Source organism: Hemitrygon akajei, chromosome 12, assembly GCF_048418815.1.
Source record: "Hemitrygon akajei chromosome 12, sHemAka1.3, whole genome shotgun sequence".
In the NCBI taxonomy this organism is placed as follows: domain Eukaryota; kingdom Metazoa; phylum Chordata; class Chondrichthyes; order Myliobatiformes; family Dasyatidae; genus Hemitrygon; species Hemitrygon akajei.
The window spans coordinates 23,222,481-23,442,047 of NC_133135.1; the positions used below are offsets into that span (position 1 = coordinate 23,222,481).

Sequence of the window (219,567 nt, forward strand, 5' to 3'; positions counted from 1 at the left end):
TGTAACTGGAAGTATCACAATATCCTACAGAACACCCCTCTGTAACTGAATCGATAACAATATCCGACAGAACACCCCTCTGTAACTGGATCTGTGACAATATCCTACAGAACATCCCTCTGTAACTGGATCTCTGACAATATTCTGCAGATCATCCCTGTGTAACTGGATATGTGACAATATCCTACAGAAAATCCCTCTGTAACTGGATCAATGTCAATATCCTACAGAAAATCCCTCTGTAACTGGATAGGTGACAATATCCTACAGAACATCCCTCTGTAACAGGATCTGTGACAATATCCTACAGAACATCCCTCTGTAACTGGATGGGTGACAGTAACCCACAGAACAACCCTCTGTAACTGGATCGATGACAATATCCTACAGAACATCCCTCTGTAACTGGATCGATGAAAATATCCTAGAGAACACCCCACTGTAACTGGAAGTATCACAATATCCTACAGAATACCCCTCTGTAACTGGATGAATGACAATATCCTACAGAACATCCGTCTGTAACTGGATCGATGACAATATCCTAAAGAACATCCCTTTGTTACTGGATCGATAACAATATCCTACAGAACACGCCTCTGTAACTGGATCTGTGACAAAATCCCACAAAACATCCCTCTGTAACTGGAACTGTGAGAATATCCTACAGAACATCCCTCTGTAACTGGATCTGTGACAATATCCTACAGAACATCCCTCTGTAACTGGATCTGTGACAATATCCTACAGAACATCCCTCTGTAACTGGATCTGTGACAATATCATACAGAACACCCCTCTGTAACTGGATCTGTGACAATATCCTACAGAACATCCCTCTGTAACTGGATCTGTGACAGTAGCCCACAGAACACCCCTCTGTAACTAGATCTGTGACAATAACCAACAGAACACCCCTCTGTAACTGGATCTATGACAATATCCTACAGAACACACCTCTGTAACTGGATCTGTGACAATATCCTACAGAACATCCCTCTGTAACTGGATCTGTGACAATATCGAACAGAACACCCCTCTGTAACTAGATCTGTGACAATAACCAACAGAACACCCCTCTGTAACTGGATCTGTGACAATATTCTACAGAACATCCTTCAGTAACTGGATCTGTGACAATAACCCACAGAACATCCCTCTATAACTGGATCGATGACAATAACCTACAGAACATTCCTCTGTAACTGGATCTGTGACAGTAACCTACAGAACACACCTATGTAACTGGATATGTGACAATATCCTACAGAAAACCCCTCTGTAACTGGATCGATGACAATATCCTACAGAACACCCCTCTGTAACTGGAAGTATCAAAATATCCTACAGAACACCTCTCTGTAACTGGATCGATAACAATATCCTACAGAACACACCTCTGTAACTGGATCTGTGACAATATCCTACAGAACATCCCTCTGTAACAGGATCTGTGACAATATTCTGCAGATCATCCCTCTGTAACTGGATCTGTGACAATATCCTACAGAAAACCCCTCTGTAACTGGTGCAATGTCAATATCCTACAGAACATCCCTCTGTAACTGGATCGATGACAATATCCTACAGAACATCCCTCTGTAACTGGATCGATGAAAATATCTTACAGCACAACCCTCTGTAACTGGAAGTATCACAATATCCTACAGAACACCCCTCTGTAACTGGATAGGTGACAATATCCTACACAACATCCCTCTGTAACAGGATCTGTGACAATATCCTACAGTACATCCCTCTGTAACTGGATGGGTGACAGTAACCCACAGAACAAACCTCTGTAACTGGATCTGTGACAATATCCTACAGAACATCCCTCTGTAACTGGATCTGTGACAATATCCTACAGAAAACCCCTCTGTAACTGGTGCAATGTCAATATCCTACAGAACATCCCTCTGTAACTGGATCGATGACAATATCCTACAGAACATCCCTCTGTAACTGGATCGATGAAAATATCTTACAGCACAACCCTCTGTAACAGGAAGTATCACAATATCCTACAGAACACCCCTCTGTAACTGGATGAATGACAATATCCTACAGAACATCCCTCAGTAACTGGATCGATGACAATATCCTAAAGAACATCCCCCTGTAACTGGATCGATAACAATATCCTAGAGAACACCCCTCTGTAACTGGAAGTATCACAATATCCTACAGAACACCCCTCTGTAACTGGATGAATGACAATATCCAACAGAACATCCCTCTGTAACTGGATCGATGACAATATCCTAAAGAACATCCCTCTGTTACTGGATCGATAACAATATCCTACAGAACACGCCTCTGTAACTGTATCTGTGACAAAATCCCACAAAACATCCCTCTGTAACTGGAACTGTGAGAATATCCTACAGAACATCCCTCTGTAACTGGATCTGTGACAATATCCTACAGAACATCCCTCTGTAACTGGATCTGTGACAATATCCTACAGAACATCCCTCTGTAACTGGATCTGTGACAATATCATACAGAACACCCCTCTGTAACTGGATCTGTGACAATATCCTACAGAACATCCCTCTGTAACTGGATCTGTGACAGTAGCCCACAGAACACCCCTCTGTAACTAGATCTGTGACAATAACCAACAGAACACCCCTCTGTAACTGGATCTATAACAATATCCTACAGAACACACCTCTGTAACTGGATCTGTGACAATATCCTACAGAACATCCCTCTGTAACTGGATCTGTGACAATATCGAACAGAACACCCCTCTGTAACTAGATCTGTGACAATAACCAACAGAACACCCCTCTGTAACTGGATCTGTGACAATATTCTACAGAACATCCTTCAGTAACTGGATCTGTGACAATAACCCACAGAACATCCCTCTATAACTGGATCGATGACAATAACCTACAGAACATTCCTCTGTAACTGGATCTGTGACAGTAACCTACAGAACACACCTATGTAACTGGATATGTGACAATATCCTACAGAAAACCCCTCTGTAACTGGATCGATGACAATATCCTACAGAACACCCCTCTGTAACTGGAAGTATCAAAATATCCTACAGAACACCTCTCTGTAACTGGATCGATAACAATATCCTACAGAACACACCTCTGTAACTGGATCTGTGACAATATCCTACAGAACATCCCTCTGTAACAGGATCTGTGACAATATTCTGCAGATCATCCCTCTGTAACTGGATCTGTGACAATATCCTACAGAAAACCCCTCTGTAACTGGTGCAATGTCAATATCCTACAGAACATCCCTCTGTAACTGGATCGATGAAAATATCTTACAGCACAACCCTCTGTAACTGGAAGTATCACAATATCCTACAGAACACCCCTCTGTAACTGGATAGGTGACAATATCCTACACAACATCCCTCTGTAACAGGATCTGTGACAATATCCTACAGTACATCCCTCTGTAACTGGATGGGTGACAGTAACCCACAGAACAAACCTCTGTAACTGGATCTGTGACAATATCCTACAGAACATCCCTCTGTAACTGGATCTGTGACAATATCCTACAGAAAACCCCTCTGTAACTGGTGCAATGTCAATATCCTACAGAACATCCCTCTGTAACTGGATCGATGACAATATCCTACAGAACATCCCTCTGTAACTGGATCGATGAAAATATCTTACAGCACAACCCTCTGTAACAGGAAGTATCACAATATCCTACAGAACACCCCTCTGTAACTGGATGAATGACAATATCCTAAAGAACATCCCTCTGTAACTGGATCGATAACAATATCCTACAGAACATCCCTCCGCAACAGGATCGATGACAATATCCTACAGAGAACACTCCTGTAACTGGATGTATGACAATATGCTACAGAACATCCCTCTGTAAGTGGATCTGTGACGATAACACACAAATCATCCCTCTGTAACAGGATCTGTGACAATATCCTACAGAACATCCCTCTGTAACTGGATCTGTGACAATATCCTACAGAACATCCCTCTGTAACTGGATCTGTGACAATATCCTACAGAACATCCCTCTGTAACGGGATCTGTGACAATATTCTGCAGAACATCGACCTGTAACTGGATCGCTGACAATACCCTACAGAACACCCCTCTGTAACTGGATCTGTGACAATATCCTACAGAACATCCCTCTGTAACTGGATCTGTGACAATATCATACAGAACACCCCTCTGTAACTGGATCTGTGACAATATCCTACAGAACATCCCTCTGTAACTGGATCTGTGACAGTAGCCTACAGAACACCCCTCTGTAACTGGATATGTGACAATGTCCTACAGAAAACCCCTCTGTAACTGGATAGATGACAATATCCTACAGAACATCCCACTGTAACTGGATCAATGACAATATCAGACAGAGCAACTCTCTGTAACTGGATCTGTGACAAAATCCTACGGAACATCCCTCTGCAACTGGATCTGTGACAATATTCTACAGAACACTCCTCATTAACTGGATCGATGAGAATATCCTACAGAACATCCCTCTGTAACTGGTCTGTGACAATATCCTACATAACATCCGGCTGTAACTGGACCTCTGACAATATCCAACAGAATATCCCTCTGTAACTGGATCTGTGACAATATCCTACAGAACATTCCTCTGTAACTGGATCTGCAACAATATCCTACAGAACATCCCTCTGTAACTGGATCGATGACAAAATCCTACAGAACACCCACCTGTAACTGGATGTATGACAATATCCTACAGAACATCCCTCTGTAACTGGACCTGTGAAAATATCCTACAGAACATCCCTCTGTAACTGGATCAATGCCAATATCCTACAGAACACCCCTCTGTAACTGGAAGGATCAATATATCCTACAGAACACCCCTCTGTAACTGGATCGATAACAATATCCTACAGAACACCCCTCTGTAACTGGATCTGTGACAATATCCTACAGAACATTCCTCTGTAACTGGATCTGTGACAATATTCTGCAGATCATCCCTCTGTAACTGGATATGTGACAATATCCTACAGAACATACCTCTGTAAAAGATCTGTGACAGAAACCCACAGAACATCCCTCTGAAACTGGATCTGTGACAATATCCTACAGAACATCCCTCTGTAACTAGATCTGAGACAGTATCCCACAGAACATCCCTGTGTAACTGGATCTGTGACAATATCCTACAGAACATCCCTGCGTAACTGGATCTGTGACAATATCCTACAGAAAATCCCTCTGTAACTGGATCAATGTCAATATCCTACAGAACATCCCTCTGTAACTGGATAGGTGACAATATCCTACAGAACATCCCTCTGTAACAGGATGGGTGACAGTAACCCACAGAACAACCCTCTGTAACTGGATCTGTGACAATATCCTACAGAACATCCCTCTGTAACTGGAAGTATCACAATATCCTACAGAACACCCCTCTGTAACTGGATGAATGACAATATCCTACAGAACATCCCTCTGTAACTGGATCGATGACAATATCCTAAAGAACATCCCTCTGTAACTGGATCGATAACAATATACTACAAAACACCCCTCTGTAACTGGATTGATGACAAAATCCTACAGAACACTCCTCTGTAACTGGATCTTGACAATATTCTACAGAACACCCCACTGTAACTAGATCTGTGACAATAACCAACAGAACACCCCTCTGTAACTGGATCTGTGACAATATCCTACAGAACATCCCTCTGTAACAGGATCTGTGACAATAACCCACAGAACATCACTCTGTAACTGGATCGATGACAATATCCTATAGAACATCCCTCCGTAACTGGATCTGTGACAATAACCCACAGAAAATCCCTCTGTAACTGGATCGCTGACAATATCCTACAGAACATCCCTCCGCAACAGGATCGATGACAATATCCTACAGAGAACCCTCCTGTAACTGGATGTATGACAATATGCTACAGAACATCCCTCTGTAAGTGGATCTGTGACGATAACCCACAAATCATCCCTCTGTAACAGGATCTGTGCCAATAACCCACAAAACACCCCTCTGTAACTGGATCTTAGACAAAATCCCACAAAACATCCCTCTGTAAATGCATCTGTGACAATATCCTACAGAACATCCCTCAATAACTGGATCGATGACAATATCCCACAGAACACCCCTCTGTAACTGAATCTGTGACAATATCCTACAGAACATTCCACTGTAACTGGATCTGTGACAATATTCTGCAGAACATCCCTGTGTAACTGGATCTGTTACAATATCCTACAGAAAACCCCTCTGTAACTGGATCGATGTCAATATCCTACAGAACATCCCTCTGTAACTGGATCGATGACAATATCCTACAGAACAACCCTCTGTAACTGGACCTGTGACAATATCCTACAGAACATCCCTCTGTAACTGGATCTGTGACAGTAACCCACAGAACATCCCTCTGTAACTGGATCTGTGACAATATCCTACAGAACATCCCTCTGTAACTAGATCTGAGACAGTATCCCATAGAACATCCCTGTGTCACTGGATCTGTGACAATATCCTACAGAACATCGCTGTGTAACTGGATCTGTGACAATATCCGACAGGGAACCCCTCTGTAACTGGATCGATGTCAATATCCTACAGAACATCCCTCTATAGCTCGGTCGATGACAATAACCTACAGAACATCCCTCTGTAACTGGATCTGTGACAATAACCCACAGAACATCCCTCAGTAACTGGATCGCTGACAATATCGTACAGAACATCCCTCTGTAACTGGATATGTGACAATAACCCACAGAACATCCCTCTGTTACTGGATCTGTGACAGTAACCTACAGAACATCCCTCTGTAACTGGATATGTGACAATATCCTACAGAAAACCAATCTGTAACTAGATCGATGACAATATCCTACAGAACATCCCACTGTAACTGGATCAATGACATTATCCTACAGAACAACCGTCTGTAACTGGATCTGTGACAATATCCTACAGAATATCCGTCTCCAACTGGACCTCTGACAATATCCAACAGAATATCCCTCTGTAACTGGATCTGCGACAATATCCTACAGAACATCCCTCTGTAACTGGATCGATGACAATATCCTACAGAACACCCCTCTGTAACTGGAAGTATCACAATATCCTACAGAACACCCCTCTGTAACTGAATCGATAACAATATCCGACAGAACACCCCTCTGTAACTGGATCTGTGACAATATCCTACAGATCATCCCTCTGTAACTGGATCTGTGACAATATTCTGCACATCATCCCTGTGTAACTGGATATGTGACAATATCCTACAGAAAATCCCTCTGTAACTGGATCAATGTCAATATCCTACAGAACATCCCTCTGTAACTGGATAGGTGACAATATCCTACAGAACATCCCTCTGTAACAGGATCTGTGACAATGTCCTACAGAACATCCCTCTGTAACTGGATGGGTGACAGTAACCCACAGAACAACCGTCTGTAACTGGATCTGTGACAATATCCTACAGAACATCCCTCTGTAACTGGATCTGTGACAATATCCTACAGAAAACCCCTCTGTAACTGGATCGATGACAATATCCTACAGAACATCCCTCTGTAACTGGATCGATGAAAATATCCTAGAGAACACCCCTCTGTAACTGGAAGTATCACAATATCCTACAGAACACCCCTCTGTAACTGGATGAATGACAATATCCAACAGAACATCCCTCTGTAACTGGATCGATGACAATATCCTATAGAACATCCCTCTGTTACTGGATCGATAACAATATCCTACAGAACACGCCTCTGTAACTGGATCTGTGACAAAATCCCACAAAACATCCCTCTGTAACTGGAACTGTGAGAATATCCTACAGAACATCCCTCTGTAACTGGATCTGTGACAATATCCTACAGAACATCCCTCTGTAACTGGATCTGTGACAATATCCTACAGAACATCCCTCTGTAACGGGATCTGTGACAATATTCTGCAGAACATCCCCCTGTAACTGGATCGCTGACAATACCCTACAGAACACCCCTCTGTAACTGGATCTGTGACAATATCCTACAGAACATCCCTCTGTAACTGGATCTGTGACAATATCATATAGAACACCCCTCTGTAACTGGATCTGTGACAGTATCCTACAGAACATCCCTCTGTAACTGGATCTGTGACAGTAGCCCACAGAACACCCCTCTGTAACTAGATCTGTGACAATAACCAACAGAACACCCCTCTGTAACTGGATCTATGACAATATCCTACAGAACACACCTCTGTAACTGGATCTGTGACAATATCCTACAGAACATCCCTCTGTAACTGGATCTGTGACAATATCGAACAGAACACCCCTCTGTAACTAGATCTGTGACAATAACCAACAGAACACCCCTCTGTAACTGGATCTGTGACAATATCCTACAGAACATCCCTCTGTAACAGGATCTGTGACAATAACCCACAGAACATCACTCTGTAACTGGATCGAAGACAATATCCTATAGAACATCCCTCCGTAACTGGATCTGTGACAATAACCCACAGAAAATCCCTCTGTAACTGGATCGCTGACAATATCCTACAGAACATCCCTCCGCAACAGGATCGATGACAATATCCTACAGAGAACCCTCCTGTAACTGGATGTATGACAATATGCTACAGAACATCCCTCTGTAACTAGATCTGAGACAGTATCCCACAGAACATCCCTGTGTAACTGGATCTGTGACAATATCCTACAGAACATCCCTGCGTAACTGGATCTGTGACAATATCCTACAGAAAATCCCTCTGTAACTGGATCAATGTCAATATCCTACAGAACATCCCTCTGTAACTGGATAGGTGACAATATCCTACAGAACATCCCTCTGTAACAGGATGGGTGACAGTAACCCACAGAACAACCCTCTGTAACTGGATCTGTGACAATATCCTACAGAACATCCCTCTGTAACTGGAAGTATCACAATATCCTACAGAACACCCCTCTGTAACTGGATGAATGACAATATCCTACAGAACATCCCTCTGTAACTGGATCGATGACAATATCCTAAAGAACATCCCTCTGTAACTGGATCGATAACAATATACTACAAAACACCCCTCTGTAACTGGATTGATGACAAAATCCTACAGAACACTCCTCTGTAACTGGATCTTGACAATATTCTACAGAACACCCCACTGTAACTAGATCTGTGACAATAACCAACAGAACACCCCTCTGTAACTGGATCTGTGACAATATCCTACAGAACATCCCTCTGTAACAGGATCTGTGACAATAACCCACAGAACATCACTCTGTAACTGGATCGATGACAATATCCTATAGAACATCCCTCCGTAACTGGATCTGTGACAATAACCCACAGAAAATCCCTCTGTAACTGGATCGCTGACAATATCCTACAGAACATCCCTCCGCAACAGGATCGATGACAATATCCTACAGAGAACCCTCCTGTAACTGGATGTATGACAATATGCTACAGAACATCCCTCTGTAAGTGGATCTGTGACGATAACCCACAAATCATCCCTCTGTAACAGGATCTGTGCCAATAACCCACAAAACACCCCTCTGTAACTGGATCTTAGACAAAATCCCACAAAACATCCCTCTGTAAATGCATCTGTGACAATATCCTACAGAATATCCGTCTCCAACTGGACCTCTGACAATATCCAACAGAATATCCCTCTGTAACTGGATCTGCGACAATATCCTACAGAACATCCCTCTGTAACTGGATCGATGACAATATCCTACAGAACACCCCTCTGTAACTGGAAGTATCACAATATCCTACAGAACACCCCTCTGTAACTGAATCGATAACAATATCCGACAGAACACCCCTCTGTAACTGGATCTGTGACAATATCCTACAGATCATCCCTCTGTAACTGGATCTGTGACAATATTCTGCACATCATCCCTGTGTAACTGGATATGTGACAATATCCTACAGAAAATCCCTCTGTAACTGGATCAATGTCAATATCCTACAGAACATCCCTCTGTAACTGGATAGGTGACAATATCCTACAGAACATCCCTCTGTAACAGGATCTGTGACAATGTCCTACAGAACATCCCTCTGTAACTGGATGGGTGACAGTAACCCACAGAACAACCGTCTGTAACTGGATCTGTGACAATATCCTACAGAACATCCCTCTGTAACTGGATCTGTGACAATATCCTACAGAAAACCCCTCTGTAACTGGATCGATGACAATATCCTACAGAACATCCCTCTGTAACTGGATCGATGAAAATATCCTAGAGAACACCCCTCTGTAACTGGAAGTATCACAATATCCTACAGAACACCCCTCTGTAACTGGATGAATGACAATATCCAACAGAACATCCCTCTGTAACTGGATCGATGACAATATCCTATAGAACATCCCTCTGTTACTGGATCGATAACAATATCCTACAGAACACGCCTCTGTAACTGGATCTGTGACAAAATCCCACAAAACATCCCTCTGTAACTGGAACTGTGAGAATATCCTACAGAACATCCCTCTGTAACTGGATCTGTGACAATATCCTACAGAACATCCCTCTGTAACTGGATCTGTGACAATATCCTACAGAACATCCCTCTGTAACGGGATCTGTGACAATATTCTGCAGAACATCCCCCTGTAACTGGATCGCTGACAATACCCTACAGAACACCCCTCTGTAACTGGATCTGTGACAATATCCTACAGAACATCCCTCTGTAACTGGATCTGTGACAATATCATATAGAACACCCCTCTGTAACTGGATCTGTGACAGTATCCTACAGAACATCCCTCTGTAACTGGATCTGTGACAGTAGCCCACAGAACACCCCTCTGTAACTAGATCTGTGACAATAACCAACAGAACACCCCTCTGTAACTGGATCTATGACAATATCCTACAGAACACACCTCTGTAACTGGATCTGTGACAATATCCTACAGAACATCCCTCTGTAACTGGATCTGTGACAATATCGAACAGAACACCCCTCTGTAACTAGATCTGTGACAATAACCAACAGAACACCCCTCTGTAACTGGATCTGTGACAATATCCTACAGAACATCCCTCTGTAACAGGATCTGTGACAATAACCCACAGAACATCACTCTGTAACTGGATCGAAGACAATATCCTATAGAACATCCCTCCGTAACTGGATCTGTGACAATAACCCACAGAAAATCCCTCTGTAACTGGATCGCTGACAATATCCTACAGAACATCCCTCCGCAACAGGATCGATGACAATATCCTACAGAGAACCCTCCTGTAACTGGATGTATGACAATATGCTACAGAACATCCCTCTGTAACTAGATCTGAGACAGTATCCCACAGAACATCCCTGTGTAACTGGATCTGTGACAATATCCTACAGAACATCCCTGCGTAACTGGATCTGTGACAATATCCTACAGAAAATCCCTCTGTAACTGGATCAATGTCAATATCCTACAGAACATCCCTCTGTAACTGGATAGGTGACAATATCCTACAGAACATCCCTCTGTAACAGGATGGGTGACAGTAACCCACAGAACAACCCTCTGTAACTGGATCTGTGACAATATCCTACAGAACATCCCTCTGTAACTGGAAGTATCACAATATCCTACAGAACACCCCTCTGTAACTGGATGAATGACAATATCCTACAGAACATCCCTCTGTAACTGGATCGATGACAATATCCTAAAGAACATCCCTCTGTAACTGGATCGATAACAATATACTACAAAACACCCCTCTGTAACTGGATTGATGACAAAATCCTACAGAACACTCCTCTGTAACTGGATCTTGACAATATTCTACAGAACACCCCACTGTAACTAGATCTGTGACAATAACCAACAGAACACCCCTCTGTAACTGGATCTGTGACAATATCCTACAGAACATCCCTCTGTAACAGGATCTGTGACAATAACCCACAGAACATCACTCTGTAACTGGATCGATGACAATATCCTATAGAACATCCCTCCGTAACTGGATCTGTGACAATAACCCACAGAAAATCCCTCTGTAACTGGATCGCTGACAATATCCTACAGAACATCCCTCCGCAACAGGATCGATGACAATATCCTACAGAGAACCCTCCTGTAACTGGATGTATGACAATATGCTACAGAACATCCCTCTGTAAGTGGATCTGTGACGATAACCCACAAATCATCCCTCTGTAACAGGATCTGTGCCAATAACCCACAAAACACCCCTCTGTAACTGGATCTTAGACAAAATCCCACAAAACATCCCTCTGTAAATGCATCTGTGACAATATCCTACAGAACATCCCTCAATAACTGGATCGATGACAATATCCCACAGAACACCCCTCTGTAACTGGATCTGTGACAATATCCTACAGAACATTCCACTGTAACTGGATCTGTGACAATATTCTGCAGAACATCCCTGTGTAACTGGATCTGTTACAATATCCTACAGAAAACCCCTCTGTAACTGGATCGATGTCAATATCCTACAGAACATCCCTCTGTAACTGGATCGATGACAATATCCTACAGAACAACCCTCTGTAACTGGACCTGTGACAATATCCTACAGAACATCCCTCTGTAACTGGATCTGTGACAGTAACCCACAGAACATCCCTCTGTAACTGGATCTGTGACAATATCCTACAGAACATCCCTCTGTAACTAGATCTGAGACAGTATCCCATAGAACATCCCTGTGTCACTGGATCTGTGACAATATCCTACAGAACATCGCTGTGTAACTGGATCTGTGACAATATCTGACAGGGAACCCCTCTGTAACTGGATCGATGTCAATATCCTACAGAACATCCCTCTATAGCTCGGTCGATGACAATAACCTACAGAACATCCCTCTGTAACTGGATCTGTGACAATAACCCTCAGAACATCCCTCAGTAACTGGATCGCTGACAATATCGTACAGAACATCCCTCTGTAACTGGATATGTGACAATAACCCACAGAACATCCCTCTGTTACTGGATCTGTGACAGTAACCTACAGAACACCCCTCTGTAACTGGATATGTGACAATATCCTACAGAAAACCAATCTGTAACTAGATCGATGACAATATCCTACAGAACATCCCACTGTAACTGGATCAATGACATTATCCTACAGAACAACCGTCTGTAACTGGATCTGTGACAATATCCTACAGAATATCCGTCTCTAACTGGACCTCTGACAATATCCAACAGAATATCCCTCTGTAACTGGATCTGCGACAATATCCTACAGAACATCCCTCTGTAACTGGATCGATGACAATATCCTACAGAACACCCAACTGTAACTGGATGTATGACAATATCCTACAGAACATCCCTCTGTAACTGGATCTGTGAAAATATCCTACAGAACATCCCTCTGTAACTGGATCGATGACAATATCCTACAGAACACCCCTCTGTAACTGGAAGTATCACAATATCCTACAGAACACCCCTCTGTAACTGAATCGATAACAATATCCGACAGAACACCCCTCTGTAACTGGATCTGTGACAATATCCTACAGAACATCCCTCTGTAACTGGATCTGTGACAATATTCTGCACATCATCCCTGTGTAACTGGATATGTGACAATATCCTACAGAAAATCCCTCTGTAACTGGATCAATGTCAATATCCTACAGAACATCCCTCTGTAACTGGATAGGTGACAATATCCTACAGAACATCCCTCTGTAACAGGATCTGTGACAATGTCCTACAGAACATCCCTCTGTAACTGGATGGGTGACAGTAACCCACAGAACAACCCTCTGTAACTGGATCTGTGACAATATCCTACAGAACATCCCTCTGTAACTGGATCTGTGACAATATCCTACAGAAAACCCCTCTGTAACTGGATCGATGACAATATCCTACAGAACATCCCTCTGTAACTGGATCGATGAAAATATCCTAGAGAACACCCCTCTGTAACTGGAAGTATCACAATATCCTACAGAACACCCCTCTGTAACTGGATGAATGACAATATCCAACAGAACATCCCTCTGTAACTGGATCGATGACAATATCCTAAAGAACATCCCTCTGTTACTGGATCGATAACAATATCCTACAGAACACGCCTCTGTAACTGGATCTGTGACAAAATCCCACAAAACATCCCTCTGTAACTGGAACTGTGAGAATATCCTACAGAACATCCCTCTGTAACTGGATCTGTGACAATATCCTACAGAACATCCCTCTGTAACTGGATCTGTGACAATATCCTACAGAACATCCCTCTGTAACGGGATCTGTGACAATATTCTGCAGAACATCCCCCTGTAACTGGATCGCTGACAATACCCTACAGAACACCCCTCTGTAACTGGATCTGTGACAATATCCTACAGAACATCCCTCTGTAACTGGATCTGTGACAATATCATATAGAACACCCCTCTGTAACTGGATCTGTGACAGTATCCTACAGAACATCCCTCTGTAACTGGATCTGTGACAGTAGCCCACAGAACACCCCTCTGTAACTAGATCTGTGACAATAACCAACAGAACACCCCTCTGTAACTGGATCTATGACAATATCCTACAGAACACACCTCTGTAACTGGATCTGTGACAATATCCTACAGAACATCCCTCTGTAACTGGATCTGTGACAATATCGAACAGAACACCCCTCTGTAACTAGATCTGTGACAATAACCAACAGAACACCCCTCTGTAACTGGATCTGTGACAATATCCTACAGAACATCCCTCTGTAACAGGATCTGTGACAATAACCCACAGAACATCACTCTGTAACTGGATCGATGACAATATCCTATAGAACATCCCTCCGTAACTGGATCTGTGACAATAACCCACAGAAAATCCCTCTGTAACTGGATCGCTGACAATATCCTACAGAACATCCCTCCGCAACAGGATCGATGACAATATCCTACAGAGAACCCTCCTGTAACTGGATGTATGACAATATGCTACAGAACATCCCTCTGTAAGTGGATCTGTGACGATAACCCACAAATCATCCCTCTGTAACAGGATCTGTGCCAATAACCCACAAAACACCCCTCTGTAACTGGATCTTAGACAAAATCCCACAAAACATCCCTCTGTAAATGCATCTGTGACAATATCCTACAGAACATCCCTCAATAACTGGATCGATGACAATATCCCACAGAACACCCCTCTGTAACTGGATCTGTGACAATATCCTACAGAACATTCCACTGTAACTGGATCTGTGACAATATTCTGCAGAACATCCCTGTGTAACTGGATCTGTTACAATATCCTACAGAAAACCCCTCTGTAACTGGATCGATGTCAATATCCTACAGAACATCCCTCTGTAACTGGATCGATGACAATATCCTACAGAACAACCCTCTGTAACTGGACCTGTGACAATATCCTACAGAACATCCCTCTGTAACTGGATCTGTGACAGTAACCCACAGAACATCCCTCTGTAACTGGATCTGTGACAATATCCTACAGAACATCCCTCTGTAACTAGATCTGAGACAGTATCCCATAGAACATCCCTGTGTCACTGGATCTGTGACAATATCCTACAGAACATCCCTCAGTAACTGGATCGCTGACAATATCGTACAGAACATCCCTCTGTAACTGGATCTGTGACAATAACCCACAGAACATCCCTCTGTTACTGGATCTGTGACAGTAACCTACAGAACACCCCTCTGTAACTGGATATGTGACAATATCCTACAGAAAACCAATCTGTAACTAGATCGATGACAATATCCTACAGAACATCCCACTGTAACTGGATCAATGACAATATCCTACAGAACAACCGTCTGTAACTGGATCTGTGACAATATCCTACAGAATATCCGTCTCTAACTGGACCTCTGACAATATCCAACAGAATATCCCTCTGTAACTGGATCTGCGACAATATCCTACAGAACATCCCTCTGTAACTGGATCGATGACAATATCCTACAGAACACCCAACTGTAACTGGATGTATGACAATATCCTACAGAACATCCCTCTGTAACTGGATCTGTGAAAATATCCTACAGAACATCCCTCTGTAACTGGATCGATGACAATATCCTACAGAACACCCCTCTGTAACTGGAAGTATCACAATATCCTACAGAACACCCCTCTGTAACTGAATCGATAACAATATCCGACAGAACACCCCTCTGTAACTGGATCTGTGACAATATCCTACAGAACATCCCTCTGTAACTGGATCTGTGACAATATTCTGCACATCATCCCTGTGTAACTGGATATGTGACAATATCCTACAGAAAATCCCTCTGTAACTGGATCAATGTCAATATCCTACAGAACATCCCTCTGTAACTGGATAGGTGACAATATCCTACAGAACATCCCTCTGTAACAGGATCTGTGACAATGTTCTACAGAACATCCCTCTGTAACTGGATGGGTGACAGTAACCCACAGAACAACCCTCTGTAACTGGATCTGTGACAATATCCTACAGAACATCCCTCTGTAACTGGATCTGTGACAATATCCTACAGAAAACCCCTCTGTAACTGGATCGATGACAATATCCTACAGAACATCCCTCTGTAACTGGATCGATGAAAATATCCTAGAGAACACCCCTCTGTAACTGGAAGTATCACAATATCCTACAGAACACCCCTCTGTAACTGGATGAATGACAATATCCAACAGAACATCCCTCTGTAACTGGATCTATGACAATATCCTACAGAACACACCTCTGTAACTGGATCTGTGACAAAATCCCACAAAACATCCCTCTGTAACTGGAACTGTGAGAATATCCTACAGAACATCCCTCTGTAACTGGATCTGTGACAATATCCTACAGAACATCCCTCTGTAACTGGATCTGTGACAATATCCTACAGAACATCCCTCTGTAACGGGATCTGTGACAATATTCTGCAGAACATCCCCCTGTAACTGGATCGCTGACAATACCCTACAGAACACCCCTCTGTAACTGGATCTGTGACAATATCCTACAGAACATCCCTCTGTAACTGGATCTGTGACAATATCATATAGAACACCCCTCTGTAACTGGATCTGTGACAATATCCTACAGAACATCCCTCTGTAACTGGATCTGTGACAGTAGCCCACAGAACACCCCTCTGTAACTAGATCTGTGACAATAACCAACAGAACACCCCTCTGTAACTGGATCTATGACAATATCCTACAGAACACACCTCTGTAACTGGATCTGTGACAATATCCTACAGAACATCCCTCTGTAACTGGATCTGTGACAATATCGAACAGAACACCCCTCTGTAACTAGATCTGTGACAATAACCAACAGAACACCCCTCTGTAACTGGATCTGTGACAATATTCTACAGAACATCCTTCAGTAACTGGATCTGTGACGATAACCCACAGAACATCCCTCTATAACTGGATCGATGACAATAACCTACAGAACATTCCTCTGTAACTGGATCTGTGACAGTAACCTACAGAACACCCCTCTGTAACTGGATATGTGACAATATCCTACAGAAAACCCCTCTGTAACTGGATAGATGACAATATCCTACAGAACAGCCCACTGTAACTGGATCAATGACAATATCATACAGAGCAACTCTCTGTAACTGGATCTGTGACAAAATCCTACGGAACATCCCTCTGCAACTGGATCTGTGACAATATCCTACAGAACACTGCTCATTAACTGCATCGATGAGAATATCCTACAGAACATCCCTCTGTAACTGGTCCGTGACAATATCCTACATAACATCCGTCTGTAACTGGACCTCTGACAATATCCAACAGAATATCCCTCTGTAACTGGATCTGTGACAATATCCTACAGAACATTCCTCTGTAACTGGATCTGCGACAATATCCTACAGAACATCCCTCTGTAACTGGATCGATGACAAAATCCTACAGAACGCCCACCTGTAACTGGATGTATGACAATATCCTACAGAACATCCCTCTGAAACTGGATCTGTGAAAATATCCTACAGAACATCCCTCTGTAACTGGATCGATGCCAATATCCTACAGAACACCCCTCTGTAACTGGAAGTATCAATATATCCTACAGAACACCCCTCTGTAACTCGATCGATAACAATATCCTACAGAACACCCCTCTGTAACTGGATCTGTGACAATTTCCTACAGAACATCCCTCTGTAACTGGATCTGTGACAATATTCTGCAGATCATCCCTCTGTAACTGGATATCTGACAATATCCTACAGAAAATTCCTCTGTAACTAGATCTGAGACAGTATCCCACAGAACATCCCTGTGTAACTGGATCTGTGACAATATCCTACAGAACATCCCTGTGTAACTGGATCTGTGACTCTATCCTACAGAACATCCCTCTGTAAAAGATCTGTGACAGAAACCCACAGAACATCCCTCTGAAACTGGATCTGTGACAATATCCAACAGAACATCCCTCTGTAACTAGATCTGAGACAGTATCCCACAGAACATCCCTGTGTAACTGGATCTGTGACAATATCCTACAGAACATCCCTGCGTAACTGGATCTGTGACAATATCCTACAGAAAATCCCTCTGTAACTGGATCAATGTCAATATCCTACAGAACATCCCTCTGTAACTGGATAGGTGACAATATCTTACAGAACATCCCTCTGTAACAGATTCTGTGACAATATCCTACAGAACATCCCTCTGTAACAGGATGGGTGACAGTAACCCACAGAACAACCCTCTGTAACTGGATCTGTGACAATATCCTACAGAACATCCCTCTGTAACTGGATCTGTGACAATATCCTACAGAAAACCCCTCTGTAACTGGATCGATGACAACATCCTACATAACATCCCTCTGTAACTGGATCGATGAAAATATCCTACAGAACACCCCTCTGTAACTGGAAGTATCACAATATCCTACAGAACACCCCTCTGTAACTGGATGAAAGACAATATCCTACAGAACATCCCTCTGTAACTGGGTCGATGACAATATCCTAAAGAACATCCCTCTGTAACTGGATCGATAACAATATCCTACAGAACACGCCTCTGTAACTGGATCTGTGACAATATTCTACAGAACATCCTTCAGTTACTGGATCTGTGACAATAACCCACAGAACATCCCTCTATAACTGGATCGATGACAATAACCTACAGAACATTCCTCTGTAACTGGATCTGTGACAGTAACCTACAGAACACACCTATGTAACTGGATATGTGACAATATCCTACAGAAAACCCCTCTGTAACTGGATCGATGACAATATCCTACAGAACACCCCTCTGTAACTGGAAGTATCAAAATATCCTACAGAACACCCCTCTGTAACTGGATCGATAACAATATCCTACAGAACACACCTCTGTAACTGGATCTGTGACAATATCCTACAGAACATCCCTCTGTAACTGGATCTGTGACAATATTCTGCAGATCATCCCTCTGTAACTGGATATGTGACAATATGCTACAGAAAATCCCTCTGTAACTGGATCAATGTCAATATCCTACAGAACATCCCTCTGTAACTGGATAGGTGACAATATCCTACACAACATCCCTCTGTAACAGGATCTGTGACAATATCCTACAGTACGTCCCTCTGTAACTGGATGGGTGACAGTAACCCACAGAACAAACCTCTGTAACTGGATCTGTGACAATATCCTACAGAACATCCCTCTGTAACTGGATCTGTGACAATATCCTACAGAAAACCCCTCTGTAACTGGTGCAATGTCAATATCCTACAGAACATCCCTCTGTAACTGGATCGATGACAATATCCTACTGAACATCCCTCTGTAACTGGATCGATGAAAATATCTTACAGCACAACCCTCTGTAACTGGAAGTATCACAATATCCTACAGAACACCCCTCTGTAACTGGATGAATGACAATATCCTACAGAACATCCCTCAGTAACTGGATCGATGACAATATCCTAAAGAACATCCCTCTGTAACTGGATCGATAACAATATCCTACAGAACAACCCTCTGTAACTTGATCTGTGACAATATCCTACAGAACATCCCTCTGTAACTGGATCTGTGACAATATCCTACAGAACATCCCTCTGTAACTGGATCTGTGACAATAACCTACAGAACATTCCTCTGTAACTGGATCTGTGACAGTAACCTACAGAACACACCTATGTAACTGGATATGTGACAATATCCTACAGAAAACCGCTCTGTAACTGGATCGCTGACAATACCCTACAGAACACCCCTCTGTAACTGGATCTGTGACAATATCCTACAGAACATCCCTCTGTAACTGGATCGATGACAATATCATACAGAACACCCCTCTGTAACTGGATCTGTGACAATATCCTACAGAACATCCCTCTGTAACTGGATCTGTGACAGTAGCCTACAGAACACCCCTCTGTAACTGGATATGTGACAATATCCTACAGAAAACCCCTCTGTAACTGGATAGATGACAATATCCTACAGAACAGCCCACTGTAACTGGATCAATGACAATATCATACAGAGCAACTCTCTGTAACTGGATCTGTGACAAAATCCTACGGAACATCCCTTTGCAACTGGATCGGTGACAATATCCTACAGAACACTCCTCATTAACTGGATCGATGAGAATATCCTACAGAACATCCCTCTGTAACTGGTCTGTGACAATATCCTACATAACATCCGTCTGTAACTGGACCTCTGACAATATCCAACAGAATATCCCTCTGTAACTGGATCTGTGACAATATCCTACAGAACATTCCTCTGCAACTGGATCTGCGACAATATCCTACAGAACATCCCTCTGTAACTGGATCGATGACAAAATCCTACAGAACACCCACCTGTAACTGGATGTATGACAATATCCTACAGAACATCCCTCTGTAACTGGATCTGTGAAAATATCCTACAGAACATCCCTCTGTAACTGGATCGATGCCAATATCCTACAGAACACCCCTCTGTAACTGGAAGTATCAATATATCCTACAGAACACCCCTCTGTAACTGGATCTGTGACAATATTCTACAGAACATCCTTCAGTAACTGGATCTGAGACAATAACCCACAGAACATCCCTCTATAACTGGATCGATGACAATAACCTACAGAACATTCCTCTGTAACTGGATCTGTGACAGTAACCTACAGAACACACCTATGTAACTGGATATGTGACAATATCCTACAGAAAACCCCTCTGTAACTGGATCGATGACAATATCCTACAGAACACCCCTCTGTAACTGGATCTGTGACAATATTCTGCAGATCATCCCTCTGCAACTGGATATCTGACAATATCCTACAGAAAATCCCTCTGTAACTGGATCTGAGACAGTATCCCACAGAACATCCCTGTGTAACTGGATCTGTGACAATATCCTACAGATCATCCCTCTGTAACTGGATATGTGACAATATGCTACAGAAAATCCCTCTGTAACTGGATCAATGTCAATATCCTACAGAACATCCCTCTGTAACTGGATAGGTGAAAATATCCTACACAACATCCCTCTGTAACAGGATCTGTGACAATATCCTACAGTACATCCCTCTGTAACTGGATGGGTGACAGTAACCCACAGAACAAACCTCTGTAACTGGATCTGTGACAATATCCTACAGAACATCCCTCTGTAACTGGATCTGTGACAATATCCTACAGAAAACCCCTCTGTAACTTGTGCAATGTCAATATCCTACAGAACATCCCTCTGTAACTGGATCGATGACCATATCCTACAGAACATCCCTCTGTAACTGGATCGATGAAAATATCTTACAGCACAACCCTCTGTAAATGGAAGTATCACAATATCCTACAGAACACCCCTCTGTAACTGGATGAATGACAATATCCTACAGAACATCCCTCAGTAACTGGATCGATGACAATATCCTAAAGAACATCCCTCTGTAACTGGATCGATAACAATATCCTACAGAACACGCCTCTGTAACTGGATCGCTGACAATACCCTATAGAACACCCCTCTGTAACTGGATCTGTGACAATATCCTACAGAACATCCCTCTGTAACTGGATCTGTGACAATATCATACAGAACACCCCTCTGTAACTGGATCTGTGACAATATCCTACAGAACATCCCTCTGTAACTGGATCTGTGACAGTAGCCTACAGAACACCCCTCTGTAACTGGATATGTGACAATATCCTACAGAAAACCCCTCTGTAACTGGATAGATGACAATATCCTACAGAACAGCCCACTGTAACTGGATCAATGACAATATCATACAGAGCAACTCTCTGTAACTGGATCTGTGACAAAATCCTACGGAACATCCCTTTGCAACTGGATCTGTGACAATATCCTACAGAACACTCCTCATTAACTGGATCGATGAGAATATCCTACAGAACATCCCTCTGTAACTGGACCTCTGACAATATCCAACAGAATATCCCTATGTAACTGGATCTGTGACAATATCCTACAGAACATTCCTCTGTAACTGGATCTGCGACAATATCCTACAGAACATCCCTCTGTAACTGGATCGATGACAACATCCTACAGAACACCCACCTGTAACTGGATGTATGACAATATCCTACAGAACATCCCTCTGTAACTGGATCTGTGAAAATATCCTACAGAACATCCCTCTGTAACTGGATCGATGCCAATATCCTACAGAACACCCCTCTGTAACTGGAAGTATCAATATATCCTACAGAACACCCCTCTGTAACTGGATCGATAACAATATCCTACAGAACACACCTCTGTAACTGGATCTGTGACAATATCCTACAGAACATCCCTCTGTAACTGGATCTGTGACAATATCCTACAGAACATCCCTCTGTAACTGGATCTGTGACAATATCCTACAGAACATCCCTCTGTAACTGGATCTGTGACAATATCCTACAGAACATCCCTCTGTAACGGGATCTGTGACAATATTCTGCAGAACATCGACCTGTAACTGGATCGCTGACAATACCCTACAGAACACCCCTCTGTAACTGGATCTGTGACAATATCCTACAGAACATCCCTCTGTAACTGGATCTGTGACAATATCATACAGAACACCCCTCTGTAACTGGATCTGTGACAATATCCTACAGAACATCCCTCTGTAACTGGATCTGTGACAGTAGCCTACAGAACACCCCTCTGTAACTGGATATGTGACAATATCCTACAGAACACTCCTCATTAACTGGATCGATGAGAATATCCTACAGAACATCCCTCTGTAACTGGTCTGTGACAATATCCTACATAACATTCGTCTGTAACTGGACCTCTGACAATATCCAACAGAATATCCCTCTGTAACTGGATCTGTGACAATATCCTACAGAACATTCCTCTGTAACTGGATCTGCGACAATATCCTACAGAACATCCCTCTGTAACTGGATCGATGACAAAATCCTACAGAACACCCACCTGTAACTGGATGTATGACAATATCCTACAGAACATCCCTCTGTAACTGGATCTGTGAAAATATCCTACAGAACATCCCTCTGTAACTGGATCGATGCCAATATCCTACAGAACACCCCTCTGTAACTGGAAGTATCAATATATCCTACAGAACACCCCTCTGTAACTGGATCGATAACAATATCCTACAGAACACCCCTCTGTAACTGGATCTGTGACAATATCCTACAGAACATCCCTCTGTAACTGGATCTGTGACAATATTCTGCAGATCATCCCTCTGTAACTGGATATGTGACAATATCCTACAGAAAATCCCTCTGTAACTAGATCTGAGACAGTATCCCACAGAACATCCCTGTGTAACTGGATCTGTGACAATATCCTACAGAACATCCCTGTGTAACTGGATCTGTGACAATATCCTACAGAACATCCCTCTGTAAAAGGTCTGTGACAGAAACCCACAGAACATCCCTCTGAAACTGGATCTGTGACAATATCCAACAGAACATCCCTCTGTAACTAGATCTGAGACAGTAACCCACAGAACATCCCTCTGTAACTGGATCGATGAAAATATCTTACAGCACAACCCTCTGTAACTGGAAGTATCACAATATCCTACAGAACACCCCTCTGTAACTGGATGAATGACAATATCCTACAGAACATCCCTCAGTAACTGGATCGATGACAATATCCTAAAGAACATCCCTCTGTAACTGGATCGATAACAATATCCTACAGAACACGCCTCTGTAACTGGATCTGTGACAATATCCTACAGAACATCCCTCTGTAACTGGATCTGTGACAATATCCTACAGAACATCCCTCTGTAACTGGATCTGTGACAATATCCTACAGAACATCCCTCTGTAACGGGATCTGTGACAATATTCTGCAGAACATCGACCTGTAACTGGATCGCTGACAATACCCTACAGAACACCCCTCTGTAACTGGATCTGTGACAATATCCTACAGAACATCCCTCTGTAACTGGATCTGTGACAATATCATACAGAACACCCCTCTGTAACTGGATCTGTGACAATATCCTACAGAACATCCCTCTGTAACTGGATCTGTGACAGTAGCCTACAGAACACCCCTCTGTAACTGGATATGTGACAATATCCTACAGAAAACCCCTCTGTAACTGGATAGATGACAATATCCTACAGAACAGCCCACTGTAACTGGATCAATGACAATATCATACAGAGCAACTCTCTGTAACTGGATCTGTGACAAAATCCTACGGAACATCCCTTTGCAACTGGATCTGTGACAATATCCTACAGAACACTCCTCATTAACTGGATCGATGAGAATATCCTACAGAACATCCCTCTGTAACTGGTCTGTGACAATATCCTACATAACATCCGTCTGTAACTGGACCTCTGACAATATCCAACAGAATATCCCTCTGTAACTGGATCTGTTACAATATCCTACAGAACATTCCTCTGTAACTGGATCTGCGACAATATCCTACAGAACATCCCTCTGTAACTGGATCGATGACAAAATCCTACAGAACACCCACCTGTAACTGGAAGTATCAAAATATCCTACAGAACACCCCTCTGTAACTGGATCGATAACAATATCCTACAGAACACACCTCTGTAACTGGATCTGTGACAATATCCTACAGAACATCCCTCTGTAACTGGATCTGTGACAATATTCTGCAGATCATCCCTCTGTAACTGGATCGATAACAATATCCTACAGAACACGCCTCTGTAACTGGATCTATGACAAAATCCCAAAAAACATCCCTCTGTAACTGGAACTGTGACAATATCCAACAGAACATCCCTCTGTAAGTGGATCTGTGACAATATCCTACAGAACATCCCTCTGTAATGGGATCTGTGACAATATTCTGCAGAACATCCCCCTGTAACTGGATCGCTGACAATACCCTACAGAACACCCCTCTGTAACTGGATCTGTGACAATATCCTACAGAACATCCCTCTGTAACTGGATCTGTGACAATATCCTACAGAAAACCCCTCTGTAACTGGATCGATGACAATATCCTACAGAACACCCCTCTGTAACTGGAAGTATCAAAATATCCTACAGAACACCCCTCTGTAACTGGATCGATAACAATATCCTACAGAACACACCTCTGTAACTGGATCTGTGACAATATCCTACAGAACATCCCTCTGTAACTGGATCTGTGACAATATTCTGCAGATCATCCCTCTGTAACTGGATATGTGACAATATGCTACAGAAAATCCCTCTGTAACTGGATCAATGTCAATATCCTACAGAACATCCCTCTGTAACTGGATAGGTGACAATATCCTACACAACATCCCTCTGTAACAGGATCTGTGACAATATCCTACAGTACATCCCTTTGTAACTGGATGGGTGACAGTAACCCACAGAACAAACCTCTGTAACTGGATCTGTGACAATATCCTACAGAACATCCCTCTGTAACTGGATCTGTGACAATATCCTACAGAAAACCCCTCTGTAACTGGTGCAATGTCAATATCCTACAGAACATCCCTCAGTAACTGGATCGATGAAAATATCTTACAGCACAACCCTCTGTAACTGGAAGTATCACAATATCCTACAGAACACCCCTCTGTAACTGGATGAATGACAATATCCTACAGAACATCCCTCAGTAACTGGATCGATGACAATATCCTAAAGAACATCCCTCTGTAACTGGATCGATAACAATATCCTACATAACATCCGTCTGTAACTGGACCTCTGACAATATCCAACAGAATATCCCTCTGTAACTGGATCTGTGACAATATCCTACAGAACATTCCTCTGTAACTGGATCTGTGACAGTAACCTACAGAACACACCTATGTAACTGGATATGTGACAATATCCTACAGAAAACCCCTCTGTAACTGGATCGATGACAATATCCTACAGAACACCCCTCTGTAACTGGAAGTATCAAAATATCCTACAGAACACCCCTCTGTAACTGGATCGATAACAATATCCTACAGAACACACCTCTGTAACTGGATCTGTGACAATATCCTACAGAACATCCCTCTGTAACTGGATCTGTGACAATATTCTGCAGATCATCCCTCTGTAACTGGATATGTGACAATATCCTACAGAAAATCCCTCTGTAACTGGATCAATGTCAATATCCTACAGAACATCCCTCTGTAACTGGATAGGTGACAATATCCTACACAACATCCCTCTGTAACTGGATCTGTGACAATATCCTACAGTACATCCCTCTGTAACTGGATGGGTGACAGTAACCCACAGAACAAACCTCTGTAACTGGATCTGTGACAATATCCTACAGAACATCCCTCTGTAACTGGATCTGTGACAATATCCTACAGAAAACCCCTCTGTAACTGGTGCAATGTCAATATCCTACAGAACATCCCTCTGTAACTGGATCGATGACAATATCCTACAGAACATCCCTCTGTAACTGGATCGATGAAAATATCTTACAGCACAACCCTCTGTAACTGGAAGTATCACAATATCCTACAGAACACCCCTCTGTAACTGGATGAATGACAATATCCTACAGAACATCCCTCAGTAACTGGATCGATGACAATATCCTAAAGAACATCCCTCTGTAACTGGATCGATAACAATATCCTACAGAACACGCCTCTGTAACTGGATCTGTGACAATATCCTACAGAACATCCCTCTGTAACTGGATCTGTGACAATATCCTACAGAACATCCCTCTGTAACTGGATCTGTGACAATATCCTACAGAACATCCCTCTGTAACTGGATCTGTGACAATATCCTACAGAACATCCCTCTGTAACTGGATCTGTGACAATATCCTACAGAACATCCCTCTGTAACGGGATCTGTGACAATATTCTGCAGAACATCGACCTGTAACTGGATCGCTGACAATACCCTACAGAACACCCCTCTGTAACTGGATCTGTGACAATATCCTACAGAACATCCCTCTGTAACTGGATCTGTGACAATATCATACAGAACACCCCTCTGTAACTGGATCTGTGACAATATCCTACAGAACATCCCTCTGTAACTGGATCTGTGACAGTAGCCTACAGAACACCCCTCTGTAACTGGATATGTGACAATATCCTACAGAAAACCCCTCTGTAACTGGATAGATGACAATATCCTACAGAACAGCCCACTGTAACTGGATCAATGACAATATCATACAGAGCAACTCTCTGTAACTGGATCTGTGACAAAATCCTACGGAACATCCCTCTGCAACTGGATCTGTGACAATATCCTACAGAACACTCCTCATTAACTGGATCGATGAGAATATCCTACAGAACATCCCTCTGTAACTGGTCTGTGACAATATCCTACATAACATCCGTCTGTAACTGGACCTCTGACAATATCCAACAGAATATCCCTCTGTAACTGGATCTGTGACAATATCCTACAGAACATTCCTCTGTAACTGGATCTGCGACAATATCCTACAGAACATCCCTCTGTAACTGGATCGATGACAAAATCCTACAGAACACCCACCTGTAACTGGATGTATGACAATATCCTACAGAACATCCCTCTGTAACTGGATCTGTGACAATATTCTGCAGATCATCCCTCTGTAACTGGATATCTGACAATATCCTACAGAAAATCCCTCTGTAACTAGATCTGAGCAGTATCACACAGAACATCCCTGTGTAACTGGATCTGTGACAATATCCTACAGAACATCCCTGTGTAACTGGATCTGTGACAATATCCTACAGAACTTCCCTCTGCAACTGGATCTGTGACAATATCCTACAGAACACTCCTCATTAACTGGATCGATGAGAATATCCTACAGAACATCCCTCTGTAACTGGTCTGTGACAATATCCTACATAACATCCGTCTGTAACTGGACCTCTGACAATATCCAACAGAATATCCCTCTGTAACTGGATCTGTGACAATATCCTACAGAACATTCCTCTGTAACTGGATCTGTGACAGTAACCTACAGAACACACCTATGTAACTGGATATGTGACAATATCCTACAGAAAACCCCTCTGTAACTGGATCGATGACAATATCCTACAGAACACCCCTCTGTAACTGGAAGTATCAAAATATCCTATAGAACACCCCTCTGTAACTGGATCGATAACAATATCCTACAGAACACACCTCTGTAACTGGATCTGTGACAATATCCTACAGAACATCCCTCTGTAACTGGATCTGTGACCATATTCTGCAGATCATCCCTCTGTAACTGGATATGTGACAATATGCTACAGAAAATCCCTCTGTAACTGGATCAATGTCAATATCCTACAGAACATCCCTCTGTAACTGGATAGGTGACAATATCCTACACAACATCCCTCTGTAACAGGATCTGTGACAATATCCTACAGTACATCCCTCTGTAACTGGATGGGTGACTGTAACCCACAGAACAAACCTCTGTAACTGGATCTGTGACAATATCCTACAGAACATCCCTCTGTAACTGGATCTGTGACAATATCCTACAGAAAACCCCTCTGTAACTGGTGCAATGTCAATATCCTACAGAACATCCCTCTGTAACTGGATCTGTGACAATATCCTACAGAAAACCCCTCTGTAACTGGATCGATGACAATATCCTACAGAACACCCCTCTGTAACTGGAAGTATCAAAATATCCTACAGAACACCCCTCTGTAATTGGATCGATAACAATATCCTACAGAACACACCTCTGTAACTGGATCTGTGACAATATCCTACAGAACATCCCTCTGTAACTGGATCTGTGACAATATTCTGCAGATCATCCCTCTGTAACTGGATATGTGACAATATGCTACAGAAAATCCCTCTGTAACTGGATCAATGTCAATATCCTACAGAACATCCCTCTGTAACTGGATAGGTGACAATATCCTACACAACATCCCTCTGTAACAGGATCTGTGACAATATCCTACAGTACATCCCTTTGTAACTGGATGGGTGACAGTAACCCACAGAAGAAAACCTCTGTAACTGGATCTGTGACAATATCCTACAGAACATCCCTCTGTAACTGGATCTGTGACAATATCCTACAGAAAACCCCTCTGTAACTGGTGCAATGTCAATATCCTACAGAACATCCCTCAGTAACTGGATCGATGAAAATATCTTACAGCACAACCCTCTGTAACTGGAAGTATCACAATATCCTACAGAACACCCCTCTGTAACTGGATGAATGACAATATCCTACAGAACATCCCTCAGTAACTGGATCGATGACAATATCCTAAAGAACATCCCTCTGTAACTGGATCGATAACAATATCCTACATAACATCCGTCTGTAACTGGACCTCTGACAATATCCAACAGAATATCCCTCTGTAACTGGATCTGTGACAATATCCTACAGAACATTCCTCTGTAACTGGATCTGTGACAGTAAACTACAGAACACACCTATGTAACTGGATATGTGACAATATCCTACAGAAAACCCCTCTGTAACTGGATCGATGACAATATCCTACAGAACACCCCTCTGTAACTGGAAGTATCAAAATATCCTACAGAACACCCCTCTGTAACTGGATCGATAACAATATCCTACAGAACACACCACTGTAACTGGATCTGTGACAATATCCTACAGAACATCCCTCTGTAACTGGATCTGTGACAATATTCTGCAGATCATCCCTCTGTAACTGGATATGTGACAATATGCTACAGAAAATCCCTCTGTAACTGGATCAATGTCAATATCCTACAGAACATCCCTCTGTAACTGGATAGGTGACAATATCCTACACAACATCCCTCTGTAACTGGATCTGTGACAATATCCTACAGTACATCCCTCTGTAACTGGATGGGTGACAGTAACCCACAGAACAAACCTCTGTAACTGGATCTGTGACAATATCCTACAGAACATCCCTCTGTAACTGGATCTGTGACAATATCCTACAGAAAACCCCTCTGTAACTGGTGCAATGTCAATATACTACAGAACATCCCTCTGTAACTGGATCGATGACAATATCCTACAGAACATCCCTCTGTAACTGGATCGATGAAAATATCTTACAGCACAACCCTCTGTAACTGGAAGTATCACAATATCCTACAGATCACCCCTCTGTAACTGGATGAATGACAATATCCTACAGAACATCCCTCAGTAACTGGATCGATGACAATATCCTAAAGAACATCCCTCTGTAACTGGATCGATAACAATATCCTACAGAACACGCCTCTGTAACTGGATCTGTGACAATATCCTACAGAACATCCCTCTGTAACTGGATCTGTGACAATATCCTACAGAACATCCCTCTGTAACTGGATCTGTGACAATATTCTGCAGATCATCCCTCTGTAACTGGATATGTGACAATATGCTACAGAAAATCCCTCTGTAACTGGATCAATGTCAATATCCTACAGAACATCCCTCTGTAACTGGATAGGTGACAATATCCTACACAACATCCCTCTGTAACAGGATCTGTGACAATATCCTACAGAACATCCCTCTGTAACTGCATAGGTGACAATATCCTACACAACATCCCTCTGTAACAGGATCTGTGACAATATCCTACAGAACATCCCTCTGTAAAAGATCTGTGACAGAAACCCACAGAACATCCCTCTGAAACTGGATCTGTGACAATATCCAACAGAACATCCCTCTGTAACTAGATCTGAGACAGTATCCCACAGAACATCCCTGTGTAACTGGATCTGTGACAATATCCTACAGAACATCCCTGCGTAACTGGATCTGTGACAATATCCTACAGAAAATCCCTCTGTAACTGGATCAATGTCAATATCCTACAGAACATCCCTCTGTAACTGGATAGGTGACAATATCTTACAGAACATCCCTCTGTAACAGATTCTGTGACAATATCCTACAGAACATCCCTCTGTAACAGGATGGGTGACAGTAACCCACAGAACAACCCTCTGTAACTGGATCTGTGACAATATCCTACAGAACATCCCTCTGTAACTGGATCTGTGACAATATCCTACAGAAAACCCCTCTGTAACTGGATCGATGACAATATCCTACATAACATCCCTCTGTAACTGGATCGATGAAAATATCCTACAGAACACCCCTCTGTAACTGGAAGTATCACAATATCCTACAGAACACCCCTCTGTAACTGGATGAATGACAATATCCTACAGAACATCCCTCTGTAACTGGATCGATGACAATATCCTAAAGAACATCCCTCTGTAACTGGATCGATAACAATATCCTACAGAACACGCCTCTGTAACTGGATCTATGACAAAATCCCAAAAAACATCCCTCTGTAACTGGAACTGTGACAATATCCTACAGAACATCCCTCTGTAACTGGATCTGTGACAATATCCTACAGAACATCCCTCTGTAACTGGATCTGTGACAATATCCTACAGAACATCCCTCTGTAACGGGATCTGTGACAATATTCTGCAGAACATCCCCCTGTAACTGGATCGCTGACAATACCCTACAGAACACCCCTCTGTAACTGGATCTGTGACAATGTCCTACAGAACATCCCTCTGTAACTGGATCTGTGACAATATCCTACAGAAAACCCCTCTGTAACTGGATCGATGACAATATCCTACAGAACACCCCTCTGTAACTGGATCTGTGACAATATTCTGCAGATCATCCCTCTGTAACTGGATATGTGACAATATGCTACAGAAAATCCCTCTGTAACTGGATCAATGACAATATCCTACAGAACATCCCTCTGTAACTGGATAGGTGACAATATCCTACACAACATCCCTCTGTAACTTGTGCAATGTCAATATCCTACAGAACATCCCTCTGTAACTGGATCGATGACCATATCCTACAGAACATCCCTCTGTAACTGGATCGATGAAAATATCTTACAGCACAACCCTCTGTAAATGGAAGTATCACAATATCCTACAGAACACCCCTCTGTAACTGGATGAATGACAATATCCTACAGAACATCCCTCAGTAACTGGATCGATGACAATATCCTAAAGAACATCCCTCTGTAACTGGATCGATAACAATATCCTACAGAACACGCCTCTGTAACTGGATCGCTGACAATACCCTATAGAACACCCCTCTGTAACTGGATCTGTGACAATATCCTACAGAACATCCCTCTGTAACTGGATCTGTGACAATATCATACAGAACACCCCTCTGTAACTGGATCTGTGACAATATCCTACAGAACATCCCTCTGTAACTGGATCTGTGACAGTAGCCTACAGAACACCCCTCTGTAACTGGATATGTGACAATATCCTACAGAAAACCCCTCTGTAACTGGATAGATGACAATATCCTACAGAACAGCCCACTGTAACTGGATCAATGACAATATCATACAGAGCAACTCTCTGTAACTGGATCTGTGACAAAATCCTACGGAACATCCCTTTGCAACTGGATCTGTGACAATATCCTACAGAACACTCCTCATTAACTGGATCGATGAGAATATCCTACAGAACATCCCTCTGTAACTGGACCTCTGACAATATCCAACAGAATATCCCTATGTAACTGGATCTGTGACAATATCCTACAGAACATTCCTCTGTAACTGGATCTGCGACAATATCCTACAGAACATCCCTCTGTAACTGGATCGATGACAAAATCCTACAGAACACCCACCTGTAACTGGATGTATGACAATATCCTACAGAACATCCCTCTGTAACTGGATCTGTGAAAATATCCTACAGAACATCCCTCTGTAACTGGATCGAAGCCAATATCCTACAGAACACCCCTCTGTAACTGGAAGTATCAATATATCCTACAGAACACCCCTCTGTAACTGGATCGATAACAATATCCTACAGAACACACCTCTGTAACTGGATCTGTGACAATATCCTACAGAACATCCCTCTGTAACTGGATCTGTGACAATATCCTACAGAACATCCCTCTGTAACTGGATCTGTGACAATATCCTACAGAACATCCCTCTGTAACTGGATCTGTGACAATATCCTACAGAACATCCCTCTGTAACGGGATCTGTGACAATATTCTGCAGAACATCGACCTGTAACTGGATCGCTGACAATACCCTACAGAACACCCCTCTGTAACTGGATCTGTGACAATATCCTACAGAACATCCCTCTGTAACTGGATCTGTGACAATATCATACAGAACACCCCTCTGTAACTGGATCTGTGACAATATCCTACAGAACATCCCTCTGTAACTGGATCTGTGACAGTAGCCTACAGAACACCCCTCTGTAACTGGATATGTGACAATATCCTACAGAACACTCCTCATTAACTGGATCGATGAGAATATCCTACAGAACATCCCTCTGTAACTGGTCTGTGACAATATCCTACATAACATTCGTCTGTAACTGGACCTCTGACAATATCCAACAGAATATCCCTCTGTAACTGGATCTGTGACAATATCCTACAGAACATTCCTCTGTAACTGGATCTGCGACAATATCCTACAGAACATCCCTCTGTAACTGGATCGATGACAAAATCCTACAGAACACCCACCTGTAACTGGATGTATGACAATATCCTACAGAACATCCCTCTGTAACTGGATCTGTGAAAATATCCTACAGAACATCCCTCTGTAACTGGATCGATGCCAATATCCTACAGAACACCCCTCTGTAACTGGAAGTATCAATATATCCTACAGAACACCCCTCTGTAACTGGATCGATAACAATATCCTACAGAACACCCCTCTGTAACTGGATCTGTGACAATATCCTACAGAACATCCCTCTGTAACTGGATCTGTGACAATATTCTGCAGATCATCCCTCTGTAACTGGATATGTGACAATATCCTACAGAAAATCCCTCTGTAACTAGATCTGAGACAGTATCCCACAGAACATCCCTGTGTAACTGGATCTGTGACAATATCCTACAGAACATCCCTGTGTAACTGGATCTGTGACAATATCCTACAGAACATCCCTCTGTAAAAGGTCTGTGACAGAAACCCACAGAACATCCCTCTGAAACTGGATCTGTGACAATATCCAACAGAACATCCCTCTGTAACTAGATCTGAGACAGTAACCCACAGAACATCCCTCTGTAACTGGATCGATGAAAATATCTTACAGCACAACCCTCTGTAACTGGAAGTATCACAATATCCTACAGAACACCCCTCTGTAACTGGATGAATGACAATATCCTACAGAACATCCCTCAGTAACTGGATCGATGACAATATCCTAAAGAACATCCCTCTGTAACTGGATCGATAACAATATCCTACAGAACACGCCTCTGTAACTGGATCTGTGACAATATCCTACAGAACATCCCTCTGTAACTGGATCTGTGACAATATCCTACAGAACATCCCTCTGTAACTGGATCTGTGACAATATCCTACAGAACATCCCTCTGTAACGGGATCTGTGACAATATTCTGCAGAACATCGACCTGTAACTGGATCGCTGACAATACCCTACAGAACACCCCTCTGTAACTGGATCTGTGACAATATCCTACAGAACATCCCTCTGTAACTGGATCTGTGACAATATCATACAGAACACCCCTCTGTAACTGGATCTGTGACAATATCCTACAGAACATCCCTCTGTAACTGGATCTGTGACAGTAGCCTACAGAACACCCCTCTGTAACTGGATATGTGACAATATCCTACAGAAAACCCCTCTGTAACTGGATAGATGACAATATCCTACAGAACAGCCCACTGTAACTGGATCAATGACAATATCATACAGAGCAACTCTCTGTAACTGGATCTGTGACAAAATCCTACGGAACATCCCTTTGCAACTGGATCTGTGACAATATCCTACAGAACACTCCTCATTAACTGGATCGATGAGAATATCCTACAGAACATCCCTCTGTAACTGGTCTGTGACAATATCCTACATAACATCCGTCTGTAACTGGACCTCTGACAATATCCAACAGAATATCCCTCTGTAACTGGATCTGTGACAATATCCTACAGAACATTCCTCTGTAACTGGATCTGCGACAATATCCTACAGAACATCCCTCTGTAACTGGATCGATGACAAAATCCTACAGAACACCCACCTGTAACTGGAAGTATCAAAATATCCTACAGAACACCCCTCTGTAACTGGATCGATAACAATATCCTACAGAACACACCTCTGTAACTGGATCTGTGACAATATCCTACAGAACATCCCTCTGTAACTGGATCTGTGACAATATTCTGCAGATCATCCCTCTGTAACTGGATCGATAACAATATCCTACAGAACACGCCTCTGTAACTGGATCTATGACAAAATCCCAAAAAACATCCCTCTGTAACTGGAACTGTGACAATATCCAACAGAACATCCCTCTGTAAGTGGATCTGTGACAATATCCTACAGAACATCCCTCTGTAATGGGATCTGTGACAATATTCTGCAGAACATCCCCCTGTAACTGGATCGCTGACAATACCCTACAGAACACCCCTCTGTAACTGGATCTGTGACAATATCCTACAGAACATCCCTCTGTAACTGGATCTGTGACAATATCCTACAGAAAACCCCTCTGTAACTGGATCGATGACAATATCCTACAGAACACCCCTCTGTAACTGGAAGTATCAAAATATCCTACAGAACACCCCTCTGTAACTGGATCGATAACAATATCCTACAGAACACACCTCTGTAACTGGATCTGTGACAATATCCTACAGAACATCCCTCTGTAACTGGATCTGTGACAATATTCTGCAGATCATCCCTCTGTAACTGGATATGTGACAATATGCTACAGAAAATCCCTCTGTAACTGGATCAATGTTAATATCCTACAGAACATCCCTCTGTAACTGGATAGGTGACAATATCCTACACAACATCCCTCTGTAACAGGATCTGTGACAATATCCTACAGTACATCCCTTTGTAACTGGATGGGTGACAGTAACCCACAGAACAAACCTCTGTAACTGGATCTGTGACAATATCCTACAGAACATCCCTCTGTAACTGGATCTGTGACAATATCCTACAGAAAACCCCTCTGTAACTGGTGCAATGTCAATATCCTACAGAACATCCCTCAGTAACTGGATCGATGAAAATATCTTACAGCACAACCCTCTGTAACTGGAAGTATCACAATATCCTACAGAACACCCCTCTGTAACTGGATGAATGACAATATCCTACAGAACATCCCTCAGTAACTGGATCGATGACAATACCCTAAAGAACATCCCTCTGTAACTGGATCGATAACAATATCCTACATAACATCCGTCTGTAACTGGACCTCTGACAATATCCAACAGAATATCCCTCTGTAACTGGATCTGTGACAATATCCTACAGAACATTCCTCTGTAACTGGATCTGTGACAGTAACCTACAGAACACACCTATGTAACTGGATATGTGACAATATCCTACAGAAAACCCCTCTGTAACTGGATCGATGACAATATCCTACAGAACACCCCTCTGTAACTGGAAGTATCAAAATATCCTACAGAACACCCCTCTGTAACTGGATCGATAACAATATCCTACAGAACACACCTCTGTAACTGGATCTGTGACAATATCCTACAGAACATCCCTCTGTAACTGGATCTGTGACAATATTCTGCAGATCATCCCTCTGTAACTGGATATGTGACAATATCCTACAGAAAATCCCTCTGTAACTGGATCAATGTCAATATCCTACAGAACATCCCTCTGTAACTGGATAGGTGACAATATCCTACACAACATCCCTCTGTAACTGGATCTGTGACAATATCCTACAGTACATCCCTCTGTAACTGGATGGGTGACAGTAACCCACAGAACACCCCTCTGTAACTGGATCGATAACAATATCCTACAGAACACACCTCAGTAACTGGATCTGTGACAATATCCTACAGAACATCCCTCTGTAACTGGATCTGTGACAATATTCTGCAGATCATCCCTCTGTAACTGGATATGTGACAATATCCTACAGAAAATCCCTCTGTAACTGGATCAATGTCAATATCCTACAGAACATCCCTCTGTAACTGGATAGGTGACAATATCCTACACAACATCCCTCTGTAACTGGATCTGTGACAATATCCTACAGTACATCCCTCTGTAACTGGATGGGTGACAGTAACCCACAGAACAAACCTCTGTAACTGGATCTGTGACAATATCCTACAGAACATCCCTCTGTAACTGGATCTGTGACAATATCCTACAGAAAACCCCTCTGTAACTGGTGCAATGTCAATATCCTACAGAACATCCCTCAGTAACTGGATCGATGACAATATCCTAAAGAACATCCCTCTGTAACTGGATCGATAACAATAACCTACAGAACACGCCTCTGTAACTGGATCTGTGACAATATCCTACAGAACATCCCTCTGTAACTGGATCTGTGACAATATCCTACACAACATCCCTCTGTAACTGGATCTGTGACAATATCCTACAGAACATCCCTCTGTAACTGGATCTGTGACAATATCCTACAGAACATCCCTCTGTAACTGGATCTGTGACAATATCCTACAGAACATCCCTCTGTAACTGGATCTGTGAAAATATCCTACAGAACATTCCTCTGTAACTGGATCGATGCCAATATCCTACAGAACACCCCTCTGTAACTGGAAGTATCAATATATCCTACAGAACACCCCTCTGTAACTGGATCGATAACAATATCCTACAGAACTCCCCTCTGTAACTGGATCTGTGACAATATCCTACAGAACATCCCTCTGTAACTGGATCTGTGACAATATCCTACAGAAAATCTCTCTGTAACTAGATCTGAGCAGTATCACACAGAACATCCCTGTGTAACTGGATCTGTGACAATATCCTACAGAACATCCCTGTGTAACTGGATCTGTGACAATATCCTACAGAACATCCCTCTGCAACTGGATCTGTGACAATATCCTACAGAACACTCCTCATTAACTGGATCGATGAGAATATCCTACAGAACATCCCTCTGTAACTGGTCTGTGACAATATCCTACATAACATCCCTCTGTAACTGGACCTCTGACAATATCCAACAGAATATCCCTCTGTAACTGGATCTGTGGCAATATCCTACAGAACATTTCTCTGTAACTGGATCTGTGACAGTAACCTACAGAACACACCTATGTAACTGGATATGTGACAATATCCTACAGAAAACCCCTCTGTAACTGGATCGATGACAATATCCTACAGAACACCCCTCTGTAACTGGAAGTATCAAAATATCCTACAGAACACCCCTCTGTAACTGGATCGATAACAATATCCTACAGAACACACCTCTGTAACTGGATCTGTGACAATATCCTACAGAACATCCCTCTGTAACTGGATCTGTGACAATATTCTGCAGATCATCCCTCTGTAACTGGATATGTGACAATATGCTACAGAAAATCCCTCTGTAACTGGATCAATGTCAATATCCTACAGAACATCCCTCTGTAACTGGATAGGTGACAATATCCTACACAACATCCCTCTGTAACAGGATCTGTGACAATATCCTACAGAACATCCCTCTGTAACTGGATAGGTGACAATATCCTACACAACATCCCTCTGTAACAGGATCTGTGACAATATCCTACAGAACATCCCTCTGTAAAAGATCTGTGACAGAAACCCACAGAACATCCCTCTGAAACTGGATCTGTGACAATATCCAACAGAACATCCCTCTGTAACTAGATCTGAGACAGTATCCCACAGAACATCCCTGTGTAACTGGATCTGTGACAATATCCTACAGAACATCCCTGCGTAACTGGATCTGTGACAATATCCTACAGAAAATCCCTCTGTAACTGGATCAATGTCAATATCCTACAGAACATCCCTCTGTAACTGGATAGGTGACAATATCTTACAGAACATCCCTCTGTAACAGATTCTGTGACAATATCCTACAGAACATCCCTCTGTAACAGGATGGGTGACAGTAACCCACAGAACAACCCTCTGTAACTGGATCTGTGACAATATCCTACAGAACATCCCTCTGTAACTGGATCTGTGACAATATCCTACAGAAAACCCCTCTGTAACTGGATCGATGACAATATCCTACATAACATCCCTCTGTAACTGGATCGATGAAAATATCCTACAGAACACCCCTCTGTAACTGGAAGTATCACAATATCCTACAGAACACCCCTCTGTAACTGGATGAATGACAATATCCTACAGAACATCCCTCTGTAACTGGATCGATGACAATATCCTAAAGAACATCCCTCTGTAACTGGATCGATAACAATATCCTACAGAACACGCCTCTGTAACTGGATCTATGACAAAATCCCAAAAAACATCCCTCTGTAACTGGAACTGTGACAATATCCTACAGAACATCCCTCTGTAACTGGATCTGTGACAATATCCTACAGAACATCCCTCTGTAACTGGATCTGTGACAATATCCTACAGAACATCCCTCTGTAACGGGATCTGTGACAATATTCTGCAGAACATCCCCCTGTAACTGGATCGCTGACAATACCCTACAGAACACCCCTCTGTAACTGGATCTGTGACAATATCCTACAGAACATCCCTCTGTAACTGGATCTGTGACAATATCCTACAGAAAACCCCTCTGTAACTGGATCGATGACAATATCCTACAGAACACCCCTCTGTAACTGGATCTGTGACAATATTCTGCAGATCATCCCTCTGTAACTGGATATGTGACAATATGCTACAGAAAATCCCTCTGTAACTGGATCAATGACAATATCCTACAGAACATCCCTCTGTAACTGGATAGGTGACAATATCCTACACAACATCCCTCTGTAACAGGATCTGTGACAATATCCTACAGTACATCCCTCTGTAACTGGATGGGTGACAGTAACCCACAGAACAAACCTCTGTAACTGGATCTGTGACAATATCCTACAGAACATCCCTCTGTAACTGGATCTGTGACAATATCCTACAGAAAACCCCTCTGTAACTGGTGCAATGTCAATATCCTACAGAACATCCCTCTGTAACTGGATCGATGACAATAACCTACAGAACATCCCTCTGTAACTGGGTCTGTGACAATATCGTACAGCACAACCCTCTGTAACTGGAAGTATCACAATATCCTACAGAACACCCCTCTGTAACTGGATGAATGACAATATCCTACAGAACATCCCTCAGTAACTGGATCGATGACAATATCCTAAAGAACATCCCTCTGTAACTGGATCTATAACAATATCCTACAGAACGCGCCTCTGTAACTGGATCTGTGACAATATCCTACAGAACATCCCTCTGTAACTGGATCTGTGACAATATCCTACAGAACATCCCTCTGTAACTGGATCTGTGACAATATCCTACAGAACATCCCTCTGTAACTGGATCTGTGACAATATCCTACAGAACATCCCTCTGTAACTGGATCTGTGACAATATCCTACAGAACATCCCTCTGTAACGGGATCTGTGACAATATTCTGCAGAACATCGACCTGTAACTGGATCGCTGACAATACCCTACAGAACACCCCTCTGTAACTGGATCTGTGACAATATCCTACAGAACATCCCTCTGTAACTGGATCTGTGACAATATCATACAGAACACCCCTCTGTAACTGGATCTGTGACAATATCCTACAGAACATCCCTCTGTAACTGGATCTGTGACAGTAGCCTACAGAACACCCCTCTGTAACTGGATATGTGACAATATCCTACAGAAAACCCCTCTGTAACTGGATAGATGACAATATCCTACAGAACAGCCCACTGTAACTGGATCAATGACAATATCATACAGAGCAACTCTCTGTAACTGGATCTGTGACAATATCCTACAGAACACTCCTCATTAATTGGATCGATGAGAATATCCTACAGAACATCCCTCTGTAACTGGTCTGTGACAATATCCTACATAACATCCGTCTGTAACTGGACCTCTGACAATATCCAACAGAATATCCCTCTGTAACTGGATCTGTGACAATATCCTACAGAACATTCCTCTGTAACTGGATCTGCGACAATATCCTACAGAACATCCCTCTGTAACTGGATCGATGACAAAATCCTACAGAACACCCACCTGTAACTGGATGTATGACAATATCCTACAGAACATCCCTCTGTAACTGGATCTGTGAAAATATCCTACAGAACATCCCTCTGTAACTGGATCGATGCCAATATCCTACAGAACACCCCTCTGTAACTGGAGGTATCAATATATCCTACAGAACACCCCTCTGTAACTGGATCGATAACAATATCCTACAGAACACCCCTCTGTAACTGGATCTGTGACAATATCCTACAGAACATCCCTCTGTAACTGGATCTGTGACAATATTCTGCAGATCATCCCTCTGTAACTGGATATCTGACAATATCCTACAGAAAATCCCTCTGTAACTAGATCTGAGACAGTATCCCACAGAACATCCCTGTGTAACTGGATCTGTGACAATATCCTACAGAACATCCCTGTGTAACTGGATCTGTGACAATATCCTACAGAACATCCCTCTGTAAAAGATCTGTGACAGAAACCCACAGAACATCCCTCTGAAACTGGATCTGTGACAATATCCAACAGAACATCCCTCTGTAACTAGATCTGAGAGAGTATCCCACAGAACATCCCTGTGTAACTGGATCTGTGACAATATCCTACAGAACATCCCTGCGTAACTGGATCTGTGACAATATCCTACAGAAAATCCCTCTGTAACTGGATCAATGTCAATATCCTACAGAACATCCCTCTGTAACTGGATAGGTGACAATATCTTACAGAACATCCCTCTGTAACAGATTCTGTGACAATATCCTACAGAACATCCCTCTGTAACAGGATGGGTGACAGTAACCCACAGAACAACCCTCTGTAACTGGATCTGTGACAATATCCTACAGAACATCCCTCTGTAACTGGATCTGTGACAATATCCTACAGAAAACCCCTCTGTAACTGGATCGATGACAATATCCTACATAACATCCCTCTGTAACTGGATCGATGAAAATATCCTACAGAACACCCCTCTGTAACTGGAAGTATCACAATATCCTACAGAACACCCCTCTGTAACTGGATGAATGACAATATCCTACAGAACATCCCTCTGTAACTGGATCGATGACAATATCCTACAGAACACGCCTCTGTAACTGGATCTATGACAAAATCCCAAAAAACATCCCTCTGTAACTGGAACTGTGACAATATCCTACAGAACTTCCCTCTGTAACTGAATCTGTGACAATATCCTACAGAACATCCCTCTGTAACTGGATCTGTGACAATATCCTACAGAACATCCCTCTGTAACGGGATCTGTGACAATATTCTGCAGAACATCCCCCTGTAACTGGATCGCTGACAAAATCCTACAGAACATCCCTCTGTAATTGGATCTGTGACAATATCCTACAGAACATCCCTCTGTAACGGGATCTGTGACAATATTCTGCAGAACATCCCTCTGTAACTGGATCGCTGACAATACCCTACAGAACACCCCTCTGTAACTGGATCTGTGACAATATCCTACAGAACATCCCTCTGTAACTGGATCTGTGACAATATCCTACAGAAAACCCCTCTGTAACTGGATCGATGACAATATCCTACAGAACACCCCTCTGTAACTGGAAGTATCAAAATATCCTACAGAACACCCCTCTGTAACTGGATCGATAACAATATCCTACAGAACACACCTCTGTAACTGGATCTGTGACAATATCCTACAGAACATCCCTCTGTAACTGGATCTGTGACAATATTCTGCAGATCATCCCTCTGTAACTGGATATGTGACAATATGCTACAGAAAATCCCTCTGTAACTGGATCAATGTCAATATCCTACAGAACATCCCTCTGTAACTGGATAGGTGACAATATCCTACACAACATCCCTCTGTAACAGAATCTGTGACAATATCCTACAGTACATCCCTCTGTAACTGGATGGGTGACAGTAACCCACAGAACAAGCCTCTGTAACTGGATCTGTGACAATATCCTACAGAACATCCCTCTGTAACTGGATCTGTGACAATATCCTACAGAAAACCCCTCTGTAACTGGTGCAATGTCAATATCCTACAGAACATCCCTCTGTAACTGGATCGATGAAAATATCTTACAGCACAACCCTCTGTAACTGGAAGTATCACAATATCCTACAAAACACCCCTCTGTAACTGGATGAATGACAATATCCTACAGAACATCCCTCAGTAACTGGATCGATGACAGTATCCTAAAGAACATCCCTCTGTAACTGGATCGATAACAATATCCTACAGAACACGCCTCTGTAACTGGATCTGTGACAATATCCTACAGAACATCCCTCTGTAACTGGATGAATGACAATATCCTACAGAACATCCCTCAGTAACTGGATCGATGACAATATCCTACAGAACATCCCTCTGTAACTGGATCGATGAAAATATCTTACAGCACAACCCTCTGTAACTGGAAGTATCACAATATCCTACAGAACACCCCTCTGTAACTGGATGAATGACAATATCCTACAGAACATCCCTCTGTAACTGGATCTGTGACAATATCCTACAGAACATCCCTCTGTAACTGGATCTGTGACAATATCCTACAGAACATCCCTCTGTAACTGGATAGATGACAATATCCTACAGAACATCCCACTGTAACTGGATCAATGATAATATCATACAGAGCAACTCTCTGTAACTGGACCTGTGACAAAATCCTACGGAACATCCCTCTGCAACTGGATCTGTGACAATACCTACAGAACACTCCTCATTAACTGGATCGATGAGAATATCCTACAGAACATCCCTCTGTAACTGGTCTGTGACAATATCCTACATAACATCCGTCTGTAACTGGACCTCTGACAATATCCAACAGAATATCCCTCTGTAACTGGATCTGTGACAATATCCTACAGAACATTCCTCTGTAACTGGATCTGCGACAATATCCTACAGAACATCCCTCTGTAACTGGATCTGTGACAATATCCTACAGAAAACCCCTCTGTAACTGGTGCAATGTCAATATCCTACAAAACATCCCTCTGTAACTGGATCGATGACAATATCCTACAGAACATCCCTCTGTAACTGGATCGATGAAAATATCTTACAGCACAACCCTCTGTAACTGGAAGTATCACAAAATCCTACAGAACACCCCTCTGTAACTGGATGAATGACAATATCCTACAGAACATCCCTCAGTAACTGGATCGATGACAATATCCTAAAGAACATCCCTCTGTAACTGGATCGATAACAATATCCTACAGAACACGCCTCTGTAACTGGATCTGTGACAATATCATACAGAACACCCCTCTGTAACTGGATCTGTGACAATATCCTACAGAACATCCCTCTGTAACTGGATCTGTGACAGTAGCCTACAGAACACCCCTCTGTAACTGGATATGTGACAATATCCTACAGAAAACCCCTCTGTAACTGGATAGATGACAATATCCTACAGAACAGCCCACTGTAACTGGATCAATGACAATATCATACAGAGCAACTCTCTGTAACTGGATCTGTGACAATATCCTACAGAAAACTCCTCATTAACTGGATCGATGAGAATATCCTACAGAACATCCCTCTGTAACTGGTCTGTGACAATATCCTACATAACATCCGTCTGTAACTGGACCTCTGACAATATCCAACAGAATATCCCTCTGTAACTGGATCTGTGACAATATCCTACAGAACATTCCTCTGTAACTGGATCTGCGACAATATCCTACAGAACATCCCTCTGTAACTGGATCGATGACAAAATCCTACAGAACACCCACCTGTAACTGGATGTATGACAATATCCTACAGAACATCCCTCTGTAACTGGATCTGTGAAAATATCCTACAGAACATTCCTCTGTAACTGGATCGATGCCAATATCCTACAGAACACCCCTCTGTAACTGGAAGTATCAATATATCCTACAGAACACCCCTCTGTAACTGGATCGATAACAATATCCTACAGAACACCCCTCTGTAACTGGATCTGTGACAATATCCTACAGAACATCCCTCCGTAACTGGATCTGTGACAATATTCTGCAGATCATCCCTCTGTAACTGGATATCTGACAATATCCTACAGAAAATCCCTCTGTAACTAGATCTGAGACAGTATCCACAGAACATCCCTGTGTAACTGGATCTGTGACAATATCCTACAGAAAATCCCTGTGTAACTGGATCTGTGACAATATCCTACAGAACATCCCTCTGTAAAAGATCTGTGACAGAAACCCACAGAACATCCCTCTGAAACTGGATCTGTGACAATATCCAACAGAACATCCCTCTGTAACTAGATCTGAGACAGTATCCCACAGAACATCCCTGTGTAACTGGATCTGTGACAATATCCTACAGAACATCCCTGCGTAACTGGATCTGTGACAATATCCTACAGAAAATCCCTCTGTAACTGGATCAATGTCAATATCCTACAGAACATCCCTCTGTAACTGGATAGGTGACAATATCTTACAGAACATCCCTCTGTAACAGATTCTGTGACAATATCCTACAGAACATCCCTCTGTAACAGGATGGGTGACAGTAACCCACAGAACAACCCTCTGTAACTGGATCTGTGACAATATCCTACAGAACATCCCTCTGTAACTGGATCTGTGACAATATCCTACAGAAAACCCCTCTGTAACTGGATCGATGACAATATCCTACATAACATCCCTCTGTAACTGGATCGATGAAAATATCCTACAGAACACCCCTCTGTAACTGGAAGTATCACAATATCCTACAGAACACCCCTCTGTAACTGGATGAATGACAATATCCTACAGAACATCCCTCTGTAACTGGATCGATGACAATATCCTAAAGAACATCCCTCTGTAACTGGATCGATAACAATATCCTACAGAACACGCCTCTGTAACTGGATCTATGACAAAATCCCAAAAAACATCCCTCTGTAACTGGAACTGTGACAATATCCTACAGAACATCCCTCTGTAACTGGATCTGTGACAATATCCTACAGAACATCCCTCTGTAACTGGATCTGTGACAATATCCTACAGAACATCCCTCTGTAACGGGATCTGTGACAATATTCTGCAGAACATCCCCCTGTAACTGGATCGCTGACAATATCCTACAGAACATCCCTCTGTAACTGGATCTGTGACAATATCCAACAGAACATCCCTCTGTAACGGGATCTGTGACAATATTCTGCAGAACATCCCTCTGTAACTGGATCGCTGACAATACCCTACAGAACACCCCTCTGTAACTGGATCTGTGACAATATCCTACAGAACATCCCTCTGTAACTGGATCTGTGACAATATCCTACAGAAAACCCCTCTGTAACTGGATCGATGACAATATCCTACAGAACACCCCTCTGTAACTGGAAGTATCAAAATATCCTACAGAACACCCGTCTGTAACTGGATCGATAACAATATCCTACAGAACACACCTCTGTAACTGGATCTGTGACAATATCCTACAGAACATCCCTCTGTAACTGGATCTGTGACAATATTCTGCAGATCATCCCTCTGTAACTGGATATGTGACAATATGCTACAGAAAATCCCTCTGTAACTGGATCAATGTCAATATCCTACAGAACATCCCTCTGTAACTGGATAGGTGACAATATCCTACACAACATCCCTCTGTAACAGGATCTGTGACAATATCCTACAGTACATCCCTCTGTAACTGGATGGGTGACAGTAACCCACAGAACAAACCTCTGTAACTGGATCTGTGACAATATCCTACAGAACATCCCTCTGTAACTGGATCTGTGACAATATCCTACAGAAAACCCCTCTGTAACTGGTGCAATGTCAATATCCTACAGAACATCCCTCTGTAACTGGATCGATGAAAATATCTTACAGCACAACCCTCTGTAACTGGAAGTATCACAATATCCTACAAAACACCCCTCTGTAACTGGATGAATGACAATATCCTACAGAACATCCCTCAGTAACTGGATCGATGACAATATCCTAAAGAACATCCCTCTGTAACTGGATCGATAACAATATCCTACAGAACACGCCTCTGTAACTGGATCTGTGTCAATATCCTACAGAACATCCCTCTGTAACTGGATGAATGACAATATCCTACAGAACATCCCTCAGTAACTGGATCGATGACAATATCCTACAGAACATCCCTCTGTAACTGGATCGATGAAAATATCTTACAGCACAACCCTCTGTAACTGGAAGTATCACAATATCCTACAGAACACCCCTCTGTAACTGGATGAATGACAATATCCTACAGAACATCCCTCAGTAACTGGATCGATGACAATATCCTAAAGAACATCCCTCTGTAACTGGATCGATAACAATATCCTACAGAACACGCCTCTGTAACTGGATCTGTGACAATATCCTACAGAACATCCCTCTGTAACTGGATCTGTGACAATATCCTACAGAACATCCCTCTGTAACTGGATAGATGACAATATCCTACAGAACATCCCACTGTAACTGGATCAATGACAATATCATACAGAGCAACTCTCTGTAACTGGACCTGTGACAAAATCCTACGGAACATCCCTCTGCAACTGGATCTGTGACAATATCCTACAGAACACTCCTCATTAACTGGATCGATGAGAATATCCTACAGAACATCCCTCTGTAACTGGTCTGTGACAATATCCTACATAACATCCGTCTGTAACTGGACCTCTGACAATATCCAACAGAATATCCCTCTGTAACTGGATCTGTGACAATATCCTACAGAACATTCCTCTGTAACTGGATCTGCGACAATATCGTACAGAACATCCCTCTGTAACTGGATCTGTGACAATATCCTACAGAAAACCCCTCTGTAACTGGTGCAATGTCAATATCCTACAGAACATCCCTCTGTAACTGGATCGATGACAATATCCTACAGAACATCCCTCTGTAACTGGATCGATGAAAATATCTTACAGCACAACCCTCTGTAACTGGAAGTATCACAATATCCTACAGAACACCCCTCTGTAACTGGATGAATGACAATATCCTACAGAACATCCCTCAGTAACTGGATCGATGACAATATCCTAAAGAACATCCCTCTGTAACTGGATCGATAACAATATCCTACAGAACACGCCTCTGTAACTGGATCGATGAAAATATCTTACAGCACAACCCTCTGTAACTGGAAGTATCACAATATCCTACAGAACACCCCTCTGTAACTGGATGAATGACAATATCCTACAGAACATCCCTCAGTAACTGGATCGATGACAATATCCTAAAGAACATCCCTCTGTAACTGGATCGATAACAATATCCTACAGAACACGCCTCTGTAACTGGATCTGTGACAATATCCTACAGAACACCCCTCTGTAACTGGATGAATGACAATATCCTACAGAACATCCCTCAGTAACTGGATCGATGACAATATCCTAAAGAACATCCCTCTGTAACTGGATCGATAACAATATCCTACAGAACACGCCTCTGTAACTGGATCTGTGACAATATCCTACAGAACATCCCTCTGTAACTGGATCTGTGACAATATCCTACAGAACATCCCTCTGTAACTGGATAGATGGCAATATCCTACAGAACATCCCACTGTAACTGGATCAATGACAATATCATACAGAGCAACTCTCTGTAACTGGACCTGTGACAAAATCCTACGGAACATCCCTCTGCAACTGGATCTGTGACAATATCCTACAGAACACTCCTCATTAACTGGATCGATGAGAATATCCTACAGAACATCCCTCTGTAACTGGTCTGTGACAATATCCTACATAACAACCGTCTGTAACTGGACCTCTGACAATATCCAACAGAATATCCCTCTGTAACTGGATCTGTGACAATATCCTACAGAACATTCCTCTGTAACTGGATCTGCGACAATATCGTACAGAACATCCCTCTGTAACTGGATCTGTGACAATATCCTACAGAAAACCCCTCTGTAACTGGTGCAATGTCAATATCCTACAGAACATCCCTCTGTAACTGGATCGATGACAATATCCTACAGAACATCCCTCTGTAACTGGATCGATGAAAATATCTTACAGCACAACCCTCTGTAACTGGAAGTATCACAATATCCTACAGAACACCCCTCTGTAACTGGATGAATGACAATATCCTACAGAACATCCCTCAGTAACTGGATCGATGACAATATCCTAAAGAACATCCCTCTGTAACTGGATCGATAACAATATCCTACAGAACACGCCTCTGTAACTGGATCGATGAAAATATCTTACAGCACAACCCTCTGTAACTGGAAGTATCACAATATCCTACAGAACACCCCTCTGTAACTGGATGAATGACAATATCCTACAGAACATCCCTCAGTAACTGGATCGATGACAATATCCTAAAGAACATCCCTCTGTAACTGGATCGATAACAATATCCTACAGAACACGCCTCTGTAACTGGATCTGTGACAATATCCTACAGAACATCCCTCTGTAACTGGATCTGTGACAATATCCTACAGAACATCCCTCTGTAACTGGATAGATGACAATATCCTACAGAACATCCCACTGTAACTGGATCAATGACAATATCATACAGAGCAACTCTCTGTAACTGGATCTGTGACAAAATCCTACGGAACATCCCTCTGCAACTGGATCTGTGACAATATCCTACAGAACACTTCTCATTAACTGGATCGATGAGAATATCCTACAGAACATCCCTCTGTAACTGGATCTGCGACAATATCCTACAGAACATCCCTCTGTAACTGGATCTGTGACAATATCCTACAGAAAACCCCTCTGTAACTGGTGCAATGTCAATATCCTACAGAACATCCCTCTGTAACTGGATCGATGACAATATCCTACAGAACATCCCTTTGTAACTGGATCTGTGACAATATCATACAGAACACCCCCTTGTAACTGGATCTGTGACAATATCCTACAGAACATCCCTCTGTAACTGGATCTGTGACAATATCCTACAGAACACCCCTCTGTAACTGGATCTGTGACAATATCCTACAGAACATCCCTCTGTAACTGGATCTGTGACAATAACCAACAGAACACCCTTCTGTAACTGGATCTATGACAATATCCTACAGAACACACCTCTGTAACTGGATATGTGACAATATCCTACAGAACATCCCTCTGTAACTGGATCTGTGACAATATCCTACAGAACACCACTCTGTAACTAGATCTGTGACAATAACCAACAGAACACCCCTCTGTAACTGGATCTGTGACAATAACCTACAGAACATTCCTCTATAACTGGATCGATGACAATAACCTACAGAACATCCCTATGTAACTGGATCTGTGACAATAACCCACAGAAAATCCCTCTGTAACTGGATCTGTGACAGTAACCTACAGAACACCCCTCTGTAACTGGATATGTGAAAATATCCTACAGAAAACCCATCTGTAACTGGATCACTGACGATATCCTACAGAACATCCCACTGTAACTGGATCAATGACAAAATCCTACAGAACAACCCTCTGTAACTGGATCTGTGACAATATCCTACAGAACATCCCTCTGTAACTGGTACTGTGACAATAACCCACAGAACATCCCGCTGTAACTGGATCTGTGACAGTAACACACAGAACACCTCTCTGTAACAGAATATGTGACAATATCCTACAGAAAACCCCTATGCAACTGGATCGATGACAATATCCTACAGAACACCTCTCTGTAACTGGATCTGTGACAATATCCTACAGAACATCCCTCTGTAACTGGATCTGTGACAATATCATACAGAACACCCCTCTGTAACTGGATCTGTGACAATATCCTACAGAACATCCCTCTGTAAGTGGATCTGTGACAGTAGCCCACAGAACATCCCTATGTAACTGGATCTGTGACAATATCCTACAGAACATCCCTCTGTAACTCGATCTGTGACAATATTCTACAGAACATCCTTCAGTAACTGGATCTGTGACAATAACCCACAGAACATCCCTCTATAACTGGATCGATGACAATAACCTACAGAACATCCCTATGTAACTGGATCTGTGACAATAACCCACAGAACATCCCTCTGTAACTGGATCTGTGACAGTAACCTACAGAACACCCCTCTGTAACTGGATCTGTGACAATATCCTACAGAAAACCCCTCTGTAACTGGTGCAATGTCAATATCCTACAGAACATCCCTCTGTAACTGGATCGATGAAAATATCTTACAGCACAACCCTCTGTAACTGGAAGTATCACAATATCCTACAGAACACCCCTCTGTAACTGGATGAATGACAATATCCTACAGAACATCCCTCAGTAACTGGATCGATGACAATATCCTAAAGAACATCCCTCTGTAACTGGATCGATAACAATATCCTACAGAACACGCCTCTGTAACTGGATCTGTGACAATATCCTACAGAACATCCCTCTGTAACTGGATGAATGACAATATCCTACAGAACATCCCTCAGTAACTGGATCGATGACAATATCCTACAGAACATCCCTCTGTAACTGGATCGATGAAAATATCTTACAGCACAACCCTCTGTAACTGGAAGTATCACAATATCCTACAGAACACCCCTCTGTAACTGGATGAATGACAATATCCTACAGAACATCCCTCAGTAACTGGATCGATGACAATATCCTAAAGAACATACCTCTGTAACTGGATCGATAACAATATCCTACAGAACACGCCTCTGTAACTGGATCTGTGACAATATCCTACAGAACATCCCTCCGTAACTGGATCTGTGACAATATCCTACAGAACATCCCTCTGTAACTGGATAGATGACAATATCCTACAGAACATCCCACTGTAACTGGATCAATGACAATATCATACAGAGCAACTCTCTGTAACTGGACCTGTGACAAAATCCTACGGAACATCCCTCTGCAACTGGATCTGTGACAATATCCTACAGAACACTCCTCATTAACTGTATCGATGAGAATATCCTACAGAACATCCCTCTGTAACTGGTCTGTGACAATATCCTACATAACATCCGTCTGTAACTGGACCTCTGACAATATCCAACAGAATATCCCTCTGTAACTGGATCTGTGACAATATCCTACAGAACATTCCTCTGTAACTGGATCTGCGACAATATCGTACAGAACATCCCTCTGTAACTGGATCTGTGACAATATCCTACAGAAAACCCCTCTGTAACTGGTGCAATGTCAATATCCTACAGAACATCCCTCTGTAACTGGATCGATGACAATATCCTACAGAACATCCCTCTGTAACGGGATCGATGAAAATATCTTACAGCACAACCCTCTGTAACTGGAAGTATCACAATATCCTACAGAACACCCCTCTGTAACTGGATGAATGACAATATCCTACAGAACATCCCTCAGTAACTGGATCGATGACAATATCCTAAAGAACATCCCTCTGTAACTGGATCGATAACAATATCCTACAGAACACGCCTCTGTAACTGGATCGATGAAAATATCTTACAGCACAACCCTCTGTAACTGGAAGTATCACAATATCCTACAGAACACCCCTCTGTAACTGGATGAATGACAATATCCTACAGAACATCCCTCAGTAACTGGATCGATGACAATATCCTAAAGAACATCCCTCTGTAACTGGATCGATAACAATATCCTACAGAACACGCCTCTGTAACTGGATCTGTGACAATATCCTACAGAACACCCCTCTGTAACTGGATGAATGACAATATCCTACAGAACATCCCTCAGTAACTGGATCGATGACAATATCCTAAAGAACATCCCTCTGTAACTGGATCGATAACAATATCCTACAGAACACGCCTCTGTAACTGGATCTGTGACAATATCCTACAGAACATCCCTCTGTAACTGGATCTGTGACAATATCCTACAGAACATCCCTCTGTAACTGGATAGATGACAATATCCTACAGAACATCCCACTGTAACTGGATCAATGACAATATCATACAGAGCAACTCTCTGTAACTGGATCTGTGACAAAATCCTACGGAACATCCCTCTGCAACTGGATCTGTGACAATATCCTACAGAACACTTCTCATTAACTGGATCGATGAGAATATCCTACAGAACATCCCTCTGTAACTGGATCTGCGACAATATCCTACAGAACATCCCTCTGTAACTGGATCTGTGACAATATCCTACAGAAAACCCCTCTGTAACTGGTGCAATGTCAATATCCTACATAACATCCCTCTGTAACTGGATCGATGACAATATCCTACAGAACATCCCTCTGTAACTGGATCTGTGACAATATCATACAGAACACCCCCTTGTAACTGGATCTGTGACAATATCCTACAGAACATCCCTCTGTAACTGGATCTGTGACAATATCCTACAGAACACCCCTCTGTAACTGGATCTGTGACAATATCCTACAGAACATCCCTCTGTAACTGGATCTGTGACAGTAGCCCACAGAACACCCCTCTGTAACTAGATCTGTGACAATAACCAACAGAACACCCTTCTGTAACTGGATCTATGACAATATCCTACAGAACACACCTCTGTAACTGGATATGTGACAATATCCTACAGAACATCCCTCTGTAACTGGATCTGTGACAATATCCTACAGAACACCACTCTGTAACTAGATCTGTGACAATAACCAACAGAACACCCCTCTGTAACTGGATCTGTGACAATAACCTACAGAACATTCCTCTATAACTGGATCGATGACAATAACCTACAGAACATCCCTATGTAACTGGATCTGTGACAATAACCCACAGAAAATCCCTCTGTAACTGGATCTGTGACAGTAACCTACAGAACACCCCTCTGTAACTGGATATGTGAAAATATCCTACAGAAAACCCATCTGTAACTGGATCACTGACAATATCCTACAGAACATCCCACTGTAACTGGATCAATGACAAAATCCTACAGAACAACCCTCTGTAACTGGATCTGTGACAATATCCTACAGAACATCCCTCTGTAACTGGTACTGTGACAATAACCCACAGAACATCCCGCTGTAACTGGATCTGTGACAGTAACACACAGAACACCTCTCTGTAACAGAATATGTGACAATATCCTACAGAAAACCCCTATGCAACTGGATCGATGACAATATCCTACAGAACACCTCTCTGTAACTGGATCTGTGACAATATCCTACAGAACATCCCTCTGTAACTGGATCTGTGACAATATCATACAGAACACCCCTCTGTAACTGGATCTGTGACAATATCCTACAGAACATCCCTCTGTAAGTGGATCTGTGACAGTAGCCCACAGAACACCCCTCTGTAACTCGATCTGTGACAATATTCTACAGAACATCCTTCAGTAACTGGATCTGTGACAATAACCCACAGAACATCCCTCTATAACTGGATCGATGACAATAACCTACAGAACATCCCTATGTAACTGGATCTGTGACAATAACCCACAGAACATCCCTCTGTAACTGGATCTGTGACAGTAACCTACAGAACACCCCTCTGTAACTGGATATGTGACAATATCCTACAGAAAACCCATCTGTAACTGTATCGCTGACAATATCCTACAGAACATCCCACTGTAACTGGATCAATGACAAAATCCTACAGAACAACCCTCTGTAACTGGATCTGTGACAATATCCTACAGAACATTACTCTGTAACTGGATCTGCGACAATATCCAACACAACATCCCTCTGTAACTGGATCTGCGATAATAACCCACAGAACATCCCTCTGTAACTGGATCTGTGACACTGACCCACAGAACACCCCTCTGTAACTGGATATGTGAAAATATCAGACAGAAAACCTCACTGTAACTGGATCGATGACAATATCCTACAGAACATCCCTCTGTAAGTGGATCTGTGACAGTAACCCTCAGAACATCCCTCTGTAACTGGATATGTGACAACATCCTACAGAACATCCCTCGGTAACTGGATCGCTGACAATATCCTACAGAATATCCCACTGTAACTGGATCTGTGACAATATCCTACAGAACATCCCTCTGTAACTGGATCGCTGACAGTATCCTACAGCACATCCCTCTGTAACTGGATCTGTGACAATATCCTACAGAACATCCCTCTGTAACTGGATCGCTTACAATATCCTACAGAACATCCCTCTTTATAACTGGATCTGTGACAATATCCTACAGAACATCCCTCTGTAACTGGATCGATGACAATATCATTCAGAACATCCCTCTTTATAACTGGATCTGTGACAATATCCTACAGAACACCCCCCTGTAACTGGATCTGTGACAGTAACCCACAGAACACCCCTCTGTAACTGGATATGTGACAATATCCTACAGAAAACCCCTCTGTAACTGGATCGATGACAATATCCTACAGAACATCCCTCTGTAATTGGATCTGTGACAATATCCTACAGAACATCCCTCTGTAAGTGGATCTGTGACAGTAACCCTCAGAACATCCCTCTGTAACTGGATATGTGACAACATCCTACAGAACATCCCTCTGTAACTGGATCTGTGACAATATCCTACAGAACATCCCTCTGTAACTGGATAGATGACAATATCCTACAGAACATCCCACTGTAACTGGATCAATGACAATATCATACAGAGCAACTCTCTGTAACTGGACCTGTGACAAAATCCTACGGAACATCCCTCTGCAACTGGATCTGTGACAATATCCTACAGAACACTCCTCATTAACTGGATCGATGAGAATATCCTACAGAACATCCCTCTGTAACTGGTCTGTGACAATATCCTACATAACATCCGTCTGTAACTGGACCTCTGACAATATCCAACAGAATATCCCTCTGTAACTGGATCTGTGACAATATCCTACAGAACATTCCTCTGTAACTGGATCTGCGACAATATCGTACAGAACATCCCTCTGTAACTGGATCTGTGACAATATCCTACAGAAAACCCCTCTGTAACTGGTGCAATGTCAATATCCTACAGAACATCCCTCTGTAACTGGATCGATGACAATATCCTACAGAACATCCCTCTGTAACTGGATCGATGAAAATATCTTACAGCACAACCCTCTGTAACTGGAAGTATCACAATATCCTACAGAACACCCCTCTGTAACTGGATGAATGACAATATCCTACAGAACATCCCTCAGTAACTGGATCGATGACAATATCCTAAAGAACATCCCTCTGTAACTGGATCGATAACAATATCCTACAGAACACGCCTCTGTAACTGGATCGATGAAAATATCTTACAGCACAACCCTCTGTAACTGGAAGTATCACAATATCCTACAGAACACCCCTCTGTAACTGGATGAATGACAATATCCTACAGAACATCCCTCAGTAACTGGATCGATGACAATATCCTAAAGAACATCCCTCTGTAACTGGATCGATAACAATATCCTACAGAACACGCCTCTGTAACTGGATCTGTGACAATATCCTACAGAACATCCCTCTGTAACTGGATCTGTGACAATATCCTACAGAACATCCCTCTGTAACTGGATAGATGGCAATATCCTACAGAACATCCCACTGTAACTGGATCAATGACAATATCATACAGAGCAACTCTCTGTAACTGGATCTGTGACAAAATCCTACGGAACATCCCTCTGCAACTGGATCTGTGACAATATCCTACAGAACACTTCTCATTAACTGGATCGATGAGAATATCCTACAGAACATCCCTCTGTAACTGGATCTGCGACAATATCCTACAGAACATCCCTCTGTAACTGGATCTGTGACAATATCCTACAGAAAACCCCTCTGTAACTGGTGCAATGTCAATATCCTACAGAACATCCCTCTGTAACTGGATCGATGACAATATCCTACAGAATATCCCTCTGTAACTGGATCTGTGACAATATCATACAGAACACCCCCTTGTAACTGGATCTGTGACAATATCCTACAGAACATCCCTCTGTAACTGGATCTGTGACAATATCCTACAGAACACCACTCTGTAACTGGATCTGTGACAATATCCTACAGAACATCCCTCTGTAACTGGATCTGTGACAGTAGCCCACAGAACACCCCTCTGTAACTAGATCTGTGACAATAACCAACAGAACACCCTTCTGTAACTGGATCTATGACAATATCCTACAGAACACACCTCTGTAACTGGATATGTGACAATATCCTACAGAACATCCCTCTGTAACTGGATCTGTGACAATATCCTACAGAACACCACTCTGTAACTAGATCTGTGACAATAACCAACAGAACACCCCTCTGTAACTGGATCTGTGACAATAACCTACAGAACATTCCTCTATAACTGGATCGATGACAATAACCTACAGAACATCCCTATGTAACTGGATCTGTGACAATAACCCACAGAAAATCCCTCTGTAACTGGATCTGTGACAGTAACCTACAGAACACCCCTCTGTAACTGGATATGTGAAAATATCCTACAGAAAACCCATCTGTAACTGGATCACTGACAATATCCTACAGAACATCCCACTGTAACTGGATCAATGACAAAATCCTACAGAACAACCCTCTGTAACTGGATCTGTGACAATATCCTACAGAACATCCCTCTGTAACTGGTACTGTGACAATAACCCACAGAACATCCCGCTGTAACTGGATCTGTGACAGTAACACACAGAACACCTCTCTGTAACAGAATATGTGACAATATCCTACAGAAAACCCCTATGCAACTGGATCGATGACAATATCCTACAGAACACCTCTCTGTAACTGGATCTGTGACAATATCCTACAGAACATCCCTCTGTAACTGGATCTGTGACAATATCATACAGAACACCCCTCTGTAACTGGATCTGTGACAATATCCTACAGAACATCCCTCTGTAAGTGGATCTGTGACAGTAGCCCACAGAACACCCCTCTGTAACTCGATCTGTGACAATATTCTACAGAACATCCTTCAGTAACTGGATCTGTGACAATAACCCACAGAACATCCCTCTATAACTGGATCGATGACAATAACCTACAGAACATCCCTATGTAACTGGATCTGTGACAATAACCCACAGAACATCCCTCTGTAACTGGATCTGTGACAGTAACCTACAGAACACCCCTCTGTAACTGGATATGTGACAATATCCTACAGAAAACCCATCTGTAACTGTATCGCTGACAATATCCTACAGAACATCCCACTGTAACTGGATCAATGACAAAATCCTACAGAACAACCCTCTGTAACTGGATCTGTGACAATATCCTACAGAACATTACTCTGTAACTGGATCTGCGACAATATCCAACACAACATCCCTCTGTAACTGGATCTGCGATAATAACCCACAGAACATCCCTCTGTAACTGGATCTGTGACACTGACCCACAGAACACCCCTCTGTAACTGGATATGTGAAAATATCAGACAGAAAACCTCACTGTAACTGGATCGATGACAATATCCTACAGAACATCCCTCTGTAAGTGGATCTGTGACAGTAACCCTCAGAACATCCCTCTGTAACTGGATATGTGACAACATCCTACAGAACATCCCTCGGTAACTGGATCGCTGACAATATCCTACAGAATATCCCACTGTAACTGGATCTGTGACAATATCCTACAGAACATCCCTCTGTAACTGGATCGCTGACAGTATCCTACAGCACATCCCTCTGTAACTGGATCTGTGACAATATCCTACAGAACATCCCTCTGTAACTGGATCGCTTACAATATCCTACAGAACATCCCTCTTTATAACTGGATCTGTGACAATATCCTACAGAACATCCCTCTGTAACTGGATCGATGACAATATCATTCAGAACATCCCTCTTTATAACCGGATCTGTGACAATATCCTACAGAACACCCCCCTGTAACTGGATCTGTGACAGTAACCCACAGAACACCCCTCTGTAACTGGATATGTGACAATATCCTACAGAAAACCCCTCTGTAACTGGATCGATGACAATATCCTACAGAACATCCCTCTGTAATTGGATCTGTGACAATATCCTACAGAACATCCCTCTGTAAGTGGATCTGTGACAGTAACCCACAGAACATCCCTCTGTAACTGGATTTGTGACAATATCCTACAGAAAACCCCTCTGTAACTGGATCGATGACAATATCCTACAGAAAACCCCTCTGTAACTGGATCGCTGACAATATCCTACAGAACATCCCTCTGTAACTGGGTTAATGACATTACCCTACAGAACTCCCCCCTGGAACTGGCTCTGTGACAATATCCTACAGAACACCCCTCTGTTACTGGATCTGTGACAGTAACCCACAGAACACCCCTCTGTAACTGGATATGTGACAGTATCCTACAGAAAATCCCTCTGTAACTGGATCGATGACAATATCCTACAGAGCATCCCTCTGTAACTGGATCTGTGACAATATCTTACAGAACATCCCTCTGTAACTGGATCTGTGACAGTAACCCACAGAACATCCGTCTGTAACTGGATCGCTGACAATATCCTACAGAACATCCCTCTGTAACTGGATCGCTGACAATATCCTACAGAAAATCCCTCTGTAACTGGATCGCTGACAATATCCTACAGAACATCCCTCTGTAACTGGATCGCTGACAATATCGTACAGAACATCCCTCTGTAACTGGATCACTGACAATATCCTACAGAACATCCCTCTGTAACTGGATCGCTGACAATATCCTACAGAACATCCCTCTGTAACTGGATTAATGACATTACCCTACAGAACACCCCACTCTAACTGGATCTGTGACAATATCCTACAGAACATCCCTCTGTAACTGGATCTGTGACAATATCCTGCAGAACATCCCTCTGTAACTGGATCGCTGACAATATCATTCAGAACATCCCTCTTTATAACTGGATCTGTGACAATATCCTACAGAAAACCCCTCTGTAACTGGATCGATGTCAATATCCTACAGAACACCCCTCTGTAACTGGATCGCTGACAATATCCTACAGAACATCCATCTGTAACTGGATCGATGACAATATCCTACAGAACATCCCTCTGTAACTGGATCGATGACAATATCCTACAGAACATCCCTCTGTAACTGGATTAATGACATTACCCTACAGAACACCCCACTCTAACTGGATCTGTGACAATATCCTACAGAACATCCCTCTGTAACTGGATCTGTGACAATATCCTGCAGAACATCCCTCTGTAACTGGATCGCTGACAATATCATTCAGAACATCCCTCTTTATAACTGGATCTGTGACAATATCCTACAGAAAACCCCTCTGTAACTGGATCGATGTCAATATCCTACAGAACACCCCTCTGTAACTGGATCGCTGACAATATCCTACAGAACATCCCTCTGTAACTGGATCGCTGACAATATCCTACAGAACCTCCCTCTGTAACTGGATCGATGACAATATCCTACAGAACATCCCTCTGTAACTGGATCGCTGACAATATCCTACAGAACATCCCTCTGTAACTGGATTGATGACAATATCCTACAGAACACCCCTCTGTAACTGGATCTGTGACAATATCCTACAGAACACCCCGCTGTAACTGGATCTGTGACAATATCCTACAGAACACCCCTCTGTTACTGGATCTGTGACAATATCCTACAGAACACCCCCCTGTTACTGGATCTGTGACAATATCGTACAGGACACCCCCCTGTTACTGGATCTGTGACAGTATCCTACAGAACACCCCCCTGTTAGTGGATCTGTGACAATATCCTGCAGAAAACCCCTCTGTAACTGGATCCTTGTCTTCCTTATTAGGAGACCACAGACAATATGAATTTCTAGTTTAATAATATTTTTATTATAACAGGTTGCCTGAAGTTGTTTACAATACACCAACATCATATATCATTGTAACATAAATTCCCAGCCCCTATATTCAATGCCCTGACAGGTAGACTCCACCGTGCCAAATGCCTTCTTAACCTCCCTACCTATGATGGCATCGCTTTCAGCAAACTATGCACTCACGTTCTGAGGTCCCTCTGTTCTGGCTAAAGGATTCAATGATCTCTGCCAATAACACACCCTCTGGATAAAGAAGTATCTTCTTACATCTCTCCCTGGTTCTCAATTACAGTTTTAAAATAATAATCCATCATTACCGTTTGTCAAACAGAGGAAGTAGTATTGTCTACTTAATGTTATTGGATCCTTTCTTAGACTGAAACCTTCTATTAAATCTCTTTTGTTTTGCTGCTGCAGTGAACAGAATCCTGGACTCTCCTCGTATCCAGCAACAACCCTGATGAAACTAAGCTGCTCTCTGAATGGATTTCATGCCCATGCCATAATGGGGTTCCTGAAAAATGTTAATTGTGGCTTAATATTTGTATGAGATTACTCTTAACACTCCTCAACATCTTTGTAATCCCTTCCTGTCCTGGAGCCTTTGAGGTATCTGTCTTCCTCTATGAACCTAGTGTTTTGCTCATCCTTAAATTAACTTCCGCACCTATGGCAACCTGCCTTTGGCTGCCAAGTCATCTGAAACTTTGGTACAAATCCAGAAACACTTGATCAGTCTGTCACTGGAGCTTCTGAACCATCTATATGGATCTATAAGAAACCAGAATATCTGTCTTGCTTGCTGTTTATTACTGAACTACCTGTGCCACTGATATACAATCAATCTCAATCTTGAGCTTTTCTTGAGAACTTGACAAGTGCTCTCCCTACAAATGCCCATATCATGCATACTAATTCTGAACAAGGAATTTTTCAACAAGGAATAACACCGAACAAAGAATTATTACATATGTCCTATACGTAAACGTGTCAGTATAATTTTTTCCCTCCTTTTATACCCCAGTTGGGTTCCCACCATCCTCTGAATTTCATATGAATGCTGTCCTTTCTTTTCCTCGTTTCCATCTCCCCCCTTATGCAAAGCCAGCACTACAATGACATCCTTAATTTTCACGGATTGCTTGGCTACAATGCCTTCCACCTTACTTCCTTCAACCCCAGCGTGGACAGGTGCCCATAAGAAACGGATACACAGGCCCAGTCCCTGCAGCTTCAACATATGATGTCCAACCTCAAGAAGAATGCCTGCCCTACAGTCTGAAATAACTGTTTCAATAAATGTCAACACCAAAAATGAATCAGAGCACAGAATCAGGGCATAATTCTTTTACGCATTCCAAGGCTAAAATGGTAGCAACCATCTCTGATGTGATGACTGATACTTTATCTGATAATCTTTTCTTCATAGTCACCTGAAACTTTGGAACAGAAATAGAAACACCTGAACAACCTGTCACTGGATCTTTTGAACCATCTGTGTAGATATGTAAGAATCCATAATATCTGCCTTGCATATATTGGCTGAACTTCCTGTGCCACTGATACACAATCACTCCTCATCCTGATCTTTTCCTGAAGGCCCAAATCAACCACAGGCAAAGGGAAAAACCAGGGAGAAGCAACATAAAGGGGTACACTGGGACCATATCAACCCAAGATTCTGTGGCAATTTATTTCCCATCCACCTAAAACTGAAGACACTCTACTAACGTTGCCAATATTGGATGACCAACTTTATGTCCTCATACATTAACACAATAAACCATTACTAACTCTGACCTGTGTAGATGTAAAGGTACTTCTCCCATTTCTATCAGCAAGGCTGAAACTGGGGATGATTTACTAGCACTGCAACATAATCTCAATGCTTCAGCTTGAACTTTATCTAGGGGTTTTAGGATTGCAGGTAAGGCTGACCCATAAGCAACACATCCATAATCAAAGCAGATCCGATTAAAGCAATATACACTCCTATAATACACCCCAGTACTACCTAACTAAGCAGCAGAGCACATTAAGGGCTTTGTTATTGCACCTCTAGAATTTTATTTACGTGTGTCTCTCAAGTTAGCCTTGTGTCCTAAATCTTTTCTACCATTACCCTTTCTTATTTATATACTCAGTAGGCACTTTATTAGGCACACCTATAAACCTGTTCATTAATGCAAATATCTAATCAGCCAATCATGTAGTTGCAACAATGCATAAAAGCATGCAGACACAGTCAAGAAGTTCAGTTGTTATTCAGACCAAACATCAGAATGGGAAAGAAATGTGATCTAAGTGACTTTGACTGTGGAGTGATTGTTGGTGCCTGATGGGTTGGTTTGAGTATCTCAGGAACTGCTGATCTCCAGGGGATTTTCACGAACAACATTCTCTAGAGTTTACAGAGAATGGTGCGGAAAACAAAAAACATCCAGTGAGCGGCCGTTCTGTAGGCAAAACATCTTGTTAATAATAGAGGTCAGAGAATGGTCAAAATGGTTCAAGCTGAGAGGAAGGTGACAGTAATTCAAATAACCACGTGTTACAACAGTGGTGTGCAGAACTGCATCTCTGAACACACAAACATTGAAGTGGATGGGCTACAGCAGCAGAAGACCACGAACATACACACAGTGGCCACTTTAATAGGTACAGGGGGCAGTTAATAAAGTGGTCACTGAGCGTACAGTAGATTTTGCAGCTTCCAAGCTTCTCACCTCAAATTAACTGTTTTTCTTACTTTAGATCAGGTTCCACCAGGACAAAGATCAAACTCATCATTAATTATGAAAGGTCTTCAACTGAAAACATGAATTACTTTTGTGTCTACCGTTGCTCCCCAATGTTTTCTATTTTATTGTTTTATTTGTTTTCTCTCCAGCTTTCCAAGTAAATTATGTTCTAGAAAAGTATTCCTGGAGTCACCAACGCAGCTGACCATCGCTGCAAAAATCAAACAGTGATGTCCACGTTACGGACCATCTCTGCAGCACAGGAAGTAGGCAAACTGCAGGGTTGCCTAAAAGAGGCAAAGACTGCTGTAGCTATTCAGCAGGCCAAGCACCTATGGAGAGAGAACTTTTCAGCTCAATGACCATTCATGAGACCTTTCATCTCTCTCCACAGAAGCTGCCTGACCTGATGAGTGTTGCCAGAGGTTTTCTGTTGATTCACTCTGGGTAGTTGTTAGCCTCCATATTAAAACAACTAAACAATTAGATTGCTGAGCTTCTGGCAATGATCTTTGCATCATCAGTGGGGATGAGAGAGGTTCCAGAGGATTGGAGGGTTGCAGATGTTGTTCCATTATTCAAGAAAGGGAGTAGAGACAGCCTAGGAAGTTATAGACCAGTGAGCCTTACTTCAGTGGTTGGTAAGTTGATGGAGAAGATCCTGAGAGGCAGGATTTATGAACATTTGGAGAGGCATAATATGATTAGGAATAGTCAGCATGGCTTTGTCAAAGGCAGGTCATGCCTTACGAGCCTGATTGAATTTTTTGAGGATGTGGCTAAACACATTGATGAAGGTAGACCAGTGGATGAAGTGTATATGGATTTCAGCAAGGCATTTGTCAAAGTACCCCATGCAAGGTTTATTGAGTAAGTAAGGAGGCATGGGATCCAAGGGTGCATTGCTTTGTGGATCCAGAACTGGCTTTCCCACAGAAGGAAAAGAGTGGTTGTAGACGGGTGATATTCTGCATGGAGGTCGGTCACCAATGGGGTGCCTCGGGGATCTGTTCTGGGACCCCTTCTCTTCGTGAGTTTTATAAATGACCTGGATGAGGAAGTGGAGAGATGGGTTAGTAAATTTGCTGATGACACAAAGGTTGGAGGTGTTGTGGATAGTGTGGAGGGCTGTCAGAGGTTACAGCAGGACATTGATAGGATGCAAAACTGGGCTGAGAAGTGGCAGATGGAGTTAAACCCAGGTAAGTGTGAGGTGGTTCATTTTGGTAGGTCAAATATGATGACAGAATATAGTATTAATGGTAAGATTCTTGTCAGTGTGGAGGATCAGAGGGATCTTGGGGTCCAAGTCCATAGGACGCTCAAAGCTGCTACGCAGGTTGACTGTGTGGTTAAGAAAGTATACGGTGCATTGGCCTTCATCAATTGTGGGATTGAGTTTAAGAGCCGGGAGGTAATGTTGCAGCTATATAGGACCCTGGTCAGACCCTACTTGGAGTACTGTGCTCAGTTCTGGTCGCCTCACTACAGGAAGGATGTGGAAACCACGGAAATGGTGCAGAGAATATTTACAAAGATATTGCCTGGATTGAGGAGCATGCCTAATGAGATTAGGTTGAGTGAATTCTGCCTTTTTTCCTTGGAACGACGGAGGATGCGAGGTGACCTGGTAAGAGTTGTATAAGATGATGAGAGACATTGATAGTGTGGATAGTCAGAGGCTTTTTCCCAGGGTTGAAATGGCTAACATGAGATGGCACAGTTTTAAGGTGCTTGGAAGTAGGTACAGAGGAGATGTCAGGGGTAAGTTTTTACGCAGAGAGTGGTGAGTGCATGGAATGGGCTGCAGAGACAGTGGTGGAGGCAGACATGATAGGGTCTTTTAAGAAACTCCTGGACGGGTACATGGAACTCAGCAAAATAGAGGGCTATGGGTAATTTCTAAGGTAGGGACATGTTCGGCACAGCTTTGTGGGCTGAAGGGCCTGTATTGTGCTGTAGGTTTTCTTTGTTTCTATGTTTCTAATGTCAACAGTCTAGTGCACATAGGTGACACAGAGCAGGTGGCGATCCAGAAAATTTATCCTGCTGTTATAAGACTATTGAAGGACCCCTGGTACTATCAGATGCATTCTTGACGTCACAATTTACCCTGTCATGACCTTGCATCTCACTGTCTGCCTGCAGTACATTTCCTCTGTAACCGTAACGTTTTATGGGTTGCACGCAGAACAAGGTTTTCCACTCTATCTCAGTATATGTTACAATGTACGCTGATTGTCCATCATGTTGGACAATGACGGAAAGCTGTGCGGGAGAGTTTCTAAAGTGGAAAAGCCATTGCACTGGGGCAGTTCCACTCTCTCGACCTCAGATGTCCAAGTCTAGTGGTACAAACTGGGGTCTTCCTTGGTTGCAGTGGATGACCATGACCATGCCCTTGCCCTTTGCTGTCCATAGAGCACTGCAGTGCTGCCTTCCTGACTGCTGGATCTCACTGTAGGTCTCGTCCACCCAGTCTGCCGGAGCTGACTTTGCATGTCCCTGTCTCACTGGGGTACAAGGCCGCTGGCTACCCTCACCTGATTTAGCCCGTCTGTTATAATGGTGTACTGGGGGGTGGCTGCTGTTGCATGCAAACAGCTACTTGGAGTCACAGGTGAGAGCCGAGTGTCTGGAGGGGACCGAAGGTGAGTGAGTTACCTCGGATTGGACACAACAGTAATAATTAATCAATTTACCAAATAATGTGTACAGAGTTAGAAGGGCAGTATATTCATTGATTTGTAGATAGTAGCAGGCCCTTTGGCCCCACTGTTCCATGCCAACCAAGATTTCCATCTAAACTAGTTCTATTTGCCCACGTTTGGACCTTTACTGTCCATGCACCCATTCAAGTACCTTTTAAATGGTGACAATGTGCCTGCAGTTTCCAGAACAAGATATAGGACTTCTGTGCACACATAGCATGAGAAAATATTAGCTGGGGTAGGCCACATCGAGGCTGCAGTTCAATATAATCAATAGTGGCCTTAATTGTCCTTCTGTTCCCATTACCCTTTACCCTCAATTTCTCAAAAACTTTTAAAATATTTATCTATCTCCACCTTTACTGTGCATGCCAGCCCAGCTCCATTGCTGACAATATTTTGGTGACCTTAAGCACATGTCCAATCATAACCATCCTTCAATCCTTTTGAGCAAAAAGTGGTCAGCTGCCAACACAGTTGACTGATCCCCTTCCCCATCCCCTTCAGCACTGTCTCATCCCCACTGCTAACTTCCCCTGATGGTGTCCTTTCCTCTCCTGTGACCTACCTGATTTATATGCAGTGCTGGGAGATCAGCGAGAACGTGCCCCTTCCCCCTGGGCCGTTTCTGCTGGGAAACCTTGCACAGCATGGATGAGTTTCCTGGCTCAACGTAACTGAGCCCACCATCACTTTAACACAGCTCTGTTTACGGGGAAAATTTCAAGTGTCAAGAGCATGGGTTGGAAGGACTTTCCAGGAGGCCAATGAGCTGATGGAGTTGTAGGTAAAGGCCAGAAAACCTGGTGGGAGGGAATTTATTTTGCTTGGGTGGGCAGTTCAAAGGTCAAAGGACAGACTCCAGAAGGTTTTATGTCTGTTAAAAACTGCGCAGCCACATGACATAGAGACCCTTCCCACCCTATTCATTATATCTGGGTGCACGTGACAATAATAATATACCAAAGCCTTCTGTCAATGAATCTAAGCTTCATTGCGATTGGTTAATTATTCATTCCTTATGCAAGGAATCAACAATGTAATCAAAAGATCAGTATTTACAAACCGACTGAAATAGATTTGCCTGCTGGTGTGCGAAAGGAGTAACAATTGATTTGGACGGGGTGCTGCATGTTGTACTTTGTACTCCTGGTGGTGAAGGTGGGTAGAAGCTCGTTGAGCTCACTATCGCCCCCTGCCGTGCAGGTGAGCAGGAGTGGCGGCAGGAACCGCAACCGCAAGTTTCGGAGAGACTTCTCCCGCTCTGTCGCTAATCGGGATTGACAGCTGCTGCTCAACCCTGCCCGGGCCTCGGGATGTCCTGCTGTGGCCAGTACGAGGTGAGTGTGACCCGATTTGTTGGCAGGGCTCCTCCTCATCGAGCTCCGCTTCTTTGTTCCACAGTTTGCTTCATGTCTCAGTGACTGAAGCCGGCACAAACCGGGAGCGAAATTATAGCTGAATCGTCTTCTTAAACTCAAGTTCATTGCGATGGGCGAGTCCCTGCCGCTGGAACTGATTACAGGATACACTATTGAACTGCAGCAGGGTCGGGGGCTCGGGATTTCTCTTGGTCTTTGTTTTAATGAGCTCGGGGCCGCCCTGGAAGAGAGGCGAGCGAGTGAAAAGCCGATCATACGGTCAAGTGCGTGCTTTAATGAGGGGCTCTGGGCCACGGCGAGTTAATCACGGCCACTGTGGGTGTTCCATCATACGTCGTTTCTACTTCTGCAGAAAATGTTTGTTTATCCGTCTAATGTTTATTTAATACAATCTGTGCTCAGTTAACAGAGAGGTCAGTAACTAAGGGGCCAAAGATATAAGATACAGTTCTTTCGCTCAGCAGTAGTTTCGGCTTGGAACGGAACCTCTGAAAACCTGGCGGGGGCTGAAACGGCTGGCTTTTTAAGGATGTTATTTACCAAGGCAAACAAGAACTCGAACTATCAACCCTCAGCTAATAGCAGCGCCTTTTACGGGAATCTATCACAAAAGCGCGCCAAGTGACGGCGTGGGCACTGCTCAAAACGTCCATAGTTTTGGTGGATCGAACAATCAGAATCAGAATCAGACTTTAATCGCCAAGTACCTATGCACATACAAGGAATTTACTTCCGGCAGATGTTGTCTCTCTGCTCATAACAATAATAATGATAAATATAAATGAAAATATAGATTATACATACAGGTAGTGCAATCCAAGTAATAGTTAGCCGACAGTTAACTGTTCAGCAAAGTGACCGCAGTAGGGAAAAAACTTCTCCAGTGCCTATTAGTCTTAGTCTGGAGGGATCTGAAGCGCCTACCAGACAGAAGCAGATCAAACAGTCCTTGCGCAGGATGGGAGGAGTCCTTTATGATGAAAAGGATATCGCTGCACTGGGGTCGTGGGCTGGCAATAGTGCATTATTATTATTATTATTGTTGTTGTCTCTAATACAGTGAAAAGCTTGTCTTGCATACTCTTTATACAGATCAAATCATTACACGGATAGGACTAAAGCAGAGTAAAGTGTAGAAAGGACAGAGGAAGTGCAGGTAAACGGTATGCAAGATCATAATGAGAGATTGTTGAGATCAAGAGGAGAGATGGTGAGATCAAGTCCATTTTAATGTACCAAGGAGCCATTTAATAATCTAAAACAATCTATAGAAGCTGTCCTTAAACCTAAAGCAACACACATAGAACTCCAGCGGCTCAGTCAGTATCTGTGAAAAGATTTGACCTTTCCGGCCGAGCTCCTTCATCAGGACCAACACCCTTCCGTCTCAGTCCTGTGGCAGGGTCTAGGTCAGAAACATCAACTCTTTACTCCTTTCCATGGATGCCCAACCTACTGTGTTCCTCCAACATTTTGTGTGTGTTGCTTTGGATTTCCAGCATCTGCAGGCTTTCTCATCTGTTCTTGAACCTGAACCTGGTACCTTTAGGCTTTTGCATCTTCTGCCCTTCGGGGGTGGGGAGAAGAGAGAATGCCTAGGGTGGCTGTGGGGTCTTTGATTATGCTGGCTGCTTCACTGGGGCAAAGAGAAGTATAGACAAAGTGGTTGGAGGAGAGGCTTGTCTCCATGATGTGTTCAACTGTGGCCACAATTCTGCAGTTTCTTGGGATCATGTGTAGAGCAGATCATGTGTAGATCATGTGTAGAACAGTTGCTGTACCAAGCCATGATGCATCTGGATAGGATGCTTTCCATTGCGCATCGATAAAATTGCTAATGGTCAATGGAGAGGTGCCAAATTTCTCCCGTGTTTTCCCCTCTCTCTAAAGTTTACATTGTGCAATATGCTGACAAAGAATAGAAAGGGTTTTTGCAATATTTCTTTGTATTTTTTAAATCATGAATAAGGTCTGATTCTGAAATAATGGAAGTTTTGGTGGGTTATACTCTAGGAAAGAAGGCTGGGGAGTTGGAGACCTGAGCACAGAGATCTGGAGTACTCGGGTACGGTGCAGAGATTTCTGCACTACTAGAGTTATGGTCGTTCAAATAAGATGTTCAGTTGAAAGTCTGCAAGATTGATGTTAAAGATTGGAATGCACAACTCTTCAGAAGGACTGGGGAATTCACCATAGTGTCCAGCAGGTGTTTTCAGCACTACTGCTCCTATGTGTGCTGTCCCATCCACCCCATCACTGCCAGCAGGTTGTGAATGTTTTGTCTTGATGTGTGCATTTGCTTGGACACCTTCCCTGTTCTTGGTCTCCTTTGTCACCTTTTTCCTTTAGTATCTTCTTTTAGTTTCGTAGGCTTTCCATGTGACCCACTTCTGACGCACTTGATCCTGCCCCCACAAAGCAGTTTGGCACCTAGTTTCCTTTTCTGCCTCCTCAGGCTTTTTAACGTTCGGAGTGGTTTACCTTCCTTTTGTCTTTTGCTAAGCATTCGTCCTCACCATTCCTTGGATGCATTGGGTGACCATGATGTCTCCTGTGCCTTGCAATGCCCTCTGGAGGACTGCAGAGCCGGATCTCATCCGCCCAGTCCGCCGGAGCTGACTTTGCGTGCTAGGGCAGGCATGCCTCTATCTCAGAGGGGTATGAGGCCCGCCGGCTACCCTCACCTGTCCTCCCCTTGTTCTCACCATCCTGTCTCAGAACAGTTTTTTTTCCAAGGCTCTTGTCTTTACAAACATATCCCATATCCAACTCCACCTCTGCCTTGGAATTCTTGGGCGTGTTCTGATGCTTCAAGTCCTCGCCTATTGTTCCAACAGATCTGTGCTTGCATCCCTCTGAACATATGTCCCTGCCTACAGGAGGTCTATTCATCACTGTGAGTAACTTACTTTGTGATTGTGCTTGTGCTAAACATCATGCATAATCATCTTATTTCGTCGGCGAAGCTCTCTGGGTCTACGCACTCCATGGCGAAGCCCGGCCATCATGATTTTACCAGTGGATAAAACAAATGCAATGGTCCTGATGTCCTCGAAGGAATACCACAGGAAAGGCCAACAGGTTCTAGATGATTCCGCCTACAGAGTTCTACAGCGGGATCCCATGGATTCAATTGTAAGGATGACTTCCGCTTTACAGAAGAAATCTGGATTGCCAGCAGACATATGCAAGACACTTCTGCCTCTGGCACCTGTACAATCGAGACTTTATGGGCTCCCTATGATGCACAAGGAGGCTCCCCCTGAGGCCTATCATTAGTGGAAAAGATTCTCCAATTGACTACCTCACTAAGCATTTAATGTCCATCCTGTCTCCCTTTGTTGGGGGCTTTGAGCAACAAATCACAAATTCGACAGACTTTGTTAAAACGATAACCAACATTCAGCTGAACCTGGAGGACATAATGGTCAGTTTCGATATGGTGTCCCTGTCTATGAGAGTTCCCATTAACGACAGCTTGGTGCTCCTGCGTTCAAGGTTTGATAAGGGTTTGAACACACCCTTACATTGATGTACTTCCTCTATAAAGGGAACTACTATGAACAAATGGACAGAGTGGCTGTGGGATCGTCCTTGTCACCGTTGATTGTACATGGAGGACTTTGAGGAGAGGGCTCTGAGTTCATCGCCCTTATGTCCCAAACACTTTTTCAGATACATCGATGACACCTTCATAGTGTAGGCTCAGGGACTCCAGGCACTCCAACAGTTCCACAACCATCTGAGTGGCATACATCCAAACATTGAATTGACGATTGAGATGGAGAAGAATGGTTGCCTCCGCATTCTAATAAAACGGAAACTGGCCAATAGCCTCAGACATGGCATTTTTTTGGAAACCCACTCACATGGACTCGTACCTCAACAAACAATAACAGTTGCCATCACACCTCCCAATGTAGAGTGGTCCTTTCTACTTTCACAGTATGAAATCTATTTAGGACCCAGATTGCTTCTCGGAGGAAATAAGACGTTTACGCCTGACATTCCTACAGAATGGCTACAAGATGAATGAGATCATTCGGGCCCTTTAAAGGGCTGAGAGAAAAACCAGGAAAGCTAACAATGAGGAGGAACCCATCACTAACGCCTGTCTTCCTTATATTCCCATGGTTTCTGGAAGGATCACCAGGATCCTGAAGAAATTCCAGATTAGTACCATCCACAAACTGTAAGGAAGCTCAAGTCACAGCTTGTATGGGTCAAAGATGACCTGGGACTCAGCTCGGCTGGCGTTGACAGGATTCCCTGTGAATGCAGACTAGAGTATGTTAGCCAGACGGGGCACACGGTGGAAACCCATATCAAAGAGCACAGGACGTCTATCCATTTGGGTTACCTGGAGAAATCAATGGCAGCAGAACATACTATTCGCAATGGCCATAGGATTGACTTCAACGGCACAAAACTACTGTGCCGCATCAATTGCTTTTGGGGTCACCTGGTGAAGGAAGCCATTGAAATAAAACTAGAGGAAAACAATTTTAAGAAAGCCGAAGGTCTTGCTCGAAGTAAGAACTGAAATTTGATTGCAAAGTGGGACAGCAGAAATCTGATTGGATGAGGACTAACCAATCGGGGGTGGCAGATTATGGGGTATAAATACCTCCAGACTAGATATGTCTAGGCATCATCCCTAATGAAGATGGCAGAATTATCATTGAAACGTCAGTTTTAATTGATACTTTTACCTGGCTGGAAGTCCAAGAAGAGTTTATTCACCATATATGCTAGGAAAGCACTAGGTCCTTTTTTTAAAAAAATTGTTTATGTTTAGTTTATCTAAAAAAAATAGATATACTCTATCTGGTACAGGAATACAGCAGTGATTCACCAGGCTGGTTATTAGGATAGTATATCTACCACACAAGGAGATACAATAGTTTAGACCTCTTTCTTTGGCGTTTGCCAAGAACTGATCTCTGAAACAATCAAAATTCTTAGATGGCTCAACAGAGTAGATAGACACCAAGAGAAAGCTTTTCTTAACTGAGGGGTTGCAAACACAAGCAGGGAGCAGACAGTTTGGAACTGAGATGAAGAGAAGTGTGCTCACTCAGAAGTGATGAATCTTTGCCCTGAAGTGTGTGGAGGCACCATCACTGACTTGTTTAGAACCAAGGTCCATAGAATCAGATTCGTTGTATATTATCATTGACAGATGAAATTTGTTGTTTTGTGGCAGCAGTAAAATTACTGCAAGTTACAATGAAAAATAAATAAGTAGTGCAAAGGAGGAATAGTGAGGTAGTGTTAATGAGTTCATGGACTATTCAGAAATCTGATGGCAATTGGAAGAAGCAGTTCCTGAAACCTTGCGTGTGGGTCATCAGTCTTCAGGCTCTGTAGCTTCTCTCTGATATTCCACATACCAAAGGATCTGGGAATACAGGAATTTGGCAGGATGTGATATCAAGACTGAAGATCAACCATCATCTCATTGAATGGCAGATTGGACTCTCAGACCAGAATGCCTTGCTCCTTCCCCGTGTCTTACCTGTATGTTTTTAGGATGCCTGTTTTCACTTTTGTGGTGACACAAGGTGCTGGGATCAGGAGAAGCACACAATCTGCTGGAGGAACTCAGCAGGTCAAGCACTATCTATGGGGGAAAGGATGTTTTGTCAGTGTTTTTGGTCAAAACCTTGTATCAGGGCTGGTATGATCCAGCAGATAGTTTGACTCTCCACTTTGGTAGCATTGGCCATCATCAGCTTTGACTTGCCTATCATTGTTTGGGAAGTTGACACCACTGGTACATCACTCACTAAGGTATCAGGTGCCAGAGAGTCAGGACATGCTGTTAGCAACTTCAAAGTCAAAATGATGTGGAAATGAAGAATGAAGAAGAGTGCAGTTGTGGGATACAATGAAGTGAGGGCAAAGTGTGGCAGAGAGTGCCTGGTCTTAGAGGTAATGCATTATTTCACTTCATCTACAGTTGGAAAAGAAAGGGTATATTTCCATTTTTCTGAGCCCTGGGCAGTTTCTGCCACAATGCCCACATTTCATTCGAACAGGGCACCTCACCACAGGTAGGCATGTTCCTGAACTTTCCAGTTTTAGCGTTGGTAATACAGAGAATCAAACTGAACATAAGCTCTTGAACATAGATAGGCAGGAGTTTCAAAAACTGCTGGAGGAACTCAGTAAGTGAAGCCGTGTCTGTGGGAGGAAAGGAATTGTCTGCTGCAGGACGGTTCCACGTTTTAGTGTGACACATCCCAGTCCTGATGCAGGATGTTGATCCAGTTCCTTTCCTTCCCAGAGACGCTGCTCAACCCACTGAACTCCTCCAGCAGATTGTTTGCTTCTTTAGATTCCAGCATCTTCAGGCCTTGTGTCAACAAACACAAACATAAGCAAGAATTTTGAAAAAGGGATTGTTCTTCATTTTTATTCCATCCCACAAACAAAGCCTCTTTATGATAAACATGAGGAATTCTTCAGATGCCAGAAATCCAAAGTGACACACACAAAATGCTGGAGGAACTCAGCAGCTGAGGCAGCATCTATGGGAAGGAGTCGACAGAAAACACTCCGGGCCGAAACCCTTCTACAGGACTAAGAAGGAAGGGGGAAGATGCCGGAATAAAAAGGTGGGAGGGGAAGGAGGCTAGCTGGAAGGTGAAAGTTGAAGCCAGGTGGGTGGGAAAAGTCAAGGGCAGGAGAAGAAGGAATCTGATAGGAGAGGAGAGTGGACGATAGGAGAAAGGGAAGGAGGAACAGACACGGGGAACTAATAGGCAGGTGAGAAGAGGGAAATGGTCAGTGTGGGGAATAGAGTAAGAAGGGTGAGGGGAAATTCATTTCTCTTGTAAAGAGGAGAAATCGATATTCTTTCCACCAGGTTGGAGGCTACCCAGACAGAGTATGAGGTGTTGCTCATCTACTGAAAGGGTGGACTCATCTTGGCACAGGAGCCTCTTTAGTCTTCCTCCTTCAAAGAACAGATTTTCACTTCCTACATCATTGATGCTGCCCTCATTTGCATCTCCTCCATTCCTCAGATGTCCGTGTTGACCCCATCTTCCCGCTGCCTTAACAGGGATAGAGTTCCTCTTACCCTCTCCTCCTACCAACACATTCTCCGCAACTCCTGCCATCTTCAACAGGACTCTACCACCAAACGCATTCTTATCTCCTTCCTCCATTCTCTGCTTTCTGTGGGGATTACTCCCTCTGTGATTCCCTTGTCCATTTGTCCTTCCCCAATAATCTCCCTCCTGGCACTTATTTCTTCAAGTGGCATTCCTATTCCGACATGTTGGTTCATGGCCTCCTCTTCTACCACAATGAGGCCACTCTCAGCCTGGAGGAGTAACACTTTATATTCTGTCTCGGTAGCCTCCAACCCAATGGCATGAACATCAATTTCTCCAACTTTCAGTTATTTTTTTCCTACCCCCCCCCTTTCCTCTTCTTTATTTCCCCACTTCACACCTGCCTGTCAGCTCCCCCTGGTGCCCCTCCACCTTCCCTTTCGTCCGTGGTCCACTCTCCTCTCCCATTAGATTCCTTCTTCTCCAGTGCTTTATCTTTTCCTACCTGGCAGCTCCCAGTTTCTTACTTCATTCTCTCCTCTCCCACACACCTGGCTTTATTACCTTCCAGCTTGTAGTCCTTCCCCTCCCTCCCCTTATTCTGGCATCTTCCCCCTTTCTTTCCAGTACTGAAGAAGGGTCTCAGCCTGAAATATCAACTGCTTATTCCTTTCCAGAGATGCTACCTGACCTGCTGAGTTCCTCCAGCAGTTTGTGTGTGTTGCTCTTTAACACAGACTTGCATTTATCCCAAAATTATTAAACTAATGTTACTTGCAGCTATTGAATAGTGAGTTAAAACCATAAAATGGAATGCTTGGTGTATGATTCAGGAATTAGTATTTTGTTGTTATTGTTTGAATTTATCCCAGATGGTAAAACATGAGTGCTTTATGCATTACAGATAAAATAAAATAATTATTGTTTAGCTTATGCGATGATCCATAACCTCTAATGGTACACACAAGATGACTCCAGTAAATTCAAGGTCACAATTTCCGGCATGTAATCAACGAGATGTGGTATGGAATGGGAATGGTTCTGAGTAACATGTATGAATCTGTTCACTACACTGCTGGAGAAATGTGATAGTGTAGGAAAGGCTGAAGGGGAGATTCAACAGGATGTTTCCTGTCAACAATACGGCACTTTAAATTGTTTAGGTTCTTGGCCTTTTATAATTATTCCACATGCTGATTAATTTGCTCACAAAGCAACATGAAGGCATTATAATTGCTGAAACTGAGCCTCGTAAATAAACCCCAGAAGAACGTCATGTTGAACTCTCAGGATATTACAGAAAATCAATCTAATCACTAATGACATGGGCTGTGTGGAGATGCAATCTTCACAATGTGAATCAGAGAGTTTGTGGAACACCATAGCTTTGTTGCGTGATCTGCTTATTCATTGTGGGGGTGCGTGAAACTTCTGAAATCACAATATGTGAAGGTTGTGTTTTTTTTCTTAAGGGGTTTACAAAATAAGTCCCAAACTTGAAACACTTTTGGTTTCTCTCTGTTCTGGATTTATGGTTTAGTTCTACGTATAGGGAAGGGATAATTACAGATTGGTTTTGGCCTTGCACCACAGTGTCACACTGCATGGAACAGACCATTTGTCCAGCGCGTTCACGATGTCCAGTGGGGACTCATCCATATTAATCCATCTTCCACTACTTAGCCTGTAGGTTTCTGTGCATAAGCAACTCAAATGATCATCTAGAGCAGACACGCCTTAGACTACGTTTCCTTCATTCCCTCTGGCAACTTAATCCAGGTCCTCATCATATTGGTGTTCTTGTTCCTTCTCGCACCTTTGAATGTTTTTCTAATAAGGCTAAGTTGCTAGCTCGACCAACGCTCAACCCAACACAGATGAAAGCATGCATACAGCGGGATGGATTCGAACTCAGGACCGTTCGCCTCAAAGTCCACCACCGGCCGACTATCACTGCTGGTGAATCCCCTCTAAATCTCTTGCTGCTTCCAGTTTTATCTACTGATGATATGTTGGATAGTTTCCTGAAGTATCCCTTATCTATACCCCTCATCTTTTTACCCCAACTTGACCTCCATTCCTGGGGGAAAATGCCCTCGCTTCTTATCCTGTCTGACCAATCTGACTGAATTTTTATTTTGAAGAGGTAATGAAGTATATTGATCACATCTTCCCTCTAGTGCAGAGACTAGAGCTGCAAATGGTACTCCTGATGATATCTGAACAATGTTTCACAAATTGGAGCATAACCTGCCTTTTCTTGTGTTCAATGCATTGACCAATGAAGACCATTGAACATCAATTTCGCTAACTTCAGTCATTTCTTCCCCCCCCCCCCCCGTCTCCTCCTCTCTTTTTCTATTCCCCATTTTTGTTCTCCATTCACTCCTGTCGTATCTCAGAATATTTTCCAATAAATTCCCTACTACTGATGTTAGGCTAGCAGGCCTGTGGTTACCAGACTTTTCCCAACTCACCTTGAATCTCAATCAATTAGTACCTCACTCATGTCCAATGAAGAACTAAAAATCTCAGTCAGAGCCCCAGCAATCTCTTCCCTTACTTCCCATAGCAGCCTGAGATAAATACCAAGTTGGCTTGGGCATTTTGCTGTTAACTGGAACCCTCTTGGTTAATTTATCTTGCACTATAAAGCTTTTCTAATGTCATCAACTGTAACAATGTGTTAGCAATCAGATTTTTGAAGGTTGGACTAAGGACACAATGCAGAGTTACTGGAAATCTGAACACTTTATCATCTTAAGCAGTCCTTCAAGATGGAAGATAGCTTGCATGCAACTTCAGCAAGACCAGCAAATTGTTCAGGAAGGGGAAGTCAGGAGAACATACACCGATCCTCACTGAGGGGTTAGTGGTGGGAAGAGTGAGCAGTTTCAAATTCCTGGCCATCAATATTCTGGAGGATCTATCCTGGGCCCAACATTTTGATGCAATCAAGATGAAGGCGTGCCAGTGGCTACACTTCATTAGCAGTTTGAGGAGATTTGGTATGTCCCCAAAGACTCTTGCAAATTCTACAGATGTACTGTGGACAGCATTCTGACTGGTTCCATCACCAAGTGGTTTGCTGGTGCCAATGCACAGGATCGTTGGAGGCTTCAGAGGCCTTTCTCCACTCTGATTTGTGGTGATTGTTGAGACCAATGTCAGAACCAGTCTCTTCCACAGATGTGGAAGGAGATGGCTGATGAGTGGGTGAGTGGATACATTGGGAGTTAATCTTCTCCTTCCACCACATACACAGGGTTTCTGGCTGGCCCCAATGCTTGAGCCTGAGCTCCTTACTAGCATGCTGAACCCCACCCCCCCTTCTGCTTTCTGAGTGGTCATGGGTCAGAGGTATAGAGGTAGAAGCCTGAGGGTCAGATACCAATGGTAGAGGTCCAAAGGAGTCACACCAGGGTCTCAGAGGTCCATGCGAGTCCAGAGTCAGGGCCCAAAGCCCAAACCCATTACACTGGACAGTAAATTTTTTTGGAAGTTTTGCTACCTCAAAAAATTTTTGTGGTTATGATAGATTACTTGAAGCTGAACACAAATATAATTTCAGACAACTTGTATCATGTAGGAATTTGTGGAACAAAAAATTAGCTTGTGTTGAATATAATGCCTTTAATTGCATTAATGGTGCTGATGCTTTGCAATAGTTCAACTAAGCTAAAAATGTTTTGATTATTTTCATTTGTATTCCGTGTCTGAGGCTTCTCGCTTAAGTGTCCAACAATAATCAGCCAGCATTGATGGATTCCAATTGCCCTGATACCATTTCTCCATGACCACCACGTCCTGGTGAAACCTTTCACCGTGCTCGTCACTGACAGTGCAGGGCAAGTCTAAATGGGAATGCAGAAAATGAATCTTTAGTGACAAGTTGCACTTCATGGTTTTGTACCTTGAAGCCTGTTGTCAACCAGCTGCACGTAGTTTGTTGCCCTGTAGTTGCCAAGAAAAATTTCAACAACATCCTTCAATGCCTTCCATGTGATTGTTCTCTGGTTCCGCTAGAAGTTCTTTGAGTTGACTGTCATTGATGACCTGTTTGATTTCTGGATCAAGAAAAATACTTTCCTTATTCTTGGCATCAGTTATCCTGGGAAACATCTGTCACAACTATCGAATCCTTCACGGAAACTTTTGTGCCTGGTGACAGCAAATTCCATCCTTGCAGTCTTGAACCCAGTAATTCTGCTTTGCCTTTGACAGACCCAAGTCTCTGACCAGGTCATTTAACTCAGATTGAGTTGTCCGATGAGGTTCACTTGACGTAAAGGGTTCAAAGTCTGTATCAGTATCAGTGTTGTTTACCATTCCTGGCTCGTGCATCATGGCATCTTCCTCTGCCTCCTCTAGACTCCATGTCTCTGGTGGCTTCGGTACTGAAGACCATCATCATATGGCACAGGCCTCGTGGCCGAAGGGAGATCGGGGTATTCAATGGACTTCGCAGAGAAACCAGACACACTGGTCAGACAGAAGTAACAGTCTGTTACATGGTCTTTCTGCTCTCACCTTATCATTGGGACAGCGAACAGCATTGACTGCTGAGTACCTCTGAGCTAAACTCTAAGATCGACAGCGCATGTTGCGCAACAAACGTGAGCTTTGTCTTGGTGGCCAATTGTACACTCTCTTACAGGCTTTCTCAATAAGAGGAGGCACGCTGTGTCTTTGACATTTAAGCATATATTTCCCACAAATATGACAAAGTATCATGGCTGTTGAAACATCGGTGAGATATTTTGCTGTCACAAACACTCCTGAGATAAAATGACTTTATTATAATGAGTACACATAATATGCAATGTGCATACAGCGTGAGAATCAACGTGATCGGAACTGATATACATGTAAATGCAGTGCACAATACAGTGTGTGTGTGTGTGAGATGCTTTTATAGCCTTTCTGAAACCTGGCCTGCCATGAGCATCTGGTCTGCCTAGCTGAGCCTGGGCAAGATAAAAACTTTTCAGCTTACATTGTGGGTAACATTGTAATTGACTTGAATTATGAATTGAAATAACATGTAGGCAATTTCAAACAAATGATGTGTGATATGGAAATTTCATGGTGACCTTCATGATCAGAAGCTCAAAATCCATAAGTATTCAGGAAGCAAAATCTTTCTTATCGGTAAGATCGGGGATCTAATGCCAAAGGACAAACCTGTGATCAGCAAAGTCTGAAGTTGGAGACCTGATGTTTGCAAGTCTCTGAGTTAGGAGCCAAGGACTGGAAGCCCAGAGGAGACCTGTCCTGGGGCTGGAGACCTGTCTGTATGTGAAGGGGTGAGTTTGTGGGGAAAGGGGTTGGTTTTGCTGCTGCTGTTGCTGTTTATGTTGTTCTATTGAACTTGTGGGTGTTTTATGTTGACGCTGGAATGTATGGTGATACCTGTGGGCAACCCTCAGTACATCATTGAGTGTGTTGATTGTAACACAAAAGACACATTTCACTGTATGTTTCAATGTATGTGTTATAAATAAATCTGAATGTTACTCTTCTCCAAGGGGGTTCTGACCACATCTTTCTCTGTCTGTTTGGTAATCTCCTCTCATAACAATGTCAGACTGCAGTGTCTGTATTGGGTGTGGGAACAAAGGAGTAGTCACACGTAGTAGACAAAGTATAATTAGGGCACAGCTTCTGGGGTTGTTGAAACAGGAGAGGACACTGACGTTGGTTCAGTTTTCCTGCCAGTGAATCTGAAGGATATTTGGTCAGGTATGTGGCTGGAGCTGAGGGTCAGGAAAATGGGCTGGGTCTGAAACCAGTGTTGGTGAAATTTGGTAAACATGGGTCAGTTGTGTGTGCGGTCAGAGCAGAGATCCGGAGTGTGGGTCGGGTATGAGACAGAAGTGAGGGTGTCAGGAATCGGGGTAGATTTGTGATCTTTTAATTCATGTGGGTATGTTTGAAAAATCTTTCAAAGCTTGGAATAAACCCAAATACTTTGTATGCCAAACAAAACAAAATGCAAAATTTCACTCATTAGAATGGCTAGATCTCTTTTTCTTTTTGTTTTGGTTCCACTTTTTGCAAAATAGTTTATTTTTTATCATAGTTAAGTGTTTGACAAAATCTTTTCCCATTTATGGATAAAATGTGTGTGGTTACTGTCAAGCGCAACTGAATTGAGAGCTGTAAGGATCAGAATGTTCAAAGATGGTTTGGTTTATTATTATTGCTGTCGTGTACACAAAGTACAGTCATTCCATTCATAAGTACGTCGAGGTAGTAACAGAAATCAGAATGCAGAAGATAGCACAACAGTTGTGGGGAAAGTAGAACACAAGTAAACGGATAAAGTGCACAGGGCTGTGCAGATGTAGACTGGAAGATCATGAATTCATCCTTGGCATATGAGAGGCCCAGTCAAGAATCTGCTAACAATGGGATACAAACTATCTTTGAATCGGGTGGTAAATGCTTTCAGACTTTCCTAACATTTCCCGGATGGAAAGAGGGGAGGGTGAGAAGTGAGAGTGACCGGGGTAGAAGGGGCCCTTGATTATGTTGGCTGCTTTCCAGAGGCAGGTGGAGTCAATGGAAGGAAGGTAGGTTTGCATGATATCGTGAGCTATGTTCACAGCTAATAATAATTTACCAGTGTTTACCGTGTCACCACAGTTACCCCACTAATTGTACAACTCACAAGCATACTAGGTTAATCAGTTGTACACGTGGTCATTTTGAAAAGCCTGTGTAGCATTCTTGTTGTGATTAAAAGTCTAAGTACTGTGTGGTTGATGTTTTTAATGGCAGCATAAAACATAGGAGCAGAGTTAGGCCATTTGGCTCATCAAGTCTGCTCCACTATTCAGTCACCGACGATGTATTATCCCTCTCAGCCCCATTCTCCTGCCTTTGTCGTGGTTACTTGAAATGACCAGGAGACGCAGACAATTCTTTGAGAAGTTTAAACCTTTATCTGCAAACAAAGGCTGAGGCAATCAATGAACTTGTCACCGAAAGCCCACCGAGCTCCGGTGTACAGCATTCTTTATAGTAATTTCTTATCTCAGTTACATTTTCGGTTTTATCAGCATACCCAATCAATTTTTAATTGCATATCATCTATACATTAACTAATCAATCGCTCTTGCCTAGCTCTCAGTGCGCCACCATTATTTCTTTCCAGTTCGCATTGGGGCCCCATTCCTGGCCAAGGTTATTTTTTCCAGACAACCTCCCTCACATTACATTTCCTGCTCGCACTATCCTGTCCGCCACCGTTATCTCTTACTAAACAAAGGCTGAGGGTAATACATGGGGTACATTTCAGCTAATAGTGCTGCTAGCTAAACAGGTGTTCTGTAAGTGCCACAGTATGCAGCTAAGAGAGTACAAAGTATCTAGTTAAAACAATACATAGCAAAATGTGTCTAGTAAAATAATACATAGTAATATTCAGTACCTAGAAGTGATTACATAGTGATTACATAGTATAGTAAATAGCTAGTACATAGTGATTATATTTCAGGTATATATAATGATTATGTCGGGTATATTTCTCAATATAATTAATGATTATGTCAGGTATATTTCTCAATATAATCCCCCCTTTGAGACCCACAGGGTCTCACACAGAAAGAGAACACTCAGAGGCCGTGCACCAAAGGCAAAATAAAGTCCAGCATTTTAATCCCAAATTCGGGTCAACTACAATTTCCGTACTCGGAGCTCAAAATGATCTCTCTCTGCTACCCTAGGCTGCTGAGCCAAAAACCTGTCCCTCCGTAGCTGAGACAGGAAAAAAGACTCAGACACCTTTACAGACTAGTGTCCACATCATTAACACCCTCCAGTCCGCTTGATGCATTGCGCAGACTGTAACAGTACATCATCGGTTTTTCTCCTTGTCTGGGGTCAGATTCAACAATTTCCAGGAGCATCGGGAATCGTTTTGCTGTCGCACACACTATCAAAGTCTTGAGACATGGAAGAAAACAGCACAGAATAAATGTACAACTTATCAGCACAATACCTGTAGTCATTGCCATTTTGGTCAGCCACGCACCCCATCCCTCTAGTCTGCTTTCTAACCAGTCTGCCCATAATTCCTCTGCCCCCCTCCTTGAGACTTCCAGTCCTGTCTGGGCTGTTGCTTAAATCTACTCTGTCCCTGATAGGGCATCTGTGGAAATGCTCCTCCGAAGACATTCATTATTGGCATGGGGTTTTCTGGCCCTTGACTGACAGAATGACCGGTTCCTCCATCTATTGGTGCTTCATTCACTTTAATGGCTGTACTCACACTGGTGGTGGCTGGCAGCATCTTTTTGCTTTTTTCTTTTTCCTTCTTTTTCAGTTCTTCGAGCTGCATTTGCAATAGCTTTTGCTGCACTTCTTCTTGCTGCTCAGCCAGCTTTCGTTTGTCTCTCCGATATTTCTCCACCGCGTGGACTACGTGATCGCTGAATACTTGTGGGGTCAGCGACGACAGCCCAACCACTTCCTCCAATTTAGATTTGACTTGCGGAGGCATTGCGTCCAGAATGCTTTGTCGGAACAGTGAGTTCAGAAACAAGCTATTTTCCACCTCTTGCTCAGTCTCCAGTCTCCACCTTTTCAACTGGTTTTCTACATAGGCTGCTGGGTTTTCAGTGTCTCCCAGTGGTTCCCCTTTTAAGGCTTTGGGGTCCACTCTGGGTGGATAAAGCTTCCTGAGGGCCTGCCATACCCTCTGTCTCACTGGATCAAAATTGGTCCCATCAGTCTGTGGGCTGTCCACATTCTGTAAGCCAGCCATTTCCATCAGTTCTTTTAGCTTGGAAGTTCCCATCAACCTTATCAGCAGTGCCTTCAAATCTCCCATAGCCAACAATTGTCCCGTTGTTTCCTCCTCGAAGGCTCTAATCCACTTTCCCACCCCCTCGTGCAGACTAGGCAGAGTACTTTTCAGCCCTTCCAGGTCCTGGGATCCCCAAGGGATATACTGTACTTGTCCTGATCCCTTTACCAGCAGTGGCAGCATCTCCTTCTCCCCGTTCCATGTAATCAAGCTTCCTTCCTCACTTGGTTCTTCATCTATTGCTGGCCCTAATACTACAGGTTGCCACTCATACCATCCTGGGGTATACCTTCTTCCTTGCTCCTTCTTTCCTCTAGTCCCCTCTTCCATCTCCAATATCTGCCTCTCCGTCCTCTCTCGTACTTCCTCCAAACTCTTGTCTCCTACCTTCCTCCAACTTCCTCTCAACTCACTCATGATTCCTGTTCTCTTTTAGTCTGTCTGTCTCTACAGTATAACCGATACTCCTCATAATCCCTCTTCTCTCTCTGCTGCTGTAGCCTTTCCACTTCTCTTTCCATCTCCCTTCTTTCCTGTTCCATCCTTATCTTTTCTCCCTCTATCTCGTTCCTCAGCACCTCTCTCACCCTCTCATATTTCCTCCTTTCCTCCTCAGGGTCCCAGACCTCTACTTCCCCCTGCAGGCTTACTGTTCCTGATATCATGGGACACTGCTTGGGTGTTCCCTGCTCATAATAGGGAGGGGGTCCTTCTACTTCTTTCAGATCCGTGTATGGAGCTGAAGCCGGGCTTCTGTTAGGTTTTTCCTCTCCCCCACCCGACTGTTTTTCCTGTTCCCTTTTGTCTTTTCGTTTATTATCAATATCCTGCCTGTCTTTCTCAATCTCTCTCCCTCCATCCTAAAAAGTTTCAACACTTCCATCTCCTGCTCTCTCCTTTTCTCCCTTTTCTTGGACTTATCGTTTGGTTTATGATTTTTAATTAGTGCTTGCATCTCTTCACACAAGCTTACATCGAATGTCCCTTCTTTTGGCCATTTCGTGCGCAGGTTTTTGGTTCTTTTTTCCCATTTCTCTGAAATTACAATAATCTCACCTCTACTTACTGGGAATTTCTTGCACAGTATGTCTACTGCTGTTCCTTTTTCTTCCACCATGTTATTCTCTTCTTCTCTTAGGTATTATTTCTTTTTTAAAAATCTCACAGTTCAAATACCTCCCCGATCCTATCTCCATGCCTAGCCCTACAGTTTATTCTACCAGTGTTCAAGCAATTTATCAAATTCTTCTTACCTTCTATTCCGTTCTGTCTGAGCAGCCCTCAACCTAGGGCAGTACTCACAGAAGTTTCTCTTCACTCTCCCTGCCCGTTCAGCCCTTCGCTTCGTGTGAAGTGGTATCCACAGGGACTTACCAACACCACGTGGAAATTTCTTTACTCAACTTCTTATTACCTTATTCGTACTTACCCCCACTGCAGTGTTCTCGATCAATCTTCTGAGCCTCCTGTCAAACCCCCAATTCTGCCAGATTCTTTGGATCGGAGAGACCCTTCGGCAGTTGCTACACACTTCTGAGTCCCCGAGACCCCCAAAACCAACAGAATTTTAATCCAAATTGTCGCAAAAAGCGCTTACCTTTTTTCTGGGTGCACCCATAATTCTGTTAGCTCTGTGAGGGCTCCTGAGGGACCGGGAAGCGGCCTCAACCCGCCGAATCCTTTTCGCAGGTCTCTTTCCGATCCTGTTCGTGACGCCAGTTTTGTCGTGGTTACTTGAAATGACCAGGAGACGCAGACAATTCTCCAAGAAGTTTAAACCTTTATTTGCAAACAAAGGCTGAGGCAATCAATGAACTTGTCACCGAAAGCCCACCGAGCTCTGGTGTACAGCATTCTTTATAGTAATTTCTTATCTCGGTTACATTTCGGTTTTATTAGCATATCCAATCAATTTTTAATTGCATATCATCTATTCATTAACTAATCAATCGCTCTTGCCTAGCTCTCGGTGCGCCACCATTATTTCTTTCCAGTTCGCATTGGGGCCCTATTCCTGGCCAAGGTTATTTTTCCAGACAACCTCCCTCACATTACATTCCTGCTCGCACCATCCTGTCCGCCACCGTTATCTCTTACTAAACAAAGGCTGAGTGTAATACATGGGGTACATTTCAGCTAATTAGTGCTGCTAGCTATTACTAATCACAAACCTCTGCCTTAACTATACAAATTGACTTGGCTTGCACAGCTGCCTGTGGCAATGAATTCCACAGATTCACCACCCCATGGCTGAAGAATTTTTTTCTTCATCCCTGTTCTGTAACTGGATGTCCAGTTCTAAGGGTGTGCCTTCTGGTGCAAGACTCTCCCACTATAGGACACATTGTCTCCACATCCACTCTATCTAAGCCTTCCAATGTTTGATAGGTTTCAATGAGTTCCCCCTTCATTCTTCTAAACTCCGGCGAGTAAAGGCACAGAGCCATCAAACACTCCTCATTGGTTAACCCTTTCGTCCCTGGGATCATTCTCAAGAACCTCCTCTGGACTCTCATCATTGCCAACACTTCTTTTCTAAGATAAGGGTCCCGAAACTCCTCATAATATTCCAAGTGTGGTCTGACCAATACCTTATAAAGCCTCAGCATTACATTCCTGCTTTGTATTCTAGACCTCTTGAAATGAGTGCTAACATTTCATTTCCCTTCCTTACCATTGATTCAATCTGCAAGTTAATATTTAGGGAACCCTGCACAAGGACTACCAAGTCCTTTTATTCCCACTCTTTGCCTCTTGCCAGTCAGCTAATCTTCTATCCATGCTGGTATCTTTACTGCACTACCCTGGACTCTTAACTTGGTAAGCAGCCACATGTACGGAACCTTGTCAAAGGCCTTCTGAAAATCCAAATAAACAACATCCACTGGCTTTCATTTGTCTATCCTGCCTGTTATTTCTACAAAGAATTCCAACAGATTTAGACCATAAGACATAGGAGCAGAATTAGGCCATTCAGCCCATCAAGTCTGCTCTGCCATTCCATCAATGGCTGATTCCGGATACCATTTAACTCCATATACCTGCCTTCTCGCCATATCCCTTGATGCCCTGACCGATCAGGAAATGATCAACTTCCACCATAAATATACCCATGGACATAGCCTCCACTGCTGTCTGTGACAGAGATTCACTACTTTCTGGTTAAAAAGATTCCTCCTTACCTCTGTTCTAAAGGGTCATGCCTCAATTTTGAGGCCATGCCCTGTAGTTCTGATACCCCCACCATAGGAAATATCCTCTCCATATCTACCCTATCTAGCCCTTTCAACATTTGGTAGGTTTCAATGAGATCCCCTTACATTCTTCTAAATTTCAGTAAGTACAGGCCCAAAGCTGCCAAATGCTCCTCATATGTTAACTCTTTCTTTCCCAGAATCATCCTCATGAACCTCCTCTGGACTCTCTCCAATGACAAAGCATCCTTTCTGAGATATGGGGCCTACAACCATTGACAATACTCCAGGTGTTGCTGACTAGTATCTTATAAAGGCTCAGCATTATCTCCTATCTGTTATATTATATTCCCCTTGAAATAAATGCCAACATTGCATTTGCCTACTTTACCACAGACTCAGCCTATTAACTTAACCTTCTGGGAGTCTTGCACGAGACTCCTAAGTCCCTCTGCACCTCTGATGTTTGAACGTTCTCCCCATTTAATTAATAGTCCGCACTGTTGTTCCTTTTAGCAAAATGCATTATCATACATTTCCCAGCACTGTATTTCCTCTGCCACTTTTTTTTGCCCATTTTTCCAAATTGTCTAAGTCCTGTTGCAATCGCATTGCTTCCTCAGCACTACCTACCCTCCATCTATCTTCGTATCATCCACAAAGCCATCAATTACATTATACAGGTCATTGACAAAGTGAAAAGTAGCAGTCCCAACATTGACTCCTGAGGAACACCAGCAGTCACTGGCAGCCAGCCAGAAAATGCCCCTTTTATTCCCACTCACTGCCTCCTACCTGTCAGCCATTCCTCTATCCATGTCAGTATCTTTCCTGCAATGCCATTGGATTTTAAAAGCAGCCTCATGTATGGCACCTTATCAAATGCCTTCTGAAAATCCAAGTAAAATGATTGGATTTTTTGAGAATGTGACTAAACACATTGATGGAGGAAGAGCAGTAGATGTAGTGTATATGGATTTCAGCAAGGCATTTGACAAGGAACCCCATACAAGGCTTATTGAGAAAGTAAAGAGGCATGGGATCAAAGGGGACATTGCTTTGTGGATCCAGAATTGATTTGCCCACAGAAGGCAAAGAGTTGTTGTAGATGGCTCATATTCTGCATGGAGGTCGGTCACCAGTGGTGTGCCTTGGGGATCTGTTCTGGGACCCCTACTCTTCGTGATTTTTATAAATGACCTGGATGAGGAAGTGGAGAGATGGGTTAGTAAATTTGCTGATGACAAAAAGGTTGGAGGTGTTGTGGATAGTGTGGATAGTGGAGGGCTGTCAGAGGTTACAGCAGAACATTGATAAGATGCAAAACTGGGCTGAGAAGTGGCAGATGGAGTTCAACCTAGATAAGTTTGAGGTGGTTCATTTTGGTAGGTCAAATATGATGACAGAATAGAGCATTAATAGTAAAACTCTTGGCAGTGTGGAGGATCAGAGGGATCTTGGGGTCGGAGTCCGTAGGACGCTCAAAGCTGCTACTCAGGTTGACTCTGTGGTTAAGAAAGCATACAGTGCATTGGCCTTCATCAATCGTGGGATTGAGTTTAAGAGCTGAGAGGTAATGTTGCAGCTATATAGGACCCTGGTCAGACCCCACTTGGAGTACTGTGCTCAGTTCTGGTCGCCTCACTACAGGAAGGATGTGGAAACCATGGAAATGGTGCAGAGGAAATTTACAAGGATGTTGCCTGGATTGGGAAGCATGCCTTATGAGAATACGTTGTGTCAACTCAGCCTTTTTTCCTTAGAGCGACGGAGGATGAGAGGTGACCTGATAGAGGTGTATAAGATGATGAGAAGCATTGATTGTGTGGATAGTCAGAGGCATTTTCTCAGGGCTGAAATGGCTAGCACGAGGGAGCACAGTTTTAAGGTGCTTGGAAGTAGGTACAAAGGAGATGTCAGGGGTAAGTTTTTTACGCAGAGAGTGGTAAGTGCGTGGAATGGGCTGCCGGTGATGGTGGTGGAGGCAGATATGATGGGGTCTTTTAAGAGACTCCTGGATTGCTACATGGAGCTCAGAAAAATAGAGGGCTGTGAGTATCCCTAGGTAATTTCTAAGATAAGGATGTGTTCGGCACAGCTTTGTGGGCCAAAGGGTCTGTATTGTGCTGTAGGTTTTCATTTTTTCTATGTTTTCTAAATGACATCCACTGCCTTTCCTTTGTCCAACCTGCTTATTATTTCCTCGAAAATCTCTAACAGATTTGTCAGGCATGATTTCCCTTTACAGAATCCATGCTGACTTTGATTTATTTTCTCATTTGTCTCCAAATACCCCGAAAGCTCTTCCTTAATACTAGACTCCAACTCTTTCCAAACCATTGAGGTTATTAGGCTAACTGGCCTGTAATTTCCTTTCCCTTGCCTTCTTGAAAAGTGGAGTGATATTTGCGTTCTTCTAGTCTTCTGGAACCACGCCAGATTCTTGAAAGATCACAATCGATGCATCCATTATCTCTTCAGCAACCTCTCTCAGGTCTCTGGGATGTAGTCCATCTGGTCCAGGTGACTTATCCACCTTAAGAGCTTTCAGTTTAGTTAGCACTTTTTCCTTTGTAATAGCAATGGCACTCACTCCTGCTCCCTGACACTCACGGACCTCTGGCACACTGTTAACGTCTTCCACAGTGAAGACTGGTGCCAAGTACTCATTAAGTTCAACTGCCATTCCCTTTCCCCCCCCCCCGCCCCTCCCTTGCTACCTCACCCGCATCATTTTCTAGTTGTGCAATATCAACTCTCTTTTATTCTTTATACAAGGGGTGATTGATAAGTTTGTGGCCTAAGGTAGAAGGAGTCACTTTTAGAAAACCTAGCACATTTATTTTTCAACATAGTCCCCTCCTACATTTACACACTTAGTCCAGCGGTCGTGGAGCATATGGATCTTGGACCTCCAGAAAGCGTCCACAGCAGGGGTGATTGATAAGTTTGTGCCTAAGGTAGAAGGAGATGAGTTATTAACTTCAAACTTTCTGCATAATCACTCAACAAATTGGACTGCATGTGCATGTAATGAGAGCTGTATAACTCATCTCCTTCTACCTTAGGTCACAAACTTATCAATCACCCCTTGTATAAAGAATAAAAGAGAGTTGATATTGCACAACTAAATATTTCCCACCCTCCTGGCTTTACCTATCACCTTCCAGCTATCCTCCTTCCCCTCCCCCCCCCCCCACCTTTTTATTCTGGCATCATCCCTCTTCCTTCTCAGTCCTGAAGAAGGGTCTCGGCCCGAAACGGTGACTGTTTATTCTGAATGCTGTTTGACCCACTGAGTTCCTCTGAGTGTGTTGTTTTGGCTTTCCAGCATCTGCAGACTTTCTCATTTTTATTTCAGGTGACTGCTGTTGACGGACCTCACAGAGAATGGCGACCACAGATCTACAGAAGGTGCACAGATGTCCCCTGGCTTATTGTCTTCTTTCTCTTCTGGGTTGGAATGGTGAGTGTGTTGCAGTGAGAAAAAGAAGGAAAAATTGAATTGATTAACCAAAAGTTGCAGCTTGGTTTAAGTACGTGGAGTGGTCATTGAGACCAAATAGCTTAGCCTCCTGAGTTTAAAACCTTCCTGTATATTAGTTTCAACATAATCTTTGTGTTGTGCTGGTAAATTAGTAGCTTTACGGTGGTAGGCAGCAGTTGATCCCAGTGGATCATGCGTTTGCGCCTCTGGTGGACTGTGTCCTCTCTCGGACACAAGCCTGGATGGGAAGATTTGAAAAACCGGTTGTTGCCCATGCAGTGGGTTCCCCCTCTCCATGTAACTGATGTAGTCCAAGGGAAGGGCAAGCGCCAATACAGCTTGGCACCAGTGTCGTCGCAGAGGTTGTAAACAACATCAAACTACCTTGGGGACCCTGGCAACGGATTTTTTCCTCAGGGTTTACTCTCGAAGCCTTTCCTATGGGTGGATATGACCACAAGGCCACAGAGGTTTAAAATCAGAGTTTTCCTTCTCCTAGGCGGGCTGCTGTCCAAGGCTGATGAGCCCCACCTGCCCGAAGCAACTGGTTTTGAGGTACCAGTGGTTAGCCTTTTCCCCTTCTCTTATCAGTAGAAACAGTTCTGCCGGGCCTAGTAGCTAAGCCACATGTGAAGGCCAAAAATTGGACGTGGTTGTCAGAGACCGTTAGAGTCACACGCCATTTGGAGCATTTTATAGGTAGTGGGAGCTTATCTCCACTACCACTGCTGGCTATGACAACCTTAGCTTTATAGTACATTATTAAGCCATATACCTGCCTCCAAACTCTAGTCTGAACTGCAGCCATGGTAATGGCCTGGGGTTGCTGAGTTTGTGATAGCTTCAGTTATGTGCCTTTCTTGAAAATAAGCATTGACTAAAATAAGCCAAGATGAGGCTGACAAACAAGAGAAAATCTGCAGATTCTGGAAATACAAGCAACACACACAAAATGCTGGAGGAACTCAGCAGGCCAGGCAGGATCTATGAAAAAAAAGTACAGTTGACATTTCGGGACGAGACCCTTCGGTGAGACCCTTCAGTCCTGCTGAAGAGTCTCAGCCTGAGACGTCAACTGTACATTTTTTCCGTAGATGCTGCTTGGCCTGCTAAGTTCCTCCAGCATTTTGTGTGTGCTGCCAAGATGAGGCTGAATTCACTGCAGTTTAGTATCACAATGACCACTTTGATCACTTTGCACTGAAGAGAACTTGGTAATTGTTTTTTTTGTGTTCTTTCTTGTAAAAATGTGTGTGACTTACGTTTTTCTTGTGAATGCTGCTTAAATAATGCCATGTGCCCACGATGCAGCTGCAAGTGAGTTTTTCATTGCACCTGTACACGTGGACTTGTGCAGATGACAATAAACTTGACTTAGACTTTGAATGGACTGGCTGATGAGGAGTATTTCCTAAGGACACTTGAGTTGGAATTGACAGTGAAGCTGCATCGAAGTTCAGGAGAGAGCAGCTAGATGCATTTCATAAATGGCCCATTACCTTTTTTTATCCCCCCCCCCCCCTTGTTTTTTTTTCTTATTTTGTTTAGGTCGGCATTAAGCACATTTGAGTATATTCCAAGCTTCAGTCCCTCGGAGTTGACGGCAATTTGCTTCCACTCTGGTTCTGTGGGTTCTCATGTTGCTGGTGAGGTGAGCGTGACCTGCAAGACTTGTCCGCAGGTGAAGCAGAAAGTGCCCGACAGTGAGGGCAGTGTTTGTTGGGCATTCTGTCCACTTTTCTGCTTGACCTCCGCATGGTTCCGTAACACAGTCTAGATGATGCACACTGCGTGCCTGGATGCTCCTTCTCCATTCTGGGCCAAGGATTCAGATTTGTAATGGAACTGGTATACAGAGAGCAAGACCTTCATTTAAATCGAGTCTCTTTTTGCAGGTATGTAGCTCAGAGGACACACAGGACAGAATTCACAGGATAACTCTGATTAAATCATAAACTCCGCAACTCCAGGCCATTATCATGGCTGTAACTCAGCCTAGTGCTTGGGGCAGTTATTGTAGCTTAATAATTTACAATAAATCTGCTGGTTTACCAATTGTGCACTCCAAAACTGTGCTGAAACTATTATGTGTAAGGTTTTCAACTCAGGAGGTTAAACCATTTAAATGTGGAAAAAGTAAGTACCTGAAATATTTGAATTACTTATTTTTCAGCACTTTATAGGATTTTAATTTTTTTATATGTCTCAGATTATTGGAGGCATTTAAACAGCTTGTCAGCTAGTAGAGCCCTTGGGTTGAGAGAGAGTAAAGATAATCAGACATACCAACAGCTTCTCCTCCCATCCACCATCCTTGTCAATCTGGGCCAGTGAATAGTTTTTGATGCCCTTACTCATTAGTCCATTTCCCCTTTGAAGTAATGGTCCTTTCCCACTTTTATACATCGTGGGAATCACGATGTATTTCTCATATGATAATAGGGTCAACATGTACACTGCACACAAGCATGATTGAATGAGTCAACCAAACTGTAAGGTAGCAACTCTACTTGCTGCACGACTGTACTGACCCAGGGTCAGACACCACCGGCCTGTACTCTGCCCTCTTTAGTACCTTTGATTCATCTGCAGATGTGGTGACTCCTTGTCATCGATGCAGATAATAGAAAAGAGATGTCTGGTATAGACCTGATTCCTGGCAGGTTGCATCACTGCAGCCTGCATGGGCCTTTGCCAATAGCAACACCAAATTGGTCAGTGGTTTCCATTTTTGTGATTTCTTCTCAGTCCAGCTTCCTTTTAATTCCAGCTCCCCTTTTCCAAGGAAGCTGGATTGAGTCACAGAAACCTTATTGAAATCCAAAATAAATCGCTGCTGTTGATTTAATCCACCCATCATCAAAACCCAAATTAAGAAGACAACCCTTTCGGAGTTTGCTTTGATTATTTATGCATGTTCGGGTCTTGCCACTATGTAGGCACCGTCACTTTACCCCAAATAGGCAATAAGCTTATTGTCCTCTCACTTTCTGAATGATTTGGTTTGAAAAAAACTTCCTATAATTTCAAAGAATGGTGAGATATTCTTACAAGTATCTCTATTTGTCTCTGACTCAGGCCTTGAGCACAGTTTCACTAGTTTACGTGTTGAATTTATATGGTAATCGAACAGTTTTAGGCTGTCAAAAGCCCTGCCTTTATTGATAATTGTGTTATGTTCTACAGCCTGCTCGAACCAATATGACCACATCCGTAAGCCCTAGGAAAGGAGCATTTTTACCCCGCCACCTGGACACTACTGTAAAATCAGTAGGATAAAAGTTGGTCAATGTCAGTGAAGTGCAGAGATTTGATACCCTCCAAATTACTAGCAACTGAGGGCAAAGGTTAAAAGTCATCCTTGCTTCTTTGAAAGCTCTATTGTTGGAAAATGATTTATGCATGATTGATTCTTCGCTCCTTCCATACAATTATATAGTGGCTTGTGGACTTGTTGGGACTCGACAGTTTCCTGTGGTGTGTGTGTAGAAGCACAAAAGCATCTGAACAACTCAGTTACACTTCCTTAATATTTGTGTGATTATCCTTTAGTGGAATAGCCACGCAACCTCTCCCATTATGCAGGTGTAATTTTCTACATACCATCAATTGTGGTGGTTTTATTAACCAGATTAAAGGCCACTAGTTTAACAGCTAAATCTGAAATGTTCTTATGTCCAGAGTTCAATGTAAATTTCAAAGTTTGCATTAAATTTATAATCAAAGATTCACCTTCAAGGTTTTCCAGCACCCGTTTACTTTTCACCAACCTGTGTGACTAAAGGACCATTTTGAAATTCTTCAGACCTTTCTGGTGGGAGTGTTTGGAGAGGAAGAAACCTGAGATTGAACCTTTCTACTTTGAGCCCCCTCCTCTTCCTGGCAGCTCGGATCACTATTTCAGCCCTGTCCCACCACTCCAACCCCATTTATGGTGAGGTTCCCCCAACTTGTTCCACTTGGTGCGTTCTGAGTTACTGCACTTAAATGTCACCGTGCTCCTCCATTATTCCTGTGGAGGAGCAGGATGCTGTCCAAGCACAATAACATGCAACATGATGTATACTGAACCAGATACTGTATTTCAGCTGGACATGATGCAAAAGTTGTGGGAAGAGACCATAGGATAGATTTAGATTAATCTAGGGCAGATTAGGTCATGGGAAAGGTTATTCAATCCCACTCCTCTCTTCAAGTATTATCTAATTCTCCATCTCGTTGGGTTGCTTCCAAATCCCTTAAGATCTTTACCTAACGAGAAAGGGAGACGGTCTTGGTTTCATTTGGCCCCCAAGCCTCACCGGCTGCTGGGAGAGAATGCTCTGCATTTCCACAGTCACACTGCACCCAGATGTATCCATTCTTGCTGTAAGTTTGCAGGTTATGTGGGAGATCTGAACTCACAATTTCTGCAACAGGCCTCAGTACCAGAAGAAATGAACTGCACGGTAAAAAGTAGGAAATTGTGTGAATGTGTATTTGGTCAACAAACGTGTTGTTCCAGGAGATGTTGAGATATCTCCTGTAGTGGTGACCTGCTGAAATGATGCTATTAGCGAGTCCAAAGCAGCCTTGTCACGGGATATGGGCACTGCTTTCAAGGGCAGTTCTTGATGCCTATTTCAGACTGGCCTTAAGGAAGTGGTGCCATCATTAAACAGCATGCTGGGCCATTTCAAAGGAATGTTAAAAGGCCACCATATTTCTAGTGGTCAGAGGTGAACCAGAGTGCATTAGGGCAACAGACTTGCTTCCCAAAAGGGCAATAGTGAACTTGACAGTCATATTTCCAATAATTACATCAACGTTGTTGCCGGAATCCTTTCTCTAAATTCCAGGCTATTTAATTAACTGTATTTAAATTCCCCAGCTGCCAAGGTGACATTTAAACTTAAATTTGCAGATCATTATTCGCAGAGTATGGATTACTTTTTGAGGAATGAATCCACCAAGTTGGCAGTTTCAGGAACTTGGTCGGTCTAAAAGTATCTCAGTAAAATAATATCTGGCCCTTATTAAAGTTTTATCAAGTTACTCTCACTGCCAATAAAAATCATGTTCCTAGAAGTTAAATAAGAGAAGTTATGAGCGTTAGAGACCCAATAATTATGAAATAAGAACCTTCATGCAATTGTTTAAAGTCTTGTTTCCTGACAGAAGTCTTTGCATATTCTAGGCATAAGTAAATAACTGTTTAAATAACTTGGTATTGGGAGATCTTGCTTTTTGTTTTAGAAATCTCACTATATTCGCTAAGTTTGTTATCTCTGTGTTCTCCAGGAATATCTTCTCTGAGTTCACTTCCTATATTGTGTAACATTTTCCTCAGCATTTTTGTCCTCAATTTCTGATTTTTTGAGGAATGTGCTGGGTCAAATCATGGCTGTACTATTAAAGTTTTGCAAAGTTGAACAATTCACCCATTGGTGCGATGTTGCTTCCACTTTTTCTTTGCTAACGTTTTGGAATTTTAAGAATACTGTGATCACTGAAAAGTACAACACTCGATTATTGTTAACAATGAATTGATACTTGGAACCGGTAATGTTTATAACACCATTGCTTTCTCATCGATAATGTATGTTAAAGCATAAGAGTCAATCAGCAGTTGGCTGCATTTAAGTTTTTATCTTCTCAAAATGTATTCAAGATGAAACCAGAGAAAGTGTCATCCTGTGATCTGAGCATATATGTTCAAGTTGATCTGTGTGTTCTTAAAAATTGCAAACTTGCCCTTGATGGAAACAATGTAAGCCAATTCAATTTCTCATCTGGCAATTAATTTCTAAAATGTACAGTGGCCTTGTTTATCTGCACAGCCTGACTTGTTAGAAACCTGATCCAGTCTTAGTGTTCCAATGCGTTATATATATTACCTCATCCTATGAACATTGACATAAATTGTCTTATCAATGGTTTTCTTCATAGGCTTCAGGTAAGATTCTTTAACTAGCTGTGGGGTTCAGTCTGAGTAGGCCAAATCAAGGCATTGTTTCTACTGGACAGTTCACGATCTCACTCTTGTGCTCCCAGCACGCTTGCTTGTGACAGTCCGAAGTAACCTCCTCTGCTGCTAGATTCATGATTGAGTCCAAATGTGGAACACGGCCATTGGTGAACTATGGAGTAAAAGTAAGTTTGGTTAGGTGCTTGAATTACCTTGAAGTAAATATAACAAGTTCTGGAGGTATTTAGAAGATTAGAAAGCATTCTGGACAGAACAGGTTTAAGATTTCTGGTCAACAATCTTTTCACAGAACATTAGACAAGCCTTCGCCTGAAGGTGTTATGCTGACCTTTTACCCTACTCCATGATCAACCTAACCCTTTTTATCCTCCTCTACACATAGCCTTTTTTTATCATCCATGTGTCTATCTCAGAATCTCTTTTCAATGGCATTAATTTTGTTGTCGTTATTCTGCTAGCCAGAAGCTTAAATTGATTTCAAATCAAATTTTAATTTTTTGTAACAGTTTTCTGCTTCTCTGTTAGAGACATTATTTTAATTTTTTTCGAGATACAGAGTGGAACAGTGAGAAGTTGGAAAGTGACAGTGAGCTTTTACAACAGAGCTGAACTTCACCTCTCTTAAGATGTGCTCCAAATGTGTGTGCATAAATATACAAAATGTTCGACGAAATATTTCCGAGAGAAGGTGTGTGTTGTTCACTTCAAAGACAGGCAGGGGTGGATTTTGTAGCCAGTTGCCTGACTTGAGGTATGTGAACTATTTGAAGAATGGAAGTTAAAGGCAATTAATTCACCTTCACTTCATTGCTACACCCTGCTCGGTGCCTCAGTCTGCAGTTTCAACTCCCATTTCTCCTGCACGTTACTTTCTTCATATAAACTTGCTGCTGAGGGGCTGTTCACCCTATCTTCTCTGTGCTCTGCACCCTTCTTTCTCCACACCTTTGAGAATACTTCTGTTTCAACCCTATGGCCCATTTCCCCATTGAAACTGTTTCCACCTGCCCTTCATATGGAACATTCCAGATCACAAAGGCGCACTGATTAAAAATAAACTCTGCTCATCTCCCCAAGTTCCTAATGGTAGCACTGCTTGTAGTTGGTGCTTATCCATTGACTTCATGAGGCTGGATCTAAGGTTTAAAACAGGAAGCATCTGCTAAATGTGTTTTGGCAGTCGGCCCTTCCACACCCTCTTGGCCTTTCTGACTGTCAATGTTGTTTGAGTGCTTGTGAGGATCTCCGGGACATTCGCAAACCATGAAAAGTACTATTTCAAAGTTAAATATAAATTTATTATTAAATTATGTATTTTACCATATATGTCCTTGAGATTCATTTGCTTCAGGCAATCGCAAAAAGAAGTAAGAAACAGAATAGAATTTACAAAAAAAAACTATACACAAAGACAATCAATGTGCAGAAGAAGACAAACTGTACAAATAAAAATAATACTGATAACAGGAGTTGTAAAGTGTCCTTGGAAGAGAGTCTGTAGATCGTAGTAACAGTTAAAATTAGTGGTGATTGAAATTACTCAAGCTAGTTTAGGAGCCTGTAGGGTAATAACTTTCTGAACCTGGGAGCATGGGATCCGCAGCTTCTGATGGTACCAGTGAGGACAGGATATGGGCTGGATCGTGGGGCTCTTTGATGATGGATGCTGCTTTTTTGTGGCAGCGTTCCATGTGAATGTGTTTGGTGGTGGGTAGAGCTTTGCCTGTGATGGACAACTCCACCACTCTTTGTAGCCTTTTCCATTCCTGGGCTTTGGTGTTTCCATACCAGGCTGTGATGCAACCTGCGAAGATACTCACCACTGTACGTCTTTAGAAATGTGTCAAAATTTTTGGCTCCACCTCCGTTCTCCTAATGAGGGCTGGCTTTTGAACCTCTGGCTTCCTCCTGTAGTCAATACTGTGCCTTGGGTTTTAATGATGCTGGAGCGCTAGACTATTGGTATTGTATCACTCAACCAGATTTTCATCTCTCTCTATTCAGATTTGTCACGACCTTTGTTTAGGCCAACAATAGTGGTGCCATCTCCAAAATTAGATACGACGCTGGAGCTCTGCTTAGCCACAGTCATAAAGTGTAAAGTGAGAGTGGGGGGGGGGGGGTGGGGGGCAAAGCACACAATCTTGTAGTGTACCTGTGCTGATGGTGATTGTGAAGGAGGTGTTGTTGCCAATCCATACTGACTGAGGTCTGCAAGTGAGCAGATTGGGGGTGAAGTTGCAAAGGGAGGTACCAAGGCCTAGTTCTTGGAGCTTAGTTCTGATATATGCACTTTCATTGTCCAGGTGTTCCAGAGCTGAGTAAAGAGCAAATGATATAACATCTGCTATTGACCCCTTGTGACCATAGGCAAATTGGAGTGAATCCAGGTCACTCCTTAGGCAGGAGTTGACACGCTCTATGACCAACCTGGGAAGTACGTCATCACAGTGGATGTACGTGCTGCTGGATGAGCGTCATTGAGGAAAGTTACCGTGTTCTTCCTGGGGGATTGATGAGGCAAGTACGTGCCTCGGACTGCGGAAGTGCGAGGTTGTCCATAAACGCTCCAGCCAGATGATTAATACAGTTTTTTAGTACTCGGCCAAGCAGGCTGCCTGAGCCAGTTGCCTTCCATCGTGAAGGATGCTTTCACCTTGGCCTCAGAGAATGAGGTGGCATGGATGACAGGAGCTGTGGGGGTTCATGAAGCTGCCTCCATGTTCTTTCATTGCCAGCAAGTGTGACTGCAACTAACTCATTGGAGAAATTGTTGATATGAACATCTTTATTTGTCAGAACAACAGAAATCCTCATGGTGTAGTTTCCAAACTCAAGAGTACATCACGTGTTTATACCTTTAAGATCAATAGGTGATTCAATACAGTTTCAATAGTTACAATGACATTGCTTACTTCAATACTTTGTGTTGACAATGCTGCCTTTGAACTGTACATCTACAATGGGCGACCGTTCTGAATGTTCAAATACCTTGGCTGGGACAAACTGATTGAAAACTTACCTGAACATACACAATGTTACGATGGTGCACCTCAAGTATGTGTGCTTAGCCCACTGCTCTACTCTCTCTACACCCATGACTGTGTGGCTAGGCATAGCTCAATTTGCTGATGAAATAAATGTTGGCAGAATTTCAGATGGTGAAGAGAAGGGCATACAGGAGCAAGATATATCAGCTAGTTGAGTGGTATCGTAGCAACAACTTTGCGTTCAACGTCAGTAAGACCAAAGAACTGATTGTGGATTTCAGAAAAGGTAAGTCGAGAGATCACACACCAGTCCTCATAAAGGGATCAGATATGGAAAGAGTGAGCAGTTTCAAGTTCCTGGGTGTCAATATCTTTGAGGATCTAACCTGGACTAACATATCGATGCAACTACAAAGAAGGCACAACAGTGGTTATATTTGATTAGGAGTATGATAAGATTTGGTATGTCTCCAAAACCACTTGAAAATTTCTACAGATGTACTGTTAGAAGCATTCTAACTGGCTGCATCACCATCTGGTACGGGAGGAATTACTACACAAGATCAAAGTAAACTGCAGAGAGTTGTAAACTTAGTTAGCTCCATCATGAGCACTCTCCTCCATAGTATCCAGGACATCTTCAAGAAATGATGTCTCTAAAAGCTGGCATCCATCACTAAGGCCTCCCATCACCAAGGTCATGCCTTGTTCTCATTGCTACCATCAGAAGCCTGAAGGCACACACACAATGATTCAGGAACAGCTTCTTCAGTTAGAACTGTTTTTAAATCTATTTTTGCACTACTTATTTAATTTAACTATTTTATTCATTCATTCATTCATTTATTTATTTACAGTAATTCACAGTGTTTTCCTCTATTATAAGAGCATAAGATCATAAGATATAGAATCAGAATTAGGCCATTTGACCCATCAAGTCTGCTCCACCATTTCATCATGGCTGATCCAAATTTCCTGTCTTCTCCCCATATCCCTTCATACCCTGACCAATCAAGAATCTGTCAACCTCTGTCTTAAATGTACATAAAGACCTGGCCTCCACAGCTGCCTGTGGCAATGAATTCCACAGATTCACCACTCTCTGGCTAAAGAAATTCCTTCTCAGCTGCTTTCTAAAAGGACACCCCTCCATTCTGAGGCTGTGTCCTCTGGTTTTAGACTCTCCCACCATAGGAAACATCCTCTCCACATCCACTCTACCAAAACCTTCCACTACTCAATGGGTTTCGATAAGATCACCCCTCATTCTTCTGAATTCTAGTGAATACAGGCCCAAAGCCATCAAACACTCTTCATATGTCGTGAACCTTCTTTGAACCCTCTCTAATTTTGGCACATAATACATTATTATGTACTGCTGCCACAAAGTCAACCAATTTCACATTAACCAGCGAAATTAAACCTGATTTCTGATTCTGATGGTGCAAATTCCTTAAACTAGGTGACGCAGGGCAATTGGACAGACAGACAGACAGACAAACATACTTTATTGATCCCGAGGGAAACTGGGTTTCGTTACAGTCGCACCAACCAAGAATAGTGTAGAAATATAGCAATATAAAAACCATAAATAATTAAATAATATTAAGTAAATTATGCCAAGTGGAAATAAGTCCAGAACCAGCCTATTGGCTCAGGGTGTCTGACACTCCGAGAGAGGAGTTGTAAAGTTTGATGGCCACAGGCAGGAATGACTTCCTATGACGCTCAGTGTTGCATCTCGGTGGAATGAGTCTCTGGCTGAATGTACTCCTGTGCCTAACCAGTACATTATGGAGTGGATGGGAGACATTGTCCAAGATGGCATGCAACTTGGACAGCATCCACTTTTCCGACACCACCGTCACAACCCCATTATCTTAATGTTGGCTGACGCACATGCAAATGTGATTCGTGGCTGCCATTTTGCAAACCATATCCTTTAGTCTGTGCTGCAAAGGCAGAATTGTTTATTTGCAAAGGTGCACCTTTAATTTGAATTTACTGCTTGCAATTTACCTTAACAACTGAAGATTGACTCATGCTTGAATTAATATCTGCTGTATTTATATAACTCCAGAATACTCCCTGACAGAAAGCATAAAAGGCATCGAGCTCATCAGGGAGTGAACATCTTGACATTTATGTCATTTGGTTTTGCTTTTTGGAAGTGATGGCACCCAAGCCCTGTCAGAGTTGTCAGGCATCCCTCTGTGCTTCAAGTTTAGTCTGGAATTCCCACTTTGCACATGAGATGGTCTTCTAGAGGTCATGGGAAACATTTTTAAAACAAAATAATCACTTTTAAATAAATTGATTTTAATTAAATGTGCATTACATGCATCTTTCACGTAAAGCTGTTCATCTCCCTTTAATAGAGTTGCTCAGGTTGTGTCACATTTAACCTGGGCAGTTTTCATTGGGTGATAACTGATGGAAGATGCAGGAAATTAGCACACCACTGCTGGGCTCCTATGTCTGATGTTAGAATGGTAGTTGCAATGATCTGGTCCCTGTAATGCTTGAAAGATGATGTGATGTGTTTGTATCAATATGTATTCACTTGTACTGTATTGGTAGTGAATACTGAGGATAAGACGTACCCCAGAATCCATAATCAATTAGTTAATTACAGTTTACTCATCCCCACACCAAAATGTCTGTCCAGGGCCTCCTCTGCTGCCATGATGAAGTCAAATGCAGATTGAATCAATACCTCATTTTCCATCTAGGTTATCTCAAACCTGATGGCATGAACATCCATTTCTCTAACTTCCGGTAACCACTCCCCTCCATTTTAACCCCCACCCCTACCACTTTTGTGTTTTCACTCATTCTAGTGCCCCTCTCACCCGTCTCTTCACCTTCCCCACCATCATGACCTGTGCATCCCCTCCCTCTGGTTCACCACCTTCTTCCCATTATTCCATGTCCCCTGTCCTCTCCGATTAGATTCTTCCTCTTTCTGCCCTTACCTCTTCCATCTATCACCTCCCATCTTCTCATATTATTAACTCTCCCCCCACCCACCTACCTTCCCCCTCGCCAGCACTCATCTATCACTGGCCAGCTTGTTCTCCTCCCCTCCACCCCCCCCCCCAACCTTCTTATTTGGCTTCTGCCCCCTTCCTCTCCAGTCCTGGTCAGGGGTCCCAGCTCAAAATGTCGACTGTTCATTTCCCCTCTGTAGGTGCTGCCTGACTTGCTGAGTTTCACCAGCATTTTTTGTGTGTTGCTCATGATTTCCAGCATCTGAAAACTCTCTTGTATCTGATACTGTGAAGAGCTTTTGTTTGTGGGCTGTGCAGACAGCTTGCCTGAGATAAGGACATCAAGATGGTTAAAGGCAACAGGATGAAGGATGCAGTGTTGCAGTTACAGAGAGAGTGACATGGACAATTGAAGTGTAAGAGCCTCAGGGGGGTAGATTGGAAGATCAAGAATTTATCTTTCAGCATATGAGATGTCCATTCAAGGGATAGATAACAGTGAAATAGAAGCTATCCTTGAGGCTTCTGGTATGTGCTCTCAGGTATGCGTTGATCAGTGGGAGAGGTGAGAAGCAAGTATGACCACAGTGGGAAGGGTCTGTGATTATGTAGCCTGCTTTTCTGAAGCAGTGGGAAGTACAGACAGAGTCAATGGAGGGCAGGGTGCTTTGTTTGATGGACCGGGCTCCATTCACAACTTTCTGTAGTTTATTGTGGGTCTGAGGAGCATTAGCTGTGATACTGGTTTTTGAAAACAATTGATCACAACGCTCCATTAAAAGAGACTTTTTTCATCTTTGGATTCTTATTCCCAGATGTGCATCAAGGCACCAAAGTAAAATTCCACAACGTTTACACACTCATTTGCACTCGTGGTCAGGTAAATGAGGAGTGGCTCCTTAGTCACCTCACAATAAATCTGAGGTTCTAGAGACACACCCACACATTTTTTAACATTAAGAGCCATAAGCAAGTGACCTTGTGGGTTGCCTCCAGGTGCTCCAGCTCTCTCACACCTTCCAATGGGGTCAGTGAGTTGTGGACATGCTGTGTTGCCGAGGTAACTGTGGTGACACTTGTGGGCTGCCCAAATCATTCCTCGCTGAGTTGATGAAAGTGATGCATTTCACTGTATGAAGCAGCATTTTATTAAACCAGAGGGGTTAATTTCACTGACCTTCACTCACCTCATCGCAGAACTGTTCCCACAACCTATGGACTCTCCTTTAATGACTCTTCATTTTATGTTCTTTATATTTATTGCTTATTTATTTATTACTGTCATTTCTTTCTTCTCTTTCTTTATGTATTTGCACTTGGTTGTTGTCCATCTTCTGCAGTCTTCCATTGTTTCTGTTGTTTCGTGTATTTACTCTGATTGTCCTAAGAAAATGAATCTTGGGGTTGTATATGGTGACATATGTACTTTCATAGTAAATTTACTTCGAAATTTGAAGTTTAGTTTGATGTAAGTGTGACAAATATAGCTAATCTTTAGCTGTTTCTCCAAAAATATTGAGTTCTGTCAAAGCCTGCTCAGACATGTATTCCGTCTCACATGCGTACACACATCTGTGCCTGCCCCTACTTGCAAAACATGCAAGGGAAATTTCTGGAATCTAAGTCGAAGGTTCTGGAAGTGCTCAGTAAGTCAAACCTCTGTGGAAATGGAGCAGACTTTATGTTGCAGGTCGAGGACTTTCGCAGAACAGAATGTCTGGGTTGCTCTGTACAAGTTTCCTTTCTGGCTATGTTTCTGGCACGCCTTTCAGCACTACTTAACCAGTGTTATTGTTGAGTTAGGCCGGTTTTGGTTGCTATTTTTGGCTTTGTCGTGTTGATGTCATGGCTTAAAGTTGAAAGTTCCAAGTAAATTTTATTATCGAAGTACATATATGTCACCATAAACAACCCTGAGATTCATTTTCTTATGGGCATATTCAATAAATCTATAGAATAATAACTTGTGTGTCTTGAACCTGTGCCCCAGTGAGGATGCTCAAGCACAGCTTGAGGGTGTTAATATGCAAAGCAGGAGCTGCTACGGCTTTTAACAAATTGCAGCTGTGGGTCATTTGCAAAGATGGTCAGTTCCTGGTACACCATGACCCACAGAAGCTGCTCAGGCACAACATTTCAAGAGCAGGATCCAGGACAATATTCTATCTTTTGCCTACATCAGAATTGGACCGAACGCCTTTATCTACTTTCAACTCATTGGCAGCAAAGCTACTTTCCTTGTCCTGAGGATATCGAAGGCTCTCTACAAATACAATCTGTTTCATTTCTCATATTTCTGATTATTATTTTGTCTTTTTGCATTGATATACACTCAGTGACCGTTTTACTTGGTACACCTGTACACCTGCTCATTAATGCAAATCATGTGGCATCAACTCACTGCACAAAAACATGAAGACAGTAGTTGGTCAGACTAAACATCAGAATGGGGAAGTAATGTGATTTTGACCATGGAATGATTGTTGGTGTCGGACGGGGATGTTTGAGTACCTTAGAAACTGCTGATTTTCCTGGGATTGTCATAGAACGCTGCAGCGCAGGAATAGGCTCTTCTGATCCAATTTTCCTCTCAGCCCCAATTTCCTGCCTTCTCATTGAATCCCTTCATGTCCTGACCAATCAAGAATCTATTGACCTTAAATATGCATAAAGACTTGGCCCCCACAGCTGCCCATGGCAAAGAATTCCAAAGATTCACCACTCTGGCTGAAGAAATTCCTCCCTATCTGCATTCAAAAAGGATACCGCTGTATTCTGAGGCTGTGTCCTCTGGTCTTAGACTCTACCACCAAAGGAAATATCCTCTCCACATCCAATCTGTCAAGGCTTTTCACCATTTGATAGGTTTCAATGAGGTCACCCCTCATTCTTATGACTTCCAGCAAATTCAGGCCCAGTGCCATCAAATCTTCTTCATATGATAAGCCATTCAATCCTAGAATAAGTTAATTAACCTCTTTTGAACCTTGTCCAATTTCAGCACATTCCCCGTAAGGGGCCCAAACCTACTCACGATACTCCAAGTGATATCTCACCAGTGCTTTATGAAGTCTCCCGATTACATCCTTGCTTTTATATTCTAGTCCTTTAGAAATGAATACTAACATTGCATTTGCCTTCCTCACCACAGACTCCATCTGCAAATTAGCATTTAGGGAATCCTGCACCTGCACAAGGATTCACAAGTTCCTTTGTAGCTCTGTTTTTTGTATTTTCTCTCCATTTAGAAAATAGTCAAACCTTTCATTTCTTCGACCAAAGAGCATGACCATACACTCTCCGGTGTTGTATTTCATCTGTCATTTCTTTGCCCATTCTCCTCATCTAAGTCCTTTTGTAGCCTCTCTCTCACAACTACCTGCCACTCCACCTGTCTTCATATCATCTGCAAACTTTGCAAAAAAGCCATCAAGTCCATTATCCAAATCATTGCCATATAATGAAAAAGTATCGGCCCCAACACAGGCCTCTGTGGAAGAGCAATAGTCACCGGCAGCCAGACAGCAAAGGTTCCTTTAATTCCCTCTCTTTGCCTCCTGCCAATTGGCCACTGCTTTATCCATGCTAGAATCTGTCCTGTAATACCCTGGGCTCATAGCTTGTTAAGCAGCCTCATGTGTGGCACCTTGTCAAAGGCCTTGTGAAAATCCAAGTACATAACATCAACTAATTCTCCTTTGTCTATCCTGCTTGTTAGTTCTTCAAAGAATTCAAACAGATTTGTCAGGTGAAATCTTCCCTTGAGGAAACCATGCTGACTCTGGCCTATTTTATCATATGCCTCCAAGTACCCTGAGACCTCATCCTTGCTAATCAACTCCAACATCTTCCCAACCACTGAGGTCAGACTAACTGGCCAAAAGTTTCCTTTCTTCTACCTCTCTCCCTTCTTGAAGAGTGGTGAGATATTTGCAATTTTCCAGTCTTCCAGAATCACTCTGATTCCCATCCCCCTGCAACTCTAGTTTAAAACCCACCATGCAACATTAACAAACCTTCCCACTAAGATATTAGTGCCCCTCCAGTTCAGGTGCAAACTTTCCCTTCTGGACAGGTCCCAGCTTCCCTGGAAGAGAGCCCAGTGATCCATAAATCTTATGCCCTCCCTCCTACGCCAACTCTTTATCCACGTATTAAGCTGTATAATCATCCTGGCCCTGGCCTCACTGGCACATGGCATGGGTAGAAACTCTGAGGTCCTGCCCTTCAACTTAGCACCTAACTCTCTAAACTCCCTATGCAGAAACTTGTAACTCGTCCTACCCATGTCATTGGTACCTACATGGACCACATCTTCTGACTGTTCATCCTCTGAGAATGTTGAGGATTTGATCTGAGATATCCTGGACCCTGACACCTGGGAGGCAATATGCCATCCGGAAATCTTGTTCTCACCCACAGGACCTCCTGTCCACTCTCCTAACTAACGAAACCCCTATTACCACAGTGTGCCTCTTCTTCCCCCTTCCCTTCTGAGTCACAGAGGCAGACTCAGTGCCTGAGACTTGTCCACTGCGACTCTCCTCTGTTAGGTCATTCCCCCCCCCCAGCAGTATCCAAAGTGGTACACTGTTTTTGAGAGGGATGGCAACAGGGGTACTCTGCACTGGCTCTTTAACCCCTTTCCCCTTCCTGACTGTCCCCAACTCTCATGTGACCAGCACCTTGGGTGTAACTACCTCTCTATATGTCCTATCTATCACCCCCTCTGTCTCTCAAATGAACTGGAGTTCATCCAGTTCCAGCTCCAACTCTTTAACGTGGTTTGTTGGAAGCTGCAATTGGAAGCACCGCTTGCAGTTGTAGTTGTCATGGACACTGCCTTCCCACATCCTGCAAGAGGAGCAGTTCACTATCCTGTCTGCCATCCTACTGCCCTAGCTGAGCAGATATAAAGAAGAGAATAAAAGGAGCTTTTCTTTCCTTTGCTTTCTCTGAGTGAAGCCTCTCTTTGCTGAAGCCTCGAAGAGCTAAAGCCTTAAGATCACCACTCTGACTATGTCCACTCTGACAATGGCCGCTGTGGTTGCCCCTGCCTTCCTTTAATTGGTTGCTGGTCAAAGCTCTATTATGTTGCCATGACCCATTTCTGCCTTTTATCCTCAGTCAGTGGACCTGATTGAAGACCCCTCCTCTCCAAACTTCCGAATCCTGAATTGGATGTAGGTCAACACCATCTTTCTCCACAACCAGTCCACTAACTGTTCTGATACTATGGTTCATGCTTGACCTTTCGATTTCTAACTTTGTATGTAGACTTAACAACATCTTTCTCCACAACCACTCCACTATCTCTTCTGGTACTCTGTTTCGCATTCCCCACCCCCACCCCCATGCAGCACCAGCAAACCTTCTCCCTAGAATATTAGTCCCCTCCAGTTTGGGAGCAAACTGTCCCTTATGTTCAGGTCAGAACTTCATTGGAAGAGAGCCCAATGATCCAAAACTCTGAAGCCCTCCCTTCTGCACAGTCTCCTTATCTGTATGTTAAAATGTATGATCTTCCTAGTTCTGGCCTCACGAGCACATGGCATGGGTAGCAATCCTGAGATCTAAACCCTGGAGGTCTTGTCCTTTAAGCTACCTCCCTGAGTTCACTTTGAAACATGCCATCACCAGTCCTACCCATGTTATTGGTACCGACTGTGGACCATGACCTCTGACTGCTCAATCTGCAGTGGAGTGAAGTGGATTCAATCTGAAATGTCCCTGACCCTGGCACCAGGAGGTAACGTACCATCTGGGAATCTTGTTCTCCTCCACAGAACCTCCTTTCTGTTCCCCTAACCAATGAATCCCCTATCACTAGAGCTAGCCTCTTTTCTCCCTTTCCCTTCTGAGCCACAGAGCTAGACTCAGTGCCAGAGTCCTGACCGCTGTGACTTTCCACTGCCTGGTCATCCCCCTCAACTCTATTCAAAGTAGTATACCTTTTGTTGAGGGGAACAGTCACAGGGGTACTCTGCCTATCCCCTTCCCCACCTCCTGACGGCCCCCCGTTACCTGTGTTCTGCACTTTGGGTGTAACTACCTCCCTGTATGTCCTGTCTATCAAACCCTCAGCCTCCCTAATGATCTGGAGTTCATCCAGTTCCAGCTCCAACTCCTTAACATGGTCTGTTAGAAGCTGCAACTACAAACCTCATTTCCAGAAAAGTTGGGATATTTTCCAAAATGCAATAAAAACAAAAATCTGTGATATGTTAAATCACGTGAACCTTTATTTAACTGATAAAAGTACGAAGAAAAGATTTTCAATAGTTTTACTGACCAACTTAATTGTATTTTGTAAATATACGCAAATTTAGAATTTGATGGCTGCAACACACTCAACAAAAGTTGGGACAGAGGCATGCTTACCGTTGTGTTACATCACCTTTCCTTTTAATAACACTTTTTAATCGTTTTGGAACTGAGGATACTAATTGTAGTAGATTTGCAATTGGAAATTTTGTCCATTCTTACTTGATATAAGACTTCCGCTGCTCAACAGTCCGTGGTCTCCGTTGTCTGATTCTCCTCTTCACGATGCGCCATACATTTTCAATAGGAGATAGACCTGGACTGGCATTAGGCCAGTCAAGCACATGCACTCTGTGTCTACAAAGCCACGCTGTTGTAGCCCGTGCAGAATGTGGTCTGGCATTGTCCTGCTGAAATAAGCATGGACGTCCCGGGAAGAGACGTCGCCTTGATGGCAACATATGTCTCTCTAAAATCCTAATATACGCCTCAGAGTCAATGATACCTTCACATACATGCAACTCACCCATGCCGTGGGCACTGATGCACCCCCATACCATCACAGATGCTGGCTTTTGCACCTTTCGCTGATAACAATCAGGATGGTCGTTTTCATCTTTGGCACAGAGAACTCGATGCCCGTTTTTTTCTGAAAACTAGCTGAAATGTGGACTCATCTGACCACAGCATACGGTTCCACAGTCTTTCGGTCCATCTGAGACGAGCTCGGGCCCAGAGAACTCGCCGGCGTTTCTGCATGGAATTGATGTATGGCTTCCTCTTTGCGTAATACAGTTTCAAGTTGCATTTCTGGATGCAGCAACGGACTGTGTTAGTGACAATGGCTTTCCGAAGTACTCCCGAGCCCAGGTGGCTATAATTGTCACAGTAGCATGACGGTTTCTTAGGCGGTGCTGCCTGAGGGCTCGAAGATCACGCGCATTCAACAGTGGTTTCCGACTTTGCCCTTTATGCACTGAGATGTCTCTGAATTCTCTGAATCTTTTTACAATATTATGTATTGTAGATGTTGAAAGACCTAAATTCTCTGCAATCTTGCGTTGGGAAATGTTCCTTTTGAACTGACTAACAATTCTCTCACGAATTTTGACACAAAGGGCTGAGCCACAACCCGTCCTTGCTTACAAAGGCTGAGCCCTTGATGGACACTACTTTTATACCCAGTCATGATACCTCACCTGTTACCAATTAACCTGCTTAATGTGGAGTCTTCCAAACTGGTGTTACTTGAATATTCTGTGCACTTTTCAATCTTATTTTAACTCTGTCCCAACTTCTGTTGAGTGTGTTGCAGCCATCAAATTCTAAATTTGTGTATATTTACAAAATACAATTAAGTTGGTCAATAAAACTATCGAAAATCTTTTCTTTGTACTTTTGTCAGTTAAATAAAGGTTCACGTGAATTAACATATCACAGATTTTTGTTTTTATTGCATTTTGGAAAATATCCCAACTTTTCTGGAAATGGGGTTTGTAGATGCACTTTTGCAGGTGTCATTGTCAGGGACACCGGAGGCCTCCCTGCCTTCCCACATCCTGCAAGAGGAACATTCAAGCTCTCCTGCCTGGCATCCTACTGCTCTAAATGTGCAATACGAAAGAAAAAAAATAACAGCTAACAAAAAACTGCACAGAGAATGGTATGAAAACAAAGGGAAAACTTCCAGTGAGCAGCAGTTCTGTGGGTGGAAACACCTTGTTAATGAGAAAGGTCAGAGGAGAATGGCCAGACTGGTTCAAGCTGACAGGAAAGCAACTAACTCCGATAACCACAGCTTACAACAGTGGTGTGCAGAAAAGCATCTCTAAATGCACTCAGCAGCTACTTTATGAAGCATCTCCTGTACCTGACAGAGTGGTTGCTGAGTGTATTTCAACACTATCAAACAGGAGTCGAATGGAGAAAATACTAAAGACAACTTCGAGATCATCTGTGCTGCTTTTAATTGGAGCAATCAGATATTCATTCTACTGTCCTGCTACCTCCCATCAATCTTTAACTATCGTTACTTCAGTCTTTATCATTTTTAAAGTGGCATTTATCCAGCAGCATGCACAAGTCTCGACCCAAAATGTTGACTCCCATTTGCCTCCATGGATGCTGCCTGACCTGCTGAGTTCCTCCGGCATTTTGTGCATTTATTCAGCAGCGTTATTTGTTGCTTGAAACAGTTGGGCTTTTAATCTCAAAAATGGTATTAACTGGAATTTTAAAAAAACAACCATTTCCTTTCTTTCTCAGGGTTGTGGCCATTTGGTGCAACCCTGTGAAAACTGCAAGGTTTTTGTTGCATATGTAACCATGTAGAGCACGAGATAAAATAATCTAGTCATTCAATTTTCATTTCAATATTTATTACTTTTATTTAGAGATACAGCACAATGATAGTCTCTTCTGGCCCCTGAGTCCAAGCCACATAAATACCCATGTGACCAATTAATCTACTATCTCATTTGGCTTTGGAGTTTGGGAGAAAACCAGAGAACCTGGAGGAAACCCACATGGTCACAAAGAGAACATACGAACTCCTTACAGACAGTGATGGGAATTGAACCCAAGTCGCTGTCTCAGTAATAACTGCCACACTGTCGTGCTTCCCCAGTGTAAGAAATTGTTCATATATGAATATATATCATAGTATGGTAGATTTTATTGCATTCATTTTAAAACACAGATTCAGATTAGTTTATTGTCATGCATATATTGGTGCAATGAAATTGGTTGTGCGAAACTTGCAGAGTAAATACTATACAGGTAGATACAGCAACAAATGCAGAACAGTGGTTGAAAGATTGTACTGCATATGTCCTCCAAGCGAACCACAACCTTACCGTGGCTTGCAGGCTTGTATACTCAATGACCCGGAGAGCCATGTTGGCTAGAGTCAGGGCTTTATGCTTTGGCTCTTGGTAGGGTCACCCATGCCAGACAGGTCAAAGCGTGGAGGCCAGGCTAACCGTGCTCCACTGGTCCTCCAGGTTTGGGGGTCTAGCTCAGAGTTAACAGCCCCGACTGGTAAAACAGAATTGTTACAGATACACCGAAGAAGAAGCCTTCTACATTTCAGTGTGACGGTATTCCTGAGTCTCAAGCTGGGATTTGCGTGATGGGAAAAGTTAAAATACAGGGGCAAACTAGCCAATAGTATAAAGCAGGACACTAAAATTTTTCAGTTATATAAAGAGTAAAATGAAGGTGAGAGTTGATATTGGACCACTGGAAAATGATGTTGGTGAGGTAGTAATGAGAGACAAAGAAATGACAGATTAACCTAATGGGTACTTTGCATCTGTCTTCACTGTGGAAGACACTAGCAGTATGCCAGATGTTCATGAGTGTATGGGAGCTGGAGTGAGTACCATTGCTATCACAAAGGAAAAAGTACTAGGAAATCTCAAAGAGCTTAAGGTAGATAAGTCACCTGGACCAGATGGACTACATCCTAGAGTCCTGAGAGAGGTTGCTGAAGAGATAACAGATGCATTGGTCATGATCTTTCAAGAATCACTTGATTCTGGCATGGTCCTGGAGAAATGGAAAATTGCAAATGTCACTCCACTCTTTAAGAAGGGAGCAAAGCAAAAGAAAGGAAATTATAGGCCAGTTAGCTTAACCCCAGAGGTTTGGAAAGAGTTGGAGTCCATTATTAATGAATATACTGTTGGTGGCTGGTAAAAGGACTCTTACTAGGAAATGGTTATCACAGGAGAGCCCAACTTCAAATGCATGGATGGAAATTACAATGGACATTTACAAAATGGAGAAGATAACAGCATCTGTTAATCATAAGCTGGAACAATTTGATTCATACTGGGAAAAATGGTTTAACTACATAATGCTTCATAGGCCTGATTTTATTCTCACAAATCAATGAATATGTTGTAAAAAAAAAATCACTCCCTACTTGTACATAGTTTTTTCCTTTTGCTTGTTTTTTCTTTCTGCTCTTTTCTATAAGTGTATACCTCAGATAAATACTTTGTGGAGATTTGTGATATATATGATTATATGATATATATGTACAATGTCTGAAATACATCTTATGGAAATGTTTGTTTGATGATGAGCTGCAATAAAAAATTAAATTACAAATAAAAAAAGATGAGCCTTCAGGGTACTTGGAGACTAACGATAAAATATGTCAAAGTCAGCACTGTTTCTGTCAGGGGAAATCTTGCCTGATGAATCTGTTAGAGTTCTTCGAGGAAATAACAAGCAGTTTGGACAAAGGAAAGGTTGTGAATGTCATTTAGTTGAATTTTCAGAAGGCATTTGATAAGGTGCTACACATGAGGCTGCTTAACAAAATACAATCCTATGGCATTACAGGAAAGATACTGGCATGGATAGTGGGATGGCTGACAGGCAGGAGGCAGCGAGTGGGAATAAAAGGGGCCTTTTCTGGTTGGCTGCCAGTGACTAGTGGTGTTTCTCAGGGGTCAGTATTGGGACCACTACTTTTCACATTATTGGTCAATGATTTAGATCATGGAGTTGATAGCTTTGTGGCAAAGTTTGCAAATGATACAAAGATAGGTGGAGGGATAGGTCGTGCTGAGGAAGCAATGCAATTGTAGCTGGACTTGGACGATTTGAAGAATGGGCAAAAAAGTGGCAGATAGAATACAGTGTGGGGATGTATATGATAATGCATTTTGGTAAAAGGAACAATAATGTAGACTATTATCGAAATGGGGAAAAAATTCAAACATCAGAGGTGCAAAGAGACTTAGGAGTCCTCATGCAGGAGTCACGGAAAGTTAATTTACAGGTTGAGAATGTGGTAAAGTAGGTAAATGCAATGTTGGCATTAATTTGAAGGGGAATAGAATATAAAAACAAGGAAATAGTGCTGACGCTTTATAAGATACTAGTCAATACTTGAAGTATTGTCAACAGTTTTGGGCCCAATATCACAGAAAGGATGTTTTCTTATTGGAGAGAGTTCAGAAGAGGTTCATAGGGATGATTCCAAGAATGAAGGGGTTAACATGTGAGAAGCGTTTGGCAGCTTTGGGTCTGTACTCACTGGAATTTAGAAGAATGCAGGGGATCTCATTGAAACCTACAGATGTTGAAAGGACTGCGGGTTGTGGAGAGGATGTTTCCTATGGTGGGGGTATCCAGAACTAGAGGGCACTGCCTCAAAATTGAGGGGCGACCTTTTAGAACAGAGGTAAGGAGGTATTCTTTTAGCCAGAGAGTAGTGAATCTGTAGATGCTCTGCCACAGACTCTGGTGGAGGCCACGTCCATGGGTATAATTGAAGCGGAAGTTGATCATTCCCTGTTCGGTCAGGCCATCAAAGGATATGGCAAGAAGTCAGGTGTATGGGGTTGAGTGGGATCCAGGATCAGCCATGATGGAATAGTGGAGCAGATGCAATGGGCTGAATGGTCTAATTCTGCTCCTATGTCTTATGGTCTTATGACTGACAGTAGTGGAAACCGAGAAGAAGCTACTGATGCAATGATGGAACCCTGCACACTGCCAGAAATGGAGAACTTTCATTGTTGCCCTAAGTGCCAGTGATATAACAGTTAATAAGCAAGAGAATGTGTGGTTTGTCATGTTCCTTTTTTTTAAATATGTGAATTGTGTTGTATTTGTTTCAAAACATTTATGGTATAGAGTGCATATTTATCATATATATTTTGGAGCTCCTGAGTAGCTAAGTTCCTACTTTGCATCTTTATTGACAATATTCTGGCTTTGTCATCTTCCCATCCAGGTGTTTATAGCTGGTTATGCTGTGACCGTCGGTGCCGCAGAAAGGCTGATCTTTGGATATGACAGCTATGGAAATATTTGTGGAAGGAAAAACTCGCCTATTAAGGGGGCCTCACTGTCTGGACAAGACATGACCAGCAGAAAGTGGGTAACTATTAAAGGATATTCCTCTCATGCATGGTACAGTTAAGTAAACAAATTTGGCAATTTATCAGAGATCACGAGGAACAGTACACCTTAGGAAAAGGCCCTTTGACCCATTATGTCTGGCCAAGTTAGATTAAACCAATCAGTTGGCATATAATCAATATCCCATCATTCCTTGCATGCTCACGTACCTCTTAAGTGTCACGATTAGGTCTGTTTTCTCCACCACTATTGGCAATGTGTTTCATGCATCTACCACTCTCTGTCTAAAAAGCTTACCCCATGCATCTCTTTCAAACATTCCCCCTCTTACCTGAAACCTGTACCCTCTAATATTTGATATTTCCAACCTGGAGGAAAACAATCCCCTACCTGTCATTATCATTATATGCCGTGTTGTATGGTGTAAGCAATCATGGTCTCATGACCATAATAGTTCTTGGCAAATCTACAGAAGTGGTTTGCCATTGCCGCCTTCTGAGCAATGTCTTTACAAGACGGGTGACTCCAGCCATTATCAATTGTCTTCAGAAATTGTCTGCTTGGCATCAGTGGTCGCATAACCAGGACTTGCGATATGCACCAGCTGCTCGTCCAACCATCCACCACTTGCTCCCTTGGCTTCACATGACCCTGATCAGGGGGATAAGCAGGTGCTACACTTTCCCCCAGGGTGATCTGCAGGCTAGCGGAGGGATGGAACACCTTACATCTCCTTCAGTAGAGATGTAACTCCACCCATCACCCAACCCTTCCTGTACCTCTCATCATTTTATATATTTCTAGCAGGTCACCCCTCAGCTTCTGGTGTCCCAGAGAAAGTTGGTAAATTGGTGTATTAATGTCATATGTACTGATGTACAGTGAAAAGCTTGTCTTGCATACAGATCAATTTGTTACAACAGTCCATTGAGGCAGCACAAGCTAAGCAATAACAGTGTAGAAGTGTTACAGTTACTGAGAAACTGCTGCTCAGGTAGACAATAAGGTGCAAGGTCATAATGAGTGAGATTGTGAAATGAAGAATCTATCTTATCATGCTAGGGAACTGTCCAATAGTCTTTTGACAGTGAGATAGAAGGTATTCTTGAGCTTGAGGATATGTGCCTTCTGCCTGATGGGATGGGGCAGAAGGAAGAATGTCCAAGCTTGCAGTGTGGTTGGACCAGTAAGTGCTATTGGTGATGTTTACTTCAAGAAAACAATCCATTTTGTCCAGACTCTCCTTATATCTAATACTTTCTAATCCAGTCACATCCTGTTAAACACAAGAGACTGCTGATGCTGGGATCTGGAGCCAAAAAACAAGACGCTGGAGGAACTCAGCAGGTTGGCAGGCTCTATGGAGGAAAATGGACAGTCAGTTTCGAGTTGGGATGCTTCATCACTCCAGATGGGTCTCAACCTGAAACGTCCATTGACTATTTCCCTCCATAGATGCTCCCAAATCTACCCAGTTCCTCCAGCATTTTTTTAATTATCTCCCTGGTAAACCTCTTCTGCATTCTGTCCAAATTCTCCACATCTTTGCTGTGATAGAACGACCAGAACAGCATACGATATTCCGATATGGTCCAAAGTTTTATACAGTTGCAATATGACTTTCTAAATTGTATACTCAGTGTCCCGACTGATGAAGGCATGCCATACACTTCCTTTGCCTCTCTATCTGCTTGTGTTGTCACGTTCAGGAGGCAGTGAACTTAGAAGGTAGTTCCTGAAAAGCTATTCTTTGGAAACTGTTTGATGGTCTTGTAAAAGGAAAATCAACTACCCCAAACTTTACAGTGTTACTAGTGCAGCATTTTCTCTGTACTACCATGAAATGTCCGTAATATTATGTGCTCACGTTTTGTCACGGGGCTGACAGGTAAAGGCACCGTGGTGGTGCAGCTGGTAGTGCTGCTGCCTCGTGACTCAGTGGCCTTGGGAACCTGGGCTGCCTGTGTGTTATTTGCATGTTCAACCTGTAACCACATGGATTTCACCAAGGCCCGATAATTTCCTCCCATGTTGTGATTTATGCAGGTTAGTAAGTTACAACTAACCTGCCCGTGAATTATATAATTGTCTGGAGGGAGTTGATGAGCGGCAGAATAAATGCAATTAGCTTATGCTACGACAGTGCTTGCTCAATTGTGGGGAGGGCTTTACCCATAATGGGCTGGGCTGTATCCAATACTTTTTGTAGACTTTTCCAATCAGGCATTGGTGTATCCACATTAGGCCATGATGCAACCAGATAATATATTCTCCACCACACATCTATAGAAGTTTGTTAAAATTTCAGATGACATGCCGAAGCTTCGCAAACTTCTCAGAATATAGAGGCACTGTCGTGCCTTCTTTGTAACGGCATTTACTTGCTGGACCTTCTGTTCTTCTGAAATGATAATGCTGAGGAATTTAAAGTTGTGGACCCTGTTCACTTCTGATCCCCGATTTCCTCCTCCTGTAGTCAATAATTAGCTCTTTGGTTTTGCTGATGTTGAGTGAGACAATGTTGTTGCGACACTATTTCAGCCAGATTTTCAACCTTCCTCCATGATGAATTGTCACAACTTTTTTGGCCAACAACAGTGGTGTCTCCAGAAAACTTAAATATGACATTAGAGCTAACTTTAGCCTCACAGTCATAAGCATAAAGCGAGTAGAGCAGAGAGCCTTGTGTTGCTCCTGTGCTGATGGGAATTGTGGAGGAGATGTTGTTGCTAATCAAAAATGACTGGGGTCAGCATGTAAGGAAATCAAGAGTCAAGATGCTGGGTTTTGAAGTTTATTGATTAGTTTTGAGGGGATGATAGTGTAGAATGCAGAGCTGAAGTCAATGAAGAGCTTCCTGATGTATGCATCTTTACTGTCCAGATGTTCCAGGGTTGAGTGAAAAGCCAATGAAATAGCATCTGTTGTTGACCTGTTGTGACATTCGGCCAATTGGAATGGATTCAAGTCACTCCTTGGGCAGGAGTTGATATGTTTCATGACCAACCTCTTAAAGAACTTCATTGCCGTGGATGTAAGTGCTACTGGATGATGCTCATTCAGGCAGGTTACCAGTTAGTAATTGGGCACCGGTATAATTGAAGCCTACTTGAAGCAGGTGGGTACCTCAGACTGCCGAAGTGGGAGGTTAAAGGTATCGGTGAACACTCCTGCCAGTTGGTCAGCATAGGTCTTCAGTTCTCAGCCAGGTTCCCTGCCTAGGCTTTCCATGGTTTCACCCTCCTGTCATGTCATCCTCAGAGACCAAATCATGGAATTCATGAAGGTGCTCCCATTGTCAGTCAAGTCCATCATAAAAGGCATTGAGCTCATTTGTGAACGAAATTAGTTGTCACGTATTTTGCTTGTTTTATTTTGTAAGAAGAGATAGCATTCCACTCCTGCCAACCCTGTCAAGCATCCTTCTGTGGCTCAAGTACAATTACCACTTTGCAAGTGAGATGGCTTTCGGAAAGTCATACTTGGACCTACTTAGTTGCCAGACCTGAATGCCACTGATCTGGTCCTCAGCAGACTGCGGATCTCTTTGTTCATCAAGGGCTTCTGGATGGGGAAAACTCATCCCTGACTGGCTTTATAAGGTCTATGGCATACTGTTCCGATCTTCTTATGAGTTCTTGAACATGGCCCAGACCACTGACTCTCAGCAGTCTCTAGCTGCTTCTCTGCCTCCTGTGATCACCTCTTTATTGCCCTTACCTCTAGAGCTTTGTTCTTTAGCAGTCTAGACATGAGATGGTAGGAATTCCTTATGGTAGTGTAGCAGTGGTCAAGTGTGTTGGAACCCCTGGTGCTGCAGGTGGTGTGTTGATGATAGTGAGACACAGATTTCTTCAAAGAAGCCTGATTGAAGTCCTGATAATGATTTGAAAGGCATCAGGGTAGGTTCTTTCTTTATTGCTAATCATGGCCCTCAATACATCAAGTGCTTGCTTAACATCTGCCTTTCGCAGTATGTAAACTGCAGTCATTACAGCCTGCTAAGGAAAATTACATGGATTATTATGGATTAGCAACAGCATCTCCTTCACACTCACATCAGCACAGTTACACCACAGGGCTGTGTGCTTAGTCGCTTGTTCCACTCATTTATCCTTACAATTGTGTGGTTCAGTACAGCTCCAGCACTCTAATTAAGTTTGCTAATTACACCACTAACACAAAAAATTCTGCAAATGCTAGAAATTCAAAGCCACGTACACAAAATGCTGGAGGAACTCAACAGGTCAGGCAGCATCCCTGGAAATGAACAAACATTGACTGTTTGTTCAGTTTGTTCAGTTCCATACAGCCTGACCTGCTGAGTTCTTCCAGCAACTTGTGACATCACTGTTGTTAGCCAAATCAAAGGTTGTGACTAATTAGGGGGGAGATTTGAAAATCTAGATGAATGGAGCCAACAAACCAAAAAGCTGATTATCGACTACAGGAGGAAGAAGCTGAAGGTCCATGAGTCAGTACACATTAGGGGAACAGAGGTGGAGAGGGTCAACAGCTTTAAGTTTCAAAGTGTTAACATATCAAAGGATCCGTAAGTGTCATCACAGCAGTGCCCTGACTTTCCTAGAAGTTGTGTAGATTTGGCATGTCACCAAGAATTTTGACGAACTCCAATAGAGAGTATCCCCACTGGTTGCATCATGATCTGGTATGGAAACACTAATGCCCAGGAATGGAGGAGGCTAGAGAAAGCGCTGGGTACAGACCAGCCCATCACAGGCCAAGCTCTCCCCACCAGTGTGTACGTTGAAATGAGCATTGCCACAAGAAAGCAACGTACATCATCAAAGATCCCCACCATCCGGGCCACGCCCTCTTCTTGATGCTGCCAATGGGAAGGAGGTTGGTCCCACACTACCAGGAACAGTATTACCTTACATCCTTCAAGCTCCCGAACCACTGTGAATAATTTCATTCGCCATTACTGTGAACTGATCCTACGATCTACAAACTCGTTTTCGAGGACTTTTTACAACTCATCTTCCCAGTATTGATTTTATTTGTACAGTTTGTCTTGTCAGTCTTTGTTTAGGTCTAGTTTTTCAATAAAATTCTATTGTGTTTCTTTTTCCTGGTAAATGCCTGTAAGAGAATGGATTTCAAGGTGTTATGTAGTAACTTATACATATTTTGATAATAAATTTGCTTTGAACGTTAACCGAATGCTGTACTAACAATCTCACTCCCTGACCAGCTCATCTGGCTCTGGACTGCACTTTTAATTTTTCGCTCATTAATGTGGTGTTTTATTTTCAAATAGATACGTCTTCTTCCTGAACACCTGCAACATGGACTTCACGGACCATAAAATAAATTCACTGTCGATTTGTGTATCCAGCTGTCCTCAGGAGCAACTGAATGATCTGGAAGAGATAAAGCTTTTTGCTCAGAATAATGGTATGCATGTTTACCCAGCAATATATCAGATTTATCACACAGGGAGCAGGCACTGTGTTTAACTGGCTGATACTGAGCAGTGTCTCTGATCCACAGCAGCCAAATAATCTGCTTTTGACTCCTCATTTCCTATATTGCTTTGAGCTTATTTTATTTGTGAACTTGTTTATATTTTCTTTAAATGTACCTGTGCTTCTCAGCTGTTCAAAATTGCACTGTGTTGATACCCTTCTCTGAGTGAAGTCTGACAGATTCACAATAGCTTTAAAATTCACTCATCTCCTCTGGGTATCGTTGGTATAACCATTTATTGCCCATCATGAAGTCGTGTAAAACACTGGTTAGACCACACTTGGAGGTAAGATGTTACTTCCATGTAAGATGGTGCCATTAAGTGGTGACTCTTTCCACTCATCATCAAACATTCCCATTAGGACTACTGCAACTGAAATCCACAGTCACCGCCGTGGGTACTTCGGTAAGCAGCATTGTTTTAAGACGATTAAAAAAATCTATCAATAGGGAAAATCAATGAATCTTGGACAGCAGACTTGGGTCGCAAGTGCAGATCCCCTTTAAGAAAAGAATGTTGTATCACTGCTGCACCATTGAAAAGGTACAACGGAGATGTTGTGGCTTTAGACTTCCTCTCCTGACTACCCTGCTGGTGAACTACAGTTTCTGGAAAATAAAATCGAAGATGTCTGAGCAAGATTGCTGAACCAGAGGGACATCAGGGATTGCTGTGTACTTTGCTTCATGGAAACATGGCTATCCCCCGCCATTTTGGATTCAGTACAGCGGCTCAATGGCTTCATGATTCTCCACAAAGATGATCCAGTCTTTTAAAGGCAGAGGAGGTGGAATATGCTTTATGATTAACTCAACATGGTGCACAAATGTTGGCGATTCTGTCTCAATTCTACTCACCACACCTGGAACATCTAGTGGTCAAATGTCGTCTCTTTTATCTGCTGAGAGAGTTTTCCACCCATCATCCTAGTAGCAGTATGCATTCCATAAGACCAAAAGACTTAGGAGCAGAATTTACCATTCAGCCCATCGACTCTAGTCCGCCATTCCATTATGGTTGATTTCGGATCCCATTCAACCCCATACACCTGCCTTCTCACCATATCCTTTGATTCCCTGACTGATCAGGAAACAATCAACTTCCGTCTTAAGTGTACCCACGAACTTGCCCTCTATCATGTTCTGTGACAAAGCAATCTTTACTACACTTTTAACTAAAAAAATTCCTCCTTGCCTCTGTTCCATCTCAGGCCTACATCAGACAGATACTGGAGGAGCTGAGCAATGTAATCAGCAGGCACAAAACTGCACAACCTGATGTTTTCCCTATCATTGCGGGAAATTTTAACTAGGCCAGCTTGAAGAAGTCTCTGAGCAACTGCCACCAACATATCACCTGTGGAACCAGAGGAGCCAAACACACTTGACCACTGTAACACCACCAGCAAGAATGCTTACCATGCCATCCCATGACAACACTGTGGCAAGTCCAGTCACCTGGTTGTACTTCTACTCCCAGTCCACATTAAGGGAACGGAGACAGAGATGACCAGCAGCTTTTAATTCCTTAGTGTTAACATATCAGAATACTCTGAGGCCTCACCAGTGCTTCATAAAGCCTCAACATTACATCCTTGCTTTTATATTCTAGTTCCCTTGAAATGACTGCTAACATGGCATTTGCCTTCTTCACCACCAACTCAATGCTGAAAATTAACCTTTAAAGAATACTGCACAAGGACTGTCAAATTCCTTTGCACCGAAAATTTTCAAATTTTCTCTCCATTTAGAAAAGTGTCTAAGTCCTTCTGTAGTCTCTCTACTTCCTCAAAACTACCTACCCCTCCATCTATCTTTTTATCATCCACAAAGCCATCAATTCTGTCATCCAAATCATTAATATAGAACGTAGAAAGAAGCCATTCAAACACAGACGCCTGTGAAGCACCACTAGTCACCAGCAGCCAGTCAGAAAAGACTGCCTTTATTCCTGCTGTTTCCCTCCTGCTAATCAACCAATGATTTATCCAGTCTAGTATCTTTCCTGTAATACCAAGGTCTCTTAAATTGTTTAGCAGCCTCATGTGTGGCACCTGTCAAAGGTCTTCTGAAGATCCAAGTTCACAACAACCACCAACTCTCCTTTGTCCTGTTTGTTATTTCTTCAAAGAGTTCCAACAGATTTGTCAGGCATGATTTTCCCTTAGGGAAACCATGCTGACGATGGCCTATTTTATCATGTGCCTCCAGGTATCCCAAAACCACATCCGTAATAATCAACTCCAACATCTTCCCAACCACTGAGGTCAGACTAACTGGCCTATAATTTCCTTTCTTCTGCCTCTCTCTCTTCTTGAAGAGTGGAGAGACTTCGCAATTTTCCATTCCTCCAGAACCATGTCAGAGTCAATTGATTCTTGAAAGATTATTACTAATGCCTCCTCAATCTCTTCAGCCATCTCTTTCAGAACCCTGGGGTGTACAACATCTGGTCCAGGTGACTTATCTATTTTCAGACCTTTCAGTTTCCCAAGAACCTTTTCCCTAATAATGGCAACTTCACTCACTTCCGCCCCCTGACACTCTCAAGCTTCCAGCATATTGCTAGTGTCTTCCACAATGAAAACTGATGTAAAATACTCATTCAGTTCATCCACCAATTCCTTGTCCCTCTCCTTCCTCTTTGGGATGTACTATATATATCCTGTGCCTTCTGAATTGCTTCCAGAATTTCCAGCCATTGCTGCTGTGTTGTCATCCCTGCCAATGTCCTTTTCCAATCAATTCTGACCAACTCCTCTCTCATGCCTCTGTAATTCCCTTTTCTCCACTGTAGTACTGATACATCTGGCTTTAGCTTCTCCTCCTCAAACTGCAGGGTGAGTTCCTTTCCCTTAAGCTCTCTAATCCATTCTTGTTCATTGGACAATACCCAGTCCAGCATAGCTGATTCCCTAGTTGGCTCAACCACAAGCTGTTCTTAAAAAACCCATCTCGTAGGCATTCCAGAAATTCCCCCTCTTGATCCAGCTCCAACCTAGTTTTCCAATCTACCTGTATATTGAATTTTCCCCCATGACTATCGTAATATTGCCCTTTTGACATTCATTTTCTATCTCCTATTGTAATTTGTAGACCATATCTTTACTATAGTTAGAGGGTCTGTATGTAACTCTCAACAGTATCTTTTCACTTGCAGTTTCTTCGCTCTACCCACAATGATTCAACACCTTCTGATCCTATGTCACCTTGTTCTAATGATTTGGTTTTGTTTTTTTACCAACAGAACCACGCCACCCCTCTACGTACCAGCCTGTCTTTTCAATACAATGTGTGTCCGTGGATGTTAAGCTCCCAGCTATAATCTTTCAGCCAAAATTCAGTGATGCCCACAATGTCATACGTGCCAATCTGTAAATGTGCTACAAGATCATCTACCTTATTCCATATACTGCGTGCATTCTAATATAACACCTTCAGCCCTGTATTCACCCTTTTTGATTTTGTCCACCTCTTACATTGCAGCTCAGCCTTTTGACTGCGATATGCCCTATCACCAGCCTCTCCTTGCTGGCAGTCTCACTACGTACTGCCTCTGTTTGTAAACCAACTACCCCATCCTCAGCACTATCAGTCTAGTTCCCATCCCCCTGCCAAATTAGTGTAAACCATCCCAAACACCTCTAGCAAACCTACCCGCAAGGATATTGGTCCCCCCCATGGGTTTAGGTGTAACCCATCCTTTTTCTACAGGTCGTACCTTCCCCAAAAGAGATACCAATGATCCATAATTCTGATCAGTCGGTGCGGATTGGAAATAACATTTCCTCCTTGCTGACGATCAAAACTGGCGGACTTCAAGGATGCATCCTTAACTCACTACTCTCTACACCCATGACTGTGTGACTGGGCACAGCTCAAACACCATCTATAAATTTGCCAATGACATAACTATTGTTGGCATAATTTCAGATGGTGACGAGGAGGTGTTTGGAGTCCCGAGTCCTGGGGACAATACTGAAGGTCAAAGCCCAAACCAGCGAATCCGGACGTCAAAGTCCAATGGTTGAAGTCTCTGGAATGGTTGCCTTGGAGATAGAGGCCCAACGTCCGCAAGTTCAGACCAGGGACTGGAAGTTGGATGCCAGGAGGTGGACTGTGCTGGGTTTGGAGGCTCGTCTGTGTGTTTGAATGGGTGGGTGGATGGGAGGCAGAAAGGGCGCATGCCTTGCTGTTGTTGTTGCTTATGTTCTGCTGAACATTGTGGGCGTTCTGTGTTAGCGCAAGAATGTGTGGTGAAACTTGCGGGCTGCCCCCAGCAGATACTTAGGTTGTGTTGGTTGTTAATGCAGATGATGCACTGTATGTTTTGATGTACATGTGATAAATAAATCTGAATCATTATTTTGATGGCAAATCTGTTGTAGCTTCATTGCATTCTGGCATCTTTCTCAGGTACGGTGGCTGTTTCCTTTGATAATCATGGCAGGGAAAACAGATTTTCCTCTAGCTTGTGGTTTTCAGTTCTTCTCATGGTGTAAGGGTCTCACAGAACCCTAGGTTGGAGACGTCAGATCTGCTCTGAATGTAGTGAGGGTGTCAAACAGCTCAGGGACCGAAGGGGGAGGAGGTGCAGAAGCTTGACAATGCAAAGTGCTCTACAAACACAGCGCTTCTGGTATATGTCCTGGATGGTCAGGTGGGTGGTGGGGGAGAGAGACCCTCTCTCTCCTGTATATATATTTATAGAAATATGTGCATTTCTTATTGTAATTTGTACTTTGTGTTATATGTTGCACTGTACTGCTGCCAGAAAATACTGAATTTCATGATGTACAGTATTTCAGTGAAAATAAACCTGATTCTGACTCTGATAGAAGATGCCCTCAGTGTGGAGACAGGTCATTCTCTGTCAGTAACTGTGCTGCAGCCACTCCCACCAGTGCATCCCAGGCTGGTGATTCCACAACAATATATGGGTGAGGGTGACGTCAGATGAATTTGTGCAGCGTGATGCGTCTCTCATCAGCAGTTGCTGTTCGGTAGCTGTACTTAAGGATGGTTTGTTTGGTTAGTGGCCGTGCTGCCGGCTCTGCTTGCTGAGGCACAAACCTATGGCCCAGTGCTTTCCATGTCAGCAATGGTTCATTGACTTTACAACCTAAATTAGCCCTTGCTGGATGATGTGGCTTCAAATCCCATGTCATGACTTTGCGAGTGTCATAGTAGCATAGCGGTTAGTGCAACGCTGTACGGGGCCAGCTGAAGAATCGGGATCAATTCCTGCCACTGTCTGTAAGGAGTTTGGACGTTCTCCCTGTGAACGCTTGGGTTTCCTCCAGGTACTCCGGTTTTCTCCCATGTTCAAAGACCTATGGTTAAGGTTAGTGAGTTGTGGGCATGCTATGTCGGCGCCAGAAGTGTGGCGATACTTGCGGGCTCCCCCCAGCACGTTCCTTGCTGATTTGATCTGATGCATGGATGTACGTTTGACAAATAAAGCTAATCTTTAGATCTTTAATCTACTCTGTAATGCTAAAGATGAATTCTTGATTTCCCGACCTTCCTCATCGTGTCCCTTGTACTCAATTTGAACAGCACTTTGTATCTGCGACACTGTATTCTGCGTGCTGCTTTCTTTCTACTACCTCGATATACGTATATAATCTACCTGGGTGGCGTGTAAAAACTCTGCTCTATATCTCTGTACGGTGACAATAATAAGCCAATCATTTGTCTGTTATGTGTCGTGTTGTGTGACATAAGCAAGCACAGTCTTTCCGTGACCATGATTATTCTTGGCAAATATTTCGACAGAAGTGGTTTGCCATTGCCTCCTTCTTCGCAGTGTCTTTCCAAGACGGGTGACCCCAGCCACTATCAATACTCTTCAGAGATTGCCTGGTGTCAGTGGTCGCATAACCAGGACTCAAATATTCATACGATCATCCACCACCCGCTCCCATGGTTTCATGTGTTCCTGATAAGTGGTGGGGGGTGGTGTTGGAGAGTGTGGAGGGGCTAAGCAGGTGCTGCACCTTGCCTAGGGGTGACCTGCAGGCTAACAGAGAGAAGGAGCACCTCACACCTCCTTTGGTAGGGACATATCTCCACCCAGCCACCCAAAATAAGCCAAATCCACTGCCAACATGCAAAACTGTACTGAATAGAAATTATTCATAGCAGAGAAAACCAACAACACACGATGAGGGAATGAGCATTTCTCCGCTGATTTGGAGTGTAAAGCCTGCCACATGTCACAGTAGCACAGCAGTTGGCATAATGCTTTATAGTGCCAGCTATCAGCCATCCAGGATCAATTCCAGCCACTGTATGTAAGGAGTTTGTACATTCTCTGTAACTGTATGGGTTTCCTCCAGGTGCTCCAGTTTCCTCCCACATTCCAAAGACACACAGGTTAGGATTAGTAAGGTGTGGGTATGCTATGTTACTGCCAGAAGCATGTGGGCTGTCCCCAGCACATATTTGGACTATGTTGGTCATTGATGCAAACAATGCATTTCACTTGTATGTTTCTATGTATGACAGACAAAGCTAATCTTTAATGAAAAAGGATCAAGTGCTTTCCCGGTGCATGTGATGCATAAAATCTTCTCGGGCATCCAGCCAGGTCCAGTTGTTAGTTTTGACTGTCGTTTCGATGACAAACTCTGCCATCTTCATCAGGGATGATGCCTAAGCATGTCTGGTCCAGTGGTTTATATCCTCAACTCCTGTCATCCGTCCCTCCTAATTGGTTAGTCCTCAACCAATCAGGTTTCCACAGTCCCACCTTGTTTGCAATCATATTCCATTAAAATCGTATTATATTTAAGCATAGTGGGACAGTGGAAACCTGATCAGTTAAGGACTAACCAATCAGGAGGGACAGACAACAGGAGTTGAGTATCTATGCCACCAGACTGGACCTGCCTAGGCATCATCCCTAATGAAGATAGTAGAGTTTAGCATCAAAACATCGGGTAAAATTGACACTTGAACCCAGCTGGAAGGCTGGGAAGAGTTTATGTGCCTAATCTTTAATCTTTATGGAGCACATTGGTGCCTACTTTCAAGCTCAGGTGTGAGTTAATTTGGCTGTTTGCTTGTTCTTTAGGTTCCTATTTGTGTGTGTACAATTTAAACATTTCCGACTACACAGAGCCTGTGAAAGCAGCGCACCTCTGTCCAACGTTACCGGTCCCGCCAAGGTGAGATGGTTTCTATTCAGGTTTACTTACTCTTCAGTGAACCACATCCTGCTAGACAGGTCAAAGTCATAACATTTAAATTGCACTCTGAAACCAGTAATGCACTCATTAGTAATGAGTCCTTTCTGAAGTAGTCATACAGCATTTTATAGAGCTGAAATTATATGCCGTGTCTCATTGTGGGAGGGCAATTGTCTCCTGTGCTTTCTTCAGTTGCTTCTCTCGGGTTGTAGCTGTAGCTTTGGTATCACTTCAGATGGGCTTCAATAGATGCACCTACTTGAGTCTTCATACCTACGTGTTTCAACACCTTCCAAGCCCTGTCCCAAAAACAGCTCTTTAAAAGTATTCCTAATGGGCCAGGGTGTTAAAAGGACATGAACTGAGGGTATTATCCCACTAAATTGCAAATGGATATTCATGAGATAAATGTCAATGCACACTTGTAGGCCGTCGTTTCTATATGGTGTTGCAAGAATCAGTTGAGTTGATCTGATCATCCCAGGACAGAAGTGGCTATTATGAGGGGCTGTGATTTTAAGCTGATTGGAGGAAAGTACAGGGGGAATGTCAGAGATAGTTTCTTTATGCAGAGAGTGGTAAGTCTGTGGAACGCACAGCCAGGAGCAGTGGTACAGATGGATGCATTAGGAACTCCTAGGCAGGTACATGAATAATAGAAAAATAGAGGGCTATGTGGGAGAGAAGGTTAGATTAATCTTAGAGTAGGTTAAAGGGTTAGCACAACATCGTGGACTGAAGGGCCTGCACAGTGCTGTACTGTTCAATATTCTATGAATTTCCTTTGCTAGTCATCCTCAGAATCAGGTTTAATATCCCTGGCATACAGTATGTCATGAAATTTGCTATTTTGCGGCAGGAGTACATTGCAATACAAAATAATAAAAAACTATAAATTACAATAAGAAGTACATTATATATTTTAAAAATTAAATTTGAAAAGCAGAGAAAAAAGAGAGCAAGAAAAAGAATAGTGAGGTATTGTTCATGGGTTCAATGACCATTCAGAAATCTGATGGTGGAGACGAAGAAACTGGTCCTGAAACGTTGAGTGTGCGTCTTCAGGCTCGTGTACCTCTTTCTTGATGGTAGCAATATGAAGAGGGCATGTTCTGGGTGATGGGGGTCCTTAATAATGGATACCTTCTAAGAAAATAAGCATTGCTGCCCTTGTGTATTATTTGAGGTCAGCGGTAGAACTTGTGCCCTAAAATAGAAGGTTATGGGTTCAAACTCTGGGACAAACTAAAAGCCAACCAGAAGCCTAGGCCTGAACACCAGTGTCACAAGGTCTGAACTAGTTCTCACAAAGATAGTGAATGCATTGGTTGTAATATACTAAAATTTCCCAGGTTCTGTGGAGTTTGCAGCAGATTTGATGCCCTCTGTTGGTTGGGGTCAACCATGGATGTCACATCCCAGTTGTCTATATGATACACAATCCAGTGTGTGAGCCAGGGCAATACAATAGAGAGAGCAAGCTGTTGCCCAGGTATCAGGCTCCCCCTTGTTACACAACAGATGAATCCAAAGGAATAGCAGAGATCATTAAAGGAGCGTCGCAGGAGTTGCCAGTCAGAGGGTAGGCCTCTCTTCCTCACGTGGTGTCCTTCTCTGTCGATGAACATCAGTGATATCGTGGTTCAGCATTTATTGGATATTATATTTATGGACTGTGGACTCTTTCAGACTTATGGTTTTTATACTCTGTGTTTTTTATCGCCCGTTCCTTTCCTGTTTTGTTGTGCGAGGGGAGTGTGTTTGGGGTTTGATGTTTTGTTGGTTTTTTGTGTGGGGGAGGGGTTGCTTTTGGGGAGGTCAATGTTCTTCTTCCGTTTTGTGCGGGAGGAGGGGGGTTTTGAGGGTTGATGATCGGGATGGTGTTCTTTTTTTAATGGGGGTTTGGGTTTGATGTTTCTCGCTGAAACTTGTATGTTCTTTCTTTGTTTTGTGGCGATCTGGAGAATACAAATTTCAGAATTGTATATAGATACGCGCTTTGATAATATGTGAACCTTTGAGCCTTTTGAGCTCAATGTAGGAACTGCCTTAGGGACTGCAACCAGATATTTCCCTTGGGCTTACTCCTGAATCCTTCTCCGTAAGTCTATAAAGCTGCAAGGCAGGAGAGGTTTGAGATCAGAGTTTTCCTTCTCCTAAGTGAGCTGACAACCATGCTGATGAGCTGCACCCGCCCAAAGCACCTGGCATCAGTAGCTCGCCCCTGTCCCTTCCCCTGTCAGTGGAAATGCTTCCGCCAGGCAGCTAAGCCATATGTGAAGGCCAGGAATTGGACTTGGTTGTCAGAGGCTATTTGAGATGAATGCCACTGGGAGGATTTAATAGGCAGTGGTGTAGGATTTTGTGAATAAAACGTGTGAGAGTCGTTTTATGTGCTTGTGGTGAAGCCGTAGCCTTTTACTTCCCTTAACAAACCAAAAGCAGTCGCCTAACACTGACATCATTATGCCAGACACCGTCTCTTAAAGAGAACACAACTCAATGACAGTGTATGTGACTTATGTAGATCAGGTTCTATTGTGAACAATATGTGTCATCTGTCACCCATTACATTACCTTACACAGGCCCCCTGCCCGACAGAGTTCACCAACACCAACATTGTGAGCCTGTCTAGAACTCATACAGGCTGCCCGACTTGGGTCCTATGTGCTGGATTGGAGTAACTGCAGGTGCTTCTGGTCATCCAGGGTTGGGCTGACACACACATAGTCATGTCGTGATGCAGGGGGTACGGCAGTGGGGCCATCCAGCTCTTAGTGGGCCGATTTAAGGTGATTCACAGAAATACATTCAGGTTTATCTTTCCTATCTAATAAAGGTCTTTTTGCCCCATTCCATAACGTGGAATGGGCCATTTTAAGTGGGCTTAAGGGGTGTTGATGTGCATCATGGCAGACAAGAACAAACGAGGTAGAACATGGGTCAACTGGAACCCAAGAGAATGTACGTCATGATGGGAGGTGGGAATAGAATTGAGTTTACTGAGGAGGAAGGGATGCTGCTGAGACGCCAACCAGGCAGATGTGACTTCAGGAATAAAATCACCCAGCACCCATAGCCGCTGCCCGCACACCAACTCACCTGCAGAGGACTGCAAGCCCTCTTTTGAAGCCGTTCTGAGCCTCAGCAGGATTCACTGGAGACTATTATGCCAAGACTCATCCTTCAGGGAGGCTCTCGGAGCAGCCTTTAAGGAACGGTGAAACCATTGAGACGAGCCGTTAGACTGTGGGTGATATGCCATCTGGGATGCAATTTAACGCTGAGGTTCCGGGCCATTTTGGCCCAGAGGTCAACGTGAATTGGGGACTGTGGTTGGAAGAAATATCAGGTGGGGTGCCGAAGCGAGCGACTGACGAACACACGAGCCACATCTGCAGCTGCCATGGCACTAGAGGGAGAACGGCTGGCTACAATGCACCATGGTCATCATGGTAAGGAGATGCATGAAACCGCGGGTGGGGAGAAGTGGACCAACCGGGGCCGCGTTGATGTGCTAAAACTGTTGCTCAGGGACCTCAGAAGGTGCCAATGTCACCTAAACTTGACGGTTAATTTTTACCTGCTGACACAAAAGACAGACTGCTCTCCAGTCTCACACGTCCTTCCTAAGGCTGTGCCAGGCAAACTTTAAAGCTACCGGTTGCCTTGAAGCCCTCCCGCCTGGTTGCGAGATGCCATGAGTGGAGTTAAAAACAGTATGGCTCAAGTTTGCGGGCACCGTGGGGCGACAGTGGTTGAAACACGCACAGGAGCGAAACTCCTGCATCCCTGAACGTGCTGTCAGCCAGCTGCAGGCCCATGCCTGCTGTCCTGTAAACCTGGACCAGTAGTCAGTAGCTTGTTCAGCTGCCTTGCCAGCATAGTTAACCTCCAATGTGTATTGCATCGACAGCACGCCGTGAGAGGCAATCAGCCACAGCGTTATTTTTCCCTTCGATGTGCTGTATGTCAGTCGTGAATTCTAAAAAGCAGGTCAAGTAGCATCACTGCCGTGTAGACCAGGGGTCTGACGCTTTGGCCATCACACACATGAGGGGTTTGTGGTCAACAAACGCTGCGAAATGACGAGCCTTCAGTAGAAAACAAAAATGGCGGATGGCCAGAGAGAGAGAGAGAGAGAGAGGGACTGAGAAGCTTGGCGTCAAATATGCTGTACTTTCTTGTGAGGGTGGAGCTGCCAGCTGAAGAGGGCAAGTGGCTGCCACACACCTCCAACCGTTTCTGCACAGCGCCCACCGTGTAGTCTGACACATCAGTAGTGATGACTGTAGGTGTATTGGGGAGCGGGTGTGTCAGTAGGGTAGCATTTGAAAGAGCTCGTTTGGTGTCATCAAATGCTGTGGCCATGTCCACTGACCACTTAAGCGTGGGATTAGGGACAGTGCCTTTATCCAAGGGGAGGATAAGTTCAGCAGCTTATGAAATGAAACAGTAAGAGAAATTCACCATACCTCAAAACTCTTGTAGTGGTTTGGTAGTGCAGGGTATCGGAAAGTCCGTAACAGCAGTGACTTTTGAGAGCAGGAGAGCTGCACCTTCTGCGGCGATGCACTGGGCAAGAAAGTCAATAGAAGACAATGCAAACTGGCATTGAGAGGGCTTAATGATCAGCCCATGCTCGTGAAGTTTGTGGTGATGTGCCGGGTGCTTGGTTTTGATGTGCTGGCGACAAGTCTGTCGTCCATGTAAGCAAAAGGAAAATCTAAGTCCATTAATCACTGGAAAGTCTGTATTGCATTTTTCAGTACAAACAGGATGTGCAGAAACTCCGATGGGCCAAACAGAATTGTGTCAGCGGTTTTGGGAGTGTCCTCAGTGCACACAGGTACCTAATGGTAGCCCCTGACTACGTTCACTTTAGAGACAAAAAATCTTTGCAACTAAATATGCCAAAAAGCCAAAAATATACGTGGGACAGGGTAATGATTGGTGGTGGTGCTTGTTAAGGCAGCGGTAATCACCGTATGGACTTACGGAATCACTGTCAGGCTTACAGAATGTGTGAAGGATTGAAACCCAAGTGCTATTTGACCTGCGTACAATGCCGAGCATTCTTACGTTAGCAAACTCAGCCTTCCTGCTAGCCAGCTCTTCTGAGTCTATGCACAACACGGGTGAGGACCGTCAAGCTGGTTGAGGAACTGTGGTGCTTGACCCAATGCTTCTGTGACTGTAGTGGAAAACGTTGGCTTGGTGAGGTTTGAGAATTTGGCCAGCAGCAGACTGACTTCACAGGTGGTGGTGCATGCACTAGACAGAGTCATTGTGGGGAACTTACTGGGGGTACAGGGTAATGACACAAAGTCCTTTGCATTCACAAGCCAGAGGTTCTGTAGATCAATTAACAGTCCTTTGGAACACAGGAAATCTGCGTTGAGCAGATGTCTAGCCACTTTAGACAAGACAAAGTCCCAGGTGTAGTGTCGTCCACTGAAGCAGAGTATCATGCATTGTGTCCCGTAAGTCCAGATGCTGCTGCCGTTGGCTACCTCCAGAAAGTGCCTGTCGCTCTCTGCCTTATAATCAATGGGTGATGCTGGCAGCACACTCACTTGAGTGCCCCTGTCACCCAGGAAGCACCGCCCTGAAAGGGTGTCCATAATGAACCGTAGATGACCCCGGTAGCTAGAACCCTCAGTGTTCACAGACCTCCAATGTCCAGATGCACTGGCACTGTGGAAGCTGCATGGCAGTCAGCACTCATTGACATTTTTTTGCTGAAGTGTGCATAGATCCGGCATTGTGTGGTTCGGAGCCATGGGTGTGAACCTGCTGGAGGTTCTGCTGACAGGTCTTATTGAGACAGGGAAAGGAAGAGGAACGATGCACTTCTGCCTGTAGACTATTGGCAATCTTAATAAACACCTTATAGACCTTCCAGGGTGTATTAGCAAAGGCTATGTGGACTTGATCAGGCATTTCTTCTTTAATAGTAAAGAGTTCTTTAAAAATAAATCAAGGATAGTGATTGCCAGAAAAGATAGCATGTAGTCCACTAGTTGTGAAGGCCTAGTGACATCCAGACCGGGTGAGGAGACCAACTGCTTGGTGTGCTCACTCAGACCCAGACAGTCCAAAAGTCTGTAATAGGTGAGTTTTCTGGGTGGCATATTTATCACCTGCAAGCGGATCATCTGGTTGACTCAACACTCTGTCTGCAGTGGAACTACTTAGCGATGCTGTGTCACAGTAAAATTTGGTATTGTTGACAGTGGTTTCGCACAGTGCAAACTGGGCTTCTGCCTGTGCAAATCACACAGTAGCGTGCTGCCCCCAAAACTCCAGCAGCTTGACAGCAACACGTTGGGAGGTACAGCAAGGAAGGCTAATGAAATGTTTTTGAGTACGGCAGACAGTTTGGTCCCCATATTTTAGAGGCAATGAAGAGGAAATTCATGTGGTTCCTAGGCTGATGTTTGAAGAGAGCTTGGGTGGTTTGGTCTTATATTTTTTGGAGTTTGTAGGAACTATTGCTGATCTTAATGGAAGACCAGGGTGGCTGTTAAGAGATGTGGGGATATCTTGAAATAGATGCCAGCATTTTCAATGTTGAGGGTTGTCCATTTCAAGTGGAGATGGAGAGGAATTTCTTCTCTGAGAGGGTTATGAATTATTGGCCCCATGCAGCTGTGTTATTGAATATATTGAAAAAAGATCAAGAGTCTTATGAATTATAAAATATCAGAAAAGGTGAAGAACCATTCACCTGAATCACTTAGAATCAGTTTCTGCCTGTTTTGTTGTTGATGTTTAGGGCAGCAATGAAGGTGCACCATCTCTGTCCTTGGCCATTGTCTCTATTTTGCCCCAGATGTATTTCAGGGCCCTCATTTCTACCTCAATGGTATGGTGCCAAGTTGTGTTTGGTCTCCCGCGTTTCCTCCACACTTCAGTGTGCAATGAAGTGCTGTCCTGATCATGGAGTTGGCCTCTCTTCTCATCACGTGCCCAGTCCATCTCCAGCATGATGATCCTGGCCATGTGATCTTGATGACACTGAAGAAGTAGGGCATGGTTGGATAGCCAGAGGCTTTTTCCCAGGGCTGAGGGGGCATAGTTTTAAGGTGCTTGGAAGTAGGTACAAGGGGGATGTCATATGTAAGTTTTTCACACAGAGAGTGGTGCGAGCGTGGAATGCGCTGCCAGTGATGATGGTACAGGTGGATATAACAGGGTCTTTTAAGAGACTCTTAGAGAGGTACATGGAGCTTAGAAAAATAGAGGGCTATGCGGTAGGGAAATTCTAAGCAGTTTCTAGACCAGGTTACATAGTCGGCACAACGCTGTGGGCCGAAGGGCCTGCAATATGCTGTAGATTTAAATGTTTCTATGTTCTATATTGGAGATCTTTCTTGGCCAGAAAATAAGGAGAAATTTTCCGGAGGCTCATGGTGTCATCATTCCATTCCATTTAGAATCAGAATCTGTTTTAATATAACTGGTGTACATTGTAATACATAATAATAAAAAAGCTATAAATTACAATAAGGAATATATTTTTAAATATAAATTAAACAAGTAGTGCAAAAGGAGAGGGAAAAGATATTGAGTTCTTGCACATGGATTCATTGTTCGGTCAGAAATCTGATGGCAGAGAGGGGAAAGCTGTTCCCAAAGCTTCCCGAAATCCAGAGATGTCGGTCAATGCCTCCTTTACTGCCACGGTGAAGTGGTTCTCAGGTTGGAGGAGCAGTGTTTCATGTTCCATCTGGGTAACCTGCAACCTGACGGCATGAACATTGATTTGTTCTAGATTCCAGTAATTTCTCCCCACTCCCACTTCTCTCTTTTCCTATTTCCCATTCTGGAAAATGTGCACTAGTGTTTAGTGCAGCAAAACACTAGCTCTGTTTCTGCGTCTAAGTGCAACCTTACAACAATGACCACTCCTCGTATAAGTACTTTACTTCCTCTGCTGTTGAATTATCTGAAAGTGACAAAGTTATATAACTGCAAGTTTATTAACAACTTCATGAGTTCTTGACCTTGTCATTTACATTGCTATTGTTTGTTCTTCTAGCAAGCCGCTCCCGCTCTTTAGTCGCTGTGTCCCTCAGAGCCCAGCCTGTTACTCCCACTTTCTCGCAGGGCTTATTCATCTGGTCAACGAGAGTGACATTTTCCAACAGGTCATTCGTGGCATCATAATGAGCAAGGGGTACATTGTCGGGCTCTGCCTCTTTGCAGTAGGTAAGTTTCTCAATGAAATGGATGGACAAATTTTGTAGCTGTCAAAACTTACCCTTGGCACCCCGGGGGTGGGGGGGGGGGGGAGCAGTATGAAGAGGGCAGGGAAAGATCTCATGCATACTGACCAAGCAATAGTTGAACAGTCTTATAACAATCACTAAGCGAACACATTCGCTCTGTCCACCACAGGGCACATGTTTTCCCATTGTAATTCTACTTCCCATTCCCATCCAGAGATGTCGGTCAATGCCTCCTTTACTGCCATGGTGAAGTGGTTCTCAGGTTGGAGGAGCAGTGTTTCATGTTCCATCTGGGTAACCTGCAACCTGACGGCATGAACATTGATTTGTTCTAGATTCCAGTAATTTCTCCCCACTCCCACTTCTCTCTTTTCCCATTTCCCATTCTTCTCAGTGCCGTTCACGTCCCTCTGGTGCCCCTTCTCTTTCTCCCGTGGTCCACTCTTCTCTCTTATCAGATTTTTTCTTCTTCAGCCTTTTCCACTAATCACCTTCCAGCTTCTCACATCATATCCCACCTTCCCCCTCACCTTGTCACACCAATTCCTCTCATACCTACTCATTCCTCTTTTCCCCCCTCCAACCTTCCTATTCTGGCTTTTTCTCCCTTCCTTTCCAGTCCCGATGAAAGGTCTTGGTCCTCAACTGCTTATTCCTCACCATAGATGCTGCCTGACCAGCTGAATTTCGCCACCTTTCTGTGTATTTATTTTTATTGATCTCTGGGTGACAGTATGACTGACAAGGCCCATTCTTTATTGCCCATGAGTCATAAAGTTCTACATCACAGAAATGGGCCCTTCGGCCCACATGAATATGCAAGCCTTTCCCTCCCTATCTTCATGAATCTCATTGGCCCGTACCAGGAACATGTCCGTCAGCACCTTGCCAATCTCTGCCCGTCTGACTGCCTGAATAGTCATTGTACCTGAATTCCACCATCACCCAAGCTGTCCTTTGGGCCATTTTGGAGGGCACTTAAGAGGGTAATTGCTTTGAGATGTCATGTTACAACTGTACAAGACGTTAGTGAGACCACACTTGGTGTACTGTGCGCAGGTCTGTTCACCCTGCTCTAAGAAGAATGTCATTAGTCTGGAGAGGGCACAGTAAAAACTCACAAGGATGCTACTGAGACTGGAGGGCTTGAATTATAAACAGGGGGCTGGATAGGCTGGGAAATTTTTACCTGGAGCTTAGGAGGCTGAGGGGTGACCCTATAGAGCAGAGGCACCCACAGACCCCTCAGTTAACGGTAGGAATCCATTGCATAAAAACGGTTGGGAACCCCTGCTCTACAGGTATATAAAATCACAAAGGCCGTAGATTCTTCAGTCCTGATGAAGGGTCTCGGCCCAAAGCGTTGACTGTTTATTCATTCCCATAGAAGCTGCCTGACCTGCTGAGTTCCTCCAACATATTGTGTGTGTTGCAAAGGTAAGGCGAATGGTCACGGTTGCTTTTCCAGGGTAGGGGAGCCCTAATCTGGAAGGCATGGACTTCAGATGAGAGGGTTTAAAGGGGGACTGAGGGGAACTTTATCATACACAGGGTGTTGGGTATTTGGAATAAGATGCCAGGGGAAGTGATAGAGACAGGTACAATTATATCATTTAAAATACATTTAAAGAGGTTCATCGATGCAGAGGTCTAAAAGTTATGGGCCAAGCACAGGTAAGTGGATCTAGCTCAGTTCGGCAACTTGGCCAGCCTGGACGAGTTTGCTGAAGAGATGTTTCTGTGTTGTATAGTGACTCTAATCGGGAGTCATGTGTAGCCAATAGATTTGTACAGAGCAATCACATTTGTTTTTCCAAAACTTTTCATATTATTACAGCAGTAGAGCGATGTTGTGATACAGTTACCAGTAACAAGCATCTAATTTCAGACTTATTTAATTAATTGAGATTAAATTCACTATCTGGAGTCCAATTCAATGTCTGAGGTTACAAGCTAATCACATTACCAGGGCATTACAGTGACACTCGTGTGTGGATCGTACTTGTATTCCAGTGAACTGCCTAACGTAGAACCAGAAATGTCTTGAATTGAATTGACATTATTACTTACATCCTTCATATACATGAGGAGTAAAAATCTTAACATTACCTCTCTGACTAAATGTGCAATGTGCAATTTATAGTCATTTGTAATAAATAGTATGTACAACAGAACAGTCAATATAACATAGATATAATATGCCATTAGGCTTTACAATTCTACCGCCAGGACTTAAGAACTTTTTAAAAGCTATTATTAATGCTTTTTGAGATAGTGATTTAGATGCATATAATATTTTTTTACTGAGTTAAGTATTGTATGTAATTAGTTATGCTACAACAAGTGTATGGGACATTGGAAAAAAGTTGAATTTCCCCATGGGGATGAATAAAGTATCTATCTATCTATCTATCTATCTATCTATCTATCTATCTATCTATCTATCTATCTATCTATCTATCTATCTATCTATCTATCTATCTATCTATCTATCTATCTATCTATCTATCTATCTATCTATCTATCTATCAATACAATTGTATCAGCATGAATTAATCAGTCTGATGGCCTGTTGGAAGGAGCTGTCCCGGAGCCTGTTGGTCCTGGTTTTTATGCTGCGGTACCATTTCCCAGATGGTAGCAGCTGGAACAGTTTGTGATTGGGGTGACTTGGGTCCCCAATGATCCTTCGGGCCCTTTTTACACACCTGTCTTTGTAAGTGTCCTGAATAGTGGGAAGCTCACAACTACAGATACACTGGGCTGTCCACACCACTCTCTGCAGAGACCTGTGATTGAGGGAGGTACAGTTCCAATTCCAGGCAGTGATGCAGCCAGTCAGGATGCTCTCAATTGTGCCCATGTAAAAAGTTCATAGGATTTGGGGGTCCATACCAACCTTCTTCAACTATCCGAGGTGAAAGAGACGTCGTTGTACCTTTTTCAACACACAGCCAGTATGTACAGACCATATGAGATCCCTGGTGATGTTTATGCCGGGGAATTTAAAGCTGTTCGCCCTCTGAACCCCAGATCCATTGATGTCAATAGGGGCTAGCCTATCTCCATTCCTCCTGTAGTCCACAACCAGCCCCTTTGTTTTTGCAACGTTGAGGGAGAGGTTGTTTTCTTGACACCACTGTGTCAGGGTGATGCCTTCTCTGTAGGCTGCCTGATTAGTATTTGAGATTAGGCCAAACAGTGTAGTGTCATCAGCAACTTTAATTAGCAGATTGGAGCTGTGGGTGGCGGCACAGTCATGGGTATGGGTCTTAGAACACAGTCCTGAGGGGCACCTGTGTGAAGGGTCAGAGAGGCAGAGATGACAGAGCCCACTCTTACCAGCTGCCGGCAATCTGACAGGAAGTCCAGGATCCAGCTACACAAGGCAGGTGAAGGCCGAGGTCTCTGAGCTTTTTGTCGAGCCTGGAGGGAATTATGGTGTTGAATGCTGAACTGTAGTCCAAAAACAGCATTCGTACATGAGCATCCCTCCTCTCCAGGTGTGTAAGGATGGTGAGTAGAGCTGTGGCTGTTGCATCATCTGTCGATCGGTTGTGTCAGTAGGTGAATTGTAGGGGATCCGGTGTGGGTGGTAGCAAGCTGCAGATGTAGTCCTTGACCAGCCTCTCAAAGAATTTGCTTATTATTGAGGTGACAACTGGTATTAAAGTTGTATGCTTCTTTTTAAATTTGTTTAGTGTAGTCTTTGCTTTCTCTGGAGCAGCGGAGGCTGAGGTGGGGGGGGGGGGAAGCAGGTTGGGGGGGGGGGGGGGTAACCTGAATTGTATGAAAGGCATGAACAGGGTAGGTAGTCTTATATTTTGTCCAGGGTGGAAATGTCAAAAAGCATTACCTTGAGAAAGGGAAAGTTTGAAGGAGATGTGGAGGGCATTGTTTTTTTTTACACAAGTAGTTTTAGTTTCTGGAAACTCACTTTCGGGGAGGCAATAGAAGCGGGTACAATAGTGGTGTTTAGGAGACACTTCGACACATAAACAGGCGGGAATTGAAGGTATAAGGACAACATACACGTGGATGTGCAGCTTAAATTGGCATTGTGGCTGGCTCAGCTGTTGGGGGTTGAAGAACCTGTTCTTGTGCTATATTGTTCTCTGCTCTAAAATACTTGAGAAAATAGTCAGATTAGTTGGAAGGTGGGGCGCTGGCCCTCGGCAGAAGCACGGACAGTGACACCAGGAACTCCCATGTCTAAATATGCCGAATCCTTATGGAATCTTCAATAAATGGAATGACATTTTGCCTGGGGTTCTCTGAAGATTCAAGGTTCGAGGCTCTGCACTAGTCCCGAGGTGGTGCTGTAGCAGAGACCAGGAAGGAGGTTAATCGGCCATTGGGGTGCTGATGGTGGGAGTGAGGGTAGTTCTGGGGAGGGAGAGGGTGCAGCTGCCTATCAGAAACACTGCATAAAGCTAATACTGGGAGGGCAGTGAAGTGTGGGGAGATTATTGCTAGAGAGGGGGGGGTGCAAATGGTAGTGCTTTGAGGTCTTCTCACCTGGAGCGGAGTGAGCTCATAATGGGTGGAGAAATAGCAGGAACAAAATTTATTTTTATTTAGTTTATTTAGAGCAGGGGTTCCCAGCTGTTTTTCTAGCATGAATTATCATTAACCGAGGGGTCCATGGATCCCAGGTTGGGAACCCCCGATGAGGTACAGCACAGAAAAGGTCCTCCGAGTTGCACCACCAGCAACCCCTGATTTTATCCTAGGCTAATCACAAGACAATTTTCAATGACAAAGTAACCTGCCAACTGTTACGTCTTTGGACTATGGGGGACCAGGAGGAGGACGTACAAACTCCTTACAGGGGACACCGGGATTGAACTCTGAACTCTGATGCCCCAAGCGGCAATACCATTGCGTTGACCGAGACACCCAACCAGACATTTCGAGAGGGAAGGAAGGAGTAATGGGGAGGGGTGGGAAGGGGAAAGCATAAGACACAGAATTAGGCCATTGAGTCCATCGAGTCTGCTCTCTCCTGCCAGGGAGGGCGAATGTTAGAGGAGGGATGACTAAGAAAAGGGGTAATAGGACATGGGATCGTGAGGAGGAGGAGATGAATGTTAATGAGAGGGACTTTGCACTGACGACCAGGATCTGCGCAGGAATGTGTATCCTTCCACTGCCAAGAATTGGTTGTAAATTGTTCCTGAGCATGTTCTCTCTCTACTGACTGCAAAGATTTTGAATGCAGTGGGATTATATTGTATATACAGTAATCCCGTTTGCTCTGTCTGGAATTTAGCTGGTCAAGTAGGGCAGTTGCTTTAGTCTTTCTCTATCCTGGTTTTAAGCTCTTTATTAGAATCCAAACAAATAACCACATTTTTAGTCACTCATTGCCAATTGCTTACGTCAATCTGACGAAGCTCCTTTGCAGTGTTTTGGGATGTTTTACTTTGTTAATAGTGCAATATTTTGTTGCAATTTGTTGTTCATTTGGCCTTCAATGAGAACTGACCGTACATAATCTGTTTCTCCACAGAATTCAAACAGAATCCCTTCCCCTGTAAGAAGTATAAGTCAGATTCAGATTCAGATTCAGTTTATTGTCATTTAGAAACCACAAATGCAATGCAGTTAAAACTGTGCAAACTGGAATAACATTTGCAAGATGCTGATGTTTTGATTCATAAGTATTGAGGGATATGGGCATTGCTGATAGGCCAATATTTACCTAGAGAAGGTGCTGGTGAGATTTCTGTTTTCCACATGTAGTGTTTGCTGCCTTGATGATATGAAGTATTTGTCCTAAGGTCTTTATTTACCTGTGATGAGATTTTACATGATTCTAATGAAGTTCCTGACCATCCCACCAGGGATAGGGTTCCTCTTGTCCTCACCTACCACCCCACTAGCCTCTGTGCTCAGCACATAATTTTCTATAACTTCCGCCATCTCCAGTGGGACCCCACCACCAGCACATCTTTCCCTCCACCCTCACTTTCGGCTTTCCACAGGGATTGCTCCCTACGTGACTCCCTTGTCCATTCGTCCCTCGCCAATGATCTCCCTCCTGGAACTTACCCATGCATGTGCCACACCTGCCCCTACACCTCCTCCCTCACTACCATTCAAGGCCCCAAACAGTCTTTCCAAGTGAGGTGACACTTCACCTGTGAGTCTATTAGGGTCACCTACTGTATCCAGAGCTCCTGGCATGGCCTCCTGTATATTGGTGAGACCCGATGTAGATTAGGAGACATCTTCCTGAGCACTTACCATCAGAAAAAGCATTTCAATTCTAGTTCCCCTTCCCATTCTGACATGTCAGTCCGTAGCCTCCTTGAGGCCACACTCAAGTTGGAGAAGCAGTTCCTTATATTCCGTCTGGGTAGTCTCCAACCAGATGGCATGAACATCAATTTCTTGAACTTCCAGTAATGGCGCCACTTCACCATTCCCCATTCCAGTTTGCCCTCTCACCTTATCTTCTTACCCGCCCATTACTTCCCTCTGGTGTTCCTCCATTTTCCCTTTCTTCCACGGTCTTCTACTCTTTCCTATCCAATTCCCTCTTCACCAGCTCTTTATCACTTTCACCAATCTATTTCCCAGCTCTTTAGTTCACCTCTCCCCCCTCCCAATTTCACCTATCGCCTGCCACCTTGTACTTCTTCCTCCCTTCCCCCACCTTCCTACTCTGACCTTTCCTCTTTCTTTTTCCAGTCCTGATGAAGGGTCTCGGCCTGAAACATCTTTTCCATAGATGCTGCCTGACCTGCTGAGTTCCTCCAGCATCTTGTGTATTTTCCTGAATATAATTTCTAGTATAAAAATCTGATTTAGTTTAGTGGAGTTATGTTTTGCTCTGATTCCAAATTGGCTTTCACAACAAAAGTAATTGGAGCATTGAGAAATCAATTTTGAGGGTTTTCTCCCATGAAGGCTGTTGCAAGCTCTTGTGTATGTACACAGCTCCCACTGTATTCATGTGCTGCCCGCTGTTAAAGTAACAGATGCAAAGGCTCCCTTGTAGTTGAAAGAAATGGGACTACGGAGAGTGAGGGAGAAAATTCAAGGGGTGGAATGGTGAGTTCATGGTGTGAAAAAGGGAATCACGGTGGGTTAGGACAACACACAAAATGATGGACTAACTCAGCACATCATGTAGTATCGATGGAGGGAAATGGACAGTCGATATTTCTGACCAGGACCCTTCATCTGGACACCTTTGGTTCCTTCACCTTCACAGAAAAATAACCACAGCAGGATGTTATTCGTGTATTGGACTACAGTGCAGAAACAGGCTCTTCAGCCCATTTAGCTTGTGGCAAAATGTTATTCTGTCTAGTTCCATCGACCCACAACTGGGCCATAACTCTCCATACCCTTTCCATCCATGTACCTATCTAAATTTCTCTTAAGTGTTGCAATCGAACCCGCACCCATCACTTCCGCTGGCAGCTCATTCCAGACTCACACCATCCTCTAAGAGAAGAAGTTACTTCTCAGGTTCCCCTTAAATACTTCACTTTTCACTCTTAACCTAGTTGTAGTCTCACCCAACCTCAGTGGAAAAGGTCTGCTTGCATTTACTCTATCCATGCCCTCATAATTTTGTATTCTTCAACAAATCTCCCAAGTTCTCCTAGGCTCCGTTGTGTTGTACAGGAATCAGTTGGGGTCTAGCATATTGTTCACAACCATTGCTTGCGCATGAGTCCAGAGAGCCTGGGGAGACCCCCATCCAAATCCTGCCCAAATGTGATCTTCCAAACATCAGAATGGGGAAGAAATGTGATCAATGTGACTTTGACCATGGAATGATTGTTGGTGCTAAATGGGGTGGTTTGAGTATCTCAGAAACTGCTGATCTGGGATTTTCATGCACAACAGTCTCTAGAGTTTACAGAGAATGGTGAAATAAACAAAAAAAAAATCCAGTGAAAAGCAGTTCTGCAGGTGATAAATACCTTGTTAATAAGAGAGGTCGGAGGAAAATGGTCAGACTGGTTCTAGCTGAGAGGAAGGTGACAGTAATTCAAATAACAACTGTGCTGTGCAGAAGAGCATCTCTGAATGCACAACACATGGATGGGCTAAAGCAGTAGAAGACCATGAACATACATTCAGTGGCCAATGTATAGGTACAGGAGGTACCTGTTAAAGTGGCCACTGAGTATAATATTTTATTATGCCAACAATTTTGGCCACGGTTTAATTGAAGCACCTTTTAATTGAAGTTAACAAACCGCAGAAAGTGAAAACAAAAAATTTGAATCTAATGCACAGCTAATCTGGTGAATCTGCCTCTCTGCTCTTTTCCAACAGCCCTCTCCTTCATTATGGTGGCAATCTTCAGATTTATTGCTGAACTGCTGGTTCATATCTTCATCACCTTGGTCATCTTTGGAATACTGTGTAAGTGAGTCTACATTCATCCAGTTTCACTACAGTGAAGCTGCTTGATAGGGAGGTGAAACCTCAATGTAGAAGGAACAGCACTTTGTATCAGGATGAGGAGTGACAACGGGGCAGGCTTCCTTGGGGATTATTTTAACGAGTTTAGCTTTACTTGTCACGTGTACATCGAAACATGCGGTGGAATTAGTTGTTTTGTGTCGACAACCAACGCAGTCCGAGATTTGCTGGCAGCAGCCAGAAATGGTGCCATGCTTCTGGTGCCAACATAGCTTGCCCATAACTTGGTAACTCTAACTGTACATCCTTGGAATGTGAAAGGAAACCCGGGCACCCGGAAGTCACAGGGAAAACGTACAAAAAGCAGCCGGAATTGAACCCTGATCATAAAGCTGTAAAGCATGACACTGACTGCTACGCTACCTTGTCACAAGTTGTAGATATAAGGCACAGGGGTAGAATTAGGCCATTCGGCTGACTTATTTCACATAACCTTCAACACCCTGACTAATCAAGAAACTATAAACCTCTGCTTTAAATATACCCAATGACTTTACAATAGACAATAGACAATAGGTGCAGAAGTAGACCATTCGGCCCTTCGAGCCTGCACCGCCATTTTGAGATCATGGCTGATCATCTACTATCAATACCCGGTTCCTGCATTGTCCCCATATCCCTTGATTCCCCTATCCATAAGATACCTATCTAGCTCCTTCTTGAAAGCATCCAGAGAATTGGCCTCCACTGCCTTCCGAGGCAGTGCATTCCAGACCCCCACAACTCTCTGGGAGAAGAAGTTTTTCCTTAACTCTGTCCTAAATGACCTACCCCTTATTCTCAAACCATGCCCTCTGGTACTGGACTCTCCCAGCATCTGGAACATATTTCCTGCCTCTATCTTGTCCAAACCCTTAATAATCTTATATGTTTCAATCAGATCCCCTCTCAATCTCCTTAATTCCAGCATGTACAAGCCCAGTCTCTCTAACCTGTCTGCGTAAGATAGTCCGGACATCCCAGGAATTAACCTTGAATTTACCTCCACAGCCCTCTGTGACAATGAATTCCACAGATTTATCACCCTCTGGCTAAATAAATTTCTCCTTATCTCTGTTCATAAATGGACATCCTTCTATTCTGAGGCTGTGCCCTCTGGTCCTAGCATCCCCCACCATAGGAATCATTCCCCACCACCACTGCTATTCTTCTAAACTCCAGTGAGCACAGGACTTGGAGCCATCAAATGCTCCTCATGTTGACCTTTTCATTCCCGGAATCATTCTTATGAACCTCTTGGATCCTCTACAATGCCAGCACATCTTTTCTTAGATAAGGGGCTCAAAACTGCTTGTGATACTCCAAGTGCAGTCTAACTTAATGCCTTATATTGCTCTTGTATTCGAGACCTCTCAAAACAAATACTAAATTGCATTTTCCTTCCTTACCACCAACTCAACCTGCAAGTTAACCTTTAGGGAATCCTGCACAAGGACTGTCAAGTCCCTTTGTAACTTTGATTTTTGATTTTTTCCTTTCTTTTTAAAAATATGCCTTTATTCCTTCTACCAATATGATTGATCATATTCTTCCCTACATTATATTCGACCTGTCGTTTCTTTGCCCATTCTCTCAATCTAAGTCTTTCTGCAAACTCCCTGCTTCCTCAACACTACCTGCTCATCCATCTACCTTCAAATTGTCCACACACTTGGCCACAAATCCATCAATTCCATAAGTTTTATACTTTAGCTTACATTTTCTCTTACTTATGACCTGTCCTTTAGTTCGAAGGATGTGGTAAGAAGAATAAACTCTTCTCGGGCTTCCAGCCTGGTATAGGTATTGATTTTAGTGACATTTCGATGACAAACTCTGCCATCTTCATTGGGACTGATGCCTAGGCATGTCTAGTCTAGACCCCCATCGTCTGTCCCTTCTTATTGGTTAATTCTCATCCAACCAAGTTTCTGCTGTTCCACCTTGTTTACAATCGAATTCCAGTTCTTACTTAGAGTGAGACCTTCATCTTTGTTAAAATTCTTTTCCTCTAAGTTTATTTCAATGGCTTCCTTCACCAGACGGTCCCAAAAGTCATTGGCATGGCACAATAGTTTTGTGCAGTCCAAGTCAATCCTACGACCATTGCAAAAACAATATCCAGCTACCACAGATTTCTCCAGGTAACCCAAACAGATACAGCTCCTATTTACCTCCTATCCCCTTTGGTTCAAGAGCCTGATCAGATGAAATGATAAAGATTTTGCAGCTCATAATATGCAAATTCAACCTCATCATTACTACCCTATCAAGATATCCAGTTCTGCTTTCTTGTCATGTTTTCTCTTGAGCACATTTCCATTGTCCATTGATATTTTTCTAGTTGTGTCGGGAGTTCTGTGGTGGCTGTACTATGACAACGTGAATGATCCCAACATCATCTTGCAAACAGAGATGGAAAACACAAGAGCACTGCTGGGCTTCGCTATTGTTGCAACCATCATAACAGTAAGAACCCGAAGGCTAACCCCTTCAGGATTATTTTAAGTCATCAAATTCAGCTTGTGTTTAGTTGAAGTTTATCTGAGAGCAGGTTTCCAGATCACTAGCTGCCTTAAACCTGCAATTGCCTGTCAAGTTGATGGGAACACCATACACTCAGTGGCCACTTTATTAGCTACACCTGCTTGTTAATGCAAGTCTCTAACCAGCCAATCATTTGGTAGCAGCTCAATGTATAAAAGCATGCAGACATGGTCAAGAGGTTCAGTTGTTGTTCAGACCAAACATTAGAATGGGGAAGAAATGTGATCTAAGTGACTTTGACCTTGGAGTGATTGTTGGTGCTAAATGGGGTGGTTTGAGTTTCTCAGGAACTGCTGATCTGGGATTTTCATGCACAACAGTCTCCTGAGTTTACAGAGAATGGTGAAATAAACGAAAAAGCATCCAGTGAGAAGCAGTTCTGTGGGCGATAATACCTTGTTAATGAGAGAGACCAGAGGAAAATGGCTAGACTGGTTCTAGCTGAGAGGAAAGTGACAGTAACTCAAATAGCTACACATTATAACTGTGCTGTGCAGAAGAGCATTTCTGAATGCACAACACGTCAAACTTTGAGGTGGATGGACTACAGCAGTAGAAGACCATGAACATAGAGTAGTCAATGTATAGGTACAGGAGGTACCTAATAAAGTGGCTGCTGAGTATATATCCATCCATCTCCCTGTGTGCTTTTATGGTTTAGCTGCTATATTTAGTGTTTCCCCAAAGAATGAATGAATGAGGCCTCTTCTGTGTTCTCTGTTCTCTTTACTTGGTTTCTGGGTGCACTTGAAGCAATGAAAATTGAGTGATTATAAATGTTTGCTTCCTCAGACCTATTGATTAAACCAAACTGAGTTCTCTCCTGGACTTGTCTCTAGTGATCCATAGAATATAGAACAGCGCAGTACAAACCCTTTGGTCCACAATGTTTAACCTACTCCAAGATGACGCTGACCCTTCTCTCCAATTTTCTATCATCCATGTGCCTATCTACGAGTCTCTTAAATGTCCCTAATCTGTCTGGCTCTACCACCACACTTGGCAGTGTGTCCCATGCACCCATCACTCTTGGTGTTTAAAAAAAAGCTTACCTCCAACATCCTCCCTATACTTTCCTTTAATCCCCTTAAAATTATGGCTCCACTATTAGCCATTTCCATACTGGGGAGACTGACCCTGGCTGTCCACATGACCTATATCTCTTATCATCTTGTATACCTCTTAACCTCCTTCACTCCAAAGGGAAAAGCCATAGCTCTTTATCCGCGTAGTAATTGAATAATAGCGACCTTTATTAAAAGGCTTCCTCATCTAAATACATTTTACTCAGCAGAGGCAGTGTCAAAGAATGAAACAACAATGCCCTGGCCAACCACTGCTGGTAATTTGCTTTCAGGAAGTTCTCTTTGCTACAGTAAGCTCTGCCCTTTGAAATTAAAACAATCCTTTAAAATTTATTGAGATACAGGTCGGAATAAGCCTTTCCTGCACTTTGACCTGCACCGGCCAGCAATCCCCTGATTTATTCCTAGTCTAATTACAGGACAATCTACAATGACCTATTAATTTACCGACTGGGAGGAAACTGGAGCACCGGGAGGAAACCCACACGGTCAAGGAGAGAGCATACAAACTCCTTACAGGCAGCAGCGGGAATTGAACCCGGGTCGCTGCTATTCTATAGCACTGTGCTGACCACTATGCTACCATGCCCCCTCCCATTTTGCTGGCTAACTGAGGAAGTCACTTTTCACCCCCTAATAAAGTGGTTCAGCTGTGACTTATTTTGACCAAATGCTCAGAACGCATGTCTGCCGGAGGAAGTGCTGGAACAGGTCCAACAACAACACTTGGCAGACACTTGGACAGGTGCATGGGTGGAAAGCTTAAAAACAATGTGGGCCAAATGCAGGTAAATGGGATTAGTTTAGGTGGGAGCCTTGGTTAGTATGGATTAGTTGGACCGAAGGGCCTGTTTTCGTGCTGCACGAATGCACGACTCAGTGACTGTTTCCTTCCTGCTTTCCCATGTCGCGCTTGGCACAGCGACAGCTGAGTGAGTCAGTAGGTGACGGGTTCAAGCCTCACCGCAGAAGACAAGCCCCCGGTCTGGGTGAAATATTAGCCACCTCTGTTCTGCAGGTGACAAGTGGACAAGAGCGCACGGCAGAAACTCAGCAAGAATTTAGAGTTGTCCAGATGTCATAGTCAAAGAGTTATAGAGAACAACAGCACAGAAACAGGCCCTTTGGCCCATCTAGTCTGGGCCAAATTATTATTCTGCAAACATAGCCCTCCAAACCACTCCCATCCATGTACTTATCCAAACTTCTCTTTAAAAATTGAAGAAGTCCTCATCACCATTTCCACTGGCAGCTCATTCCACACTCTCACCACCCTCTGAATGAAGAAATTCCCCCTCATGTTCCCTTTAAACATTTCACCTTTCACCTTTAACTTGACCTCTTTATTTGTTGTCACTTCATCTTCATGTCTGCAGCCAGCATCAAGTTCAAATTCAAGTTTATTGTCATCTAACTGTACATGTATGCAACTAAATGAAACAACGTTCCCCCGGACCATGGTGCACCCACAATACATATATCATACACAGCACGTAGAGTAAAACAAAGTATTACCACAAATAAGTTAATAAAATATAATTTAAAATACATTTATTGTGCAGCAGAGGCAAACAGTGAACAGCTCGCTGTCCCAGTAACGAATCTTTGGTGGTGACACAGTATTCATTAGGGGAAGAAGCTGTTACCCAGTCTGACATTCCTAGTCCATTCCTAGTAATCCCTTCTTGATGGTAGTGGGTTGAAGAGAGTGGTAGGGATCCTCAACAATGCTATGGGCCCTCTGTCTACAATACTGCTGGTAAATAACGCAGAAGTGGGAGGGTAAGGGAGATCCAGTGGTTTTTACTGTCCTCTGTAAGTGTCTTGTGGTCCGAGGCCTTGCAGCTTCTGCACCACACAATGATACAGCCTGACTGGACGCTCTCGGTGGCCACGCTCCTGTCGAAAGTTGTTGGAACGGGGCCGGGTTGCCTCGCACACCGTTCTCCTCAGCAAGTGTAGATGCTGCTGTACCGTCTTGACTAATGAGGAGGTGATGTGGGTCCAGGTTAGGTTGATTATTCAAAGCAATGAATAGATGGTAAAGTCCCATTGGATTCACCTCAGAGGATGAAAAGGACTCTATATATTCAGCTTTTGTTTATTTCTCATGTGCTGAAAGACTTATTGTCCCTGTAGGTTATCGTCATTGTGCTAACCCTGGTGATGCGGAAAAAGATCAGTCTGACTATCCAGTTGTTCCGGATTGCCAGTAAGCTACTCCGAGACATCCCTCTATTGCTACTCCAGCCACTGTGGACTTTAATTATCCTCGCTTTATTCTGGACGTATTGGGTGGCCGTGCTTCTAAGTCTGGGCACTGCAGGTGGGTGGCATTGATTTCTGTTCGTCCCAGCTAAACTCAACTCATCCTACTAGAATAACTCACACAAAATGCTGCAGGAACTCAGCAGGTCAGGCAGTATCCATGGAAATGAATAAGCAGTCGACATTTTGGGCTGAGACCCTTCATCAGGACTGGAAAGGAAAGGGGAAGATGCCAGAATAAAATGGTTGAGGTGGGGAGGGAGTACAAACTAGAAAGGAATAGGTGGAGCCAAGTGAGGAGAAGATGGGTGGGTGGGGGGGGATGAAGTAAGAAACAGGGAGGTGATAGGTGAGGAGGAAGATGGGTGGGTGGGGGGGGATGAAGTAAGAAACAGGGAGGTGATAGGTGAGGAGGAAGATGGGTGGGTGGGGAGGGGTGATGTAAGAAACAGGTGAGGGGTGAAGTAAAAAACAGGTGATGGGTGAGGAGAAAGGTGGGTGGGGGGTGAAATAAGAAACAAGGAAGTGATGGGTAGAGAACGTAAAAGGCTGAGAAGAAGGAACCTCAGATTCAGGTTTAATATCACCAGGATGTGTTGTGAAATTTGTTAACTTAGCAGCAGCAGTACAATGCAATACATGATAATATATTTTTAGAGTAAATCAATTACTGTAAGTATATATGTATATAAAATAATTAAATGAAAGATAGTGCAAAAACTGAAATAATATAAAAAAAGTGAGGTAGTGTTCATAGGTTCAATGTCCGTTTAGAAATTGGGTGCAGAGGGGAATCACTGATTGTGTGCTTTCCAATGGTAACGTTAGAAGAGGCATGACCTGGTGATAGGGGTTCTTAATAATGGATGCCACCTTTCTGGGGCACTGCTCCTTGAAGATGTCTTGGATACTACAGAGGCTAGTACCCAAAATGGAGCTGACTAATTTTACAACTTTGTAGAACTTCTTTCAATCCTTTGCAGTAGCCCCACCCCCACCCCCCCCCCCCCCCCCACACCAGACAGTGGTGCAGCCTGTCAGAATGCTCTCTGCAGTGCATCTACAGAAGTTTTTGAGTGTTTTAGGTGACAAGCTAAATCTCCTCTAACTCTTAATGAAATATAGCCACTGTCTTGCCTTCTTTATAGCTGCATCGATATATTGGGACCAAGTTAGATACTCAGAGATCTTGACACCTAAGAATTTGAAATTGCTCAGTCTCTCCACTTCTGATTCCTCTTTGGGGATTGGTTCATGTTCCCTTGACTTACCCTTCCTGAAGTCCACAATCAGCTCTTTGGTCTTACTGACGCTGAGTGCCAGGTTGTTGCTGCGACACCACTCTACTAGCTGGTATATCTTGCTCCTGTATGCCCTCTTGTCTCCATCTGAGATTCTGCCATCAATGGTTGTATAATAAGTAAATGTATACAGTAGATGGAATTTGAGCTATACCTAGCCACGCAATCATGGATATAGAGAGAGTAGAGCAGTGGACTAAGCCCACACCCTGAGATTCACCAGTGCTGATTGTCAGCAAAGAGGAGATATTATTACCAAACCACACAGACTGTGGTCTTCTGGTTAGGAAGTTGATGATCCAATTGCAGAGGGAAGTACAGAGGCCCATGTTCTGCAGCCTATCGATCAGGACAGTGGGAATGATGGTGTTAAACGCTGAGCTATAGCCAAAGAACAGCATCCTGACATACTGTAGGTGTTTCTATTGGATAGGAGAGTGGACCATGGGAGAAAGGGGTAGAGCACCAAAGGGAGGTAATAGGCAGATGAAAACAAGAGGTAAGAGGGAAGCCAGAATGGAAAATGGAAGAAGAGAGAAGGGGATTTTTTTTTTTTATTTGCTTCTGTTCAAACAGATCCATGTTTGCTTGATGTAGAATTCACTGGATGTGTTAAAGAGCCACATAACTTTTCAGTACTTTACACCTACCTCATTGTTGAGTGTTCATTAATTACTTAGAGTCATAGAGTAATGCGGTATGGAAACAACCCTTCAGCCCATCTCATCCATGCTGACCAAGATGACCATATAAACTGTGGCCATATCAACATGTAGAACACACTGGAGTAACTCAGCAGGTCGGGCAGCATCCGTTAAAACGAGCAGTTTAGTCCTGACGAAGGGTCTCGGCCTGAAACGTTGACTGCTCATTTCAACGAATGCTGCCCGACCTGCTGAGTTCCTCCAGCATGTTGTACATGTTGATTTGACCACAGCATCTGCAGTGTATTTTGTGTAAACTGTGGCCATGGTATGTTGCAACACATGGGCTGCCCCAGCACATATTCTGACTGTTTGCATTTCAAGTCAAGTCAAGTCAAGTCAAATAAACTTTTATTGTCATTTCGACCATAACTGCTGGTACAGTGCATAGTAAAAATGAGACAATGTTTTTCAGGAGCATGGTTTACATGACACAGTACAAAAAACTAGACTGAATTACGTAATAAAAAAACACAGAGAAAGCTATACTAGACTACAGACCTACACTGGACTGCATAAAGTGCACAAAACTGTACCGGCATTACAATAAATAATAAACAGGACAGTAGGGCAAGGTGTCAGTCAATTGACGCAAACGATGCACTTGACTCGATGTTTCTATGTACATGTAACAAATAAATCTAATCTTTTCTTTTAAAAGATCCTTTAATGTATTTTTACTCCATGCCCTAAGCGAAGAAGGTCAGCATGCCAAACACCTTTACCGCCAGTACATGCAACGCCACTTTCAGGGAGCTTGAAATGTGTAATCCCATTAACTTTATTTTCTCATTTCCCTGTGGATCCTGAGTGTTGACAGCAATTCCAGAATTTATTGTGTACCTCCCATTGCCCTGGAGTTAGTGTTGGTGAATAACCATTTTAATTTCCTACCGCCTTTCTGTTGAGGAGGAAGTTCCAGGCTGTCGATCCAGTGATGGTGAAGGAACAGTGATATATTTTCAGCTCGGGATTGTGCGTGACTTGGCGGGGAACCTGCAGGTGGTGGTGCTGCTTTGCACCTGCTGATTTAATGGGGAATATGCAGGTGGCGGTGTTGGCTATGGACCTGCTGCCATTGGTAGGCACTGCAGGTGAAATGGCGAGAACCAATATTTCGTGGTAGGGGATGGTGTGCCAATTAAGCAGACTGCATTCTCCTTAATTTTGTGTAGCAGACCATAAGACATAGGAGTAGCAATAGGCCACGTGGCCCATCAAGTCTGCTCTGCTATTCCATTATGGCTGATTTATTATCCCTCTCAACTCCATTCTCCCGATCTCTCCCAGAAACCATTGACATCCTTACTAATCAAGATCCTATCATCCTCTACTTTCAATGTACCCAATGAATTAGCTTCCACAGCCATTTGTGGCAATGAATTCAGTAGATTCCCCACCCTCTGGCTAAAGAAATTCCAGTGATTCTCACAGCTACCAAGACTATACCTCTTAGCACCCTGGCACTTGTGAAAATGGCATCCCCTTCCCTCAGTTCCTCCATACTCACCACATCTGCTCTCAGGATGAGGCTTTTCATTCCAGACCTAATGAGATCTCCTCCTCCTTAAAAGTAAGGGGCTTTCTTTCCTCCACGATCACCGCTGCCCTCACCCACTTCTCTTCCATTTTGCGTACATCTGCCCTCACCCTACTCTCTCGATGCCCCACCAGAGATAGGGTTCCTCTTCTCCTCACTTACCGCTCCTTTAGCCTCCGCGTCCAGCACATAATACTCCGTTACTTCCGCCGTCTCCAAAGAGATCCCACCACCAAACACATTTTTCCCTCCCCCACTTTCTGCTTTCTGTAAGGATTGCTCCCTACGCAACTCCCTTGTTCGTTCATCATTCCCCACTGATCTCCCTCCTGGTACTTTTCCTTGCAAACGGGGCAAGTGCCACACCTCCCCCCTCACTATCATTCAGGGCCCCAAAGAGTCCTTCCAGGTGAGGGGACACTTCACCTGTGAGTCTGCTGGGGTCATCTACTGTATCTGGTGCACTCTGTTTGGCCTCCTGTATATTGGCGAGACCTGATGTAATTTGCCGAGCACCTATACTCCATCGGCCAGTACAAAGTGGGATGTCCCGGTAGCCACCTGTTTCAATTCTACTTCCCATTCCCATTCTGCCACGTCAGTCCATGGCCTCCTCTACTGTCGTGATGAGGCCACACTCAGGTTGGAGGAGCAACACCTTATATTCTGTCCGGGTAACATCCAACCTGATGGCATGAATATCGATTTCTCAAACTTCCGGTAATTGCCCAAACCCATCGTTCACCATTCACCATTTCCCTGTCTCACCTTCTTCCTTCCCTGCCCTTCACCCCATTCTGGTGTTTCTCCTTCCCTTTCTTCCATGATCTTCTGCCCTCTCCTATCAGATTTCCCCTCCTCCATCCTTTTATCCTTTCACCAATCCATTTCCCAGCTCTTTACTTCACCCCTTTCCCCCCACCCCCCCAGTTTCACCTATCACCTACCACCTTGTATTTCTTTCTCCCCTCCCCCACACCTTCTTACTCCGACTTCTCAGTTTTTTTACAGTCCTGATGAAGGGTCTCAGCCCAGAACGTCGACTGTTTATTCCTTTCCATAGATGCTGCCTAACCTGCTGAGTTCCTCCAGTGTGTTGTGTGTGTTGCATGGATTTCCTCGTATTAAAATCTGCAGATTTTCTCATGTTAAAGAAATTCCTCCTCATCTCTGTTCTAAAGGGATATCCTTCTATTGTGAAGCTGTGCCCTCTGGTCTTAGAATCCTCCAGTATAGGAAACATCCTCTCCATGTCCACTTTATCTAGGCCTTTAAATGTTCAATCGGTTTCAATGGGATCACCCTTCATTCCACGAAACTTCTGCAAGTACAGACCCAGAGCCATCAAATGCTCCTCAAACATTCCCAGGATCATTCTTGTGAAACTCCTCTGGACCCTCTCCAATGCCAGCACAACTTTTCTTGAATAGGGGGCCCAAAACTGTTCACTTGGTCAGACTCTAGCTATAGTTCAAAAGACTAAAACTCAGTTGTGAAATTGCTTGTAATGAGGATTGGGTCACTTGAGGACATGAACTGTTCTGAATCCAGATGAGACTCCATTGCCAGTTCTCTGAAAGGGTTTTATGTGGGAGGCACTTGAGCAAGTCAAAACCATTTTCGAATGGCTGTGCTGTCACAGTGCACACTGACTGAATTTCAGATTTGGCTCTCTCTCCAGACATAACTGACATGGGAATTCGAATAAAGTTGTGCTGCTACAGTAGGTGGTGTGTTCACAGGCTTAGGGCTAAGAGGCTGATTTCAATAAGTCAGAACCTGTTAGAAAATCCCATTGTTTCAGACCATTATCATCACTTCAAATAAATGTCATTATACTTGACATAGTGATAATACAATTTTAAAATGTCTTGAGATTGTTTTGTCTGCTACATAGATGCAGTTCTTTCACTCTTAGTACATTATTAAATTAATATTTGGGACTTATTAGGTTAGCTGGGTAACTTGTACACCTTCATAACCATTTAAAAAGGGGCCCCAGTTTCTATAATATTAACTGAGGTGGTGGTTGGATTAGGATGAAAATAGTGAGGTTGGGGAAGAGGAGTTTGAGGGAAACTACTTGACATAGCCAGAACCTGAAGCATAGAACAATGTTCTGTCAGAATTAGGCCATTCGGCCCAGCACATCTGCTCCACCATTCCATCATAGTTAATTTACTATCTCTCTCAACCTGCCTTCTCCCCGTAACCTTTGACACCTTGACTAATCAAGAACTTGTCAACTCCACTTTAAATATACTCAATGACTTGGCCTCCACGGCTGTCTGTGGCACTGAATCCTATGGATTCACTGCCATCTGCTTATAGAAATTCCTCCTCATCTCTGTTCTAAAGGGATGTTCACAGTTCTGAGCTGTGCCCTCTGGTCCAAAACTCACACCCTACAGGAAACATCCTCTTTGCATCCATTCTATCTCGGCCTTTCAATATTTGATAGGTTTCACTGAGATCCCCCCTCGTTCTTCCAAACCCCAGCCAGTGCAGGTCCTGGGTCATCAAACACTCCTCATGCGTTAATCCTTTCTTTCCTGGAATCATTTGCATGACCCTCCTCTGGACCCTCTCCAATACCAGCACATCTTTTCTTAGATAAGGAGTCCATAACTGCTCACAATACTCCAAGTGCAGTGTGACCACTGCCTTAGAAAGCTTCAGCATTACATCCTTGCTTTAATATTCTAGTCCTCTGAAAATGAATGCTAACATTGTATTTGCCTTCCTTACCATCAATTTAACCTGCACAAGGATTCCAAGTCCCTTTGCACCTCTGATTTTCGAATTATCTCCCTGCTTAGAAAACATTCTATTCCTTCATTCTTTCTACCAATGTGCACAACGATACTTGTCTCTACACCATATTCCACCTGACCTTTCTTTGGCCATTCTCCCAATCTGAGTCCTTCAGCAGACTCCCTGCTTCCTCAACACTACCTGCCCCTCCACCTATCCTTGTATCATCAGCAAGCTTAGCCACAAAGCCATCAATTCTGTCATACAAGTCATTGACACACAACATGAGAAGAAGCAGAACCAACAATGACCCCTTCGGAACACCACTAGTTACGGACAGCCAATCAGGAAAAGGCCACCTTTATTTCCACAATTTTCCTGCTTCCAGTCATCCAATCTTCTGTCCATGCTAATATCTTTCCTGTCATACCATGGGCTCTTACCTTGATAAACCAGCTCATGGCGGCACCTCGTCAAAAGCCTTCAGAAGGTCTGAGTAAACAACATCCATTGAGTCTCCTGCCTGTTACTTCCTCAAAGAATTCCAGCGGAGTTGTCAGTCAAGATTTCCCCTTAAGGAAACCAGGCTGACTTTGGCCTTTTTGCCATGTGTCTCCAAGTACCCGAAACCTCATCCTTAATAATGGAATCCAACATCTTCCCAACCACTGAAGTCTGGCTAACTTGCCTATAATTTCCTTTCTCCTGCCTCTTTTCCTTCTTAAAGAGTGGAGTGACATTTGGAATCTTCCAGTCCAGTCCTCCGGAGCCATTCCAGAATCTGGTGATTCTTGAAAGATCATTACTAACGCCTCCATAATGTCTTTAGCTACCTCTTTCAGAACCTTGCAGGGTAGGCCTTCTGGTCCTGGTGATTTTGTTTCATATTTTATCATCAGGGCCACCTCTTGCCCTTTGCTCTTCTCTGATCCAGAGGAGTTTCAGAAACTCACCCTGGCCTCTTTGTCAAAGTCAAAATAAATTTATTATCGAAGTCCGTCTATGTCATCATATACTACCTTAAGATGCACTTCCTCGCAAGCATTTACAGGAAAATAACGAAATACAATAGCATTTATGAAAAACTGTAAATAACAAAGACTGAAAAACAGGGAATGTGCAAAACAAGACAAACTGTGCAAACAATAAAGAAGTAATAAATAATACTGAGAAAGTGAGTTGTAGAGTCTTTGAAATTGAGTCCAGAGGTTGTGGAGTTAGCTGTGTGCTGAGGTGTGTGAGGTTACCCATGCTGGTTCAGGAGCCTGATGGTTGCTGGGTAGTAACTGTTACTGTACCGGGTGGGGTAGGACGTTAGGCTCCTGTCCCTCCTGCTCGATGGCAGCAGTGAGAAGCGAGCATGGCCTCGATAATGGGAGTCCTTGTTGGCGGATGTTGCTTTCTTGTGACAGTGCTCCTTGTAGATGTGCTCAATGGTGGGACGACTTTGTCTAAGGTGGACTGGGCTCTGTCCGCCACATTTTATTGACTTTTCCATTACTGGGCATTGCTGTTCTATACCAGACTATGATGTAATCAGTCAGTATACTCTCCATTATAGAAGTTTGTTAAAGCTTTAGATGAAATGTCAAATCTACACAGACTTCTAAGAGAGCAGAGGTCCCCTCATGCCTTCTTTGTATTAACACTCGTATGCTAATCACAGGGCAGATCCTCTGATATGGTCACCAAGGGATTTAAAGTTACTGACCCTCTCCATCTCCGACCTTCTGATGAGGACTGGCTCATATACTGCTGGTTTCTTCTTCCTGTAGTCAATAATTAGCTCTTCAGCTTTGCTGATGTTCAACAAGAGGTTGTTGTTGTGGCACCATTCAACCAGGCTTTCACTCTTCCTCGTATATGCTGACTCGACATCACTTTTGATTTGACCTACAACTGTGGGGTTGTCAGCAAACTTATATATGGCATTGGAATTATTGGAGTTGTACTGACTGAGGTACTAAAGATGTTACTGGCTGAAGCACTACTGTGTACTACAACGGACATGGTTCTTTTTATTGTGATTGTTCTTTCTTGTAAAAAAAAATGTATAATTTACTTTTTTTTATGAATGCATCTTATCTGAAGCTATATAAGACCATAAGACATGAGAGCAGAATTAGGCCATTCAGCCCATTGAGTCTGCTCCGCCACTCCATTATAGCTCATCCCAGATCCCACTCAACCCCATACACCTGCCTTCTCACCATATCCTTTGATGCCCTGACCCAGCAGGAAACGATCAACTTCCCCCTTAAATATTCCCACAGACTTGGCCTCCACCGCAATCTGTGGCAGAGCATTGCACAGATTCACTACTCTCTGGCAGAGCATTGCACAGATTCACTACTCTCTGGCTAAAAAAATTCCTCCTGACCTCTGTTTTAAAGGATTGCCCCTCAATTTTGAGGCTGTGCCCTCTGAGACCTCTGAGACCCCCATCAAAAGAAACATCCTCTCCAAATCCACCCCATCTAGTCCTTTCAACATTCGGTAAGTTTCAATGAGATCCCCCCCGTATTCTTCTAAATTCCAGTGAGTACAGGCCCAAAGCTCCCAAATGCTCCTCACATGTTAACCCCTTCATTCCCATAATCATCCTTGTGGACCTCCTCTGGACTCTATCAAATGACAGCACATTCTTTCTGAGATTATGGGGCCCAAAACTGTTGATAATACTGCAAGTGCAGCCTGACTAGTATCTTATAAAGCCTCAGCATTATCTCCTTGTTTTTATATTCTATTCCCCTTGAAATAAATGCCAACATTGCATGTTCCTTGTAAATTAACCTCCTAGGAGTTTTACACGAGGACTCCTAAGTCCCTCTGCACCTCTGATGTTTGAACCTTCTCCCCATTTAGATAATAGTCTGCACTGTTGTTCCTTTTACCAAAATGCATTATCATACATTTCCCAGCACTGTATTCCATCTGCCACTTTTTTGCCCATTCTTCCAATTTGTCGAAGTCCTGCTGCCAAATTATACATTGCTTCCTCAGCACTACCTAGCCCTCCTGCTTTCTTCATATCATAGAACATAGAAATCTACAACAGCACATCTTTGGCCCACAATGTTGTGCTGACCATGTAACCTAATACAGAAACTGCCTAGAATTTCCCTAGCGCATTGCCCTCAATTTTCTAAGCTTCATGTACCTATGTCAGAGGCTCTTAAAAGACCCTATTGTATCCACTTTCACCACCATTGCCAGCAGTGCATTCCACACATCCACCACTCTCTGTGTGGAAAAACTTACCCCCGACATTCCTTCAGTACCTATTTCCAAGCACCTTAAAACTATGCACCCTTGTGTTAGCTATTTAAGCCCTGGGAAAAAGCCTCTGGCTACCCACACGATCAATGCCCCTCATCATCTTATACACCTCTATCAGGTCACTTCTCATCCCTCATCACTCCAGGGAGAAAAGCCCAATTGCTCTCAACCTATTCTCATAAGATATGCCCTCCAATCCAGGTAATATTCTTGAAAATCTCCTCTGCACTTTCTCTATAGTATCCACATTTATTCTGTAGTGAGGTGACCAGAACTGAACACGGTACTCCATGTGGGGTCTGATCAAGTTCTTATACAGCTGTTACATTACCTCATGGCTCTTGAACTCAATCCCATGGTTGATGAATGCCAACACACCATACACCTTCTTAACAACCTGTGCAGCAGTTTTGAGCGTCCTATCGACACGGGCCCCAAGATCTCTCACATCCTCCACACTACCAAGAGTCTTACCATTTATATTATATTCTGTCTTCAAATTGGACTTACCAAAATGAACCACTTCACACTTACCTGGGTTGAAGTCCATCTGCCACTTCTCAGCCCAGTTCTGTATCCTATTGATGTCCTGTTGTAACCTCTGACGACCCTTAACCTTTGTGTCATCAGCAAACTTACTAACCCACCCTTCTACTTCCTCATCCAGGTCATTTATAAAAAAAATCACAAAGAGGAGGGGACCCAGAACAGATCCCTGTGGAACACCACTGGTCTCTGACCTCCATGCAGAATACGAACCATCTACCACCACCTTCTATTGGCAAGCCAATTCTGGATACACAAAGCAAGGTCTCCTTGGATTCCATGTCTCCTTACTTTCTGAAGGAGCCTTGCATGGGGAACCTTATCAAATGCCTTATTGAAATCCATATACACTACATCCACTGCTCTACCTTCATCAATGTGTTTTGTTACATCATTCAATCAAGCTCATAAGGCAGGGCCTGCCTTTCACAAAGCCATGCTGACTATTCCTAATCAGATTATGTCTCTCCAAATGTCCATAGATCCTGCCTCTCGGGATCTTCTCCAACAACTTGCCCACCACTAAAGTCAGACTCACTGGTCTAATATTTCCTGGGAACAACATCTGCAACTCTCCAATCCTCCGATACTTCTTCCGTCCCTATTGATGATGCAAAGATCATTGCCAGAGGCCAGCATCTCCTCTCTCAATTCCCAGAGTAGCCTGGGGTATATCTCATCGGATCCCGGTGACTTATCTAACTTAGTGCTTTTCAGCAGCTCAATCATATCCTCTTTCTTAATGTCCATTGTAAGTCATCCCCACAATTGCCAAGGTCTTTTTCCCTGATGAAAACTGAAGCAAAATATTCATTAAGTACCTTGGCAAAGTATTCATTAAATACCATCTGCAAACTTTGCCACAAAGCCATCAATTCCATTATCTAAATCTTTGACAAACAATGTGAAAAATAGGGGTCCCAATACTGACCCCTGAGGAACATCACCAGTCACTGGCAGCCAACCAGAAAATGTCCCTTTTATTCCCACACACTGCCTCCTGTCTGTCAGCCATTCCTCTCTCTATGCCATATCTTTTCTATAATGCCGTAGGATTTATCTTGTTAAGCAGCCTCATGTGTGGCACCTTATCAAATGTCTTATGAAAATCCAAGTATATGACATCCACTGCCTCTCCTTTGCGCACCCTGCTTATTATTTCCTTGAAGAACTCTAACAGATTGGTCAGGCAAGATTTCCCTTGATAGAAACCATGCTGACTTTGACTTATTTTATCATTACTCTCCAAGTACCTTGAAACCTCATCCTTAATAGTAGACTCCAACACTTTCCCAACCACTGAGGTTAGGCTAACTGGCCTATAATTTCCTTTCTTTTGCCTTCCTCCCTTCTTAACGAGTGAAGTAATATTTGCAGTCTTCTAGTCCTTCAGGACCATGCCAGAATCAAGTGATTCTTGAAAGATCCATTATCACTTCAGCATCCTCTCTCTGGACTCTGTGATGTAGAGTCCATCTGGTCCAGGTGACTTATCCACCTTAAGATCTTTGAGTTTGCCTAGCACTTTTTTGTTTGTGATATCAATGACACTCACTCCTGCTCCTTGACACTCACAGACCTCTGGCACACTGCTAGTGTCATCTACAGAGAAGACAGATGCAAAGTATCCATTAAGTTTAAATGCCATTTCCTTGTCCCCTGCCCATTACTACCTCACCAGCATCATTTTCCAGTGGTCCGATATCTATTCTCACCTCCCTTTTACTCATTATACAACTGAAAAAAATTTTTTGGTATCCTGCTTTATATTATTGGCTAGTCTCCCATCATATTTCATCTTTTTACTTATTATAGATTTTTTAGTTGCCTTTTGTTGGATTTGAAAAGCGTCCCAATCATCCAACTTCCCACTACTTTTGTTACCTCATATACCCTTTTCTTGGCTTTTATGCAGTCCTTAACTTCCTTTGTCTGCCACGGTTGCCTTGCCCTGCCATTTGAGAACTTCTTCCTCTGTGGGACATATATATCCTTGTGAAATATTCCCAGAAACTTCAGACATCTCTGCTCTCCCGCCAGTATCCTTATCCAGTCCACCTGGACAAGCTCCTCTCTCGTGCCTCTATAATTCCCTTTATTCCATTGCAATACTGATACATGTGACTTATGCTTCTCCCTCTCAAACTGCAGTACGAATTCACTCATTTTATGATCGCTGCCTCCTAAGGGTTCCTTTACATTAAACCCCCTAATAAGACCTGGGTTATTACACCTAATCTATGATAGCTTTTCCCCAAGTAGGCTCGAGCACAAGCTGCTCTAAAAAGCCATGTCATAGGCATTCAATAAATTCTGTCTCTTGTGACCCAACAGCAACCTGATTTTCCCAATCCCCTTGCACATTGAAGTCCCCCATTACAATTCTGTCATTGCCCTTAATACTTGCCTCTTCAAGTTCCTTTTGCAATCTTGCCTCGATATCTGCCTGCCAACACAGATGCCTTGTGCAGGAAGGCACAGAGTCGACTGTACTTCCTAAGAAGGTTGGCGTCATTCAATGTCTGTAGTGAGATGCTGAAGATGTTCTATAGGTCAGTTGTGGAGAGCGCCCTCTTCCTTGTGGTGGCGTGTTGGGGAGGAAGCATTAAGAAGAGGGACGCCTCACGTCTTAATAAGCTGGTAAGGAAGGCGGGCTCTGTCGTGGGCAAAGTACTGGAGAGTTTAACATCGGTAGCTGAGCGAAGGGCGCTGAGTAGGCTACGGTCAATTATGGATAACTCTGAACATCCTCTACATAGCACCATCCAGAGACAGAGAAGCAGTTTCAGCGACAGGTTACTATCGATGCAATGCTCCTCAGACAGGATGAAGAGGTCAATACTCCCCAATGCCATTAGGCTTTACAATTCTACCGCCAGGACTTAAGAACTTTTTAAAAGCTATTATTAATGCTTTTTGAGATAGTGATTTAGATGCATATCATATTTTTTACTGAGTTAAGTATTGTATGTAATTAGTTTTGCTACAACAAGTGTATGGGACATTGGAAAAAAGTTGAATTTCCCCATGGGGATGAATAAAGTATCTATCTATCTATCTATCTATCTTGGCTACTATTTGGAGGCCTATATATGATTCTCATAATGTTTTTTTCACCTTTGCAGTTTCTTAACTCCACCCAGAGATTCAACATTCTTTGACCTTATGTGACCTCTTTCTAAAGATGTAATTCCATCTCCTAACAGAGCCACACCACCACCTATGCCTTCCTGCCTGTCCTTTCAGTACAAAGCATATCATTTAACTCTTTGCTCTGTCTGCATTTGTACACCAGTCATTGGCTTGTCCTTCCTTACATTCATGTTACATCCATCAGCTACTTGTAAACCTGCTGACTCATCCTCAGCTCTATCATACTGGTTCCCATCCCCTTGCCGTATTAGGTTAAACCACCCCCAACAGCTCTAGTAAATCTGCCCACAAGAATATTGGTTCCGCTTGGATTCAAGTGCAACCTGTCCCTTTTGTACAGATCCCACCTGCCCCAGAAGAGGTCCCAAGTATCCAGAAATCTGAATCCCTGCCCCTGCTCCAATTCTTCAGCCACACATTTATCTGCTACTTCATTCTATTCCTATCCCCACTGTCGTATGACACAGGCAGCAATCCTGAGATTACTGCCTTTGAAGTCCTGCTCCTCGGCTTCCTTCCTAACTCCCTGTATTCTTTTTTTCAGGACCTCCTCCCTTTTCCTTCCCACGTCATTCGTACCAATATGTACCACGGCTTCTGACTGCTCACCCTCTCTTTTCAGGATATTGTGGACGCATCCAGAACATCTCGAACCCTGGTACCTGGCAGGCAAACTACCTTCTGTGTTTCCTTTTCATGTCCATAGAATCGCCTATCTGTTCCCCTGACTATAGAGTCCATAATTACTGCTGCCATCCTCTTCAGTTCCCTACCCATCTGAGCCACAGGGCCAAGCTCTGTGCCAGGGGCATGGCCACTGTTGCTTCCCCCAGGTAGGTCATCCCCCCCCTAACAGTGCTCAAAATGGAGTACTTATTGTTGAGGGGAACGGCCACAGGGGTGCTCTCCACTATCTGACGTTCTCCCTTCGCTCTCCTGATAGTCACCCATTTATCTCTCTCATGTAGCCTTGGGGTGACTACCTGCCTGTAGTTCCTGTCTATCACTGCTTCACTTTCCTTACAAGCCAAAGGTCATCGATCTGCATCTCCAGTTCACTAACACGGTCTCTAAGGAGCTGCATCTCAATGAACCTGGTGCGGATGTGGCTAATGGTGAGACCGTAGTCTCCTAGAAATCCCACATCTGACACCCAGAACAGAACACTGGCTCTGTAGACGTACCCCCTGTTCCCTCTGGAGTTAAATAAGAAATAAGGAATTAACTTACCTAGCCTCCGCCTGTTCTCACAGAAGCCTTATTGAGTCAATGCCTTACCATTCTGACTCAAGACTACTCCGACGATTACCGCTCCCACGATGACCACTCCACTAGGCGGTACCTCTCTTTTGTAGAGACTGTTTTTAAAAGCTATTTGTCGGACTTGCACAGGAGCACTCCTGTTGCATCTGCACAATACTCCAATTAATGACTCCCATCAAAAAGAAATGTACCCATGCAGGAAGGTTTTTCATTGCATCTGTGCATATGCGTTCTTGTACACATGACAATGAACTTGACTTTGACTGTGACCCAGTGTGTCCAGGGATGTGTTACTTTCCCTGATTCAGTTGCAAATCTTATTTGATAAATGCCTTGCGAAGCATAGTGTGAGAGTTTTCAATGCAAGTATATTTTGGCAAAAAAACAGCATATTATCTGGTTTACATCTCTGAGATTCAGAGCCCTAGTGCATCATCTGAAAACAATTAATGTGCTGGTAATCAGGAAAATTAACAGTTTCTAGCTTGTTGGGACTGAATATGAAAGTAGGGAAGTTGTGGTTAAAGATAAAGATTAACTTTGTCACAAGTACATCAAAAAATACAGTGAAATGTGTTGTTCGTGTCAAGGGTGTACAGCAAGTAGCCCGTATGTATCGCCATGCACCAGGGGCCAATATAGCATGCCCACAACATATACAAACCCTAACTTCAACATCTTCAGAGTGTAGGAGGAAACTGGAACACTGGAAGGAAACCTGTATGGTCCTGGGAAGAAAATACAATCTCCTACAGACAACAGTGGGCATTCCATCCCGATCTTACAGCTGGGGCTGTAAAGTGTAGCGCTAACCACTACACTTCTGTGTTTATTTATACAGGCCGCTGGAGAGACCACATGTATAGTATTGAGCATGGTATTGGTTTTCTTATTTTAAAAATAATATTAATGAATTCAAAGCAGTTCAGAGAATGCCTACTAATGTTTGAAATGGGTGGCTTGCCTTATGAGGAAAAGTTGGATGTTATTTATTGGAGCTTAGAAGTGTGAGAGGTGACTTAATTGAATTGGAGAAGATCCTGAGGAGTTTTGACAGAGAGGCTGCTCATCTAAGAAAAGATCTGCTGGCATTGGAGAGGAGGTTCACAAGGATGATTCCGGGAATGAAAGGGTTTTCATATGAGGAACATTTGATGGCCTGGGGTCTGTACTCACTAGAGTTTAGAAGGATGAAAGGGATCTCATTGAAACCTTTCAAATGTTGAAAGGCCTAGACAGAGTAAATGTGGAAAGGATGTTTCCCATGGTAGTGGAGTCTAGGACAAAAGGGCACTGCCTCAGGATAGAGGGGTGTCCATTTAAAACAGATGCAGAAGCTCCAGGGACATTTTTCAGTGCTAACACAACTCATTTGCATGAGTTATCAAACATGAAGGGAATGGGAATGCCTTTTAGTTATAGTCAGTATGCAACACAAATCCAAACTTCCTTAGAGTTGTAGCTACAACTAGCAATAATACTGATGCACCTCAAGGATGTGTGCTTAGGCCACTGTTCTACTCTCTCTACGTGTGGCTAGGCACAGCTCAAATTTATAAATTTGCTGATGACACGACTATTGTTTGCAGAATTTCCAATGGTAACAAGAAGGCATACGAGAGCAAGATAGATCAGCCAGCTGAGCGGTGTTACAATAGCAATCTTGTACTATTTTGCCATTTGAGTATTTCTTTGTTTTTGGAACACATCAATCCTGCACCTTCCTCATTTTTCCCAGAAACTCAAGCCATTGCTGCTCTGATGTCATCCCTGCCAGCATCTCCTTCCAATTTACCTTGGCCAACTCCTCTCTCGTACCACTGTCATTTCTTTTCCCCCACTGAAATACTGCTATGTCAGACTTTACTTTCTCCCTAGCAAATTTCAAGTTGAGCCCAATCATATTGCCTCCTTGGGGTTCTTTTACCTTAAGCTCCCTAATTGCCTCTAGTTCATTACATAACACCCAAACCAGTATAACTGATCCCCTAGAAGGCTCAATGACAAACTGCTCTAAAAATCCATCTTGTAGCCGTTCAACAAATTCGCTCTCCTGAGATCCATTACCAACCTGATGTTCCCAATCACCTGCATGTTAAAATCTCCCATGACTATCTTAACACTGCCCTTTTTTATTTTCCATTGTAATCTATAGTCCACATCAATATGTTGAGGTCTGAATATAATTGCCATCAGGGCCCTTTTACCCGTGCAGTTTCTTAACTCAACCAACAAGGTTTCAGCATTTTCCGATCTTATGTCACATCTTTCTAATGATTGGATGCCATTCTTTCCCAGCAGAGCCCCTCTGCCTACCTTCCTGTCCATCCTTTACAATGTGTAACCTTGTACATTCAGCTCCCAGCTCCAGCCATCCTACAGCCACAACGCCAGACAGTGATGCAACCTGCAGAAGTGTGCATGACATATCGAGTCTCCTCAAACTCCTAATGAAATGTTGCTGCTCTCTTGCCTTCTTTGCAATTGCATCAATATGTTGGACCCAGGATAGGTCTTCATACATGTTGACACCCAGGAACTTGAAACTGCTCACGCTGTCCATTTCCAATCCATCAATGAGGACTGGTGTGTGTTCCCCCAGCTTCCCTTTCCACAATCAGTTCCTTGGTCTTACTGACATTGGGTGCAAGGTTGTTATTGCAACTCCTCTCAACCAGCTGATCTATCTCACTCCTGTATGCTTTCTTGTCACCATTGGAAATTCTGCAAACAATAGTCGTGTCATCAGCAAAGTTATAGATGGTGTTTGAGCGGTGCCCAGCCATGCATAGAGGGAGTAGAGCAATGGGCTAAGCACACATCTTTGAGGAGCACCAGTGTTATTGCTAGTTGTAGCTATAATTCTAAGGAAGTTTGGATTTGTATTGTATACTGACTGTAACCAAAAGGCATTCCCATTCTCTCCACATTTGGTAACTCGGGCAAGTGACTTGTGTTAGCACTGAAAAATGGATTTAGTAACAGTGGTCTCTGCCTGAGTCCACCAGGTGGCACTCTTGTGCAGCCTGTCAGAATCCCTAAGTGCTGATGTTAACAGATGCAAATGAAGGATTCTTCCAGCCCGTTAGAAAAATTACTATAAACTGATGTGTTAGAACTGCCAGCAATTTCAAACCTTAACCTGATCATTTTAATTCTGTTCATGCCTAATTTCATTGGACTTATTTTCAATATAATTGAGCATGAATGGAAGTAAAATAAACATCAGTTCTCTCTCCTCTCAATCCATCTTGCAAAGTTGACCGCATTATTTCTATCTGCCCCATGTCACTTGTTTGTACACTATCTTTGTCTTTCTATCTCCTCCTCTTTAATACTCTCTCCCCTCTCACTCCCTCCCCTCCCTGTGTCTTCCTCCCTGCCTCTCCCTCTATTATGTTTTTTCTTGATAAAAGACAAACCTTGCGTGGGTTTACAAACACTAGCACATTTATTAACAGTCATGATGGCTTTAGCACTTGAGTGCATGCTGCCAGTTCACCAACATCACCTCCAGTCCTGAGTTGCATACATAATAACACATCTTCCCCCTTTAGAGAAAACAAACATGTCCTCATAAACCTGCAAAACACAATCAAGCTTTCCAACAAAGATATTTACATTAACTTCAATAGTAATAAGCAGATACAGAACATTCACTCAACAACTCTCAGTCAGTCTCTTTTTGTTTTACTTTTTGCCTCTGCAAATGTATTGCTTTCACTTTCTGTGTTAATATGTGTCTTTGAGAACTCATTTTCACATCTGCTGGCCCCTTTGGTGTACAGATGCATCACAGCTCTGAGTTGGAGCTTGCGGTTATAGATCCACTCAGTTCCTTCTCAAAGTTGTTCCGCATTCCATCTGAATCTGGTAGGAATGTGGAGCAACTTTCTCTTGCAGATATTCTTACGTGGACTATGTGCCAGGATCATGATCTTGGATTCACACTTGATCTCCAGATTTCGGGACTGGTAGGCCTTTCACATACTTGTCATGATACCGTTTCTGTTTTTCTTTCCCTTTCTCCTTAGCCAGTTTGACCTTGTGTGCTCCTTTAGGTGTCAATCGGTTTTCGTGGACCGGAAGGTTAGTGTGTATGTATCGTCCCATCAGATTTTGGGCTGACGAAAGGCTGCTCTGCACTTCTGTAAACATCAGACTTCTGTGGAAGTCCTCTTGTTCATCTTGCGCCTTCTATCATGAGGCCCTTCCCTACCTTGACTCTGCTAGGCCATTAGATTTTGCATGAAGTGAGCTTGAAGTTGTATGTTGAAACCCCCAATCATTGGCAAAGCACTCAAATTCACAGCTCAAAAATTGCCTGATCTCACTTCACGTGGAACTGCATGCCTCGCGAACACAGCTTTCAGGAAGGTGATGACCAGTTTGCTGGATGTCGATTGCATTGTTCTACCTTCGGGGTAAATGGGAAAAGTAGTCTGTTACAACACTGTGACTCTTCCCATTACAATCAAGCAAATCCACTCTAATTTTGACGTGCAGCCTGTCTGGTACAGGTGTGGTGTAAGTGGTTCTACTTGCCACTTTGGTCTGTAGGTAAGGCATATTTCACATGAAGCATGGTCTGGCTGATGTCTTGGTTCATTCTTGGCCAGAACATCACTTCATGAGCTCTTTGTTTACACTTCTCCTCACCAAGATGCTCTTCATGAATCTGGAGCATTTCCCTGTGTATCACAAACCTTTTCCCACAAAAGACCATATCTTCCACTGTTGACCGTTCAGCTCTGCCTGCCCAGTACTCCAGAAAGCACATTGGGCCATTGTTCTTAGCTGCTGGTTATCCTTTCTGTATTGTCTCTTTGAGTACTTTAATTGTTCTATCTGTCCCTGCTGCTGTCCTAACCTTCTCTGTTCTATTAGGAAATACAGGAATAGAGGTTACAATCATGTGAACCTAGGCCTGTAAATCAGTGTAAATCTCTTGGTCACTCTTTTCTTTCTTGTTGACTGATCAAGAGAACCGATTAGCAGCAGACGTATATTTTCCTGGTATGTAGATCATCTTCACGTCATATATCTGCAGCCTTGTCAACATGTGCTGTATCATCATTGGACAGGCATTCAGTGGTTTGGACATAATTGAGACTAGTGGTTTATGGTCTGTCTGCACTTCGAAGCTTGTCCATAGCTATACTGATGGAAACGTTTGCATGCATATATATGCTGGCAAGAAACTCTTTCTCTATCTGTGCGTAATTGGCTTCCGTACATGTTAAAGCCCCAATGCCATGTGTCATCATCCTGCTGTAGTAGTACTGCTCCAAGGCTGTGCCAAGACACATCAGCCAAGGTTCTAGTACACCTTTCCAGATCATAAAACTTCAACATGGACTCTTCAGTTAAATTCCTCTTCAGCCTCTGGAAACACTTTTCTTGCTCATGAGACCAAATCAACTCATTTTGCTGCTCAGCGAGTGACCTAAGTGGTGCTGACACAGTAGATAGTTGAGGGATGAACTTGGCCAGGTACATCACCCTCCCCAGGAAACGTCTCATCTCTATTTTGGGGCCTCTCCATGTTCTCAATGGCTGATGTCTTTCTTGGGTCAGGCTTCACTCCCTCTTCTGATATGACATCTCCCATAAAAGTCAGTGTCTTAACACCAAACTCACATTTCTCATTACTTAATTTCAAATTGACATTCCATGTCATGTCAAGCACTTGTCACAGTCATGCATCATGTTCTTCCTTGGTGGACCCCCAAACAATGATGTCATCCATCATAAGATAAGATAAAACTTTATTTATCTCAGAGTAAATTATTGTTGCAAGGTTGCTCAGTCAGAAATATATACTTTAAAATACCAAATGTAAGCGTTGAGGTACAAAAAGAATACAAAATGTGTATGAGAAAGTAATAGTGCAAAATACAGATATGCAATGAACTTGTGTTAACGAAGAGGAGTTATAGAGTCTTATAGCCACAGGGAGAGAGGATCTCCTGTGACATTCAGTGGTGCACCTCAGTGGAATCAGTCTGTTACTAAAAGCTGATCCTCTGTTTGTCCAGTATGGCATGGAGGAGGTGAGAGGGATTGTCCATAATGCTCGGTAGCTTCTCCAGCACCCTCCTCTCAGACACAACCAGCAGGGAATCCAGTTCCACCCCTCAGAACAGAACCAGCCTTCCCGATGAGGTGATCAATCTTCTTGGCATCAGCTGCTCTCCCCCTGCCGCCCAGCAGACCACAGCGTAGGATGGAATGCTGGCCACCACTACGTTGTAGAACATCTGCAGCACAGACGTTGAATGACCAGAGCCTCCTCAGGGAGTACAGTCAGCTCTGTCCCTTCTTGAACAGAGCCCCAGTATTTTTAGTCCAGTCCAGTTTATTGCCCGGGTCAGTTCCCAAGTATTTGTAATCACAGACGACTTACACATCCATTCCCTTGATGGAAATGGGAATGCCGGGTGTTTTCACCTTGTTAAAGTCCACCACCAACTCCCTTGTCTTAGTGATGTTGAGCTGCAGGTGATACAGCCCACACCATTCAACCAAGTTGTCCAGCACCTTCTGTACTCAGCCTCTTGACCCCTGCTGAATCGTCCAAAAACTTCTGCAGGTGGCAGGAATCCAAGTTGTATCTGAGGTCCAAAGTGTAGACGGTGAACAGGAAGGGGGCCAGGACACTCCCTGGGGTGACCCTGTGCTGCTATCCTCTGTGACTGATACACATTCTGTGGCCGTCTGGACAGGTAGTCTGTAATCCAGGGCATTAGTGGAGTAGCAACCTGCCTCTCCATGAGCTTACTCCCTAGTAAAGCGGGTCGTATGGTGTTCAAAGCACTTGAGAAATCAGAGAAAATGATTTTCACAGTGCTGCCTGGCTCATCCAGATGGGTGTAAGCCTGTTGAAGCAGGGAGATAATGTCATCCTTGACTCCAATACGTGGTTGGTAAGCAAACTGCAGGGGGTGCAGTGATGGATTTACGGTGGTCCAGAGCTGAAACAGGACCAGTCTTTCTAATGATTTCTCATCATGCATGGTCAGTTCCACTGGTCTGTAGTCATCAGTTATGCCCTCAAAAGATCATGTGGATGGTTTTATGGTAGACTTCTGGTATGGACAGGATTCCATAAGGTACCTGAAGAAAGTGATATCTTTCCTACGGTGTGTTAAAAGTACATAGTATCAACCTTGCTTCATCTGCCAAAACCTAGATGTCGTGTCAAGTTTGCTGAACCACTCGGCACTTGCAAACTGGGACATGATCTCCTCCCGTGTCGGCAGTTTAAAATGTTCTCTGTTGAAGACTATATTGAGATCCCTTGGGTCTAGTCAGATCGAAAATGCTCCAGTTTTCTTTTGCACAATGACCAGAGAGCTCACCCAATCTGTCGGTTCTTTAATTTTCTGTGTGCCATTTATCCGTTCCATGCATGCTAGTTCTTGTTCGAGTTTGTATCTAAGTGCAGACAGAACTTTACTGCATGCGTGGACAACAGGAGAAACTGTTTCATCTACATGAATTTTGCATACACCAGTTAGGCATCCGAGCCCCTCAAAGTCATCTGCATACTCTTCCATAAGTGAACTGTGGTTATCTTTAGTCTGTGAAGCCACTGCGGAAACTCTTTCCACCAGGTTGAGCCTTTCACATTTAGTCAGACCTAATATTGGCTGTATTCTTTTTTCAACAATCAGTAGCTGTGCATTTAGATGCTGCCCCTTGTGCTTGAAGGTCACGATATAGCTTCCCCCCCCCCCCCCCCATACTGGAACGTTCCCTCCAGTATAGCCCGTCACTTTTAACTTCACTGGGTAAACCTTGCTCTTTACTTTGTGAGTCTTGTGATCATCCATAGACAACAGATTCACCTGGGCTGCGGTGTCAGGCTTGAATGGAATTACTGTCTCATTCACAGTCGCTGGAACAATCCATTCTGTTTTACCAGTCTATCGAGAATCTACAAAAACTTCATCCTCTTCCTCAGCAACCATCTGCACCTTTCTCTTGCAGCACTTTGCAAAATGATTCCTCTTCCCTACATTTATTTAATTAGACTTTTCATAAGCAGGACACTTCTTTGGGATGTGCCTACTTCCAAATCTGCTGCATTTGCTGTCTGAGCCTACCTCTTTGCTGTGGCTTTGGGAAACGCCTTGCGCTCTGCCCCTCTATTTTCCTAGCATGCACTGCTTCTGCTCTCTGCAGCTCTTCAGCTTGAGATCATGTGTTCTCGGCTGCCCTACACATATGCACAGCCTTTCTAATGTTAAGTCTTTTTCACAGAACAAGTTTTCTTTTGAGAATGTTATCTGGGATCACAAAATATTTTGCCTCTAACTAGTGAGTCTCTCAAATCTTCAAGCTCACTGGACTTGCTCAATGTGTGTAACAGATATTCAGTTACGCTTTGTATTTAGATTTCACGCCAACTTCAAACACCATGTTATATTTGTCCTTGATAAAAGACAACCTTTGCGTGGGTTTTCGAATGCCAGCACATTTATTAACAGTCATGATGGCTTCCAGCTCCACACTTTAGTGTGTGCTCCCAATTCACTGATGTCACCTCCAGTTGGCCTCCAGCGTTGCACACTGAGAACTGAAGTTCTTTGTTATGTGCACACACAATAGCACACCTCCCTCCTCTATTAATCTCTGTCTTGAATATACTGATGCTATCTCTACAGCCTCTTTTGCTGCTCTCTTGGTGAAGAAAATGCTTCTCACCCACTGTTCCAAGAATCAATCCGGTGAACCTTTGTGTACTCCCTCTACTGCAAGTAGATCCTTCAAAAGGAGGACCAAACCAGCACACAGTGTTCCAGACGTGGTCTCATCAGAGCCTTGTTTAATTGGTATAAGATGTCTTTCCTGTTCCACTCAAATCCCAAAGGCCATAATACCATTTGCCTTCCTAGCTATGTGCTTCACCTGCATATTAACTTCCAGTGATTCTCAGAACAGAGTCTGGATCTCTGTTAAACATCAACATTTTTAAATTCTTCAATTTTTTAAAGATTACCCACTCTTAACGGTTTGGGTGCTTCGGTAGCCTAGCGGTTAGTGTGACACTATTACAGCTCTTGGCATTCCAGTGTGCGCAATTCAGTTCCAGCGCTGTCAGTAAGGGGTCTGTACATCTTCCCCATTATAGTGGCAAAATTGATCCAAAATCAAAACAATTGCCACCTGCCTGCAACCCAGGATGGAGTTGTTATACTTGCCTGACACGCCCACAGCTCCGAGGAATAACCCAAAGAGTCAAGTTCCTTATTCTGATCCTTCATTCCCTATTCTGACCCTTTTTTCTGCTCCTATGTCTTATTAGCAATCAGCAAACATACAATTAAGCATTATTGAGCGTTATCTCGGCAGTCAGCAAAGATAAGACCTCAGTGGTCCCAAGCTACAAACTGCCCTGAAATAAGCATGACTGCATACAGTAATTTATCCCCTTTGCTTTGACCACACCCCACTAATGTGCCGAGTTACTATAATACACATAATAAACACACAACACAGAATACACAGCTCCTATACCCGTGGAGTATGTGGGTTTTCCCCGGGTGCTCTGATTTCCTCCCACAGTCCAGCGACATACCGGGTAGGTTAATTGGTCATTGTAAATTGTCCCGTGATTAGGTTAGGGTTAATCGGGTTTGTCGGGGCTTGCTGAGGTGGCGTGACTTGAAACGGACCACTCTGCGCTATATCGTAAAATAAAATAACCCACATTTCTCTGTCTTCCACCAAAATGGATGATCCATATTTTCAATATAGTCATACAGTATGTAAAAAGGCCTTTGGCTCAACTGGTCCACGCCGACAAAGTTTCCCTTCACAGCTAAGCAACACACACAAAATGCTGGAGGAACTCAGCAGGCCAGGCAGCGTCTAGGAAAAGAGCACAGTCGACGTTTGGGGCCGAAGCCCTTCGGCAGGGCTGAGTTCCTCCAGCATTTCATGTGTGTTGCTCGGATTGCCAGCATCTGCAGAGCTTCTTAGCTAATCCCAGTTGCCAGTGCTTGGCCCATGTCTGCCCAGACCAGGGATCAGTGGACACCTCGCCTAGTGGTGTTGGTCCATGGCATCAGAAAGGTTGGGAACCCCTGCTCTAAACTTCTGCTATCCATGTACCTGTCGAAGTGCCTTTGAACTGGTGTTAATGTACCCACTTTTTCTGGCAGCTTGTTCTAGAAGCTGACAATCCTCTTGGTGGAAAATGTTGCACCTCAGGTTCCTATTTTATTTATTTATTGAGATACAGCACAGAATAGGCCCTTCGAGCCTCAGTACTCCATTTTAACCCTAGCCTAATCATGGGACAATTTACAATGACCAATTAGCCTACCAACCAGTAGGTCTTTGGACTGCGGGAGGAAACCAGAGCACCCGGAGGAAACCCACGCTGTCACAGGGAGAATGTACAAACTCCTTACAGGCAGCAGTGGGAATTGAACCCGGGTCACCTGTACTGTAAAGCATTGTGCTAACCACTACGCTACTGTGCTGCCCCTCTCACCCTTAAACCTTTACTCACTAGTTCTTGAATGCCCAGCCCTGGGGAAAACTGTGCACCCTATCACCCCTTGTGATTTTATACACCTTGGCTGCATCTTTTCTGATTCACTTCGCCTGTCAATATCTCCTCCCCATACCGTGTAGCTTTGTGTCATCTACATATTTGAATAGATTACACTTGGTTCCCTCAACCATGTCACTGATACAGATGGTGAGCAGCTGGGGCTCCAACAATGAAAGCAACTTCCTAACCGGCAAATAACCCATTTATTTGTATTCTTCACCGATCCCCCACCATCAAATCTTTCTCCTACTCTCTCCAAGCGTCTCATACGTCCATAGTCTATGTTCAAAGCTAAAGAAGCCGAACAGCCTAACAGTTGTCAGGGTTTCTGCTGTGTAAAGAACTGTTATGAAAAGGTCTGTCAGTTGCCAATTTTGACGTATTCATTGAATCCACACATTCTGCATGAAAAGCCTTTAGCTGCTTCTCGGGCGCTCCTGTGTGCTTCACAAGAAACGACTTGCTTTCCAAGTGCTGTAGGGGTTTGCTTAACTCAGTCAGAGATATTCACTATTATTAATATGAGCGAGCTTGTCTACTGCAAAATATTGGAAAATACAGCAAATAGATTGCTATACTTTCTAGCAACTCTCTCATTTTCCCCATGCTGCGAATGGTAAATACTTGTATTTGGAATTTAAATGAGTTCAAGCCTTGCTGAAATACCTTCAACTGCAGCTGAGTATCCTTATCAATTTTTGAAATACTTTGTTTTACATTTGCTATTTTGTCTCATTTTCAAATGCAGTTGTTGGGAGATCTGAATTCTGTGTACTTTACATTTCTTTCAAATCTCTTCTAGGTAATGCTTACGTAATCGCAGATAACCAAGTTGAGTACAGGTCGCTGTCTGGCGTTCGCTACGTGTGGTGGTATCACTTAACTGGATTGATCTGGACCAGTGAGTTTATTCTTGCTTGTCAGCAGATGACCATTGCCGGGGCTGTGGTGTGCTGTTATTTCAACAGGTAGGAGGAACATAGAACAGTACAGCCCTGGATAGGCCATTCAGCCTAGGATGTTGTGCAATCTAAATGTCTTCCTCCTGCGTATCATCAGTATCCCACCATTCTCTTCATAATCATGCCTCTCTCTTAAAGTCTCTTAAACTCCACCAAACTATTTCCATTACTACCAGTGGTAACCTTTTCCAAACAACTACCACTCTGTGTTTTTTTAAAAAAACTTACTCCTCATGTTACCATTAGACTTCCTCCCTCTGACCTCAAAAGCATGTCCCCTCACGTTTGACATCTCCAACTGGGGAAAAGATTCTCTTTCCCTCAAAGTCAGCCAAACTAAAGATCTGGTCATTGATTTCATGAAGGGTGGCAGTGCATATCTTCTCTCTCTAGCAATGGTGCTGAGATTAAAAAGGGTTGAGAGCTTCAAGTTCCTGGGAACGAACTTCACCAATAGCCTGTCCTAGATGTCACAGCTAAGAAAGCTCACCAGCGCCTCTGTTTTAGGAGGCTAAAGAAATCTGGCATCTTGCGTTTATCAGTGCACCATAGAAAGCATTGTGTCTGGATGCATCAAACAAATTCTCTGAGGCTGGGATCTGATTTCTACAGCTACTGAGAGACCGTGATCCCTTTCCAAAGGTGCTTATGGACTCAGTTCTGGAAGTGATGATGGATTAGGATGCAGCTGCACAGATGTTGACGGATTGGGATCTGGATGTAAGTTTGTTGATGGACTGGAATTTCATTCGGGCTGCCATGATCTTTAAAAAAAGAAATGGCGCCATGCTAAGTGTAGTGGTTAGTCCAGTGGTATTACTGGTCTGGAGTTCGGAGTTCAATTCCGGTGCTGTTCTGTAAGGAGTCCCTGCACATCCTCCCCATGGAATGTGTGGTCCTCCGGTTTCCTCCCACGGTCCAAAGACGTAGTGGGGTGGTTAATTGGTCACTGTAAGTTGTCCCGTGATTGTGTTAGGGTTAATCAGGTTTGTTGAGGTTGCTGGGGCAGCATGGTCTGAAGGGCCCGAAGGGCCTGCTGGGCGCTGTATCACTAAATTAAATTCAAGTGCTTTCCGTGGGCTGTTTCTGACCACGGGTCCATTCCTTGCACATTGATCCTGAAAGTGTTTGATCTGTTTAACAAATGACACATAGAAGCAGGAGTTAGACCGTTTGGCTCATTGTGTCTGCTCTGCCATTCCAGTATTCACCTCATCCCCATTCTCCTGCCTTCTCCCCGTAACTTTGATGCCCTTACTAATCAAGAAAGAACCTATCAACCTCTACTTTAAAAATATACTTGATGGCATGGGCTTCACAGGCATCTGTGGCAATGCATTCCACAGATTTACCACCCTCTGGCTGAAGAAATTACTTCTCTATTCTAAAGGGACATCCTTGTATTCTGAGGCTTTACCCTCTGGTCCTAGACTTCCCCTTGATAGGAAACGTCCTCTCCACATCCACACTTTATAGTCCTTTCAATGGTAGTATTAAAGCCATCTTGAACACAGAACATTATAGCCCTTTAGCCCACTATTTTGTGCTGACCTTATAACCTTCTCTAAGATCAATCTAACACATCCTTACATAGCCCTTCTATATCCTATCATCCATGTGTCTAATGTAAGAGTTTCTCAAAAGCCCAGAATGTACCTTCCTCTACTATCACCCCTGTCAGCGTGTTCCACATAGTCATCTTGCTCTGTGTTTTAAATAAAAACCACTCTGTAATTTACTCCAATTATCCTAAATTATGCTCTGTGAATTTTAAGAATTGACAACGTGAACACCTTTCAATGGAAGCAAGAATTCTAGTGATGTCATACCCACCCTGGGGCCTGAGTTGAACTGTTGCCCCCAACTCCAGAACTATTCATCGAGCTGCTCAGCAGAGGGTGTTGCTGAGCTCCTTCCTGGCTCAGTTCCACACTGTTTAGACATCTAATCTTTGATGGAATAACATAGCTCATATTTAATGCATCAGGCATTGTCAATGCTTCATTTCACTCCAGGCTTGAGACTAATATATGATCACTGATTTCTTTCCTCAGAGACAAAACCAATTTGCCCAGCCACCCAATCCTCACTTCTATTTCGAGGCTCTTTAATTATCATCTGGGAACAGTTGTTAAGGGCTCGTTTATAATCACACTTGTCAGGATTCCACAGATCGTTCTTCTGTATGTTCACAACAGCCTGAAAGGAAAGGTAAGATAAGATCCGGGAATGGAATTCATTTCCAATCCTTCCGATATTTTTCAAGATACCCCATCTATTTAAAGGAAATGTTACCATTTACAGTAAATATTTTATATCCTGTGGCTCAGGGTAATGCATTTTATTAGAGCGCAATTTAGAAGGTCTTTATGAACTATAATGTTTCTTCCAAAAAAAAATGCAAGTCGTATTCAATTAAATCCAGCTGCTAATAATTTATTTTGTCTTTGATTCTGAAGGCTTAACTTTTATCCAGCTTGTTTCTGTTTCAATAATGTTATTGGCAGCAATGCGCTCCATCTGGCTGTGAGATCAATTATTGTTTGTGGGCTGTAACATTGCTGTGGGACGCAGCAGCTGGTCATCTGCTTCTGGTATGGGAACATCTTGTCCAGTGAAATTACTTCAGAAAAAGGGTACTCTCACATTGTGAGATGTGAAATTGAAATACTTTCAAGGCGAGATGCCGGGCTGCACTTCCATATGAATGAATGTTTGCCGTGAGAATTGGCATATTGCTGCTAGTGAAAGCAGTGCCAGTGTGTGTGAGGAGGCAAATGTTCTTGCCCTGGGGCAAGATGATATTTTCTGTCCTCTGTTGCCAATGCGTGTCCCATGTTAAATAACAGATGATCGCATGTGACAGTGCGATTAGAATTGGTGGAGTCCTCGGGTGTGTTTAAGTGATCGGACCTGTTATCCTCAATTGCCTAGTTAGGACCATTTTCACACATGAAATGATGGAGGAGCTCAGCAGGCCAGGACTGGAAAGGAAGGGGAAGGAGTACAGGCTAGCAAGTGATAGGCAAAACCAGGCGAGGGGAAAGGTGGGTGGGTGGGGAGGGGTGATGAAGTAAGCAGCTGGGAGGTGATGGGTGGAAGAGATAAAGGGCTGAAGATGAAGAAATCTGATTGGAAAGGCCAGTGGACCATGGGAGAGAAGGAAGGAGGAGGAGAATCAGAGCTTCTATCTTCTTCCCCCACCCCCCCTCATTTCCAGTCCCGATGAAGGGTCTCAGGCTGAAACTACGGCTGTTTATTCCTTCCCATAAATGCAGCCTGGCCTGCTGAGTCCTGCAGCATTTTGTGCGTATTACTCTGGATTTCCATCATCTGCAGAATCTCATGTTTTGGACTATCTTCATTTGCTAGATTTTCTGATGCTTTGTACTTCTGAGCGTGGTTTGCTGGAGCAGCAGTGACTGCAGAAAGTGATTGATTAGCATCCTGACGTTACATTTTATTTATCATCACAAGCAGACAGGTACATACACACACATACAACACACTGAGGTAAACACACAAAGCAGAGACAAACTCATAAATGTATGTATGCATGCACCCATGTGCACAGAGTGCCACATATTTGCATGCATGCATGCATATGCATTTCTCTCAAGCGTACACACACATGGACATGCCATTTCTTGTTGTGGATTACATAGATTAGCCACCTGAGTAACAGGCCTTCAGTATCACTTGACCTTTGCAGTTCTATCCAACTACTTTAGTAGTCATAGAGTTCTACAGTAGCGTACCAGGCCTCTCGGCCCAACTCACCCATGGTGCCTTCCTGAGATTAATTAGTAAGTGAGCTGGATCAATGATTGGGACTGTAAACAGATGGTGAATGCAGAAACTGCTTGTAAGTCTCTGTATCCTGTGACCTATAATCCGACATTCTTCCACATGTTCAAACCTCACCATCCAGTGTGGCTGTGAATTTGAAACTTTCGAATTGTAAGGTGGTGGTGTTCTGCAATGGTGAATTGTTAAGGAGATGGTAACTAGCTGCTCAAGACCTGTGTGTGATCAAAGCTGTTGCTGGTTTTGAAAGCTGGAAAGCAGCAGGAAAACCTTTCTCTACCCAGGGCCACCACCACCTTCTTCGCCAGTGGCAGAGGTGACCTGAATACTGTCCATCCCCTGTTCCAGTTACCCTCCTCCTCCACTCTCTCTCACTTACACCTTTTACCTCAGCTTCTCCTCCAAAGAACCATGTCTACTATTTGCACAGACGTTCCGGCTGCCTTGAATCACCTGGCTTCACTCTCCAGAGCCACAGATACTGTACATCCCACTCACTCCGGTTTACTTTTCTTCTGTCATCATCATCTCACTAAGGAATTCCCTAGAATGTTTACCTGTCTGTCAGTCGAAAGTGAACCTGCTCTTTGGCATTTTGTTGTTCTAGTCATGTTTCTCTCTTCCCGAGGCGCTGTGCTGTACAGAATGGCTTCGAGCTATCAGGGAACCTGTCTGAATCTGGATTGGTGACAATCTCAGATTCTTTCTTATCCCTGCCCCACCTTGAATCTCGATCCTTACTTGAGCATTACATCCGGTTCCTTAGCGCTAGCATTTTCTGATAGGTTTATTTATTTATTGAGATACAACATGCAATAGGCCCTTCCGGCCCTTCAAACTGTGCTGCCTAGCAATTCCCCGTTTAATTCTAGCTTAATCACAATGACCAATTGACCTACCAACGTCTTTGGGCTGTGGGAGGAAGCCGGACCACCCAGAGGAAACCCACACGGTCACAGTGAGAATGTACAAACTCCTTACAGGCAGCAGCAGGAATCGAACCTGGGTTGCTGGTACAGTAAAGTGTTGTGCTAACCACTGCACTACCGTGCAGAACATAGAACAGTACAGTACCGGAACAGGCCTTTGTCCCATGATACCGTGCCAAACTAATGAATCTAGGAATTAAACACCTAACTAATAACCACAAGAGATTCCTCAGATGCGGAAAACCTTGAGCAAAACACACACATGATGCTGGAGGACCATCAGGATTGGTCCTGATGAAGAGTTTCAGCCCAAAACATTGATTGTTAATTCCTCACCATAGATGCTGCCTGACTTGCTGAGTTCCTCCAGCGTTTTGTATGTGTTGCCAAACTGTTCCTTTTAATTCTTTTTTCCTACACAATGATGCTGAATTTAGAACACAGAACAGTATACATAAAATGCTGGAGGAACTCAGCAGGCCAGGCAGCATCTATGGAAAAGTGTAAACAATCAGTGTTTTGGGCCAAGAGCCTTCATCAGGACTGGAGAAGTCAGAGTAAGAAATGGGGTGGAGAGGGGTGGAAAAAGTAAAAGGTGACAGGTGAAACCAGAGGTGACGTAAAAACTAGGGCATTGATTAATGAAAGAGATGAAAGGCTGGAGAAGGACCTTTATCTCTTCACCAATCAACTTCCCAACTCTTTACGTCACCCCTCCCCCTCTCCCGGTTTCACCTTTCACCTTGTGTTTGCGTTACAGAACAGTACGGCCCTGTACAGGCCCTTCGGACTATAATGTCATGCCAAACCTACTCCAGAATCAATATGATAATTCTCTCCTACATAGCTTATCACTCTCCATTTTTCTTTCATCCATGTGCCTTATCTCAGTCTTTAAAATGCCCCTCCACCACCCATGGCAGTGCATTCCAGGCAATTACTATTCTGTGTGGGTGAGTTTAAAAAAAGTCTACCTCTGATATCTAGCTAAGCTTTCCTCCACTCACCTTAAACTGCTGCCACCTGGTTTTGGCCATTGCCACTCTGGAATAGAGGTGCTGGCTGTCCACTCCATCTATGCCTCTTATCATCTTACCTACCTCTGTCAAGTTGCCTCTCATCCTCTGTCACTCCAAAGAGAAACACTCCAGCTCATTCAACCTTTTCCGGTAAGGCATGCTCTCTCGTCCAGGCAGCATCCCAGTAAATCTCCTCAGCACCCTCTCTAACGCTTCCAAATCCTTCCCATAATGAGGTGACCAGCACTGATCCTAAGGGTGAGTCTAACCAGAGTTTCACAGAGCTGCGATGTAGCCTCTCGGCTCTTGACTTCAATCACCTGATCCATCCCATGAAGATCAACATCATAGAGCTTCATAACCACCCCTTCGGTTTGCGCGGTAACTTAGAGGGATTGATGGACTTGAACCTCCGGCTACTTGGTAACTTGTTGGGAATTGCTGTTGCCGTACTCATCGGGGTAAGTGGATAGCTCCTGACTTGTGCTCTGCGTGTGGTAGAATGACCTTTGGGCTGTCACTTGCCTCAGGATACTCAGTACAAGTTGACCAGAAACGAAACATAAATTACCCGGGCTAAAATCAATTTTTAATCAATCTGCGCAGTAGAGATCTGTATCATGTGAATTATTTTAAGCACTGTTCCTCTGTATTCTCAGATTTCTCTCCTGATTTTCCTGCTCCCATTGTCCTTGAGATGTCTGACTCCAAACCATCATTGACAGAGCAGTGCAGGGAAATCTCCTGCTATGTTGCTTTATTGCTGTCGTTTTCCTGGCACACTTGTGCTTGTAGTGGTGTGTTTGAAAGCTCCAATAACAGGAGGACATGTTGAAAGTACTTAGCAGGTCAAGCAACATCAGTATAAAGAGAAAACAGAGTTCATGAGCGGCACGGTAGCATAGTGGTTAGCACAACGCTTTACAGTACCAGCAACCCAGGTTCAATTCCCGTCACTTCCTGTAAGGAGTTTGTATGTTCTCCCTGTGACCATGTGGGTTTCCTTTGGGTGCTCTTTGTTTCCACCGCTAGACCAAACATGTACTGGTTGTAGGCTAATTGGTCATTGTAAATGATACCTATCATATGCCAATCACCTTAAAAGTTTTCGACTGACCCTTTATCACCAACGTGGCATTTACCATGATTTTTTCATCTGTTGTCTTGCTGGAAGATCTCTGCCACTCTGGAACAGAGTTCAAATATCTCCAAAGGCTTTGCCAGTGTCCTAACAAAGGCATGCCTGGCCAACTTTATAATGTCTAAACTTTCCAGCATTCGGAATTGTAAATTGTCCTGTAATTAGGCTAGGAATAAATTAGGGAATTGCTGAGGGGTGTAGCTCGAAAAGCCTGGAGGACTTATTGACACTGTATATCAATTAATTTAAAAATTAATGATTTACATCTGACATCTTTTGTCAGAACCATTCGGCTGAAGGATCCTCATACAAAAACATTACTCCCATTTCTCTTTGCACAGACCCTGTATGACCTATTGAATGTTTCCAGCTTTTTCTGCTTTTATTTTGGATTTCCTCCACATGTAGTCTTTTTATATTGAAATCTCATTTTCTTTTAGAAACTCCTACCATATACCAATCACCTTAAAAGTTTTCGACTGACCCTTTATCACCAACGTGGCATTTACCATGATTTTTTCATCTGTTGTCTTGCTGGAAGATCTCTGCCACTCTGGAACCGAGTTCAAATATCTCCAAAGGCTTTGCCAGTGTCCTAACAAAGGCATGCCTGGCCAACTTTATAATGTCTAAACTTTCCAACATTCTGAATTATAAATGACTCTGAATCTGGAGTTCTGAATTTTTCAAGAGTTTGAATAAACTGTCATGCAAAACATAAAACAATGTTTGGATGAATATTGAAATGGAATGGGGAATATTTTGGATTTGGTGGTGATTTTTGATTTCATGGATTCTTTCACTCTCTCCCCCTCTTTTTTTTTAGGAAAATACCTGTGCCAGATGTCTACTCAAGTGCTGCCAGTGTTGTCTATGCTGCTGGGAAAAATGGCTTCGATATCTGAACCAGGTACGTCTCTCCTGGAAGAAATGTAGCTTGTACAATTCCTGTTAGAAAGGCAGTTCAAAAAGATCATAGACTCTTAAACTGGTAAATTAGTTTATTATTGTCACATAAGAACATTAATTGGCCCATCAAGTCTGCTCTGCCATTTCAAAATGGCTGATTTATTATCCCTCTGAACCCCATTCTCCTGCCTTCTCCCCATAACCTTTGACACCCTTACTAATCAAGAACCTATCAACTTACGCTTTAAATATACCCAATGACTTGGCCTCCACAGCCGTCTGCGGCAATGAATTCCACAGATTCAACCACCCTCTAGTTAAAGAAATTCCTCCTCATCTCTGTTCCAAAGCGACGACCTTGAATTCTGAGACCCTGCCATCAAGTGCGAGATTCCCCGCGAGAGAAAACATCTTCCCTGTGTCCACTCTCTAGGCCCTTAAATATCAGTGAGCTGCTCCTCCGAGCCCATCACTCTTCTAAACACCAGCAAGTTGTGAAAAACTTTATTTTGCAACAGCACAGAATGCCTCATCGATGGAAATCGCCAACAAGCAGCCTGGCTGGCAATGACGGGGCCCTCACAGACAGATTATTCCTGTACAGGCAACAACCCTAACCCCAATGTATGTTGCCCTTAGAATGGCTGGCATGGAGAAGAGACGGTCACCCAGTTCTTTACAGGGAGAAAGCAAGAGGGGTTCAGAGAGAAAATGTCATCAATGACCAAGTGGGAGAGCAGACTCGATGGGCCAAGATGCCTAATTCTGCTGCTATGTCTTATGTTAATTGTAGACTGTGGATTTGCCAGGAGGGTGTGGAGCAGGGTGCACTGGTCCTAATCCCAGTTCTTAGACCATAAGATATAGAAGCAGAATTAGGCCATTCAGCCCATCAAGTCTGCTCTGCCATTCCACTATGGCTGATCCCGGATCCCACTCAACCCCATACACCTCGGTTCTCACTGTATCCTTTGATGCCCTGACCAATCAAGAAACTATCAATTTTCGCTTTAAATGTACCCATAATCTTGGTCTCCACAGCTGTCTGTCGCAGAATATTTCACAGATTCACTACTCTCTGGCTAAAAAAATTCCTCCTTACCTCTGTTCTAAAGGGTCGCCCCTCAATTTTGAGGCTGTGCCCTCTAGTTCTGGACACCCCAACCAAAGGACACATCCTCTCTTCATCCACCTTATCTAATCCTTAAAACATTTTGTGGGTTTCAATGAGATCCCCCCACCCCCCCTGCATTCTTCTAAATTCCAGTGACAGGGACAATTGTCTGACGGACACCAGCAGGAGACGAAGACAGTAGTTTTTTTTCCGTCCTAAAGGACCGAGCTATTTGAGTCGAGCCTCTGCCGGTCTACTCTGTTGAATAGATCCCATCGTTTTTATTATAATTTTTGGCTTACAAAAATGTTTCTTTATGTCTACATTTGATGTTGTTTCTGATTAACATTTTTAATTAAACATCTTAAGTATCATTCTTGTACAAATCTATTGATTTTCACAAACTATAGAAACTTGGATAAATTTCACAGTTCATCTAAAGAAACGAGGGAGAAGAGTTTCTGGCATCTCTTCAAAACTGGTCATGCCCATGCATACTGATCTAGTAATCCCTACTAAACAGAACCGCATGCCTTTAAGTTGAAAACAAGTCCCTCCACTGTGACAGCCTTTTTCCAAGACATTTTTGCAGAAAGCAGTGACACCCCTTCACCTACTTACCTCTCAACGCTGAAACATAATTTCTCCTTTTCAAATTGAAATCTGTTCCCTTGGTTAAAATTCAAGGCTGCAGCTTTTGTCTGTGATTTGAATGGTGCACTAAGCAGGCCCATTGATCCAGCTATGCCTTTCACGGCAGAGGAACAAGTGTGAATGGTAGAAGGTCAAAGGTTTATCAGAGAGCCGGGGAAAGAGTAACCCTTTGACCAACAAGTACTGAAGCTGTAATACCCCTACGTACAACTTCAAGAGCTAAATCAGTTATTGCAATTTTCTGCTTCAATCACGATTTAAAATGTCTTCTGGTCAATATTCTTTTAAATGAATTCCTTCAATCTTTCTGCTAACTTTTCTTTGGTAAATAAGTTTACCATAATGTTTAGTTTTCAAAGTGCATTCCATGCCATTCTTAAAAAGATTAAATCTTATTTCTTTGAATAAAATGTTTTAAAGCTATTTGAAGTTAGATTTCTTATCTTCATTCCTCCTTTCTAACAGAGCTTATTAATTTTGCAACTATTCCTTAATGTGTTTTTCTTTGATCGGCCACTTGCGCTCACCTTTCCTTGTGTTATTTTCTATGTCAAGATGTAATAATAAGTGTCTTCACTACAAAGAAGGCAGAGAGGGTCAAATGTATCAGAGAAAAACTGATAGCTGTAAGGTTACCTAACTGCTCTCATTTCTCTGTTGAAGTTAAAAGTGACTGCCAGAAATCTACTGAAGCTCAATTGCCCTTGGGTTTTAGATACTGCGGGAGGTTTTCCAGTTGCGGGATGTGCTTACAGTTGACCCCCAGTTTCCTTGCAGAACTTAGCATCTTGGACGATGGCAAGAAGCTCACTCCAGCCTCTTGGTTGTTTCAAGGTATGCTTCTGGCGTAAACACTTAGATTGTAAAAGCAGGATCTGCTGTTGCCATGACAGCCATTGACCCATAGCCTCAGTGCATTGCAACGTATCTCTTATTCTACCGCACGGTTCAACTGCTGCACAAAGCAGCGATTATTCACAGCAAGCAGTCCGTGGAAAAAGTGGAACTGGAAACGTGCCACGGTGCTGTTCTCATGACTCTCAGCTGCCATTGTCATCGCTGGTGGCTGGCCAGAAATTCTGTACTTCCATGCACATCCCGTACTTTTACCAATAAAATGTGCAGAGATACAAATTCTCAAACCTTGCCCTATGATGCTTTTAGCCTCTTTTGCGATTGTTTCTAATCCTGAACAACAAGCTAACGTTGCTCTAACAGAGATGTGCTAACATCATCGGTTTGCTGTTCAGGATAAGCCTGAGTCCAATTTGGATTTGAACAAAGACGTTCCTATTGAAAGTGAAATGGAAGAAGAACAATTGAGCCACTTTTGATTTTTTCCAAAGAAATCATCGTCCAGCTCCCTCTGACTCTGTGGTGGACAGCTTGCTTTAATAATTCAGCAACTTGTTTTCTTCAAAGCAGAAGCATTGAAGACAAAGCCCGCTCATTCAATTTATCGATCTAAAGCTTGATGTTGTTTATTGTCAGTCTGATTCTATATAACAAGAATTAAGGAGAAGATGTCTCCAGCTGAAGCTACAGCATTCTTTCTCTCCTCCCCTTCACCTTCTATCCACGATATCTCTTTTTTGAAAGAGTTGGTTAGGGTGGTGTGGCATTTAATAATTATCCTTGTTTATTTGGGACTAGTTGATTTAAATTGATTGTGCCTTTGATATCCACTAACGGCAAAGGAAAATCCAGAGGAGCTTCACGAGAATCATCCCAGAATGAAAGGGTTAAAATGAGGTCCATTTAATAGCTCTGCGCCTGTACTCACTGGAGTTTAGAAGAATGGTGGTGGGGGGGGGGGGTCTCATCGAAGCCTATTGACTAATGAAAGGGCTAGAGAGAGTGGACATGGAGAAAACGTTTCCAATAGTGGGAGAGTCCAGGACCAGAGGACAAAACCTCAGAATAGAGGGCTGTCTCTTTAGAACAGAGATAAGGAGGAATAATTTTTAAACTGGGGGGGGGGCGGTGGTGAATATGAATAATTAATTTCCACTGATGGCTGTGGAGGCCAAGTCATTAGGTATATTTATAGTGGAGGTTGAGGGGTTCTTGATTAGTAAGGGCATCAAAAATTATGGGGAGAAGGCATGAGAATGGGGTTGGGAAGGTTAATAAATCAGCCATGATTGAATGTGGGGCACACTCAGTGGGCTGAATGGCCTAATTCTGCGTCAATGTCTTGTGATCATCGGATTTCCTGAGATTCCTCAAAATTTGTTTTGCTGCGGACACTCCATCTTGAACTATAAGCAACCACCCTGAAGGTACAGTTTAGTGCAATGGAAAGTCAATAATGTAATCTAAATTCCATTAGCTTCACATTGTCCAGATATCACACCCAGGATATAAAATGGATGAGCATTCATTTGTCCACATTGTGGTCTTAAAGCAGAATTGACAATATCAGCCGAGATGGGGGATGATATAACAATGCAATTCGATAAATAGTTCAATAAACTTCCTCGATCTGAAACTCTTTTTCGGTTCAACCTCATCTTTACCATGGAACCAATTGTACTGAACAGATGGGGGCTGTTTGCCCTAATGTGGTGGTTCTGGTGCCTTGTAACTCATCTGGATTCTCTCTCCCCTTCTCTCTCCAAGCATTTTCCTTTCAAGTATATATCTAGTTCCCTTTTGAAGTTTATCGTTGGATCTGCCGCTGGAACCCTTCAGGCTCTGCTTTCTATATCACAGCACTGAGTGAGGGACGTATTCTCACCTTCCCTCCCCCAAGCCCATAATTCTTCTGCTCCTCTTATTAATCTTTATTCTCTTGTGTCAACCCTCCCTCTTGGTGAAAGCTTTATTCTATTAAAATAATAATAGTATCAGAATCAAGTTTAATATCACCAGCATATTTCATGAAATGTGTTGTCTTTATATTATATATATATATATATATATATATATATATATATATATATATATATATATATATAAATAGGTAAATTAAATAGTGCAAAAATAGAAATAAAAGTAGTGAGGTAGTGTTCATAGGTTCAATGTCCATTCAGAAATCGGATGACAGAAGGTAAAGACGTTGTCCCTAAATCATTGAGTGTGTGACTTCACACTTCTGTTCTTCCTTCCTGATGGTAGCAATGAGAACAAGGCGTGTCCTGGGTGATGGAGGTCGTTATCGATGGATGCCGCCTTTTTGAGGCACTGCTCCTCGAGAGTGTCCTGGATACTACAGAGGCTGGTGCCCGTGATGAAGCTGACTAAGTTTACAACTCTCTGCAGCTGATCCGATCCTGTGCAGAAGCACCTTCCCCCCCACCCCACCCCAATACCAGACGGTGATGCATCCAGTTAGAATGCTCCCCAGAGATTTAGAAATTCACTCATAAATTTAAATTTATCAATTAAATCTCTCTCTCTTCTGCTTCTTCATACCATTCAGTACTCTCAACTCTCCGTTTAACTCAAGTTCCTTAGCGCTGACCTAATTCTGGTAAACCTTTATCAGTGCTCCCTCCAAGGCTGGTAATGCCTTTCTGATGCGTGATGCCTAGAGGTGGGCACAGTGCAGAATTCTAACAGGGACTGTCACTTTATATCTGAATAAGCATCACCATCCCTGTCTCTTTCGGTCTCCTGCCACACAGAATGATTTGGCACACAAAGGCTCTGTCAATGCCTGTGGGGAGGGGGTGCCAGTGAAAGAGAGAGGGGCTGAACAATAGGAGGACGAGCACTGCTTCAGAACAACAGCACTTTTCATGGTTGTACTTGAGAAAGATTGAATAGCTGTCAGGGGTCAGTGCTGTGTTCACTGCGCTAATATTATTGGGTGCAGATTTTGAACTCTTGGAAGTTGGTCTGCGTGAGAGGAGAGAGTTCTAGAGTTCATCAAGCCACAGAGACCAGTGATTATCTCAGAGGCTGACGGCAATTAGCACAAAGCTTTCCACAGATCTCAACAGCTGAAGTCGTTGGCACAAACATCTTGCAATTCTGAATGCAGTGGGTGGATTGTTTCCTGGCACAGGTCTTGGTTGATGAGAAGACAGCCAAGGATTCCGTGGTTCTTCGCTGCACCAAGCACAATCGCTGATTTCCATGCTGACTGTTTACGAAAAGCATACTCAGGCGCTGTGGAAGAAGACATAATTCTAAGTAATGTGTGAAATGATTTATACCTGTCAGTAGTCTGAAAGGAGAAACGATGTTAGGTGGAATAATTTATTTTCTTACATGTTGGAACAGCTCTTGCCATGAATTCTGTGTAAAACACGTACAACAAATGGAGTGCAGCCCTCACAAGGATAGTGGAATATCAACAACTGACAGGCACGTCCTTGTATTAGAAAGAGCTGCCTGTAGAGGCAGGCTCACTCGCTTGACTCTTGGTTCACTTGGCTTCCGCATTGTGGGCTGTGTCAATACTTTTGGATAGTATGTTGATCGGAAAATCGTGTTTGAGTTTTACATGACATTGGTGAGACTGTGTTTGGATTATTATGTTTAGCTTCGGTCATCCTGCTGTAGGAAAGGTGCCATTAAGCTGGAAAGAGTACAGAGGAGATGTATGAGGATGTTGCCTCTGAGTTACGCAGAGAGATTGAGCAGGTTGAAACATTTTTTCCATTGAAGCATAGGAGAATGCGGAGTGATCTTCTGGATTTCTGTAAAATCAGAAGGGGCATAGGTAGGGAGAATGCATCTTTTTCCTCAGAGTTGGGGAATCAAGAACTAGTTGGCACGGGTTTAAGGTGAGTGGGGAGAGATTTAATATGAGCCTGAGGGACATCTTTTTCACGCAGAGGGTGGTCAGTACATGGAATGAGCTGTGAGAGGCAGTTGGTAAGGACATGTACATCAACAATATTTGAAAGATGCTTGAAGAGTTACATGAATAGGAAAGATTTAGAGGTATATTGGCCAAACACAGGCAAATGGGACTGGTTTAAATGGTAATCTTTCCTGGCGTGGACCAGTTGGGGCAAAGGGCCCATTTCTGTTTTGGGCAATTCTATGGCTCGTAGTGATTTGAAAGACAAATCAAAAGGAGAATGAAAAGAATACCGACCTACTGATTCCTGAAGTAAATTAGATGCACTTGGCACAAACATCTGTGTGTGCATGTGTAGTTTAACAAGCCATATATAGGAATATTCGCTGACTGGGAGATGGTATTAGCAAGCTCCCCCTGAGAAAGATTGCTTGGAATGTAAAACCTTCCAGATTTGTTCTACCCCTATAGCAGAATCATGCCTCTGATTCTGTATCCTCAGCTTTCCAAGCAGCCTGGCATCCTCACTTCAGCAGCTAGCATTACTTTCTCAGGCAAGAAAAACACAAACATTTTCAGTGTCAAAGACCAATAAAAGCAAAGTGCTGGAGACAGTTAGCAGGTCCGTTAGCCTCTGTGGGGAGAGTTAGCAGTTCAGGCTAATGACTTTCAGTGGGATCTTCAATGATCAGCTTCCTGTTATAGTAATGAAGATTAACAGATCAAGGAAAGGTCTAAAACAGGTAAACACAAAGTGCACTGCAGATGCTGTGGCCAAAGCAACACGTACAACAAGCTGGAGGAACTCAGCAGGTCGAACAGCATCCGTGGAAATGAGCAGTCAACGTTTCAGGCCGAGTCCCTTCATCCTGACGAAGGGTCTCAGCCCGAAACGTTGACTGCTCGTTTCCACGGATGCTGTCTGACCTGCTGAGTCTAAACCAGGTGCTGTCTTGTGTCAGTGGAAAGCCATTATGGAGAGACAGTTGAGTAATGGTACTGTTTCTGAAGTTAATGGAAATCTTAGTGGAGAATTATGTTTTATGCTTCTAGCTTTACGATGCTGGAAATAAATTGAGTGAAGTGCACCCTTCTTACATCAAACTAGAGACATGATTGTTTGAATGGCTTCTATATACAAAGGCATTCCAATCAGCTCACTGCTGTCTAGTGACACTGAGAAATAGATTCTGTGCACCTTGAACAGAATTGGCTGTTGGCACACACCACCTTCATCCGTACATTCAACGTTCAAAATAAATCTATTATCAAAGTACATATGACGTATACTACCATGAGATTTCTTGCAGGCATTCACAGTAAGTACAAACAAAGGCAATAGAATCAATGAAAAACTGCACAAGATGGGCAAACAACCAATGTGCAAAAGACAACAAACTGCAAATACAAAAAAAAATAATAATAATAAATAAATAAGCAATAAACATTGAGAACAGGAGATAAAGAGGCCTTGGAAGTCAGTCCATAGGGCGTGGGAATTGTTCAGTGTTGAAGTTATCCCCTCTGGTTGAAGAGCTGGATGGTTGAGGGGTAATTACTGTTCCTGAACCTGGTGGTGTGGCAGCTGAGGCTGCCTCCTTCCTCATAGCAACAAAAAGAAGAGAGAACAGCCTAGATTACTTACATCTGTACACCTTTTCGTTAATGCAAGTATCTAATTGCCAATTATGTGGCAGCAATGTTTAAAAGCATACATACATGGTCATGAGGTTCAGTTGTTGTTCAGACTAAACATCAGAAGGGAGAAGAAATGTGATCTAAGTGACTTTGACCATGGAATGATCATTGACGCCAGACAGTGTGGTCTGAATATCTCAGAGACTGCTCATCTCCCGGGATTTTCACGTGCAATAGTCTCTCGAGCTTACGGAGAATGGTGCGAGAAACAGAAAAAAAAAATCCATGGAGGAAAAAGTGCCTTGTTAATGAGAGTGGTCAGAGAAGATTGGCCAGACTGGTTCAAGCTGACAGGAAGGAAGCAGTAACTCAAGTAACTATCAGTTACAAGATTAGAGTGCAGAAGAGCATCTTTGAACGCACAACACACTGAACCTTGAAGTGGGTGGGCTACAGCAGCAAAGGACCATGGACATACACTCAGTGGCCACTTTATTAGGTACAGGGGTTCCTAATAAAATGGCCACTGAGTGCATATTGAAGGTGAACCGTTGAATGAGCTGCTGAAGAGGTGAAGAATAACTGATGCTGTTATAAGCAACAAATAGAGAATATTAAGTAGGTGTGTTTATTGTAATTGCAAAGCTGTGATAATTACTTTATGGTTGGAAAGGCACAAAGGGACGCACTTGCAAAATGTTTCTTTGAACAATGCTCCTTCAATAACCTCATTATACATACAAGCTTCCCACTTTCTCTTTCAGAATGCATACATTGCAACCGCGATCAATGGGACAAATTTCTGCAGCTCGGCCAAAGAAGCATTCTTTCTCTTTGTCAGTAATGCGTTGAGTGTGGCTGCAGTCAATTGCTTTGGAGACTTTATGTTGTTTCTGGGAAAGGTGAGTACTCACAATGCCCATTGAGAGACTTGTTATACTTCTGACGGACTCTACTAAATAATTGGTTTGTAATGTCACGGAGCACTGCAGCACAGGAACAAGCCTTTCAGCCCAGCTAAACCCTGTTGAACTTTTAATCTGCCTAGTCTCATTGAACTACACATGGACCATAGACCTCCATGCCTCTAGGTACCTATATTAATTTCTCTTAAATATTGAAATCGAACCTGACTCCACCAGTCCCGCTGGCAGCTCGTTCCACGCTCTCACCACCTTCTGCCTGAAGAAGTTCCCCCTTGTGTTCCCCTAAAACATTTCACCTTTCATCCTTAACCCATGACCTCAGCTTGTAGTCCCACCCAACCACAATGGAAAAAGCTTGCTTGCATTTACCTTATCTGTAACCCTCATAATTTTGTATACTTCTATCAAATCTCCTCTCATTCTCTTACAAACTATAAGAGAACACCTGAAACCAGATCACCTGAAGGAAACACATACGGTTACAGAGAGAATGTACAAACTCCTTACAGAGAGCAGCGGGAATTGAGCCATGATCTTACAGAGGGCCGTTGCTCCGTCATCCAGCCCAGAATCTGACTGAGCCAAAAAAATGGCATTGACGTGTTGCTTTTGTGTAATGAGTTGCCTCCAGATAATCCCCTCACCTCTGAGTATAGCCAGCGGGATGAGGTATGGTGCGGCAGTCAGATTTCACATCCTGGTGAAGAGTCTAAGCCATTGATAATGATAGTGTCGTGGTTAGCACAACGCTTTGCAGTACAGGCAACCCGGGTTCAATTCCCGTCGCTGCCTGTAAGGAGTTTGTATGTTCTCCCCGTTGCTCCGGTTTCCTCCCCGCAGTCCAAAGACCTACTGGCCGGTAGGTTAATTGGTCATTATAAATTGTCCTGTGCTTAGGCTCAGATTAAATAAGGGGATTTCTGGATAGCTCAGTGCTGTATGTCGATCAAATAAGGTAAATAAAATAATGGAGAAAATAGATGGCCATTTGAAATGGGTTGGAAGATAATTTCCCTCTGTTAGCAGTGATGTTTTGCTTGATATTTGTGAATGTAATGTACATCACGTCTTGTTCTTTACAGGTGTTCATTGTGTGCTTCACAGTCTTTGGAGGCCTCATGATATTTAACTACAACCGTGACCTGAATGTTTGGGGAGTCCCTCTCATATTGGTGTCCTTTTTTGCCTATTTGGTGGCTCACTGCTTCCTGTCAGTGTTTGAAATGGCGGTCGATGTCCTCTTCATGTGCTATGCTATCGATCTAGCAACGAATGATGGGTCTGCAGAAAAGCCGTACTTCATGGACAAGGAGTTGATGGTAAGTGGAAGGTGGGGGGGGAGGGAGGGTGGGTACTGACCCTCCTGATCTTTGTAGTGGTAGTTAATACTGTTACTCCTGTGTCACTCAGTTAGCCACTCTCACCTGGGAGGAGTTCACATATTGTACATGCAGCATTATCAACAAAGTCCGGTTGGATATCTGGCAAAGCTGGGCATCCGGGTGTTTCTCTTCACTATCCCTCAATAACGAACACAACAATCTTCACGTCTTTAACAAGAGAAAGACAGGAGTGGTGAGAGGGAAGGTTCACACGGTCCCATTTTGCATGTACTGTACGTTAACTCGTTATTCCATAATATAATGCGGTAATATCCCTGTGGTGTAGGTCTGATGAGTTAGTGGGGGGGAGGGGCGCAGTAGTGTAGTGGACAGCACACTTCACAGTCCCAGCGACCCGTGTTTGATTCCCGCCACCGTCTGTAAGGAGTTTGCACGTTCTCCCCGTTCATCCAGGGGCTTCAGTTTCCTGCCACAGTCCAAAGACGTACTGCCAGGTAGGTTAGTTGGTCATCGTAAATCGTTCTGTGATTAGGTTAGGATTGTATCAGAGGATTGCTGGGCGGTTTGGTTTGCAGAGCTGGACTATGTCTATTCTGTGCTATGTCTCGGTAAGTAAATAAATGGTCTCGTTGTAGCGATCTTAGTGCCACGCTCTCGGCTCAGTTGAAATCCCCTTCCCCCAGCAATCTAAAACTGAACGTGGTGGTGGGTCAGGCAGCATCTGTTGAGAGGGAAGTGTGCCCAACAGTTCAGATTGATGACCTTTCACCTGAATGAGGAAATGTTAGAAATAAGGTGTGTTGTAGGGGGGAGGGAGGGAGGTGAGGGTCAGGAGGACTGCAAATGGATAAAGACCAGCAGGGGATGAATGTTGTCAGTGTCTGGGGGGCCTGCTGAGAGATGGTGGTGAAGGTTCGTAAATCGCAGCTGATCTGTCTGGAGATATAGATGTACAAGGTGAATGAAAGCAGAGGATTAAGATCAGAAGGTTAAAGATCAGTTTTATTTGTCACATGTACATCAAAACATATGGTGAAATGAGTCATTTTGCACCAATGACCAACACAGTCTGAGAATTATGCTGGGGGAAGCATGCAAATGCCGCGACACTTCTGACGCCAAGCGTTCCCACAACACTAACCCAAACCGTACGGGAAGAAACCAGAGCAAGCAGAGGGAACCCATGCGGTCATGGAGAGAATATACAAAACCTTACAAGCAGCTGCAGGAATTGAACCCTGAGCACTCGCACTGTAGCGCGTTGCACTACAAAACCGTGCGGCCCTCATGAGGAGGGGGAGGAAAAAGTAGTGAATGACGTTGGAAGTGCTGGAATTCAGAAATAGAGTACTCAGTAGAGCTGGCAGCATCTGTGGCAGATGAAGAATGGAGTTAATGTTAAAGAATACTTCGGAACTTTTAACAGTGAGAGCTTTTGGCGCTTTGGCCTTCAGGGCTTTGAGTACGGGAGTTGGGGTGTTAGGCTGAAGTTGAATAAAATGTTGGTGAGGCCAGATCTGGAGTATTGTGTCAGTTCTGGTCACCCATCTACGGGACAGACATCAATTAGGTTACAAGACAGTAAGACAGAAGAGCAGATTTAGCCCATTTGGTCCACTGAGTCTGCTTTACTATTCCATCATGGCTAATTTATTATCCCTCGAAACCCTGCCTCCTCCTGCCTTCTTCCCATAACCTTTGATACCCATACAAATCAAGAATCTATCAACTTCCACTTTAAATATACCTAGTGACTTGGCCTCCACAGCCATCCATGGCAAAGAATTTAACAGATTCATCAGTCTCTGGCTAAAATAAAACTAATGGATGTCCTTCTATTCTGAGGCTGTGTCCTCTGGTCCAAGAAATTCCCACTATAGTAAACATCCTCTCTACATCCATTCTTATAAACTTTTATTAACTCTTTCATTCCTGGGATCCTATATTACAACATAAGAAATAGGAGCAGGAATCAGCCATTTGGCCGGTCGAGCCTGCCCCACCATTCAATAAGATAATGGCTGATTTGACCATGACTCATCTCCACCTACCTGCCTTTTCCCCATAATCTTTAATTCTCCTACTTTGCAAAAACCTATCCAACCTTGTCTTAAATAAATTTACTGAGGTAGCCTCCACTGCTTCATTGGGGGGGGGGGGGGGGGCAGAGAATTCCACAGATTCACCGCTCTGGGAAAAGCAGTTTCTCCTCATCTCCATCCTAAATCTACTCCCCTGAATCTTGAGGCTATGTTCCCTAGTTCTAGTCTCACCTACCAGTGGAAACAACTTTCTTGCCTCTATCTTATCTATCCCTTTCATAATTTTATATGTTTCTATAAGATCCCCTCTCATTCTTCTGAATTCCAGAGTATAGAGTCAGGCAACTCAATCTCTCCTCATAGTCTAACCCCCTCATCTCTGGAATCAACCTGGTGAACCTCCTCTGCACTGCCTCCAAAGCCAGTGTATCCTTCCTCAAGTATGGAGCCCAGAACTGCACACAGTACTCCAGGTGCAGCCTCACCAGTACCCTGTATAGTTGCAGCATAACCTCCCTGCTCTTAAATTCAATCCCTCTAGCAATGAAGGCCAACATTCCATTTGCCTTCTTGATAACCTGCTGCACCTGCAAACCAACCTTTTGTGATTCATGCACAAACACTCCCAAGTCCCTCTGTGCAGAAGCATGCTGCAATTTTTACCTTTTAAATAATAATCTGATCTTCCAATTTTCCTTCATATCCTTTCACATGTGAGGGTGACCTCACATTTACTGACATTGTGCTCCATCTGCCAAACCCTTGCCCACTCACTTACCCTATCTATATCTCTCTGCAGACTCTCCGTATCTTCTGCACAATTTGTTTTTCCACTCAACTTAGTGTCATCAGCAAACTTAGATACACTACCCTCTGTCCCATCTTCCAGATCGTTAATGTATATCATGAACAGTTGCGAGCCCAGCACCGATCCCTGTAGCACACCGTCACCACTGATGCCAACCAGAGTTACACCCATGTATTCCAACTCTCTGTTTTCTATTAGTTAACCAATCCTCTATCCATGTTAATACATCATTCCCAACTCTATGCATCCTTATTTTATGGATAAGCCTTTTATGTGGCACCTTATCAAACACCTTCATGAAATCCAAGTAAATTACGCCCATCTATTCCCCTCTTTCCACTGTGCTCGTTATATCCTCAAAGAACTCCAGTAAGTTTGTCAAACAGGGCTGCCTTTGCTGAATACATGCTACATCTGCCTGAACTCCTTCTTCTAGTGAACCCCTCTGAACCCTCACCAATGCCAGCATATCCTTTCTCAGATAAGGGGCTGAAAACTGCTCCAAGCGCAGTCTGGCCAATGTCTTATAAAGCCCCCGCATTACATCCTTGCTTTTATATCCTAGTTTTCTCAAAATGAATGCTAACATTACATTTGCCTTCTTTACCATCACCTCATCCTGCAGGTTAACCTTTAGTGAATCCTGCACAAGGACTCCCAAGTCCCTTTGCATCTTGAATTTTTGGAATTTTCTCCCCATTTAGAAAATAGTTTACAGCTTTACTTGTTCTACCAAAGTGCATGACCCTACACTTCCCTACACTATATTCCATCTGTCACTTTTTGCCCATTCTACTGCTCTGTCTAAGACTCTGTAGATTCCCTGCTTCTTCAACACTACCTGCTCCTCCACCTATCTTTGTATCGCCTATAAACTTGACCACAAAGCCATTAATTCCATCATCCATATCATTGATATATAATGGTTCCAACACTGACCCCACGAAACCCCACTAGTCCCTGGCAACCAACCAGAAAAGGCTCTTTTATTCCCACGCTTTGCCTACTGCCAGTCAGCTAATCTTCTATCCATGCTGGTACTATTGCAGTAATACCATGGGGTCTTATCATGTTAAACTGCCTCATGTGTGGCACCTTGTCAGAGGGCTTCTGAAAATCCAAGTAAATAACATTCACTGACTCTCCTTTGTCTACTCTGCCTGTTATTTCCTCAAAGAATTCCAAAAGATTTGTCAGGCAAGACTTCCCCTTAATGAAACCATGCAGACATTGGCTTTAATAATAGACTCCAGCAACTGAAGTCAGGCTAACTGGCCTATAATTTCCTTTCTTCTACCTCCCTCCCTTCTTAAGGAGTGGTGCGAAATTTACAGTTTTCCAGTCATCTGGAACTGCTCCAGACCCTAGTGATTCTTGGAAGATCACTGAAAATGTCTCCACAATCTTTTCAGCTACCTCTTACAGAATCTTGGAGTGTAGTTCATCTGGTCTAGGTGGCTTAGCTACTTCAGCTTTTTCAGCTTCCCAAGAACCTTCTGCTTAGTAACAGCAATTACACTCACGTCTGTCCCCTGCCATACTGCTAGTGTCTTCCTCAGTGAAGACTGACATAAAAGACTTTTTAAATTTGTCTGTCATATCTTTGTCCCAATGACTGCCCTCCGAGTGCCATTTTCCAGTGGTATCCACTCTCTTTTTAATCCTTTATATATCTGAAAAAGCTTTTTGCATCCTCTTTTATTAGCTAGTTTATCTTCATATTTCATCTTTTCTCTTCTAATTGCTTTGTATCTCCATAGCTCAGGCCTCTCCAATACACAGACAGAGAGACGACCCTTCTTATAAACCTGTGTTGATTCTTCTGCCGTATCAAAGGGCATCCCACAAACAACTTCTCATTTAGAAATAATCTATGATTAGCAGATTATCAGTAGCAACCTTGTTACGTCCGCTTTTAATTACATACTTTGAGTCAGAAAGAGTAAATTTGGAAAACACCAGCTTCCATTTCTTCCACCACCTGGCAAGAACTAAGACATTTGTTTTGTCTATTTGTCCACTGTGATTCACTTGTTCTAGCTGGCTTTCACACAGATTTTCAATTTCTTTGGGGCAACATCTCCCCCTGTCTGATCCACAGAAATTTTGGAGATCATATGAATTCAAATAGGTTAGGGTAAATACAAGTCTAAAAGGAACACCAGACTTCAGAACACTCACTAATGCTAGTATAATAATTACTTAAAAAGTATTATTAATATGACATGGAAAGAAATTCTATTTGAAATGGCAGATGTAGATTAGTCTACTGTCTAACTGACAATGTAGATTAGTTAATACAATGTTAATTCAATGTGAATTAATGAAACAGGGTTGAAAGCAATTGTATTTATCCACACAGTAAAAACTTCATTGTTCAAAGCGATTTGCAATTACTGTTGCAACAAACAGCATTAAATCAAAATGGTTACAAAAATGGAAGGAAAATCATAAAGTTATAAAATATACATTATATTATATGTTAGTATGTGTAATAATAATAAGTATAATAGTGCTTTTTATTAATAATAGGTAGATACACTTGTATGATGTTAAAATATAATCATTATGGAAAAAATTGCAGTGGCACTAGTGTTGCCAACTTTCTCACTCCCAAATAAGGGACAAAAGTAGCAGTCAAATACGGGACACTTGTGATTACCCCGAGAAAGACTACAATGACCATGAAGCCTTACACGGGCATGTGTGTGCGCATATCGGTTTTGGCTTAATCTTTCTGATTCTGTTAAGTGAAACTACACTGTTCATACATTATTTCTACTTTATATAGGCTGTGTATTTATCATATCATTCCTGCTGTTACTATATGTTAGTTTTATTTTAGGTTTTATGTGCTATTTGGTATAATTTGGTAGGTTATTTTTTGGGTTTGGGAACGCTCAAAGTTTTTCCATATAAATTAATGGTAATTGCTTCTTCGCTTTACGACATTTTGGCTTACGAACGGTTTCATAGGAACGCTCTACCTTACAGGACAAGGGCGGTCCCGTATGGGACAAACCAATTTAGCCCAATATACGGGATGTCCTGGCTAATACGGGACAGTTGGCAACCCTACCTGGCACACAAGCATCTAAGTTTTTAAGTTGCCATTGCAAGACACTTAGGAAAGTACGTTGCATATTAAGGGAAATGGCTTTTTTCACAACAATTTGGGTAATCGTGTTTTATCTTTCCGGACCTCATCGCACAACAAGGGCTAGTAACAACTGGTACTGTCACAGTTGTGGTATCATTTGTTGGACTAGGGGTAAGGGGAAGTTCTCAGGCAGCAAAGTAACTGGAATGCCATTAATGCTAACCGGATCACAGGCTAATTGATTGTCTTGTTTTTGATTTATATTCATGGCAACATTCCATTCACAGTGAAGTATTTGAGTGAGGAGCCCTTTGCTGTCTGAAGCAGGACCTGTAAAAGAGTGACTTCCTATCATTACCCCAACAGTACCATCCTTTCCCTATATTACTGTAGGCCAGTCATGATTATCCTCAAACATCTTGCAAAATTTTGTTTAACTTCTTCAGAAATTCACATGGCCATTTGATCTTCCTCATTCAGTCTTTTATTACCATGGCATCTGATGGGATCCAAATTGGTTCTCTTGCAAACGTTGTGAATAGTTCATCTGTAACCACCCTAACTTCATTCTTTGCATTTGTCCAGGTGAATGTTCAATTGGCCAGTAGTAGACTGTCATGGTCAGTCAATAATATAGGAGAATCTTTGACAGGTCAGCAACAGTATTCCAACACCGATCATTTTGAATACCTAGAAATGAACACCAAGTGCAATTTCGGCACTTAACTAAGATCTGATAACTGATGTATTTCCCACATGTAACTTTTTAATCTCCCACTTTCTTCCCAGGAGATCTGGCAAGGAACACAGTCTCCCATCTTCTGCTTTCCTATTGTCTCTAAATCTGCTTTAACCTTTCCCTTTTTAACCTGTGGGTAGCTACCCCTTTTACTATGGAGGCACATGCTCATGTGTCCACATCACTAACCATTGACTGAAAAACAAAACTAAGAATATCATCATCCCAATCCAGACTATCCCGTTGACAATGTGTTCTGTGAACCTCAGCATCAAAAGGACATCAGCTTTTTCCAAAGCAATTAAGTTGGTTAATATGATGCCAACCCAACTGGTCAGGAGCAACCTGGATTCGATATACCGATGGACTTACTCTGTCAATAATGTCACGTGGCCCTACGAATCTCCGAGATGTAAAGGGAGATCATTATGCTGATCATTATCTTCAATTCCCTGGGTTTAGATAGCACATCTGCTGTTTATTTTTCATCCCATATGATATTCTATGACACAATAGGTTTCCTCAAATAAAATTCAGACTGTAACCTTAACTTTCATCGGGAATGTCCTAATCAATTTGGTGGAAGTATCCAATATCACCAGGGTATATTGCAATCCACAGGGAGTTAAGGGTAAAGGTTCCACAAAATCAATCTGCAAAATGGTCCATGGCCCTCTATGAGCCTTCGTTATGTCCATTTTTGATTACTGCAATCCAGAAAGAGTTAATACAAATAACAGCAGCCTCCACACCTTCTGCCACCTAAGACATTTGTTTTTGTCTATTTGTTCACTGACCTAAAGTTACTCCAGCTGGCTGTTCTGCAGGTTTTCAATTTCTTCAGGCCTGTAATAGTTCTGTGAGAATGATGGTATCAAGTCAGTTTAAGCACCATTGCCTAGATGTTTCCTAGATGAGGAGGATTTTATAATGTGGACTGGGCTAGAGGTGCCTTTGTCATGTTTGAATCCAGTTCCAAGATTGATGACAGTTTTATCCTTATTCAGAGGTGGAGGGGGTCAGTAATTTTTAATTCCTTGACGTTATATCAAAGGGTCTGTCCTTGGACCAGCATGTGCCAACATAAAACACCTCTACTTTTTCAGAAGTTTGCTTAGTGGAGAGTATCCTGATTGATTGTGTTACAGCCTGGTATAGAAACACCAATGCCCAAGATCAGAAAAGGCTACAGAAAGTGGTGGATATAGCCCAGTCCATCACAAGCAAAGCCCTCTCCACAACTGAGCACATTTACAAGGAGTGCTACCACAAGGAAGCAGTACTCACTATCAAGGACCCCCACCAACCAGGCTATACTCACTTCTCGCTGCTATCACTGAGCAGGAGGTACAGGAGCCTCAGGTCCCGCACCTTCAGGTTTAAGAACAGCAATTAAACTACAACCATCAGAATCCTGAACCAGCACAGATAATGCCACTTACCTTAACTCTGAATTGATTCCACAACCTACAGACTCACTTTCAAGGATCTGACATGCCATGTCCTCCGTATTAATTATTTATTTATCCTAGTTGTCTTCTTTTGCACATTGGTTGTTGTCGGTCTTTGCTTAAGTATAGCTTTTCATAATGTTTCTTTTTTTCCTGTGAATGCCTGCAAGGACATGAATCTCGGGGTAGTAAATGGTGACATATGCGTGCTTAAATAATAAATTTACTTTGACTTTGGATATAGGCTTAACATGGGTAAATGACAGAGATGGTCACCTTGGTTGGCATGGACAGGTTAGGCCGAAGAGTCTCTTCCCATACTATATTATCTATGACTGTTTGACCTGCCCTGATCTTCACCTATTACAGGCCTTCCTTCTCCACCTGCCCCTTCTCTGCAACTTAAAGCAAGTTTTATTTCCAACTTTTCTTTGTTCTGCTGAAAGGAATTCCAGCTGAAACATTAACTCTGGGTTCTCTTTCCACTACAAATGTTGGCTCAGCTGAATATTTTCCTGCATTTTATATTTTTATTCTGATTATTAAATTACTATTTTCCACTTTTTGCTTCTCAATTGCCACAGTAAACTGTTGTGTTCATTAATGTGCTGTGTCTAAGTGAAAAGTTGAAGTTATACTTATCCCTAGAGTAATTCACAAGTACCCATGACACACCACAGGTACAAACACAAAGCCAAAATACTGCATCTGGTGAAATTCTGAAGCAAACGAGAAGGTACTTTCAAGGACACCATTAATCTGAAAGACTAGCTCTATATTCTTGTATCCATTGGGGTTACAGTCTCATGGAATTACATTAAATTCAACAAAACAAGTTCTCAATTCCTTCACTGGGTTTTTTTTTCTAGATGAATACGTTAGCAGTCATTGGTAAATGGGACTGTGTGAACAATAACCCATTGGACCAGTTACCCTAGACCTTGCTGGTGGGCAGACTCAGTGCCTGTGGTCTCTACCCCACCAGCTGTTACCTTTCTGCCTCTGGAGAGGCGGACAAGCTGTTGATTTGGTCAGGGAACACAAACACCACTGAAAATTATCGTCCATTTTAATTACCCCTGAGATAAGGAGGTACTGAAAATTCGGGAAGTTATACAGCAAGGAAACCGGCCTTTCAACCCATCTGGGCAACGTCAACCAAGATGTCCATCTGAGCTAGTCCCATTTTCCTGCAGTTGGCCCATACCCCTAAACCTTTTCTATCCACATACCTGTCTAAATATTTAGCCTCCTCGTTGCTTTAGCAAAGAGCCAGCATAATCAATCTCCCATTCCAGACCATCTCTCTTCTCGACCCTTCCATCAGGCAGAAAGTTGAAAGGCCTGAAAGCTCATACCAGCAGGCTCAAGGACAGCTTCTACCCCGCTGTTAGAAGACTATTAAACGGCTCCCTAGTGCAAGATGGACTTGATCTCAAAATCTACCTTGTTATGATCTTGCACCTTATTGTTTAACTGCACTGCACTTTTCCTTCATTGCTGTTATACTTTCCTGCATTGTAAATATCTGCAGATGTTGGAAAACTTAAGCAACTCTGCACAAAAAGTGCTGGAGGAACTTAGCAAATCAGGCAGCATCCCGAAGGTACTTAGCCTGAAACATCAACTGTTTTCCTTTCCATAGATGGTGGCTGACTTGCTGAGTTTCTGCAGCACTTTGTGTGCCTTATTCTGCATTTTTATAGTTTTATCTTGTTCTACCTTAATGCAGTGTGTAATGATCTGATCTGTATGAACAGCATGCAAGACAAGTGTTTCATTGTATCTCAGTGCCTGTGACAATGATAACCCAGTTCCAACTCAGTACATTATAATTGTACCAGCCTCTTCCCCTTCATCTGGCCACTCGTACTATACATCCACCACCCTCTGTGTGTCAAAAGGTTTCCCCTTAGGTCCCTTTTAAATTTTCTTTCTCCGCTCACATTAAATCTATGTTCCTCTGGTTTCAGACTTCCCTATCCTGGGGGAAATGCTGTGGCCATGCACCTTATCTACGTCCCCTCATGACCACGTTGTGGGATCTGGATTCACATTCAAAGCAAACTGGATGAGGATGGCAAATCTCTTTACCTGAAGGAAATCAGTGAATAAGATGGTTCACATGCAGTTCTGTGGTTATCATTACTGAGGCCAATTTTAATTCCAGATTTATTCAATTACCTTAATTTAAATTCCACAGCGGTCATGAATTGAACTCATGCCTCCTGATCAGTGGTCCAGAACTCCGACTGCTGGTCTGTGACTTAACCACCGTGCTGAGTCCATTAAATGTGAAAGCACATTAATTTTTAAAAGATGGTATTGATTTATTATTGTCATGTGCACCAAGATGCAGCAAAAAGCTTGTCTTGCATACTGTTCATGCAGATAGAATCATTACACAGTGCATCGAGGGAGTGCACGGTAGAATGCAGAGTGAAGTGTCTCAGCGACAGGGAGAGTGTGGAGTGACACACACAAAATGCTGGAGGAGCTCAGCAGGTCAGGCACCAACTGTGGAAAGTTGACGTTTCAGGCCGTGACCCTTCATCGGGACACTAGGATTTCCAGCATCTGCAGAATCTCTTGTGTAAAGGAAAAGGCAGTGCGGCTAAACAATAAAGTGTTAATAGTGGTGTTTATCAAAATAGCTTGCGCCGTTGTCTGCATTTATCTTCTTCCACAGGCTTGGTGACCCACCAGTGCTATGTGGGAGAAATGCAAAGTGTGTCTCTACACCCTTCATTCTCAGCCCCTGGACAAAGTGCACGGAGCACGACCACCAGCTCAGCTCAGACTTCGGGCCATCACACAGATAGATGTCTGAGCTGGGCAAGGTGCAACTAGCCAACAGCCGGGCAGATTTCCTCAGCTCGACTTGGGCTTTGGAGCGAAAAGCTGCAGACAGACACTGGAAAGCCAACAGAAAAACAGGAGATGGTGGAAGCAATCAGCAGGTCAAGCAGTATCTATGGGAAATGAATCTGTTAGAAAGACAAGGACCTTCTAGCAGAACTGGAATAGTGGGCTTTAAGGGGGAGGATCTCTAATAAGGAGTAAACCAAAGTTGCATTAAAAAGAGCAATTAGGGTGGATTTTGACTTGAACATAGATTCTACAACCTGGCTAAGCTTGTTCTTTGAACAATTTCGCCTTCAAGTCCATCCACTTCTCCAATCAAAGGTGTAGCTGTGGAAGTGTTCCTGTCTTTGTTGAATACTTGGAATGGCCTAGTTTTAATTCTAATCAGAATCCCTCCCCTAAAACCTTTTCAAACACATTGAATACTGTATTGGCGCTGCTTTTTGTGACTGCATTTCAGTACTTTTGTTGCCAATTTCCATCCTTTTGTTGTTGCATGAACGAAATCGCCAGATAAGATTACTGGTAGATGCAAAGAAATTTATTTATTTGTCAAAACAAGGTATAGCAGGCATCATATGGAGACGCTTTCGGTGGAAAGGTCTGCTGGCCCAACATGGGGCTCGACATTTTTTGTGCCAAACGTCAAAGGGCAACTCCATTTTTACAATGTATGGACAATACTTTCTTTGAAACCACGTACAAACCCGCAGACAAAGGTGGTGCCACAGTAGTCTGGCCGACGGACCTCTACCTCACTGAGGCCAAACGGCAGCTCTCTTACACCTCCTCTTACTTACCCCTGGAACAGGACCCCACCAAGAAACATCAAACCATTGTCTCCCGTACCATCACCGTTCTTATCAACTCCGGAGACCTTCCATCCTCAGCCAAATAACTCATAATTCCCACACCCCGCACTGCTCAGTTTTACCTCCTCCCCAGGATCCACAAGCCTGACTGTCCTGGTAGGCCTATAGTTTCGGCCTGCTCCTGCCCCACCAAACTTGTATCTGCTTACCTGGACTCCATTTTGTCACCCATAGTTCAGTCCCTCCCTACCTACATCCGGGATACATGCCATGCCCTCCACCTCTTCAATAACTTCCAGTTACTGGTCCCAACTGCTTCACTTTCACTATGGATGTCCAATATTTATACACTTCCATTCCCCATCAAGAAGGCCTCAAAGCCCTCCACTACTTTCTGGATGATAGACCTCACCAGTTCCCCAACACCACCACACTCCTCTGGTTGGCGGAACTGGTACTAGCACTTAATAACTTCTCTTTTGGCTCTTCCCACTCTCTTCAGACCAAGGGTGTAGCTATGGGCACTCACATGGTCCCCAGCTATGCCTGCCTCTTCGTGTGTTATGTGGAATAGTCTATGCTCCAAATCTATACTGGTACTGCTCCCCAACTTTTCCTTCGCTACATTGACGACTACATTGGTGCTGCTTCCTGCACCCATGCTGAGCTCATCAATTTCATTGACTTTGCCTCTAACTTTCACCCAGCCCTCAAATTCACTTGGTCCATCTCGGACACTTCTCTCCCCTTTCTCGATCTCTCGGTCTCCATCTCTGGAGACAGACTGTCCACTGACATCTTCTATAAACCCACTGACTCTCATAACTATCTCGACTATACCTCTTTCCACCCTGCCAAATGCAAAAATGCTATTCCCTATTCCCAGTTCCTCTGTCTGTGCTGCATCTGCTCCCAGGATGAGGCTTTCCATTCCAGGACATCCCAAATGTCCTCTTTCTTTAAGGATCGTGGTTTCCCTTCTGCCATCATCAATGATGCCCTCACCTGCATCTCCTCCATTTCCCGCACTTCGACCCTCACCCCATCCTCCCGTCACCACAACAGGGACCGTGTCCCCCTTGTCCTCACCTATCACCCTACCAGCCTCCAGATCCAGCATATTATCCACCGCAACTTCCACCACCTTCAACAGGACCCCACCACTAAGCACATCTTTCCCTCTCTACCCATCTCTGCTTTTCACAGGGATCGGACCCTCCGCGACTGCCTGGTCCACACGTCTCTTCCCACAGATCTCCCACCTGGCACTTATGCCTGCAAGTGCTACACCTGTCCCTACACCTCCTCTCTCACCACCATTCAGGGCCCCAAACAGTCCTTCCAGGTGAGGCAACACTTCACTTGTGAGTCTGCTGGGGTAATCTATTGCATCCGGTGCACCCGGTGTGACCTCCTCTACATCGGCGAGACCTGACGCAGATTGGGGGACTGCTTCGTCAAGCACCTCCGCTCCGTCCGCCACAACAGACAGGATCTCCCAGTTGCCACCCACTTCAACTCTCCTTCACATTCCCAATCGGATATGTTCATACATGACCTCCTCTACTGCCATGATGAGGCCAAACTTCGGTTGGAGGAGCAACACCTCATCTACCAACTGGGTAGTCTCCAGCCTCTTGGCATGAACATTGAATTCTCCAACTTCTGGTAATTCCCTCCCTCTCCCTTCCCCCATCCTAGTTTTACTCTGCCTCCTCTTCTAGCTGCCTATCACCTCTATCGTGATTCTGCCTTCTTCTACTACACAGTGCTTTGACCTTACATTCCTTCTTCCCCTTTCCTGCCTATCCCCTCCCTGCTTCCCCTCCCGCACCCCTTGATCTTTTTCACCTGGCACCTTCCACCCTCCCCCCACATTCTTTATACGGCCCCTGCCCCCTCCCTCTTCAGTCCTGACAAAGGGTCTCGGCCCGAAACGTTGACTGCTCGTTTCCACGGATGCTGTCCGCCTTGCTGAGTTCCTCCAGTGTGTTGTACATGTTGCTTTGACCCCAGCATCTGCAGTGTACTTTGTGCTCTCCACAGGTTGTTCCTACTGTTTCAATTTGTTTCTTTATCTTCTGACTCTAACTGCCATCTTTTAAAGTAGTTGTTACTTTAGTCTGCAACTTATCACAAATGTCTCTTGTTTCTCTTCCCTCCAACGCTGCTTGCCTTGGGAAGTGCTTCCACAGGTTTTATCCTAGTTCAATTCAACTCATAATTTCGGTAACTTGCAGAAAACAAACCCTGCGGCACTAAACTGCAAATGATGAAGCACTAATCTGTAGCTCTCCCTCAGCATACTGAGAGATAAGGTACTCTGGGCCTGACTGACATTTCGACTGTTTCAACTTGTTCTTCTTTTGAACCAAGCTCAAGAAAGATAGCTCCTAGATTAGCGCAATATTGGCATCGGTCTACTCTAAGATGTGTCAGGCAAAAAGAAATTCAAACAAAGTTCTAAGTTCAAAGTAAATTTATTATCAAAGGACTTATATGGCACCATATACAACACTGATTAATTTTCTTGCAGGCGCTCACAATATCTGCAATGTAAACCTACATACAAAGACTGACAACCAACCAATGTGCAAATTCAAAAAAAGCAAATAATAATGAGTAATATAGAGAACATGAGTTGTAGAGACCTTGAAAGAGAATTTTTAGATTGTGAAATCAGTTCAGTGTTGAGGTAAGAGAAGTTATCCACTCTGGCTGAGGACCCTGATGGTTGAAGGGTAATAACTGTTCCTGAACCTGGTGGTGTGGGACCTAAGGCTCTTGTACCTCCCTCCCCATGACAGCAGCATGAAGAGAGCATGACCTGGATGGATCTTGCTTTTTTGTGGCAGCACTCCTTGTAGATGTGCTCAGTGGTGGACCAGGCTGTATCCACTCCTTTTTGTAGAAATTGGAAATTTGCTTAATAATTGATTCTGTGGGTGTGTGTTTGTTTTATAAGTGATAAGCACAATTATCATGACTTTATTAGCATTGCTTCACTTTGCAGAAATCCTATTGACATAGAATAATGCTCTCATGTAAACACTTGAGAAAAGTTCTTATCGTTTCTCTAGAAATTCATCGGCAAAACCAATGAAGAAATCACAAGAAGCAGTGGGAGTGACAAAGCAAACCGGAAGAGTAACAGATACGTGGCAGAACTACAGCCAATGGTGGGTGTTGAAAACTCTGGCAGTACTAAGTGTGCTAAGTTGCTGCACAATAGTTTGAGTTCCAAATCCTTCTCATATTAAGTGGTATGGAATCTTTCCACTGTGAAGTATGAATCATACCCAGTAGATAAAAGTTCCATGTGTTTTTTTAAGCATGAGATGCATTTCCTGAGGTGAATTAAAACTCACCTGATTATAACTAAAGTCAGGGTAGCATTTAACTTGATAATACTATATGTAAGTGGGCTATTTGAAGGTGAGAAAGAGGCGAAGAAGAAAAGAGTGAGAAAGACTAAAAGAAAGAACAAAAGGAAAGAGAAATCATGCAGTATTATATTGAAAGATCATACCTCTGAACAGGAATAGGCAATGCAGCTGGAATGATAATAATTCTTTGTTCCAGGTTCTCTCACGTGGGAAACTGTCTTTTCCTGATCTATCAAACTCCCTTGAAATATTATATTTCAATAAGATCATCTCTCATTCTTCCAACATGTTAACATAGAACAATACAAGAAAGGAATAGGTCCCTTGGCCCACAATATTATGCTGAACTAATTACACTAGCAATTAAATGCTTAAAGGGGTAAAGTAATCCTTTCTGTCTACGCAGTGTCTGTTTCCCTCATTCTCTGTACATCCATGTCAGTTCAGCCCATTTCATCAGTAACTTTGAGAATGCAAACCAGCGGCAGTGAATAGCAGCTGTTGACAGAGTACTAACCCGCAAGTCTCCTTCATCACTTTAAGCGCCCAAATTGCTCGATTGTTTTCCATAAAACATTGTATTCATCCCAGGAACTACCATCATAATCTTTCTCTGAACTGCCTCCATTGTAAGCGTTTCCTTCCTTAAATAACTGAATGCAGTACCAGGTGTGACCTCATTGACACAGCATTTTTGTACTTTAGCTCCTTTCAATTAAGGCCAACGTTCCATTTGCCTTCCTAATTACTTTTTTTTTAGAGAGGAAATCGTTGTCAGATAGGACCACTTTGCGGACAGAAATGATGCTGTCCAAAAGGAGCAGCTTGGTAATCCGAACTTGGATCTCTGTGGAGATAATCATCAGGATTTCAAAATCAGGTTTTTTTTATCGCTGACATGAGAGACAGTACATTGGGAAAATTCTTGTTTTGTGGCAGCAGTAAAGTGCAAGATACTAAAACATACTGTAACTTGCAATCAATCAGTAAATAAATAGATCACAGGTTCATGGCTACTCAGAAATCTGATGACAAAGGCGAAGAAGCTGCTCCTAAAACATTGAGTATGCATCTTCAGGCTCCTGTATCTCCACCCTGATGAGTAATGATAAGCGGACATGTCCTGGATGGTGAGGATCCTTAATGAGGAATATTGTCTTTTGAAAGATGTCCTCGATGGTGGGAAGACTTGTGCCTGTGATGGAGCTGGCTTAGTCTACAACCCTCTGTAGCCTCTTGCAATCTTGTGCGCTGGAGCTTCTGTACGAGAGGCAACCAATCAGAATGTTCTCCAGAGTACATCTGTAGAAGTTTGCTAGAGTCTTTGGTGACATACCAAATGTCCTCAAACACTAATTTTAATCCTAATCCTAATGGGAACATGAGGTATACTGGAAAGTATCTACAGAATTAAAGGCTCAAAGGTTTAGGTGTGGAAGGAAAAGGGTTCTGGAGTAAAGAAATAATCAGTCCAGATATCTTCTTGCAATTGTAGACAGAGGAAGCAAGAGTAGAGAAGCTGGTAGGTTGTTTAGAATTCTAGTATAGTATTTGCCCTGTAAGAAGATCCCCAAGAAGAGTAATATTGTCTACTAAAGATGCAGTGAACCTAATGGTTATGGCAATCAAGTTCCCTAGGTACATAATCCTGCTGAGTGACATGGCAACTCTCCCAAGTGAGGAAAAGAGAAATCTCAAATGTCATGAATTCATGGGGTGACTTATATTTAATATTCTGAAAAACATTCAAGAATCTTCATAGCAGAATCCAACGTTTTATGGCCAAGGGTTTCTAAGCACCAGTCTTTAATTTTTCTGTCCGTAATACTCAGAGGAAATTGGCTGGTTAAAACACAGCCCATGAGTTGAGGTCTGGCCTCAAGCATGTTAAATATTTAGCTGATATTATTTTTACAATAGTTAGCTAATATTCATGATAGCACGTCTGAAGAATTAAAATTGCAGTGTAATCTTTTTTTAATTTGGCAGGATGCAAATGCAACATGACGGGATTTCAGTGGACTCGAAATGGACTTCAGATTCCATCCAAACCTTAATATTTAACACATACAAACTAAACAGAGAGTGGAGGATTTTTCGAGTTGGTTTCAATGGCTTGATTCACATGGAAGTACGTTTATATATTTAAGTAAAAAGGATTACTCAGAACGTGTTATTGTTGCTCCTTCTCTTGTGTGTTGTTCTCTCTTTACCTTGGCTCCAGTAACCAATTAGAAGGCACGTGTCTTTTTGACATTTTGGCCTGTGCTAAATCCATGCACAAACTCATGTAAGACTGGATATTTTTCTGTTGAAAGGTAACACTGAGTGAAGTTGTCTATAAGGGCTCAAAGTTACCCTAGATGGATCAGACAATTGTTGTTTTGAGACTCCGGGATTATCCTTAAACTTGACCCTCTAATATGATTGCAAAGAATTCCAGTGTTGATGTCTGTGTTTTAGAAAAGCAGATTGAATAACCAGAGGGATTAGTCTCTTTAAATGTACATTTATCAAATTGTGCCAATGAGTTGACAGATGGGTGTAGAATTCTAACCCCTATTACAAGAAGTTAACAGAAATTTTTAATGATTTAACCAACATTAATCCAAATCATAAGACCATAAGATATAGGAGCAGAAATAGGCCATTCAGCCCATCGAGTCTGCTCCACCCTTCAATCATGTCTGATTTATTATTCATCTCAAACCTGTTCTCTTGCCTTCTCCCCATGATGCTTATTCATCAAGAACCTATCAACTTCTGCTTTAACTATACCCAATGACTTTGGCCTTCATAGGCATCTGTGGCAATGAATTCCACAGATTCACTGCCCATTGGCTAAAGAAATTTGTCCTCATCTCTGTTCTAAAGGAATGTTGTTGTATTCTGAGGTTGTGCCCTTGGTCCTAGACTCTCCCACTATAGGAAACATCCTCTCCATGTCCACTCTATCTTGGCCTTCCAATATTTGATATGTTTCAATGAGATTCTCTCCACCCCACCCCCCATTTTTTGAAGAGGTCCAAAGTCGTGAACTGTAGAAGTAAATTATTTTCTAAAACTGAATAAATCTGTAATGAACAAGGGATTATATAAGTCATTTTTTAAAGTAACAGTTCTTATAAGACATTTAGTAAATGTATTGTAATATGATAAAGAAGATTTAACATTACTTAGCTGTACATCACAGAAACAGGCCCTTCAGCCCAACTGATCAAGATGCCCATCCAAGCTAGTTTCATTTTCCTGCATTTCACATTACTTATTAATACTTACTAATCATTTTTCCATTTATCATTCTCTACTTGTGTTTTCAGTCTGTTACTCACCCTGGCCATACTCACATTCTCTATAAACAAAATGCAGAATAAATGCCATCTCCTTGATTCTCCTGTGCTCTGTTCACTCTACTAACTCCTACAAAAGGATTGCAGTAGGCCCAACGTCAAATGCAGATGGCCAATTAAAACTGTGCGGCAATGCCAAACAGAAGGCTAAGAATGGATAAAAGAAATATCCTCTGTAACCAGCATTATCTTATCCGTTGTTCTAGTGACTGGTTACATTTTTACGTACACAACTTCAAACATGTTGGTTAATGAGAAGGCCATAAGACATAGGAGCAGAATTAGGCCACTCAGCCCATTGATTCTGCCTCACCATTCCATCTCTGCTGATTCATCATCTCTCTCAACCCCTTTCCCTGCCTTCTTTCCATAACCTTTGATGCCCCTACTAATCAAAAACCTATCAATCTCAGCCTTAAATATATACAGCGGCTTGGCCTTCACAGCTGTCTGCCAATGAATTTCACCCGGCTAAAGAAGTTCCTCTGCATCTCTGTTCTAAAGGGATGTATTTCTATTCTGAGCTCTGCCCTCTGCTCCATAACTACCCCACTATAGGAAACATTATCTCCACATTCATTCTATATAGCCCTTTCGATATTTAATAGATTCCAATGAGACTCTCCCTCCCCAATTCTTCTAAACTCCAGCAAGTACAAGCCCAGAGCCATTAACTGCTACTCATACATTAACCCTTTCACTCCTGGAATAATTATCGTGAACCTCCTTTGGACCCTCTCTGATGCCAAAAGCAAAAACAAAACTGTAGATGCTGGCAACTGAAATAGAAACAGAAAATGCAGCAAAGAGAAACTCAAGATAATATTTCAGACTAAACATGAGGAGAAGTTAGAAAGCAAGCCTGTTTTTAAGTTGCAGAGACAGGGGAGGGAAAGAGGTACAACATGGAGACAGGCACAGTGTTGGTGCTGACTGAGAGAGGGTCCGGCGGCTTGGTATTGCCGCTGATTTGCTCAGAGGAGAATTATACAAAAGGAGATGAGGAGAAAGAGTGGGGAAAATGCTGGAACTATGAGATATGAAGCACAGCAATTTACTGCACGTCTGAGTTAAAGGAGAACTCCGAAATATCACCGCTGGTCAAGCAGCATCTGTAGAGAATAACAAAGTAAACGTAGTTTATTTTTCATCAGACATGGTTAGCACTGACACAAACTGGAAAGGTTGGTCATCTGAAATAACTGAACTCAATATTGAGCCTCAGAAGGTGCGACTTTCCCGAGTGGAAAATGAGCTGCTGCTTCATTGAAACAGCGTTGGAAATCAAAGACCAAGAGATCAGAGATGGAGAATTAAAGGGACAGGCAAATGGAAGCTCAGGACTGCAGTTTTCAGTTGAAAAGAAGTGTTTTATAAAGCGGTCATCCAGACTGGGTTTGGTTTGTTCAATATGGAAGAGACTGCATCACAAGCACTGAAAGAAGATTCTAAATTGGAAGTGTAAGTGAATCACTGCTTTTGGAAGGAATATTTTTGGTCCATTGATTATGGAAAGGGAAAAGTTCAGAAGACCAGTTGCTGCATCTCTTGCTGTCGCATAGGAAGAGGAGTGGGTTTTGCTGGAGGTGGAAGAGTGATGCAGGGAGTTGTGGAGGGAAGACAAGCCTGGTGACGGCACCTTGATAAAAAGCTGCTGAGGTTGAACGTGGAGGCTGTGGGGGCGGAAGGTGAAGTTAAGGGAATCCTTTCCCCACTCTTGGTGGGTGGGAGAAGAAAAGCAGAGGTACGTGAAATGGAAAAACTCAGTTTTATATGGTGACCGAGTTTCTACTGAACTTTCTACTGCATGTGGATGTCACTGACTTGCAGACTTGCAGATGTCATATTTCTACCCTCCAGTATTTTCTTTTAGCTGTGGTTAAAGGGTTTCTTATCAATAAAGGCTAAAAGGACATTATTGTAAAGGACAGATTTATTAATTTCTAACAAATTACTAAATATCTAATTTACCTTAAGAGTGTAATAGGATATAATACATTTCATTAGTTGGGATACAAAGGGTAAAATTAAAGTGTTATGAATAGCTTGTAATGTGCAATGTTTTACATCTTAATAAATTACGTCTAAAGCTTGTATCTGGAAATGTTATGAATTATTGTATTGTTTTAAATACATTATTAGAAAAAACATAGAAGCTCACACTAAATGGCAATTATATCCTTTCAGTTGTTACGTACCCCGTAACTGGGTCACATACCAGCAAAGATAGAGAGGTCCGTTGAAGTCTGATGGTACTATTTTTAACAGTATTTATTGGTCAAAATACACAAAAATAATATCAATGCAAACATACAGATAATATACGTTGTCAATACTAACTCTAAAAGTGCGGGTATAATAAGAATCAATAAGAAATAAGCTCTATCGTTGTCTAGGGGATAATGTATTGTCCGATGGAAAGATAAAAGTCATTCAGTTCATACAGGCTTCAGCCTTTGGTTGGAGAGAGACAGATTTTTAGAACTTGCCAGCTTTTCCTTTTTTATGATGTCGATCCTTCAAAATTTCGTTGGTGGTGGTCTCTTCTTTAGCTAAGCCATCTTCCGTGGTAAGGCCCCAATCCTGGCAACGGGAAAGGACGCACGTGGGCCCTCCACTGGCTGTCGCTACTAAACGCTGTCACGGGATTTCTAGTGTTTCTCCTGGTGCGTCTGAAGGGGTTGTTCCCCAGACCCTCTTTTATCCTTACTCACAGGGTCTCAGATGTCAATCAGGTTGGGATGATGCAATCCCTCAACCAGCCCACTCTGGTCATTCCCTGAGGGCTTCAATGAATAGTACAGTACTCAATACACAATTCCGTCTCCAAGAGACAATGGCCGGTATCCATGGCTTTGTCTCGCTGAGGGCAGGACACACATTCCAAACCCTTGAGGATTCTCTCTCATTTCCTGGGTCCCAGACCCGAATTAATAGCGATCTTGTGATTCTCAAAAAGGAGGGGGCTACTTTGTACCCTTCGGCCCCTCAGAGTTGTGGCACATTCGTAACACAATATCCATTGTCACAAAAGAGCAAGTATCAGAATTTAAAATTTTGAATGTTAAATTTATGATAGTTAAGTGGATAAAGGGAAGTTTCTAGAATGTGCATATTCTGAACCCACCTAGTGCTGATGTTACTGTATTAGAGATTGTGGCATCTGAGTCAGTTAATAGTTAACAAATAGTGTAGCAACTGAGTTGTTGTTGTGCTCTGTTTTTAAATAGGCCAGTAACAGTGTAATAATTAATTCAAAGTATCATTGCAGTGACAGGAAAATCCAAGTGTCCTCTAGGGAGAGCCAGTAGTATCCTTCCTATAATGAAGCTGGCAGGAATGAGCACCATTCCAGTGTGGTCTAACCAGAATTTTATACAGCTGCAACATTACCTTGCGGCTCATGAACTCAATCCCCCAACTTTTGAAATCAATCCCCTGTAAGTGAGCTTGCAAAGTAAAACAAGACAAACAAATGAGGACTAGGTAACTCAGCCAGTAGAGTCTTTTCCACTATTCAAAAAGCACTTTTATAAACTCAAGCCGTCCCAAAGCATTTCATAGTTAATAAGGTTTTGGTTCTTGTACAGGAATCTATATTGACTATGTTTCATGTCACAATCAGTTTAGGGGCTCAGCTGTTAAATCATCTCAAGCTGTGATAAGTACTTACAGTCAGTGCATTGTTAGGCTTCATTATGATCAAAGCATCAGAGAGAAAATGGGACTCTAATTTTACCACTTTACCAGCGACAACAGAGTTTGTTGGCTTGCAGCCCCTGGGTTGCAACAAGACCCTATTGTGCCACAAAACATGAATCACTTACAGAATTAGGAAAATATTCAGCACTGGATACTGAGTCTTAATTAAAATGCCTATACCTATATGCCTTAAAGAAAGGTAGCATTTCAATGTTAGTCCTAACCATTTGAAGTCTTGAAGGATATTTTAAATGGGCTTGAAATGACGCAAGATACTTCGGTGAGAAGTCCCACCCCCCCAAGAGAAAAATTTCAAGAGGTTTTCTTTGTACAAGATGTATTGTACAACTAACCCTTGCTTTCAATGGGGTTACCAATGTATAAATTACTTTTTCCAAAAAAAAACCCTTGAAAATAAATTGCTAGAATTTTTTAGTTGGAGAACATTGTGATATTCTTAGTCAGTGGCTGTCCACTTTTCTTTGCTCAGTGTAGAGGAATTACTTTTGTAGCCAGTAGAGTTCCACAGCTCTGGAAGTAATTGATTAAACAGTTAGGTGCTCACTGAACTTCTGACCTATATTGCATAGATCTGAAAAGAGTAAACAGGCCAAATATTTGCTTTTACATGATACACTGAGTATTAGAAATAGAGTAAAAACAAGATTAATAATGCGTGACAGTTGTACTCCATACAACCAGCAGGCAGTGTAGCATGTGCATAGCTCTGTTCTTGTCACCCTCAACAACCAATTTCCCACCAATCCGATATAATATTAATCATTTCAAACTCTAGTCATGCATTCCACAGCTCATGTTGTGGTTCTCAACTCGACTAACATAAACTTCCTGGGTATTATAGTGGTTCCAGTGGACGTCTACTTGCCTAGACTATGTCGACAACAGCTCAATTTGTACCACCAAGGAGTACAGCAGGAATACGGCACCCACCACCCACCTGCAGCCTCCCCTCTTTGTCCCAGTACACATCACTTGGAAATGCATTCCCATTCTGGGATGACATCCCACAACTCCACCTCCTGCTGCACTCTATTATGCAGCAGTGCCTTCAACTAGTGTAAGGTAGCTCCTACCATATGACCATAAGATATAGGAGCAGAATTAGGCCACTTGACCAATCAAGTCTGCTCTGCCGTTTTATTATGACATATCCAATTTTCCTCTCAGCCCCAATCTCCTGCCTTCTCCCCATATCCCTTCATACACTGACCAACCAATTCTGCCTTAAATATATGTAAAAACTTGGCCTCCACAGCTGCCTGTGGTAATGAACTCCAGGTTCATCACTCTCTGATTAAGAAATGCCTCGTCTCTGTTATTAAAAGGACACCCCTCTATTCTGAGGCTGTGTCTTCTCGTCTTAGATACTCCCACCATAGGAAACATCCTCTCCACATCAAGGCCTTTCGAATTTTGGTGTTTCAATTAGGTCACCCCTCGTTTGAATTCTAGTGAATACAGTCCCAGAGCCATCAAATGTTCTTCATGTGACAAGGCATTTGAACCTGATATCATTTTCAGGAACGTCCTTTGAACCTTTATTTCAGCACATCCTTTCTAAGGGGCCCAAATCTGCTCACAATACTTCGAGAGGCCTCACCGGTGCTTTATAAAGTCTCATATCTTTGCTTTCCTCACCACAGACTCAATCTGCAAATTAACCTTTAGGAAATCCTACACAAGGACTACTAAGCTCCTTTGTGCTTCAGATTTTTGGATTTTCTCTCATTTGGAAAATAGTCTACCCTTTGATTTCTTCTACCAGAGTGCATGACCATACACTTCCCGACACTGTATTCCATCTGCCAATTCCTTGCACTCCCTTTATCTGTTCAAGTCCTTCTGTAGCACCTCTACTTCCTCAAGTTTACCTGCCCTTCCACCTACCTTCATATCATCCACCAAAGTTGTTGACATATAACGTAAAAAGAAGTGGTCCTAACACAGACACCTCTGGAACAACTCTAGTCACCGGAAGCCAACCAGTAAAAGCTCCTCTTATTCCTTCTCTTTGCTTCCTACCAATCAGCTACTGCTTTATCCATGCTAGTATTTTTCCTGTAATACTTTGGGCTTGTAGCTTGTTAAGCAACCTCGTGTGGCACCTTGTCAAAGGCATTCTGAAAATCCAAGTACACAACATCAATCGATTCTGCTTTGTTTATCCTGCTTGATATTTCTTCAAAGAATTCCAGCAGATTATTCAGGCAAGATCTTTCCTCAGGAAACCATGATGACTATGGCCTATTTTATCATGCGCCTCCAAGGACCCTGAGGTCTCATTCTTAACAATCGACTCCAACATCTCCCCAACCACTGAGGTCCAATAATGTCCTTTCATCTGCCTCTCTCCCTTCTTGAAGAGTGTAGTGACATTTGCAATTTTCCAGTCTTCTGGAACCATTCCAGAATCTAGTGTTTCTTGAAAGATCATTACTAATGCCTCCACAATCTCTTCAATCACTCTTTCAGAACCCTGGGGTGCACACCAACTGGTCCAGGTGATTTCCTTACTTTCAGACCTTTCAGTTTCTCCAAGATCCTTCTCCCTAGAAATGGCAAGTTTGTGACTCACTTCTGACCCAACACTCTGGAACTTCCAGCATACTACTAATGTCTTCCACTGGGGATGAACAGTACATATTGGACGTCAACAATGCCTAGAACCCTTTCCCAAACAACCCCTTCATGTTTTTCCATCAATGATGAGATTAAATATTAGAGATTAGCTT

At 43.1% G+C, this 219,567-nt stretch overlaps 1 protein-coding gene and 1 long non-coding RNA gene across 5 annotated transcripts; one reads left to right on the forward strand and one right to left on the reverse strand.

The window, feature by feature from the left end:
• Positions 1–68,121: 68,121 nt before the first annotated feature.
• Positions 68,122–215,216, forward strand: LOC140736796 (choline transporter-like protein 3). 4 transcript variants are annotated; one of them, XM_073062723.1, is made up of 16 exons: positions 68,122–68,312; positions 90,786–90,890; positions 114,879–115,021; positions 120,288–120,424; positions 127,575–127,668; positions 135,735–135,904; positions 144,226–144,315; positions 146,699–146,823; positions 150,126–150,312; positions 176,164–176,329; positions 178,378–178,534; positions 184,046–184,129; positions 193,055–193,192; positions 194,299–194,535; positions 209,457–209,555; positions 211,752–215,216. In XM_073062723.1, exons 1-16 carry the CDS (start codon positions 68,289–68,291, stop codon positions 211,767–211,769), a joined length of 1,974 nt encoding a protein of 657 aa, XP_072918824.1. In that variant the 5' UTR covers positions 68,122–68,288; the 3' UTR covers positions 211,770–215,216. The 4 variants fall into 4 exon arrangements, with proteins under 4 accessions (XP_072918824.1, XP_072918826.1, XP_072918825.1 ...); XM_073062724.1 differs by lacking the exons at positions 68,122–68,312; positions 90,786–90,890 and adding an exon at positions 93,031–93,047; XM_073062725.1 differs by lacking the exons at positions 127,575–127,668; positions 135,735–135,904 and having other exon boundaries at positions 68,123–68,312.
• On the reverse strand, positions 83,064–86,392 carry LOC140736552 (uncharacterized). The gene is made up of 2 exons (XR_012100966.1): positions 85,828–86,392; positions 83,064–83,367 (listed from the first exon to the last, which is right to left on the reverse strand). It is a non-coding gene; the product is annotated as an uncharacterized lncRNA (long non-coding RNA).
• Positions 215,217–219,567: the final 4,351 nt, after the last annotated feature.

Bases quoted from the DNA above. Each gene is read 5' to 3' on its own strand.
- LOC140736796 (XM_073062723.1), top strand. From the start codon at position 68,289: ATGTCCTGCTGTGGCCAGTACGAG. The intron at 127,669-135,734 runs GTGAGATGGTTT...TTGTTCTTCTAG, and splicing joins ACGTTACCGGTCCCGCCAAG to CAAGCCGCTCCCGCTCTTTA. The intron at 146,824-150,125 runs GTAAGAACCCGA...TTGTCCCTGTAG, and splicing joins TTGTTGCAACCATCATAACA to GTTATCGTCATTGTGCTAAC.